The sequence below is a fragment of the Nicotiana tabacum genome, chromosome 6 (assembly GCF_000715075.1).
Source record: "Nicotiana tabacum cultivar K326 chromosome 6, ASM71507v2, whole genome shotgun sequence".
NCBI lineage: Eukaryota > Viridiplantae > Streptophyta > Magnoliopsida > Solanales > Solanaceae > Nicotiana > Nicotiana tabacum.
This window is the reverse complement of record NC_134085.1, coordinates 166,920,775-167,209,132: the sequence shown is the minus strand read 5'-3', so window position 1 is coordinate 167,209,132 and position 288,358 is coordinate 166,920,775. Positions and strand designations below refer to the sequence as shown.

General features: G+C 37.9%; 8 protein-coding genes and 1 pseudogene across 54 annotated transcripts; 8 read left to right on the top strand and 1 right to left on the bottom strand.

Moving 5' to 3' along the window:
• The first annotated feature begins 34,856 nt into the window (after nt 1-34,856).
• On the top strand, nt 34,857-39,693 carry LOC107790693 (MA3 DOMAIN-CONTAINING TRANSLATION REGULATORY FACTOR 1). Of its 2 annotated transcripts, none has more exons than XM_016612647.2 (4): nt 34,857-35,141; nt 35,248-35,480; nt 36,594-36,688; nt 37,621-39,693. In XM_016612647.2, exons 2-4 carry the CDS (start codon nt 35,258-35,260, stop codon nt 39,412-39,414), a joined length of 2,112 nt encoding a protein of 703 aa, XP_016468133.1. In that variant the 5' UTR covers nt 34,857-35,141; nt 35,248-35,257; the 3' UTR covers nt 39,415-39,693. The 2 variants fall into 2 exon arrangements, with proteins under 2 accessions (XP_016468133.1, XP_075111961.1); XM_075255860.1 differs by having other exon boundaries at nt 37,539-39,693.
• A 12,754-nt stretch (nt 39,694-52,447) lies between these two features.
• LOC107794821 (MA3 DOMAIN-CONTAINING TRANSLATION REGULATORY FACTOR 1-like) lies at nt 52,448-58,730 on the top strand (annotated as a pseudogene).
• A 1,734-nt stretch (nt 58,731-60,464) lies between these two features.
• LOC107794820 (uncharacterized) lies at nt 60,465-61,554 on the top strand. Its single transcript, XM_016617352.2, has one exon. It carries the CDS (start codon nt 60,630-60,632, stop codon nt 61,365-61,367), a length of 738 nt encoding a protein of 245 aa, XP_016472838.1. The 5' UTR covers nt 60,465-60,629; the 3' UTR covers nt 61,368-61,554.
• Nucleotides 61,555-88,697: 27,143 nt separating this feature from the next.
• Nucleotides 88,698-92,735, top strand: LOC107791365 (CBBY-like protein). The gene is made up of 8 exons (XM_016613410.2): nt 88,698-89,115; nt 89,296-89,366; nt 89,720-89,878; nt 90,082-90,148; nt 90,679-90,774; nt 91,141-91,187; nt 91,369-91,449; nt 92,443-92,735. Exons 1-8 carry the CDS (start codon nt 88,807-88,809, stop codon nt 92,564-92,566), a joined length of 954 nt encoding a protein of 317 aa, XP_016468896.1. The 5' UTR covers nt 88,698-88,806; the 3' UTR covers nt 92,567-92,735.
• Nucleotides 92,736-113,013: 20,278 nt separating this feature from the next.
• On the top strand, nt 113,014-119,634 carry LOC107791366 (DNA-(apurinic or apyrimidinic site) endonuclease). The gene is made up of 9 exons (XM_016613411.2): nt 113,014-113,346; nt 114,115-114,207; nt 114,462-114,606; nt 115,245-115,446; nt 115,620-115,698; nt 116,744-116,805; nt 118,397-118,483; nt 118,635-118,738; nt 119,370-119,634. Exons 1-9 carry the CDS (start codon nt 113,089-113,091, stop codon nt 119,441-119,443), a joined length of 1,104 nt encoding a protein of 367 aa, XP_016468897.1. The 5' UTR covers nt 113,014-113,088; the 3' UTR covers nt 119,444-119,634.
• A 9,905-nt stretch (nt 119,635-129,539) lies between these two features.
• On the top strand, nt 129,540-138,396 carry LOC107791367 (lysine-specific demethylase JMJ705). 2 transcript variants are annotated; one of them, XM_016613413.2, is made up of 7 exons: nt 129,540-130,643; nt 132,691-132,769; nt 133,249-133,316; nt 133,443-133,593; nt 134,842-135,521; nt 135,642-136,271; nt 136,845-138,396. In XM_016613413.2, the coding sequence occupies exons 1-7, from the start codon at nt 129,824-129,826 to the stop codon at nt 138,137-138,139; spliced, it is 3,723 nt and encodes a 1,240-aa protein (XP_016468899.1). In that variant the 5' UTR covers nt 129,540-129,823; the 3' UTR covers nt 138,140-138,396. The 2 variants fall into 2 exon arrangements, with proteins under 2 accessions (XP_016468899.1, XP_016468900.1); XM_016613414.2 differs by having other exon boundaries at nt 129,569-130,643; nt 133,494-133,593.
• Nucleotides 138,397-140,667: 2,271 nt separating this feature from the next.
• Nucleotides 140,668-148,657, top strand: LOC107791368 (zinc finger CCCH domain-containing protein 67). 4 transcript variants are annotated; one of them, XM_016613417.2, is made up of 6 exons: nt 140,668-141,376; nt 141,862-141,927; nt 146,574-146,693; nt 146,777-147,052; nt 147,604-147,876; nt 148,106-148,657. In XM_016613417.2, exons 1-6 carry the CDS (start codon nt 140,759-140,761, stop codon nt 148,286-148,288), a joined length of 1,536 nt encoding a protein of 511 aa, XP_016468903.2. In that variant the 5' UTR covers nt 140,668-140,758; the 3' UTR covers nt 148,289-148,657. The 4 variants fall into 4 exon arrangements, with proteins under 4 accessions (XP_016468903.2, XP_016468902.2, XP_016468901.2 ...); XM_016613416.2 differs by having other exon boundaries at nt 141,859-141,927; XM_016613415.2 differs by having other exon boundaries at nt 140,669-141,376; nt 141,838-141,927.
• A 6,891-nt stretch (nt 148,658-155,548) lies between these two features.
• LOC107777658 (uncharacterized) lies at nt 155,549-194,281 on the top strand. Of its 41 annotated transcripts, none has more exons than XM_075255829.1 (14): nt 155,553-155,737; nt 169,111-169,405; nt 169,491-169,712; nt 170,665-170,869; nt 187,974-188,043; nt 189,317-189,973; nt 190,157-190,265; nt 190,686-190,819; nt 190,992-191,047; nt 191,127-191,214; nt 191,364-191,455; nt 192,686-193,232; nt 193,326-193,397; nt 193,970-194,281. In XM_075255829.1, the coding sequence occupies exons 1-4, from the start codon at nt 155,630-155,632 to the stop codon at nt 170,829-170,831; spliced, it is 792 nt and encodes a 263-aa protein (XP_075111930.1). In that variant the 5' UTR covers nt 155,553-155,629; the 3' UTR covers nt 170,832-170,869; nt 187,974-188,043; nt 189,317-189,973; nt 190,157-190,265; nt 190,686-190,819; nt 190,992-191,047; nt 191,127-191,214; nt 191,364-191,455; nt 192,686-193,232; nt 193,326-193,397; nt 193,970-194,281. The 41 variants fall into 41 exon arrangements, 36 of the variants coding, with proteins under 36 accessions (XP_075111949.1, XP_075111930.1, XP_075111929.1 ...); XM_075255828.1 differs by having other exon boundaries at nt 187,974-188,497; XM_075255826.1 differs by having other exon boundaries at nt 187,974-188,497; nt 189,203-189,973.
• Nucleotides 194,282-196,978: 2,697 nt separating this feature from the next.
• On the bottom strand, nt 196,979-258,501 carry LOC107780981 (callose synthase 10). Of its 2 annotated transcripts, none has more exons than XM_075255821.1 (51): nt 258,051-258,501; nt 253,386-253,483; nt 239,295-239,458; nt 238,279-238,402; nt 238,075-238,185; nt 236,868-236,993; nt 236,018-236,107; nt 233,687-233,784; nt 233,493-233,610; nt 231,608-231,736; nt 230,521-230,597; nt 230,360-230,441; nt 229,425-229,517; nt 229,196-229,298; nt 228,973-229,096; nt 228,708-228,891; nt 228,578-228,630; nt 227,801-227,861; nt 227,594-227,675; nt 224,443-224,492; nt 223,709-223,795; nt 223,446-223,531; nt 223,206-223,233; nt 220,884-220,981; nt 220,687-220,768; nt 220,446-220,606; nt 220,209-220,329; nt 218,852-218,949; nt 218,670-218,760; nt 218,370-218,530; nt 218,166-218,275; nt 210,756-210,887; nt 210,585-210,653; nt 210,139-210,388; nt 209,631-209,808; nt 209,276-209,395; nt 206,195-206,310; nt 206,027-206,110; nt 203,008-203,120; nt 202,459-202,511; nt 202,201-202,377; nt 202,013-202,060; nt 201,168-201,326; nt 200,941-201,054; nt 200,771-200,859; nt 200,531-200,689; nt 199,821-199,923; nt 199,315-199,434; nt 198,371-198,421; nt 198,088-198,270; nt 196,979-197,485 (listed from the first exon to the last, which is right to left on the bottom strand). In XM_075255821.1, the coding sequence occupies exons 1-51, from the start codon at nt 258,256-258,258 to the stop codon at nt 197,240-197,242; spliced, it is 5,862 nt and encodes a 1,953-aa protein (XP_075111922.1). In that variant the 5' UTR covers nt 258,259-258,501; the 3' UTR covers nt 196,979-197,239. The 2 variants fall into 2 exon arrangements, with proteins under 2 accessions (XP_075111922.1, XP_075111923.1); XM_075255822.1 differs by having other exon boundaries at nt 209,631-209,748; nt 210,214-210,388.
• Nucleotides 258,502-288,358: the final 29,857 nt, after the last annotated feature.

The following is a 288,358-nucleotide window of genomic DNA, read 5'->3' as shown; positions in this document are numbered from 1 at the left end:
GCATTCCCAATACCAGAATCACCATACGGAGCTATTCCCAAATTTGAAATCCCAAACGGACATTGATAACACTAAAATGCACTTCAATCCAAACTTATGAGATTCTTCCAAAATGTTAACTTCCACAATAGGCGTCGAAACGTTCCTAGGTCTTCCATAACCCAGTCCGGATATACGCCCGAGTCCGAAATTATCATATGAACCTACTGGAACCTTCGAATCCCGATTCCGAGGTTGTTTACTCAAAAATCCAATCTTAGTCCATTCTTTTAAATTAAAGCTTCCGAAATGAGAATTCTCTTTCCAAATCAACTCTGAACTTCCCGAAACTCAATTCTAACGATGTGTACAAGTCATGATACCTGATGTGAAGCTGTTCATGGCCTCAAACTGCCGAAGAACACACTAAAGCTTAAAACGACCGGTCGGGTCGTTACAAAAAGACTGCCCACTGTCGACTTCGTGGGATTATGAAATATTTTATTTGGTGCGACCAAACCGTAAGGCTGCCTACGTATCTTGTGGTAACAAGAATCAGGTCGAACGTAGTTCACAAGACTACTTTTTGTTACTATTTTTCTTTTCTCTTTTTTTTCCTTCATCTCTATTTTTCTCTTTTTTTTTTAAAATTTTTCTTTTTGGAATGAACTTTCTAAAATAAACCTGTGGGAACATGAACTTTTATTTTTTCGTATGACTCTAACTTGATTCCAAAAGAGGGAAGGTCAAAGAAATCAGTACAGGCTCAAAAGGGTATCGAATGGTATAAGTGTTTGGGTAGTTGAAAGAGGGCCTCCCAATCCCTGAAAATGCCAAGTACAACACATGCAACTTGAAATGAAAAAGGAAGAGCACACACAACATTTCTTTTACAGCTTCGGCATTGATATCCCTGATATGCTTTCCACTTTTTTTAGTGCCTTGTCGAGTACAGAACTCTCGTTGGGTGATTTCTTCTTCACGATGGATTCCTTCCATCTGTTCGGAACAAAACTCTCTTGACTTTATCTTGTAAATTGAGGTGCACTTGAACTCAAAATTGCTCGCTTCGAATTGTTTGGGATGCACTCTCCTTTAACGAATTCTTGTCATCCTATTAACTTCCCAAATTATCTGCCCCAGTTTCACATGGTTCGGGTTCAAATGATCTCGAAATGTCCAAATCTGTACTTATTTCCCTCAAGTGTCCCAATCATTTTCAAAATTGATTTATTGTTTCATGACTAAACTAACTTTTAAGACCAGGCCTAGAACTATGCGTGCATGTCATATCACTAGAGCCAGCATGAAAAGAACTATAAAAGAAAAAGAGAACTAAACAAAAATGACTTGAAATAATAGAAAACAGAAAATTGCATTAAATAGACGGTGAAAGGGTTCGAACAACAAAACAAGCAAAATAAACCGGGGTACAACCCTGGAACAAACCTAGATAACACTAAATGAGTTACTACGACTAAAGGAACTAGGCAAAATAAAAGGATAGAAGGGTTTGCGTCACAAGACAATATCCGGATTACAACCCTGAAATAACCCGGACAACAGAAATGACAACAAAATGAACCACCAAGAATCCTCCATGGCTAGCCAAGAAAGGAACGTCTTTCCAATTACCAAGATCGACATCTTAGCCACTGAGTCCCACATCAATATTACCAAGACCATTACCAATTTCAATATCATTAACTTCAGTCAGCAAGTTCCCACGAGAATTCTCATGCTCCCTGTCACCACGCATCATCCCCACAGAGTGTGCATCATCATGTGCAGGTAAAGGATTATGCCCGATATGTTGGGTGTCACTGTCCTGGATCACAATTATCCCTTCTAGAATCATTCTTTCTATTTCCTTTTTCAAAGCACAACAATCTTCAATGCTATGACCTTGGACATTAGAGTGGTACATGCACCGTACAGTAGGATCAAAACCTTTTGCACATGGGTCCGGCGTATAGCTGAGGAGCGGCGCAATCAGACCAGAATGTTTTAGATTTTCAAACAAGTTTGTGTAGGATTCTCCGATGGGCATGAAATTATCTTTTCCCTCCATGCCCCAGTTTTCTAGGATTGTTGGATGCTCGAAAATGTTGTAAAGGCGCACGAGAATTTTGGGATGCTGGTGCTCGCTTTAGGGAGTGACCTAGTGGTTGGACAGATGGCCAGATGTTGTTCGGAGGATAATATTGGGGTGGATTATATGGAGTTTGGGGATGTTCATGGGGTCAGTATTGAGGCTAAAAGCGTTTAGCAAGAATGGCCACTGGATCCTGTCGTTGGCGGGGCTCAGCAACATCTTTTCTATCAATAGGAGGACTGTCCCGAGCAACTTGTTCGTTCCATCTGAACCAAAATTCCCTAAAACTTTCCTTGGGTTTCTTTCCCATCTGAGATAGAAAGGAGCGGTTTGGGACAATGTCTATATTGTACTAAAAGTGTCGCACAAAATCTTGAGCCCTGTCATTCCATGTATGTCACTTACGGACATCTTGACGAGTATGCCATTTCAAAGCTGGCCCAGTTAGGCTCTCACTGAAATACGCCATCAGCAACTCATCTTTCCCGCCAACACTTCTCATTTCACTACAATAACCCCTCAGATGGGCTACTGGATCTCCATGCCCATCATACAAATTAAACTTTGGCATCTTAAACCCTTTCAGCTTTCTGGATATCTCATCTTGCTCCACTATCTTAGCAGGCTTTGCAGTCTCACCGGGAGGCTCAAAATGAGGAGCATAAGAGTATGGACCCGAGACCTTGAAAATTGATTCTGGAGCATATTGTTGGGCATCTAGAATTTTGAACACAGTCTCGCTAGAGGATCGAGGAAAGGTAGCAGGCGGATGAGCTATAAAAACATGAGTGATCCAAGGAGTGGGATATGAGGTGGTTCTGGGGGGTTGAGTGTGAAAAGGTTGTGAGGAGATATCCTAGACTTATGACAGTGGCAGAATGGTGACGAGGCTTTCGGTGTAGTTAGTGGGAACCGATAGTGGAGGACGCCACTAATTCAGGCTTGGTATATTTCGGTCATCTGTCCTTTCAACCTTAAGACTTCTTCTTTCAACTCAGATTCTGATTCAACAATTCCCTTAGACGGATTAATAACCCGTGTGTCCAAGTCTTTGCTAGCCATGACTACTTTGCTATTTGACCTTGTGTTGTATGGATGAGTTACTTAAGAACCACAAACCAACCATCCTTCTGCTCAATGGAGATAACAAAAAGGAACAAAATGGGGTCATCCTGTTAGCATTAGGGCATTTAACAGCTAAAAATATCACATTGCGTGCAATGCACCTAGTAACAATTAACGGTTCTAGAATGACTTCGAAGGTCACATGGTCACTTGGCATCATCCCAATTTTGTTCATTTCAATTTTTTCTTTTCTTTCTTTCTAGCACTTCTTGACTTGCTCATTTTCCTTCCTCTTTTTCCTTCTAATTATTACTCTTTTCTTCCTCTCATTTCTCACATCACATAATTTTACCTCTTTTTTTTCCTTTTCTCTTTTTTGATTTGATTTTTTTTCCTTTTAAATAAAAAAAATGATTCTATCGAACTCTGTGTAGGTTGCTTACGTATCATGACATCGCATGAATCAGAATTTTGCGGAGTTCGAGAGGATCGGGAATAAAGTAAACAAACTAACGTTCTCATATTCTTTTTCTTTTTTCTTTTTTTTTTTACCTTAATGAATACTCTGATGAGAAATTATTAAGAAAACCCCCTAGAAAAGAAAAATATTTTTTGATTCTTTTTTTTTTGGAAGGAAATCTAAAGGATGAACCAAAGAAAAATATTTTGAATTTTCGTTTGATATCCCGAAAGAAAGATTTCGAACTAAGAAATGAAAAAGATAAAAAAAATATTTTTGGATTTCAGTTTTGATTACCTAAGGGAGAAAACTCTGAAGATAAACCAAAGATAAAGTATGTTGTTGTTTTTTTTTTCTCTTTTATGTACAATGTCCTAAAGTTCTAGTTAAAATAAAAAGAATTTTTTTTCATTAATTTCCCAAAGAAGAACCTCAAAAGAAAATCTTTTTGGATATTTGGAATTAATATCTTAAAGAAAACTTTTAAAGAGGTACTAAAAAAATTCTCTTTTTTTTTTGAATTTTTAGTCTTAATGTAAATATAAAAGCAATTTTTTATTTTGAGTTCTAGTTATTAATATCCCAAAAGAAAACCACGTCAAAAGAATTTTTTTATATTATTTCTAGAATTAGTATTCTAAAGAAAATTTCTAACAGAAATATAAAACATAAAACCTCTTTTTTTGGATTTTTGAGTTACAACACTTTTTTTCAAATACAAAGTAGAAAGTACAATAACAAAAGACTAGACATGACTGTACAAAACTAGAAAGTAAAAGACGACATAAAATGAAAAACGGACTCAAAACAAAAAAAATAAAAAAAATCTCCTTAAGCAGCTCCTGAATGAGCGATCCTAACTGGATGGTCCCGGGGTGTCTGTCATGCTCAAACTCTGGTAAGTAGACCCACACCTGTATGAGAAAATTAAGACCAAAGAAGTTAAAGACTTAGAATGCTATGTGAGACAATAACCCTTCCTCTTGGACACATGCAAGACATGATTGTGATTATTTTTCTAAAATTAACCTATGTGGCTAAAAGTGGCTAAAAATGCAGGATTTGGCTAAAACCCAGCGAAGCCAAGAACCTAAGATTCATTAGGAAGATCAGACCCTATGTAGGTTGCCTACGTATCACGCCCCGAAAGATGAGAATCAGGTATGCGTAGTTCGGGAAGATTGGATACTGGCGAGAATAAAAAACGACTAATTTAGAGAAAATATATTTTTTGTCTTTTTTTTTTAAAAATGATGAAACATGTAAACTCTTTTTGGATTTTCTTTTCCTTTTTTTTAGAAAATGATGGAAAAGTGCAAAATCTTTTTGGATTCTTTTTCTTTAAAAAAAAGTGAAAAGTGAAAGAAAAACATAACTGAGCCCTATTTGCTTTATTTTTTTCTTACACTTCACCCTTTTTTCTTTTTCATTTACCCTCAGCCATTATTGGTCCGCCAAATTACCCTTTTACCCTTGAAGAAATGCAACATGTAGCACATAGGATGCATCAGGATGGTCTTTTATTTTTGGGTACACTCGTCCTAGACAGACCCAATCCCTGTGTTGAGTCCCCTAAACCAAATGCACGTGATGCAACTAAGTTCCTACTAGGGATCCGGCATGAGGTTATGTAATTCTAGGTTTAAGCCTGGGGTTGTGTTCTTGACCTGGCTTACCCGAGCGGATAACTTGAGCCTAAGAGAGAGCAACGTACTGGGAGCACGAAAGACTACTCGACCTTGTTGCTGGCCCAGCCTCATTCTATTTGGTATAACTTCTAACAGAAAAAGTGGGTCACGCGAACGTGTGCACCATTTTTAGAAGACTCAGAGGGGCGACGTAAGAAGGAATTTTAATACAATTCAAACAATATCAAAGCGGTAACTAAACGGCAATTAACACATTAGGTCCACAAAATACAGTAATATCAACAATAAATAAAGCCAAATAAAATCATATTAAAAAGCTCGAATTCTTGAACCCTGAGCCAAAGATTCTGGCTTCTTTTTCCCAGCAGAGTCGTCAGTCGTCAGAGCTGTCACACCTCCTTTTTCCTACACCCGGAAGGGTATAAGGGGAGTTTTTTCCAATTTAAGTGATAATCAAAACGCGATTATTTATATTAAATCAGAGTCGCCACTTGGGATAGTTTATGGTGTCCTAAGTCACCGGTTTAAAATTCCGAATCGAGGAAGATGACTCTATTTATGGTCTGCGAACATAGAAATCCGGGCAAGGAATTCTGTTAATCCGGGAGAAGGTGTTAGGCATTCCCAAGTCCCATGGTTTTAGCACGGTCTCTTTGATCATACTTGGCTTAATTAAATTATCTAATTACTTATTTTAGAACCTATGTGCATTTGCCTATTTTAATTTAAGAAATTATTTTGAAACAGGCCATACGTACGTGTACCCATTTGTTTGGTTCGTCAAAAATCATGTCACGTGTATGTGTCCACAATTAATCATGTTTTATTCATATTAAGAAAGTTTAGTCGAAGTTACGTGAACGCACACCCCGATTTTATTTTTAGGATCGTAATTATATCACGCAAACGTGTACACAATCACAATAATAGATTAAAAGCGTGCCTAGAAGTATACTACCGGTGTTCATGAGTTATTTAACTTATTCAGTTTTTGAACAAAATAGCATTAGAAATTGCAATTTTCTATCTCCCATATTTGAAACCTTATGCCAACTAGATTAACATATACCCCCATTAAAGAACAAATAAAGCAGATACTTAAAATTCAAAGATGCCAAAATTTAAAAGTTCTCTGCCTCTCACTCTTTATTCACTTGAATTCCAATTATCACGTTAGCCATCTAGCTAATGATATCATATGAATATTTAATCACACTAAAATAAAGTCAATATGCTAAGATTCTTCAAGCAATGTTCAACGCCAACAAATACTTAACGCTCAAAACATGAAATACAAAGACTCATTCATGACATATATGATAAAATAGTGATGCAATTAAGAGATGAACCTTAAGAAGGATCTGAATTTGAGAGTTTACAGCTGGGGAAATCCAAAGGCAAATAAGAACTCCAAATCGGACCTCGATGAACTAGAAACTTCGTCGAACAAAACTCAGACCTCGACTAACCCGACTCGAACTTGGCTCATTTGTAGTGATTGGCAGAGTAGGATTGAGTTGCTAGTTTTCTATGAAGAATGACAGCCTTTGTGATGGTTTTCAGACTATTTTGGGAGCTAACTTCGAGCTATTTTTGCAGCTGTTTTTGGGTGAGATTTTGGGGTGCTTTCATGTGGTTAAAGGGCTGCTTTAATGGAGTTTTACATGGGTTTGGGGGCTGGTTCGAGCTTGAGCTTTAGATCGGGAAATGGTAGTCGTTTTTAGGTAGTCTAGCTGTTGTTTCTGGCGAGTTAGAGGCTAGCAGCGGCTCTGTGTGTGTGCGTGTTTTTTCGGTGAGTTCTGGTAAATAGAAGGAGGAGAAGCGATGGGTGTTTAGGGTCTTGCTTTTATTCAATCTTCATGAAGAAGAAGAGCTCTTTTCATTTTTCAGTTCTTTTACTTTAAAACAACGGTTGTTCATTCTTCGCCTTAGGTCTAGGGTGTTTAGGTTTTTAAGGGTATTAGGGTTAGCTTAGTGGGTATTGGGTTTGGGTTGTTATGGGCTGGGTCCGAAAATTAGGCCTAAAATTGGGTCGTTTGAGCCCAAATTTTGTTCTTTCTCCGTGAACAAGACTAAAATACTACCTTATTTACTAATTAATCCTACTTAAATAAAATAACTATTAACATAAGACTAACCGTTAAAACAAACCTATTTTTTTGGTATTTTTCAAATATCATACTAAAAGATAAAAATGGAATTAGATTAAAATTATTGCAAAAATTTAAATAATATTCCTAAAAAATAAAGTGGAACTATTTTTGTATTTTTGAATTTTACGTAAAGTAGATAAATTAAAAATAACTAGATAAAATGTTAATTAGTTAAATAAAGAAAATATTTTTGTAATTTTTATTTTTGTGACATAATAAAATGTTAATTAGCAATATTAGGCCTAAACTAAATATTTAAATGCTAAACTATGTAAAATCTTGGGGAGGGTAAAAAATCACATGTCTACACCAGTTTTAGCAACTTCTACAGGGAGTTTGCGATCCAGAATGCAGCCCACAAACCTGTTATACGGTCGCATAATGGACCGCATTTCTTGCGCTTGAATTTGGCCAACAGACTGTTGGGCTTTGCGGTTCCTTTGAGCAATATGTGGTCCGCATGTTGGATTTGCGGTCCACATTCTCACATCCGCGATCACATTTTGCCCTTTTCTTGTCCTTTTTATGGCTTTTTGATTTCATTTCTATATATTTTTTGGTCCTTAAACCTCATACACTACAAAAAATTAAAATTACATAAGTATAAAAGATAATTGCATTTAAAACAAGCTTAAATCTATGCAATTTGTATTAAATGTGCCGAAATTCTCCGGCACATCACAGGGAGAGACCCCTACCCAGCGATTACCGGTTTCTCCACCACCTGAGGAGATTACTAGGGAGACTGCACATCCAGTTCCCCCATTGCTTCCATTAGATCAGGACTTGAGGAGTGCGGTGCATTTGTTGGCACAATTGGTAGCTACCCAGCAACAGGCTAGGGCATCCGCTAGTGCAGGACCTTCTAAGGGATCTGGGAGTTCAAGGGTCCGAGAGTTTATCGCTTTGAATCTCCCAGAGTTCACGGGGACAGATCAGAGGGAGGACCCGCATGATTCATATATCAGCTTCATAGGATCTTCCGAGTTATACATGCCACGGAGAAAGAGGCGGTTAGGTTAGCAGCTTTTTGACTCCGAGATATAGCCATCCTCTAGTATGAGGGATGGGAAAGGTCCAGGGGACGTGATGCACCTCCTGCTATTTAGGAGAATTTTTCAGATGCCTTCCTTGACCAGTACTTACCTCAAGAGATCCGACAGGCCCGACTCGATCAGTTTCTAGCCCTCAAGCAGGGCAATATGATTGTTCGAGAATATAGTCTCTGTTTTGACTCATTGGCCATATATGCACCATCCATAGTTGCTACTAGCGGGATAGAATCCACAGGTTTATAGCAGGGTTGGCCCCAGAGTTGACCGAGGCATGTGCCACCACTGCATTGCAAGATAGTATGGATATCTCCTGGATTCAGGCATTTGCCCAGAATATAGAAAGGGGTAGGCGTCGGCAGCAGGGTGCGGAGAGGGCTGAGTCAGGGCAGCATAAGAAGATGAGATTTGCCAGGTCTCAGGAGCAGTCTCAGGGTAGTTACAGGCCCCAGTACTTCGAACGACCACCTACACCTCCACCACCTCAGCTACAGGGTTACAATTATGACCGTTATACTCGGTCAGGACTAGGTGAGAGCTCTCAGGCGTCAAGTTTGTAGCGACAATGAGGTTCAAGGCAGACATGGCTAGTTCTGCCATGGTTTGCCATCTGTGGTAGAGGACATTTGGGCCAATGCCGAGCCGGTTCCAATACTTACTATACATGTGGACGTCCGGGGCATATGATGCGAGATTGCCCAAATAGAGATTTTGGGAGAATGGTGTAACCAGTGAATTCAGCAACATGATCAGCTATGTCCGTGCATCCTTCGGGACGCGAGTCTTAGTCTTTGGCTGGTAGAGGTCGAGGCAAAGGTAGAGGGTCTAGTTCAGGTGGTATCCAGAATCGTATCTATGCGCTAGCAGGTCGACAGGACCAAGAGTCCTTACCAAATGTTGTGACATATATGTTGACCATTTGTTCCCACGATGTTTATGCCTTGATAGACCCGAGATCTACTTTATCGTATATTACCCATTTGTCGCGAAGAAATTTGGTATAGTGCCTGAAATACTAAGTGATCCTTTTGCGATATCTACACTGGTCGGAGAATTAATTATTGCTAGACGCATTTACCGAGGTTGTACGATATCAGTTTGTGGTTGTCGGACCTCAGCCGACCTAGTTGAGCTAGAGATGTTGGATTTCGATGCTATCATAGGCATGGACTGGTTGGCAGCTTGTTATGCCACAGTTGATTATCGAGCAAAGATAGCCAGATTTCATTTTCCGAGTGAGCCAGTCCTTGAATGGGTAGGTAATACAGTGACATCCAGAGGTAGGTTTATTTCCTATCTGAAGGCGAGGAAAATGATCGCAGAAGGGTGTATTTATCATATTGTACGAGTTAAAGATGTGAATGTTGAGATACCTACACTTTAGTCTATTCTAGTAGTCAAAGAGTACGTGGATGTATTTCCAGATGAATTTCCAGGTATTCCTCTAGAGCGAAAGATTGATTTTGGCATCAATTTGCTTCCAGGAACACAACCAATATCCATCCCTCCGTATAGAATGGCACCTGCCGAATTGAAGGAGTTGAAGGAGTAGTTAAAAGATTTGCCAGAGAAAGGTTTCATTAGGCCCAGTACTTCACCTTGGGGTGCACCGGTACTGTTTGTGCGGAAGAAAGACGGCTCGCTAAGGATGTGTATCGATTATAGGCAACTGAACAAGGTAACTATTAAGAATAAGTATTCCCTTCCAAGGATAGATGACTTGTTTGATCAGTTGCAAGGAGCTAGATGCTTTTCAAAGATAGATTTGAGATCGGGGTACCACCAGGTCAGAGTTCGGGAGAAAGATATTCCCAAGACAGCCTTTAGGACCCGATATGGCCACTTTGAGTTCCTTGTTATGTCCTTCGGGTTGACGAATGCACCTACCATATTTATGGACATGATGAATAGCCTATTCTGTCCATATTTGGATTTGTTCGTAATAGTCTTTATTGATGATATTCTGGTTTATTCACGTTCAGAGGATGAGCACGTGGATCACCTGCGAGCGGTACTCCAAACCCTCCGTGATAATAAATTATATGCTAAGTTTTCTAAGTGTGAGTTTTGGTTGAAATCTGTGGCATTCTTGGGGCATATTGTATTCGACGGAGGTATAAAGGTAGACACTTAGAAGATTGAGGCTGTGAAATCCCGGTCTAGATCTACCACTCTGACAGAGATTCGTAGCTTTCTAGGCTTAGCTAAAAATAATCGGAGGTTCGTAGAGGTTTTTTCTTCTCTTTTAGCACCATTAACAAAGCTGACGCAGAAAGCGACTAAGTTTCAGTGGACAGAGGCCTGTGAGCAGAGTTTCCAAGAGCTTAAGAATAGGTTTACCTCAGCGCCAGTTCTAGCACTTCCAGAAGGTCCAGATGGTTATGCCATGTATTGTGATGCCTCAGGTGTCGGGCTAGGATGTGTCCTGATGCAACATGGGAAAATAATTGCGTATGTTACACGGCAGTTAAAGAAGCATGAGCGGAATTATCCGACCCACGATCTCGAATTAGTTGCGGTTGTCCATGCACTTAAGATATGGCGGCATTATTTATATGGTGTTCATGATGATGTGTTCACAGATCATAAAAGTCTGCAATATATCTCCAAGCAAAAAGAGTTGAATTTGCGACAGAGGCGATGGCTTGAGTTATTAAAAGACTACGATGTTAACATTCTCTACCATTCAGGGAAAGCTAATGTTGTAGCAGATGCCTTAACTCACCGATCTATGGGTAGCTTAGCATATGTAGAGGCCCAAAAAAAAATTAACAAGAGATATTCATCAATTGGCTTGTTTGGGGGTTCGGTTAGTTGACACTGGTAATGGAGGAGTTGTACTCCAAACTACTACAAAATCATCTCTCATAGCTGAAGTAAAGGAGAGGCAGTACGAGGACCCAGAGTTAGTCGAATTGAGAGAGCGGGTTCCCCAACAGAAGAAGCCGTTGTTAGAACTCAAAGGAGATGGGATTCTCAGATAAATGGGTCGTTTGTGTGTTCCAAATGTAGCAGGGCTACGAGACATGATTATGTCAGAGGCACATTATTCATGGTACTCCATTCACCCTGGGTCGACGAAGATGTATCATGATATTAAAGAGGTGTATTGGTGGAACAATATGAAGAAGAACATTGATGAGTATGTCGCTCAATGCCCTAGTTGCCAGCAGGTGAAGATAGAGTACCAAAAGCCCGGAGGGCTAGACTATAGAGATCCCGACATGGAAATGAGAGGCGATAAACATGGACTTTATCATGGGTTTACCTCGTTCTCAATATAAGTTCGATTCCATATGGGTAATAGTCGATAGGCTCACGAAATCAGCTTATTTCCTACCGTTCAAATCTACATATACAATAGAAGATTATGCAAATTTACATGGACAAAAGGAGAAAGTCATACCTTAGCAGTGTCACACCTCCTTTTTCCGCCCCCGCGAGGGTACAAGGGAGTTTTTTCCGATTAAAGGACAATCGAAACGGGATTTATTTATTTATTTCAGAGTCGCCACTTGGGAGATTTAGGGTGTCCCAAGTCACCAATTTTAATCCCGAATCGAGGAAAAGAATGACTCTGTATTACAGTCTGCGCACCAGAAATCCGGATAAGGAATTCTGTTAACCCGGGAGAAGGTGTTAGGCATTCCCGAGTTCCGTGGTTCTAGCACGGTCGCTCAACTGTTGTAATGGCTAAAATATCTGATTTTAATACATGTTCAAAAAAAACTATAGTGCAATTTTAACTTTTAACCGCTTTTATTGTTATTATTATATTTTAAAGAGTGTGAACATCGTTTAAAAAACATGTCTTTGCATTGCGTTACATAAAATGCATCCACGATCCGGAACATATTTTTATTCAATGTTTTGGGATTTGGATTTGGGTCGCATAAATGCGTACCCGTGTTTAAGAATGTATTATTATTATATCGCGCCTAAAGCGATTAGCGCTTTATTACTTTGGGGAAGGCCGTGAAATTTGCTAAATGGCCCATCCCGAAGTTTAAGTAATCAATTGAATTTTTATCGAGGCCCCCGCAATTTGTGTGTTTTATTTAGCGAGGCTCGTCTCATTTATTTTAAATGGACAAATCTTAAAGCGACTACATTTTGCTATTTAAAATTAGTCTCTAAATGAATAAAGAAAATCCTAATTAATTATATTATTTATTTATTTATTATTATTATTAAGAAAACATGACATGCTAATTGCTTGATTAATACAAATATTGATGAAAAAGGAATTTTATTCTTAATTTCGAAATTATAAATAAAATAAAAGCTCAACAACTAATATCCAAAAGAATCAAATATAGCTAGATTAAAACTCAGCATTGTTAAAAAAAATTTATTGAGATTAATTATTCACAACCATTTGAAACTTGATTTAACCATAATTACTAAAGCTTATTAGAAAGTTTGTTAGACTTAAACGTTCTTCTAGTCTTGCTTGAACTCAAGTCATGCCTTAATGCCTAATTTACGAAGTTTTAATTTAAATTCATGTCTTAGCTAAATTTAGCTAGTTATTCATGATTAACCTACTGTTGATAATCTTGAAACCTTCATAACTAGTGAATTAACCTGTTTTGCCGAACTGATTCATTAAAGACTAACTTAAGTTATTTTTTTATTCCAGTTATTATTTAGTAATACATGGAATAGCTTAAATATAATCAACAAAAGGAAACAAAGAAAATTGAAATAAAAACTTCAGAATTTCATTCTTCATATGTATTCATGCTTCATATTTCGGATTACAATAACCAGCTTTTCAGTTGTGTACCTGATATTGGAAGCAAAAAAAATGAAGATGAGAATCAGCAACAGTAATAACAGTATAGGACAGCAGCAACAACCCAGCAACAGTCCCAACCCAGGAAAAGAGTTTGCAAACCAGTAGAGCAGTAATCCCAAAAACAAAAGCTTCAAGCTTTGATGAAACAACAATTAATTCTGATTTCAAACAATGAAAGAAAGCAGAATATTTTTTTAGTTTTTTTTTTTTTGAAAGTTTAAATATTTTTCGAAATTTTCTCTCTTAAATGTTCAGCCCTTTTTTTTCTTTCTTATTTTCAGATTCGTTTCTCTCTCGTTCTTATTATCTGTCTGTGTATTTTCTTCTCCCCTTTTGATTTCAAGACTTCACATATATAACACATTCCATAAACCTTTCAATTAATTAAAATCAATACTTTTTCTCTACCCAACCCATTATCTTCCCACTCATCCCCATTACATTAAATAAACATATCACACCACCCCATTTCATTTTGTCCCCCATGCCTAACATAAAATAATGCAAGATTCCCCCTTTAAATTAAATCTTGTCCCCCCTTTATATTAAATAACCATATCACAACCCACCCCATTTTATTTTGTCCCCCATGCTTCAAATAAATAATTACAAAATGTACAATTCCTAAACTACCCCTCACGACCTTACTGAAATTACCAAACTACCCCTGAACGTACTACAAATTACCAAACTACCCATCAGCTATAACACATCAATTAATCAAACTTAACCAAAATATAGACAATATGATCAATTTCTAACAATGTTCTAACAACAATATGAACACGGATGAACATCATAACAACAATATCACATGAACACGATTTTAACAATATTTCAACAACAAATCACATGAACACAAATTGAACAACAAAGAACAACTAAAATTTGATTGAACAATATTTTAGCAACAAACAATCCTATTTTCGGATTCAACAACAACAACAAACAAAGTATGAAGATTTCTAAATTCAATCATATTGAACTTAAAATCAATTCAAACAACATTACAACAAACAATTCTTATATTAAACTTTAAACAAGATTATGAGAACAATTCAAGAAATAATCATAAATGGTAAACAAGAAATCAAACTATACAAAATTCGGATTCAAGATCATCCAAACAAAGTATGAACATGAATGAATCTATTTTAACACAACAAACATGACGGATTAAACGATTAAATCAATATATTCCTTTAACACAACAAAATTCTTTTTAGACAAATAACAAGATCGACGAATAAACAATTATGAACTTAAGCTTGAACTTAACAATATTAACAATTTCTAACAATACATAAACTCATGAAACAAATTGAAGAAATAGTTAATTAAATTTCAATTTGAATCTAACAAACATCAAACTAACAAATATTCACTTAAACAATAATACAAACATGAAATGAATATGAAAACAACTAATTAAACTTCTATTTTGAAACCTAAAAATTAATTTAACAAACAACATGAACATGAACAAAACCAAAAATCAAATATCTAACCATAGACATGAACAAAACAAACATTCGCCGATTTTAGATTCGAAAAATATCAAAACAAAATACGGACAAAGTAAAATTCAAAAAAAACTACTAACCGGATTGAAACGACGAATAACGACCAAACAAACAACGAACTTGACGATGAACTCACGACGTACAGGATCTTGACTCGACGAAAAACCCTCGACCAAACGAAGAAGACCGAGGGAAAGGAGCAGCAGCCCGCAGCTGGCCATGGCAGCATCAAGCTTGCTCGTCCATGGCAGAAACGTGAGCAGTGGTGACGAGCAGCTCGACGTGAAGATGGAGGGGAAGAAGCAGCGTCGCGGCAGCATCAACATCGCGACAGCAACAGCGGCGACCATGGCAGCAGCTGTCCGACGACGGGGACGACGGGGAGAAGAAGCAACATCGGCAGAACAGCGATGGGGAGGTTGACGATGAAGAAGCTGTCCGTCGAGGGGTGTTTGGACGTAAGGTTTGAGCTGGTCGACGAGCAAAACGCAGCAACAACGTTGCTCGTCAATGGCGGACGGTGGAGGGGTCTGGTTTTCCGGCGCTTGGACTGATCATTTGGAGGATGGTTGTCGGGCATCCATGGTTGGGAGGGAGGTGAGCTTGAGGAAGAAGAAGAAGATAGGAGAGGGGGGTGGGCGGATGGTTTAGACTTTTAGGGTTTTTGTCTTATTTTTGTTTTGTTTTGTTTTGTAAAATGTAAGACAAAGGGGTTTGGGTCTTTTGGGTTAGGGACTGGGTCGACCCAGTTCGAAATGGACTAGGTCGTAGGGAAGATTGGGCCATTTTTTGGGCATGTGGCTTGAAATCGAAGAAGAGGCCCAATTCCGACTTTCTTTATATTTTCGCTCTCTTTTCTTCTTTTATTTTTCTAAAACTAAATTATAAAAATACTTAAACTATTATTAAGAACTAAATTAAGTTATAAAAGCGCAAATTAACTCCCAATAACAATTAACGCACAATTAAGTATTAATTAAGCATAAAATTGTATATTTGGACATTAAATGCTAAAAATGCAAACGATGCCTATTTTTGTAATTTTTAATTTTTGTAAAACAAATTCAATTACTAACAATTGTAGAATTAAATCCTACATGCAAAATGCGACATATTTTTGTATTTTTTATTAATTTAGCAAATAAACATGCACAGACAAATGCAAATAATTATTCAAAATATCACAAAATATCACAAAATTACACACCAAAGAAAAATCATTTTATTTTTGGATTTTTTGGGAGTAATTCTCATATTGGGCAAAAATCACGTGCTTACAGCTGCCCCTCTTTGCCCGGAGACACGAATGGTTATCGTGCAAAGATAAAGCGAGCGATTTTTGCCCATCCGAGTACTCCGTTGAAGCATTTTTTGAAAAAGATTTGACCGAACCTTTACTTCAAAGGTTTCCTACATATCCTGGGCTAAACAGGAATCAAGTCAATGTAGTTCGGGAAATTTTGGTAGCTGGGACTACCGTGGGACTGCATTGTCACTGTTGTTGCATGCTATTACTACTGCTTACTGATCTCCTTGTTACATCGTTCTTAAAAGAAAACAAGAATCTAGGCTAGAGTACAATTTGTTTTTTGTTGCCTTGCTTCCTTGTCTGCTTGCATTTCTTCTGGTGCTTTTCTTCTTTTGACACATGTACTTGAGTTTGTACTGTGACCTCTTGTTGCAACCTTCTGTTTCCCGGTGCCGGGGAATTTTATTATTTCCTGCTAGGGATTCCTATTGTAACCCTCTGTTTTATTGTCCTCTGACTTGATCTTGAAATGTATGCCTCTGTTATCTGGGCGGGCTCCCAACTTCAATACTTGAAAATTAAAGACTTGAAATGTATGCCTCTGTTATCTGGGCGGGCTCCCAAGCTCAATGCTTGAAATGTAAAGACTGCAATGTATGCCTCTGTTGTCTGGGCGGGCTCCCAACTTCGACGCTTGAAATATAAAGACTGAAATGTATGCCTCTGTTATCTGGGCGGGCTCCCAACTTCAATGCTTGAAATGTAAAGACTGAATGTATGCTTCTGTTCTATGGGCGGGCTCCCAACTTCAACAACTGAAATGTAAAGACTGAAATGTATGCCTCTGTTATCTGGGCGGGCTCCCCACATCAACAACAACTTTTAAAAATAAGCGACATTCCTCTCTTCAGGCGGGCTCCTGACTTCAAATACACAACTTTTAAAATAAACGCCTTTCCTCTCTTCAGGCGGGCTCCTGACTTCAACAACAACTTTGAAAATAAATCGTCATTCCTCTCTTCAGGCGGGCTCCTGACTTCAACCAATACATCGCCATTCCTTTCTTTAGGTTGGCAAGATTTCAACAACTTTTAAAAACGCCTTTCCTCTCTTCAGGCGGGCTCCTGACTTCAACCAATAAATCACCATTCTGTTATTCAGGGGGGCTCCTGACTTCAACCAATACTTGAACTGTGTGTCTCCGTTCTTCAGGCGGACTCCTGACATCAGACTTGAAAAGTATGTCTTTGTTCTCCAGGCGGACTCCTGATTGCTAAATTTAAAATTGAATGTCTCTATTCTCCAGGCGGACTCCTGACTTCAAACCATACATCGCCATTCCTTTCTTTAGGTTGGCAAGATTTCAACAATTTTTTAAAACGCCTTTCCTCTCTTCAGGCGGGCTCCTGACTTCAACAACAACTTTGAAAATAATCGTCATTCTCTTCAGGCGGGCTCCTGACTTCAACCAATACATCGTCATTCCTTTCTTTAGGTTGGCAAGATTTCAACAACTCTTAAAAACGCCTTTCCTCTCTTCAGGCGGGCTCCTGACTTCAACCAATAAATCACCATTCTGTTATTCAGGGGGGCTCCTGACTTCAACCAATACTTGAACTGTGTGTCTCCGTTCTTCAGGCGGACTCTTGACATCAGACTTGAAAAGTATGTCTCTGTTCTCCAGGCGGACTCCTGATTGCTAAATTTAAAATTGAATGTCTCTATTCTCCAGGCGGACTCCTGACTTTTGAAATTTAAACTGTATGGGCGGGCTCCTGACGTCAAACTTGAAAAGTATGTCTCTGTTCTCCAGGCGGACTCCTGATTGCTAAATTTAAAATTGAATGTCTCTATTCTCCAGGCGGACTCCTGATTTTTGAAATTTAAACTGTATGGGCGGGCTCCTGACGTCAAACTTGAAAAGTATGTCTCTGTTCTCCAGGCGGACTCCTGATTGCTAAATTTAAAATTGAATGTCTCTATTCTCCAGGCGGACTCCTGATTGCTAAATTTAAAATTGAATGTCTCTATTCTCCAGGCGGACTCCTGACTTCAACAACAACTTTGAAAATAAACTGCCTTTCCACTCTTCAGGCGAGCTCCTGACGTCAAACTTGAAAAGTATGTCTCTGTTCTCCAGGCGGACTCCTGATTTCAACAACAACTTAGAAAATAATCGTCATTCCTCTCTTCAGGCGGGCTCCTGACTTCAAACCATACATCGCCATTCCTTTCTTTAGGTTGGCAAGATTTCAACAACTTTTTTAAAACGCCTTTCCTCTCTTCAGGCGGGCTCCTGACTTCAACAACAACTTTGAAAATAATCGTCATTCCTCTCTTCAGGCGGGCTCCTGACTTCAACCAATACATCGCCATTCCTTTCTTTAGGTTGGCAAGATTTCAACAACTTTTAAAAACGTCTTTCCTCTCTTCAGGCGGGCTCCTGACTTCAACAACAACTTTGAAAATAATCGCCATTCCTCTCTTCAGGCGTCAAAGTAAACTTAGGAGGAAATGCGTCTCCTATGGGTAAAACTAAACTTAGGAGGAAATGCCTCTCTTATGAGTCAAAGTAAACTTAGGAGGAAATGTCTCTCCTATGGGTAAAACTAAACTTAGGAGGAAATGCCTCTCCTATGGGTGAAACTAAACTTAGGAGGAAATGCCTCTCCTATAGGTGAAACTAAACTAAGGAGGAAATGCGTCTCCTATGGGTAAAAGTAAACGTAGGAGGAAATGCATCTCCTATGGGTGAAACTAAACTTAGGAGGAAATGCCTCTCCCATGGGTAAAAACTAAACTTAGGAGGAAATGCCTCTCATATGGGTGAAACTAAACTTAGGAGGAAATGCCTCTCCTATGGGTGAAACTAAACTTAGGAGGAAATGCCTCTCCTATGGGTAAAACTAAACTTAGGAGGAAATGCGTCTCCTATTAATGAAATCTTCACTTAGGAAGTGCGTCTCCTATGCGTGAACCATTTCCTTCTTCCTGAATTATTTACTTACCTGTGTTGTCTTCCCTCGAAACTGCTGGGGATTATTTTGCTGGGGATGACTTTTCCTTTTCTTCCTTACCCACTCTGGGTTGTCCGACCCTCTTGAAACTTGGTCGAGGATGCTTCTACATCTCGATGATCCACTAGGGATAACACTGCTGTGGATAACTCTGCTGAGTAAATATGTTATCTTACTCCTTCCAAAATTACTTCCTTTTGAGTATGATGTTTCATTCCTATGCAAACTACTTCCCCCTTTTTCTTTTTTTTCGTTTTTTTTTAATTTTGCTGGGGATAAAAGTGTTATCTTCTCGGGATAACGTTGTTGAGGATAACGCTGCTGGGGAATTTTATCCCTTCAAGTCGATGATTCATTCTTCTGGAAGCTGCTCGGGATGATAATGGCTTTTTGCTTTTCTGAGCACAAGTGTCATCCCTTTATTCTGTCTGTTGGGGAATACTTCCTCCATTTAAACTTATTATGTTGGGGCAACACTGGTTCAAACACCACTTCCCTTGAGACTGGTGCTATCTTTATTCTTCCTCGAATGGGTACCTGACTTCCAGAAAATTTTCCAAATGAAAGGAAAATTTTCTGCCCCAGTTTGACAGTCTCCCTTATGGCATGCATTTCTGTCATCAATGCCATTTCCTTTACCTGTTTCAAATCAAACAAAATTTGTTAGTTTAAAACGTGGTGGTTGGTTGTGATACTCCTACTGGGATGGCTTTTCCTTTTCTCCTTCCTTGCTCTGCGCTCCACAACTTGTTGGGGATGATATTATTTGCTGGGGATAATCCCTTTCTGCTGGGGATATCCCTCTTCTTTTGTGGCATAGCTCGGAAGCTGGCATTTCCCCGACCTTTTAGTCTAGTATGAATTTCCCCAAATCATGCTCACTGCTCTCCTTGCTTTGTTCAACGGGCCTTGGCCTTGAGGTTTATAACCTTTGATTTCGGCAAGGGTATCCCTCTTGACACTTGTTAATCCTTTTGTCAATTCCCTTTTGCTGGGGATATCTTTTTTTTACACTGGCCTCGCATTTGTTCCTCGCTAACTATACCACTTGGATGTACTAGTCAGATCTTATCTTGGATAATTGGAAAGCTGATGGCATATTTTGAAGTCAATTCACACTTGTTTTGACCAGACAGACTCTATTGGGGAGTTTTTCTATGAAAGGAAAAAGATAAAAAGGGAACAGAATAAAAGACAAATGAAAAAGATGACTCTGTAACAAAAGAAACTATAAATAAAAACCTATCAAACGCAGACACCGACTCTAATGGTCATGGCATGCATTTGTGGCCTATCTTCCGTCGTCAATCGTATTTCAAGACCTTCAATTGGAAATTCCCCATCTGATTCTCAATCTTATTCGACTTGTAGTGCCCGAAGGGTTTTCACTATCAAGTCTCTCTCATTTTGGTTTTTCTCTCAGCTTTCATCGCCTTATGGTGTTCATGAAGATTTTCACCGATAAGACTCTCTCATTTGTGTCACTTTCCAGCTGGGGATTTGGAGTGTTGCCGGTATGACTCTCTCTGCTGGAGATTAAAGTTCTTTCTGTTGTGGAACAGAATGTTATGTTCGCCGGTAAGACTCTCATTTGTCTGACTTGGCATCTTTTGCAGACTGGTCAGAAGGTCTTTCTTTGGACCGTAATGTGGGTTTTTGGACAGGCTAGAAAGAAAGGGTATTAAAGGCTAAAAAACAAATCAAATTTGGGGTTCAAAATTACAACCTTCGAAATCATATTCTCCTATATTTCAAGCGCAACCCTTGACCCAGTTTCTTGCTTGGGGATTATTTACTTATTTTTTATTATTTTTATTACACGGTGTACACTATGACCATTGTGGCCATTAAGCACCCTATGACCGAGCCGTGAAGCGCCTACGTATCCTCTTTGAGGAATCAGGTCAAACGTAGTTCCCAATTCCTCTTTTTTCATTTGACTTTCTTTTGTTTTTTTTGTTATCATTTTTCTTTTCTTTTCTTTTTCGTTTTGTTGTTTTCTTTTCTTTTTTTTTTCTTTTTTTTTTCATGTTTTCATGCCATGCTCGCGTTTTCTAGTCGTTTTTACTGATTCCGAACGAGGGGTATGAAAGAAAAATAAGTAAGGCTCAAAAGGGGTAATGAAGGATAAAGTGTTTAGGTAGCAGAACAAAATGCCTTCGTCATTCCAGTCTTCAAAACATGCCGAATGCAAACAACACAACAAACAATAGATTTATAGTCTCTTCCGACGGTGCTGGGCTTGACAATTATGTTAAACAATTGCTTTTCCCTTTGTTATTTCTAAAACATCGTTGGGCGACACTCTCATTATCATGAATGACCCTCACGCCAATTTGGAGAATCTTGATTTTAACGGTTTTCTTTGTGTTTAACTTGCCCCAGTTCCACATGACTCGGGCTTCAAATAATCCCAAACCGTTCTTATTTCCTTTAAATGGTCTGATCGCCTTTCCAGGGTTTTACGATTAACTTTTAAGGTTAGGCCCAAACTGTGTGCGCATGTCATGTCACTAGAATCGGCACTGAACAAAAATGATAAAAGGACCAAACAAAAAGATGACTAGAAATAAAGAAAGACCGTATTTTGTAGTAGACTACCGGTGAAATGGTTTAAATAACAAAACAAACAAAACAATCCAGAACAAAATCCTAAAACAAACTGGACAAGACAATATCCGACTTATAACCCTAATAATCCGAACAACATAAATGTCAACAAAATAAGCCACCACAAGCTTCTCTCTTGTTAACCAAGGAACAGAGCGTCCTTCCACTTTATCAAGACTGGCATCTTAGCCATTGAGCTTTGCATCGATACTGCCAAGACCATTACCAGCTTCAATATCATCAACATTCGTTGGCAAGTTCTCGAGGGGGCTCGAGTGCACCATGTCACTGTTATTAATCACAACCCGCCCTTCTTGGATCATTTTCTCTACTTCCCTTCTCCAACTATGACAGCTCTCAATGTTGTGCCCTATGACATTGGAGTGGTAGGCGCATCGCGCTGCCGGATCAAAGCTCCTTGCAAGTGGATTTGGAGTACATGCGGGGAGTGGCTCAATCGAGCCAGCATGCTTTAGCCTTTCAAACAGACTTGCATAAGATACTCCGATAGGGGTGAGAGCCTTTCCTCGTTTCAGCAACCTTTCGTTCCTAAATGCTTGATTGGGCCGGAAACCTGATCCGAGGGGCTTCCGGTAGGCTTGTGAGGGTGGATAGGCCTTCTGTGGAGCTGGGTATTTGGAAAGTGAAGCACGTCTTTGGGAATCTCGTGGAGAGAAGTAGCATTGGGGAGGGGAGTAGCGTGGACGAGTGATGGAGCTACTCGGGTAGCTAGGAAAGCTGTCATAAGTGGGCTGGGATGGAGAGTATGGGGGATGGGTAATGCCAGAGTTTGAAAAGCTTGGCGGTGGTGGGGGTGGTGCTTTCCCAGTTATCCATGCCTGATACATGTCTGCCACATGTTGTCTCAGCATTTTCACTTCTTCTACCAACCCGTTGTTCTGTTCGACCAATTGTTGTCGGTCATCAGTACCGACCCACCCTGTTCTGAGGTTCTGTGTCATTTGCTTTGCAGGGAGGAGTTACCACAACCAACCACTTTTCTATATATGAACACAGCAAAGGGAAGCCATCACGTTAGTGTCAGGGCATTTGACAGATAATCATATATTAGAGATGCAATGCGCCTAAGCAGTTAAACCGTTCTATCAGAGATGCGATGCACTTGCGCTTTCCTTTATTTTTCTTTCTTCCCTTTTTTTTTCTTTTTCAGTGGTGGTCGAATCTTATGGAGATTGCCTACGTATCATGACCCCGCATGAATCAGACCTTGCGTAGTTCGGACCAAATGAAAGGTAACAACAATGAGACACATTTTTTTTATCAATTTTCATAATAAAATAAACTGGGTTTCAAAGGTTGAAAGATGACCAACAAACTCAAAAATCAAACAACCCATATATTCTAGCCAAAAGATTTATAACCTCAAAACAAAAAGGCCAGCTTCCTTTCCCCGTTTGACAAATGCAACCAAACGGCTATTTTTGCAAATGTGCCCCCTTCCAAATCTCACATGAATTTTGAGGCCAGTGAGGATTATTTTGACACTTTACAAACTTGTCCGTTTTTTTACGAAAATAACCTTTTGACGGTTGAAATATACTCTAAGGCTATTTCGGCAAGAACGGTTTTAAGACGCGGCCGAAGCTGGCTCGGCTTTATTTTGACCAAAAATTCAAATGGTATTCACCTAACTGCTGACTCTTTGTTGTTTTTTTTTTTCAAATTACAATAAAAACCGGGTGTTGTAAACACGGCCCTTCAGCACCTCAGGGACGAAGATTTTTAAGGCTGTGTGGGTCAACTAGACCAAAAATCCTAAACATGACCCAAAAGGTGGCTGTTTATGCAAAGTCAGCCTTCCGGCGTCCCTTTTCGGGAACATTCGGTTATGTCTTGATAAAACAGCATCACGTGATTTTTTATGACTCTTTTTATCGTTTTTCAAATTAGAAAACTCAATATTGCAAACACGGCCTTTCAACGCTTCGGGGACGAAGATTTTTAAGGCTGTGTGGGTCAACCGGTCCAAATCTTAAAAAAAATGACCCAAAGGTGGCTATTTATGCAAAGTCAGCCTTCCGGCGTCCCTTTCGGGAACATTCGGCTATGTCTTGATAAAACAGCGTCACCCGACTTCTTAGAAATTTGACATATATTTTTGCTATTTTTTTTTCGTAAAAGGGGAAGTTGGACATCACCCGACTTATTTATGACAAAATTAAAAATCTTGACATGTTTTTTTTTTTTGGCTTTTTTAGCAAAAGGGGGGTTGGACCCGATGAGGGTTGCCTACGTATCTCACATCCGGTGAGAATCAAACCCGCGTAGTTCGGGCCAGATTGGATACGGGTGAGAAATAAAAAAAATAACTAATTCAGAGAAAACATATCTTTTTTTTCTTTTGCTTTTTCTTAAAAGGTGATGAAACATGTAAAATCTTTTGGATTTTCTTTTTCCCTTTTTTTTATTTTTGATTTTTCATAAATGATAAAAAGTGCAAAGAATTTTTTTTTTTTTTGAATTTTTCATTTTTTTTATAAATTTGTTTTTTTTAGATAAAAATGTAACAAAACATAACCGGGCCCTATTTGCTTTATCATTGATCCACCAAATGACCCTTTTACCCTTGAAAGAATGCAACATGTAGCACATAGGATGCATCAAGATGGTCTTTTTCATTTCAGGTTGCTAGCCCTAGACAGACCCAACCCCTGTGTTGAGTCCCCTAAGTCAAATACAACATGATGCAAATAATCGTTCCTACTAGGGATCCAGCATGAAGTCATGTTATTTTATGTTCAAAACTTGAGTCGATGTTCTAGACTGTGTACCCGAGCGGACAACTCAAGTCGAGGAGGGGGCAACTTACCAGGAACCAAAAGGCCATCCGGCTTCGTAACTTGTCCGACCTCTTTCTTATTTCAAGGTATGACACTAACAGAATAGGGAGTCTCAACCAGTAAGCACATCCCCGGAGGTGAAGAGAGAAGGGTGTCGGCACATTTTATATACAGTTCAGATAATATAAAAGCGGTAACATTTAGCACATTTAGCATAAAACATGTAGGAAAATCAGATACAATTAAATACAACAATTTATCTAAGCTCGAATTCTGAACCCTGAACCAGAGATTCTGGGTTTGATGTCCCCAAAAGAGTCGCCAGAGCTGTCACACCTCCTTTTTCCGCCCCCGCGAGGGTACAAGGGAGTTTTTTCCGATTAAAGGACAATCGAAACGGGATTTATTTATTTATTTCAGAGTTGCCACTTGGGAGATTTAGGGTGTCCCAAGTCACCAATTTTAATCCCGAATCGAGGAAAAGAATGACTCTGTATTACAGTCTGCGCACCAAAAATCCGGATAAGGAATTCTGTTAACCCGGGAGAAGGTGTTAGGCATTCCCGAGTTCCGTGGTTCTAGCACGGTCGCTCAACTGTTGTAATGGCTAAAATATCTGATTTTAATACATGTTCAAAAAAAACTATAGTGCAATTTTAACTTTTAACCGCTTTTATTGTTATTATTATATTTTAAAGAGTGTGAACATCGTTTAAAAAACATGTCTTTGGATTGCGTTACATAAAATGCATCCACGATCCGGAACATATTTTTATTCAATGTTTTGGGATATGGATTTGGGTCGCATAAATGCGTACCCGTGTTTAAGAATGTATTATTATTATATCGCGTCTAAAGCGATTAGCGCTTTATTACTTTGGGGAAGGCCGTAAAATTTGCTAAATGGCCCATCCCGAAGTTTAAGTAATCAATTGAATTTTTATCGAGGCCCCCGCAATTTGTGTGTTTTATTTAGCGAGGCTCGTCTTATTTATTTTAAATGGACAAATCTTAAAGCGACTACATTTTGCTATTTAAAATTAGTCTCTAAAATGAATAAAGAAAATCCTAATTAATTACATTTTTTATTTATTTATTATTATTATTAAGAAAACATGACATGCTAATTGCTTGATTAATACAAATATTGATGAAAAAGGAATTTTATTCTTAATTTCGAAATTATAAATAAAATAAAAGCTCAACAACTAATATCCAAAAGAATCAAATATAGCTAGATTAAAACTCAGCATTGTTAAAAAAAAATTATTGAGATTAATTATTCACAACCATTTGAAACTTGATTTAACCATAATTACTAAAGCTTATTAGAAAGTTTGTTAGACTTAAACGTTCTTCTAGTCTTGCTTGAACTCAAGTCATGCCTTAATGCCTAATTTACGAAGTTTTAATTTAAATTCATGTCTTAGCTAAATTTAGCTAGTTATTCATGATTAACCTACTGTTGATAATCTTGAAACCTTCATAACTAGTGAATTAACCTGTTTTGCCGAACTGATTCATTAAAGACTAACTTAAGTTATTTTTTTTTATTCCAGTTATTATTTAGTAATACATGGAATAGCTTAAATATAATCAACAAAAGGAAACAAAGGAAAACGAAATTAAAACTTCAGAATTTCATTCTTCATATGTATTCATGCTTCATATTTCGGATTACAATAACCAACTTTTCAGTTGTGTACCTGATATTGGAAGCAAAAAAAAATGAAGATGAGAATAAGCAATAGTAATAACAGTATAGCACAGCAGCAACAACCCAGCAACAGTACCAACCCAGGAAAAGAGTTTGCAAACCAGTAGAGCAGTAATCCCAAAAACAAAAGCTTCAAGCTTTGATGAAACAACAATTAATTCTGATTTCAAACAATGAAAGAAAGCAGAATATTTTTTTAGTTTTTTTTTTTGAAAGTTTAAATATTTTTCGGAATTTTCTCTCTTAAATGTTCAGCCCTTTTTTTCTCTCTTATTTTCAGATTCGTTTCTCTCTCGTTCTTATTATCTGTCTGTGTATTTTCTTCTCCCCTTTTGATTTCAAGACTTCACATATATAACCCATCCCATAAACCTTTCAATTAATTAAAATCAATACTTTTTCTCTACTCAACCCATTATCTTCCCACTCATCCCCATTACATTAAATAAACATATCACACCACCCCATTTCATTTTGTCCCCCATGCCTAACATAAAATAATGCAAGATTCCCCCTTTAAATTAAATCTTGTCCCCCCTTTATATTAAATAACCATATCACAACCCACCCCATTTTATTTTGTCTCTCATGCTTCAAATAAACAATTACAAAATGTACAATTCCTAAACTACCCCTCACGACCTTACTGAAATTACCAAACTACCCCTGAACGTACTACAAATTACCAAACTACCCATCAGCTATAACACATCAATTAATCAAACTTAACCAAAATATAGACAATATGATCAATTTCTAACAATGTTCTAACAACAATATGAACACGGATGAACATCATAACAACAATATCACATGAACACGATTTTAACAACATTTCAACAACAAATCACATGAATACAAATTGAACAACAAAGAACAACTAAAATTTGATTGAACAATATTTTAGCAACAAACAATCCTATTTTCGGATTCAACAACAACAACAAACAAAGTATGAAGATTTCTAAATTCAATCATATTGAACTTAAAATCAATTCAAACAACATTACAACAAACAATTCTTATATTAAACTTAAAACAAGATTATGAGAACAATTCAAGAAATAATCATAAATGGTAAACAAGAAATGAAACTATACAAATTTCGGATTCAAGATCATCCAAACAAAGTATGAACATGAATGAATCTATTTTAACACAACAAACATGACAGATTAAACGATTAAATCAATATATTCCTTTAACACAACTAAATTCTTTTTAGACAAATAACAAGATCGACGAATAAACAATTATGAACTTAAGCTTGAGCTTAACAATATTAATAATTTCTAACAATACATAAACTCATGAAACAAATTGAAGAAATAGTTAATTAAATTTCAATTTGAATCTAACAAACATCAAACTAACAAATATTCACTTAAACAATAATACAAACATGAAATGAATATGAAAACAACTAATTAAACTTCTATTTTGAAACCTAAAAATTAATTTAACAAACAACATGAACATGAACAAAACCAAAAATCAAATATCTAACCATAGACATGAACAAAACAAACATTCGCCGATTTTAGATTCGAAAAATATCAAAACAAAATACGGACAAAGTAAAATTCAAAAAAAACTACTAACCGGATTGAAACGACGAATAACGACCAAACAAACAACGAACTTGACGATGAACTCACGACGTACAGGATCTTGACTCGACAAAAAACCCTCGACTAAACGAAGAAGATGGAGGGAAAGGAGCAGCAGCCCGCAGCTGGCCATGGCAGCATCAAGCTTGCTCGTCCATGGTAGAAACGTGAGCAGCGGTGACGAGCAGCTCGACGTGAAGATGGAGGGGAAGAAGCAGCGTCGCGACAGCATCAACATCGCGGCAGCAACAGCGGCGACCATGGCAGCAGCTGTCCGACGACGGGGACGACGGGGAGAAGAAGCAACATCGGCAGAACAGCGATGGGGAGGTTGACGATGAAGCAGCTGTCCGTCGAGGGGTGTTTGGACGTAAGGTTTGAGCTGGTCGACGAGCAAAACGCAGCAACAACGTTGCTCGTCAATGGCGGACGGTGGAGGGGTCTGGTTTTCCGGCGATTGGACTGATCATTTGGAGGATGGTTGCCGGGCAGCCATGGTTGGGAGGGAGGTGAGCTTGAGGAAGAAGAAGAAGATAGGAGGGGGGGGGCGGATGGTTTAGACTTTTAGGGTTTTTGTCTTATTTTTGTTTTGTTTTGTTTTGTAAAATGTAAGACAAAGGGGTTTGGGTATTTTGGGTTATGGACTGGGTCGACCCAGTTCGAAATGGACTGGGTCGTAGGGAAGATTGGGCCATTTTTTGGGCCTGTGGCTTGAAATCGAAGAAGAGGCCCAATTCCGACTTTCTTTATATTTTCGCTCTCTTTTCTTCTTTTATTTTTCTAAAACTAAATTATAAAAATACTTAAACTATTATTAAGAACTAAATTAAGTTATAAAAGCGCAAATTAACTCCCAATAACAATTAACGCACAATTAAGTATTAATTAAGCATAAAATTGTATATTTGGACATTAAATGCTAAAAATGCAAACGATGCCTATTTTTGTAATTTTTAATTTTTGTAAAACAAATTCAATTACTAACAATTGTAGAATTAAATCTTACATGGAAAATGCGACATATTTTTGTATTTTTTATTAATTTAGCAAATAAACATGCACAGACAAATGCAAATAATTATTCAAAATATCACAAAATATCACAAAATTACACACCAAAGAAAAATCATTTTATTTTTGGATTTTTTGGGAGTAATTCTCATATTGGGCAAAAATCACGTGCTTACACATGGAGTGCCAATATCTATTATATCTGACTATGGGGCCTAGTTTACAACACATTTTTAAAGGTCATTTTAGAAAGGTCTAGGAACTCAGGTGAATCTCAACATAGCTTTTCATCCACAAACGGATGGACAAACCGAGCACACGATTCAGACGCTCGAGGACATGTTGCGAGCATGTGTGTTGGATTTTAAAAGAAGTTGGGATGAATATCTTCCTCTTATCGAGTTTGCATATAATAACAGTTACCATTCCAGTATCCAGATGGCTCCGTACGAGGCTTTGTATAGGAGCAGGTGCAAATCTCCTATAGGGTGGTTTGATGTTGGAGAATTTGGGTTACATGGGCCAGACCTGGTTCAGCAGGCCATAGAAAAAGTAAAGCTTATCCGGGAGTGATTGTTGACAGCTCAGAGTCGTCAGAAGTCATATTCTAACGTGCGGCGACGAGATTTAGAGTTTGGGGCTAATAACTGGGTATTCTTAAAGGTGTCACTTATGAAAGGTGTGATGAGGTTTGGCAAGAAAGGTAAACTTAGCCCACGGTATATTGGACCTTATATGATCATTTGGAGAGTGGGCCAAGTAGCTTATGAGTTAGAATTGCCCTCGGAATTGGAGTCTACCTATCCGATTTTTCACGTATCTATGTTACAGAAGTGCATTGGTGATCCTACCTGAATGGTGCCTACGAATGATGTACAGATTACAGAAGACTTATCATACGAGGAAGTTCCGGTCGCCATCCTAGACCAACAAATCCACAAGCTGCGGAATAAGTAGGTAGCCTCCGTGAAAGTACTTTGGAGAAACAACAATGTGGAAGAAATGACTTGGGAGGCCGAGGAAAACATGAAGTCTAGATATCCCTACTTATTTCCTCTTCTAGAGAAGGGTCCGACTGAGACGTCAAAATCATAAGGTACGTGTAAAAATTCTTATGTTGGTTATTGTCGTTGGTCATATAAGGCCATTGTCGTCATTCATAACTATGATCCGGTATGGCGTTGGATTATTAAGCTTCTACATGGAGAGTTGGTAGTAGTGTTGTTACAAAGGCGACCCTACCAAAGTTATATGGATCATGGCGAGTTAAACATTCGAGGACGAATGTTTTTAAGGGGGGAAGGATGTTACATCTCGCGTTTTTCGTACATTAAAATTTCGTTTTCAGTTAACCGACGTAGACTCGGGGATGAGATCTTCTTGACGTTAACGTACTTACGTTATTTATAACAAGCGATAAATAAGTGTTATGAAGGATAAAAGAGTACACGGATTAAAGAAAACGAGTTTCGTTGAAAGTGGCCAATTTGGAATAAAATACGGGTCAAACGATAATACCCGATAATTATAAACTAGTACCACGCAAGGTACCATATGACTATGGTAGTATAATATATAAAGTATATATGAGGTATATTAAAAATAAATAGAATTTTAAGTAATTTGGGGTAATTTTTAAATTATGCGGGTATTGGTTAATTACCGGGTAACGGGACATAACCCAGTTAACTAATAAGTGGGTAAAGATTTCTAATCTTCATCCACTCTCCACGTGGCACAAGGCCACTAATTAAGAGAAATGACTCATTGAACATGTGTAGGTGTCTAATGTCTAAAGCACTAACCAAGATAAGTCTTAAAGGAACTTGACAACTTAGTATCACAAATGCATTCAAGAAATGGGCGGCTAGAATCAGAAGCACAAATCCAACAAAATGTTGGAACAAATTAAAATTCATATTATATCCATTTTGTCTTTGGTTTTAAAAAACAAAAATGCTAGAGCAGAAACCTTTTCATCCAAACTTTATCCCTATCTAATAGTCACCCCCCTCCCTTACTGACTAAGGCTAAGGTGGTGACAACCAAAGGGGCAAGAAGTTCTCACATGAATAGACGTTTGAATATTCGCTCAGTACTTGAACCTTCGATCACTCGGATTCGTCGTTCACCTTTTAAAACCGACGAAGCCTACTCGACCTTCGTATTCCCTGCCCCCATACCTGAATGAAGGAAAGTAATAGCTAGAAAAAGAGGCTATTCCATCGTTGGCATAAGATGAACCGAGGAATCCAACCAAATATGAATGTTCATTCAAGCTCAAGCCAACTTCTATTAGTTCAGTCAGAAGGCAAGAGTCCAGTCTATCAATCCATTCAAGTTATTGGGGCATTTCTGCATTGGTTGAGTGCCTAGTAGGGGAATCAGTTTCATCTGCTATGCTTTATGCGCCTAGTTTTCTGGCAACAAATTTATTCTTGGTTTGAAACCAAGAACGTTGATCAGAAAATATTTCATCCAAAATTTCAATTTCAATCCAAGCCAAAAACGCTAGAAGCAGAAGACAATTCTGTTCCAATTTCAAATCCAGTGTAAATTTCTCAGAAGCAGATTCATTCAAATAATTCGAGAAACATGTATGTTACGGCTAAGCCCTTCCTTCATTTTGTATGATCTCATAATTACAAAAGTTTGATAACGAGTCATAAAGAAAAATTCATATTCCGGAATTTACTAGTCTCGCAAGTTACATATATTTTCCTAGTTTTGTAAGTTACGATATTCGCCTTATAGGGACTTCATATTCAATTAAATATTTCCTTCTTCTAGTCAAGAGAGCAGAGAATTTATATATACAGTATTATAGTATTTTCATTACCATCGAACTATAATCGATGGGCAGGCCCCTATTGGGCAACCTCTGAACAGAGCAGTTATATATATACCGAGCCTATTGTGGCCGAGCTCTTATGAGCGAGCCCAGTTGGTCGAGATACAGAGCCTAGTATGGTCGAGCGCTTATGAGCGAGCCTACTACGGCAGAGCAGATATATATGTATACCGAGCCTTATAGGGCCGGACAACTATTTTACTTACTATATTGAGAGAGTTGAGTAAGTATCAGCAGGTTGAGTCAGTATCAGCAGATGAGCATATCTTCAGATTTTCTTTGACTCCCAGTTGTTTTCAGTTATTATATTATCAGTTCAGTTTCAGCTTCAGTATATTGCCTTACATACTCGGTACATTATTTCGTACTGACGTCCCTTTCTGGGGGCACTGCATTTCATGCGTGCAGGTTCAGACAGACAGATGGGTAGACCTCTTCAGTAGGTGTTGCTCGAGTTCAGCTTTATTGGTAAGCTCCCCTTCTTTCGGAGTTGCCGATTCTATTAGTATAGTGTATATCTTATGTATATATGTAGATAGGTTATGGGTAGGTCGAGGCCCTGTTCCGATCACAGTACATCTATCAGTAGAGGCTTGTAGACATATTATGTCGGTTAGTGCAGTATGTTGGGCTTGTAGGCTCTGTACGTATATTTTGTTGGCTTGTCAGTTGTAGTAATTATGACGGCCTTGCCGCCCAGCTTTATGTTGACATTAGTCGGCGTTAGTCTCCATTTAGTTTTATATTTTGTATCGCACATTATCTTGTAATGTTGCCCATAGCCGAAGTATGACATTGCATGTTTAGAGTCTCTTAGTCGCAAGTGGTACGCAAGGATAGATGAAGCATTAGGTGCCGGTCTCTCCCCCGGGCTCGGGGCGTGACAACATCAATAATAAGATGAAATTATTTGGTTCCTGACCCTGAACCACTTGTGAGGGGAGAATGTAATATACTTTCGTATATAACGTATATCAAACTGATATAGATAACTTTGTTCTCGTAAGCAATAGTTTAGCTATTAAGTGGAGTCACTCAATAAATCATCTTGCTAAACCAGTTGTGATGTGAACCAAATTATCAAAATAAACTATCTTGAATAGAAAATTTAGAAATTATGCTCTAAATTAAATTATTGAGCAAGTTACTTCGCAAATACCAGGTTGCGGGTTAATGATAATCGCACATGTAATCATCTCATAGATGCATCTTCTGTGGTATACATGGCAGGTGAATGAGCCCATATTCACTTTTGATATTTCCAGCATTCATGGGATCCAATCCCAATTTTAGTTGGTCTATTAATTAATAAGAACAAGTAACATAAGAGAACTCGTAAAAAACTTTCTAGTTCTTTAATATTTACCCATGTGATTTCTCTTTTATTTTTGCACATCATACTTAAATTGATATGGCTAAACTGATTATGCCAAGTGAATAAATTATCAATATTGATAAACTTCAGGTTTACACCATGACGTGTGCAATTATCAGTAAACTTCAAGTTTATTATGATATGGGTTTTTATATCAATAAATATCCACTTTATTGTGGTATTTCTTTTATTTGTGTAGTACAAACTGGGGAATAAAGCGGATAACTTTTCACATAGATATTACCCCGCTACAAGTTGTAGTAATAGAAGATATTAAATCATTCCTTTATTTATTGTATCAATATAATCAACCGCTTCCGCGTATACTTTGGAAATTCAATAAGTTTCTTTGAAACTTACTACAACACAATACCTTATTGGTAATCAATTGTGTTTCTCCAAAATAGTATAATTGGCTCTTGCAGAGTTCTCAATTAATTTTGTAGTACCACATATTCATCAACATCCATACAGTGAATATCTCTTTTAAAGAGAAAGTTATACCATTATGGTTATGGTCAAAATTATATGCAAGATCTATTTCTTGCATTACTATTGTCTTTTAATAATCACAATGTCAAAATATTTTGGCTAACAATAAGTACGTGATCAATGATCATTTTTGCCATAATAATGACATTATTTTCTTATTTTTCTCTCAAGCCCCCTTCTAGAGGTTAGTGTGGTATATTCACTACCACTAGCACGTTCATATTCTTCTAAGAATGAATATGTATTCATAAATCACATGTTGTAACGTTCACATCATGAATTAATCATAATCATCTATATGTGCTTTACAAAATCTTATGTCAAATCGATGATAAATTTTACTTTCACATAATGTAGGATTATTTTGAGAATCCTTATTGTTCTCATTACCACAATAATGACGATTATAATTTTGTCTATTGCCACGTCCACATTCATTGATATCTTCTTAGTAATAATTTTTTTTCCAGACTTATTACATATTGCTACCACATTCTCTTGAGGGAATGAGAATGAAGCAAATTCAATGGGACGAATTTTCACTTCTTTGCCTACAATCATACATGAATTTGATTATGGCAAGACAGAGAAATTTTACCACTTCGGGTGGTTATAATTCCTTACAAACTCCATTAGAGTTATAATCAAAATTTATTATCTTTGCTTGTATTTAAAATCAAATTATAAAATGTTAAGAATTTAAAGGAGAAAAATAAAATAAAATACTTATCTTAGATCCAGAATTTTTTCCTGAGGGAAGTTCATGGAACAATTGACTATTATTATGCTCAATGTTATGTATAAGTTGAGCTCCATGCACGTATCCCAAAGCATCTACTCAATTGGTTGGAGTCTCGTGCTGATAACGTGTTATAAAACAATAAAAGAAGAAGAAGAGTATTGCAGAGAAAAGTAGAAAGAGAGAATTCTTATTGATTTGGGATGAATTACAATGGAATAGAACTCTTTATTTATGGGGAAAAGTAACTTAGCCACCAAATAGCAAGCCCTAAAATCTCTCTAAAATATAAATATTCACCATAAATAAAATTCTATTTATAACAAATTTTAATTTTTTGGTAGGTAGATTATCCGGTACCTAATCGAGGTGCACACAAAGCTACCAATGTCATAAAAAAAAAAACTACCTTCCATAATAATGTGCGAGGGAGGGGTATCAATGTAACTTCAAATTAACCAAAACCCTAATCGGGACGCTGGATGGAGCTCCACGAATAGAGTCTCAGCTTAAGCGCGAACGCCACGTGGATAGGCTCATCGTTGCTGACGTGTAAATGTAACCGTAGCCTCCCTATTTATGCTCTTCATTCTCATCCATTTCCGCTCAGTACCCCACTCTTTTCCTTTTCAATCTAAATCCACAAACCTGTTCCAGTTCAATTCATACATTTAATCATTTTCCAGTTCATTGATCTAGGGTTTCAGCACTACACTGTTGTGTGTTTCTATTGACTATTTGAGGATCGGATTCTCTATTTTCTCTATCCTCTCTTGGCTCGAGATCCGAGCCAAGAACAGAGGATTTTGTTCGTTACACGGAGCTTTGCAAGTGGCTGGTTAGGGTTTCGAATCGCTCGCTCTCTTCACTGTTTCCACTGCAGTGCAGAGAGGTAAAAACTCGGACAGAAAAGAAAGAAGGACTGAGTTATTACGTGATTTTTAACCGTTCGGAGCGCGTCGTTTTGTAACTGTATCTTCATTGTTTGATGTGTGCAGGTTTTGTGAAATGGCGTCGAATGAGGGATTTCTGACTGAAGAACAGAGGGAGATGTTGAATGTTGCACCTCCGAACACCGACGTTTTGTCATCTTCTCCCAAGTCTTCGTCAGTTCTCTTGTCGGAACATTGCGTGAAGGCACCACCAGGCGGTGGAAAGGCATCCACGGCTGGAACTGCTGTGAGACATGTACGACGTACACACTCAGGGAAACACATCCGTGTTAAGAAGGGTGAGTATTACTTTTTGGCTGAATCATGACAATATTCCACAGCTGGTGCTTCCTTCTGAGCTTAAGACTGAAATAAGTTATATTGTTTAAGTGATTCTAATTCATTGTAAGTAACTGAATGACGAATGAAATTGTAAATCCCTTTCCGATGGGAGGAATTGAGCTAATGTGAACTCATTTCACGTTATATGTGGATTAATATTGACCAAAAAAGGAAAAGAAGAAGAAGAAATGCTGTAGCACAGAGGAATGAATATAAGTACTATCTCATGTTAATTTGGTGCAAGAGTTCCGGTAAGCGCATATATAGAGTAGACAATATCAAGAATTGAGAATTGGGTAGGTTAAGTCTTTCCTCTTCAAATGCATCCTTCACTGGCGAGTAGTTGTTGGTACTGTTTTATTTATTGTATTGAGTGTCTTGATATCCTTGTGAACCAGGCGTATGGGTACTTAGATGTCAATACACTGCTTTTGGGCTGCATACAGTTTTTGTGACTTTGTCTATGCAAATTTACACACGTTTAGGAGGATGTAGTTGTTATAGCTTACATTTGGTGTTCCCTGAACACTGTTTTCAGGAAGAAATATTTGGTTGTTCTGTTTGTATGTTGGTAGTTTCTTAAGATCAGTCTGGACAACTGTATCAGCATTTGAGCTGCGGATATCCGATAGTCATTGGTAGAGAAAAGTCAATAGGTAGATCACCCAACTGTTTTAGACTGATTAGAAGTTGAATTGCTGAAGCACACTGTGGAGCATCCAATGATTGATAAAACTAACCCAGTGCTAATATATGCGGGATGCAATCTTGAGTATCATTTGTCAGGTGCTACTGTAGTGTTAATTTGGTTTTGCCTTTTAGGATCTTGGGTATGGTTTGTTTGTTTTGCCCTTCTGTTAAGTGATGAAGTTACATTTATTAGAGTTAATTGCATCTCCATCATGTTCTTTTGTTTAAAGTTAAAGTGGATCTCGTTTTCTTTTCTTCCTTCCTTCTGATGTAGATTTCAGTGTTCTCATGAAAACCATGCAAGCTTGTAAAAGGGGTTTTCCCAATTTCTTTTTCTGCACATATACTGAAAGCTTTCCTGCATTTGATGTTAAAAACAGATGGAGCCGGTGGTAAAGGCACCTGGGGAAAGTTGTTGGAAACTGATGGTGAATCTCACATTGATAGGAATGATCCCAATTATGATAGTGGTGAGGTGAGTCCTACAAAAGCTATACTGGCCATAGTTGATAAAATAACTTCAGATTTGTTATATTGCATATTACGTTTTTGAATAACTGATTAAATAAACTCATTTTTTTGGCAATGTTACATTGTACAACTTATGTCCCCTTCAGGTTCAAAAGACTTATTGCCTGCACTACACAATTGTGGATTAGAATGGAGAAAAAGAAATTTAAAGAATGATGAACGGAATCATTGGTGAGAAAGAAACAAAAGAATAATGTTTAATCTAACCATAATGATTGTATAGAGATGAGTCGCAGTGAAGGTTCACGACAATGGTATATTTCTGCAGAAAGCATTGCAAAGTTATTCTTCTAAGTTCTCAAATCACCATGATTAATTTCTTTTTCTTTCTTTTCCTGCTAGTTTACATCTGCCTCCTAATTCGTCATGACCTGCACTTTTTGCCCTCTGATTAGTAACATAACAAACAAGTTGTGCATCCTAAGACCCACCATCCTTTCTTTGAATTATATAATAGTCCTAGTCCTCAGTTTTCTTCATGCTGTATCTAATCAAATCAATGGTTTTAAGCAGCGGTTATTAACAAACATTAAAGTTTCTGAGCTGTATTTTCGCCTCTAATCTTAGATACTACAATGACAGATCAAGGGAAGGGATCACACAGAGTACTTATCCTTAAAGGAAATTTTTAATTTTCCATCTGCTAACTCCGTTTACTGGACCAATCGATTCATTTTATATTCTGTTTTACCTATATAATTGGTGGAGTTATTGGTGTCGTGAGAAGTGCATCCATAATTCTCATGAAGGTTATTATATTAATGTTGTCTTACGTCTTGACTATATCTGAACAGGAACCATATGAGCTTGTTGGAACTGAAGAACAGTAAGGTTATTATATTGATGTTGTCTCACGTATTGACTGTTACTGAACAGGAACCATATGAGCTTGTTTCAACTGCTGTCTCTGATCCATTAGATGATTACAAGAAATCTGTAGTTTCAATTATAGAGGAATACTTTAGCACCGGTGACGTTGAAGTGGCTGCATCTGATCTCAAGGAATTAGGTTCGAGTGAGTATCACCCATATGTTATTAAGAGGCTTGTTTCTATGGCAATGGATAGGCATGATAAGGAGAAGGAAATGGCTTCTGTTCTTCTTTCTGCTCTTTATGCTGATGTCATCAATCCTACCCAGATTAGTCAGGGATTTTTCATGCTTCTGGAGTCTGCTGATGACTTGGCAGTGGACATACCAGATACTGTTGATATCCTTGCCTTATTCATTGCACGGGCTGTGGTTGATGACATTCTTCCACCAGCTTTTATTGCCAGAGCCAGAAAAATGCTCCCAGACTCCTGCAAGGGGCGTCAGGTGCTGCAAACTGCTGAGAAGAGCTATCTCTCAGCTCCACACCATGCAGAACTTGTTGAGAGGCGCTGGGGTGGCAGCACCCATTTCACTGTCGAGGAAGTCAAGAAAAGAATTGCTGACCTTTTGAGGGAATATGTTGAGAGTGGAGACACTGCTGAGGCCTGCAGATGCATAAGAAAATTGGAAGTTTCTTTTTTCTATCATGAAGTTGTCAAAAGAGCTTTGGTTTTAGCCATGGAGATGCAGTCTGCTGAGCCACTTATTCTGAAACTTCTAAAGAAGGCTGCAGAAGAGGGTCTTATAAGTTCCAGTCAAATGTTGAAGGGCTTTTCTAGGTTGGCTGAGAGTATCGATGATCTTTGTCTTGATATTCCTTCTGCTAAAATGTTGTTCCAGTCAATTGTTCCTCGGGCAGTCTCTGATGGATGGCTTGATGCATCTTTTCTAAAAGCCTCAGGAGATGGGCAAGCAAATGGTCCAGATGATGAAAACGTTAAGCAGTACAAAAAACAAATTGTTAATATAATCCATGAATACTTTCTCTCGGATGACATTCCGGAGCTAATCCGGAGTTTGGAAGATTTGGGGGCACCTGAGTATAACCCTGTTTTTCTAAAGAAGCTAATCACCCTTGCCATGGACAGGAAAAACAAGGAAAAGGAAATGGCATCTGTTTTGCTTTCTGCACTTCATATTGAGATTTTTTCTACTGAAGACATCGTGAATGGCTTTGTGATGCTGCTGGAATCCGCAGAAGATACTGCACTTGACATTTTAGATGCTTCCAATGAACTAGCCCTTTTCCTTGCTAGGGCTGTAATAGATGATGTCCTTGCTCCACTGAATATGGAGGAGATAACAAACAGGTTGCCACCAAATTGCAGCAGTGGTGCCGAAACTGTCTGTTTGGCTCAATCACTTTTGTCTGCACGCCATGCTGGAGAAAGGATCCTGAGGTGTTGGGGTGGTGGGACTGGCTGGGCTGTGGAGGATGCAAAGGATAAGATACAGAAACTTCTTGAGGAATTTGAAAGTGGTGGTGTTGTCAGTGAAGCTTGCCAATGTATTCGGGATATTGGGATGCCATTCTTCAACCATGAAGTAGTGAAGAAAGCTTTGGTTATGGCAATGGAGAAGAAGAATGATAGGATGCTGGATTTGCTGCAAGAGTGCTTTAACGAGGGGCTTATCACCATCAACCAGATAACTAAAGGCTTTGGGAGGATCAAGGATGGACTTGATGATCTGGCTCTTGACATTCCGAATGCAAAGGATAAATTCACGTTTTATGTGGAGCTCGGCAAAGAAAGAGGCTGGCTGTTACCGACTTTTGGGTTATCTGATGCATCTTAATGAGTAGAATCATATACATTAAGCTTGTTTCATCTCTGTATGTTGTTGGTTGTTGCCTTATTTAGAAGTAGCTTGCACCCTTTTATTGGGAGTGGTGTGACACTGACTGTCCAATCCCTCCTAATTCCTTTTCTTTCATCTAAAGTTTCTTATATGATGGATATTTGTTGATGTAAAAATTAGGCCTCTCGTATTCCTCTGCTGTAGTGGTAAAAACATACTACATTAGCTTAACCTTTACCGTCTTCCATAAGAATGTTAGTACAGATCATTTACATAGTCTGCTTTCCCTGATTTTTAATCTTTTTTGGTCATTTTACATCATTGATTTGCTGCACGATGCCATTAGCGTCTTGATACTACCGTATGAGTATTTACGGTTACAAGCACATGTTGAATAAGAGCAACCTGCTACTTACTCAAAAAGCTACAGAAGGGATGAGTACCAATAAGGATGGTAATGAGCGCCGTTAGTGCAGGTGCTCTTATTTTCTCCTGTTGAATTTGTTACTGCGCAAAATGTTTAACCTCTGGTTTGCTACCCGGAGTTGCTGAATTGTTGGAGAAATAAGAACACTGACTTGGAATATTAGTGTGCGTCATTCTAAGGTAATATTTCATTGTCATAATCCGAAGTGAACCTGCTGATGTCCATGTCTCAGCTATAGTCTATGCTTGTTCCAGTATTTGGAACAGAGTGAGCGGAAAAGATTCAGATATATGCAGGTGAGGTGATGTTTTTCCTCCCTAAAAGCCTTATCCAGTAGTATCTCATTTCTCAAATTGCTTTCAAGGTATTTAGAAGGCAAAATCGTTTGTTTAGGAATTAAGGAACAAGAGGAAACTGCATTAGAGAACAATGCCTCTTCCTCGCATTATCAGAAATTCAGAATGAGTTTCGCTAGCCTTCTCCGGACTTCTTTTACTCTCAAGCAGGGGTGACAAACGGTAGTGAGCTGACGGGTCTATTGCAAACAGCCTCTCCATCCTCACGAGGTAGGGGTAAGGTCTGCGTACACACTACCCTTCTCAGACCCCATGGTGTGGGAGAATACTGGGTATGTTGTTATATAGGTGACAAACGGGTGGGTCGGGTCGGATATGAGACGGGTTAAAAATGGATAAATTATCCGATCCATATTTAATACGGATAAAAAATGGGTTAAACGGCAAATAATATGGATATTCATATTATCCATGGCTTCTTGAATATGGTCACTTTGGGAGAATTCTTAGTCTCCTGAAAAATTGAGGAACCCTCAATTTGAGGCTTTATAAATGTAAAAGTTAACCCCGTTAGTTATCCATTGGTTATCCATTTTCTAAGTGGATAAGGTGGCTCTTATTCATATTTGACCCGTTCAACCCATTTTTTAATAGATAATATGAGTATCAACTGTTTTCTTTTATTCATTTTGCCACAACTACTCTGTACGTGAAAATACAGAAATTTGGACGTCTGAGAGGAAGAACAAAATTGAGTCTCGAGATCATCCATCTATCAAGAGACTTGTAAATAATTAAAGGATTTTCAGGAGGGGGAAAAAATAACAAAAAGCAAACTAACAAGACGAATCTCTTCATTCAATGGAAGGAATATGCAGTATAGTGCATCAAAGCTTACCTAATTGATTTATTTAAAATAAGAACTTGTTCCAACTTGGTCCTTATAAAAAAATAAGAACTTGTTTTGACTATGATCATTAATAGACTTTCAGCTCCTTTTATAACATGTTTGGCCAAGCTTCTTTTGAGGTAGAAGTACTTTTTTTTGGTTAAATTTTTTTCTTCTTCTAAACTTAAGGTATTTGGTCAAGCTTTTGAAAAGAAAAAAAAGTACTTTTGAGGAGAAGCAGAAGCAGTTTTGGAGAAATAGAAAAAAATAGCTTCTCTCCAAAAGTACTTTTTTGAAAAACACTTTTGAGAAAAATACATTTAAAGTAGTTTTTTAAATCTTGGTCAAACACTAATTGTTGCTCAGAAATGCTTTTCGAATTAATTAGCCAAACTGCTTTTCACCAAAAATTCTTGGGAGAAATTCAAAAATAGCCAGATTTACAACCGGTCGTTCAAAAATAGTCCAGTTTCAAAAGTAATCGAAATTTAGTCACTTTTCATGTAAAGATAAATCTGAACGAAAATACTGTTCAAAACCCGGAAAATACGCCAGTATATTATACTGGAGTTCCAGCATAAGTATGTTTGAACTCCAGCATATTATACTGGAGTTCCAGGATAAGTATGCTGGAACTCCAGCATAATATGATGGAGTTCCAGCATAAGTACACTAGAACTCCAGCATAATATACTGGAGTTCCAGCAAGTATAATTGTCCAGTATAATATACTGGAGTTTGGAGCACCGGTGCTCCAGTCTCCAGTATATTATACTCAGCAAAGTTTACCGGTCCAACATAATATGTTGGAGTTCATACACAGGTGCACCGAACTCCAGTATATTATGTTGGACCGGTCTCTGTTACAGCAAAATAGTGGCTATTTTTCATTGATTTCGTAAACGCTGGCTATTTTTGAATGACTAGTCCGAAAATTGACTATACCGTGCTATTTTTACAAAATTCTTTTGAGAAAAACTTCTCAAAATAAGCTGATTTTTACATCTTGGCCAAATGGACTATTAAGTCAGTTTCGGTACAGCAGCTAACGACATTTTTGAGTTCAACAATGACTATAAAACTTTTCGAGTGTAGAAACATTTTCTTATGAAAATGTATGACCGACTCCCCCAACAACATTTGCAGCTACTGCCAATCTGACCAGGAAAATACTACACACATGTTTTTACAATGTACAAATGCACAACGCTACTGGAATTCAATAGGGCTTCAAACACACATATCAGATCTTCAATATTGGGTAACCCCACAACATTGGCTTTATCCACTCATACATTCTAAGCACATCCACCTGCCCTACAAAACTAACCAACGCACATGCCTTCCCACTACTAGAAATACCCCACTACTAGAAATACGGTAATTAGCGACCCAAAAAAACGACTAATGTTGGTCGGTTTAGGCAAATTACCGACCAAAACTCGTTCAAACACGCTTGGTTGCTATTTTGGTGGTCGTTTTAGTATACCGACCAAGGTTGGTCGCTAATTACCGACCAACGTTGGTCTCAAAGGTAAAAAGACCAACTATGCAATTTAAAGCACATACCGACCAACTTTAGTCGGTAATAATATTTTAATAATTTAATTTTACCGACCAAAGTTGGTCGGTATATTTAAATTACGTTATGTTATTAATAATTATGTGGGTAATTTTTAAATTTTAATCATTAAAGTTGAAATGTGGGTAATCCTTGTTCAATAACCGACCAACTTTGCTCCGTAATTTTTATTTTTTTTTAAAATTAAGCGACCAAGGTCGGTCGCTAATCAACAGATTTTTTTTTAATTAGGAACCGACCAACTTTGGTCGGTTTCCTGGGTTTTAATTTTGGCAGAAAATGCTTGTTTTGGCAGCTACACCACCTGTCAGCATACCAAAATCCCTAAACAACAACAACAACACAACAACAGCAACAACAACAACAACAACAACATCAAACATCAACAACAACAACAACAACAACAACAACACAATTCAATAAATACATTAAAACTAACAAATTAAAGTTCAATAGAACTAAAAAATCCAAAACCAAGTTCAAACTTATTACAACTAGTTCAAAATCGGTTCTATTTGTCCAGTTCAAAGTATATAAAAGTCAAGGAGTGTTTTGTACAACATCATCATCACTGTCTGATGAACTTTCATCTAAAAGACGTTGTCGAGAAGGGTTTGTGGAGGATGGGAAAAACGACCACGGGGAAGACGAGAGGAACGATCACGGGGAGGATGGGAGGAACGATTACAGGGAGGACGGAAGGAACGCTCACGTTCAAGTCGAGCCTCTGGCGATGACTCACGAGACCAGGGCAACGGAAAAGCTCCAGTAGATAGGAGAGTTCTGATCTGAGCTTGCATCCCAAGGAACTGAGCATCTCTAACCCTTTCTCTTTCCTTGGCCGCTTCTAGCTCGGATGTGAGTTTTGTCATAGTCTCCCGCGTAGCGGAGAGGCTCTCCCCATCAAGTTGCTCGCCTTGCGAGAAAGTCCCTATTCCTTGCATTCCACACTTATAGCGATGTAATTTCTTAGTAGGAAGCCCGTATACCTTCCCCCATTTTGGACCACCAGCAGACTCCATCCATATTATTTCAGCATCCTCGTCCGAAGGTTGGGTTGGCTCGCCCGATTCACCAGTTGGCTGAGTACGGATGAATTCCTCCACGTTAGTTTGGTAGCGACCATAGACGAAAATTTAAATTGAATTAGTATTTCAAAATTTATATAAAAGTAAATTAAAATACTTAAAGAAAAGTGAAATCTTACATATACAGTCGAGGCCCGGTCCTCGACCCATCTTTCTTGATCCATCTCTTTCTTCTTCTTTACAATATGCATCTCTTTGAATAGTTCATCATGGTTCATTGGACGCCCCAACTTCTTTTCCTGAAAACAAATTAATTTAGTTAATAAACAGAATAGATATAGTTTGAAAATTAAAATAATTTAAGCAATTGCATACCAATCTTCTTTTTATTGTCCCTAGGTTGATCGCACCTCCAATGTGCAAGGAGCCTCCCTTCTCAGATGCGCGAGCTTTCTTTCCTTTTTCGCTCTTCTCTAAGAACTTTGCGATAAGCCATTGCCTTTTCAAATCATCCCATAAATTTTGAAGTAACCAGTCAGGCTTCTTATTATTCTTTCTAGTTTCGGAGAAAGTGACAATCGCTTGCGAGCTTTGTGATGGAAATTTGCAGCCACTTCCGCGCTATAGCGGTGTTCCCATACACACTTGCTCTGTATTTCAAAAGTTAAATATTATATGAAAATATCATAAATATAAATTATTATACTGCTTAAAAGAACATTTATACCTTAAATTGATTGAAAATTTGCTACTTCAGCGATAATGGAAAATCAGTCCAAGTCGCATAAGGGCCATCATAAAGCTTTCTGATGGCTTTGGTGATTATCCTCGTAGTCTTATTACTCGGGATGAACCTGCAATTTAACAATAAAAACACATTAATATCTTAGTAAAAACTTTAAAAAATAATAAATGCAAAAATAACAAATAACTCTTACCCATCACCCTCAGGAACTATGATGATCCTGCCATATCGATCATAATGCACCTCCTCGTCATCATCAGCATCATCGTCTTAAGCATGTATGTCAGAGGCATGTGTAGACGGTGTAGGGGGTCAGAGCTACTACCTCGCAGACGAAGACCTGAAATAGATGGAGTAGATAATGAAGATGGCTGCGATTAGAAGTGTACATAGGTCGGGTTGGTTCGGATTTTACAATTATCAAACCAAACCAATTGTGTCAGGTTATTAAATCTAAAGACCAAACCAAACCAATAAAACTCGGATTTTTCAATCTCGGTTTTTCTCGGGTCATTCGGGTTTTTCCCGGTAAAATCTTCGTAGAACAAATTATATAACTTGTGCTCAAAATATTTTTGTAATCCTATTAAGATACAACAATATAAAGTATTTTCCAAGAAAATAATATAAAATATGAGATGTGTCATGGCTTATCCTAAAATATTCAACAATAAAGACAATAAAATTATGTAATATAAATATTGCTAATTAAAAAGTCATAATAAAAATAAACACAATCTAAAAGTACTAAGTCATGCTAAAATAAGTAGACTAATAAGAGAGTATTAATTACATGACTAAACGCTAAAGAAAAAATAAAAATAGATGATGCATTTTTATTTAATCTATTGCAAAATAAAAATTAGATATTCAATACATTTCCGTTCATAGTATTGAATTGAATGTCTTTTGTTAGCATTAGTATTGATTTGATTTTGATTTGGGCTTTTGTTAGCATTATTTAATTTACTAGTATTAATGGCTATAAAACTTGTTGGAACATTCAAAAGTTCTAAGTCCAACCTTGAAATAATACCTTAAAAGATAAAATTATGAAATTTTTAAGAAATATTTATAAATTATATCACAATAAGTATATTTATATATTAAATATATCTAAAATTTCTATATATGTAATGTCGGGTTGGGTTGGTTTCGGTTTGAATTTCTTTAGTTAAAACCAAACCAAACCAATTATGGTCGGGTTTTTTTTTCTCCAATACCAAACCAAATCAAACCAAACCATAGTCGGGTTTTTTTTTCTCGGTTTGACTCGGATTATCGGGTTGGTGCGGTTTGTCGGTTTTCTTTGTACATCCCTAGCTGCGACCCCTATGACTGCGACATAGCTGGATGGACCCCAAGTGGCTATGATACTGATGGTCGTGACCCGAGTAGTTGTGATCCATGTGGTTGTGACATGGATGGATGCGATCCATGCGATATAGATGGCTGCGATCCACGTGGTTGTGAGGCAGCTAGACTGTATGTCGGACGTATAGTCCTATGGCCCTGTGATGAAAGACCTGGTGTCTGCACGAAGGTGTAGGGATCGTGATGTTGTGGCAGCTCAGTATAGCCGTTGGGTGGAGGATAAGACATAGGCATAGGCATCTTTGAAGAGGGTGGAACAAATGGAGTATTATTTTCTACCCTCTTCTTTCCCTTCCTAGCCTTTTCTCGACCCCGAGAACCAGTAGGGTCATTGTTACCTTGACCGTTGCCTACCATCTGCATAATATAATACATATTTATATTGAAACATATAAGAAACTAGCTCTAAAACGAGAGTTATTTAAAAAACCAACTTTTTAAAGCTCATCGACGTATTGTCCTCGTCCGAGAATTATTTGTCCTCACTTGTTTGAGCTTCATCAGTTGATTCTTCGTCCTCATTTTCTATAATTGTTACTTCATTTATATCAACTTCTTCCAATATGCGTTCAGGATGTTCCAAATCATTTTCTAACTGATCGTCCACTATTTGGTGAACATTGGAGATATCGTTTTGATATGCAACATCTAACACATTCTCGACTTCCACCCTACCTACAGGCTTAGTTTTTATTACAACCCACCAATCGGACTTATTCCGCCGCAATGGATAAGGAGCATAATACACTTGCCTAACGTTATGTGCAATTATGAAAGGATCATAGCGATCATACTCCCTCGTATGATTAACCTCAATTATGTTGTATTGGTTGTGTACTCTTGTACCTCTTGTTGGATTTGGGTCAAACCACTTGTATCTAAAGAGTATCAATTTCTTATATGGCCAACCTGTATATTCTAGTTCTATTATTTCTTTGAGCACACCATAATAATCAATATCTCCAACTTGGTTGCCATCACCACCTTGAACCCACACCCCGCTGTTATTGCTATTTTTATTTTTAGAGCAATCCTCTGTATGAAACTTATAACCATTCACTATGTACTTAGACATTGTTGTGACCTGAAGCCCAGGTCCCCAAGATATATCTATCAAAAATTGATTTACACCATTATTTGGATCATTTACCTACATAGTATTAAAAAATTCATAAGTTAGCATAACTTACAAACATTATTTACCTACATAGTTTTAGAACATTATCAGGATAAACTTACAAATTATTTGAACCACGTATCAAATCTCGTATATACAATATCATGGCCAAATTGACCTACGAAGTGACTGTGACACATCAAATATTTTTAGTAGTTGCATCTAGATGTAATCACAGTAAATTTTATATTTCGATAACTAATAAATCAATACTTACTTGAGAAATGACACAACTTCGGGACAATTTAGCAACACATGAAATGTAGTTGACTTGTACTCCATATCACTCAAGCTTCTCTTACTAACATCCTTAGAACATCGGTCTGGTTGATTGAATATGGACAATGGCGGATATAATAAATCATTCATACATTTGACTGTGTGCCTATTGGGCCTATTCCTAGAACATGGCACGCTACTCTCAAAATAATAAGAACAAAAATGAGCAGTTTCCTTTGCAAGATAAGCTTCGCATATAGATCCTTCAATCATATTCCTCTGCTTAACAAATTGTTTGCATTTGCCAATTGTCCTACACAATGTCATGTTAGCCAAGAACATTAAAATAAAACAGAAAATTACATCAAACTTATAGTATTACCTCTCAAAGGGATACATCCATCTGCATTGAACAGGCCCTCCAAGTCGTGCCTCGTGTACAAGGTGGATGGGAAAGTGTTCCATCACATCAAAAAAACCACATGAAAATATCTTTTCCATCTTACTAGAAGTTACACGAATGTTCTGATCCATCCGGAATAGGTTTTGTTCCCTTAATATGGTAGAACACAAGTCTTTGAAAAACAAACTAATCTCTGTGATGGGTTTCCAGATTCTTTCAAGCAAACCACAAAATGCAATAGGTACTAAGGTCTCCATGAAAACATGATAGTCATGACTTTTCAAATGGAACAACTTCCCTACCTCCATATCTACTTTTTTTCAAAGATTCGACGCATAACCCTCAGGCATCTTCAATTTCGTAGCCCAATCACAAATTTGCCGTCTTTCCTCCAAAGTGAATGTGTAACTTGCTTTGGGCTTGAACACCTTACCATTGTTTGTTGTGTTTAACAAATATAGGTCAGACTTGTGAAGATCCTAATTATAGACTTACCAAAGGGTCGGGTTCTTTAGGGATTGATAGACTTGTGAAGATCCTAATTAGTATATATAATTTATCATCAAATATATCTGTTTGGAAATTGATTCATCGACTTATAACTTACTTAGATGCATTGTTAAATATTAAAAATAAAATGTCTGACACACACACACACACACACACACACACACACACACACACATATATATATATATATATATATAATGGTCGGATTCTTTTAGGGATTAATAGACTTGTGAAGATCCTAATTAGTATATATAATTTATCATCAAATATATCTGTTTGGAAATTGATTCATCGACTTATAACTTACTCAGATGCATCGTTGAATATTAAAAATAAAACGTCTGACCTATATCTATATATATATATATAACACGCTTCGTTGTACTATTTTAACTACATATATAACATGTTATAGTATATGTTAGTGTATTCATTCCTTTCACTACGAAAGTGTTAACGGATTACATTTATATTATTTAGATAGCAAATATAAAAGTGATTTTAAATTTTGACCAATGTTGACCTAATAACCGACCAACTTTGGTCGGTTATTTTCCAGAAATTAAAGTATAGCGACCAAAGTTGGTCGGTAAATGTTTCCCCCAGTATTAACCGACCAACTTTGGTCGGTAATGTGAAATTATATTTGACTAAACAAGTCTGTCCAGTTCGGTCAACTTGTTGACCACTTTACCGACTAACTTTGGTCGGTAATTTATTTAAAATAAATATAAAATATTTTCCTCTCCTTTATCGACCAACTTTGGTCGCTTTTTTGTACCGTTCAATTTTAATCGCTAATTTCCGGATTTCTAGCGGTGTCCATTAAGCTTATGGAATCTTTGGATCACTCTCAACCGCAACCTCTTTGAGCACAAAAATTTAACAACTTCGCCAGCAATTACACTACATCAAGCTATTGAGTTTTCCTATTTGGCAGCTTCTCATTGCAAACAACATACTAGACTTCGCAACGCTCTACGATGGATCCCACCAAAACCTAACTACTTTGAGCTAAATACAGATAGTGCTTATTCATCTACTAAGAGGTCAAAGGTATAGGTGTAATGATAAAAGCGATTGGATTATGGGCTTTGCAGGCTCACTTGCTACATGCAACAACCTCACAGCTGAAATGCATGCTTTACTTCACGGCCTTAAACTGGGGAGCTAGTCCCACTGAAGGTGGAACTGGATGCTAAAGAGGTAATAAACCTACTAACAAAAGATAATCCACTGTACACTAATCTACTCTGTGATTGCAGGCACCTTCTACAGCTGCTACGTGATCCGATGGTGTCCCATGCGAATTGCAGATACCTTAGCTAAATATGGCAGTCAGATGGACAGTAACGCTGCCACATCAGATCAATTTTTGATGCTCCACCAGTGCCTTTTACTTGAAGAAAAACTAGAACCACCTACTCATAGAGTGGCCCCGTCAACAGCTGAAAATATCAACATCGTCAGGGAGACGCATCCAATTTTTGTTCATCAATCGGCAGCTGGCTTGACGGAAGTAAAATCTTTTTTGACAACTGGTCTTGAAGAACCAGCCTTGAGCAGCACATGGGATGGTAACACTAATCACATTAGAGTTAGCAATTCTAGTTTAGCTGCTACATCTACTATTACTTCTGCTTGTAATATGGTGCCCATGCATCACAATCTCTATACGCTTACGCTTAATTAATGCAACTTATCTTTCCCGTAGACACTTAAATTTCAGCAGATCAAGATAAATCCTAAATTCAAGACGACTCTTGAAATATTATGTGTCTATTATGGTTACTTGGTGCAGGTTAATTCACCCAAACCCTAATTTATGCCTATAAATAAGGCTACATATATCCTTCAAGACGATCTTAGCAGTTCCATAAATTCTCGAAATATACACAAATAGATCAAATATACGATCTCCGAAATTTCATAAAACTCTTGGAATATTCATTAAGTGATCAAAGACATGTCAAATATGTATTGCTCAACTTTCTAGCAACATCCAAGATCTAAGCGGAGTGCTACTACATGCTTCTTGATCATCAAATACATCAAGGAGATGCATATCATTCTACGTTCGAGAAATACACTCCTAAGGCTCTCGAATTATGGATAATAAATCGGAGGAAAGAATTAAGGGATAAACAGAGTTGTAATCCCAAATATTTATCAAAAAATTCTTTTTTTCTTTATAGTTATTTGTGATTGCAGTATTATTTTACTGCACAAATTTATTGCAAACAAATTGGCACGCCTAGTGGAACAAGTTTTGCCTTCATCTCTTCCTCCTGCAAATCAAAAATTGCAAGTTTTAAGATTATCTGTTATGATGGTCGGGTACTTCAAGTCTCGTCTTCTAGTTTTAGCAAGCTTACACCTCGACAAACCTTGAAGTATGGGCATTTGTAGATACTGAAATTTCAGCAGATCAAGATAAATCCTAAATTCAAGACGACTTTTGAAATATTAGGAGTTTATTAGGGCTACTTGGTGGCTAGTCCACCCAAACCCTAATTTATGCCTATAAATAAGGCTACATATATCCTTCAAAGACGATCTTAGCAGTTCCATAAATTCTCAAAATATGCACAAATAGATCAAATATACGATCTCCGAAATTTCATAAAACTCTTGGAATATTCATTAAGAGATCAAAGACATGTCAAATATGTATTGCTCAACTTTCTAGCAACATCCAAGATCTAAGCGGAGTGCTGCTTCATGCTTCTTGATCATCAAATACATCAAGGAGATGCATATCATTCTACGTTTGTGAGATTCTACGTTCGAGAAATACGCTGCTAAGGCTCGCGAATTATGGATAATAAATCGGAGGGAAGAATTAAGGGATAAACAGAGTTGTAATCCCCAATGTTTATCAATTTTTTTTTCTTTATAGTTGTTTGTGATTGCAGTTTTATTTTAATGCACAAATTTATTACAAACATTTCCAACCAAAAAAAAAAAAAAGACTCCAACGTTACCAATTATACGTTCTTAAGGTTGAGATGGGATTTGAAGGAGATTGTAACCTTTTTTACATGAAATTAAATTATACCATCAACATTATTGACTAAAAAATAAATAATTCACGAGTCATCATAAGTATGGAAAAAATGTAAGTTTACTGGATTATAAATGTTCTTTGTGAAAATGTACATTTAGGTTCTTTATAGTTTGTGCAGAATATTTTGAATAGATGTCAAAAATAAAGATTTTCTTAAAGCAATACCATTGTTGTTTCTAGATAGTGGACAACTTTTCAAATCAAATGGTGTAACTAGTTTTTTCTAGCGGAGCCGCCTTATAATAAGGCATGTCAGTTGATACTATTTGCTCAGAAAATTATAGTACTATTTAGCTAGGTCAAAAATATGCATTGACTTCCTTTTTTTTGTGTTTACTATTTTATACGTTTAAGACTAAGAGCCCGTTTCGTCATGATTTTTTTTAAAATATTTTTATTTCTTTAGGAAATTAGTGTTTGACCATAAAATTTTTATTTTCACTTGAAGAAGGATTTTGGAACTTTTTAAAATTTTAAAAACTCCAAAAAACTATTTTTAAATTTTTTTACTCAGATCACCCACAAAAGTGCAAAAATAACCCAAAATTATATTCATATCCAAACACAACTTTAATTTTCAAATACTATTTTTACTTACAAAAAATTTCACTTTTTTTCTCGAAATTTTATAATTCTTATGTCCAAACGCCAACTAAAATTCTTAGGGGTCGTTTTGGTAGGGCGTATAAGAATAATGCTAAATAAGGTGCATTAGTAATGCAGGGGTTAGTAATGCATGAGTTAGTAATGCAAGCATTAGTTATACAGAGATTATTTTTTATGCATTATTTGGTGTGGTGTATTAAAAATTAAAATGCATTGCATAATTTTTAAGAAATTTAATTGTTTACAAAAATGCCCTCCATATTCTTTAACTTAAGGGACTTTAAGGATAATTTTGTCTTTAATCATGCTAATGCATGCATTAATAGCCTTTGTCTAGCTAATGTCATGGTTTTCTATACATTAGTTATACATTGGATAATACCAAATAGAGTGTATAACTAATAGCTTGTATTAGTTATACATATATTAAAAAAGTATACCAAACAAAATATTACTAATACACAAAATTAATGCATGCATTATTTTCTTTTAACACGCTCTGTCAAAGACCTCTTAGTTTCACCTTGTGCCAATGAGGGGGCATAAATGTAACGAAATTACCAAACCCTAAATGAGGTAACGTTGAATGGAGCTCCACAAATAGAGTCTCAGCTAAAGCGCGAAAGCCACGTGGATAGAGACATTGTTGCTGACGTGTACATTTAATCATAGCCTCCCTATTTATACTCTTCATTCTCATCCATTTCCAGGCAGTGCCCCCACTCTTCTCACGCTTTTCTTTGTCAAATCTCAATCTAAATCCAAAAACCCATACATACAACAGGATATACACATCTTTTCTACTTTTCACTGTTTTTCGCTTGGATTTCATTGATCTAGCGTTTCAACAGCACGATGGAGTGTGCTTGTATGACTATTTGAGGATCGGATTCTGGATTGGTTCTCGATTTTCTATCCTCTCTTGGCTCGAGATCCGAGCCAAGAACAGAGGAATTCGTTCGTTACTCTGAGCTTCCGGCTAGCTGATTAGCTAATCGAATCGGTCGCGCTCTTCACTGTAGCCACTTGCAGTGCGGAGAGGTAAAAACCTGGACATATATAGAATATGGAATGTATTCTGCGATTTTCTTAACATTTGAATCGGAGAGTTGATTGTTTGATGTGTGCAGGATTTGTGAAATGGCGTCGGGTGAGGGATTTCTGACTGAAGAACAGAGGGAGATGTTGAATGTTGCACCGCCGAATGTGGAGGTTTTGTCATCTTCACCCAAGTCTCCCACTCTGAAGTCTCCAGGTACTAAATCCTCGTCTGTTCTACTGTCGGAGCATCACGTGAAGGCACCAGGAGGTGGGAGGGCATCCGCAGCTGGAATTGCTGTGAGACATGTACGACGTACGCACTCAGGGAAACATATCCGTGTTAAGAAGGGTTAGTATTACTATTTGGCTGAATCATGGCGATATTTTACTTCTTCTCAAGTTTCTGTATTGAATTGTAGGCTCTGAATTATGACGGGCTATCTTTGAATTCCCAGTGAACTGATTACGTCCTGGTGCTTCTTACTGAGCTTAAGAGAAAAAGAAAGTTGTACTGTTTAACTGACTAAAATTTAAATTGAATAATCGAAATAGAAATGCCATTGTAAATCCCTTTTGAAGGTAGGCATATGGAAAATTTGAACTTTTCTCCCGTTATTGTGGATTGATGTACTTTTTTGGGACTTAATTGTTCCTAGTTTTAAAACAATCACGCTTATAGTTTTTAAAAAAAAAGCTACAGTGCGGAGAACTGTACATAGTGCTACCCTTTTTTCCCCTGTTATGTGATACTCTAAGGGGTCGTTTGGTATGAGGTATAAGAAGGTATAAAGGTGGTATAAAAATTTAATACCACCTTAATATTCTGTTTAGTTAGCAAATCAAGTATAAGTTATCCCGGTGTTAATTTTAACACCGGGATAACTTACACCTTATAGAAAGTGGGGTAATTAGCACCGGTATATCTTATACTTCCTTCTTAGAAATTATGCAATTGTCATTCTTAATACAACATACCAAACAATGAATAAACCCAGAATAACTAATCCTAGCATAACTTATCCCAATATAATTTATACCGGCATAACTTATACCGGTATAAATCGTATTCCAACCAAACGACCCCTAAGAGTTCTTGGTCAGAGGTGAATTTTAGGATTTAAATTTGATGACTTCAACCTTGTAAGGTAGTTTACCACTCTGCCCTTGCATTTTGAAATTGTGGGTTCAACATTTTGATGTGTTGAAAGTTTAGTGATTTTTTTACAAATGCATTTTTCATTTCGTGTCAAAAAATGTTTAGTCCAGTTAAACTCATGCTCCCACTATGCGTACCCTGTAACACCAATGTTTTACTCCATACAATATCTATAATTTCAGAAAGGACTAATTGGATCAAGACCATGGTCTAGGTCAAATGAAGTGAAAAATTACTTGGGTGAGCAAGGTTCAAATCCAAACAGAGATAAAAAAAATAGTGGATATTTCTTCTTATCTGGTTAAGCTTGGTGGGCAGAGTTACCCCATGTCTATGCTGATGAGAGGTAGCATGTGCCCGTTGCCTTAGATCGAAGTATGACCAAGCTGGCCGAAACTCTACTTCTATTACTCACATTTTCCTAATTCGTGACATTCTTTCTAAACGTCTCAAATGTACTTTGAACACCAGCGAACACCACCATTGTTACTCACTCTAGTAATAATGTTCAATACGATTTTTCATGAGTTCCAAAGATTTCAATTCATTTGACAAGTCCTTTTTAGATCTGGAGGTGATGTATTCCTTATCTTGTTAAGTTTTCTGTTTAGTACTTCAAATTTTCTTTATTACTAATATAACGCACATATCAAGTTAATATCTTGTAAATGGGTGGAAAACTCGGGAGAGGGGCGATAGAGCTCTTTCATCTTTGCCAAGCCAAATGGCGTAGAAATAAAGTAGGGAGGATGGGGTATATGTTTTTTTTGGTGTGGGGTGTGGGGTGGGGACCTTTCATGAGTTTTCGTGGATATGTGAGCATTGTGTTCTATTAATGCCAAGATTTAGTTTATGTTTACCTACAAGCAGTGTTCTCAAAAGCGAAAAGCATTAGAAAGTGCTCCAGGTCTATTGAGGCCTTTATGCGTAAACTGCAATTGAAGTTTGGGCAATTTAAGAAGGCGCAACGAAGAAAAAAATAAAAATATATATGTAATGCAAGAAAAATGTAACAAATCCATTCATAATTGATTTTCTTAACATATAATATGTGTTTTTGACAATAGTATTTAAGATTTTGTACTATTTTATTCAAGATAGAACTCGTGGTCAATTAGGTGCACATTTTAGTGCCTTGCCTACATTGAACCGCAGCGTAAGGGACGCCAACCACCTAGCTCGAGCTTCTCTGAGCTTTAGGGCTTCAGAATGCCTCAAATGAGCCTTTGGCAACATTGCCTACCAGCACTTTTGATTTGTCATATTCACCGTGCAAAGATCTAACTAGTAGGAGCTGAAGTTCGCTAGTAACATCCTTGCCTGAGGGCGCATGAGTGATAGTCCAAGCATTTTTCTGACATTAGTTTTACAGGTGACTGGTTTTAATTGTTCAGTTCTCTCTCTCTCATGTTGGTTTAACAGGTTTGCAGCTCTAGCTGAGTGACCTTTTGAGGTACTGTGGTACTAGCCTAGGCTTTGGTATCATCCTTCTTGTCTTGCCTCATCCTCCTGAATCCTTACCAATTGATTTTCCAATAGTTTGAAGCCTGGAAATTGAGAAATGGCATCCCTTTCTCTTGCGACTTTATCGTGTTCTCGAATGCAAAAGCATGCAGTTTGTATGCTTTCTTGAAAAATTTCTTTTTCTGTCCATATACTGAATGCTTTTCTTTATTTGATGGTGAGAAACAGATGGTGCTGGTGGTAAAGGCACTTGGGGAAAACTGCTCGATACTGAAGGTGAATCTCATCTTGATAGAAATGATCCGAACTACGACAGTGGTGAGGTGCGTCTTGCAACTTTATTCAACTATACTTCTTAGGTGAAAAAAGTAACTTTAAATTTGTTATATCGCATGTTACATTATTCTCCATTGGAGTACTGAAATCATTTTTTGGCAATATTACATTGTACAATGGACCATAATGCCTCCCCTCAGGTTCTAAAACCTTGCAAACATTATGTATGCTATACAATATTGGATAAGAATGCAAAAGAAAAGGTAATTAGAAGAATGAGAGGGAATCATTGGTGAGAAAGAAATAATGTATACACTTTAGTCTTAAGTATCATGATTGTATAGAGAACGGCAGAAGTGAAGGTTCATAATGATAGTATATTTCAGTACAAAGTTATTTTTCTAAGTGCACCTAATGTATATCCAATGCAGCATGATTAATTTCTTGTTCTTTCTTTCCTGTCTATTTATATCTGTCTCCATAGCTACTGATTTGTTATGGCTCCCAGATACCTTTCTACTGATTCATAAAACAGTTGAGAATTGAGTCCTAAGACTCGGACACCTTTTCCACTGAGGAACCTACTTGATCCCTAAGCCAAGGCTCCCAATTGTTTCCTTGAAGTACATGTAGTCCACATTTTTTCTATTTGCCATACTTCAATCGAATTTTAATGGTAGTCTTTTGTTCTCTCTCAAAGAAAAAGTAGAGAGGACACAAAATACATATCCTAGTTAAAGAAAATTCTAATTTTCCATCAGGAAATTCCATCTTTTCTGAACCAATTGATTCATCTTCTAGTGATCTAGTCCGTTTTACCTGTAATTGCTAGATTGATCAGTGTATTAGAATACTGTCTCAGTAATATTTCATGAGGTTTTTATATTAATGCTATATTCCTCCTTTACTGTAAATGAACAGGAGCCATATGAGCTTGTAGGAACTGCTGTGTCTGATCCATTAGATGATTATAAGAAATCAGTAGTATCAATTATAGAGGAATACTTCAGCACTGGTGATGTGGAACAGGCTGCGTCTGATCTCAAGGAATTAGGTTCAACCGAGTACCACCCATATTTTATTAAGAGGCTTGTTTCTATGGCAATGGATAGGCATGACAAGGAGAAGGAAATGACTTCAGTTCTTCTTTCTGCTCTTTATGCTGATGTAATCAGCCCTACCCAGATCAGCCAGGGGTTTTACATGCTTCTGGAGTCTGCTGATGACTTGTCAGTGGACATACCAGATACTGTTAATATCCTTGCTTTATTCATTGCACGGGCTGTGGTCGATGACATTCTTCCACCAGCTTTTATTGCCAGAGTCAGAAAAATGCTCCCAAAATCCTCCAAGGGGTTTCAGGTGTTGCAAACTGCGGAGAAGAGCTATCTCTCAGCTCCACACCATGCAGAACTTGTAGAGAGGCGCTGGGGTGGCAGCACCCAGTTCACTGTTGAGGAAGTCAAGAAAAGGATTGCTGAACTGTTGAGAGAATATGTTGAGAGTGGAGACACTGTTGAGGCCTGCAGATGCATAAGGCAGTTGGAAGTTTCTTTTTTCTATCATGAAGTTGTCAAGAGAGCTCTAGTTTTAGCCATGGAGATGCGGTCTGCTGAACCACTTATTCTAAAACTTTTAAAGGAGGCTTCAGAAGAGGGTCTTATAAGTTCCAGTCAAATGGTGAAGGGCTTTGCTAGGTTGGCCGAGAGTATTGATGATCTTTCACTGGATATTCCTTCTGCTAAAACATTGTTCCAGTCAATTGTTCCTCAGGCAATCTCCGAGGGGTGGCTTGATGCATCTTTTCCGAAAACCTCAGAGGAAAATGGGCAAGCACATGGTCCGGATGATGAAAAAGTGAAGCAATACAAGAAACATATTGTTAGCATAATCCATGAGTATTTTCTTTCGGATGACATTCCGGAGCTAATCCGGAGTCTTGAAGATTTGGGGCAACCTGAGTTCAACCCTATTTTTCTGAAGAAGCTAATCACCCTTGCCATGGACAGGAAAAACAAGGAAAAGGAAATGGCATCTGTTTTGCTTTCTGCACTTCATATTGAGATTTTTTCAACTGAAGACATAGTAAATGGATTTGTGTTGCTACTGGAATCTGCAGAAGATACAGCTCTTGACATTTTAGATGCTTCCAATGAACTTGCTCTTTTCCTTGCTAGGGCCGTAATAGATGATATCCTTGCTCCACTGAATTTGGAAGAGATATCGAACAGGCTGCCACCAAATTGCAGCAGTGGATTGGAGACCGTCTGTACGGCTCAATCACTTCTGTCTGCACGGCATGCTGGAGAAAGGATCCTGAGGTGTTGGGGTGGTGGGACTGGATGGCTGTGGAGGATGCTAAGGATAAGATACAAAAGCTCCTTGAGGAATTTGAAAGTAGTGGTGTTCTCAGTGAAGCTTGCCAGTGCATACGAGATCTTGGAATGCCATTCTTCAATCATGAGGTAGTGAAAAAAGCTTTGGTTATGGCAATGGAGAAGAAGAATGATAGGATGCTGGATTTGCTGCAAGTATGCTTTAATGAGGGGCTTATCACTATCAACCAGATGACTAAAGGCTTTGGGAGGATCAAGGATGGGCTTGATGATCTGGCTCTTGACATTCCGAATGCAAAGGATAAATTCACGTTTTATGTGGATCATGCCAAAGAAAGAAGCTGGCTGTTACCGTCCTTTGGGTTATCTGATGATGCATCTTAAATGAGAAGATCATATACATTAGCTTGTTACATCTTGTACTTCGTTGATGCCTTCTCTAAGTAGCTTGTGCCGTTTTGTTGGGACTGGTGGATGGACAGGGACTGTCCAGTCCTTCCTAATATCTTTTTCTTTTAAGTTTCTTGTATGATGGATATTTGTTGATGTAAAAATTAGGCCTCTCATGTGTTCAGCTACTGTAGTGGTAAACGCATACTGCATTACCCTTACTGTCTTCCATAAGGGTGTTAGTACAGATCATTAACAATAATCCTGCATTTCCTGAACTTTAATCAATTTTTGGTCAATTCTACATTATTTACTAGTTTAATGCCATTTGCTTGTTGATAGTTGATACTTTACGGAGAAATTGAAGTAAAATTATATGAGCATTTACAGCTGCAATCACATTTTGAATGTCCAGACAGCGTAGCTGCTACTTTCTCCAAGAGAAAAAGGAGCTGATAGCCAATAGGGGAGCAATCAAATAGACTTAAAGAGTGTAAAATATAGATTAAAAAGACAAAGGTTGAAGATTTATAGGGTAAAATATAAAGGAAATTTTACCTCCTATAGCAAACTATTACACCATATTTATTATAAATCAAAATAATTTTAAAATATTATTACTTATAGCTATCTTTTCTATTTTATAGTAAAATAGGTACGGAGTATTTATTTTATATTCTGCCATTGAGGAGTGAAATATGCTAATTATGTTCTCTCTCCTTCTCTTCCTTCTCTCTCTATATTAGCGATATTCTGAATCCTCTCTCTTCTCCCTCAAATTTCTCTCTCTTCTCCATCTCGTCATTGTGATCGGCGTAAGAATCGTCGGCGTCCTCAGAATTGTCAGTGTCATCAGCGTGGTCGTCAAATCGTCATCAGCGTTAGAATCGTCGGCGTCATCATCCACTATTGACTCGTCCTCTTAGGCTAACAGATTTGGCCATGGCTAGGCCGGAGAAGATTTGAGGACCGGGTTTTTGTTCGTCTTCATTTTTAGTTTTAATACAATGTATACAATATTTTTCTTGGCCGGAAGCCATCTCCGGCGAACTTTCTTCTCTTCTTTGCTATTGAGTCACATACAATGATACAAATATATTGTATTCTGTACAAATACACTCAAATATATTATATTTTTGTATAAATATATTATTTTTATTTTTTAATACAGCCGAATATCCATGTTTTTGTGATCTTTTGTTGTTTGAATATAGTCAAATTGAATACGACGAATTGAATACAATGTATAATGGTGAATAATGAATATATGTATATAGTCGAATTGAATAGAACGGTATATACTATATATTTTAATTTTTTATTGTTTGAAAACAATTGTATTCAATATAGTAAAATTGAATACAATTCAATATTGCGCTTTCCGTGTTAAACACACGTAATTACCATTTTTAGGCGGATTACTTCACTATATTTATAAACACAGTCACACGAATACATGGAATACATAATTAAACAGTTGTAATCCCTGTTTTAAGCAAATTCCGCTACTATATTCATGAATACAATAACACGAATACAACAAATACAGTCACGTAACAACTAAATAGTAGCTATAGAAAGTAATTATGTATATTGTAGCTATAAGAAGTTAATAGCCACTAAACAATAGTGATTTCTGAAAATTCCTCTAAAATAAATATTTGTCCATCAAAAGTTTGAGAAATTTGGTTGAGTAACCTTGTGAGTGCTATAAGTATAGTTAAATGACTTTTCTGTTACAAACGAAAGAAAAATGACTCTACCGCATGAGCCGTGAACTTTTTCTATATCCCGATTTAGGGAATGTTTTTTTCTTTTAATATGTCTTATGCGGCTTAAACTTGAATTAGTTGGATTTCAAAACAAGTTGGAAGATATAAAAAAGAGCAAAACACTAAAGTGGCCATCGAGCGAAATTAATTACATTTGCTAGCAAAAAAATATATAAAAAAATATAAATTTTATCGGTTATTATTTTTTGAAATAGCTAAAGATATATACGCATTTCTCAACCAAAAAAAACCCGGTTCAAAAAGAATGAGAGCTTCGTATATGAAGCACCTTATTCCCAAAATTCTATCCTTTTCTTGTTATTTCACGCAATCCTCCTCCCTCGACCCAACTCACCCGCATTATGTAGAGAATTTTCCATAACAAACCTTCTGTTCAAAACAAGAAACCCACTTTTTACGTGTAGAATATATCCATTTTCCATATCATGCAAGCATGAAGATAAATCTTCAGAAACTGCCTCTAGCCATCAAGCCTTTCATCCTTTCCCTCTTTCTCTCTCTCTCCTTCTTAGCCTTCCTTTCTTTACAAACTCCACGTCACTCTCTCCAAAAACCCACCACCGCTAACCTCCCACCGGATCTCCGAATCCGACCCGGTTATTCTTCCTACGATGCATACATCGAGCGCCAGCTCAACAAGACCCTCAACCCCAAACTCCGACAAATCTGGACAACTCGGGATTGGGATCGCAAAGTCCGCGTCTTCTCCGAATTCTTCGAAAATTTAAAGCTTCGTGGTTTCTTATCTAATAATTCAAAAGCTCTTTGTGTTGGTGCACGGGTCGGGCAGGAAGTGGCGGCACTAAAACGGGTCGGAGTTAACGATTCAGTTGGCATTGATCTGGTACCTTATCATCCGTTAGTGATTAAAGGTGACTTTCATCATCAGCCGTTCGATGATGGGACTTTTGATTTAGAGTTTTCGAATGTGTTTGATCATGCGCTTTATCCATGGAAGTTCGTCGGCGAGATCGAACGGACGTTAAAGCCCGGCGGGATTTGCGTGTTACACGTGGCGTTATCTAGACGGGCTGATAAGTATTCGGCTAATGATTTGTACAGTGTGGAGCCACTTAAGGAATTGTACAAGAGGTCTGAGCTGGTTGAGGTAAGGCGCATTGATGGATTCGGGTTGGATACTGAGGTGGTTTTTAGGAAGAAGAAAAAGTAGAAAATGAAACCAATTCATTATTGTGAATCTTATCTGCGGTTTTTAATTTGCTTTTACATTACTTGTTAAATTCTTTTATTTATCTCTAATTTCCTTATAGGAGTATTTGATTGTTGAAAACATACAATGTAAAAAAATACTAGGAATTATATATCTATTTTATGTGAAATTATTTTCTTTTTAATTAGTGTGTCACATTTTTGTATTACGTTTATTTGGACAAAATATAAATTGGTGGGTCTTATATAAAATAGGCATGTTATATCTTCATCCTATTATATATACTAGCATTAGGGTATGCGCAAACCTATATCAATAAATATATAATTTTTTAAAAATTATATATATATTATTCAATAATGTGTTTTAGTTATTGAAAAAATATCAAAGAAAGAAAATGTAAGTTTCTAAATATAATGAATGTTAATCTCACTAAGCTAGCTCATTAAACAAAGAAATGCTACGCCACATAAGTCTTTATATATCTTATTATGATTTATGAGATAATATATATCTTATGAAAATTATAGTTATCTTTATTACCAAATACTATAAACAAATAACAAAAAAATACTTTAAAATAATTATTCAAAGATAATAAAATAAATTGAAGAATTTGAATCTCTGGGTCTTTTAGAAATTTGTGAGCGTAGAGATAGAACTATAGCTCCTAGAAACTCATAGATAAATAACAATATAAAGTATGAAATAGCTAATATTGAATTATAAAAAATGATGTAAAAATTGACTTTTCCGTTGCTTTATTAATTCAAAGACTTAATTATTTGTTGAGATTTTATGCTTTTTTGATAGTATAGAAGATATAAATTATTTTCAAATTATTCTCCTACTCGAGCATAATATTATTCTCTTTATCGATTTTATGTAATATTGAAAACTACATTTAATAATTAGAACAAATATTTAATTAGGTAATGTTAGAATTATAGGTTCCCTAATAAGAGGAATCAATGTAAACATATTTCTATGGAAATCACGTGAGTATACAAGGAAAAGAAACGTAATACTCTTAATTAATTCTCTTAAATAATATTTATTTTAAAGTCCTTAATATTGGGGTTTCTTATTTAATTCAATAAGGACAAATCTAATAATCAAATTTTAGTTTCTTTTAAAGTCCTAAATATTAAGATGATAATTAAATGACTATTTTGTCTAGTGTGAGCTCTATTTTAAAAGGATAGAAAAGACAAACAACATTTCGCTAAGGGCCTTCGTGCTTTTAATATAATATAGATAGATTAAATAAATTCTTTAATTTTAATTTATCTTTTAATTTATTTTAGTCCAAGCATTTCAAATGGAAACGGAAGAAAGAGTGAAAATTTTCTATTTGGTATGAGAATACTTAGGCCAAAGCGTGTTAGTGCATAGTTGGTTATAGTTGGAATAAGTAAAAGTTTAATATGGAAAAGTTTAGTTGATTTCAAATTCTTAAATATTTAGGATTCCTACATAATTTAAATAAGGAAATAGATTCAATAGTAAAGATTATAGTTGGTTTAAAAGTCCTAAATATTAGAAAAATAACTAAAAGACTTTTTTGTCTAATGTAAATTCTATTTTTAGAGGGTAAAAAAAGCGAACGACATTTCGCTAAGGGCCTTCGTGTTTTTAATATAGTATAGATAGAGAGAGTCAAACCTCTCTAGAACATATATTATACCGTCCAACCTCTCTATAACAGCCTCGTTTGTTCCGAAATTTTTTGGATGTTATAGCGAAGTGCTATTATGGAGAATATTATATTATAACATAACATGAAAATTGGTTTCGGAAAAGCTTGGCTTTTGTAGTGAAGTGTTGTTATATATAGAGAGGTCTGACCGCAAAATAACATGAAAATTGATTCCGAAAAAACTTGGGTTTTATAGGAAAGTGTTGTTATATAGGGATTTTGTTATAGAGAGGTTGTGATACAAAAAAAGATTTGCCGAGCATTGGTTTTGAGAGCGGCTAGAAATGGGGTGGCTTAGGGTTGCCTCTGAAATTACACATAAGACCTTTCATAAGAAGCACAATAAGCAACATCAAGGATAAATGAGTAATTCACCAAGCACACCTTGTAAAGTATGGTCACGTGCTTAGTGAGGAATGAGGTCAAATTGCTGAAAGGCACCACTATTGACGAAAGTAGCGCGAAATTACTTAACAGTACATATTTTTATGGGAGGGAATCTGTGAACCCATTTGACTAGGTACGAAGTTTAAGAAAAAAGAGAAGACTTTTGAACTTGTGGTGTAAAATGAAACACATATATTTTGTGTGGCTATAAATCATTGCATAAAGGTAAATTATTTCCAAATAGGAAAAAAGATCATTCTTTTTGGTACGGACTAAAAAGGAAATAAGTTCATATAAATTAAAACGAAGTATAATTTTTCCTTTTTCCGGAATTAAGCCATAGAAAAGCAGACTCAAAAAAGAAAATTATTAAATGAAACCATTAGTCCTAAAGAAGACAAAGGACAATACAATTTGCTCGCCTTTTAAATATGTTGAGGAGACATTGATATGTTCCACCAATTAACGACCTCCTCTTTTTGTGTAGTAGAAAAGTTAAATTCGTTAGGTCACGGATCGGGAATGAATAAAGTTCAAAAGGGACCACTACAATTATATAGTACATACTTTTATATAGAAATAGAGAGACAAGACAGAGATTCCATAGGAATAATGCCTTCAAAATATATTTTTTTTGAAAGAAGGAAAAAATAAAAACTAAGGACAACCCTACGGATGCACACAACACAACAAAAGACAAGAGTAAGTCAGTCATTGTTAGAAAATTAATTGATAATATTGACTAAGTATAATAAGAAAATAAAAATAACGTATCGAATAAAACTGTGTCGTGGCAAGCCATTGTGTTGAAAGCGATTTCGATCCGACTGGATGTAAATCGTTAAGACCGCTCGCTCCCCAAGGTTCCACAGTACTCCCAAACACGTGCACTCGTTGCTGAAAGTTCGGAATTTGCAAACAAAAGAATTGCCCAGAAAATAGAAAGAAGAATAGTTTTCTACAAAAATAGGAAGAAGAACAGTTTTTTTTAGAGGATGAGAGAATAAATATTTTGGTGGGTATTTACTTCACAAATGATGATGCTTATATAGGCAAATCATCTATATTTTCTTTCATTAGAAAAACGTAAGAAGTCAAATGGGAGTTAATGTTATGTAACATTAATCTTGTTTAATGACAAAATTATCATAAAAACATGAGTAACTTCAAACCCTCTAAAAAGCTAATATCTTTTCACAAACAAAATCATAAAAATTAAGAAACCGTCGTATGAATGAATGTGAACCATTTATGAGATAATAACTTTATTCTCTCATTCTGCATATACATACAAGAAATGTCACAAGAATTAATGGAGTGGTACCACAAATTAACCGTGGATCAAAAGTATTCTTTATTCTTTACATTATCAAAATAGACTGTATAACGCCTAAAGAGGAACAGTACCAACAGTCATCAACTTCCAACCTAAAAGTCGTTGGCAATTGGATTTAAATTAGGTGAACAAACAGTAAAAAAAATTAAAAATGCAGTTTAACTTGTTATGATGGTTTAGTTATCACTTTTACCATATTATCAATTAATGTTCATACCAAAAACTTACTTGTTAAATTAACTTTATAAATGACTTATTTTGTAAAATACTTTTCATTGTTTGTGCATAAAATTTAAGCGCTTGTCAATTAAATTGTATGTTATGCTATAGTTTGCCAATATCTATATGTGATAATTGAGAATCGTAATTCTTTACTTAGATCAATTCTTACCATAATGCTCTGGCTTTAATTTTAAAACTGAAATATAAAAAAAAAAATAAAAAAAAATTGCTTGAATTTCAATTAGATACATTTTTCTCGGTTCCAAGTACAACTCAAGTTTAAAGTTAGATGAGATAATTCAGTGATAGAAGTGTGCATTGGAAATTTGGACTGATGCACTTCCTTTGTAAAAGTTTAATGCAACAAAAATGAATTAATGGTTCTGATTTTTCTTTATAAATAAAGAGGAGAGGACCACGTAAATCACAACAGCACCTAAATTTAAAAAATAGCAGGAACTGTAAGCTTAGATAAAGTTCCTAATTTAATGTACAATAAAGAATATATATGGAAGAAAGCTTTACTCAACAGGAAAAGTTTTGTTAGAAGTCTTTGCTCTTTAATCCATGCTAATTGCTATGATGATTTTGCAATTTTCACAACCACAAACAAATAGGCAAAGTAAGTATACATTTCGTAGAAAGATGGAAAATTTTGGTCTTTAAAATACAGTCTGTTCTGTTTAGCTTCATACACTTGGCCCATAAAAAAGTTTCAAACTTGAAAACCCCATCATCCCAATAGGGTATGGGCTGACATAATCGAGAATGAGCGAAAGCATAAGTAGCATCTTTTAGGACCCGTATTTAAGGAATAGTCAAAATTAATGAAATTTTAAAGTTTAATCGCCTCAAAATCAACTTCGAGTATGAAATTAAAAATCCCGAGCCTACAAGTCCTACAATCAGCAGCATCTTCAGAAGGTTTAGAACAAGCTCATAGCTCTCATTTGCGTAAAAATTGCATGGGATAGCCACTTTATAAAGTGGTATTTACTTTTTATCCAATATTTTTAATACTAAGCAAAAGTAACCACTCGTCTATTAAAATTAATATGAAAAGACAGTGTTGCCCTTTCTTCTATCTTTTTCTGTCCATGTTCTCTTCCTTGCCAATCTCTCCGTCTCCCTTTTCTTCGGCGAAATCTTTCTGCTCTATGCTAAAAGCCCTAATTTTTATTTATTACTTATGAGCTACGCACATGAACCTTTAAAAGTTACACATCGTCCATCAAAAAGTGCAGTTCTTATAAACTTATTTCATGAAAATATTGATTAGTGATAAGTTGACACCCTAAAGAATACATAACAGTCTTAAAGCAAGAGGGAAAAATTGAAAATACAGGATTTGTCATTTGTTTCAATTTTATACTTCAAAAAATAAGGACATGTAGTCCTGAACTTAGAGTTACAAGTTCAAAACTTAAGGACATGTAGTCCTGAACTTAGAGTTACAAGTTCAAAACTTAAGGACAGGTAGTCCTAAACTTAAAGTTACAAACTCAAAAACTAAGGACATGTATTCCTTAACTTAGACTTACAAGCTCATAAATTAAGGACAGCTAGTCCTGAACTTACAGTAACAAGCCCATAAGTTAAGGACACATGGTCCTCAACATAGAGTTGGAAGTTCAAAAATTAAGGACACTTAGTCCTTAACTTAGAGTTACAAACACAAAAATTAAGGACATGTAGTCCTGAACATCGAGTTCCAAATTCAAAAGTTAAGGACATGTAGTCCTGAATTTAGAGTTACAAGTTCAAAAGTTAATAACAGGTAGTCCTGAACTTGGAGTTCCAAGTTCAAAAGTTAAGGACATGTAGTCCTGAATTTAGAGTTACAAGTTCAAAAGTTAATGACAGGTAGTCCTAAACATAGAGTTATAAGCTCAATAACTAAGGACAGGTAGTCCTTAACTTACAAGCTCATAAATTAAGGACAGCTAGTCCTGAACTTATAGTAACAAGCCCATAAGTTAAGGACACTTGGTCCTAAACTTAGAGTTGGAAGTTCAAAAATTAAGGACATTTGGTCCTCAACTTAGAGTTACAAGCACAGAAATTAAGGACAGGTGGTCCTGAATTTTGAGTTCTAAGTTCAAAAGTTAAGGACATGTAGTCCTGAACTTAGAGTTACAGGTTCAAAAGTTAAGGACAAGTAGTGATAGGTTTTAAATGTCTTTGCCTTATGTTTTGACGATCTAACAAACTTACTGTCAAGGACCAGATAGGAAACCTGACACACTTAGACTATACTGCAAGATTAACGGATTCCAGCTAAATGTGAACTGCTATAGCTTCAGGAGATAGAAACCAAACAAGGACCTGATACCCTTGTGGTTCCCTCATAGCAGTACAAAGTCAATTGGACACAGCTGGAAGCGACGTGATCGCCTGCACTGTTTCTGCCCGCACTGCACTGCTTCCAGTGCCCACTTATTCCTTAACTAACTAAAGTGCTTACATTATTTCAAGTGATGTCATCAAGGTGTATCAACAATAAGTTTATATCAAAACATCACTTGAATATTTTTGTTTCTCATTCAAGTCTTTTGCAAAATAGAGAAATTAATTCTCACGAGCTTGTAGAACAAAGTTGAACGCTACTACGGACCAATTCCTAAAGTTAGTATTTTGTTGTCCTTAGTTGAGTTGTAACTTTGTAATTGTTCTTATTGTATCTCTTAAACTACTTACCCAGAAGCGTTGATTAGGAAACCTCTTGTAAAATTCGTAAACTCTTTGAGTTTATGTTGTGACTAGGTTTAGTCATAAGTTAAAGTCTTTGTAACTAGAGAGTGAAAAAGTGGCTTGTGGTGAGAGTATCACAAGTTAGTCAATATTTTTGTAACTAGAGAGTGACAAAGTGGCTTGTGGTAAGAGTACCACAAGTTAGTTGAGTTGAATCCTTTGTAATAGATTTATTACAAAGTGGGTAGTAATAGGTGTTTACAAGTTAGTGAAGCTGAAAGCCTGCAGGTGTAGGTCGTGGTTTTTGTCCCATTGAGTTGGAATTTTTCCACGTAAAAATCCTGTGTCTCATTTACTTACAGTTTTACTAGCATTCTCAGCATAACCTCGTAGAGGACCAGGTACTTTACTGTTTGGTAGACTCATACAAACTAACAATTAGTATCAGAGCAGGTTCCTCCTATCATGCTAACACCTAGGAATGATCTTCATGACTGCTCCACCAAATTTTGAAAAAGGTCAATCTACATACTGACCATCCAGGTTCAATGGACAATACTATGGGTGGTCGAAAACAAGAATGCATGATTTTATCATGGTTGAGGATTCTGAGTTATGAGATGTCATATGTGATGGTCCTTATGTTCCAACAAAGGTACTGGAAGAACTTCCATTTTCAATATCAAAAACTAGTAAAGAATACACTGACACATACATGAAGGATATGGAGAAGAATTTTCGTGCCAAGAAGATTCTGGTATGTGGAATAGGACCCGAAGAATATAATAGAATCTCCGCTTGTGACAATGCTAAGGAGATATGAGACGCTTTGCAAACAGCTCATGAGGGAACCACCCAAGTAAAACAGTCTAAGATCGATATGCTCACTACCGAGTATGAAGTCTTCAGGATGAAGAACGATGAATGTATTCAAGATATGCACACAAGATTCACTTCCATTATAAATGAGTTACACTCACTTGGTGAAACCATTCCTAGAAACAAACTAGTGAGGAAAATCCTTAGTATTCTGCCTAGCCCTTGGAAAAGCAAGGTGAATGTTATTACTGAATCAAGGGACTTGCAGGAGCTGACCATAGAAGAACTGGTTGGAAATCTGAAGACCTACGAGATAAAGAGGAAGATAGACAGTGAAAGAAGAGAACCAAAGAATTAAAAGAACCTGGTACTCAAAGCTGATAGCAATGACCCAAGTGAAGAAGACAGTGACATGGCTTACTTAACCAAAAGGTTTTAGAAGATGGTCAGAAGAAATGGAGAAATGTTAAAAAGGTGTAGCTCTAACAAACCAAAAAACTATGATCTATGTCATAAGTGTGGAAATCCTGGACACTTCATCAAAGACTGTCCTCTATTGAAGCAAGAATTCTCCAAGAACAACCCTAAAAAAGCAACTAAGAGGAACCCGGTTCCTTTCAAGGACTTCAAAAAAAAGAGATCTGCTGACAATGTCGTGAAACAGGCTCTTGCAGCATGAGGAGATTCCTCTAGTGAGTCTGAAGATGAAACTGGTGCTGGTAATAGTTCCATAATGGCAGTTGAAGGCGAGGAAAATGAATATGACTCAACTTTTGCTTTGATGGCCCAATCAGATGATGATGAAGACTATGACAATAAAGAGGTAACTTTTAGGGATGTTCAGAGAAATCTGAAATCCTACTCTCCTAAGAAACTCATGTCTTTAGCTAGTGTATTGATTGATGATTATCATAGTCTTGTGGAGGATATGGATTCCTTGACCTTCGAACTAGGAGAAGCTGAACAAACTAGAGATGACTTAGTGATTGTAGTTATTGACCATAATGAAACCATTGAAAACTTCAAAGAAGAAAGAAATGATTTTTTGGCAGTAATTGCAGACCTAAGGAAAACAATATAGAGACCAGGGACAAAGTCAAAACCTGGAAATTCTGGAAAAGGAAAAGAGATAGCCAGTGAGGAACACATTAGGCTTGAAAATGAGTTAAAAGCTGTGAGAACTAGGATGTGTGTTGAAACTGAGAAAAACAAGCACCTCCAAACTGATCTGGAAAGAGTAAAAAATGATCTTGAAAAGTTCCTAAAGTGGACTTTGGTCCTCATAAGCTATCACTTCAATGTACACTAATAATAGTAGAAACAAGCAGGGAATAGGGTTCCAAAGGGAGAAAACTCCTTACAACCCTCACAGCAAGTACGTCACTATTTTTGATAACTGGCTTTGTACCCACTGTGGGAACAATGGGCACTTCAAAGAAAATTGCCAAGTCAGGGTTCAATCTGTTCAGAAAAACAAAGTGTTTGCTGAAAAAGTGACTACAAAAGAGGGACCAGGTTCCACTCACAAAAAACGCACATTACCTGAATGGACTAAAAGAGCTCTTATTCATCCTCTTGCCTACTACAAGGGACCCAAACTTGCTTGGGTTCTTAAAGCTAACTGTTGATCTTCTTGTGCAGGGAACAGTGAAAGGAAGCGATCAACTCTGGTTAATGGATAGTGGGTGTTCAAAGCACATGACTGGGAACAACATGGACTTTCTTTCACTAAAAGCCCTGCAAGTAGGGAGTGTATCCTTTGGCAATGGAAAAAAAGGGGTACATTCTTGGAGTTGGAAAAGTCGAGAAGTCACTCACTCATTCTATTGAAAATATGTACTATGTCAATGGACTTAAGTACAATCTCTTGAGTGTCTTTCAAATCTATAGTAAAGGAAACAAGGTGGAATTCTTGTCCAAAATATGTACAGTTACTGATCTGGTAACTGGTGAAGTGTTACTTGTGGCCAAGAGATACAAGAACATCTATGTTGCTGATTTCGAGTCCTTACAAAGTAGTGATCTGAGTTGTCTGAAAGCTGTTGATGATGATACTGAATTGTGGCACAGAAGACTGGGGCACGCAAGCTTTTCTCTTCTGAAAAAACTAATTCAGAAGGACCTGGTCCATGGTCTGTCCATGTCAAAGTTCAAGGTGCAAAAAATTTGTGATTCCTGTGCTAGAGGAAAATATGTGAAGTCCTCTTTTAAGTTTAAAAAGGATGTGAGCACCTCAAAGCCACTAAAACTTTTGCATATGGACCTATGTGGTCCTATAAGAGTGCAAAGCAGAAGAGGAAAACGATACATTTTTGTGATAGTGGATGACTACTCCAGATTCACATGGACTGTGTTTCTTAAAACTAAATATGAAACCATTGAGGTGTTTGTGGCCTTTGTGAAGAAAATCCAAGTGAAGATGGAGTCTAAAGTCGCATGCATTAGGTTAGATCATGGAACAGAATTTGACAATGCCAAAATTGATGAGTTCTGCAATGAAAATGGCATCACCCACAACTTCTCAGCTCCCAGAACTCCCCAGTAAAATGAAGTAGTGGAAAGGAAGAACAGAACTCTGGAAGAGATGGCAAGAACAATGCTAATCGACAATGGAATTGTAAAGAACTTCTGGGTTGAAGTAGTCAACACTGCCTGCTACTTGATGAACAGGTGCATGATCAGATCCCTCCTGAACAAAACCCCATATGAGTTGCTAAATGGAAGGAAATCGAAGCTGACTCACCTAAGAACATTTGGGTGCAAATGCTATGTTCTCAATAATGGAAAGGATCAGCTTGGTAAATTCAATGCCAAGAGTGATGAAGGAATATTTCTGGGCTACTCTTCTCAAAGCAAAACATATAAGATATAGAATAAGCGGACTCAATGTGTTGAGGAAAGTGTTCATGTTATTTTTGATGAGTCTTATACATCATGTGAGAAAAGTGCTGAAGAAGATCAAGATGGAGAAGCCTTACTAATCCATGGTAAAGTCATTAACATGACAAATGGAAAGGCAGACATGATGAGCCAAGTAAAATAGTTGAGTGAAGACAATACTGTCTCATCTTTAATGGAACCAGGTACCTCAATTACAACCACTGAAGCTGAAGAAAGAGTGGTTGATGCAATTTAAGGTACTCCACTAGCACATGAGAGAAGAACACAGGAAAACCAGTCAAATGTACCCACATTCTCTCTAAATGAACCTCAGACATCTAACTTGAGACGCAAAAGCTCTCATTCTCTTGACAACATAATTACCCCTCTAGATTCCGGAGTACAAACCAGGTCAAAATCCAGAAATCCACTTGCCTTCTCAGCCTTTCTCTCCCAAATAGAACCCAAGAATATCAAAGAAGCCTTGAAAGATGCAGATTGGATTACAGTCATGCAAGACGAGTTACATCAGTTTGAATGAACAATGTCTGGCACCTGACACCTAGACCCTCAAATCGAACCATTATAGGAACCAGGTGGGTATTCAGGAACAAGCTTGATGAACATGGGAATACCACAAGGAACAAGGCCAGGATAGTGGTTCAAGGCTACAATTAGGAGGAAGGGATTGACTATGATGAAACATTTGGCTCGGTCACTCGCATGGAAGCTATTAGAATTCTAATCGCTTTTGCATCTCATATGGAATTCACCTTGTTCCAAATGGATGTCAAAAGTGCATTTCTGAATGGACTTCTTAAGGAAGAAGTCTATGTGAAGGAATCTCCAGGGTTTGAATGTCATGAACACCCTGAATATGTGTTTAAACTGGACAAAGCATTGTATGGGCTGAAGCAGGCTCCTCGAGCTTGGTATGAAAGGCTGTCAAAGTTCCTTTTAGAAAATAGCTTTAAAAGAGGAAAAATTGACAACACCATGTTCCTAAAGAAACGGGGAAGGAACCTGCTCATTGTTCATGTTTATGTTTATGATATCATTTTTGGGGCAACATCTGATTCTATGTGTGAAGAATTTATAAAACTCATGGGAAGTGAGTTTGAAATAAGTATGATGGGGGATCTGAACTTCTTCTTGGGTCTTCAAGTAAAACAGTCCCCAAAGGGTACATTCATTTGTAAAAAAAAATACATCAGGGAGCTCTTGAAGAGGTTTGACATGGAAGCATCGAAGGTGATAGACACTCTCATTGCTACGGCCACTCGACTGGACATGGATGAAATTGGGCCTCCTGTGAATCAAACCATGTATAAAGGCATTATTGGGTCTCTTCTCTATCTTACTACCAGTAGACATGATATTGTCTTCAGTGTAGGGACATGTGCAAGATTTCAATCAAATCCCAAGGAATCTCATTTGAAGGCAGCCAAAAGAATTCTGAGATATCTTAAAGGAACAAGGACCTGGTCCTTTATTATCCCTCATGTGACAGTTTTAATCTCATTAGATATGTTGATGCAGACTATGCAGGTTATCTTGTGGACAATAAAAGCACTTCTGGAATGGCTCACTTCCTAGGTTCATGTCTCATCTTTTAGGGTACAAGGAAGCAAAACTCAGTGTCTATTTCAACAGGTGAAGCAAAATATGTGGCCGCAGCATCCTGCTGTGCACAACTTTTATGGATTAAGTAGCAATCTGATGACTTTTGGGTACTCACTAAGAGTGTGCCCCTTCTATGCGATAACACCAGTGCACTCAACATGGCCGAGAATCCAGTTCAACACAAAAGGACCAAGCATATTGATGTAAGGCATCACTTTCGGAAGGACAATGTGGAAAAAGGGTTGATATGTATTAAGTTCTGTAGCACAAAAGACCAAAGTGCAGACATCTTCACCAAGGCATTAAGTAGGGAACACTTTGAAAGAAATAGAGTGAAGTTGAGGCTTTTAAAGCCCAATTGAGAACCTGATTCCTTATTATCTGGCTATAAAAATCACCTCCAAGAAAAATTGGCTAAAAGTGTTTTCTGGCCACGTCTAACTCACTTCAATACCGTTGTAGGTAAATACGCATGATGAGTATAGAAGTTGTAGATGCAGTGCAAGGATGATAAACGTGGATTAATATTTTCAAATAACAGGTCAAGAACCTGGTTCTTGCACAAAAGGTTAGTAGTTCTGCGCATTCTTTAATACACGTCTTAAAAAGGTACAAAACACAATTGCCATGTCATCCAACTTTCAGATCCTACTGTCACGTCTCTTCACTTCAAATCGTTCCATCTCCCTCTGAAACATTGCACTTCTCCATGCCCAACCGCCGTTTCAAAACCGGTCCCTATCTCTCTCTCTCTCTCTTCATAATTATCCATTCTTAATAAAAATCCCCCTCTGTTCTCCACAAACCATAAAGTCCTCCATTAGAACTTCCCAAAGCACCTTCACTCTATATTTCCAATGGCTGAGACAAACTCCGACCTCCCTGCCTCTGTCATACCTACTACTGAAAAACCTATGGAGTCCTCCGCCCCTACTAAGCCTTCTTTAACCACTCCTACTCTTCCTACTAAAATCACTCCTCGCCCAGATTCCCCGTCTTTCTCCATTTTAGAAACCCCTAAAATTGTTGGTATGTCCTCTCTATCTTCTGAGGTTCCCACTAATCAAAGAAAAAGTGGAGAATAAGGTCAAAACCCTAAAGTCACAGAGGGTTCCGCCATTATTGCTACAGATTTAGTGGTGGCAGTAGTGCCGATTGAGGACGAAAATGTTGTAACCGTCTTTGTGGTGTCTGATGATGGTGTACTACATGAGATTATCTTCAGAAAAATAAGGTACAGAGTATAGGGGATGAAGGGGCCATTGTAACTGGGCCCTCACATGAGGAACCTGACCCCTTTCCGGAGGACCCAGGTCAGGGTTCTCATTCCCAGGACAGTTTTGCTCCTGCATTCACTTTTGTGCCTTTGGACATACAGGCACCTGAGATGAGTTCTAGTGATGAGGAGGATTGAGACAACCTAGCCCTTGATGCGTTCATAGTCAAGCAAAGGGTGGTATCCACTCCTGAGTCTTCCACCAGGCGACCCACTACCAGGTTGCAAGCTAAGGTGGCCTATGACTCTGCCCTTCAAAAGAGCAGAAAAAGTAGTAAGAAGTATAGGAGGAGGTTGGTGAAAGATAATGTGCCCGTATGTGTTAAAGCAGTCCATGTGGTGGATGGAAGTGGAAGAGGAAACACCAGAGGAACCTGGTTCATTGGTGAGAAGGTCCCAGAAGAAGAAGCAGACTGCTTCAGTAAAAAGAGTTTTAACCCCTAGTTCCAAGTTGAAGGATATTGTGAGTGAGTTCTCAATGTCTGACGAGGATGTGTTAGTCAAAACTAAGGGAAAAGAGAAATCAAGTGGAGGGAAGTCCAGCAAACGAAAGTCTGAAATTGTTCAGGAACCTGGTTCTGTAAAGAGGATGAGAAGTGAAGTCAGCCTTGGTTCAGAACGCCTGAGGCACCAAAAAGTTCTGACGGGTCGTACGTTTGACCCAGCAATCTCTGAGATAGCTGGTATGCGTCAAATTCTTGAAATGGTTGAGTTTCAACGATGGACGCATCTATTCCAAATAGATGCACCTAAAGCATATGAGGATGAAATACAAAGCTTCTTTTCTAGCCTATTTCCCGTTGAGACGGACTACATCTGTGTTGTGGTGAATGGAGTAGATATCGTGTTCGGTGTAAAGTTGCTTGGAGAAATTTTTAAAGTTCCTACAGTTGGTGTGTCCAGTGTAAAGGATGTGTGTTAGTTTAACTTCACAAATGTAGTGGTAAAAGACAATGCAAACCAAAAGGGGGACTAGATCCATAAGAAAGCGTTACTCCCTGTCTATCAGCTGCTTTTCGAATTGGTAAACAAAGTTCTATTGCCTCGAGCTGAGAGGAGGTCAGTGACTTCTAAGTATGACCTATTCTTGATGGAGCAACTGGATAGCTTTACTCCTGTGAGCCTGCCTGCTATTATGATTGAACACATACAAATGGTAGCCACCTTCAAAGATGGTAATCATGGCCTTCCCTACGGGTTTTTGCTTACGCGAGTGTTTAAGTTCTTTGAGGTGCCACTGGGGCCAAGCAAGGTGGGGACTAAGAAGCATACTTTCTCACAGACAACATTAGAAGAATGCGAATGCATAGAAAAGAATGGGGGGGTAGGAAGTACATCAACCATCTCATAGCTCATTAATGCTCAGAACAATGCAACTGAGGAGATTCGTTGGTTGAAGGCTAGGAATGCTATCCTGGAAGGTCAGCAAGCCCAAGGGGTTCCGACGTCAAATGATGAAGTAGCTCGTTTGACAAAAGAGAATGTTGATCTCAGGGCGCAAGTAGAGAACCTGAAAGCAGAACTGCTCAATGAGCAAAAGTCGGCCAATGCCCGAATAGACCTTGTTCTCCAAACACTTGCTACATCTTCCAAGCCCTCTACTCCTGTGCCCCCTAAGTACCCCTTCAATGACATGTTTTTGGAAATGTTCTTTTAAGTTTTTTTTGTGTTGTTTGGCAGATGTTTTGTTTTTCTTTTTTTGATGTGGTTGGGATGAAACATTACTGCTTCCATCTTAACAGTCCAATGTTGCCTTTGCTTTTTAAGTAAAGGCATATAAATTTTTTTATCAATATCAAATCTATCCTCTTTTATTATCTCACTGCTTAAATTCTATGTTTCTCTTCTCTATCATGTTGTGTGCACATATGTGGCATGAGTTAGCTCGGCTAGACTTCTTTATGTTGTTTCTCTGTTTGTGTTTTTTTAATGATGCTAAAATGGGGAATAATAATAAATAAGTGTAGTAGATAAAATAAGAAATAAGGAAGGCATAAAGTCAGGGGAAACTTGTGTTCTCCTATTACTTAATCTGGTTCTCCTTGCTCTAAATCCACATTATCAATGTTATGTTTGTTATCATCAAAAAGGTAAAACTGATAGGTTTTAAATGTCTTTGCCTTATGTTTTGATAATCTAACAAACTTATTGTCAAGGACCAGATAGGGAACGTGATACACTTGGACTATACTGCAAGATTAACGGATTCCAGCTAAATGTGAACTACTATATCTTCAGGAGATAGGAAACCAAACAAGGACCTGATACCCTTGTGGTTCCCTCGTAGCAGTACAAAGTCAATTGGACATAACTGGAAGCGACAAGACCGTCTGCACTGTATCTGCATGCACTGCACTACTTCCAGTGCCCATCTTATTCCTTGACCAACTAAAGTGCTTACATAATTTCAAGTGATGTCATCAAGGTGTATCAACAATGAGTTTATATCAAAATATCACTTGAACATTTCTGTTTCTCATTCAAGCTTTTTGCAAAACAGAGAAATTGTCACGACCCGGATTTTTCCACCCTTGGGAGTCGTGATGGTGCTTACTAATGAGAGCTAGGCAAGCCAACCCTTAACTACCTTTTCATTAACACATTACTTTTTTTAACAATTATTAATGATAGCATGAGAACATCGAAATTAAATAAGTAAGCGGAAGTCTTAAATTAAATAAGCTGAACAATAATGCGAAAGCCAACATACGCCTCTACCCAAGAACTGGTGTCACATCACTCACGAACTACTAAGAGTACTGAATACAACCGTTTGAAAGAAATATAACATGGTTTGTCTCGAATACATTAGATAACAGAACGAAATATAAGATAGAGGAGATGTCGGGCCTGCGAACGCCTGCAAGGCTACCTCGGTATCTCGGCGGACTGAAGACTGACTCCCGCGCTACTGCTGTTGTCCAATACCTAGATATGTGCAAAAGAGCACAGAGTGTAGTATCAGCACAACCGACCCCATGTGCTGGCAAGTGCCTAGCCTAACCTCGGCGAAGTAGTGACGAGGCTAGGACCAGACTACCAAATAACCTGTGCAGTTCAAATATCTATAGGTACAGCGGAAAAAAAATACAGGAAATAATCAGTCAATGTGCGAAGGGGAAACATGCTGTGGGGAGGTAACAGTTCCAAATAGAAAACCTCAATAAAAAAAAAGGAACAACAAAGCCAGAATATCAACAAGAATTAGAATTCAACGATTTGCACGGCATCACCCTTCGTGTTTTTACTCTCGTCCTCACCCAAACAATATTTATAATAAAAATGTGCACGACATCACCCTTCATGCTTTTACTCCCGTTCTCAACAAATCAATCGTATTATAATAATGTGCATGGCATCACCCTTCGTGCTTTTACTCTCTTTCCTCACCACATAGTCAATGAATATCGGTACGGAATGGTACATCGTACGGCACGACATCACCCTTCGTGCTTTACACTTTTTCCTCATAATAGCAAACAATGCACGGCATCACCCTTCGTACTTTAACACTCTTCCTCACCCAAACAACAATCACAAATAAAGGGCAAGGGAGTAGACAAATAATGGTAGAAATCCCGGCAAGGGAATACAATTAAACAGATAAATCCCGGCAAGGGAACAAAATCAATAAATCTCAATATCCCGGTAAGGGAGATAATCAACAAAGCAACAAACATCCCGGCAAGGGAACAATTCAATAACTCTTTATCTTCCTTTTACTTCTTACTTTATAACTCACTTTACCACTTGAGTCAATGCTCCAAAGGGTTCAATTATCTCATATACTTTCACAATTCGTATTATAACTCGAGCCAATGCTCCTCGAAGATCAAAGATCACAATTTCTTTCACATGCTTTTTACAACATATAGAAATCATCATTAAGGCATGAAAGATACAACAAAAATCAGAATATCCGCAATATAAAGACTCACGGTCATGCTAGACACCAATGTATAGATACTCGTCACCATTCCTATACGTCGCACTCGACAATTAGCACGTAGCAAATAAGACTCAACTCCTAATCCCTCAAGCTAAGGTTAGACCAAACACTTACCTCAAACTTCCACGGCCAAGTCAATCCTCAATTACCGCTTTTCCTCTCGAATTTGGCTCCAAATCAATTGTATCTATACATTAATGACTTCAATACATCAATAAATGCTAAACAATGCGAACCCAATGCCTAATTATAACTTTCCAAGCATTCTTCCCAAAAATCTAAAAATTGACCCCGGGCCCGCTTGGTCAAAACACGAGGTTCGGACCAAAATCAAATCACCCATTCACCCACGAGCCTGAATATATAATTGGTTTTAAAATTCGACCCCAAAACGAGGTCTAAATCAAGAAAAATAAAAAAGCCCTAACTCTACCAAATTCCCTAATTTCTACGCTTAATTACATGTTTTAGACCTAGAAATCTAATAGATGTTGATAAAAATGGAAGAAAATAAGTTAAATATTGCTTATCCAAGAGATTATGGTGAAGAATTGCTTCAAAGATCGCCTAAGAGCTTTGGAGAAGAAGAGGTTTTGTAAATTTTGAGAAATCCCGTAAGTGTTCTGTTTTTGGCTTTTAAAAATCACTGGGCAATTTTACTCTACGCGTTCGCGACAGACCCTTCGTGTTCGCGATGGGTCAGGCTTGTTAGCCTTCGTGTTTGCGTTAACGGGCTCGCGATCGCGAAGCTTTAGCTTCTCGAGCCCTCGCGTTCGCGTCCTACCAGTCGCGTTCGCGTCCTACTAGTCGCGTTCGCGTCCTACCAGTCGCGTTCGCATAAGGTAATTACCTCTCCCCCTGCCCAAGCCCATTTGGCCTTCGTGTTCGCGTGGCCAGGAATGTGTTCGCGAAGGTATAGCCCCCCTTCTGCCTCGCGTTCGTGACCTGGGCTACGCGTTCACGTAGAAGGAAGTTCCTTCAACAACATTTTACACATCGCGTTCGTGAGGGCCATCTCGCGAACACGAAGAAGGAAATACCAGAACACCTGAACAGCTTTTTCTGCAATTTTTCTTAAGTTCGAAACCTTCCAAAATACACTCGAGCCCTCGAGGCTCCAAACCAAGCACATGTACTAACTCAACAACATCATACGAACTTATCAGTGCGATCAAATCGCCAAAATAAACTCAAAAACAATGAATCAAACCTCAAAATCAAAGGATTTTTCTCGAACTTCATAAAACATCGACTTTAGCAATTTAGGTTCGAATCACGTCAAACGGACTCCGTTTTAAACCAAATTTTTACAAAAATAACTTAAACCATATATAAGACATGTACCGGGCGCCGGAACCAAAATACTGCCCGATACCACCATGTTCTAATCAAGTTTCATTTCAAATTTCCTTAAAAAAAATTTCACTTAAAAATTCATTTCTTGGGTTTGGGACCTCAGAATTCGATTCCGGACATATGCCCACGGGTCAAATCACCGGTCCGGGTTCGTTTGCCCAAAATGTTCACCAAAGTCAAACTTATTCGTTTTAACATCAAAACTTAGCATTTTTCACAAAATTTCATATTTAAGTTTTCCGGTTACGCACCCGGACTGCGCACGCAAATCGAGGCGACTCTAAATGAGGTTTGCAAGGCCTCATAAGCACAGAATGGATAAGAAAACAGGTGATGACTCTATAGGTCGTCACATTCTCTACCTCTAAAACAACCATTCGTCCTCGAACGGACAGAAGAAGGAAATACGAGTCGGGGAATAAGTGAGTATAACGGCTTCGCATGACGGACTCGGACTCCCAGGTCGATGCCTCAGGAGGCTGAGCTCTCCACCGAACACGAACAGAAGGAAAACTCTTCGACCTTAACTGACGAACCTGCCAGTCTAGAATAGCTACCAGCTCTTCCTAGTATGTCAAATCCTTGTCCAACTGGACAGTGCTGAAATCTAACACGTGGGATGGATCGCCGTGATACTTCCGAAGCATGAACACATGAAACACTAGATGCACGGCTGATAAGCTCGGCGGCAATGCAAGTCTATAAGCTACTTCTCCCACTCGATCAAGAATCTCAAACGGACCAATGAACCTAGGGTTAGCTTGCCCTTATTCCCAAATCTCATCACGCCCTTCATAGGCAACACTCGGAGCAATACCCGCTCACCAACCATAAAAGCCACATCTCGAACCTTACGATCTGCATAGCTCTTTTGCCTGGACTGAGCTATACGAAAACTATCCTGAATGATCCTAACCTTGTCCAAGGCCTCCTAAACCAGATCCATACCCAATAATCGAGCCTCTCCCGGCTCAAACCATCCAATCGGAGATCGACACCACCTACCATATAAAGCCTCATAAGGAGCCATCTGGATACTCTAGCGGTAGCTGTTATTGTAGGCAAACTCTGCTAAAGGCAAGAACTAATCCTACGAACCTCCAAAAACAATAACACAAGCTCGGAGCATATCCTCCAATATCTGAATAGTCCGCTCGGACTGCCCGTCCGTCTGAGGATAAAATGTTGTACTCAACTCAACCTGGGTGCCTAACTCTCGCTGAACTGCTCTCCAGAAACGCGAGGTGAACTGCGTACCTTGGTCCAAAATTATAGAGACCGGCACACCATGAAGACGAACAATCTCCCGGATATAGATCTCCGCTAACCTCTCGTACGAATAAGAGACTGCCACAGGAATGAAATGCGCTAACTTGGTCAGCCTATCAACAATGACCCAAACAGCGTCGAACTTCTTCCGAGTCAGCGGAAGTCCAGTAATGAAGTCCATAGTGATCCGTTCCTACTTCCACTAGGGAAGCTCAATCCTCTAAAATAAACCACCAGGCCTCTGATGCTCGTACTTAACCTACTGACAATTCAAACATCGTGCCACATATGCCATAACATCCTTCTTCATTCTACGCCACCAATAATGCTGCCGCAAATCCTGATACATCTTCCCGGCGCCCGAATGAATAGAGCACTAGGAACTATGGGCCTCCTCTAAAATCAACTCCCGAAGCCATCCATATTAGGCACACAAACTCGGCCCTGCAATCTCAAAACTCCATCATCATCTAAGGTAACCTGCCTGGCACCTCCGCACTACACCGTGTCTTCGAGGACACACAAATGGGGATCATCATACTACTGATCACGGATACGCTCCAATAATGAAGAACGAGCAACTGTGCAGGCTAACACACGACTGGGCTCAGAAACATCTAACCTCACGAACTGATTGGCCAAAGCCTGAACATCCAAAGCAAGTGGCCTCTCACCGACTAGAATATAAGCAAGACTCCCCATACTTGCTGACTTTCTACTCAAAGCATCGGACACCACATTGGCCTTTCCCGGGTGATATAAGATAGTGATATCATAATCTTTCAACAACTCCAACCACCTTCTTTGCCTCAAATTCAACTCCTTTTGCTTGAACAAGTACTGAAGACTCTTGTGGTCAGTGAACACCTCACATGCCATGCCATACAAATAGTGCCTCCAAATCTTCAATGCGTGAACAATGGCTGTCAACTCCAAATCATGCACTGAATAATTCTTCTTATGAATCTTCAATTGCCTTGAAGCATAGGCAATGACCTTGCCATCCTGCATCAACACTGCATCAAGCCCAATACGGGAAGCATCACAATAGACTATGTAAGGTCCTGAACTTATGGGCAATACTAACACCGGTGCCATAGTCAGAGCTGTCTTAAGCCTTTGAAAGCTCGCCTCACACTCGTCCGACCATCTAAACTGGGTACCCTTCTGGGTCAACCTGGTTATCGGGGCTACGATAGATGAGAACCCCTCCACGAACCGACGATAGTAGCCTGCCAATCTCAAGAAACTCCAAATCTCTGTAGCTGATGCTGGTCTAGGCCAGTTCTTGACTGCCTCAATCTTTTTCGGGTCAACCTGAATACCCTCTGCTGATACGACATGACCCAAAAATGCAACTGAACTCAACTAGAACTCACACTTCGAGAACTTCGCATATAACTGACTATCCTTCAGAGTCTGAAGAACCACTGTAAGGTGTTGCTCGTGCTCTTCCTGGCTGCGGGAATATATCAGTATATCATCAATGAAGACTATCACGAATGAGTCCAAATAAGGCCTGAACACTCGGTTCATCAAATCTATAAAAGCTATTGGGGCATTTGTCAACCCGAATGACATAACCAAGAACTCATAATGCCCGTACCGAGTGCGGAATGTTGTCTTAGGGACATCGGATGCCCTAATCCTCAACTGATGGTAGCTAGACCTAAAGTCTATCTTTGAAAATACCTTGCCACCCTAAAGTTGATCGAACAAATCATCAATCCTCGATAGTGGATACTTATTCTTGATTGTAACTTTGTTCAACTGCCGGTAATCAATGCACATTCTCATCGAACCATCCTTTTTCGTAACAAACAACACTGACGCACCCCAAGGTGAAACGCTGGGTCTAATGAAACCCTTCTCAAGCAAGTCTTGCTACTACTCTTTCAACTCTTTCAACTCTGGCGGGGCCATGCGATATGGCAGAATAGAAATGGGCTGAGTGCCTGGAGCCAAATCAATGCAAAAGTCAATATCTCTGTCGGGTGACATACCTAGCAGGTCTAAAGGGAAAATATCAGAAAACTCACGAACCACGAGCACAGAATCAATAGAGGGAACCTCAGCACTGGAATCACGAACATAAGCCAAATAGGCCAAACACCCCTTCTCGACCATACGCTGAGCCTTCACATACAAAATAACACTGCGGGTAGAATGATCAGGAGTCCCTCTCCACTCTAAGTGGGGCAAATCCGGTAAGGCTAAGGTCACAGTCTTGGCATGACAGTCCAAGATAGCGTGGTAAGGTGATAACCAGTCCATCCCCAATATAACATCGAAGTCGACCATGTCTAAAAGCAACAAATCAACACGGGTCTCAAGACCCCCAATCACCACAATATAAGAACAATGAACTCGATCGACCACAATAGAATCACCCACTTGTGTAGACACATAAATAGAAATACTCAATGAATCACTAGGCATGACCAGGTACGGCGCAAAATAAAATCGAAGCTTCTCTACCACAAACTAGAACTGTACCTGCACCTCCACCTCTAATACCTTTACCTCCATCTCTAGCTAACTGAGCGGGCTGGACGAGTCCCTCAACGAACCTCTTCACTCTCTATCACAATGGTAAGTATGATAAGAGCATGACGAGCCAAGTCGATGAATCTGATCTCGTACTGAGTAATAGCCATAGAACCCTGCTGGAGATGCTCAAACTGCCTCTCATAGACCTCTCTTTGAGTGAGGGGTAGAAACTTCTCCAGAAATAGCTGCGTGAATTGTTCTCAAGTTGAAGCTGATGACCTAATTGGTATAGCCAATCAATAATCTCTCCAACAGGTTCTCGCGGATCCAGACAAGCGAAGAGTAGCGAAATCGACCCCATTGGTCTCCACGATCCCCATGTTCCTGAGAACCTCATGACAGCTGTCTAGATAATCCTGGAGATCCTCAGCAGATGCACCGCTAAATATAGTAGTGAAGAGATTGGTGAACCTATCCAGCCTCCACAAAGCATCGGCAAACATAGTCGCTCCATCGCCGGTCTGAGCCACTATACTCGGCTGAACTGCCACAGCTGGTTGAACCGCTGGAACTTGAACCTAGGGAGCTACCTGCTCCGAAGTGCGCGTAGTAGGAGTCTAAGCCCTTCTTCAAGCCTGAGAAGTGGCTGGTGCTACGGGAAACAAACCTGCTCGGGTGACACTCTCCATGAGGCCCACCAATCGGACTAGAGCGTCCTGAAGAACTGGGGTGGTAATGAACCCCTCTAGGACCTGAGCTGGGCCCACCGGAACTGTTGGGGCCTGAACCCCCTCCTCAAAATCAACATGAGGCTCCGCCACTGGTGCTGTTGCTCCGGGCTGAGCTCTGCCCCTACCTCGACCTCTAACACGGCCTCAGCCTCGCCCTCTGCCCCTAGTGGGAGCTACTGCTGGGGGCTCGGGCTGCTGAGTGGTAGATGAGGAAGCACGTGTTCTCGCCATCTACGAAAGAACAGAGTAGAAATCCAATTAGCATTTTAGGAACAAATCCACACGACAAGAAAGAACGAATATGAAATTTTTCTAACTCTGTAGCCTTTGGGGGATAAATACATACGTCTCCATACCGATCCCTCAAACTCTACTGAGCTTGTCTGTGAGTTGTGAGACCTATGTAACCTATAGCTCTGATACCAACTTGTCACGACCTGAATTTTCCCACCCTTGAGAGTCGTGGTGGCGCCTACTAATGAGAGCTAGGCAAGCCAACCCTACCTTTTTCATTTACACATTACTTCTTTTAACAATTATCAATGATATCATGAGAACATCGGAATTAAATAAGTAAGCGGAAGTCTTAAATTAAATAAGCTGAACAATAATGCGAAAGCCAACATACGCCTCTACCCAAGAACTGGTGTCACATCACTCACGAACTACTAAGAGTACTGAATACAACCGTTTGAAAGAAATATAACATGGTTTGTCTCGAATACATTAGATAACAGAACGAAATATAAGATAGAGGAGATGTCGGGCCTGCGAACGCCTGCAAGGCTACCTCGGTATCTCGGCGGACTGAAGACTGACTCCCGCGCTACTGCTGTTGTCCAATACCTAGATATGTGCAAAAGAGCACAGAGTGTAGTATCAGCACAACCGACCCCATGTGCTGGCAAGTGCCTAGCCTAACCTCGGCGAAGTAGTGACGAGGCTAGGACCAGACTACCAAATAACCTGTGCAGTTCAAATATCTATAGGTACAGCGGAAAAAAAATACAGGAAATAATCAGTCAATGTGCGAAGGGGAAACATGCTGTGGGGAGGTAACAGTTCCAAATAGAAAACCTCAATAAAAAAAAAGGAACAACAAAGCCAGAATATCAACAAGAATTAGAATTCAACGATTTGCACGACATCACCCTTCGTGTTTTTACTCTCGTCCTCACCCAAACAATATTTATAATAAAAATGTGCACGACATCACCCTTCATGCTTTTACTCCCGTTCTCAACAAATCAATCGTATTATAATAATGTGCATGGCATCACCCTTCGTGCTTTTACTCTCTTTCCTCACCACATAGTCAATGAATATCGGTACGGAATGGTACATCGTACGGCACGACATCACCCTTCGTGTTTTACACTCTTTCCTCACAATAGCAAACAATGCACGGCATCATCCTTCGTGTTTTAACACTCTTCCTCATCCAAACAACAATCACAAACAAAGGGCAAGGGAGTAGACAAATAATGGTAGAAATCCCGACAAGGGAATACAATTAAACAGCTAAATCCCGGCAAGGGAACAAAATCAATAAATCTCAACATCCCGTCATGGGAGATAACCAACAAAGCAACAAACATCCCGGCAAGGGAACAATTCAATAATTCTTTCTCTTCCTTTCACTTCTTACTTTATAACTCACTTTACCACTTGAGTCAATGCTCCAAAGTGTTCAATTATCTCATATACTTTCACAATTCGTATTATAACTCGAGCCAATGTTCCTCGAAGTTCAAATATCACAATTTATTTCACATGCTTTTTACAACATATAGAAATCATCATTAATGCATGAAAGATACAACAAAAATCAGAATATCCGTAATATAAAGACTCACGGTCATACTAGACACCAACGTATAGATACTCGTCACCATGCCTATACGTCGCACTCGACAATTAGCACGTAGCAAATAAGACTCAACTTCTAATCCCTCAAGTTAAGGTAGACCAAACACTTACCTCAAACTTTCACGGCCAAGTCAATCCTCAATTACCGCTTTTACTCTCGAATTTGGCTCCAAATCGATTGTATCTATACAATAATGACTTTAATGCATCAATAAATGCTAAACAATGCGAACCCAATGCCTAATTATAGCTTTTCAAGCATTCTTCCCAAAATTCTAAAAATCGACCCCGGACCCGCTTGGTCAAAACACGAGGTTCGGACCAAAATCAAATCATCCATTCACCCACGAGCCCGAATATATAATTGGTTTTCAAATTCGACCCCAAAACGAGGTTTAAATCAAGAAAAATCAAAAAGCCCTAACTCTACCAAATTCCCTAATTTCTACGCTTAATTACATGTTTTAGGCCTAGAAATCTAATAGATGTTGATGAAAATGGATGAAAATAAGTTAAATATTGCTTACCCAAGAGATTATGGTGAAGAATTGCTTCAAAGATCGCCTAAGAGCTTTGGAGAAGAAGAGGTTTTGTAAATTTTGAGAAATCCCGTAAGTGTTCTGTTTTTGGCTTTTAAAAATCACTGGGCAATTTTACTCTACGCGTTCGCGACAGACCCTTCGCGTTCGCGATGGGTAAGGCTGATTAGCCTTCACGTTCGCGTTAATGGGCTCACGATCGCGAAGCTTTAGCTTCTCGAGCCCTCTCGTTCGCGTAAGGTAACTACCCCTCCCCCTGCCGAAGCCCATTTGGCCTTCGCTTCGCGTGGACAGGAACGCGTTCGCGAAGGTATAGCCCCCCGCTGCCTCACGTTCGCGACCTGGGCTACGCGTTCGTGTAGAAGGAAGTTCCTTCAGCAACATTTTACACATCGCGTTCGCGAGGGCCATCCAGCAAACGCGAAGAAGGAAATACCAGAACACCTGAATAGCTTTTTCTGCAATTTTTCTTAAGTTCGAAACACATCCGAAACACACCCGAGCCCTCGAGTCTCCTAACCAAACACATGTACTAACTCTACAACATCATACGAACTTTTCTGTGCGATCAAATTGCCAAAATAACCTCAAAAACAATGAATCAAACCTCAAAATCAAAGGATATTTCTCAAACTTCATAAAACATCGACTTTAGCAATTTAGGTCTGAATCACGTCAAACGGACTCCGTTTTCAACCAAATTTTTACAGAAATGACTTAAACCATATATAAGACCTGTACCGGCTGCCGGAACCAAAATACGACCCGATACCACCATGTTCTAATCAAATTTTATTTCAAATTTCCTTAAAAACTTTTACTTAAAAATTTATTTCTCGGGCTTGGGACCTCGGAATTCGATTCCAGATATATGCCCACGTCCCATATTTTCCTACAGACACTCCGGGACCGTCAAATTACGGGTCCGGGTCTGTTTACCTAAAATGTTGACCAAAGTCAAACTTATTCATTTTAACACCAAAACTTAGCATTTTTCACAAAATTTCATATTTAAGCTTTCCGGCTACGCGCACAGACTGCACACGCAAATCGAAGCGACTCTAAATGAGGTTTTCAAGGCCTCGGAAGCACAGAATGGATAATAAAACAGGTGATGACCCTTTGGGGTCGTCACAGAAATTAATTCTCACGAGCTTGAAGAACAAAGTTGAACGCTACTACGGACCAGTTCCTAAAGTTAGTATTTTCTTGTCCTTAGTTGAGTTGTAACTTTGTGATTGTTCTTATTGAAATCAATTGTTTGGACAAGAGGGGTTGCTCTGATGGTAAGCAACCTCCACTTCCAACCAAGAGGTTGTGAGTTCGAGTCTCCCCAAGAGCAAGGTGGGAAGTTCTTGGAGGGAAGGATGCCGGGGGTCTATTTGGAAACAGCCTCTCTACCCCAGGGTAGGGGTAAGGTCTGCGTACACACTACCCTCCCCAGACCCCACTAAGTGGGATTATACTGGGTTGTTGTTGTTGTTTGTTGTTGTACACCGAATTATATGATCAAATTTTATAAACCCCAATAAAAAGACTAGTGAAATTAGAAGGATTAATTTTCGCAGTGTAGGTTGTAAATTGTAATGATAAATGGCCTATAAATAGAGAGATCCCCACTTCTTTTGTTTGTGTATTCTCTCTTGCATGTTACAAATTATTTTTATATTCTTCAAATTAAGCTTGATTAGAGAGACCCTCTCCTCTTTTTTCTTTTTGCTCTCAATTTTCTCTCTATTTCCTTAGTTTCACTAGTAGCACTCTTTTATTTTCTATTTATATGGTAAACTTTCCTTTTTTAATTTGTCCAAAGAGCTATTTTTACGTTTAAAAATAATTTAACATCAAAATTTATATTCTCTTCATAAAATGGATTTAAAGTCAACACAAATATTGGTGGCTAATTTTAGTGAAGTATAAAAAGGAAAGACACATACCACAATTAGAGGCGGAGCTAGTCTATGGTACGTGAGTTCCGCAGAACCAAGTCACTTTTGCTTAAACCTTATATTTATACAAGACAATTCATTAATTTAATTATAAACCCGGTAACTAAGACTAAATATGAAAACCCCATAACTAAGACTAAATATGAGTTCTATACCAAATTCAGAACTCATAACTTCAAATTATGATTTCGACCGCAATGCGGGGCTACTTCGATTGTGTGTTATGCTTCGGGGTAGGGTCATGGGGCGGATAACATATGGTTGGAAAACCGTTATTTTCCAACCAAATGAAATGAAGCGGCTATTCTCTGAGATAAACGAGTGGTAGTGGACTTTGAGGGGCAACAATTCCAAATGGCGTTGAGGGTTGTCTCTTCCCCAACCATCTTTTCTTCACAAAGAAGAGCAGCTTCTGTTCTGCCATCCACAGTTACATTACCCAATACAAACAGCTCCCTACTCTCTTCAAAATCAGTAGCTACTCTTCTTAATAGCAAGAGTAAGACGAGTAGGCGTAATATTGGTGTGGTGGTTACGTGTTCTGTTTCGCCTTCGTCGGAAGCTTCAGTTCTCCCAAAGGCACTCCTCTTTGACTGCGATGGTGTACTTGTTGATACCGAGAAAGATGGTCACCGTATTTCTTTCAATGACACCTTTGCTGAGGTACACTTTCACTACTCCCTTGAAATTAAACGGTTGATTTCATGCTGAATTTTTGATATAAGGATCAATGGTGCTTGATAGAACTGTGATTGCTCAAAAGAGTGATTTTTTTGTCTGATTTCTCTTATTTTTGTTGATAACCTTTTGATCATAAGGATTCACTATTTTCGTGGTACACAGAAGGAATTGGGTGTAACTTGGGATGTGGAATTGTATGGAGAATTGCTCAAAATTGGAGGTGGAAAAGAAAGGTAACGTTAATTCCTTCTAGAGGAATGTGCAGTTTTTTGCCCCCCAATTAGGAGAGAAACGGAAAAGTAGTGTCTTTTTTTTCTTCTTCTTGTTGTTGTTATTGTTGCTTGCTTCCCGGTCACTGTTTCTTAAGTCGAGGGTATATCGGAAACAACCTCTTTACCTTATGATCATAAGGTAGAGTTAAGGTCTGCGTAAACACAACCGTCCCCAGACCCCACTTGTGGGATTACACTCGGTTTGTTGTTGTTTTTGTTGAGAGAAACGGAAATTTGTCTAAAGTCCCAGCTTAACATTTCATTCATACAGTGGCCTTGAATTGATTTGATTGTGGTTGACTTGGGTTGTTTAGGATGACAGCCTACTTTAACAAAGTGGGTTGGCCAGAAAATGCACCAAAAACTGAAGAAGAAAGAAAGCAGTTTATTGCAGGACTTCACAAGCGAAAGACAGAATTATTCATGGCTCTCATTGAGAAGAAATTGCTGCCACTTCGGCCAGGTGTTGCAAAGTAAGCTCTTTAACTTTATCTCATTAAAGAAGTAGAATCGTTACAATGCATTCTGGAGCTTTAGAATCTTAATATGAAAAACTCACTATGGTTAATTAGACTTATAGGACCGTAAATATATGGACAAAATTTCAATAGTCAGAATAATTTTCCTTAAGATTGTTCTTCTCCATATTTTAAGAGTTTTGAACTAAATGTTACAGGTTGGTTGATCAGGCTCTGGGTAATGGAGTGAAAGTTGCAGTATGCAGCACTTCCAATGAAAAGGCGGTATGAGTAATCAGGTTCTAAAGTGTTCGTATTATGTGCCAATGTCGAGTCTTTTGACAATTATCTGCTATTAAACGTTGCCGCTATGCTCAGAAATTTTTGTATCCCTGTATGGTGTTTACTAATATGATAAAGAACCATGAGTAAATCAGCAGGCATATATTTAACCATTTAACCTTTTGATGATCTATTTAACCTAAATTCGATGCTTTAGTAGACAATGTAGTTTCTTAGACCAATAAAATGATATGGGAAGCTATTGACACTTCAAATCATAGGAAGAGATCTACTCCACGAAAAGTTCATCTGATATTAAAACTGCTATGTTTTCCTTTTACTCCTATTGAATTTGGTACTGCACAAGATGCTAATCGCTGGCTTGCTATCTGGAGTTGCTCATTTGTTGGAAGAAATAAAAAGGAAAAAAAGAAACAGAAAATAAAGCACTGGCATGGATTATTTGTAGTCACCATCCTAAGATAATGATTTGTTTTGTGGTCATAATTTGAAGTAAATCTGCTGATATTCAGGTCTCAGCTATAGTCTCGTGCTTGTTGGGACCAGAGCGAGCGGAAAAGATCCAGATATATGCGGGCGATGTGGTTCCTCGCAAGAAGCCCGATCCGGTAAATATCTCATCCCTCAAATATCTGTTCAATGCTTCTGGAGTGTGAAGACAAATCCCCATTTGCTCAGAAACTAAGAAGCAAAAAGAAACTTCATTAGGTGATAGAGTCTCATCTTCTTCATTATCTGAAAATTTGAAAATATATGTTCCATTAGCCTTCTCTATACTTCTTTTACTCTCTGAGGTCTATTAATGTACAAAGCTGATCTGCCAACTCTGGTGTATAGCTATTTTAAATGTATGAACTGTGGCTTTCTCATCAGCAAGTTGCAGTAGAACTTCAATTTGAGGAGACACCAAAGCACTGTCGTAGCAGTGAGATAAGTGTTTAGATGTTTAATACCATATACTTTCTTCCTGGCAGGCCATTTATCTGTTAGCAGCCGACACCCTTGGGGTTGATCCTTCAAGGTATTTTACACAGAAAGCTTATCCTTGAATTGGGAACTAACGTTATGACACCTTTGAGAAGTTACATGATTATAGATTGAAGCAGAGAGTAAATGCTTTTATTATATCATGGATCTTGCCATTAGCATTTTCTACTTTTTATATTTTCTTTCTTAATGCTAAGTATTATTATGGTCTGCAGTTGTGTTGTTGTAGAAGATAGTGGCATAGGTCTTGCAGCTGCTAAAGCAGCTGGAATGAAGTGCATTGTGACTAAGAGTGGGTAAGTTGCTTTTTTACTTGAACCAACCACCTCTGTCTCTCTCCCTGGTGCATATTTCGGTTCTCTCTTTTTCAACGATTGTTAACTGGAATTTTCTTACTTGGTTTCTGAAATTCTATGTTAGCGAAACATCTTGTTGAAGCATAACCTAGGTAGAAAACTTCATGATCAAACTGATAGCTTTTCAGAAAAACCTCTAGCACCGTTGAAGTTCATAGACAAAAAAAGTAAAATACGTATGATTGGGAAGCCGATGGTTTCTATTGTTTGATATTGCAACCTGACTCATTCTCCCTAGGATATTTCCTTCAATCGAAATGGCATTCCTGAGTCCTGACTAGGCCTCTTAGCACTCAGGTGAACATGGTGGAGGTGGCAAGTTGTTCAAACTTGCACTGTATGGCCTGAAAAGGGTTTAAAGAGAAGATTTTGCCACGTCTAACTACGTCTGAAGGCTGATTTTTAGCTGCGGTGAGGGCTTGAGGCTACATCTTAGATACTAGATAATTGCTTAGTTGCACAAGAGGTTTGCTCTAATTGCTTTCTGTTTACGCTAGATCAGTTAAAGTAGTATAATCTAAGTGCAATGGAGGAGATAGAAGGGAAGGACATGCCTAATCAATAAGGGGAAGGTAACAAGGTTGATGGTTTCTTTTCATTAAAACAAATTTCAGTCTATGAAGTAAGCATCTATTTATGTAAGAAGAAAGGTAGGGATTATCTTATCACGACGGATAATGTTTATTGATTATTTTTAAAGGACCTCTCGTAGAGTATTAGAAGAGGGATGCATTGTCTAGATCTTGTTATTGCTTTTACAGCTTTTGTGGTTTCCTTCTGAACGAGTAGCTAGTATCTTTTGTCTATGCTACTTGCTCTTTCACCACTGCTAGATCTCTTGTTCTCTTACCAATTCTTGCAGACCATTAGCCTGTCGCGGATATCATTTGGTTATTGTTCTATATAGTTAGTTAACTTGTATACTGTACTCAGGTACACAGCGGACGAAAACTTCTCAAATGCAGATGCAGTTTTTGATTGCATAGGAGATCCTCCAGAGGAACGGTTTGACTTGGCATTTTGCGGAAGCCTTCTGGAGAAACAATATGTCAGTTAGTTCATCAGGCAATCTGATTGACTACACTACATATCAGTTCATGTACTGTATCTCCCCAATGACTGTTTAATAAAAAGCTTAATGTCATTTTTTCTCTTGATGCCTTCTCTGCTAAAACTCTCTAAACCTATGTCTTGGACACATATTATGAACTTTGACTTTTCCTTCTCATTTGGAGTTGGGGACTGGGGAGAGGGTGTGGGATCAAAGGTAAATTACTATTTGCATAGCTTAAAGACAGAACTTACAATAAGGATAATAATGAGAACATAATCTAAGGACATTATCACATTCCTCCTTTATGCAGTGCCTCATTAATCATCAATTTTTACTCAATCCCCAATTTTTAAGGCCAACTCCGCATGGAATGGGAAACAACTTTTCTACCTTCACAAGATAGAGGTAAGATAGACATACACACTATCCTCCACACACCACACTTGTGGGTATGTTGTTGACTCGGCATGGAATCATATAACTTAATATGATATTTTAAATAATACCCAACAAAAAACTAAATGTACACTTTTGCTCTAGGATATGAAAATCTTAACGAATTTTACTAAACGTTAACATAATTATTCATGTATGGTCCTTAAGTTTGGGATAGGTCCATATTTTGTCTTTCTTATAAAACGCCGCGCACATATAATGGAGTAGTCTTTTGAGTTTAGATAATACTGATTTTTTGGTCTTGCCCAACCAGATCCAAACTGATTTTGAATGTCATGAAAATTCCTAACATGTAACGTTAAAGTTGGATAAAAGTACATCTCCATGCACAAAGCAATTGTTATGACAAACTATATGAGTTTATTAAATGAATCTTAGCTTCCATTTTTATAAGAGCGTATTTTCATAATTTAAATAATTATTTTATCTTTACGCCAAGACTTATCTTATATTAAAGTTAGATAATAGCTAAAATCTATGGAGCAACGTATTGGGAAAATCACAAAACACACCAAAATTTCTCATGTAGAAAATGTTAATTAATAAATACAACTCATAATTTCATAATGAAAAATATAATAATATAAAGATATCATTAGGATATTATACATAAGATAAGCATATCATATATATAAAAGAAATTAATACATATTAAAAATATTGGTAGATTTTTTATAAAAATAATAAAAGGCTTATCTCTTTATACTTTTGATTAATTCAAAATTATAATTTAGTAAAAAAAGTATTACATTATTTAAAATATTAATAAATTGCAAATGAGAAAACTAATCAAATATTACAATAGAAAAGAAGGTACGAAAAGAGGGGGATAAAAATAATTTTATGATATTTATATTTTGAATTAATTAAAAAATAAAAGATAAAAAAATAACACTTAAAAAAGTTATTGATAAATTTAGACTATTGAAGAATTTTGAACATTGTAACATAAGTTTAAAAAAGAAGAAGATATTTTCAGAATAAGAAAATATATATCTAAGTTATATTAAAAGAGAGGTAGTATCAAATATTAAGTCAATTGACAAGTTAATAAAAAGTCTCATTAGTAGATGTATAGTACTAAATACTTACTAATTTAATAAAGAATAAATAAGGAACAACAACAACAACCCAGTATAATCTCACTATGGGGTCTCGAGAGGGTAGAGTGTACGCTGATCTTACCCCTACCTCCAAAAAGGCAGAGAGGTTGTTTCCGGTAGACCCTTGACTCAATAAAGATAAAAGAAGGACAACAACAAGCATATCAATCGGAAAACCAGAGCAAAAATACAAAACTAATAATAAGTATTGTAATCAGAAAGCCGAAACGAAAGCAACGACAAATAATAACATAAATCAAGGGATACGATATTACACAGAAAGGACAATACTCGGTTACCTATCCTAACCTTTAACCTTTACTCTCAACCTCCATATCTTCCTATCCACGGTCATGTCCTTAGTAAGCTGGAGCAACACCATATCTTGCCTAATCATCTCTCCCCAATACTTCTTCGGTCTGCCTCTACCTCTCCCCAGGCCCTTCAGGGCCAACCTCTTGCACCTCCTCACTGGAGCATTTGTGTCTCTCCTCATCACATGTCGGAACCATCTAAGTCTCGCCTCCTACATCTTGTCCTCCGCAGGGGCCACGCCCATCTTGTCCCAAATAACTTCATTTCTAATTCTATCTAACCTAGTGATAACGCCCAACTATGCCTTTTAAAGGACAAAGCGGTCGCTGCAAATATAATCCGGTTTTAAGTCCGGAATCGAATTCTCAGGGAACTAACCTATCTATTACACTCTACGGTAATGTTATTATCAACTCAATCAATCTCTAGATGCAAAATTTTTGATCAATAAAGATTGAGTTTTTGTTTAACTACTTCAACTACTATTAAAAACAACAGTAAGCTAAAACAAAGATAATTCAATGATAAAAAGGTCTAGGGCAATGATTTCCCCAATTGCTAGTTTAGGTCTCGACTCTTCCGCTATAATCTCACCGTAATACTCTATGAGGATTAAGAGTTATGGGTTATTGTAATTATCTCTCGATCAACTACAATAATTTACTAGAGCATTCTCTCGAACTACTCTAGTTGACAATAGTTATGCAACTCTAAGTTCTTGAGGGACTAAGTCGAAAAAAAAAAAGAAAAAAGAAATTTTTGGAATATGGAGACTCTTCTTGATGACGGATCCTTTAGACAATTTTCTTGAGGGAAGTTAGTCTAGAGAAAAGACCAAAAAGATTTTTATTTTTTTATATTTTTAGGTAGTGTAGTAACTCCCTCTTGGTTTTTCTTTGGGCCACGGTTCTTTTCCAAGGGTTTAGCTTGAACCGGGTATAGGTAGTTTTATTTATTTTTGTTCTTTTTAGTTTTTAGAGTAGGACTAATGGGCTACGAACTAAATTCGAAGGAAAACCCTTAGCGTTGATACACCTGAGCACAATAGACACTAGAGTATAATACCTAGCTTCATTGGTTGAATCCTGTTAAAGTGCCTTAAAATTGTACGTGTGTATCTAATTTGAACAATCAAAAGAGAATGTCTTGATAAACCAATCCGAAGTGAGTCATGTGTCATGTGTGTGCAAGTTTTACTGTGTTCCATGTTTCATATTTGATGCCTAGAACTTGCCCTGTGTGTTTGCAAAGCGAAATAGTAGTTTCTTTTCAGTTTTAGAAGTGATATAGGCATTTCTTTGTTGAGCCAGACATATAAAGTAAACCCACCTGAATGCAATACATCTTAGTTAACCTCGTTGAGCCGATAAGCCTATTTCTTTGGCAACCACATTGCGAACCTTACCCAATTGTTTGAATAGTTTGCCGTTTGAACCCTTTTACCTCCCAATAAGCACTTGAATAGTAGTGAAAATATGCAAAAGCAAAAGTGTGGGATGGTGGTTTGGTTTTTGAGTGGAACCATTAAGATAGAGAAAATGTGTGGAATTTTGAAGCATAAAAGAAAAAGCACCACGAAAAAAAAGAGTAAAAAATATGGGTTATAAATAATTATAATGGTTGATAAGTGGCGGCTTGTACACCTAATGGATGGGGATGTTTTAAACAAATGAGGTGGAGTGTTTGGTTGGCACAACTATGATCTTTAAGTTTAATGTAATTGTATTAAAAGTGCTTAGGGAGGTTAGTCACTATATCTAAATATATCATACCCGTCCCTTAGCCTACATTAAAACCAAGTAAAGTCCTATTGATCTTAGACTGAATGAGCTCAATTAGTAAAGTATTACACTACGGGCAAGCCTATGGTGCATCTTTGTGGCATGTGAACGTTCTTTCTGAGAGTGAGCAAATTTTGTCTATCTTAGTTCCTACTTGTTCTAATTATCATCATATGTGGAACTACTCTCTTGTGTGATGTGAGGGCATGTGATTCACGAAGGAAAGGTAAGTCTTGACTCTTGTATAGAGTGGCTTGAGTAAGTGCTGATGTTACATGGCATAAAAGGTTTGACTCTTGAGGTAAAGGTTGTTCACTACTAGGTACAACTTTTGTAAAATGTTCATGGTATGAGTCGTAAGGGAAAAGCTTAGGGAAGGAATTTTGATGGAGTGTAGTGGATTGCTTGAGGACTAGCAATGATTTAAGTGTGGGGTGTTGATAGTAGGCTATATAGTTGATATTTACACCTTAATATGACCATACTTTGTTGTTGTTTTATAGATAAATTGCCAACAAAATGCTCTAAATAGTGTTCTTTTGTTTAGCAGGGAATATTATATGAGAGGAAGCAACATGGAGTGTTTTGGAGGCGATAATGTGAAGAAAAATGCCCACTCGAGAAGTACCCGAACACAAAGAAGCATAAATGTCCTGGGCAAGAAGGACACCGCGACCACGGTGAACCGCGGTAGATTAACAACGTAAGGCAGAAAGGTCAGCATTCACCGCGGTTGGCCGCGACTGCGGTGCACTGTTCACGCTGCTGGAAAGTTTGAGGACCAAAGTGTAAAATCGGGGAAACTTTTGTAAAAGCCTTATATACTTTAGAAACTCGCCCAAGATTGTGCTAAGTTGATTTTAGACTACTTTTGGAGGCAAGAACAAGAGTGAGAAGATCAACCAAACATTAGAGTTTTTCTATCTCCTTTTAATTCTTGCAATTTTACATTATGAACAATTTAGTAGTTTTCTCTTATTTTATTATGAGTAGCTAAATACTTATCTAGGGTTGATGGAACCAATTGTTGGTTGAAGTTTTGACTCAAGTTTTTATAATCGAGCCGGATTTATGATATGATTGTTCAACTATGTTTTGTATGGTGATTAATTGAATGGGCCCTTGATTAATCGTGTCTAATTACCTTATATTGCTTTAGAGAGAATATTAGGTTAGATAGTTGTTGAACAACACCACTTTTGGGTAATTGAAGAGATTCATTACTTGAACTTAAAAGTGGGTTTAGAGATAACAAAACTTTGGTGGGATAACCCGCCGAAAGAGATCCGTCGTCGGGACAAGTCACTTACTATTTTAGCTTTCCTAATGAACTATTACTCTACATCAAAACAATCAAAGCAAGACAAAACAAGCAAAATCAAACAGTCAATTGTTACAATTACAAACATACAATGAGGTATCCCCCATCACACACTTAAAATGAAGACATGTCCCCATGACTTAAAAATTTAAAGAACAGTGAGGTTAAGGAACTTCCCTGAAGGCTCACTCCTGATCGGAGATAGTGTCTGGGTTCACGTTGCATGCACGTCCCAGCGCTCTCAATCAGCCCAAGAATTTCTTCTCTGGCTTCACTTGCCTCTCAGCCACCGCATCAACACAGGCACCCAAATCAGTGACTGAGGTACGCAACCCAGCCATATCCTGCTCCAAAGCTGTCATACGGGTGCTCCGGCGTGGCTGTGATGGGCCTGCCACATCAACTCTCGGAGGAGGAGGAACCGCAGCTACCTCAGCATCATCATCATCATCATTAGCTAAATCATCATTAGAGTCATCAACATTCACCACCGGCTCTCGTCCAATTCTAATTTTTTCGCCCGAAATGGGGCTTTTAGTGGCAATTTCCCATCAACCCGAGGGTCTTCAAGGACTCTAGCAATACGACACAGCCAGGTGATCAACGAAGGGAAGTAGTGGCCCTTGGTTAGCTCAGGTGATCTAATGAACATCTTTTCATGGATGAGCCGGGCCATATCAAAATCACTGTGGGACATGAAACAGTGGATTGCGGATGCCCGTGATAGATTAACATCTGTCGTGTTGCTGGATGGCAACAATCGACTGTTGACAATGGTGAGCCAACACTTAGCCTCTCAATTCAGACAATGGGAGTTGAGAGTAATCTTGTGCTTGATCCCTAGGTGTTCTCCATCCGGCACACAGATAGTATCAAGAAGAGTTCCCCACAAGGCCCGTGTACCGCTAAAAGTACGATAAGGATCAAATTCACCCCTAAACACTGGCAGTCTGTATACCCTGTGGATGGTGTCGAGGGATGCGTTTACCGGGGTATTGCGCACCGTCACAGCCCCATTCTCATGTTCTGGCAAGTTCGCATAGATCTCCTTACTAGTTGAACATTAGCCTCCTTCGGCACCTCGAAGAAGATGCCCAGCTGACACCGCCTCAGCTCATTAAACATATTGGGGCATTCCACCTCCAAAGCGTGCGATCAATGTGCACCTCATGTTGTAACTTCTTAGCTACTTTCTGGTTGTACCTATACTCCGCTGCTCTGGATACAAACCGAGTGCTATCGAACTGAGGTGCACTGGCTTGGCTCCTAGCTCGTGAGGAGCCTCCCGGTCCACTAATGGAGGGTCCAGTGTTTCATCGCTTCCTGGAAGAACTCATTGTACCTGTCATACAATGAAACACCTATTAGTGAGTGCGTGAAGCGTGTGACTATGGGTGGTTACTCAGACTTCACCACAACCATATCACATTAGCTCCTTATAACTCCATTGGGGTAATTCCCCAAACACCTTATGGGCAAGACAAATATCTTCATATACACAGCCCATGTGACTCTAGAAAAACTTCCCCAAATCAAATATGCTACTACACCCACACACCCCACACTTTCTTCATTCAATCACCCACCAACAACACTGTTCCACCACATTAAATACACAGCCCCTTCACCAAACATTCTCATAAACAAAATTAAAATAGAAAAAACAAGGAGAAGAAACTACAAAGAAAATCAACTACAATTACAACACCATATCAACATAAAACTACATAAGCTACAACATAATACAACACAAAACCAGAGAAAAGAGAGAGGAGAGGTAAGTACATACCTTAGTTGAAGAATGGGTGAGAGGAATGGCGGTGGGGGATGTTGATATGAGTAAAGAAGAAGGAGAAGAAGAAGGGATTTGGGGGTTAGGGTTGTGAAGAGATGGAGATGAAGAATTAGAATGAGGGGGTGTCGGTTGTTTTGATATTTGGGAGAGGGGGGTTTTGTGAGGAAAAGAATAAGTAAAACGGAAAAAAAAATTAAAAATACCTGGTACCCTCGCGATCGACTGCTGTCCACTGCGGCTGTGGTGGCTTTAAAATTTTGGGGCAGAATGTTCACGCCTCACCGCGGTTTACCGCGGTCCACCGTCGCAGTGGGAAGAAAAATCTATGGCAGAATGTTTGCCTTCCACCGCGGTTTACCGCGGTCGCGGTGCTGGCGTTGTTTTTTTTATATGAAGTTACATGAACACATTAACAACACACTCATGGGTTGCCTCCCATGCAGTGCCTGATTTAACGTTGCAGCACGACGCAAGCATTTGATCATCACTCCTCATTTGCGTACTGGGGCTCTGCCAAATGGACTACCACTCTATCCTCTTTTTCTTCAGCCATTCCCAGGTAATGTTTCAACATTTGCCCATTTACTGTGAACTTGTTTGTCCCATCTTCTGATTCAATATCTACAGCTCCACTTAAGAACATTTACACCACTCTGAAGGGTCCTAACCATCGGGACTTTAACTTACCCGGAAACAATCTCAACCTTGAGTTGTATAACAACACTAGATCTCCGGGTTTGAAGTTTCGATCTAAGATGTGCTTATCATGCATTAATTTCATCCTTTCTTTGTATAATCTAGCACTCTCAAAGGCCTGGAACCTGAATTCCTCGAGCTCATGTAACCCAGTGATTCTGTTAGTACCTGTTGTCTCCATGTCTAAGTTTAACTGCCGCAATGCCCAAAGTGTTTTATGCTCTAGCTCAACTGGGAGGTGGCATTCCTTGCCAAGAACCAACTTGTATGGTGACATACCAATTGGGGTTTTGAAGGCTGTGCGGTACGCCCACAATGCATCATCCAATTTCTTTGCCCAGTCAGTCCTTGTTGCATTCACTGTTTTTGTGAGGACACTTTTAATCTCCCTGTTGGACACTTCAACTTGCCCGCTCGATTGTGGGTGGTACGGGGTGGTCACTTTATGACGAACTCCATATTTTTCCAACAGTCGTGCGAATGCTCTATTGCATAAATGGGTTTCGCCATCACTGAGTATAGCTTTTGGAGTACCAAAACGTGTGAAAATGTTCTTCTTTAAAAAGCCTAGTACCCCTTTAGCATCATTGGTCGGAAGAGCCACTACTTCGACCCATTTGGATACATAGTCAACTGCTACCAATATGTACTTGTTACCATACGAGCTGACGAATGGCCCCATGAAATCAATCCCCCACATGTCAAAAATCTCCACCTTTTGAATTGTGGTCATTGGCATCTTGTGTCTACGAGATATGTTGCCAGTTCTTTGACATTCATCGCAGCTTTTAACCCAAGCATGGGTATCCTTGAACAGAGTAGGCCAGTACAAGCCTGACTCCAACACCTTAGCTGCTGTCCGAATTCCTCCAAAGTGTCCACCATATGGTGAAGCATAGCAAGCCTACAAAACAGAATGTTGATCTTTCTCGGGGATACACCGCCGGATCATGTTATCTACAGATATTTTAAACAACACAGGTTCATCCCAATAATAATACCGACAATCACGAAAGAACTTTTTCTTTTGTATTGAGGAGAGTTCATAAGGTACAATACCACTTGCTAAATAATTAGCAATATCAGCATACCATGGTGCCTCCTCCATTGTCATTGCCAGTAACTGTTCATCCGGGAATGTCTCTGTTATATCCTCAACCTCTACCTTCTTTTCAGCTCCTTCCAACCGTGAGAGGTCAGCTACTTGGTTCTCTGTCTATTTTCTGTCACGTATCTCCAGATCGAATTCTTGCAACAGAAGAACCCAGCGAATCAAGCGTGGCTTTGACTCCTTCTTTTCTACCAGGTACCTAATTGTTGCATGGTCAGTGTAAACAATAACCTTCGAGCCAATCAAGTATGACCTGAATTTGTCGAATGCAAAAACGACAACCAACATTTCCTTTTCTGTCACGGTGTAATTGAGTTGTGCACCGCTTAGCGTTCTGCTTGCATAGTAAATCAGGTACATCAATTTATCCTTTCGCTGCCCCAAGACTGCTCCTATGGCATAGTCACTTGCGTCGCACATGAGCTCAAATGGTTGCTCCTAGTTGGGTGCAACAATGATGGGTGCAGTCACCAATCGCTTCTTCAGCTCCTCAAATGCCAACCTGCAATCATTAGAAAACACAAAGGGGTGATCCTTTTCAAGGAGTTTGTATAATGGGTTAGCAATTTTGGAGAAATCTTTTATGAATCGCCTTTAGAACCCGGCGTGCCCAAGGAAACTTCTCACCGCCTTGACTGAAGTAGGCGGTGGTAGCTTTTCAATCACGTCAACCTTAGCATGGTCGACCTCAATTCCTTTACTGGACACTCGATACCCCAGGATTATCCCTTCCTGTACCATAAAATGGCACTTCTCCTAGTTCAACACTAAATTTGTCTCCACACATCTTTTGAGCACTCTTCTTAAGTTGTAAAGACAGTCCTCGAATGAATCTCCCACCATGGAGAAATCATCCATAAAGACCTCTATAATATCCTCCACCATGTCTGTGAAAATGGCTAACATGCACCGTTGAAATGTCGTTGGTGCATTGCAAAGCCCAAAAGGCATTCTCCAAAAGGCGAAGATGCCATACGGTCAAGTGAAGGATGTTTTCTCTCTATCTTCGGGGGCTATTGATATCTGATTGTACCCCGAATATCCATCCAAGAAATAAAAGTGCGATCGCCCGGCCAACCTGTCCAACATTTTGGTCAATGAAAGGTAAGGGGAAGTGGTCCTTCTGGGTGGCTGTGTTCAATTTTCAGTAATCCATGCAAATCCACCATCCCATGACTGTACGAGTTGAGATCAACTCATTGTTCTTATTTTGCACAATAGTCATTCCCTCTTTTTTCGGCACACATTGGACAGGGCTGACCCAATTGCTATCAGAGATGGGGAAGATGATTCCTGCATCTAATCATTTGATCACTTCCTTCTTTACTACCTCTTTCATGTTCGGGTTCAGCCTTCGTTGATGTTCTCTAGAAGGTTTGTGCCCTTCTTCCAAGAGAATCTTGTGCATACAAAAGGCTGGGCTGATACCCTTTATATCTACCATGGTTCAGCTAATGGCAGTCTTACATTCCTGCAGTACCTGTAAGAGTTGTTCTACCTGCACATCTAGCAAACCGGATGATATAATAATAGGCAAAGTAGAATCAGGGCCTAAGAAAACGTACCTGAGGTGAGCTGGGAGCGGCTTCAGCTCCAGCTTGGGTGGTTCCTCTACTGATAGCTTTGCTGGAGGTGTAGCCCTTTTTTCTAACTCAAGGGACTCGAACTAAGGTTCCTTTTTCCATAATCCTTGGCCTTCAAGTGCCATGACCTACTTAGCTAACCCTTCACCATCAATCTCTTCTAAATTTGCCAGACATGCCTCCAATGGATCTTTAGCAGTCAGGGTCACATTATCTTCTTGCAGGATCACATCCACTGCCTCCACTAGAGAGCAATTAGCATATTCACTGGGTCTCCTCATATATTGTTAAACATTGAATATGAGTTCTTCATCGTTCAGTCTCATTTTTAATTCCCCAGTATCAAAATCGATTAGTGCTCTCCCAGTGGCCAAAAATGGCCTACCTAAAATGATAGGTATCTCCCCATCTACCTAACAGTCCAGAATAACAAATTTGCAGGGAACACGAACTTCCCCACTTGCACTAACACATCATCAAGAATCCCAGTAGGCCTTTTTACCGTGCGGTCAGCCAGCTGCAGCAGCATCGAAGTCGGTCTAGCTCTGCCAATGCCCAGTTTGGTGTATACAGACACAGACATCAAATTTATGCTGGCTCCCAAATCACATAATGCCTTTGCAAAGACATAACTCCCAATCATGCATGGAATACTGAAGCTACCTGGGTCGGACATCTTTTGAGCCATCGGTCTGGTTACTACTGCGCTGCAGGTCTGCGTCAGAGTCACTGTGGATAGGTCTTGAAAATCAAACTTCCGTGACATTAGATCTTTCATCATCTTCGCATAACCTAGCATCTCCCTCAAGGCATCCATCAAAGGAATATTCAACTAAATTTGACGCAGCATCTCCGTGAATTTCTTGTATTGATCTTTCTTCCTTTGTTTTACCAGTCTCTGAGGGAATGGTGCAGGTATCACCCTTTGTGTACTGCTTGCTGGCTTCTCTCTGTTGGGGTTCTGTGGCACAAGAGGCACCACCTGTTTTGCAGCTTGTTCATTTACCTTAGCCTTACCTTTTTCATCTTGACCTTGTTCAACCACCACTTCAGTCAGATTTGATGGTTCATCTACCTCTAGTGGAATTAGAGTGGCTGGCGTAGTTTCTTTGCTGGCTTGTGCAACCTCCTGCTCTTTGTCTAAATCTCTCCCATTCCTGAGACTTACTGCCATCAGCTGATTCGGGTTTTGCTCCTTGGGGTTAATATTTGTGTCTGATAGCAATGTTCCCTAGGGGTGGTTGTTTAAAGCCATAAACAACTGCCCCAACTGAGTTTCAATGTTCTTTATAGCTGAATCATGTACTGCCAACTTTTCTTGCATCTTACCATTTGTCCCAATGAGTTGCTGGAGCATCCCCGGATCTCTACCATGTTGTTATCTTGTTGCTGAGGAGGTGGCTGATATGTCAACTGTTGCTGGTTTTGCTATGGGTAGCCCTGTTGTCTCTGGTGGTATGGCACTATTTGGCCTTGAACTTACATGCCCCCAGGCTGAGGCATGTTGGGCCTGTATTGCTAACTGGGTGCCAGTCTCTACTGTTGTCCTCCTTGTCTCTGACCCCCAAAGTTGTACACAGTCCTTCATTTGTCGTGTCAATAATATGCACCTGTTTGGTACCCATCTCATCTATCTTCTTTGTCAAAATACTCATATGAGTCATGAGTGTGGCCATGTTCTCTGCATGCGAATTATTTGGGTCAAGAGGAATTGAATGCACTATGGATGCCAGTGTTGTACCTCTAGTCATCTACCCCGAATTCTGGGACATCTTGTCAAGAAGGACTTTGCACTCGGTGAATGTCTTACTCAAAAATGCACCTCCAGCTGAAGTATCTGCATTGGCCTTTAGATTGTCAGCTAACCCCATGTAGAATCTCTGGCCAAGCATCTGGTCTGGAATGCCATGGTGAGGACACTTCACCAGCATCCCTTTAAATCATTCCCAAGTTTCTTGCAAGGTCTCAGTCGGCTGCTGCTTGTACTGCAATATTTCATCAATCTGCCTTGCAGTTTTGTTGGGCGGGTAGAACTTATTCAGGAACTGCTTTACTAATTCCTCCCAGATGATAGTGGAATTGATTGGGAGCAAATTTAGCCAAGTCTGAGCTTCCCCAATCATAGAGAATGGGAACAGTAATAGCTTGATAGCCCCTGGGGTCACATTTGGATGCCTTTGAGTCACACAAATTGACAGAAAGTTTTTCAAATGTTGCTGAGGGTCTTCAACGTGTGACCCGGAGAACAATCTTTTATTATGTAGCAGATGCAGCATGTTGTTGGTGATCTAGAATGTCTCCACTTGAATTGCGGGCACAGCTATGGCAGTTGCTAGATTGTCAACTGTGGGTTGAGCCCAATCATAAAGTGCAACTTTTGGCACAAGAGGTGCTACCACTCTGACGTTTGGGTCAGCTAGCTCATCCCTAATGTTTTCGTTGACGTTCTCTACGTCACCCATGTCAATTTCAAGCTGGTGTGGTTGTTGTGATTGTTGGATCCTCTTGTGGGCACGGTTTAATGCCCTGAATGTTTTCTCAGGGTCTGAAAGTCCTTCAAGCAGTTCTCCAGTCCTCGAAGAATTTCTAGGCATACACCTGAATTCCATAAGAGTTCAAACGTTAGAATTTCAATGAAAATTGTTTAACACCTTTAGAAATTGATTTAAACTAATAATTTTAATACTAATTCTAAGTTGTAATAAATAACACCGTTAGTTCCCCAGTAACAACGCCAAATTTGATAACACCCAACTATGCCTTTTAAAGGACAAATCGGTCACTACAAATATAATCCGGTTTTAAGTCCGGAATCGAATTCTCAGGGAACTAACCTATCTATTACACTCTACGGTAATGTTATTATCAACTCAATCAATCTCTAGATGCAAAATTTTTGATCAATAAAGATTGAGTTTTTGTTTAACTACTTCAACTACTATTAAAAACAACAGTAAGCTAAAACAAAGATAATTCAATGGTAAAAAGGTCTAGGGTAGTGATTTCCCTAATTGCTAGTTTAGGTCTTGACTCTTCCGCTATAATCTCGTCGTAATACTCTATGAGGATTAAGAGTTATGGGTTATTGTAATTATCTCTCGATCAACTACAATAATTTACTAGAGCATTCTCTCGAACTACTCTAGCTGACAATAGTTATGCAACTCTAAATTATTCCACCAAAGTTTTGTTATCTCTAAACCCACTTTTAAGTTCAAGTAATGAATCTCTTCAATTACCCAAAAATGGTGTTGTTCAATAGCTATCTAACCTAATATTTTCTCTTAAGCAATATAAGGTAATTAGACACGATTAATCAATGGCTCATTCAATTAATCACCATACAAAACGTAGTTGAACAATCATATCATAAATCTGGCTCGATTATAACAACTTGAGTCAAAACTTCAACCAATAATTGGTTCCATCAACCCTAGATAAGTATTTAGCTACTCATAACAAAATAAGAGAAAACTACTAAATTGTTCATAATGTAAAATTGCAAGAATTAAAAGGAGATAGAAAAACTCTAATGTTTGGTTGATCTTCTCACTCTTGTTATTGCCTCCAAAAGTAGTCTAAAAGCAGCTTAGCACAATCTTGGGCGAGTTTCTAAAGCATATAAGGGTTTTACAAAAGTTTCCCCGATTTTACACTTTGGTCCTCAAACTTTCCAATAGCATGAACAGTGCACCGCGGTCGACCGCGGTGAATGCTGACCTTTATGCCTTACGTTGTTAATCTACCACGGTTCATCGCGGTCGCGGTGGCCTTCTTGCCCAGGCCATTTATGCTTCTTTGTGTTCGGGTACTTCTCGAGTGGGCATTTTTCTTCATATTATCGCCTCCAAAACACTCCATGTTACTTCCTCTCATATAATATTCCCTGTTAAACAAAAGAACACTATTTAGAACATTTTGTTGGCAATTTATATATAAAACAACAACAAAGTATGGTCATATTAAGGTGTAAATATCAACTATATAGCCTATTATCACCTGGTATACCCGCACATCTATCTTAACATCCTCATTTCAGCTACCTTCATCTTATGGACATGGAAGTTATTGACTGGCCAACTCTCCGCTCCATACAACATAGTCAGTCTGACCACCGCTCTATAAAACTTACCCTTAAGTTTTGGTGGCACATTTTTATCACACAAACACCAGAAGCGAGCCTACATTTTATCCACCTCGCCCCAATACGATGTGTAATATCCTCATCGATCTCCCCATACCCTTGAATAACTGACCCAAGGTATTTAAAACTTTCTCTCCTAGGGATGACTTGAGAATCAATCCTCACGTCGTCATCCAATACCTGAGTCGCACCACTGAACTTGTACTCCAAGTATTCCATCTTAGTCCTGCTCAACTTGAAACCTTTAGACTCTAGGGTCTGCCTCCAAACCTCTAACCTCTAGTTAACACTGCCTCGCGTCTCCTCAATCAGTATAATGTCATCTGCAAATAACATGCACCACGACACCTCCCCTTGAATGTGGCGCGTCAGAGCGCCGATCGCCAAGGCAAATAAAAATGGGCTAAGGACGGACCCTTGGTGTAACCCCATCATAATTGGGAAGTGTTCTGACTCCCCTCCCAGAGTCCTCACTCGAGTCTTAACTCCATTATACATGTCCTTAATAGCCCTAATATATACAATAGTAACACTTCTACCCTCCAAACATCTCCAGAGAACCTCCATCAGTTCTTTATCGTTAGCCTTCTCTATGTAACAACCTGATAGGTCGTTTTACTTTCTAGAACTTTGTTCCTCTAAATAAGACTCTTTGTACATGATTTTACTATTTTATGACTTACGGGATGGTTAGTTCGGGATTTGGAAGGGTTCGGGTTGAAATCGAAACACTTGGTTCCTTAAGGTTGGATAAAAAGGCTATGTTTGACTTCGATCAACATTTTGAGCATACGACCTCAGAATCAGGATTTGATAGTTCCAATAGGTTTGTATGATGATTTTGGACTTGAGCATAGGTTCGGATTGGGTTTTGGATGACCCAGGAGCGTTTCAGCGCCTAATAGTAAAACTTGGTTCTTTGAAGGTTTTGAAGTTCTTTAAGTTTGGTTTGGAGTACGTTTTGATGATATCGAGGCCCAAATGAGATTCTGAGAACGATAATAGTTCAGTAATGTCATTTAAGACTTTCACACAAAATTTGGGGTTGTTCTGAGTAGTTTAAGTACGTTTCGGCGCATTGGGAGTAAATTGAAGAACTTAAAGTTCATATTTTTTATTCAATTGGTTTGGGGTGTGATTCTCAGTTTTGATGTTGTTTGGGGCATTCTAAGAGTTTGAGCGAGTCCATTTTATAATTCCAAACTTATTGGTATGTTCGGACGGGGCCTCGGGGGCCCCGAGTGTTAATCGAACGAGGCTTGGACCAAGTTGGAACTTGGGAGCAACAGCTGAAGTTCCCAGCTGCTGCTGTAATCATACTTGCGCTTAGCCAGCCGTAGGTGCGAGCCAGGAGCCGCAAAAGCGGACACGCCAAGGCTGCCCAGAATCCATAGGAGTGAGGAATTTAGTGCACCTGCGAATGCGCAGGTGCGATGTTTGTGACCACAGAAGCGACAGTGTATGCAAGCGTGAAAGAAACGGTCGCGACAGTGGTTGCGCAGGAGCGGCCCCAGCTCCGCAGATGCAATGGGCCAGTGGCCCGGTTTGTTCCGCAAAAGCAGAAGTCCCTCCGCAAGTGCGGAAATCGCAGAAGGCAGAACCTTCATTTAGTGCGGGACTTAGTCATTTTTGGCTTATTTATTTCTATTGTTTGGCGATTCTTGGAGCTCTTAGAGATTGGATTTCATCTAAAACTTTGAGGTAAGTAATTTATACCAATTGTGAGTTAAATATATAGTTTATGAGTAGATTATAACATGTAAATTAGTAAAAATTATGGGTTTAGGCAAAAACCTAGGGTTTTGATAAAAATAAAATTTAACCACAAATTTTGTCATGGAATTTAGCAAAAATCATATATTTGAGTTCATGAGGTTATGGGTTACAACTTTCTTCAAAAAATTTCAAAATTCAGGCACGTGGGCCCGGGGGTGAATTTTAGGGATTTTTCAAATAGGCTTGGGAAATCACTTTGATATTTAAGATATAAACTTTTGAACATGTATTGATTATTTTATATAATATTTGACTAATTTCCAATCGTTTGGCACCGAATTGGTTATTGATCATTATCGGTTCGGTTATCGGTTTACCCGATAAGATAAAACTAAAACAGATTCTGCAAATGAGAACAATTCTGTTTTATGTTGCTTAGATATATTGGCATTCGTTCTCCTTTTCAATTGATCAATATTCTTTTGATAGAAAATATTTTTTCTAATTGTAAGATTTTCTTGCTGCCAAAAGCACCCACATCATCTGATTGAGTAACATGACAACCAGTTAAAGTTCCATCTTAGTGCAACTTGACTTGAGTCTTCCAAGAAAAACTTTGATTTAAAAATCAGTGGTTGAATTTGCAAGCAAAGGCAATCCATCTGGCAGAGAACTAGTGAGGGCGACAGGTTGTGAGGCGAAGAAACTGAGAAGTGAGAACTATGTATATGAAACCCTAGTATGTATATACTTAAGGTAAACTAGTAAATTAGTTAACCCTTATTGGGTTATCGGTTTTACCCAATAACAGAATTGCCAAGCCGAGCCCGAACCGATAACCCAATAATTTTTTTACCCATTACCGAACTGTTAACCCAATAACCCAATACCGATAACCCAATAAATAATTAACGGTTCGGGTTATCGGTTTTACCCAATATATGCCCACCCCTAGTTTGAGCACAAACTTGGATCAGAAAGTAGGCTTGATGCGATGTAAGTCTCTTTTCTAACCTTGTAAGAGGAAATTAATCTCATAGGTAAATTTGATTAATATGTGCTCCTATTTGTGGGGGCTACGTATGTACAAGGTGACGAGAGTCCGTACGTAGCTACTAATTATGTTATTGTCCGGGTAATCTAGAACCCATATCATGCTATACTTGTAAATGTTTGCACCCTACTTGTTAACTTAATTGCTTAAGCCATATTGAAATTTGATAAAGGAATCGTAAAAGGGTAAATTGCACTTACTTGAAGTTGTGAATGGAACACTTGACTGTTATTGAGAATTTGTGTCTCTTTAAAGTATTTTCTATTTGTGGAGCGGTCCGAACGCCTCGGTAGCAAATATATGCATCTGTGGTTCGTGCCATTTGACCCTCAACAGTGCACAGTTTAAATATTTTTATGTTGGATCGGCCGTACAACCTCGGCATAATTGTGTATAATGAATCCTTGGAACTAACTATAAATGATATTGCTTCATTGGCTTGATATATAAATTGTTAAATCATAGAAATAAATTTGGAATTTATTATTAGAGAGAGGATTATTTATTATTTCCTGTTATGGAGTTTTCAGCCATATTTATGTAATCTATGCTTAGCTATAATTTTTGACATTTTATTATTAGCCCATAGTAAGTGTCAAAGTCGACTCCTCATCACTACTTCTTCGAGGTTAGACTGGATACTTACTAGGTACATGTTGTTTATGTACTCACGTTATACTTTTGCACTTAACGTGCATGATCTGAGGCAAGTGCATCTGGATATCAATCCGACACGCACACTTGATCACTCCTACGAGAATACACGGTGAGCTGCCTTCCGATCCCATCCTGCAGTAGTCGGAGTCTTCCTTTTGCATATTTTTCTGTCTATTTCATTTCAGACAGTATAGTAATATTCTTTCTATATTCTACTAGTAGCCTATATACTGGTGACACCAGGTCTTGGCACACACTAGTAGACTTGTGGTTTTGGTTTATTTTTATGGCTATGATTGCACTCAGCTGCTTTCATTTTAATTATTTTAAATATGTTTATTTATTAAATCTTTTAAATTAAGGAAAGTTATTTGCTTGAAAAACCTATTAAAAAAGGAAAATCACAAGATTGTTCATTGTTGGCTTGCCTAGCAATGATGTTGGGAACCATCACGACCTATAGTATAATTGGATTGTGACACTCTAAGTCGATGAACTCCATATGTAAATCCCTCTTCCTCTCCCTATACTGCTCCATCAACCTTCTAATAAGGTGGATAGCTTCCGTAGTCGAACGTCCCGGCATAAATCCGAACTGATTCTCAGAAATAGTCACGATCCTCCTCAACCTCAGCTCCACCACTCTCTCCCAGACTTTCATAGTATGGCTTAGTAACTTGATACCCCGATAGTTGTTGCAACTTTGGATATTGTTCTTATATAGCATGACCATCATACTCCATCTTCATTCTTCGGGCATCTTCTTCGTCATAAAAATGACATTAAATAACCCAGCGAACCAGTGCAAGCCCGCCCCACCCACACTCTTCCAACATTCTACTAGAATCTCATCTGGACCTGTCGCCCTTCCCTTGCTCATCTTACTTATAGCCTCCTCGACCTCATCAACTCTTATGTGCCTATAATATCCTAAGTCTCGACGACTCTCTGAGTGCGCTAAATCACATAGCTCAATGTTCCTACCTCCATCTTCGTTCAATAGTTTATGAAAGTAAGTCTACCATCTTTGGCGAATAAGTGCCTCATTTAACAAAACTCTGTCTTTCTCGTCCTTGATTCACTTCATTTGGTCTAGGTCATGGGCCTTCTTTTCTCGCACCTTGGCTTGTCTGTACAACTTCTTATCCCTTCATTTGTCTCCAAGTTCTTCGTACAAGCGTTCAAATGCAGCAGTCTTGGCCGTTGTAACCGCTAACTTTGCTTCCTTCTTAGCTATCTTATACTGCTCCCTATTCGTCCTATTTTCCTCCTCATCCACACTAATCAATAACTGCAGATATGTCGCTTTCTTAGCTTCCAGTTTCCCTTGAACCTCAGTATTCCACCACCAATTCTCTCTATGGCCACTAGACGAGCCCTTCGAAACCCCCAATATCTCACTAGCAGCCTCCCTAATGCAATTTGCAGTCACGATCTACACACCACTCGCATCCCCACTACTCCTCCAAGCTCCCATTGCAAGCAACTCAACCCCCAACGTCTGTGCTCCGTCTTTAGTCAAAGCTCCCTACTTGATCCTAGGTATATCAAACACAACCCTTTTTCTCCGCTTCCTCATGATCTCCAAGTCCATGACGAGAAGCCTATGCTGAGTCATGAAGTTCTCACTCGGGATGACCTTGCAGTCTGTGCACAGGCCCTTATCAGAATTCCTGAAAAATAGATAATCAATCTGGGTCCTGGCCACGGAACTCTAAAAGGTGACCAAGTGCTCCTCCTTCTTCGGGAAACGTGAGTTAGCTATCACCAAATCGAAAGCCTTAGCAAAATCCAGCAATGAAGTTCCACCCCCATTTCTTACTCCGAAACCAAAGCCACCATGCACGATATCGCCCCAATATGGCCGTTGAAATCTCCTCATGTGAAAAGCTTCTTAGTGTGCGGAATACCACGCACAACCTCACCCAAACCCTTCCAGAAATGCCTTTTGACCTCCTCGTCCAAACCTACTCGAGGTGCGTACGCACTAATCACGTTTAAAATAAAAATCCCAATAACTAGCTTAATACCCATCAACCTGTCGTTCACCGTCCTAACCTCCACCACTAACTCCCAAAGATCCATATCAACCAAAATACCTACCATGTTCTTGCCCCCATGCGTCCAGAGTACCAAAGCTTATACATGTCTACATCCTGTGCCTCATCACCCGCCCATCAAGTCTCCTGGAGACAAGCTATAATGATATTCCTCTTACGGAGAATCTTTGCTAACTCTATAGACTTCTCCATCAAAGTCCCTATATTCCAAGACCCAACTCTCAACATGGAGACAGACTTACCACCCTTACCCCCTACCCTCCCACCCTTTTGAGAACCCCTCGAAGACATGACCTTACCCTGCCATCGTTTAGTACAACCACTATAATCTAACACACACTATGCAGGAACTATCACAGAAGCAACAACGAACTAAAATAAGGCAAATAATTTACTTGATATATAATGTGTATTCTTTGATTTTGTATAAATTTTGTTATATTTCTGCATACTATATTAAATAATAAAATAATAACTAAAATTTATTAAAATATAATTTTATAAAATTAATATTTGTCAAATTATTAACCCTATTTCTGGAGAATGGCACGACGCTTATTGAATTTCCTAAATTTAATTGATTCATAGCTCCCCGCGAACGTTTTTAGCCTGAAGGGCAGAAATGTCACTGCGAACTCTCCTTTATAAGCACTCGTTCCTCTTCAAGGAACTAGACAACAAGAATCAGAGTTGAGTTCACTGCTCGGTGTCCCTCAAGAAGAACACAAAAAACATGAAAAGATTTTTCCAACCAATTGAAAAAGATGGGTCTTTCAAAAAACCCACTATTTCTTCTGTCTCTTCCTCAGAGAAAGATGGCGAACAAACAACAGAAACCATTTCTGAGAGTGCTGCTGCTGCTGAGAACAAGAAAGAGCCAACAAAATTCTTGACTTGGAATGCCAATAGCTTTCTTCTTCGGATCAAGAATAACTGGACGGAGTTCACCCAGTTCATTGAGAGTCTTGATCCTGATGTCATTGCCATACAGGTTCTTCAATTTTGCCTTTATTTTTATGATGCTAAGTGTTTATTAATGGTCTGATTACTTTGCCATTGTGATATTCTCTATGTTGCGCTTGTCCATGAATCTTCATTTAGGAAAAAAAAAGTTACTTTATTTGTGGACAATTTACTGTTGATACATCAAGAAAGCCGAGAAGTCTAGGATATTTTTTGTCATCAAGCTGGGTAAAGAGGGTGCTAATTTACATAACAACATGGTAATAGTGAATAAGGTCGATGATGACTCAAAATTACGCGTAAGTTGAAAGAAAATTCTGTTAGGTAATGAGTTATTTCAAATTTCAATGCCTAATTTGCGATAAAACGGAGTAATTCCTTTACCAAAAAGCAGCCCAGCAGTGAAAAAGGATAGGAAAGATATTTAGAGTAAGTGTTGCAAAGTGGAAACAAGAGCTTGATGACCAAAGAACAAAAAACTCATATGATCTCAAACTGTGGGTATCTTTTTTCCACAAAGCATAGACTTACAGATTAAATGAAGTTTCTAGTCGTGCCCTTATTTTGATTATTGCATCCTTATTTCATTTTACGATACATATTTATGGTTAAAGTCAGCTGCCGACCAGGTAGCTTCTTTTGTTTTCACTCTCTTTGTTTGTTGCTTCTTCTCTTTATTTATTGAGATATACTTTTGAACCTTTGTTCTGAAATTCAACATTTGATTCTTGGAGAAAGTTATTTTGTATTAGTTATAATTGGTAGGAACGCCAATCTAACCGCTTGTTTGTGGTAGGAAGTAAGAATGCCAGCAGCTGGTTCGAAAGGCGCACCTAAGAACCCAAGGGAGTTAAAAGATGATACCAGCTCTTCACGTGAGGAAAAACTGGTAACTGTTGCTGTTCATGTTACTAAAGTAAATTATGCAGAACACATATCTCTTGCGCTATCTCAAATGGTCCTAAACTCGGTGCTTATTTTTTGGTTTCCTTAAAGAATTTCATTTCACCTTGTTTGCCATGACTTAAGTGGCAGACAGGATTCCGTTAGTTGATATTTGAGAAAAATATTTGTTGTTCACTTCTTGTTGTGTGATAACGAGGTAGTAGTACTTCTTCATGGGCTTATTTTCCCATCATGCAGGTGGTCACACGAGCCTTATCAAGTCCACCATTAAAAAATTATAATGTTTGGTGGTCACTTTCGGACTCAAAATATGCTGGAACTGCATTATTCATCAAAAAGTGTTTTCGACCAAAGAAGGTTTCCTTTTCACTTGATGCAACAGGTGCCCATCAGTAGATAAATATTTTTTAAAATGATTACTTTTTCAAAGGGAAAATCATGATGAAGATTACATAGCATTTTTATTTTGTACATTAAATACAATGATAAGGGGGCACACTATATTTGTATTTGTGATAATAGCCAATTTCTTGCTATACTGTATTTGTGATAATAGCTTTCTTTTTCCTTACCCCCCGGCGCCGCCGCCAAAAATAAGAAGAATAAAAATAAATAATTACAATAATGCAGGATAGTGACTGAGGCATTCTTGTTATTGTAATTACAACAATGCAGGAGACACAAGTTAAATTTTACTTGTAGGCTTTCTATATAGGATCATTATCATGTTTATGTCAGGAACTACTTAAAAGTAAAGAAGATTTCGATTAGTTTTGTGTCTTACGAGTCTGACATCTTAACTTCTATCAAGCTCCAGTCTTGAAAATGTGTGGCCAACAGGAATCATGCAGCTATAAGCTAAATCTTTCAGTTATTTCTAAACTTTGTGAGACTCCGACAGCAATTTGACTTGTTGTGCTTCTCTCTCTGTCTTTTTCCCTCCGTCTTCCCTATTTGCCATACAATGTGCTTGAGCCAACTGGCTAAAGCTAATAATAATACAAGTGTTTGTATTCTTAGGTTCTAAGCATGAACCAGATGGTCGAGTTATTTTGGCTGAATTTGAGACATTCCGAATATTGAACACATATGTGCCAAACAATGGGTGGAAAGAAGAGGAATCTTCATTTCAGAGGAGAAGAAAATGGGATAAAAGAATGCTTGAATTTGTTCTCGCAACTTCAGATAAACCCCTTATTTGGTGTGGTGATCTTAATGTAAGGTACAATTCTGTTCAGAATTTATATTTTTCACTTTAGGTGTAATGCTTCTGATCACTTGCAGTTTCATTTCTTTTTTACTTTTACGGTAAAAATGACACTATATCATACTTCCATAATTTGTTTAGGAAATTTCTCTGATACTCATCCTTTTACTTTAATATCTTCCCTGCAGTCATGAAGATATTGATGTAAGTCATCCAGAATTTTTCAGTGCAGCCAAGCTCAATGGTTATATTCCACCAAACAAAGAGGTAAATGCTATTGTGACATCAATATATTTATCTTTTTTTTGAAATGGTAAGGTATTATAGATATAAAAGAATTAGCACTAAGAGAGTGCTGTGGTTACATCCCAGAAAATAACAAAAAAAAGAAAAAGTAAACCCAGTGTGTTTATACAAAAGACACTAATGAATTCTAGCAGGGTTTCACTATCATCTATCCAATCCTGTTTACACATCAATATTTCTTTATTGTCAATCAACACTGTTTATATAAAATACTACAATGACTTCATCATTCTGGTGCTTCTATATCCTCTTTCTCCTGAAAACTGTCTGATGTCTTCAACCATGTGACTAGAATTCTTTTTCTTTTCCCCGTTGGATTGTAAATCCTTGCTCCTGAATTATTAAGCTAGGGCACTTTAGAGAATCATGTCAAAGGAACTCGGCTAAATGATCCCGTAACTTCGGGAGAAGGGGTGCTCTCACTAATAAACCCAATAACACCAATGATCCAGTTGTTGAATCAAGCTGGACCTGTAGTAATCTCTGGCAGAAAAAAACATTTACACTCAAGAAAAATGACTAGTTAAAAACCATTTGCTCTTATAAAAAAGCTCTGGTTTTTATTCCGAAAATATAATCACTAGAAGTTCCACTAAAAGATAATTTCTTGTTTGTCCAGTATTTGATACTTTTCAGTTGTCTGTATAAAAAATGTTACCAGTAGAAATATAAGCTGAAATCCTGGGTATGAATAGCCCATGATTTTGGATGGATAAAATGTTTGCGAGATAGAAGTCTTACTGAAAAGACAACAGACCCTCCAAAAGGGTTTTCTATAAGAAGAGAAGCAATCTGATAGTGCTTGGCAACATCTACTTATGTTTCCTGATTTGCGCTCCTACTTTGCTGTTCCTTCTGTTATGCTGGATAAATTTTATAGGGTATTGTTGAAAATGGAGTCCAGTCACTCCTGGATGAGATTGAAGCAGGACTTAGAAAATTTAAGTTGCATTCATCAGTCATCTTGTGCTTATGTCTAACATTCTGACTTTAAGTTATCATACAGGATTGTGGTCAACCTGGATTTACCCTGTCTGAGAGGAGGAGGTTCGGTGCCATATTAAAAGAGTACGTAAATCAATTCATACTTCTGAATTGCTTAAAAATGTCAGATATGGTTGTGTCAGATGAGTTAATGATTTGTTGTCGGTTATGATTGTTGTGATACTATGTGAAACGATTAATAGCTTCAATCGATCCGCTTATTCGATAATGGGCGGTTATCACTCTTTAGAGTTTAGGGATTATATATTCACTTTTATGTTGGTATATTTGTAACACTGCGACACTATATCTTCAATTCTTTTTCTCCTATTCGCTCTTTGTTGATGCTATAAATCACTAATGCTTCTTTTGGTACTACCCGTGTAACAAATGTCACCATTCTATTAAGAAATATTTTGAAAATTTTCATCTTGACTGAAATTAGGGTCAAGGGCATCAGATGCCTTTAGATTTTTCACATTTCAAAACTATACAATTCAGGGTGGAGGGGAGGGGGAGGACTGATGAATTTGGTGGAAGTCTATTAGGAAAAAATAAAATAAGAAAAGAACATTACAGCAAAGAAACAAACTAATGCCTTTGAGGTTTCCCTTGGACCCAGTTGGACAGAATACAGGACTCCGTTGCACCACATGTTCCAGTTCGTCGGAAGCTTCTATTTATTGGACTCATTTTCAGCTATCCCTTTCTTTTACTTTCATTTTCTTCTGCAAATTTTATAATACCCCTGCAATAGGCATTTGTGAACCATGTGCTGTACTCTCTCTGCGCGCCTATCTTCGGTTCATTTTCCATTGAGGTTTGCAGACGAGGTTGCAATAGGGATCTGCGAACCACTTGATATACTTTTTGAGGATCTACCAGGAAGATGTTAAACAAAGGACAGTTTTGATAATAAATTACTGAATTAGGAGCCTATTGGATGCCATGCAATGAATAACTTGCTGGAAAGAGTAATTTTATTACGTTAAGCAACATGGTGAGAATGAGGTCAGAAACTGGTGGAGCTTTGAGTTTTTGCAATTGAAAGAATATGCAAGCAAATTGAATACTTTTTCCTTGGCAAGGAAGTAGATCTGGCTCTTTGGTCTAAAATCTCAATGTGTTCAGCATTTGTTTTTTAGAAGCAAGCGAATTAAGTACCCTGTCTTAGATAAGGAAGTCTGCATTAGCTCTCTGGTCACCCTTTCGTTTTCCTTGTTGGTTCTCTTTGTGGCCCACAAGTATCTATAACCTTCCTCTGTCTATTGCAGATATAGAACTTTTAGATGTGTTGTTTATGAATTTACAATCTAACTACTGATCTGAATCAAATGTAAATGATGGTTAGTGATAGAAGCATGTTTGAAGCTCACATGATTGCATATGTTGTTCAGTGTCTTGTCTGGCTATGTGATGAAGCTGATGCAAGATTAATTCAGAAGAAGTGATCACTTGGGAAAAACTTAAACTTGTTGCAGAAAACAAAACTACTTGATAGTGAGTAATTGAAATACGATGAAGTAGATTATATGGGATTTGAACTCGTAAGATGCATATGTTTAGTCTCATTTATCTGTTTCTTTGAGGTTAATTGCCCGTTGGATAAAAACTGTAGTAAATTGTCATTCCATTGACTGGTTGTGTGCTGTTATCTGATATTCCTGTTTCTCAGAGGAAAGCTAGTGGATGCATATAGATTTCTTCACAAGGACAAGGACATGGAATGTGGCTTCTCGTGGTCGGGAAATCCTGTTGGGAAGTAAGTTATTTTAGAGTACTGTACTCATAAGTGCTTTCCGCGGAAACATGCTCAAGTAAAAGGATTAGTTTTTTCTACCACTTCATGTTATTTGTTCTTGCTTTTTGTCCGCCATTGAGACTGATGGTCCTGATGATAATGTTACTTGCAGGTACCGTGGGAAAAGGATGAGAATAGATTACTTTATTGTGTCTGAGAAATTGAAAGATAGGATTGTTTCCTGTGAGATGCATGGACGAGGGATCGAATTGGATGGTAAGTTAATCTCAAAATGAACAATACATGAACCTAATGGCTACCAAGAAATTGCCAAAAAGAAGCTAATTTTTGACCTCAAACATTTAATATTCTATGTTCGCCATAATTATAACATTTAAGTAGATTTTACTTCTTCATGTTTAGGTCTAATCCAGAAACTGAAATGAATAGTAGGATCTCATCCTTCCTACTATAAACCAGTAGCTTTTGTTTGGAGTTTAACTTGTGCAATACATACCTATGATCTGGTAGGATGGAATTTAAGTCTCAATAACATTAGCCTCTTTAATGTATCAGAAACATGTACTAAAATCTTACATGCAGCTCGCTTAATTTGTCATAAACTGTGTGTTTTCTTCTTCATGCATTTTTTTTTGTTGGTTTCCCATCCGGTGTCCGGTACCCGCATTGGAGCCCGACTATATCCGGATTCGCGCTGCATAGGGCCCCATTCGGGGCGAGCGCTCGCTACCAAGAATTTTTCCATACCCAAGGCTCAAACCCGAGACATCTGGTTAAGGGAAGAGCAGTCTCATCCTTGCACCACATCCTTTAGTGGTCTTCATGCATGTTATTTTGCCGCGCTTTATCCTGAGTATCTAAAGATTAATATCTTTTCCAATGATAGGTTTCTATGGGAGTGACCATTGCCCGGTATCGCTTGAACTTTCTGAGAAGGATGCAGATACCAAACAAGTTTGAAATCGTTATGTTTAAGACCAAAGTGCTCAGTACTGTTTCATGTTTTATAGTATTTGCTGATCTAATTAGGCTAAATTGTGTGCCTTACATTGGAGGGCTATTAGGCTAATTGTTTCAGACCAATTGCTCGGTTCTTGGTTTATGAACAAATGACGAGCTTCGTAGCGTTGATAGTGAATGGTCTCCTTTCATTTTACTGTGAAAATTTCTTAATTTTCTTATTTCCTTCAAATTTACAGATTAGAAACTTTACAAAAAGTACTCTTAAATTGCAACTTTTGTAATTAAAGATATTTCTAGAAAATGTCTGAACAACGGTAGGAAGAAAAATCTTAAGTTTTTATTTATAATATCATTTAAAATGAAAGAGAGCGCATTAGTTTTCGCTTGTTTCTTTTACAATTTTCTTTTCCGATGTGTCTTTTTTCTTTTATTTTCATTTGGTAGCACAAAATTGGGAAAATGGCACTTTATAATTGTTCTCAAAATAATAGTCGAAAAAATGTATATTTGTTGTATATTTTTTGTGTATATATATACATTCTGTATATTATGTACAAAAATTATACAAATTTTGTATACTTTCGGTTACGGAATGTAAATGGTTTCTGGCGCGGGTAAAAGTGAAAAAAAAAAATAGTTTTTATTCTCAGTTCGTTTCTTTCTTTTCTGAGCCGTATCCTAGTTTTGTACTGTATGTCAGCTTACAACCTTTTCTATTCTTAGTTTTGTTAAGTTGTTCATTGTTTTTATTTTTATTCAAGTGGAGGTCCCACTTATGATAAATTAATCAATTGTAGGACATCACTGATGATTGTAGACAATATGTTAACCAAATGATGACTAGACAACCTCATTATTGTCTTTTCTAGCTTTCTAACATAGACATATTTAACAAGTGATTTTGAGGGTAACCTTGTAACGAGTTTACAATGTTTTGGGTCACGTGGCAGAAAAGGGAAACAAATCAGATCAAAAGGAGTCAACTGCTAGAAAATTGTCGTACTATGATAAATTCCATATAACTTGATTTGAACAATGAATCAAGATTACTGTACTTGTATTAAAGATAGCTCAGTGCATGAAGTATTTCGTATTCCTGCATGACAGAAGAAGCAACCCAAGCGACTGCTTTAGGCCTCATATTCTTGGGGCCCTTTTATTTTAGTAAAAGGTATTTTTTTTTAATTAGTAATAGGTATTTGTGTTAATTTTCCTAAAGAATAATGAGTGTTTTTAAGGAGAAACTAAGTGTAATTTTTCATTAAAATAAAAAATGAAATAGTTGTTTAAGGCCTCATTTGTTTTTTTTTAAGATTAAGACGTTTGAATCTGAATACACATCTGAATATGTATTAAGATTAAGATATTTGAATCTGAATATACATATGAATATTAAGATGTGTATTAAGATCTGAATACTAAATAATTAAGATTGTTTGTTTTTTAACATCTGAATGTATCAAATTTATCTTTATTTGAAAATTAATAAACATAAAATTCAAATAAAATACTAATTAATCTAATATTCTATCATTAAAATATATAATTTTTTAAAATATGATAGTTGCTGGTGGTGATGGCTAACGGTAGTGCTTGTGAACACCGACTAGAGGCGGAGATTGGTGGTAGTTTTGGTTGTGGTGGTGGTTTAGGGTAGTAATTAGTGGTGATTGATAGTGGTGACGATTATGATTGAGGATGTTGGTGGTGTGTGGTGACAATTAATAATTGTGGGTGGTGGTGATGGTTTATAATGATGGGTAGTGCCGGCTATGTTTGTTGATGGTGATGGGGTAGTTAGTTGTGGTAGTTGAGGTGGATGAGTTTTGATTGTGGTTGAGAATGATGGTGGTGAGAGTAGTGGGGATGGTGGATGGTGTTAATCGATGATGGTGGCGGCTATAATTGAGGATAGTGATGGTGGTGGTGGTGGTGGTTGAGTATGGTGGTGGTGGGTGGCATGGTGGTAGTTGATAATGGTAGGCGGTGACGACAGTTAATAATGAATATGGATATAGCATCTTAATGAAATTAAGTCTCTATTATAAATCTTAATCATACAGACCTATTAAGACCCATTAAGTGGTTGTGAAGTAAAAAAAAACACACTTAATGATTAAGATCTGAATAATTGAGATTCAAGTTTTAAAAATAATCGCATTTAATGTCTGAGATCTGAATAATTAAAATTAAGACCTCCATTAAGTGCAAACAAAAGAGACCCAAGTAAATGTGTCATTTTGCTAATATTTTGTTGGCTCATTTACATTTTGATAGCTAACCTCGTCAATGGGCCCATAATATTTCAACCTTTTTTTAGTTTTCTCTTCAAATAATGTGTATTACACTTTTATATTATCTTTTCACGAGTTTGAGAGGACTAAAAATATTTTCTTACCTTTCTATTTTTGTTTTTTCCTTAAGTTTTCAAGCATTGCAATAAGTATATTTAAGCAACTAAAGGTTATTTCGATATCATGATACCAACTGGAATCAGATTTATTATATAGATTTTCTATTGTGCCCTCCAAAATTAGTTATCCTCGAATGTTTTAAAATATGATGGCCATTATGAATTATTTTTCAGATGAAAAGTGTTTGAAAAAATAGTATAAGTGGAAGATAATAAAAAAAATTAAGATTAATAAAATCTTACTTAAAAAATTAATAATGCATAGAGAGAAATTAAATAAATTAGTTATATTATCAATTAAAAAGAAATTTTCAGAAGAAATCAATTGTACACAATTATTGCTCATAATTTTTTATCTCTAAAAGTTAGAAAAATAAACTTTAACTAAAAAATTTTATGACTTTTTTTGTGTTAGACAAAAGAATTAGGGCCTCTTATTTTTTTTTCTTCTTAAATCTCGTCATTGTGGAGTGAAGGCCTCTTATTGAAGTTTGGCTTTAGGCCACCATCTTCATTGAGTCGTCCCTGGTCAGGGGAAGGGTCGCACCCCAAGGCGGTATGATGTAGGCAGCCTATTATGCTGCAAGTATCAACGGTTGATTCAACAACTCGAACTTGTGACCTATAGGTCATATAGAGACAATTTTACCATTATTTTAAGGCTTTCATTCATTACCGTATGTGTATGGACAGTGAAAAAAGAAGAAAAATGACATTATATAGCTGCTCTCAAAATAATTGTTAGGATCGAAATATCGGGTAGTGTAGAATTTGGCCAAACAATGTTATAATGACAATAACAAAGACAATGCAAGTTGATAACAACGACAATTAAAGCACATAAAGAAGACACAAATTTAATGTGGTTCGTTGAAAGTGACTTACGTCCACAAGCGGAGAGGAGCAAATTCACTATAGCAACAAGAGTACAAAAGAGCGTATAAAATTAGAGTAAATACTCTAATTAATCCCAAATACCCCCAAGAGAACAACCTCACAAGATCACTCCAAAGAAAGGGGATCACACAAGTGCTTCCCAACACTCAACTCTCTTACAAACAACTTTCAATAAAGGAGGAGAGGAAGAAATAAAAAATAAAGACTCAAGTCTTGTTGGTGTTTAAAATAAACTAATGGCCTTTCCTTTTATAGGTAAAAAAGCATAAAAGCATTAGCCTCCAAGTTGTAAAAGAAACGATACAACTTGTGCAAATGATATCCATCATACAATGCAATATTTTTGGGTCCCAAAGAATATTGCCAACATGATCTACTTTGCAAATAGGCTTATGCTTATGTGATAGAGCTTGAACTTGCCAACTGGAAGAGGCTTTGTGAACATGTCAGCATGATGGTCTCTAATGTAGATCTTTTGAACAGAGAGCTTTTCATCAGCAATGGTTTTCCGGATAAAATGGTACTTGATGTTAATATGCTGTGTCATCTCATGATACATTTGGTCTTTAGTCAAGTGAATGACACTTTGACTATCACAAAAAATAGTAATACCACCTTGGTATAAACTGAGTTTAGCAAATAGACCCTTCAACCATAAGGCTTCTTTGATAGCCTCGGTCACTGCCATATATTCTGCTTCAGTATTAGATAAAGTTACTACATGTTGTAATGTAGCTTTTCAACTGATAGCACAACCACTAATGCAAAATACATAGCATGTTAGTGATTTTCTTTTGTCAAGATCACCTGCATAATCTGAGTCTACAAAATCAATCAAAAAGTTAGTATTTCTCCCAAACTCCAAACATATATTTGAAGTACCTTGCAAGTATCTGAGAATCCATTTCACAACCTGTCAATGTGTTTTACCAGGGCAAGCCATATATCGGCTCACTACACTTACTGCCTCGGAAATATCTTGGCGTGTGCACACCATTGCATACATAATACTGTCGACTGCACTGGAATAAGGTACTTGTGCCATATACCTTTTTTCTTCATCTGACTGCGGTGAGCGAGCAACTGATAAAGCAAGAGGGGTACTAACTGGTTTAGCATCTTTCATGCCAAACCTCTCCAAGACTTTCTCCAAGTACTTCTTTTGGGTCAGGAATAGCCTGTTCTCTCATCGATCTCTTTTGATCTCCATGCCAGGAATTTTCTTAGCTGCTCCCAAATCTTTCATCTCAAATTCACTTTTAAGCTGACTTTCCACATTGTGAATTTTTGTCAAATCCTTAGCAGTAATGAACATGTCATCAACATATAGTAATAAGTACACAAATGAACCATCATTTAACTTCCGAAAGTAAACACAACTATCATACATGCTCCTCGAATAACCATGACCCAACATAAAAAATCAAACCTTTTGTACCATTGTCTTAGAGACTACTTTAATTCGTACAAGGATTTCTTCAACAAGCAAACACGATCGTGCCTTATACCTTCGGGTTGATGCATGTATATTTGTTCCTCAAGTTCGTCATATAAGAAAGATATCTTAACATAAAGTTGTTCTAATTCCAAATCATACATGGCAACTAAGGCAAGCAAGACACGAATAGAGCTATGTTTAACAACATGTGAGAAAATATCATTAAAATCAACTCCTTGTACCTGACTATATCCCTTTGCAACTAATTGTACCTTATATCTCGCATCTTCAACCCCTGGAATGTCATCTTTTCTCTTGAAGACCCATTTGCAACCAACAATTCTCTTTCCTGATGGTGGCTTCATGAGAGATCAAGTACCATTCTTGTGGAGAGACTCAATTTCTTGATTCATTGCAATCAGCCACTTGGCTGAATTAATACCAAAAACTGCTTCTGAATATTTTAATGGTTCTCCAATTTCTTCAGTTTCCTGTGCAACTGAAAAAGTAAATGCAGCATAATCTCCAAACTTTAATGGTTGTTTACTTTCTCTTCTTGGTCTATGTTTGGCTATAGAATACTCATCTTCTTCTGGTTCAACTTCAGGAATTTCAGCTTTTGGCTCAACTTCAAGAGTTTGAACTGTATTTTGCTTCAAAGTTGGTAAGCTTGGCTCAGAAGGAATGTCAATCTCAACCTCCACCTGCTTCTATGTACTCTTCCCTTTATCTGTATTACAAGAACTAGAAGACTCTTTTCTGGAATGTAACATGGAGAATTCATCAAATGTTACATCTCTTTTAATTATAAATTTTGGTGCCGTGGGATCAGGATACCATAGTCGGTATGATTTCACCCCAGATGCATACCCAAGAAAAATGCACTTTTTAGCCCTTGGCTCTAATTTTTCATCATTTACATGCATGTATGCTGGGTAGCCAAATATATTTAAATCGAAATAATTAGAATGAGTACCTGACCAGATTTCATCTGGAGTCTTGAAGTTTAAGGGTGCAGAAGGAGCACAATTGACAATATAATAAGCTGTAGAGATAACTTCTGCCCAAAAGGCATTTGTCAACCCAATATTTGAAATCATGCAACGAGCCCTTTCCAAAAGAGTTCTATTCATCCTTTCTACCACACCATTTTGTTGAGGTGTCATTCTCAAAGTACGGTGTCGAGCAATTCCTTCATACTTGAAAAATTCATTAAATTCATCATTACAAAATTCCAAGCCATTATCTGTTCTAAGCCATTTAACCTGTTTTTTTGTTTGCTTCTCAATCAAATCTTTCCATTGTTTGAAAGTTAAGAAAACATCAGTTTTATTTTTCATAAAATAAGCCCAAACTTTCGTTAAAAAATCATCTATGAAAGTTAACATATAACTGGCACCTCTTTTCGATGGGGTACGTAAGGGACCCCAAAGATCTGAATGAATGTAATCCAAAGTACCTTTTATTCTATGAATTGTTGGATATTTAAAGCTGATTCTTTTCTGCTTATCGAACACACAGTGTTCACAGAACTCCATATTTCGGTACTTTGGCCACATAAGATACCTCTTTTGCTGAGGAAGGAAAGACCTTTTTTACTCATATGTCCCAATCGCATATGCCACAATTTGGTGATGTCATAATCAGATTTATCTGATGTTGAAAATGCAGCAGCACCTATAACAGTAGATCCCAATAAAGTATACAACGTACTAGATCTACATGCTTTCATGATCACAAGAGCACCATGACAAACTTTCAAAACTCTACTTTCACCTGTACTTGCACCCAAGAGATTCTAGAATGCCCAAAGAGATGAGATTTATCTTCAAGTCAAGAACGTGTCTAACATCAGTGAGAGTTCTTACCACACAATCGTGTATTTTTTTCGGACAGTACCTTTTTCAATAATTTTGCAGGCAGCATTGTTGCCCATCAAGACAACTCCATTTCCAATAGATTCATATATGGTAAATAAATTCCGATTGGGACACATATGATAAGAACAACCCGAATCTAAAATTTACTCATTATTAAATTTGAAACTATTATTAGTTGCTAAAAAAATAGTTCCTTCAGTCTCATCAGCAGCTACACTTGCTTCGACAATGTCAGTATTTTGTGCTCATTTTTCTTTTCTGTATGCTTTTCTTTATTTTTCAATTTAAAGTATTCAGGAATAATGTGGTCTTTCTTATGACAGTATTTGCACATGACATTTCTATATCTGGATTTTGACCTTGATTTAGGTCTCTCACTACTTGAATCTTTCTTATTGGATCTACCTCTTATGAACAAGTCTTCCCCTTGGTTCCCACTAGTTTCCCCAATAATATCTCTATCCATTTGTTCTTTTGATTTCAAAATAGATTTGATATCTTTATAAGAGATATTATCCTTTCCATAAAGTATAACATCTCTTATATGTTTAAAAGACTGGGGGTAAGGAAACAAGCAATAACACAACTTGATCTTCGTCTTTGATTTCAACATCTATGTTACTTAGATCCACAAGAAGAGAATCAAAAGTATCAAGATGTGTAAGTATAGAGGTACCTTCAGCCATATGAAAATTGTAGAGTTTTTGCTTTAGGTAAAACATGTTTTCTACTGTTCTTTTCATATACAGAGTTTTCAACTTTTCCCATATGCCTTTGGCTGAGCTTTCTGTAGCAACTTCACGCAAAACCTCATTTGAGAGATTTAAAATAATATATGCTTTTGCCTTTTTGTCAATGACGGCAAATTCCTTGTCCATCATTTTATCCGGCTTCTTCTCCTTTCCTTGGAGTACCAAATCTAAGCCATCCTGAATTAGGATAGCTTCCATCTTTAATTGCCACATTTCGAAGTTTGCACTTCGATCAGATTTCTCAACATAAGTCTTTGTTAAAGTCATATTGACTATTGAAACAAACCCAGTTAGAGCCCGCCCTGATACCAATTTGTTAGGATTGAAATATCGGGGTAGTGAGAAATTTAGCCAAATAATGTTATAATGATAATAACAAAGACAATGCAAGTTGATAACAACGACAATTAAAGCATATAAAGAAGACACAAATTTAAGGTGGTTTGATCAAAGTGACCTATGTCCACAAGCGGAGATGAACAAATTTACTATAGCAACAAGAGTACAAAAGAGCGTACAAAATTAGAGTAAATACTCTAATTAATCCCAAATACCCCCGAGAGAATAACCTCACAAGATCACTCCAAAAAAAGGGGATCACATAAGTGCTTCCCAACACTCAACTCTCTTACAAACAACTCTCAATAAAGGAGGAGAGTAAGAAACAAGAAATGATATATATACAAAAAAGCAAGTCTTGTTGGTGTGTTTAAAATGAACTAGTGACCTTTCCTTTTATAAGCAAAAAGCTTTGGCATCTAAGCTGTAAAAAAAAAGATACAACTTGTGCAAATGATACCCACCATACAATGCAATATTTTTGGGTCCCAAAATTGCCAACAAGTCTACTTTGCAAATAAGCTTATGCTTATGTGAGATGGACTCCACTAGCCAAAATATTGGCCATATTACAATAATAGCCGAAGAATGTATTTATATATATACAAAAATTATATAAATTTTATACGCTTTTTCGGCTACCAAATATAAATAGTTGTTGGCGTGTGCTACAAGTGAAAAAAGCCCAAAAAATCAAGAAAACAATTTAACCAAAGTTTCTTTTCTTTTTTGATTAGTTTGGATGTGCACTTAAAGTAATTGGTTAAGATTGGCAAAAGTTCCAGGCAAGTCCAACTTGAATATCCAAAAGAAATCGAGTGATTAAGTGAATAACAGAAGCGGAAATTTGATAGATTGTTATCACAATCTTCAGGTGATTTACTGCTTTTGACATGCCTGAAATGTTTAGACATTAATTCGTACTTCAAATCTCATTTAGTATTTAATTGGACAAACTAAACATTTTTGGTGATAATTTCCTCTGAAGTAGAATATATTCATTGATTCAAAGAACCAATTAATTTGCTCCGTTGGCCGCCAAAATAAGCATATAAGCTGATGCCCACTTCTCCAATTAGTTTAAGTTCTCTGCACTAACAAAATAAAAATATTTACATAATCACATAACTTAGGTAATTGCAAATAACTTTATTCAATACTAGTAATATTAATTACCTAGAATAGATGATAAACAACTTACTATAATTTAATAAATTATATGAATAACGTAAAAAAATCATTACATTATTGGTGTATAGAATTTAAATTGGTTATCTATTTGTTTGAGCAAGTGAGTTGATTGCATCAAGTGGTAGAGATGTTGCCATTTCAACTGAAACCAGGGCATTTTTATCATGAGAGAATTATAGTTTATTTAGATTTTTATTATATGTAAACAAGATAATATCAGTAGACCGACGAAAAAGAATATATATATATATAACAAACTTATGTATTTTGTACACACTACTGATTAGCTATTTCAACATAAATATTCAGATTTTGAGTTTAAAAATGTTTCACCCTGCCAACTCAAAAGGTCGTGTTAAATTCCTAAAGTTTGACCTTTAAAAAGTTCCATAACGGAAATTTATTTATACTGTTTGTCTACAAAATGTAATTGTATAGTTATAATACAACAAAATTCAGTGAAAAAATCCTAGCGGAACCTCTCCTGTCTTTTTCCCCCAAAAAATGCATAGTAAAAACAAGCTTCTGTAAAAGGCAGTATGCCACTTTGCCTCACTTACCATATTGTGGTTAGTTCATGCACTCTAGTATTTTTAAAAATTACTTCTTCTCATCCACAATAAGTGATCAATTATCTTTTTATTTTAGTCCAAATTAAATATACATTTATATAATCAAGAAAAAATTCAATTTATTTTAAATTACCCTTGTATACGTCTTTCTAAAAAGTTTTTCACTACTCACATTAAATTATGCACCAACATTTAATTAAGGGTAGTTTAGTCACACTAACTATTTTTGTCTAGAATTTAGTATTTCCTTAATGAGTGTATCCAAAGCAAATTAGTCACTTATTGTGGACCGGAAGGAGTACAATCTGATCGACTTTCTGCACCTTTAATTAAAAGACTCGATTCTATTATGAAAATAAAAAATTTCTAATAAGAAGCTATTTAAGGAATAAATGAACGTTACACGATGCAGATTTGGATCAATCGGAGCCCCAATACAAACACCGGACACGGAACGACCAAAAAAATTATACAGTTATAAAATTAGTGATCCTTTAATTTTTTTTTACAGAAATTATGGCAAAAGAATGAATATAGTAAAAACAGGGTGTCATTTTAAAGAGTGAGCTCCAAACCGAGATAAAACCCCTCACACACATATTTTACTACTCTCCCTTGCTCTGTCCCATTTTCTATCCTCTGTTTTTCTTTTTTGGCACAAAGAACAGAGGACAGAAACAATAACAAATACTCACTACTAACACACAGCTAACTGCTACTATAAAAATTACTTCCTCTTCTGCTATAAATACCAAAGAGAAAACATTGAGAGAATAGAGAATCTCAACAGCTGTTTCTCTCTCCTCTCTCTTTTATCTCTCTTACCACAATGTTTCTATAGATCTTATATATGTGCTTTGAATATAGCAAAAAAAGAAAAAGAAAAATTTGATTAATGGCAGAGGCAAGTGGTAACATAGAGGTATTTCCATGGCTAAAAACCCTACCAGTAGCACCAGAGTATCACCCAACCCTAGAGGAATTTCAAGATCCCATTGCTTACATTTTCAAGATCGAAAAGGAAGCTTCAAAGTATGGAATTTGCAAAATTGTACCCCCAGTACCTGCACCTCCCAAAAAGACCGCTCTTGCTTACCTAAACCGGTCACTTTCAGCTCGGTCCGGTTCAAATGGGGGTCCAACATTCACCACTAGGCAGCAGCAGATCGGGTTTTGTCCAAGGAAACACCGACCCGTTAAGAAACCCGTTTGGCAGAGCGGAGAAAACTATACTGTTCAGGAATTTCAGGCTAAAGCTAAAGCCTTTGAGAAGAATTACTTGAAGAAGAATTTCAAGAAGGCTTTAACCTCACCCCTTGAAATTGAAACCCTTTATTGGAAAGCTACTGTGGATAAACCTTTCTCGGTTGAGTATGCAAATGACATGCCGGGTTCTGCATTTGCCCCTAAGAAGGTGGGAAATGCAGTTACTACCTTGGCTGATACAGAGTGGAATATGAGAGGGGTGTCAAGGGCAAAAGGGTCATTACTCAAGTTCATGAAAGAGGAGATTCCAGGGGTAACTTCACCTATGGTGTATTTAGCCATGATGTTTAGTTGGTTTGCTTGGCATGTGGAGGATCATGACTTGCATAGCTTGAATTACCTGCATATGGGTGCCGGGAAGACGTGGTACGGTGTGCCCAGGGATGCAGCTGTGGCTTTTGAGGAGGTGATCAGGGTTCATGGTTATGCTGGAGAAACTAATCCTCTTGGTGAGTCTTACTATTGATATTGCTCAAGTGATTTTGTCCTGTTTCCTGCTTAAATTATGGGAAACCAGCATAAGTCATTACCCTTATTTTGTTTAGTTGTTTGCAAGCAGTGAATTGTGCAACATTGAACTAAATATGGGGCCCCTATTATTCTATGAAGCAAACAGATATGCCCAACTCTGTCCCAAAAAACTTAAAGCTCTGTGTTACAATGTTCATGGATATTGCACAATTTGTGTTTGTATGTTGTTGGATAATCGCAGGTGTTGATATATATAATTGCCGTTAACAAATGTAGTATTCTGCAATAGGCTTGATCACTTTGTTTCTTTTTTATGAAGGACCTAATTTGATGTTAGATTAATTCTAGTTATATACTGATCTCCTTGTGATTTTGAAAGTTAAGGGGAGGCTTGGAGCAATGGTAAAGTTGTCTCATAGGTTCGAGCCGGGGAGTCAGTCCCCTTTAGGTGCATCCTTCCCTGTACCCTGCATGAACGCGGGATGTTTTGTCCACTAGGCTGCCCTTTTTCTTTGTGATTTCGGAAGTGGCTCATGGCTCTAAAATTGAGGAATATATACAAATATGAGAAGCCTAACTTGAGTGAAAATTGGATAGAGAGTTGGTGGCAGCTGGTACTAACCTGTACGTAACTCCTAGTGAATCACCCCACAAATGCTGATGGTGTACAGTTTTGAGACAGTGCTATGCTTTCTAAGGGAAATTACTGTAATCATTTTGAGAGGAAATTCCTGCCACTTGGAGCTTCTTGGTTGTCTGCATTAATGTAGTTGGGTCTCACTGATTTTGTCATTAACATGTGTAATAATGTGGTTGTTATTGTGATGTTGCATGTAAAGTAGAGCTGTCTTAGATGTATCTCTGCTTCAGACTGTGGAAATATGTTGGACTCTTTCATATTCTGGACATTTATCCCGCCAAATCTTCTGCTGTGTCTCTTTAGACTTGGTGTTCTTGATATTTTGGCTTTGTTGGCATTCATATGGAACTGAGTCTTATGGAAAATGTTTAAGGGACTGTAAAGAGCCTCACAGTTACATGATTTAGGTAACAGTACCTACTAAAGATAACTACTTCAGGGCAGGAAGTTAAGGTGCTTAGAGGATTATGTCTCTTTAATGATACTTCTTCCTTGTTTAGTATAAGTTAACCTGCCTTCTTTCCTCTATATTTTTCCTCATCCCATCTAATTCTTGATTTGACTTTTAAGTCATAGAACTTCATAGTTTAGTTACTGCACATAGTGGCAATGCAATTCTAAAAAGCTTCAAAGTAGGAAATGAATTGCATGAAGTTTGAGAAGGGAGTATGCTACCTCTGACCTTCGAGCGAAACAACCGAGAGGCAGACAAGGCACTTTTAAGCTCTAAGCTATATACACTGCAGAGGCAGAAGCACATTTTTTCTACCATCTCTGTTTTTTTGAATACATATTTCTTGTCTTTTTAGAATACCTTAAAGAAAAAAAATACTTTATTTTATTTGGTGTCCATGCCCTCAATTACTGTGGCTAAAGTTCTTGAGAGCTTTTGGCAAGATTGGGCTTTTGTGTGTTATGTTAAAGTTGACAACAAGTAATAAGAACCACTTTCTGTCTTTTTATCCCTTCTGGCATCAATTCATCCTTGTTGCTGCAAGCTTACAGAGATATGACATTTTTAGACTATACACATCAGCTTTACAATGAATCACAACACACCATGAAGATATTCTGCTGTATATATGACTGTTTCTTTACCCTTAATTATTAAAAAAAAAAGAATATACTCTGTTGTTTCCAAGATAATATGTGCTAGTGGCCGCCAAACTTTGGTCATATCACTTCTCTTTTTTTATTCGTGTTGAAACTTTGGTCTTAATATCTGAAACCATTGCTTGCTCTCACTTTAATTGGCTGCATAGGGAAGATTGAGATTATTTTCTTTGACACTTGAATTTGATTACAGGCTTTGTTTTGAGCACAAACACATTTTTAACTAGTATACTCAGTGACCTTGAACTCCATAATTTTGCATTTTCTTTCAGTTACCTTTGCTACACTTGGGGAGAAGACCACAGTCATGTCACCTGAAGTACTGCTTAGTGCTGGTATTCCATGCTGCAGGTGAAATACTGATGTTTGCTTCTCTGTTTGTGTTATTGGTGGGTCTACACTTTAAACTTGTTTGCATGACCTCTGGAGTTTTAATCGCTTCTTGTTTTGTATACTTGGAGGATATCTTTTGTGAGCTTTTAAGCTAAAGTGGATTATGACAGAGAACTAAAGCGGAATAAGAGAGGCAATTATTGTCTTTTCTGCTGGAGAAAACATCTATCTGTGAACCCTTATAAAAAAGACATCTATCAGTGAACCATTACTTGACCTGGTATTGGGGGAAAATGATCAATAGTATTTCAACCATGGAGGGACTATAACTGTGTTAGATTGACATATTAAGGATTGCTTTAAAACCTTCTGATTGTTTTCAGAGTAAACGTTATCAGATGAACCTAGAGACACATCGTTTCTGTGGTTAATGCATGATAATATATCTCTGGCGGCAACACACCATTTCTAGTCCTGACTTTCCTATTTGAATTCAGGTTGGTGCAAAATGCCGGAGATTTTGTTATTACCTTTCCACGAGCCTATCACTCAGGGTTTAGTCACGGTAAGACAGTTTTTTTGGTTAGATGTAATTATGTCTTGGGATCTATTTGTTGCTCAGTAATTGTTGAAGGAAGAAGAATGACCAGAAAATGACAATTCTTGGGCTTTCTACAATTTTAAAATTTAGGATTTAATTGCGGGGAGGCTTCTAACATTGCTACTCCTGGGTGGTTGATAGTTGCAAAAGACGCTGCCATCCGTAGAGCATCAATTAATTGTCCTCCAATGGTGTCACATTTCCAGTTGCTTTATGATCTAGCACTTTCACTCTGTTCAAGGTTTGTTCTCTTGCTATAGGTAATTTTTTATTATTTTTAAAACCATTCCTGGATTATTGAAACCTTAGGGTAAATTGTATTAGACTGCCTATAGAAAAAGCAAAAAGAAAAACAGATTACTAGTATAAAGACATCCCATTTATCAAGCCTTTTGAACTAGTCTATCGCCATATTTGAGTTGTGGAGCTGAATTTTCCTTATTGCATCTGCTGTATAAGATGTATCAGTATAGACAATACGATCTACACTTCAAGATGCAGGGAAGTATTATTCCTGTAAACTCATAGGATGTGTAGTGTCTGATAAATAAGCATTTATCAATATAGTTCCATTCATTCATGCACCAAGTCTTTGCTGGAGATTGTCTGCTTAAGCACGTTAGTTCTAGCTACCTGAAGCCTGCTTTATCATCCCTTCTATTTCCTCTCTCCATGATCTGTTTGCGAAGAAGGATGTTTCCTCCTGAATCCTGTACGAACTCAAAACTTCAATTGAAGTAGTTTCACTATGGATGTGTCTTGACAATTCGTTAAAATACGTTTGACCCTTTAAAGCTTGTTAGACCATCATGAAAGATTAGGAATTGATTGCAATATTTTATGGTTTTGACCTTTTATTTCCTTAGTTTTAACTGTGACATTGTATCGCCATGTTTATTCTATGAGACCATATATTAATTGTTCCTAAGTCCTAACATTGGCAAGGAAATTGGACCCATGTAGCAAAGCTGACAAATACAGCTTTGATCATTCACCGATCCTTGTTTTCTGCTTTAGCAAATGACACTGGTTAAGATCTTGAATAGCCAACCCAGTGATAGTTTCAGGTTTTGTGCAGTAGTTGCTGCATCTTAATTCTTACATTCAGATTCTTTCTGAGGTTACCAGATTTAAGCGTGTTCTCCCACTCTTACTGGATTACATTTCTTGTGATTGCTGCTAGTTCTTTCCTCAGTATAATCTCCTATAGCTTGGAGGAGGGAACCATGAATAGACTGCATCCTTCCTGATAATTCATCTTTGTATATACCGTCTTAGATTGAAGTGGATAGATAGTAAATTTTGCATCCCTGTAACTGAAGAGAGTCACACGGGCTGATTATATATCATTGATTGAACCGCTTCTTTGCATGCTTGTATGGTGGGTTTAAAACTATTGAATATGTTTAACAATCTATTTGGAGCATCCTCTATGTTAGGTAAGGGTCTCTCTGTTGGTTTCTTTAGCTTCTTTAATCTTCTACTGCAGAGTACCAAAGAACACTAGAATAGAACCAAGGAGTTCTCGCCTAAAGGACAAGAAGAAGAGTGAAGGAGATATGTTGGTCAAAGAACTATTTGTTGAGGATTTGAACTGTAACAATTATCTTCTTCATATTCTTGGAGAAGGATCACCTGTTGTACTTCTCCCTCAACACTATTCAGGGATTTCTATTGGCTCCAATTCAGTAGCTGGGTCCCAGTTAAAGGTAAACTCCAGGTTCCCCAGCATATCCAGTCCAGATCATGAGGTGAAGAGTAAAACAGATTCCGCATCTGATGCTCTCATGCTAGGCAGGAAACAGCGGATGAAACAATTGGCAAGTGTCTCTTTGGAGAAGGGAAAGCACTCGTCTTGGCATGCTGGTAACAGACTGCCAGAATCTGGCAGAGATGAGGCTGAATCCTCTCCAGAGACCGAAAGGGGGAACCTGGACCCTGCAAGAGGACTGACTTACAGATGTGATACGCTGTCAGAGCATGGACTTTTTTCTTGTGTAACTTGTGGGATCCTATGTTATACGTGTGTGGCCATAATTCAACCAACAGAAGCAGCTGCCCACCACTTGATGTCATCTGATTATCGCAACTTCAATGACTGGACAGGAAATGTAGGTGGCGTAACTGCTACCAGTAGGGACGATGCTGCAGAATCAGATTCCAGTTCAGGTATCTTCTTCATGAAATGATCTGTGCAATATCTAATATTATAAATCCTGTCTTTTTCTTTTTACTTGCATATTTGGTTTGCGGGGCAAGTTATAGTTGAACTTTATAAGTTGATTGCAGGATGGTTAGTTAAAAGGGCTCCAGGTGGCTTGATTGATGTCTCGATAGAGTCGTCTGATCGAATTCGGAAATTGAATAATGAAAGAGTAGGAGTGCTTTCAAGTACCAAAGCACGCAAAGAAACTTCTTCCCTCAGCCTGTTGGCTTTAAATTATGCTAATTCTTCAGACTCTGATGAAGATGAGGTTGAAGCAAATATTCCTGTTGAAGCTTGTGAAAGCAGACATATGGATTTTGAGGATGAGGTTTCTCTACGAGTTATTGATCCTTATGCAAACCACAGACAAAGAAGAGCTGTATCTGATGGTAGAAACTGTCAAAGTCTTGATAATTCCATTCACTTGGAGAGTGAAAATCCCCCGCCGGGGGAGTCAAATACCTTGCCAGATAGGTCGAGGCATCAACTAAGATCCCATCAAGTTGGTGCAAATTGTATCCCGTTTTCCCATAGAGGGGAAATAGCAAATAGCGATCGTGTTGCTCCATTTGATAATGGGCCTATGCAATTTACTTCAACATCTGATGAAGACTCTTTCAGAATACATGTATTCTGCCTCCAGCATGCTGTACAAATAGAAGAACAGCTCCGACAAGTTGGTGGAGTACATATTTCTCTTCTTTGTCATCCAGGTGAGCTCTAAATTCTTTTTTTTTCTTTTTTTCTTGGGTACTCTTGCCGCTACAAGCTCTTACATGTCTTCTCTTCACTGTTATATTTAAAGTCCTCTTTCAATTGCTTTCTCTCTTTCAAACTTTTCCTTTCATAATCATGTTGATCTAAGGCAAGGCTATCATAGTTCATCTAGGAGAAAAGCGGAGTTTTGATCTAGTTTCTTCATTTTAATTTAATCTCCATTGGAGGTTGCACCTGAGTGCAACCTGTTATATCAGATTACTGATTTGCATTAGCTTTTTCCATCAAGATGAAGTGAAACTGCTACTATTCTCTAGGAAAGAAAAGGTTACAGATAACCTTTATTTTGGGTATTTGAGAAACATAAGAGAATATGTGATTATATTGATGTTTTTTAAGTGGTATATCATTGTACACTGGCACCATAAAAGGTAAGATTGGACGTTAAACAGTTCTTTATGTACTCATGTAGCTATAGTGTTGGCGTCACCCAATTATTCTGATCTTCTGGTTCAGCCACTTAGTATGATTCTTTTGCATATCCTTGACACATGTTGAAATATTAGCAGACTATCCCAAGCTAGAAGCTCAAGCTAAAAAAATGGCCGAAGAGCTGGGGAGAGATCATTTCTGGAGAGAGATTTCATTCCGCGAGGCCACTAAAGAAGATGAGGAAATGATACAATCAGCTTTGGAAGTTGAAGAGGCCATACATGGCAATGGAGACTGGACTGTGAAATTAGACATCAACCTCTTCTACAGTGCCAACCTAAGCCGCTCTCCGCTATACAGTAAACAGATGCCTTGTAACTTCATCATCTACAATGCATTTGGTCGTAGTTCTCCAGATGAAAAATCAGAGTATACTGGGACTGGCAGGGGGTCAGGGAAGCAGAAGAGAGCAGTTGTTGCTGGGAAATGGTGTGGGAAAGTTTGGATGTCTAGTCAGGTTCATCCTCTACTTGCTGAGAGGAGGGATACTGATGAAGAACAACAACAGAACAACAATATCATCTCTACCCGGGTTAAGCCTGAGGTGAAGTCTGAGAGGCCATGTGAAATGACTCCAACTGGTAAAACTGTTGCCAGAACTGGTAAAAAGAGGAAGAGTAGAGTAGAAAATAAAAGGAATTCTAAATTACTAATAGCAGATGATTCTTCAGTTAGTGATGTCCCTCAGCAGCAACGAAAAACTAATCTTAGGAGTAAGAGGATTAAATATGAGACTCCTGAACCTAAAGAGGAGGATGTTGATAAGAAGAAGAGAATTGGCTCACCCATTAATGATGATCCGGATGGTGGGCCTAGCACCCGTCTGAGGAAAAGGATGCTAAAACCGAGCAAAGAGTCATTGGTTAAGTCCAGACCAGCTCCAATAAAGCAGCAGAATGAAAGCAAGAAAGCAGAGAAAGGTTCTAAGGTCAAAATTCCTTCCGCTAATAGCAATTCAAAGAAAGATCCAGTAATGAAGGCTAATACTAGTAAAAAGATGAAGGATAAGGAAGGAGAATATCATTGTGACTTGGAAGGGTGCAGTATGAGTTTTAGCACAAAGCAGGAGCTTTCATTGCATAAAAAGAACGTATGTCCAGTCGAAGGGTGCAAAAAGAAGTTCTTCTCACACAAGTATTTGGTACAGCATCGACGGGTTCATATGGACGACCGTCCTCTGAAATGCCCTTGGAAAGGCTGCAAGATGACGTTTAAGTGGGCATGGGCTCGAACTGAACACATAAGAGTTCATACAGGTGCACGTCCTTATGTTTGTACTGAGTCCGGCTGTGGTCAGACATTTCGTTTTGTGTCAGATTTCAGTCGTCATAAGCGGAAGACAGGTCACATTTCGAAGAAGGGAAGAGGTTGACCAAAAGCGGAAATTGTAATTTGACATGACTGATGGAACTGTTGTTCAATTAACAGACATAGGAGTAGGTCTAGAATCAAAGTCTCCTTTTGTAATTCTCTCTTGGAACCAGATAATTCTCCTCAATCAGGGGTACCTCATTGGTCCCATTCATTGATTTGAAGTAGTTCAATTGCTTCAATCTTGTAAGAATTATCTCCAAAATCAAGTAATTTAACATTTGAAATTGAAATCCGGAAGTGGATTCTTCTTTTCCCCCATTTTCACTTGTTCAGTTGCTGCAGCATTGGACTCTTGTTATGTTCTTATTGTATGTGAGTTTACTCTGCGGTCAAATAGAGGACTGTTTGGGTCACAACACAGTATGTATATGTATATGTTTTATGTAAGTCTGTATGTATATTTATACACGTATGTATATGTATACACATATATATAATACTTAAAGGAAAAAAGGAATAAGCCGTGCAATATGTGCAAAAATGCTTTTCTTGCCGGTTACCTCTTTAAAAGTAGTTTTCGACCTCTTAGGGGTTGTTTGTATGATGGATAAACAAAAATAATTTTGGAATAAAAATTTTGGTATCACCTTATCTGTTGTTCGGTTACCTATCCCAGGATTAAAAATAGTACTGCCCTACTTGGATTACTTATACTACGTGCCAAAGGGTGGAATAGTAATCTCAGGATAAGTTATACTAGGATAAAAGAGTAAAATTGACAATATCCAGGATTAATATAACATACCAAACAATTAATAAGAAATAATACGAGGATAACTAATCTTGGCATAACTAATCACAGTTATTATCATGGCATAACTAATCGCAATATAACTTTTTTTCAAACCTAAAACTCCTTAAAGTAGTTGAAGAATCTTTTTTCTTTTCAAAAATTTGATATCATGTGAAGAGTGCCACAAAACAACTTTTTGCACTTTGTGCTACTGTCAAATCTCTTCTCATATGTCTATTCGTCTTGCCTCGAATGGTGGCACCTAGGCCTAGGGAATGAATAGCATTGTAAAACATTTTGTATACAATATATATTATTATTGAAAATAAAATCCATTGTTATTCTGGAAACAAGTTAGAATTAGTATAAGTATTCCGTTCCTAAAAAGAAGAAGAAGAAGGTATCACTTATTTGGGAAACTTGAAACTTGATGATTTCTATGCAAAATTATTTAGTATTATTTTAACACAAAGGTCAGCATTAAAAGTGGCATTTTAAGTAATTAGACGAATGGTATAATAATTGCCCCGTTATTTTCGATATGGACATGGTGAAATTAAAATTTCCATAAATAGGCGGAGTGAACGTTCTCAAAGAGGAATTTTTTTCAATCATTTGGTAGCATTTAAGATCTTGAATTAACAGTCTAAAATTATGAAATTCTAAAAGAAGTTCTTAATTTATTATACATGAAAAAGTACCTTTGACTTTTTATACGCGAAAAAAAATCCAAATGGTCCCAAGCGGTTGGTGTACTGTGGTCTTTAATATACCAATGAACATGAATAATTACATTTTTTTTCCAGCAACATAAATAGTTCCTTTAGCATGTAGAATGAGGACATTTTTTTTGGAGCTACAGTAAATATGGAATAAGCAAACATTGAATAAAAAACTCTGGATGTCAATTGAGTAAAATTTTCGACAGCAGAAATTGGTCGCTAGCAAATGAAAATTTGACATGTCAAATAAGTTCAGAATAAGTGTTAGACGTTTCATTGAATTTTACAAAATATATATATAAAAAAGTTCACTCAAAAAAGTCTTGTATTTATCCTCCTAACAAAAACATGGATAAGTGCAACATATATATAATGTATGAACAATGTTGCTTGGTTTTGTTGAATTCATAGCTTAAACTCTATATCAGCCACTATTTTAAAATTTAAACTCTAGTAAAGTGGAAGAAAGATTAGAAGTAAAATAACAAATTGCTATTATTACAAGTGAACAAAAATTAGAAGAGCTTTAAGACACTGAAAATAAAATTTTAAATTATAAAACCAAACTCTTTTCGTTATCAAAAAATAAGAAAAGCCTATGTTCTTTTTTTTTTCTTTCTTAAAAAGAACTTTTAATACTAGTACTAGTATAGTAAGTAGCATTTATATAAAAAAAATGGTGGATTTTAACCAATAAATTCCAATGAAAAATATACATTAAAGTTAATAGGTATCCGGTACAATAAGTATATAATTCGAATATACGTCGCCTAAATCTTGGTAACTAGAGTTAATTAATACCTAACAATCGGAAGTTAATGGTTACTCAGTATAATAATCAGCAACCGACTCGAAAACCATCATCATAACAAAAAACCTATATGATTCAGACATAAATTATTTTCTTTTAACATTTCTCTTCCAACTCCACGCAAAAAGGAAAAAGAAGAGGAAAGAAAAGGAGAAAAAAGATATTGAAAAAAACTCAAAAAAGAAAACGAAAAGAGTATAAATGCGTGACGTACTAACTAATGGCAGTGGTCCCAAATCCCAATCGCTATTTATTTTGACTCATTTAGCCACTGTCCCATTCAGCACACTTCACTTTACTGAATTTGCTCAAATTAGGGTTTTTACTGATTGAGATGTAGAGGAACCTACAATGGAAGAAGCAATTGAACAACAACAAATTCAAAATCAAAATCAAAATCAATCCCCAAAACACACTCAAGAGGAGTTAGGGTTTGAGTCCCAAACTCCCCAAACGTCGTTGTTACCTTCCGATCTCAATATCCAAAACCCTAATCAAAATCAACCAAACGAAAATGATGATGAAGATGAGATGGCGATGCAAATCATATGCGAAGATCTTCGTGATCTGGTCTTGAACCAGGCCTTAGATAAAGAGAGAGAAAAAGAAGATCTTCACCACCTTGATCCTGAAGAAAATGGAAAAATCAATGAAAACGAGGTTGAAAATGTTGAAGGGAATGATGATGGATGGGGGGATGTTGGCGAATATGGTGATTATCATTATGATGAGGAAAATAGGAGCGGAAGTGTTAATGGGAATGACAATGAGAATGATGGGGAAAAGGAGAATGGCTATGAAGGGGATTCTAAGGAAGGAGGAGGGTTTAATGCAAATAATAGGATTAAGAAAAAATTTATTTACCCTTTAAGACCTGATGCTCAGGATTGTCCTTATTTTATGAAAACAGGCGTGTGTAAATTTGGATTCAATTGCAAGTTTAATCACCCTTCCAGAAGAAAATACCAGGTAATTTTTTTGATGGATTCGGAGTTGATCCTACTTTTTTTAAAAAATTATTTACAAGTAATTTTCTACGCTCATTCGTTTTTTGGTTGATCGGGTGAATTTATTGTTTGTTTGCAACTGTAAGGGATATGGTATGTATGAATCTTAGTGCCAGTGCATAATGGTATAATATATCTTTGTTGTTTTATGTGTTTAAGTTACAGAGAATATTAGAATTTCTTTTGCTGTGATGAAGTAGTGGGGGATTGGAGGTAGGAGTTAACTGATTGCTAGGTTTTACTATATTACTGACACTTGCAGATCAAAGTAATACTTTTTTGTTGACATTTTTGCTAATGAATGATTAGGATGGTAATTCATTGGTTTTAGGGAGGTTGCTTGAATCCTGGTGTGGTCTTTATTGCATTTGTTGTTTTTATAGTTGGTTCTAAAGTAAAGTTTTGCTGATGTTACTATGTTAGACTCTTTTGCCAATTCTTCAGCAGGGGACAAAGGAGAAGGGAAAGCAAAGGGAAGAAAGCCAGGAAAGGCCAGGGCAGATTGAATGCAAGGTTGTGGAATTTATCTTTGCTAGCAATCCGGCCAGAAAATACAAATCTTTGGTTATTCTGTGCTTGCTCTTTTATGAATAGTTTGATTTGATCGATGGCACATAACATAAATTTAAACACTAGACCTGGGTAGTCGGCATGGTCCTGCCATTACTTTTGATATTTGGCAGCATGACTGATATGACCTGTCCATAGTTGATTTAGTAAAATATTTTGGCTTAGATCAGCTATGGTGCATACCCCATGATTAGGGTTAACATATATAAAATCAAAGCCTCACTTTAATGATGTCAAATCTAGTTAAATTGTATAAGTGCAATGCAATTGCTTTAGATAACAATGTATATTACAACACGAAATATTTAATTAATTAGCATTATGGCATCAAATGGAGAATGACTGTAGTGAAGTTCTCTCTGTTTGTTTATTAGAATTGACTCATAGCTTCTCCTTCTTTATGGTTTCCTTTCCATTGTTTTGCAGCTTGGTTAAAGTATTCAAGAACTTTTTTGTGTGGCAAAATAATGTAGCAACACATAAGAGGGGGATAATTTAACTTAACAAAAAGAGGGAGATAATATAGTGCAAGATGTAAGTAATGGCAGCAATTAGAAAATGAAAGTCCTGATTAGGTGTTTTACAAATTATTGATGTGTATGAAATGGTTTTTACTCCCTATGTCCTGTTTTATGTGGCTGTGTTCCATTGCACATGGAGTTTAAGAAACAAATAAAGGTTTCTGACACAAGCAAAATATATGCAAGTACCAAAATTGTCCTTACTATCAACAATAAAATGAGAGGTGGTGAGAGTTCTACATGTTTTTTCTAATTTCTCTCATAAAAGGTGAACATTAGGGTAAAATGGAGATGATAAGACTAAAGAGTTTTCCAAATACAGAAGCGTGCAATCTTTTTGAGGCAGAATATAAAGAAAGTGTGGTAAAGAAGTGTGGCAATCATAAAGGTTGAATACTTGCCAATTTGTCCTTAATTCAATTAATTGGAAAAAAAAGGACTCTGGGACCAATGTTCACTCAGTGAATATTTGGTGAGTGAAGATTAACATTGAAAGTTGACACATTTCTGATATTCAATTGTTTGGAAGATGTTCCCATGTGTTATCCAAGTTCCACTTGTGGTATTCTATATTGATACTTGATAGGTTTTAGCAGAGTAATGAGATTAAAACATGGAGTTGCAAACAACTTCAGGGAGCTAGCTGGAATTGGAGAACAGGATGCCATGTCCAGTAGATTCCTTCCTCCTTTAAGCTACTTGAGAACTATTTAATAATTTGGTCTAGGGAGGTGTTTGATAGAGTCAAAAGTGAAGTTGAGGGGGTTGATGAACGGAATTGGAGAGTTGAAAAGAAAAGGAAGGGTTTGTAAGGAGTGAAGTAGAGGGGCAAGGAGAACTTGTTAATATGATGATTACTCAAGTGATCAGTTGCAGACAAGAATCAAGGTTGTTACAGTTGAAAAAGAAGATAATAACAGAATTCTTTCACCAATTTGCTATTGTTGACTGGATGGTAAATTTGTGAATACAATGGGGGAGAGGGGTTTTTGGGGGGCGGGGGAAGGATAAGAGTTCAAGGGGAGGTAGGAGGGGCTATTAAGGGATTCTTTACATTTGTATAAGGATGATGCGGTTTTGGAGGGAAAGATTACAGGGAATTGATTTTAGTGACGTAGGAAGCGAGATGTGGTTGGGGAGGAAGTTTTGGTCGAAGGATATGGGAGACTGTCAGGCAGTCATAAGTTGTGTGGGAGACAAAGCCTCATGTCCGGATGGCTTCACAACAACATTCTTTTATGTATTTTATAACAGAATGAATGAGAACATTGTCAATGAGCTAAACTAAATTATATCCTCTCTACAAGCTCGAGAGGAGTCTTAGTTAATTCGTTAGTGTGATGAATTGAAGAAGACTGAATGTCAAGGGTTCGAGACATATGAGTCCGATGGAAGACTATTAAAATGTGTGTAGTCCTCTATTCTGGTAAATATCCAGAAAGAAAGTCCAATGGAAGACTATAAGCTTTTTCAAAGAAGGCACTCCCTTTAAATTTGAGGAATTACTAGAGGTCAACATATGTCATCTGAAAATGCTTTTGCTGAAGGAGGATTAGATATTGGATACGACTTTGCTTTGTCCCTTGTGATTGATTTTAGCACTAGTGTGGTTCTCTTCCCGCTTCCGCTGTGTCATTAGCATCAATATGATCTTTTCATAACTTAGTCATGTCATGATCTTCTACTTAGTAATGTCATGCTATAGAGTGACTGACGATGTGGTTATTAGTACTTGGGATAATTGACTTTGCTGGCTTCAAGGGGAGGAGGTGTTGACCACAGACTGGAGGTTTGGAGGTAGATTCTTGAGTCTTAAAGGTTTCAAGCTGAGCATGACCAAGACAGAGTATATGGAGTACAAGTTAAACGAAGTTACCCAGGAAGCAGACATGGGTGTGGGCTTGATACACAGGTCATCGAGAGAAAGTTTCAAGTACCTTGGATATATGATACAAGGTAATGAGGAGATTGATGGGGGATGTCACGCACCGTATCGGAGTAGGATGGTTGAAGTGGAGGCTCGCTTTCGGTGTCTTGTGTGATAAGAATGTGCCGCTGAGACTTAAAGGTAAGTTCTACTAGGTAGTAGTTAGACCGACTATGCTGTATGGAGCAGAGTGTTGGCCTGTCAAGAACTCTCATGTCCAGAAGATGAATTAGCTGAGATGAGGATGTTAAGGTGGATGTTTGGGCATACCGGATTAGATAAGATTCTGAATGAAGTTATTCAGGATAAGATGGGAGTGACCCTGTGGAGGATAAGTTGTGGGAGGCGAGGTTGAGATGATTCGGGCATAATAAGAGGAGAAGCATAGAAGCCCCAGTTAGAAGGTGCGAGAGGTTAACCTTAGTGGGTATCAAGAGGGATAGAGGTAGGCCTAAGAAGTCTTGGAGAGAGGTGATTAAGCGGGACATGGCGTGGCTAGAGCTGACTGAGGACATGACCCTAGATAGGAGGGTGTGGAGGTCGAAAATTAGGGTAGAAGGCTAGTAGGTAGTTGAGCGCTTCTCTGTGTCTTACTCAGTTCGCTAGCATTAGTGTTAGTGTGATATCTTTTTATAGATTGCTATTTACTACCTAGAGTTTTATTGCTTTCTTGGCTTCGGTCTTATTTTTATCTTGTTGTTATTCTTGCTTGTTGTCATTACTTTTTTCATCCGTTCTCCAACCGAGGGTCTATCGGAAACGGACTCTCTGCCCTTCCACAGTAGGGGTAAGGCTGCGTACATCTTATCTTCCCCAAACTCCACTTGTGGGAAATTACTGGGTTTGTTGTTATTGTTGTTGGCTTCATTAGGTCGCGTTGACTTTGGAAGCTCAATGACTTTCTTGGCCAACAACTCGTCGAGAATCGGGGGATGTCAGAATTGCTAGTGAGTTAGTGGATTACATGATAACAATAACTAGTAACAAAATCTACTTTAGCATAAATTTAAAAAGCAACATGTTGATTTCTACTTTTTGCCATCTGTAACTGCGTCTTTAAGTTGGAACGCTAAAAGGAAGATTCCTGCCTTTGTCCTTAGTTGGAGAGGTTTGTTATTCCCTTTTCTTTTGTTAGGGGAATTTGTTGATATTCTTTGTATTTAGAACCTCACCTATTTCTCACTGCTAGTAGATTTGGCCAGGGCAGTGAGCCGATTATGAAGTTTCTTCTGCTTTTGCTCAATACAGGAAAAAAATCGATTATGAAGTTTAAGTTTGCCAGAGTAGTGATTGCTTAAGTAGGTAATATTTTGGAATATCCAATCAAAGGTACTATATGGTGGAGAGAATGCTTCTTTTATGAGGAACTATTTAAATTCCAACATTCAGATTGTAGTACTTTTGCTGAGCAATAATTTGATACACGTAAAATCAAAAAATACTGCTCAATTCTTCTCTTTGCTGCATTTTTTAAGTGCAGGAACTTAATATTTCGTTCTATGCACTATTCTTAAATTTCGTCTTGGCTATATCTTGAGATGGGAGTGAAACATGACTGTATATCTTTTTTTGTACAAGGAAATGTGACCATATGTCATGTAGAAGCTATCAGTAAAACCTTGACTATCTTGATATGTCTACATATGAAGCCTTTGCCGCATGATGTGATTGAAATTGACTTTTAATTGATGATTCATTGGTTAACAATAACGAGAAGAGCTTTATCAAGAACAATGATGAGAACAGCTTTATCAGAAACAATGATGAGAACACTGCCTGTTAAAGTATTTAGTTGTTGGTATAATTATTCCTTTTCTTTGTTATTTTCTGAATGATATACTGTTTTTGTGATGACTTTTAAGCGTTGGTAATGTTGCTTTAAAGAATTTTCTTCATTTCTTTTTGTCGATTTTTAGTTGTGTGATAAGTAATTAATGTTTGTGTACAATACCCGAATAAGCCTCTTGCAGAAATGCAAGGTAAGGCTGCGTACGATAGACCCTTGTGGTCCGGCCCTTCCTCGACCCCGCGCATAGCGGGAGCTTTGTGCAGCGGGCTGCCTTGCCCTTTTTTTACAATACCCGAATAACTTTGATCTTTTAATTACCTATGTCTTGCATTCCATTTTTTGTTCTGTGCAGTACTACCTGACATCAGGGGGTTGCAAGTATGGAAAAGCTTGTAAATTCAATCATAGTAGGGAAAAAGGTTCCATCTCACCTATTGCGGAGTTCAACTTTCTTGGCCTGCCTATTCGACCGGTATTACTTCTTTCCACTGTTTTAGAAGTTTGGGAATCTGAGAATTTTTCTCGAGGGATCATATGTGCTGATCTTCATTTCAGGGGGAGAAGGAGTGCCCTTACTATATGCGTACTGGCTCTTGCAAGTATGGGTCCAACTGTAGGTTTCATCATCCTGATCCTACCACTGTGGCTGGAGCTGATCGTTCTTCTGGATATAACAACGGTGGAGCTGTTCCCGTACAAGCTTCCTCCCATCCAGCTGCATCTTCTTGGTCTTCGCCAAGAGCATTGAATGACACAGCTCCTTACGTACCAATGATGTACCCGCCAACCCAAGGCATTCCTTCTCCAAATACCGAATGGAATGGGTATCAGGTAGTCCATAACGAAGTTTAATATTTATCTGTTGTATGTTATATGATGCGTGCTCTGTTTTGTAAGGTTTTCTGCTTTTTTGTATACTATTGGTATGCACGTGCTTGTTGGCCTTTGATAAAATTTTATTACCTTGTCAAAAAATGGTGTGTTCTGAAAATTGGAGTTATCAGGTCGCTAGTGCATCTTAATCCTTTTGACCTTCTTTTGGAGTTATCTGAAGCAGGTACTTCAATCCATGCTAGTAATAATATGGTTTTAATGTCTACTTATGTAGATAGTGGTGGAAATTTACCTGTATATTTTAGCCTTATCATGTGAGAACTATACTTGTTCAAGTTTATATGGCGTGGCACTCATCCTTGGGAAGGAAGTTGCTGGTTATTGGACAGTATGATAAACGCTAAATAAAATAGATAAGTATACAGTACATTCTGAACTTTTGGGGTCTTCCATATTATTTATTAAGCTCTATGGCTTTGACTGCTGACTTTGTAGCAAGACACCTTTACTGCCTGCGCTTACTTGTTTCTATGTTTTTGCTGATTGAGGCCCCGGTCTATCCAACAGCAGAGAAGAGACTACCTACTCCTCCAGCATTTGGTATGAACAATCCAGCAACCAAGACCAATTACTATCCACGGCCTCTACAGCCACTGCTGGTTGAAGAATATCCTGAACGTCCCGGTCAACCTGATTGCAGTTACTTCATTAAAACTGGAGACTGTAAATACAAATTTAACTGCAAATTTCACCATCCAAAGTCTCGAGTATCAAAAGCAAACTCAAGTACTCTTAATGAGAAGGGCCTGCCGCTAAGACCTGTACGTTTTTCTTCTGTCTGGATCTTAAATTTATTTAATGTTTCTTCCTAGAATTTTTAGCTTTTGACATTTAGGTCAATAAATTGCTCTATAAGTGATTCATTACCTCCTAGTTGAGCTGTATGCTCTCTCTTATTTGTATATTGTGCATTACTCATTGCATGCTCTGCTTATACTTTGGTTTCTCATATGTTTTTTTATTTTTTTTATTTTTATTTTCAAATTATAGGATCAAACTGTCTGCTCATTCTACAGCCGTTATGGGATATGCAAGTTTGGCCCTGCTTGTAAGTTTGATCATCCAGAAAATTATGTTGGATCTGGTTCATCTACCGAGTATGGCTTTGATCAGCCTCAGCAATCACAGATGTCTCTAGGATGGCAAGGACGGGAACTGGAAGTGGATCGCTGATACAGCAGTCTGTATAAGTAATTTTGGGATCCAGTTTCATCTAGAGTTTAGAATTCACACCATATGCCAATGGTTGATCTTCTGAGACTTGAAACTCCATCAACATGAGTATAAGTTCTCTGATCTGCTTAAAGGACAGCATGATAATCTCTCATGTTTCATGTTGTTTAAAGCGCAAGCAAAATAGGATACTGTAAATTATTTATAGGGCGTTTTGTTTTAGATTAAATGAAGATATTTGGATACTGATGCTGCCTATTACTAGGATGTTTGCGATTTCAGCAAAGGGGATGATTTCAACAAAGGGGATGATCGGGTTATTTAGCATGTTTTCCCCTTTGAATAGAGCTTTAAATCTTTTACTTTTGATTTTCGTGTTGATTTTTTCGGTTGGTTAAAATTATTTTCAGAAATCTTTTCCGTGTTCGTGGCTCCCAGGGAGGCTAAGACGGGGCAATGCTTAAATTTTTGACGTGGCCATAGGTTTCCTTTTCTATTCTCATTTACCTCTAAAAATAGATGTGAGGGCACACTACGTTAGATAGGATCAGAAATGATGTTATTCGCAACAAGGTGGGTGTGGGACCCAATTGGGGACAAGATGCAGAAAGCAAGGGTTAGGTGGTGGTTTGGACATGTGAGGAGGAGGAGCACAAATGCGCCGATGAGGAGGTGTGAGGTTGACATTGGAGGGCGTACGAAGAGGTAGAGGTAGGCCGAAGAAGAGGTGGGGAGAGGGCGATTAGGCAAGACATGACGCAGCTTCAGCCGACCAAGGATATCACCCTTGATAGGAAGGTGTGGAGGTCGAGGATTAGAGTAGTAGGGTAGGTGGTAGATTGTTAATACCAATAGGATTAGTGCACACTCTCGCATTTTGTTGGTAGTGCGTTTTTATGAATATCCATCGTTTTCTTTTATTTTGATCATCTTATTATCATGTTGTTTTTATGCCACTTTTACATGGCTTTTTGGCGTTGTCCCTCATTGTCTATCTTTTCAATTAATGTGGTGCTTATGTTTTTCTGAGTCGAGGGTCTATTGAAAACAACCTCTCTATTTTTATAAGGTACGGGTAAAATATAATTGAAGCTCATGTCTATTGGAAACAACCTTTGAGAGTAGGATATTCTGGGCTAAAATATAATTGAAGCTTATTTCAAATTGGTTGAAAGTAAAGGGGACGTATGTAATATGTACCAGCGTAGAGAATATTTGAAAGTACTTATCTATTTTGTATACAAAAACAAGGGTGATATCCAAAATTGCAATAATTATCAGGGTATCAAGCTGCTTAGCCACATTATGAAAGTCTGGGAGAGAGTGGTAGAGCTAAGGGTGAGGAAGAGTGTGTTTATTTCCAAGAACTAGTTTGGATTTATGCTGGGCATTCGACTACAGTAACAAGATTGATGGAGCAGGTATAGGAAGAGAAAAAGGACTTACATATGGTGTTCATCGACTTAGAAAAGGCGTACGATAAAGTTCTGAGAGAGGTTTTTTGGAGATGTTTGGAGGTTAGAGGTGTACATGTTGATTACGTTAGGTTGATTAAGGACATATATGATGGAACAAAGACTCGAGTGAGGACGGTGGATGGGGACTCGGACCATTTTCCGATTATGATGGGTTGCATCAAGGTCAACACTCAACCCTTTTTTGTTTGCTTTGGCGATGGATGTACTGACGTGCGCATCCAAGGGGAAGTGTCGTGGTACATGTTATTTTTAGACCAACGATATTCTACAAAGTGATGGTCAGACCAACGATGTTGTATGGGACAAAGTGTTGGCCAGTCAAGATCGCTCATGTCTAGAAGATGAAGGTAGCAAATATGAGGATATTGAAATGGATGTGCGGGCACACCAAGCTAGATAAGATCAGAAATGAGGTTATTCGCGACAAGGTGAGTGTGGCCCCTATTGAGGACAAGATGCGAGAAGCGCGACTTAGGTGGTTTGGTCATGTGAGGAGGAGGAGCACAGATGCCCAGGTGAGGAGGTGTAAGAGGTTGACATTCGAGGGCTTACAGAGAGGTAGAGGTAGGCCAAAGAAAAGGTGGGAAGAGGTGATTAGGCAAGATATGACACATTTTCAGCTGACCGAGGACATGACCCTTGATAGGAAGACATGTAGGTCGAGGATTAGGGTTGTAGAGTAGGTAGTCTAGGGTATTTATAGTAGTAGTATTGACACGCAATCTCGCTTTCTGTTGGTAGTAGTTTTTTATGACTAACCGTTGTTTTCTTTCATTGTTGATCACCTTACTATCTTGTTGTTCTTTATTCTGCTTTTATATGATTTTTTGTTACTGCCTCTTCTTGTCTATATTTTCGTTAATGTGGTGCTTATGCTTTCCTGAGCCGAGAGTCTATTAGAAATAGGGATGGCAATGGGGCGCGGCGGGTGCGGGGCAGGGCGTGGTGGGGCGGGGTGGGGCGGGTTTACTCTTATACGGGTGCGGGGCGGGGCGCGGCGAGGTGGGGCGAGTTAAAACAATTTTAAAGTTTTTTAATGCGGGGCGGGGCGGGTTGCGGGTTTAATGCGGGTTCAACGCGGGGCAACTTTGAATTTTATCAAAGTTGAAATTAATCTTTCTTAACACTTTTACTGCTAATTAATTATGTTTTTAGTAAATCTGCATAATGGCATTCCTTTCATGTTTAATATATTTGCACTTAATATTAGTATAACATAATATTAAGAGCATCAGAAACCAAGAAAGAGAAAGAAACAAATGAGCGTTCCTAGGCATTTTTGTTAGCTTACGAGATGATATTTGGGTTCATATACAGACAGCCACAGATACGGTAAAAATTGCACGGGGCGCCCTATTTGGTCGCCCCCATTTAACCTATACCCATTTTTTAGTCGCCTTATTTGTACCCACTTTTAACTTAGAATATGGAATTTGAAAGGTCAATCTTCCTCCCCCAAAAATAGAAACTTCAGCAGTATATACTCAAGGATTTTAAAAACTTCAGCTCTGGAGATGAAGTTCGCCAGTTACAAACAAAAACTTCAGCTCTAGAGCTGAAGTTCGCCAGTTACAAAACAAAAACTTCAGCTCTAGAACTGAAGTTTGCCAGTTACAAAATAAAAACTTCAGCTCTAGAGCTGAACTTCAGGCCCGACTACTAGAATGCTGAAGTTTTGCGTGATTGCCTTTGCTACTTCAGCCCCGTATGCTGGAGTTATACGAAAAAGCGGGTACGCTTGCAATTTATTTTGCAAAGCGGACACAAGTTAAAACGTAACACATAAAGCGGGTATATATGCAAATACCCCCAGATACGTTGCGTATCTTTCTATTATTAAAGTTGCATCATACGCATGGTTGAAAACTTGTTAAATTAAACTTAGATATAATAATAAAAAAGATAATTAATTTAGACATATATTATTAAAGAAAACACAAAAAAAATTAAGTGGGGCGGGGCGGGTTGAAAATTGAAAAATTAAATATGTGGGACGGGGCGGGTTGAAATTTTTGTGAGTTTTGCCAAACCCGCCCCGCCCCATTGCCATCCTTAGGTAATAACCTCTCTATTTCTCACAAGGTAGGGGTAAGGTCTGCGTACACACTACCTTCCCCACACCCCACATTGTGAAATAATACTGAGTATGTTATTTTTGTTGTATCTATTTCGTAGATAATTCTATTATTACTTACCTCAACAAAAAAACAAATAACAACTGTTACCATCTGATTAGATTACACTTATTTATTCTGTTACCTTAATTTATTACGTTTTATTTTCACACATTAATCTCTTTTCACATCTATTATAATAAAGCTAAAATTGGAAAAAAATCAATTATTTTATTTTTCTAAATTATGTATTCTGAAACATATGTTTTAAGTAAACACGTATGGACATTATTAGCATTGAGTAACTTTTTTGGAGGAAAACTACACAAGATGCCTACGTCGGCCATTTATATTACTTGTTTCTACCCATTTCTAAAATAATTACATAAACTTCTTAAACGATCAAAATAAATTACCCGCCTGCTTACAATCCGTCCCTTAAGCCACGAGACTCATTTATAGATATTTAATAGGTTATTTAATTCTCTTGTCCTCTTGTTTGTTATTAAATTCAAAGGATTCATAGTTAAATCCTTATATAACCACCAACTGCCACGTAACTTTTCTTGACCCCTATCCCTTTTCTTTTGCTAACTAACCTTTTATTTAATTTACATGTAGGTTAGGTTCTTCATTCATCAACTTGTAACTTAACATATCCCAAGGTTATTTCATTTGTTACACTCATATAATGTCATATATATGAGATTTAGCTATATTATATTCTCAAATTAAAATTAGCCCAAAATAATTATAAAAATTTGCAGGGCAGACAAGTCAGATTTCAATGAAGTATCAAGGCAAAAGTAATATCAGTTTACAATATACTGCAACAGTATATCGTAATAATCGGAGAAGAACACAGTTACCTAATAGTATATCGCTACAATATACAATATACTATAGGAGTATATAGTTATACTGCAACAGTATACTATTATAGTATACAATATATTGTTATAGTATACTGTAATAATATGCAATATACTGTAACAGTATGATGTAATAGTATACAATATACTATAATAATATACTTATTACCCGTAAATTCACTTACTTTTTCCCTTTTAATTTGCTTTAAGCTTTTACCCAGCGTGAGGGACAAATTGAAAATGCAAAAAAATAAATAAAATATTATAGTATGCTATATAATGTAACGATATACTCTTACAATTAGATCTTTTTAGAATTTTTTGAAATTTTTATTGACAACTGATATTATTTTAGTTTAATAATTGAATTAAAAAATTTTAAACTCTTTGCGTATAGTTGTATACCCTGTTGGTATAACTATATGCTATACTGGTATCATATGTTAATTAATATTTTTTGGTTGTATTAGCTACATTTAATTGGTACACAATTTGATTTTTCTTTAGTAATAATATAAAAAAAGAATAATAAAAAATAGTGAAAACAGTAAATGAAATTAGATTATGAAGAGAAAAAGAATATAAAAAAAAGAAGTTAAATGAAATTAGAAAAGGAAAAATGAAAAAAGAAGAAGAAGAAAACGAGAAAAAAGAAAAGGAGAAAAAAAGAAGAAGAAGAAAAGAAGCATAGAAATAAAAAAAATTGGAGAATAAAGAAAAAATTCCCCACAAAAACTACTATTGGTAAGAAATGTAATTAGTTTATGAATAGAAAAACAAATGGGTAGACAAGGGTAAATAATTTTATTTTTGTGGGTAACTGTGTCAAAACTCCAACTTTTTGGGCAAAAATACATAAGTATCCAGATGGTAAAAATAGCACGATATAGCCAGTTTTCGGACTAGTCATTCAAAAATAGCCAGCGTTTACCAAGTCAATGAAAAATAGCCACTATTTTGCTGCAACAGAGACTGGTCCAACATAATATACTGGAGTTCGGTGCACCTGTGTATGAACTCCAGCATATTATGCTGGACCGGTATACTTTGCTGACTCCAGTATAATATACTGGAAAATTGGAGCCTCGGTGCTCTAAACTCCAGTATATTATGCTAGACCGGTATACTTGCTGGAACTCCAGCATATCATACTGGAGTTCAAGAATTAGTATGCTGGAGTTCCAGCATACTTATTCTGGAACTCCAGTATAATATGCTGGAGTTCAAGTATATTTATGCTGGAACTCCAGCATAATATACTGGCGTATTTTTCGGGTCTTGAACAGTGTTTTCGCTCAGATTTATCTTTACATGAAAATTGACTAAATTTCGATTACTTTTGAAACTGGGCTATATTTGAACGACTAATTGTAAATCTGTAAAAATAGCACGGTATAACCAGTTTTCGGACGGGTCATTCAAAATAGCCCGCTTTTACCAAGTTAATGAAAAATAACCACTATTTTGCTGTAACAGAGACCGATCCAACATAATATACTGGAGTTCGGTGCACCTGTGTATGAACTCCAACATATTATGCTGGACCGGTATACTTGCTGGAACTCCAGTATATTATGCTGAAGTTCTAGTGTACTTATGTTGGAACTCCATCATATTATGCTGGAGTTCCAGCATACTTATCTTGGAACTCCAGTATAATATGTTGGAGTTCAAGTATACTTATGATGGAACTCCAGCATAATATACTGGCGTATTTTCCGGGTTTTGAACAGTGTTTTCGCTCAAATTTATCTTTACATAAAAAGTGGCTAAATTTCGATTACTTTTGAAATTAGGCTATTTTTGAACGACCAATTGTAAATCTGGCTATTTTTGAATTTTTGGCTATTTTTGAATTCCCCCCTATGGCCCAAGCCCCCCTTAGAGATTTTTTGTGGATGATAATAATATTACACAAGCAAAATTTCTAAAGTGTATTTAGTACCCACTATTTTTGACTCGCGTGCTTACACATTTTTTTGCTACCAGATTATTTATTAAATTGCCACATGTTCAAATTTTATTTAAAAAAAAGGGTCACAACCCCTTCTTCTCCATCTTCATACTCTGAACTCACTGCTCCAATTTGTGGTGTAGATAAAGGATGTGGCATTGAAAGCATCAAGAGCATATAAGCAAGGTACTCCATGTTCACTCTGCATCCGACGACTCAATGGAAGAATGTTGTGAGGGAAAGGGAAATCGAGCGGGGAAATTACGCCGATGTCGGCGTTACAAGTGACCGGCGAGTTGAACCGGTGGTGATCTTTGAAGAAAGCAAGCCTAAAGAGTGGGTGGGTCAGGTTGAGCCGGTCGTGTTGACTTCATTGGAGAAACCTAACCAGTCACGCAATTCCGTCAACTTTTGATTGAATTTCCTCCTCGATTTGGTTTTGCATCTGTAATTTTAACTTGAATGGGAGCAAAGATTTCAAAAAGTTGTCTTATAGCTTACTGGCCATATTTGATGCTAAAGAATATTTTGGTAGAATGTTCTTGGTTGTCTCTATTTTTAAAACATGCTCTATAATGGTGTTGCATGTATGAATTGAATAAGACGAGGGTATATTTGTAATTTTATATTTTTATCTTTTCTACTATATTTGAAGTGGGAGTGCACTAGGTGAAGCTGACAGGTCTTCATCGACATGCCTGCTTCAACTTTTATGTTTTTGCCCTTAGTTTTCAGTATTATTACATTTGTTGCCATCGAAGAATTTAGTAAACAAAACAACTTTTTGAGGCATTTTCAAAGCCCACTTTACAGCTATAAAATTTACATGTTTTGCATCTTTTAAGTCTTACTTGCTGTATTAATAACACAACACGTGGACTTTAACTTTTGACAACTGGGAGTTAGTAGAAGAGGGCAGCTCTATGAAATTTCATCGGAATTTACTTAGCTCCATCATCTCTTCTCCTCTCTATCTTCTGTTGAGTTTTCTCCGTGAGCCTTTGCTGGATTTCTCAATGACAATACGACTGGTGAGAATTTCTCTACTGTTCTTCTTTACTCACTGGTATTTAGTTAAAATTGGTAGGCGTTTAAATTAGGGATTTCTGTTTTCCCATTTTATTTCTCTCTCTTTTTTGTGGTTCCATCTCTTTAGGTTTTTTCTTTTTCAAATATCTATCTCACAGATTGTAACACTTTTGAAATCTTTTGAATATCCGTAAGTGCAATTTCTTTATCTTTTTTCGCTGAATCGTTGTAAATGGTATGTGTAGAAGAATGTCTATCATCAGCTTCTGAATAATCGAAATTTTGATGAACACCAACTTCATCGCTTGAGATATCATGTTTATTAATTATAATATCTTGAGATTTTCCTGATTTGTTAATATTATCTGGTCCAAATTAAGAAAAGAAAAAATTTCAAAACTAACCCAAACACCTCTTTTGTTTTCCCAAATTTAAGCTTGATTCTTGTGGGACAACTGGCTTCGCTTCATATTCCAATTCCCACTGCAACATTCCTTTCTTTCTCTTTTCTTGTTTTCATTGTAAATCCCAAAATTGCATCAACTTCTTCTATGTTTAGCTCCAAGCTTTCTATATGAAGCAACAATGGAAGCTAAAATCAGTAGTTTTGTGTGAGGGTTTTGGGTATTAATTTCCCAAATGAGCCCATTTGTGATTTCTAATTTTTCTAGCCCCTATTTCATTTGTTATTTCTCGTAAGTTTTTCCCTTTTTCTTCCTTTATTTCATTGATTTTTAGCCATCTCTTTTGGATTCCTTTGAAATTTTGTAAACGAGCTTTTGCCGTCTATTATAGACCAACTTTTTTGTGTTGATAATTCTGCAATATGTCTCTGAGAAAGGGAAACTAAATGAGATTTTCATATTTCCTAATTTTACTTGTGAAAAGTTTCTTTGTTGGTATTGAAGCACGGTACTTTTTATACCAACTGATCTACAAGCCTTTCTTGGTTTATACTTGCTACCTGTTTCAAAATGTCCGTAGTTTGACTTTGAGATATAATTGATTTGCTCCATTGTTTTGTCTCTTCAATTTTAGAATTTGCTTAGCTTTGCTGTTTCGTCGGATATAAAGTTGGTGCAATATAATATAATGGAGAGTGGAGGTGGGGAATGCTTCGATTTACAGAAACATAATTTTCAGTTCTAGACAACCAAGTACAAAGAATTTCAAAGGAAAATTATTTTATATCATCCCAAATAGGACCAAGGATTTTATGTTTTATAATCACATTTATTCTTGTATCACTGCGCATCCCACTATAGTAGTCCATTTGTCATATGGAATGTTATTTGTATTAAAAATGTCCATCAAAAATGGATTGAAGGATCCATGTTTTAGCTTTTGATGGCTGAAATTACTTTGGGATTAATTCCAGTTGCAAAGGTAGCAGCAAAAGATTATATCTTTAGTACTGTGTGATTCATCAGTTCAATTTTTGCAGTTTGATTGATAAGATATTTAGGAAGAGTCAAATGAGCTAACCTATCAAGCAAAATTCGACGACGTACATTAACATATAAAATTGCTTCATTTGACTCATCTCCTATCCTTTCCATTTACTTTCATCCATCAATAACCCTATTTTTTAAAGATTTGATTTTTTTCCTTAATGAAAAATTGTTTTGGCTTTAATGATTGAAGGAGACAAAAGAAATAAAAGTATAGTTTATATTACTGGAAAAAAGATTTGAAAAGAGTCATATGTAATATATAAGTTACATAGGATTTTATTTGAATTATAATGTCACAATTTGAATTTTTCTCCCTCGGCAGTCGTGATAACGCCTACTCGTAGAAGCTAGGCAAGCCACTAAACATAGAAAATTTCTAACTATTTTATTTTTAACCCTTTTTAACAATCTGAATTAACAGGTATCCAATATTTAGATATTAACGATAAATGAAATCAAGCGGAAGACTTAATCTAATATAATAACCAAGACCAGTACGATAATGACAACACACATCTCTACCCGGAATCCGGTGTCATAATATCACGGACGAACTAAGATTACTACAACAACTGTCTGAAAGAAATACAATCTGTCTCGAAATCTAATGAAAACAAAGTACATAACAAAGTAGAAGAGAATTCCGGGCCTGCGGACGCCTGCATGACTACCTCGGGTTCTCTGGTTGGACTGAAGTCAGGCTCCCCAAGTGCTACTATCCAAAAGCTGCTCCGGAATCTACACATAGTGTAGAGTGTAACATCAGCACAACCGACCCCATGTGCTGGTAAGTGTCTGGCCTAACCCCAGCGAGGTAGTGATTAGGCTAGGACCAGACTCCAGATAAACCTGTGCAGTTATATAATATACAACGGAAAATAAACAGGAATAAACAATTAACATGGGAGGGTACATGCTACGGGGAAAATATCGAATCCAACAAAAACTTAAGAGAAATATGAGAGAACAATTCAAGATTTACAACAAAACCATAATAACACTGTTGCGGCACGCAACCTGATCCCTATCATTTAACACTGTTGCGGCGTGCAACCCGATCCATTTGTATCACTGTTGCGGCGTGCAACCCGATCCAATATAACATTGTTGCAGTGTGCAACCCGATCCAACATAACATTGTTGCGGCGTTGCAACCCGTTCCAACATAATATTATTGCGGCGTGCAACCCGTTCCAACATAACATTGTTGCGGCGTGCAACCCGTTCCATATATAGTATTTTTGCGGCGTGCAACCCGAACCAACATAACATTGTTGCTGCGTGCAACCCGTTCCATATATAATATTGTTGCGGCGTGCAACCCGATCCAACATAACATTTATATATCTTTAGCAACAACCATACCAAGAGTCCCGACAAGGGACCAACAATAAGTTACACTATCCCGGCAAGGGATTCGACAGTAAAAGTAAATACGTCCCGGCAAGGGAGAAACAACTATAACCAATCTTAACCGAACTTCTACTCATCTCAGCTAACACCAATACTCAATCATAAGTAATTTCCACGAAAACAAACTTAATCCTTGCTTAATATCGAGAATCATCAATTAAAGCATCCGTAGTACTATTTAAGAACACAAAATAAATTGCAATTTAAGACTCGCGGTCATGATCCACACAAACGTATAGATACTCGTCACCATGCCTATACGTCGTACTCAACAAGAAGCAAATAACAAATAGGACACCACTCCTAATCCCTCAAGCTAAGGTTAGATCGAACACTACCTCGAACTTCCACGACCAACTCAAGCCTCAAACACCGCCTTTCCTTTCGAATTCGGCTCCAAATCAATTGTATCTAGACATAATTGACTTAATAACATCAATAAACGCTAAACAATCCAATTTCAATGCTTAATTATAGCTTTCCCATCATTCTTCCTAAAAAGTCAAAAATCGACATCGGGCCTACTTGGTCAAAATACAAGGTTCGGACCAAAACCCAATCACCCGTTCACCCACGAGCCCGAATATATAATTTATTTTAAAATCTGACCCCAAAACGAGGTCAAATTCCCAAATAATCAAAAAGCCCTAACTCTACCCAAATCCCTAATTTTCTACCATTAATCACATGATTTAGGCCTAGAAATCTAATGGGTGTTAATGAAAATTGAAGAAAATGAGTATAAGATTACATACCTATATATTGGTGGTGAAATCCCCTTTCAAAAATCGCCCAATTTGGAGAGAAGAGAAGAAGTTATGAAATTTTTGCTAAATCCCGTTTTTGGTTCTGTTTTAAAATCACTGGACAGGCCTTCATCGCGTTTGCGATAGGCCTGTCGCGTTCGCGATGAAGCCAGCTTAAGTGACCTTCGCGTTCGCGCTAAACGGCTCGCGTTCGTGAGCTTCAGCTCCTAGAGCCTTCACATTCGCGTCCTGGTGGTCGCGTTCGTGGAGGGTACAGTACCCCTCCCCCCGCCCAGGCTATAAGCCTTCGCGTTCGCGATACCAGGCCCGCGTTCGCGAAGGGAAGACCCCCCAATGCTTCGCGTTCGCTATCTGGTTCTCGCGTTTGCGTAGAAGGAATTTTTCTTCAGCATGAATAGCTCATCTCGTTCGCGAGGATCCTCCCCCGGACGCGAAGAAAAGAATATCAGCACACCAAAACTGAAAAACCTGCAACTTTTTGAGTTCGAAAAACCTTCCGAAACACATCCGAAACTCACCCGAGCCCTCGGGGCTCCAAACCAAACATGCGTACTAACTTAAAAACATCATATGAACTTATCCGTGCGATCAAATCGCCAAAATAACATCATTAACATCGAATTAAACCTTAAAATCAATGGATTATTTCAAAACTTCTTAAAACATCAAATTTTGCATTTAAGGTCTGAATCACGTCAAACGGATTCCGTTTCTTACCAAACTTCACAGAATTATCTTAAATCACGTATAAGACCTGTACCGAGCACCAGAAACAAAATACGAGCCCGATACCAACATGTTCTAATCAAAATTCATTTCCAAATCCTTTAAACAATTTCAGAAAATAATTTTCTTTAAAAATTCATTTCTTGGGCTTGGGACCTCGGAATTCGATTTCGGGCATACGCCCAAGTCCCATATTTTCCTACGGACCCTCTAGGGCCGTCAAATCATGAGTCCGGATCCGTTTACCCAAAACATTGACCGAAGTCAAATTAATTCATTTTATAATCAAAATTTATCATTTTTCATAGATTTTCACATATAAGCTTTCCGGCTATGCTCCCGGACTATGCATGCAAATCGAGGTGATGCTAAAAGAGGTTTTTAAGGCCTCAAAATGCAGAATTCCATTTAAAAACAAGTGATGAACTTTTGGATCATCATATTTTCAACCTCTAAAACAACCGTTCGTCTTCGAACGGATAGAAGAAGGAAGTTTCCGAGTTAGGGAAAGGATCGGGATAACGGCTCCGCATATCAGACTCGGACTCCCAGGTCGATGTCTCAACAGGCTGACCTCTCCACTGAACACGAACAGAAGGAAAACTCTTTGATCTCAACTAACGAGCCTGTCAGTCTAGAATAACTACTGGCTCCTCCTCATAAGACAAGTCCTTGTCCAACTGAACAGTGCTGAAATCTAACACGTGGGATGGATCACACTGATATTTTCGAAGCATGGACACATGAAACACTGGATGCACGACTGATAAGCTTGGCGACAATGCAAGTCTATAAGCCACCTCTCCCACTCGATCAAGGATCTCAAACAGGTCAATGAACATAGGGCTAAGCTTTCCCTTCTTCCCAAATCTCATCACACCTTTCATAGGCGACACTTGAAGCAAAACTCGCTCACCGACCATAAATGCTTAATCACGAACCTTGTGGTCGGCATAACTCTTTTGCCTGGACTGAGCGGTAAGAAGCCTATCCTGAATGATCCAAACCTTGTCCAAGGCATCCTGAACCAGATATGTACCCAACAACCGAGCCTCTCCTGGCTCAAACCATCCAACCGTAGACTGACATCGCGTACCATATAAAGCCTCATAAGGAGCCATCTGGATACTCGAATGGTAGCTGTTGTTGTAGGCAAACTTTGCTAAAGGCAAAAACTGATCCCACGAGCCTCTAAAGTCAATGACACAAGCTCGGAGCATATCCTCCAAGATCTGAATGGTCCGCTCGGACTGCCCGTCCGTCCGAGGATGAAATGCTTTGCTCAACTCAACCCGCATGCCCAACTCTTGCTGAACTTCTCTCCAGAAGTGCGAGGTAAACTGCGTACCTCGGTCCGAAATGAAAGACACAGGTACACCATGAAGGCGAACAATCTCCCGGATATAGATCTCAGCTAAACTCTCAGAAGAATAGGAGATTTCCACAAGAATGAAATGCGCTGACTTGGTCAGCCTATCAACAATAACCCACACTACGTCGAACTTCCTCCGAGTCTACGAGAGTCCAACAATGAAATCCATAGTGATCTGCTCCCACTTCCACTCGGGAAGCTCAATCCTATGAAATGAACCACTGGGCCTCTGATGCTCGTACTTAACCTGCTAACAATTCAAATACCAAACCACACATGCAACGATATCCTTCTTCATTATTCGCCAATAATAATGCTGCCACAAATCCTGATACAACTTCGCGACGCCCGGATGAATAGAGTACCAGGAGCTATGGGCCTCCTCTAAAATCAACTCTCAGAGTCCATCCACATTAGGCACACAAACGCGACCGTGCAATCTCAAAACTCCATCATCACCTAAGGTAACCTGCTTGGCACCTCCGTGCTGCACCGTGTCTCTAAGGACACATAAATGGGGATCATTATATTGCCGATCACGGATACTCTCTAATAATGAAGAACGAGCGACTATGAAAGCTAACACACGGCTGGGCTCAGAAACATCCAACCTCACGAACTGATTGGCCAAAGTCTGAATATCTAAAGCAAAAGGTCTCTCACTGACCGAAATATAAGCAAGACTACCCATACTGCCTGACTTCCTACTTAAAGCATCGGCCACCATATTGGCCTTTCCCGAATGATATAAGATGGTGATATCATAGTCTTTCAACAGCTCTAACCACCTTCTCTGCCTTAAATTCAACTCTTTTTGCTTGAACAAATACTGAAGACTCTTGTGATCCGTGAACACCTCACATGCCACGCCATACAGATAATACCTCCAAATCTTCAATGCGTGACCAATGGATGCCAACTCCAAATCGTGAACCGGGTAGTTCTTCTCATGAATCTTCAACTGCCGCGAAGCATAGGCAATGACCTTGCCATCCTGCATCAACACTGCACCAAGTCCAATACGAGATGCATCACAATAAACTGTATAAGGCCCTGAACCTGTGGGCAAAACCAACACCGGTGCCGTAGTCAGAGCTGTCTTGAGCTTCTGAAAGCTCGCCTCACACTCGTCCGACCATCTAAACTGGGCACCCTTCTGGGTCAACCTGGTCATCGGAGCTGCGATAGATGATAGTAGTCTGCCAATCCCAAGAAACTCCGAATCTCTATAGTTGATGCTGGTCTAGGCCAGTTCTTGACTACCTCAATCTTCTTCGGATCAACCTGAATACCCTCTGGTGATACAACATGACCCAGGAATGCAACTGAACTCAACTAGAACTTACACTTCGAGAACTTAGCATATAACTGACTATCCCTCAAGGTCTAAACACCACTCTAAGATGTTGCACGTGCTCCTCCCGGCTACGGGAATATATCAAAATATCATCAATGATGACTACCACGAATGAATCCAAGTAAGGCCTGAACACTCGGTTCATCAAATCCATAAAAGTTGCTGGGGCATTTGTCAACCCGAATAACATCACCAAGAACTCATAGTGCCCGTACCGAGTGCAAAAAGCTGTCTTAGGGACATTGGATGCCCTAATCCTTAACTGATGGTAGCCAAATCTCAAGTCAATCTTCGAAAATACCTTAGCACCCTGAAGCTGATCAAATAAATCATCAATCCTCAGCAATGGATACTTATTATTGATCGTAACCTTATTCAACTGCCAGTAATCAATACACATTCTCATCGATCCGTCCTTCTTCTTAACAAACAACACTGGCGCACCCCAAGGCGAAACACTTGGCCTAATGGAACCCTTCTCAAGAAAGTCTTGCAACTGCTCCTTCAACTCTTTCAACTTTGGTGGGGCCATACGATACGACGGGATAGAAATAGGCTGAGTGCCCGGAGCCAAATCAATGCAAAAGTCAATATCCCTTTCGGGTGGCATACCTGACAGGTCTGAAGGGAAAAACTCAGGAAACTCACGAACAACGGGCACAGAATCAATAGAAGGAACCTTAGCACTAGAGTCATGAACATATGCCAAATAGACCAAACACCCCTTCTCGACCATACGCCGAGCCTTCACATAAGAAATAACACTACGGGTAGAATGACCAGGAGTCCCTCTCCACTCTAAACGAGGTAAACTCGGTAAGGCTAAGATCACAGTCTTGGCATGACAGTCCAAGATAGCGTGTTAAGGTGATAACCAGTCCATCCCTAATATGACATCAAACTTGACCATATCCAAAAGAAGCAAATCTACACGAGTTTCAAGACTTCTAATCATAACTATACAAGAATGATGGACTTAATCTACCACAATAGAGTCACCAACTGGTGTAAACACATATACATGGGCACTCAAAGAATCACTATGCATGACCAGATACAGTGCAAAATAAGATGACACATAGGAGTACGTAGACCCTGGATCAAATAAAATGAAAGCATCTCTGCCACAAACCGGAACAGTACCTATGATAACTACATCAGAAGCCTCAGCCTTAGGCGGCTGGAAGAGCATAACATCGGGGCTGGGCCCCCCACCCTGGACTACCTCTCTGGGACAGCCTATAACTGGCTGGCCTCCACCTCTAGCGGTCAGAGCTCCACCTCTAGAACCTCTACCTCCACCTCTAGCACCTCTACTCCCACCTCTAGCTGGCGGGCGGTCTGTGGAACACCTGGTGCCTGAACCATAGCACGGGAACCCTGCTGTTGCGAATGAGTACCCACCAATCTCGGACAAGCTCTCTTGATATGACCATACTCACCACACTGAAAACATCCACCTGAGTGCTGCGGCTGAGGAAACAGAGATTGACCCTAGCGACCTGAATGACCACCCTGAAAACTCTGGAGTGGCGGTTCACTGATAGGAGTTGGTGGTGCACTGTAGGGCTGCTGATCAGAATACTGCATGTGAGAACCACGGCCACCTGAAGCACCGTGAGAAACCTGAAGTGCTGACTGAAAGGGCCTAGGAGGATGGCCTCTACCATACGAATCCCTGCCTCCAGACGAGGCACCACTGAATCTGCCTGAATGACGGGGCCTTTTGTCCGACCCATGACCACCTCCCTGCGACAGAACCATATCCGCTCTCCTGGCCACATTGGCTGCCTCCTAAAAAGTAATCTCACTCCCAGTCTCCCTAGCCATCTGAAGATGAATCGGCTGAATAAGTCAATCAATGAACCTCTTCACCCTCTCTCTCTCTCGGTGGGAAGTATGACAAGAGCATGACAAGCCAAGTTGATGAATCTGGTCTCATACTGGGTAACATTCATGGAACCCTGCTGGAGACACTCAAACTACCTTCGATAGGCCTCTCTCTAACTGATGGGGAGAAACGTCTCCAAAAATAGCTGAGTAAACTACTCCCAAGTCAAAGCTGGCAATCCGTCTGGTCTAGCCAAGCAGAAATCCCTCCACTAAATCTTGGCAAATCCAGACAGGCGAAAAGTGGCAAAATCGACCCCATTAGTCTCAACTATCCCCATGTTCCTGAGAACCTCATAACAGCTATCTAGATAATCCTGGGGATCCTCAGTAGATGCACCGCTGAAAGTAGTAGTAAAGAGCTTGGTGAACCTATCCTACCTCCATAAGGCATCGGCAGGCATAGCTGCTCTATCACCAGTATGAGCTACCACACCCGGCTGAACTGCTCTAACTGGCTGAACCGCAAGAGTCTGGAACTGTGTAGCTACCTACTCCGAGGTGCGAGTAGCAGGAGTCTGGGCTCCTCCTCCAACCTGAAAGACGGCTGGTGCTACAGGAAGCAAGCCTGCCCGAGTGACACTCTCCATAAGGACCACTAGACGGACCAAAGCATCCTGAAGTACTAGGGTAGCAATAAACCCCTTTGGGACCTGAGCTGGGCCCACCAGAACTGCTGGGGCCGGAACCTCATCATCAAAGTCAAATTGAGGCTCCGCTGTGGGTGCTGCTGCCCTGGGCTGAGCTCTGCCCCTACCTCGGCCTCTAGCACAGCCTCTCCCTCTGCCCCTCATAGGAGCTACTGCTAGGGCTCGGGCTACTGGTCGGTGGATGAGGAAGCGCGTGTTCTCGCCATCTGCAAAAGAACAGAGTAGAATTTCAATTAGCATTGAGAAACCAATCCGCACGACAAGAAAGAATAAATGTGGAATGTTTCCTAACTCTGTAGCCTCTAGGGGATAAATATAGACGTCTCCATACCGATCCCTCAGACTCTACTAAGCTTGTCCGTGAATTGTGAGACCTATGTAACCTAGATCTCTGATACCAACTTGTCACAACCCGGATTTCCCACCCTCGAGAGTCGTGATGGCGCCTACTCGTAAAAGCTAGGCAAGCCACTAAACATAGAAAATTTCTAACTCTTTCATTTTAACCCCTTTTTAACAATCTGAATTAACAGGTATCCAACATTTAGATATTAACGATAAATGAAATCAAGCGGAAGATTTAATCTAATCTAATAACCAAGACCAGTACGATAATGACAACACACATCTCTACCTGGAATTCAGTGTCACAATATCACGGACGGACTAAGATTACTACAACAACTGTTTGAAAGAAATACAATATGTCTCAAAATCTAATGAAAACAGAGTACATAATAAAGTAGAAGAGAACGTCGGGCCTGCAGATGCCTGCAAGACTACCTCAGGATCTCTGGCTGGACTGAAGGCAGGCTCCCCAAGTGCTACTGTCCAAAGATGCTCCGGAATCTGCATATAGTGCAGAGTGTAGCATCAGCACAACCGACCCCATGTGCTGGTATAAGCGCCTGGCTAACCCCGATGAGGTAGTGACAAGGCTAGGACCAGACTCCAAATAAACTGTGCAGTTATATAATATACAACGAAAAATAAAATGGAATAAACAATTAACATGGGAGGGGTACATGCTACGGGGGAAATATCGGATCCAGCAGAAACTTAAGAGAAATATGAGAGAACAATTCAAGATTTACATCAAAATCATAATAACACTGTTGCGGTGCGCAACCTGATCCCTATCATTTAACATTGTTGCGGTGTGCAACCCGATCCAACATAACATTGTTGCGGCATGCAACCCGTTCCAACATAACATTGTTGCGACGTGCAACCCGATCCAACATAACATTGTTCCGGCGTGCAACCCGTTCCATGTGTAGTATTGTTGCGGTGTGCACCCTGATCCATTATAACATTTATATACCTTTAGCAATAACCATACCAAGAATCCCGGCAAGGGGCCAACAATAAGCTATACTATCCCGGTAAGGGATTCGACAGTAAAAGTAAATACGTCCCGGTAAGGGAGAAACAACTATAACCAATCTTAACCCAACTTATACTCATCTCAGCTAACACCAATACTCATTCGTAAGTAATTTCCACGAAAACAAATTTAATCCTTGCTCAATATCGAGAATCATCAATTAAAGCATCCGTAGTACTATTTAAGAACACAAAATAAATTGCAATTTAAGACCCACGTTCATGCTCGACACCAACGTATAGATACCCATCACCATGCCTATATGTCGTACTCAACAAGAAGCAAATAGAAAATAGGACACCACTCCTAATCTCTCAAGCTAAGGTTAGACCGAACACTTGCCTCGAACTTCCATGACCAACTCAAGCCTCAAACACCACCTTTCCTTTCAAATTAGGCTCCAAATCAATTGTATCTAGATATAATCGACTTAATAACATCAATAAATGCTAAACAATCCAATTTCAATGCTTAATTATATCTTTCCCATCATTCTTCCCAAAAAGTCAAAAATTGACCCTGGGCCTGCTTGGTCAAAATACGAGGTTCGGACCAAAACCTGATCACCTATTCACCCACGAGCCCGAATATATAATTTGTTTTGAAATTCGACCCCAAAACAAGGTCAAATTCCCAAATAATCAAAAAGCTCTAACTCTACCCAAATCCCTAATTTTCTACCCTTAGTCACATAATTTAGGCCTAGAAATCTAATGGGTGTTAATGAAAATTGAAGAAAATGAGTCTAAGATTACATACCTATGTATTGGTGGTGAAATCCCCTTTCAAAAATCGCCCAATTTGGAGTTGAAGAGAAGAAGTTATGAAATTTTGGCTAAATCTCGTTTTTTGGTTCTGTTTTAAAATCACTAGACAGGCCTTCATCGCGTTCGCGATAGGTCTATTGCGTTCGCGATGAAGCCAGCTTAAGTGACTTTCGCATTCGCGCTAAACGGCTTGCATTCGCGGAGCTTCATCTTCCAGAGCCTTCGCGTTCGCGTCCAGGTGGTCGCGTTCGCGTAGGGTATAGTACCCCTCCCCCTGTCCATGCTATAAACCTTCGCGTTCGCGATACCAGGCCCGCGTCGCGAAGGGAAGACCCCCCAATGCTTCGCATTCACGACCTGGTTCTCGCATTCGCGTAGAAGGAATTTTCCTTCTGCATGAATAGCTCATCGCGTTGGTGAGGGTCCTCCCCCGAACGTGAAGAAGAAAATATTAGCACACCAGAACTGAAAAACCTGCAACTTTTTGAGTTCCAAAAACCTTTCGAAACACATCCGAAACTCACCCGAGCCCTCGGGGTTCCAAGCCAAACATACGTACTAACTCAAAAATATCATATGAACTTATCCGTGCGATAAATCGCCAAAATGACATCATTAACATCGAATTAAACCTCAAAATCAATGGATTATTTCAAAACTTCTTAAAACATCAAATTTTGCATTTAAGGTTCGAATCACGTCAAACGGATTTCGTTTCTTACCAAACTTCACAGAATTATCTTAAATCACGTATAACACCTGTACCGGGCACCGGAACCAAAATACTGGCCCGATACCAATATGTTCTAATCAAAATTCATTTCCAAATCCTTTAAACAATTTCAAAAAATAATTTTTTTTAAAAATTCATTTCTTGGGCTTGGAACCTCGGAATTCGATTCCGGGCATACGCCCAAGTCCCATATTTTCTTACGGACCCTCCGGGACCATCAAATTACGGGTCTGGATCCATTTATCCAAAACGTCGAACGAAGTCAAATTAATTCATTTTATAGTTAAAATTTATCATTTTCACAGATTTTCACATATAAGCTTTCAGGCTACGCGTTCGAACAGTGCACACAAATCGAGTTGATGCTAAAAGATATTTTTAAGGCCTCGAAATGCAGAATTCAATTTAAAAACAAGTGATGTCCTTTTGGGTCATCACATATAATCGGTTGGTTCAATAAATATAAATGAGCTATCCAATTATGCTATACGATATTGCAATTAATTAACATGAAGAATCGTGATGGGAGGATTATGAATTTTTAATCTCAAGTCTTAATTAAATATTATGAGTTCGAGTCGTAAATATGGTTTCTTCACTCTTAGTCAAACGTCTCGGGTTCAAGTGATGCGACAAAAATAAATTTACTCAACTCTGCTTCTACTTAATATATCCATGTTTTAACTTTTGATGCCTGCTAAATTACTTTGTTTTACCATGTTTTATCCAAAACTTTTATCTGTTTTGGTATGTTTTGTTTAATACCACCATAACGAGTGCTGATATTCATTGGTTTGTAGTGCATATATTTTACTTCTAAGTTTTGATTTGGTATATGTGAAACTTATGCACACCAAAGATGTCAAATTTTAAAAAACCCGTGGATTCAACATGCTGGACACAAAAAGGGAAACGTCAATGCTCTAAAGAAAGAGGCATCCAAATTAAACAAAGACGTCGCGAAATGTATAGGGCGAGGTCGGTCGATAAAAGAGAACTAAATTTACTGGAGCGTCGAACGACATACCTTCATTCTAGAAAGCAGAATCCAACCAGTGATTCCACTGAAGTATCAGCTTTTTACCAATTTAATAGAGAATTAGCGAGGCAGAGAGCTGCTCTAACAGGAGCCTCATCTTCTACCTTGACAACAGGTTTGTGCGCTAAGATTTTGTTATCCTTGAATAAACTATGTGATACACATATTTTGTATGCTCATAAGTTGCTCTTATGTTTTAGTAAATGTGTTCACAGTTAATGATTCCACTCTTTCTGATAATGGGAAAGACCTACATGGTCGCTCTCCCGTTTTTAAAGTTGGTAAGTGCGAAAGTATAGTGTTCAAAGTTGTGCAATCTTTCAAGACCCAAATTTATATGATAATTCATTTTCTCTTAGGGTCTACAACAGGAACGTGTAGTGAACAATATAATAATACCATGTGTAACGCTACAAGCAAAGGTTCGTTTCCATCTAGCTTTAATGTCATTTCAGTCATTTCTTTTTCACGACTGGCCTTTTTTCATTCTGGTAAATCTAAAATATATGGGTCGTACATCTAAAAAATGTGTCTCTGGAACACTAATGACTTGCCCAATAGCTTTTATAGACTAAAAACTGTGCCGAATTGCAAATTTTGTAGAGCTAGAAGATTTCAATATGAATCACCGGGATTATGTTGTGATAATGGATCAATGAAATTGATTCACTATGGACTACCTGCTAAATTGCTAAATCTTTATTTAGGAAACTCTCAGGAGTCCAAATATTTTCGCACTTATGTTAGATTGTATAACAATATGTTTGCATTTACTTCTCTTGGAGTGAATTATGATAGAGATTTAGCAAGAAAAAATTGTAGTATTTATACGTTTAGAGTTCAAGGGGAAATGTATCATTTCATAAATGACCTCCTGCCTTCAAGTCAACCAGCAAAAAATCTTGTATTTTTATGATACTGATAATGAACTAGCAAATCGGTTGGCATACTTTGACAGGCTTAACGAATCGGTTATCAGGATTTTGATGGACGCATTAAAAGTTAATCCATACTCTATCTTTTTGAAATCTTTAACAGATATCCTAGAATTATCAAACTTCTACATTGCGCTTAAGTCCGACTCTGGTTTAGATCAAAGAACCTATAACTTACCAACATCATCTGAAGTAGCAACAATATAGATAGAAGATGAAAGTAGTTCCAGTATTTCTCTACCACATATTCGAATTTATACACATAGTAGTAAAAGCCAATTGGTAAATTACTACTATGGTTGTTATGATCCATTGCGGTATCCATTACTATTTCCTTATGGACAAAACGGATGGCATTGTGGTATTAAAAAGATTATTCGAACGAATAATACTATTAGCCATGGAACTTATTGTGAAAATGAACAACTACCAAGTGTAGAAAATATGTGTTCAGTCGATATGCTACTTGACATGGAAGCAGAACTTCTGGAAAAAAAGAAAAGAAAAAGAAATACTGTGTCATGCCGTGAGTATTATTGTTACAAGCTCCAAATGAGGGACGATGAAGAAAATGGGGTTTTACAAGCTGGAAGAGTATTCCAATAATACTCAGTTGACGAATTCATCAAGCTTGAGACTCAAAGGTTAGATTTCTATTCATTTAATCAAGATTTATTTAGAATAGATGTGTTAGCGGGGATTTTTAATGTTCTAAGACACGGAGAGAGAGAGAGAGAGAGAGCCATGCAACATTGGCAAATAAAGTTTTCTTCCTGCAAGTTTTATAGGAGGTCCTAGGGATATGCACCGACGATATATGAACGCTATTGCGTTAGTGCAAAATTTTGGGAAACCTAATATATTTTTGACAATGACATGTAATCCATCTTGGACAGAAATAGAAGAACATTTACTGGTAACAGATGAGGTACAAAATATGCCCGATTTAGTTAGTCGTGTGTTTAGAGCAAAGGTAGAAGAGATGAAAACAAATATCCTAAAGAGTAATACATTTGGAAAAGTTGTTGCTTTTATGTACACTATTAAATTTCAAAAGCGTGGTCTTCCATATGCTCATTTTCTTATCATACTCAAAGACGAATATAAATTGTTAACTCCGGAAGCTTATGATAGAGTTGTTTGTGCTGAAATACCCGATTCTGATGAGAATGATTACCTGTATTCAGTTGTTACTAAACATATGATGCACAGACCTTGTGGTAGTTTAAATCCTAAATGTCCTTGTATGAAGAACCGAGAATACTGTAAGTTCAAATATCCAAAAGATTTTGCGGATCATATATCAAAGGGAAAAAATGGATACCCAATTTACGAAAGATGATATAACGATAAACGTGTAAATATTAGAGGACAATTTCTTAACAATTCGTGGGTAGTTCCTTACAATACATATCTATTGAGCAAATTTAACTGTCATATTAATGTTGAAGTTTGTTCTGATATTAAAGTTGTCAAATACCTTTATAAATATATCTGCAAGGGACATGATAAAATTGCCTTTTTCGTGCGTGCTAATGATCCAAATATTGAAATAGATGAGATCAAAGAATATCAATTGCTAGGTGTGTATCTCCACCAGAGGCAACTTGGCGTTTATTTGGTTTTCCCATTAGCGAAATGACTCCATCTGTTTATCATCTTCAACTACATCTTGAAGGATAGCAATTTGTCTCTTTTAAATCCACACAGACAGTAAATGCAATTATAAATAATCCCATGATTAGGAAAACAATGTTAATAGAATTTTTTTTGATGAACAGAGAAAATCAAGATGCCAAGATAAAGAATTTCCAGAATATTTTGTATGGTCCAAATAATATAAAATGTGGACACGTCGACAATAGGGCAATGTTATTGGACGTATTGTGACATGTCATCCAACAGAGGGGGAAAGATATTGAGCCATTTTTTAACTTTTAGTAATGTTTGGCAACTACAAAAAGGGCTTAAAAAAAGTTAAAATCTGCTTAAAAAAGCCAAAACCAACAAGTTGGGTAAGCCCAACTTTTTCGAAATTGGCTTAAAAGCCAGATATTTTTGACCAAATATATTACATTCTTATTCCTTATTATTTTTCTTAATTCCGAAATTACCCCTCAGTAAAAAAACCCTAAAACATACAGTCTCTTTTTCTTTTGTCCATTCCTGTTGCAGCGTATGCGTTCTTCTTCCTCTTCTTCCATAACTCTCCCCAACTTCAACTCCAATTTGAAAGCCTCTTCACAGTAAGTAATATTCCTGTTGAATTTCAATTCCTAGTGTGTTTTCAAAGTTTTGGATTAATTTCAATTCTATTGGAGATTAGGGCTAATAGATATGCCCATAATAATTTTTTTTAAATCTTTGATGTCCTTACAAAAATTACAATATCTCCTTTTTATACAATTAAATGTGTTCTTATCTAATTAGTTAATCAGAAGTTATCAGACATATACCCCACAAGAAAAGAAGAAAGTTAGTGCAGAAACATCTAGTCGTATAAAAGGAGTTAGCTAATCCAATGGAGCAACTGCTTTACAAACTCCAACGCAACTGCTTTACCTTAATAGGAGTAAAGATTGTATTTTTTTCAATTCTGTAAGTAAAGGGGTCCCAAGAATTTATGTTAGTAAATGTAGAGTCACTGCACCTGCTATTTTTCTATGATAAAAATGGATACCAGTTCAGTATTTGTATTGTAATTTTTCAAAAATTTCCCAATATATGTAAATTCAAGTCAAGAAAAGTAATCTTCTGCTTATAAGTTTGTCCATAGCAAGGGTAAGAGATAACCATTATCCTAATAATGAGATTAAAAGTGAAAAAGAAAATTTACTTTTGTACCTCATAGTTAAACTGTACATTGGGTGTCAAATGTACTGCTTTACCTTAATATACAAAGTTCTGTAAAGATTGTATTTGTATTAGAAGGTGAAAACTAGAGAATGTTTGTGTAATTAAATCCTTTATTTCTGTTTGCATATTATACTTTGTTTGCATATTATACTTTGTATAGAATCAACTTTGTCGGACTGAATATTCTTTTCGGGCCATATTAAAGCTTGGTCACAATATGCCATACAAGGAGTTGTGTGAGCAACTTCAATCTTGGCTTCTTTAAGCTCTTTTAGGCTGTTAAACACAAGGCTCTCCTGATCTCGTCTGTCCTCTCTCACCTGGACCCACCTGTCTTCTACTTGGCGAGAGGTCCTTACCACTTGCTAAACTGGGACCTCAGGCTGTGTCGCCATGACACATGGAACCTGTACAATGAGAACTCGCTGCTATAGAGTGGGGGTAGTGGAAGTCTGGTCCCTTCCCCGAACTGTGAAGTAGTTGGCACAACCTGAATCAACCCCGCCTGAACTAATGTACCAAACATGCTGTGCTAATGTCTCCTGAAGTACTGGAGTAGTAGTATCATTAGGCGTATCCGATGCCTAGGCTCTGGCTGGAACTGCTGGTGGTTCCTTAGTGGCAGCTCGCACGGGTGCTCTGGTTGCACTGCGTGCGCATCCTCAGCTTCTACCCCAGCCCTAACCTCTGACGGCTCTCGCAAGGGGCGCAGGTGTCTGATCATCTCTTGTAGCACGTGTCCTCACCATCGGTGAGAGAATAGAAGATAGAAGTTTAGAATTGTGATATCAAAAATCTCGCACGACAAGGAATTCAAATGAAATGGAAATTTTCCTAACGGTTACATAGCCTCTCGTAGATAAGTACAGATGTCTCCGTACCGATCAACAAGACTCTAATAAACCGGCTTGTGATCCATGACTCCTATGAATCTAGAGCTCTGATACCAACTTGTCACGACCCCGGTACTCCCTCCGTGAACCATCGTGACGGCACCTAGTCTCTACGACTAGGTAAGCCTAATTTGCAAAAGAAAAACCAAAATATTTTGCGGAAGTAAACAATTTAAAATAGAAATAATATAACAATAGTATTTAAATGTGCCGCTCGGCTTACACCACGTTTAACTCTCAATACCAAACATAAATCCAAGACCCGGAAACCCATGAATCACAAGCTAAGACCAATACTACATAGCTCTTACTCCGGAATGTCTAATAAGAACAAGAAGGTACAGAAGGGCTAAATACTAAAAGCATGAATAGAAAGGGACTTCTCGGTCTGGGGACGTGACAGATGTACCTCGAAGTCTCTAGAGTTGTCTCCTCCCTCAAGGATAGTAGACCTGATCAGTGGTACCTGGATCTGCACATGAAAAAAACATGCGCAGAAGAGGCATGAGTACACCACAACGGTACTTAGTAAGTGTCAAGCCTAACCTCGGTTGGGTAGTGACAAGGAAGGTCAGGGCCCTACTGAGGTTAAATAAAATATAAAGATCAACAGTATAGAACGAAACATTATAAATAAGTACAACAGTAAAATAACACAGGTTAAATAGAATAGCAACAACTATATAGAATAAGGTAAATATGGAAAGGAAATACAGCTCAGCACCAAGAGCAAATACAGCTCAGCACCAATAGCAACAATAGGGGATCTCCCAAGAAGATACCGTCCTGTAGTCCCATCTTTACATATCCAGTGAATCTGCCGGGATACCATCCCGTAGTCCATCATATATATATGTCCGAAGGATCCCCGGGATCCCATGCCGTAGTCCAACTCATAGTGCGGGGGGATCTATCGGAATCCCGTTCTGTAGTCCCAAATGTAAATACCCAGTACTGGGGGAATCTACCGGGTGCATTCCCGTAGTTCCATATCACTGTGCAGGGGGATCTACCGGGAATCTAACCCGTAGTCCCAAAGTAAATATGCAGGTGGATCTACCGAGAATCTAACCCGTAGTCCCAAAGTAAACAGACAAGGGGGAGCTACCGGAATCCCACATCCGTAGTCCCAAAATAAATACACAACAACAACAGGAAGATGTACAGAAATGACAAAATCATATTAAGGCAATAAGTGATTCTAGCCTAGCATGCTGCACAGAATTCAAGTAAGGCAGGTTGAATCAAATAAAGCAAATTAAGTCACTTAAACATGTTTTCCTAAGCTAACAACAGGCTTAATAGTGCAAGAAATAGAAACAAGAAAGGAAACATACTAGTAATTACTTAAGAAAACCGGATTTTCAACAATTAGCACAAGTACGCACTCGTCACCTCACGTACAAGGCATTTCAATCACCAAATATACCAATCCTAAGGGGAAGGTCCCCCACACAAGGTTAGATAAGCCACTTACCTCGAACCGGCTCAAAATCAACCCAACACCGCGTCTTTGCCACGAGTACTCGACTTCAAATGACCCAAATCTATTCAATTCAATTGTATAATGTAAATAGCACTTCAAGTAACTAATTCTACAATTAAATTCTAAGCTAATACACGAAATTATGTAAAATGACCAAAATGCCCCTCAGGCCCACGTCTCAGAATCGGGTAAAATTTACATTTTCAGAATCCACATACCCTCATGAGTCTAACCATACCAAAATTATCCAATTCCGATACCATTTGATCCTTCAAATCATCATTTTACATTTTTGAAAGATTTCACAAGTTTTCTTCCCAAATTCCATCCCAAATCACGAATTTAATGATGAATTCAATGATGGATTCATGTACTCTAGCCAAATCTGAGTTAGAATTACTTACCCCGATGAAATTTTTGAAAAACCTTCGAAAAATTGCCAGAATCCGAGCTCTCTAGGTCAAAATATGAAATAAAACCCAAAACCTCGTATTTATAGGGCACCCCCCGGATTTCCACCACTGCGAACCACACAAAAACGAGTGTTGTCCGCACAAAACCAGTGCGGTCCGTACAAAAATGAGTGCTATCAGCACAGGTTTTGACTGTAGTGACATGCTTTAGTTTTTAGGCCATAACTTTCTCTACATATGTCAAATTGTGATTTCTTTACCTTTCTAGAAACTAGACACAAAGGGCTACAACTTTCGTTTTTGAATCATCCCAAAATTCCTTGTAGATCAAAAGATATGAGCTTCCGAAGTAGGACTAGTGCAATTTTCCTCACCGCGGACCGCACTGCATTTTGTGCGACCGCACAACCCCCACCGCGGATGCACTGGACTTTGTGCGGACCGCACTGGTGGGTTCCGAGGCCTGCAACTCTTCTGGACCTGCAACAGCTATGATTTTCGGCCTAAATTATCCCGGAACTCACCCGAGTCCCCGGGATTTTAAACCAATTGCACCAACACATCCATAACATCGTTCAAACTAGTTCAAAACTTTAGAACGCTCATAACAACATCAAATCACCAATTTAACATAGGATTCAAGCTTAAGAACTCCAAGAACTCTTAACTTATGCTTTCGATAAAAAAATCTATCAAATCTCGTCCGAACGACCTGAAATTTTGCAAGCACATCACATTCAACACTATGGAGCTACTCCAATTTTCGGAATTTCATTCTGACCCTTAGATCAAAATCTCACTATCGGACCGGAAACTTCAAAAATTCGACTCTCGCCATTTCAAGCCTAAATTAGCTACGGACCTCCAAAACACAATTCGATCACGCCCCTAAGCTCGAAATCACCGAACGGAGCTAATGGAACCGTCAGATTTTCATTCTGAGGTCGTTTTCACACTGTTCCGACTACGGTTCCCAACACTTAAGCTCTCATTCTGGGACAAAGTGTCCCAAAACTCCCCGAAACTCAAAACCGAACATCCCGGCAAATCAAAATAGCATAAATAAACTCGGGAAAGCAATTAATAGGGGATCGAGGCGTTAATTCTTAAGACGACTGGCCGGGTCATCACAGAACCCAAATATATATTTTGTTTTGAAATCGGACCTCAAATCGAGGTCCAAATCCCCAATTTTTGAAAAACCTAGGTTCTATCCAAAACACCCAATTTCCCCCATGAAAATCATTGATTTTGAGTTGAAATCATGTGAAAAGATGTTAATGATTGAATAAAACGAGTTAGAAATCACTTACAAATGTTTTGGAAAAGAAAGATTATTTGAAAAATTGCCTATTATGTTTTTAGGTTTTGAAAAATGAAAAATAAATGAAAATTCCGACTAAATATACTACTCTCAGATGCCCTGTGCGGACCGCACAAAATCAACTGTGTCCGCACAGTCACCAGTGAACCTGTGCGGAGCCGCACAAGATCCACTACGGCCGCACAACCACCAGTGCGGACATCACAAAACCAGTGCGGACCGCACTAGCAGGTTCAGAGAGCTGCACTTCTCTGAACCTAATAGCCATGTTTTAAGCCTAAGCCACCCCAGAACCCACCCGAAACTCACCCGAGCCCTCGGGACTCTAAACCAAATGTGCATACTAACTCAAAAATATCATATGGACCTACTCGTACGATCACATCATCAAAATAACATGTAAAATCATGAATTAAACCTCAAAACTCAACAATTTCATCAAGAACTCTCAAAGTTCATAACTCTTCAATCGGAAGTCCAACTCACGTCAAATAAACTCTGTTTTTCACCAAATTTCACAGTTATCTTTCAAATACTATAAAAAATTTGTACTGGGCTCCGAAACCAAAGTATGGGCCCAATAACAGTGGTTTCAAACATTAATTCTTTTCTTTATTTCTTAGATAATTCAGTAAAATAATTTCTTTCAAAAATTGATTTCTAAGGCTTGGGACCTCAGAATTCATTTCCGGGCATACGCTCAAGTCCCATATTTTACTGCGGACCTCCCGGGATCATCGGAACACCGATCCGGGTTCATTTTTCTCAAAATATTGACGAAAGTCAACCATAATCAAATTTTAACTCTAGAATTTCTATTTCTCATATTTTCACATAGAAGGCTTTCCGAATATAGGTCCAGACCACGCACGTAAAAAAAGGTGAGGTAAAAGGGAGGTTTTTAGGCCTCGGAACACTGAATTCACTTGCAACACAAGTGATGACCTTGAGACATCACATTCTCCACCTCTAAAACAACCGTTCGTCCTCGAACGAACATAGGAAGGAAATACCTGAGTCGAGAAAAAGATGGAGATAACGGCTCCACATATCGGACTCGGACTCCCAGGTCGATGCCTCAACGAGCTGAGCTCTCCACTGAACACGAACAGAAGGAAAACTCTTCGATCTCAACTGACGAACCTGCTGGTCTAGAATAGCTACCGGCTCATCCTCATAAGACAAGTCCTTGTCCAACTGGACAGTGCTGAAATCTAACACGTGGGATGAATCGCCGTGATACTTTCGTAGCATGGACACATGAAACACTGGATGCACGACTGATAAGCTCGGCGGCAATACAAGTCTCTTAGCCACCTCTCCTACTCGATCAAGAATCTCAAATGGGCCAATGAACCTAGGGCTAAGCTTGCCCCTCTTCTCAAATCTTATTACCCCCTTTATAGGCGACACTCGAAGCAATACCCGCTCACCGACCATGAAACCCAAATCTCGAACTTTTCGATCGGCATAGCTCTTTTGCCTGGACTGAGCTGTACGAAGCCTATCCTGAATAATTCTGACCTTGTCCAAGGCATCCTGAACCAGATCCGTACCCAACAACTGAGCCTTTCCCGGCTCAAACCATCCAACCGGAGACCGACACCTCCTACCATATAAAGCCTTATACGGAGCCATCTGAATACTCGACTGGTAGCTGTTGTTGTAGGCAAACTCTACTAAAGGCAAAAACTGATCCCATGAGCCTCCAAAGTCAATGACACAAGCTCAAAGCATATCCTCCAAAATCGGAATAGTCCGCTCTGACTGCCCGTCCGTTTGAGGATGAAACGTTGTGCTCAACTCAACCCGCCTGCCCAACTCTCGCTGAACTGCTCTCCAGAAATGGTAGGTAAACTGCGTACCTCAATCCGAGATGATAGACTCGAGCACACCATGAAGACGAATAATCTCCCGGATATAGATCTCAGCTAACCTCTCAGAAGAATTGGAGACTGCCATAGGAATGAAATGCACTGACTTGGTCAGCCTATCAACAATAACCCACACTGCATCGAACTTCCTGCGAGCCTGTGGGAGTCCAACAACGAAGTCCATAGTGATCCGTTCCCACTTCCACTCAGGAATCTCAATCTTTTGGAACAAACCACCAGGCCTCTGATGCTCATACTTAACCTGCTGGCAATTCAAACACCGAGCCACAAATGCTACAATATCCTTCTTCATTCTCCGCCACCAATAATGCTGCTGCAAATCCTGATACATTTTCGCGGTGCCCGGATGAATAGAGTACCGGGAGAAGTGGGCCTCCTCCAAAATCAACTCTCGAAGCCCATCCACATCAGGCACACAAACTCGACCCTGCAATCTCAAAACCCCATCATCACCTAAGGTAACCTGCTTGGCACCTCCGTGCTGCACCATGTCTCTAAGGACACACAAATGGGGATCATCATACTGCCGATCACAGATATGCTCCAATAAAGAAGAATGGGAGACCGTGCAAGCTAACACACGACTAGGCTTAGAAACATCCAACCTCACGAACTGATTGGCCAAAGCCTGAACATCCAAAGCAAGCGGTCTCTCACCGACCGGAATATAAGCAAGACTGCCCATACTGGCTGACTTCCTATTCAAAGCATCGGCTACCACATTGGCCTTTCCCGTATGATATAAGATGGTGATATCATAGTCCTTTAATAGTTCCAACCACCTTATTTGCCTCAAATTCAACTCCTTTTGCTTGAACAAGTACTGTAGACTCTTGTGATCCGTGAACATCTCACATGCCACGCCATACAGATAATGCCTCCAAATCTTCAACGCATGAACAATGGCTGCGAACTCCAAATCATGAACTGGATAATCTTCTCATGAATCTTCAACTATCGCAAAGCATAAGCAATGACTTTGCCATCCTGCATCAACACCGCACCAAGTCCAATGCGAGATGCGTCATAATAAATTGTATAAGGCCCTGAACCTGTGGGCAAAACCAATACCAGTGCCGTAGTCAAAGCTGTCTTGAGCTTCTAAAAGCTCGCCTCACACTCATCTGACCATATGAACGGGGCACCCTTCTGGGTCAACCTGGTCATCGGGACTGCGATAGATGAAAACCCCTTCACGAACCATCGATAGTAACATGCCAATCCCAAGAAACTCCGAATCTCTATGGCTAATGCTGGTCTAGGCCAGTTCTTGACTGCCTCAATCTTCTTCGGATCAACTTGAATATCCTCTGCTGATACAACATGACCCAGGAATGCAACTGAACTCAACCAGAACTCACATTTTGAGAACTTAGCATATAACTGACTATCCCTCAAGGTCTAAAGAACCACTCTAAGATGCTGCTCGTGCTCCTCCCGGCTGCGGGAATATATCAAAATATCATTAATGAAGACTATCACGAACGAATCCAAGTAAGGCCTGAACACTCGGTTCATCAAATCCATAAAAGTTGCTGGGGCATTCGTCAACCCAAATGACATCACCAAGAACTCATAATGCTCGTACCGAGTGCAGAAAGCTGTCTTAGGGACATCAGATGCCCTAATACTCAACTGATGGTAGCCAGATCTCAAGTTAATCTTCGAAAATACCTTGGCACCCTGAAGCTGATCAAATAAATCATCAATCCTCGGCAATAGATACTTAGTCTTGATTGTAACCTTGTTCAACTGCCGGTAATCAATACACATCCTCATCGATCCATCCTTCTTCTTAACAAAAAAAACCCGCGTACCCCAAGGCAAAACACTAGGCCTAATGAAACCTTTTTAAAGCAAGTCATGCAACTGCTCCTTCAACTCAGGCGGGGCCATACGATACGGCGGGATAGAAATGAGTTGAGTGCCTGGAGCCAAATTAATGCAAAAGTCAATATCCCTGTCGGGTGGCATACCCGGCAGGTCTGAAGGAAATACCTTAGGAAACTCACGAACAACGGGCACAAAATCAATAGAAGGAACCTCTGCACTAGAATCACGAACATATGCCAAATAGGCCAAACACCCTTTCTCGACCATATGTCGAGCCTTCATATAAGAGATAACACTATGGGTAGAATGACAAGGAGTCCCTCTCCACTCTAAACGAGGTAAACCTGGTAAGGATAAGGTCACAGTCTTGGTATGACAGTCCAAGATAGCATGGTAAGGTGATAACCAGTCCATCCCTAATATGACATCAAAATTGACCATGTCCAAAAGAAGCAAATCTACACGAGTCTCAAGACCTTCAATCAAAACTATACATGAACGATGGACTCGATCTACCACAATATAATCACTCACCGGCATAGACACATAAACAGGATCACTCAAAGAATTACTAGGCATGACCAGATACGGTGCAAAATAAGAGGACACATACGAGTACGTAGACCCTGGGTCAAATAATACTGAAGCATCTCTATCACAAACCAGAACCGTACCTGTAATAATAACATTGGAAGCCTCAGCCTCGGGCCTGGCTGGAAGAGCGTAACATCGGGGCTGGGCCCCACCACCCTGAACTACATCTCTGGGACGGCCTGTTGCTGGTTGGCCTCCACCTCTAGCGGCCTAAGCTCCACCTCTAATACCTTTACCTCCACCTCTACCCCTACCTCTAGCTGGCTGGGCGGGCTGTGGAACATCTAGTGCCTGAACTATAGCACGAGAACCCTGATGCTGAGAACTACTCGGTGCTCGAGGGCAATACCTGGAAATGTACCCCATATCGCCACAAGTGTAGCAAGCCTTCGACTACTGAGACTGCTGGCCCTGGCAACCTGAATGACCATCCCGAAAACTCTAAAGCGGCGGTGCACTGATAGGAGCTGGTGGTGCACTGTAGGACTGCTGATTAGAATACTGCATTTGAGGACCACGGCTACCTGAAGCACCGTAAGAAACCTGATGTTCTGACAGAAAAGTCCTAGGAGGATGGCCTCTACCATATGAATCCATACCTCCAGACGAGGTACAACTGAATCGGCCTGAATGACAGGGTCTCTTGTCCGACCTATGACCACCTCCTTGTGACAGAATCATCTCAACTCTCTGAGCCACATTGGCTGCTTGCTGGAAAGAAATCTCATTCCCAGCCTCCCTAGCCATCTGAAGATGAATCGGCTAAATAAGTCCATCAATGAACCTCCTCACCCTTTCTCTCTCGGTGGGAAGTATGATGAGAGCATAACGAGCCAAATCGATGAATTTGGTCTCATAGTGGGTAATAGTCATGGAACCATGTTGGAGATACTCAAATTGCCTCTGATAGGCCTCTCTCTGAGTGATGGGGAGAAACTTCTCCAGAAATAGCTGCGTAAACTGCTCCCAAGTCAAGGCTGGGGATCCGGCTGGTCTAGCCAAACAGAAATCCCTCCACCAAGTCTTGGCGGATCCAGACAAGCGAAAAATGGCAAAATTGACCCCATTAGTCTCAACTATCCCTGTGTTCCTGAGAACGTCATGACAAGCTGTCTAAATAATCTTGGGGATCCTTAGTAGATACACCGCTGAAAGTAGTAGTGAAGAGCTTGGTGAACCTATCCAACCTCCACAAAGCATCGGCAAACATAGCTGCTCCATCACCGGTCTAAGCTACCACACTTGGCTGAACTGCTCCAACTGGCTAAACCGCTGGAGTCTGAATCTGGGGAGCTACCTGCTCCGGAGTGCGAGTAGCAGGAGTTTTGGCTCCTCCTCCAGCCTGAGAGATGGCTGGTGCTACAGGAAGCAAGCCTGATCGGGTGACACTCTCCATGAGGCCCACTAAACAGACCAGAGCATCCTGAAGAACTGGGGTAGCAATAAACCCCTCTGGGACCTGAGCAGGGCCCACCGGAACTGTTGGGGTCGGAAACTCATCATCAAAGTCAACCTGAGGCTCCGCCGCTGGTGCTTCTGCTCGGGGCTGAGCTCTGCCCCAACCTTGGCCTCTAGCACGGCCTAGGCCTAGCCCTCTGCCCCTAACAGGAGATGCTGCTGAGGGCTCGGGTTGCTGGTCAGTGGATGAGGAAGCACGTGTTATCTCCATCTGCGAAAGAACAAAGTAGAAATTTAATTAGCATTGAGAAACCAAACCGCACGAGAGGAAAGAATAAATGTGAAGTTGTTCCTAACTTTGTAGCCTCTGGGGGATAAATACAAACGTCTCCGCACCGATCCCTCAGACTCTACTAAGCTTTTCTATGAACTGTGAGACCTGTGTAACCTAGAGCTTTGATACCAACTTGCCACGACCCAGATTTTCCACCCTCGGAGTCGTGATGGCACCTACTAATGTGAGCTAGGCAAGCCAAACCTTTAACTACTTACCTTATTATCCAATTATTTTTGGTTAACAATTATAAGGTGAAAACGTGATAACAGCAGAAATTCAAATTTAAGCGGAACGCAATAATAAAATATATGAAAATTGTATCTATTACAAATACTTAAGCCTTAACCACCCAAAACCTGGTGTCACAGTGTCACAGACTGTCTAAGATTGCTACATACGATGTCTAAAGAAATAATAGTACACTGTTTCTGAATAAAAGGAAAATGAAACAGGAAATAGGGATAGATGGAGATGCCAGGGCCTGCGGACGCCTGCAGGTCTACCTTGGATCTCCGCGTGGACTGAAGGTAGCCTCCACACTACGGTCCAAATGCTGCTCCAGGATATGCACATAGTATAGAATGTAGTATCAGCACAACCGACCCCATGTGCTGGTAAGTGTCTAGCCTAACCTCCGCAAATTAGTGACGAGGCTAGGACCAGACTACCATTTAAACCTGTGTAATTCAAATATATACAGCGGAGAAGAAATACAGAAATAACCAGACAAAATAGGAGTGGGGAATGCTGTGGGGGAGATAACAGTTCCGAACAGAAAGACATCAAATAAACGAAAGAAACAACATAACTCGGATATCAACAAAGAATCAGAAATCAATAAATGCATGGCATCACCCTTCGTGCTTTTACTCTCGTCCTCACCAAAGCAATCATATAATAAAAATGTGCACGGCATCACCCTTCATGCTTTTACTCTCTTTCCTCACCATATAATCAATAAAATCGGTACGAAATGGTACATCGTGTGGCACGACATCACCCTTCGTGCTTTACACTCTTTCCTCACAAAACAAATAATGCACGGCATTACCCTTCGTGCTTTAACTCTTTTCCTCACCCAAACAACAATCACAAATAATAGGTCAAGGAAATAAATGAAATTGCAATAAAGATCCCGACAAGGGAACAACAACTCAACAAATAAATCCCGGCAAGGGAACATCATCAATAACCTCAACATCCCGGCAAGGGAGATAACGAATAAATCAACAATATCCCGACAAGGGCGACAACATAATGATCTCTTATCTTTCTCACTTTTATTTCACAATTCACCTCACAACTCGATCCAATGCTCTAGAGGTTCAATTATCACTTATGCTTTCACAATTCGTTACACAACTTGAGCCAATGCTCCTCAATGTTCATAGGTCACAATTTCTTCCACAAACTTTACACAACAAGTAGAAACCATTACCAAGGCATGAAAGATACAACGAAGTCATGATAATCACAATATAAGACTCACGGTCATGCTAGACACCAACGTATAGATACTAGGCACCATGCCTATACGTCGTACTCAACAATTAGCACATAGCAAATAGGACTCAACTCCTAATCCCTCAAGCTAAGGTTAGACCAAACACTTACCTCGATGCCACGAACACAATTCACGATTCAATTATAGCTTTACCCCTTGATTCCACCACCAATTTGCTCGTATCTAGTCACAAGTTACTTAATTACATCAATAAACGCTAAATGAATCAGTTTGAATGCATGAAAATGAATTTTCCAAAGTTTTACCCAAAAAATCAAAAATCGCCCCCGGCCCACATGGTCAAAACCCGAGTTCGAACCAAAACACGTTTACCCATTCCTCCACGAATCCAAATATATAATTTATTTTGAAATCAGACCTCAAATTGAGGTCCAAATCCCTAATTTTTGAAAAACCTAGGTTCTACCCAAAACACCCAATTTCCCCCATGGAAATCATTGATTTTGAATGGAAATCATGTGAAAAGATGTTAATGATTGAAGAAAACGAGTTATAAATCACTTACCAATGTTTTGGAGAAGAAAGGTTATTTGAAAAATTGCCTCTTATATTTTTGGGTTTTGAAAAATGAAAAATAACTGAAAATCCCGTCTTAATATACTACTCTCAGATGCCCTGTGTGGACCACACAAAATCAACTGCGGCTGCACAACCACCAGTGAACCTGTGCAGATTGCACAAAATCAACTGCGGCCGCACAGTCACCAGTGAACCTGTGCGGACCGCACAAGATCCACTACGGCCGCACAACCACCAGTTCGGACCGCACATCCACTACGGTTGCACTTCTCTGAACCTCCAATAACCATGTTTTAAGCCTAAGACACCCCGTAACCCACCCGAAACTCACTCGAGCCCTCGGGACTCCAAACCAAATGTGCATACTAACTCAAAAACATCATATGGACCTATTCGTGCATTCACATCATCAAAATAACATGTAAAATCATGAATTAAACCTCAAAACTCAACATTTTCATCAAGAACTCTCAAAGTTCATAACTCTTCAATCAGAAGTCCAACTCACGTCAAATAAACTCCGTTTTTCACCAAATTTCACAGTTATCTTTCAAATACTATAACAAATTTGTACAGGGATCTGGAACCAAAATACGGGCCCAATAACAGTGGTTTCAAATATTAATTCTTTTCTTTATTTCTTAGATAATTCAGTAAAATAATTTCTTTCAAAAATTGATTTCTAAGGCTTGGGACCTTGGAATTCATTTCCGGGCATACATCCAAGTCCCATATTTTACTGCGGACCTTCCGGGGTAGTCGGAACACGGATATGGGCCCGTTTGCTCAAAATGTTGACCAAAATCAACCATAATCAAATTTTAACTCTAAAATTTCTCTTTCTCATATTTTCACATAGAAGGCTTTTCGGATATAGGTCCGGACCATGTACGCAAATCAAGGTGAGGTAAAAGGGAGGTTTTTAGGCCTCGGAAACTGAATTCACTTGCAACACAAAAGGTCATCACACATGTGATAAGTGCTAAAATTGCAAGTGGTGACTTGAAAAATACACATGTTTTTATTCCCAAAATACCTTTGTTGTCTTCACAAGATGAAAACTTTCCTATTCCTTTCAAAAGAACACAATTTTCTATTATATTATGTTTTGCTATGACAATAAATAAAGCTCAAGGTTAGACATTAGATTTTGTTGGAATTTATTTACGAGAGCCTATTTTTTCCCACGGTCAGCTATATGTTGCTTTATCACGAGCAAAAAACTCAAGTTCCGTGAAATTATTGATTCGGCCACCAACAACTGATAGCAACGATGATCATACAACACACAATGTGTGACAATCCGGCTGGTCGTCTTAAGAATTAACGCCCTAATCCCCTATTAACTGCTTTTCCCAAGTTTATTTCTGCTAATGTGATTTGCCGGGATGTTCGGTTTTGAGTTTCAGAGAGTTTTGGGATACTTAGTCCCTAAATGAGAGCTTAAGTGTTGGAAAGTTGATCGTAGTTAGAACAGTGTGAAGACGACCTCAGAATGGAAATCTGATGGTTCCGTTAGCTCCGTTAGGTGATTTTGGGGTTAGGAGCGTATTCGGATTGTGTTTTGGAGGTCCGTAGCTAATTTAGGCTTGAAATGCCAAAAGTTGAATTTTGGAAGTTTTCGGTTCGATAGTGAGATTTTGATTCGAGGGTTCGAATGGAATTCTGGAAGTTGTAGTAGTTCCGTTGTGTCATTCGGGATATGTGTGCGAAATTTCAGGTCATTCGGACGAGGTTTGATAGACTTTTTGATCGAAAGCATATTTTGAGAAATTTGGAGTTCTTAGGCTTAAATCCATAGTTAATTCGAGGTTTCGATGTTGTTTTAGGTGTTTTAAGGATTGGTACAAGTTTGAATGAGGTATTACGTGATGTTGGTGCTTTTGGTTGAGGTCCCGGGGGCCTCAGGGTGATTTCGGATGGTTGTCAGAAAGGTTGAAGAAGTGTTGCAGCAGCTATAGCATTGCTGCTTCTGGTATTTTCACATCTGCGGCTTGGGGACCGCAGATGTGGCGCCGCAGAAGCGGCTAAAGGGCTGCAGAAGCGGCTTTGGGTCATTCCTTCAGAAGCTGCAGAAGCGGTGTGAGGCTCGCAGAAGCGGAACCGCAGGAGCGGTTAGAGGTCCACAGATGCAGAAGTTGGTCACTTAAGGGAAAGTCGCAGATGCGACACTTGTTCCGCAGAAGCGGGACCGCAGATGCGGTCCCAGGGCCGCAAATGCGGAAACTGCTGTGTATTATTTTAAAAGGGGTTCCGCGACTTGGGAGTTTATTTCCACCATTTCTAATCGTTTTTGAAGCTTTTGATAGTGATTTTTGAGGAAAACAAAGGGGAATCGCTTGGAGGTAACATCCTTGGCTTCATAACTCATTTTTATGTGATTATTGATCTAATTAGTGGTGAGAAATTTAGGAAAAATGGGTAATTAGGGCTTGAGTTTTAGAGGCCTTTAAATGAGGATTTGAGGGGCCATTTGGACTCCAATTTTAGTGTTCTTGTTATGAATAGATTCGTGAGAGTACGAGGTTTCTTAAAATATAAATTTCACCCGATTCCGAGACGTGGGTTCGAGGGGCATTTTGGTCATTTTACATAATTTCGCATATTAGCTTAGAATTTAATTGTAGAATTAGTTGCTCGAAGTGTTATTTATATTATGAAATTAAATTGAATAGATTTGGGTCATTCGGAGTTGAGTACTCATGGCAAGAACGTGGTTTCAGGTTGATTTTGAGCCGGTTCGAGGTAAGTGGCTTGTCTAACCTTGTGTAGGGGACCTTCCCCTTAGGATATGATATATTTGGTAATTAAAATGCCTTGTACGTGAGGTGACGAGCGTGTACTTGAGCTAATTGTTGAAAATCCGATTTTTCCTTAAGTATTTCAGTTGAGTTCTTTTTCCTGTTTTATTCTACTTGTGAACTTAGCATGTTGCTAGTTTAGAGAAGCATGTTTAGTTGACCTAATTGCCTATTTGCTTAAACTACTTTAATTGCATTATGTGGAGTATGTTAGGCTAGAATTAACTATTTACTTGGTACAAAATTTAGCTTAATTGGGTATTCTTGTGTTGCTGCTGTGTGCTTTACTTTGGGACTACGGAACGGCATCCCGGGAGATCCCTTGTACGTATTTATGATCTGGTTGCTGCTGTGTGTTTTACTTTGGGACTACGGGACGACATCCCAGGAGATCCTCTGTACGTATTTATGATCTGGTTGCCTCTGTGTATTTTACTTTGGGACTTCGGGACGGCATACCAGGAGATCCCCTTTACGTATTTGTGATCTGGTTGTTGCTGTGTGTTTTACTTTGGGACTACGGGACGGCATCCTAGGATATCCCCTGTACGTAGTTATGATTTGGACTGAGGTGCAGGATACCAAGAGATCCCCGGCACGTGAATTGAGGATACCAAGAGATCCTCGGGATACCAAGAGATCCCTAGCATTTATTGAGGATACCAAGAGATCCTCGGGATACCAAGAGATCCCTAGCATTTATTGAGGATAGTAAGAGATCCTCGGGATACCAAGAGATCCCTAGCATATATTGAGGATACCAAGAGATCCTCGGGATACCAAGAGATCCCTAACATTTATTGAGGATACTAAGAGATCCTCGGGATACCAAGAGATCCCTAGTATACATTGACGATACCGAGAGATCCTCGGGATACCAAGAGATCCCTGGAATATATTGAGGATACTAAGAGATCCTCGGGATACTGAGAGATCCCCGGTTATCATCCTTGTCATGAGTGTACTTCCTGGTGTTTGCCATTATTTCGGTTTCCGTTATTGTATTCCTTATTATCCTGTATAGATTCTTACTGTAGATTTTCAACTGTACTGCTTATCTTATACTGTCTTGTCTCATATTCTCTATATTTATTTAATCTCAGTAGGGCTCTGACCTTCCTCGTCATTACCCAACAGAGGTTAGGCTTGACACTTACTGAGTACCGTTATGGTGTACTCATGCCCCTTCTACGCATGTTTTTCATGTGCATATCTAGGTACTTCTACTCAGGCCTACCATCCTTGAGGGAGGTGACTGCTCTAGAGACTTTGAGGTACATCTTCCACATCCACAGACCGAGGAGTCCCTTTCTATTCCTGCCTTTTAGTATTTTAGTCCTTCTGTATTTTATATTCTTGTTAGCCAAATTCCGGAGTTAGAGCTATGTAGTATTTCCTTTTCTTAGCTTGTGATTCATGGGTTTTCGGGTCTTGGATTTGGATATTGATTTTGAGATTTATATATTGTGTATGCCGAGCGGCACATTTAAATACTATTACTACTTTATTTCTGTTTTAAATTGTTTACTTCTGCAAATTTTGGTTTTTCTTCAGCAAATTAGGCTTACCTAGTCGTAGAGACTAGGTGCCATCACAAGGGTTCACGGAGGGCAAACCAGGGTCGTGACACAATGTAGTATATGATGAAATCATTCAAGCGTCTCTCTTGTGAATTAACAGTAACACTATGAGCAGTCACTTATTTGAGATTTGATGTACATCTGACTGATATCCTACAAAAGATTGATCCTCAACACCTACAAATTGGATTGATATCACATAGATGTTAACTGAGATGTCTCTGCATCTTGAATCCTTGCTTCACTAAAGATCCTAAAGGTGGAATACTACTTGAATATTGCACTAACTATCCGGCAAGTAATTTTTTTCTTGAATATACATTTAATACTTGAAACCTTGCTTTGATTAATAATTTTGCGTGTGCATCTATATGTTTACATGTTTGCCTGTTTCTGGACAGATTCCAATAGTATACCAAATAAAATTCTTCTTCTTCTTTAGCTGTTGGAAATATGATATCTTCTTATCTTCTCCAGAATGAATGAAAGATCTTGGCTTAGTTTCTGCAATGGAGATCTAAGATAAATTCGTTCAATATCAGCTTACTTCAGATAATATTCCACAAAACTACTTGATAATTCCAAGGTAAGTTTATTTTCTTAGTTTTAACATGTTATTTGACGAAATTTTCTAAATTGTTTGAGTTCTTTAGAAAAGAATGATATCTTAATATTTTCATTTTATCTTTTCAGTTTCCCTTAACTGTATAATTTCTTTTGCTGAATACTTCTGTAGGTCCTGAAGACATATTTGAAAAAAGAACTATTATTCTCGCAGCTTCTTGCCATTATTGGTTGCAATAATTCTACTAGCTTTAGGTTTGGGTGTCATTCAGTGTAGACATAAAAGAACAGAGAGTTCAATGCTAAAAAGGATAAAACAAAATATACTATTTTTGGTACTTGGCAACCATAACCAGATAATCAAATAGTATTCTTCTCTAATTGTTTAGTTTTCTTGTCAACTTTATGGTCTAAATTCTCTACTTGTATAAACATATTGCAGGAAAATTGACCCACAACCATAACAAAGATCATAACAGTTCATTGCTTGGTCTGCTTTCTACTTTGTCGCAACCATTTATAATTCTTGATCTGGGTGCAGAGCCTCAAGAAGTCAGACGTTTAGCATGCCAAATAGTAAGTACTACTGTGATAAATTCAAGGCTTTTTACGAGACTTAAGGGAATGTTTAACAATTCACTGCCACTAAAATATTGATAAACAAGATTTTTTTTCTTAGATGGAGTATTTATTATTGAACATCAGTAAACACTTTAAAGTTTATGTTATATAAACTACGTCATTGTAGGCAGGCTATACATGGGCAACAGCCAGCTAGACTACATTAGAAGTGCAAATTAACAAGTGAGACAAGCGGTCATTTTTCCTTCGAATTTAGTTACCTCAGTTTGTTATTTGTATAATATTTGTGTGTTTGCCAAAGCTACATTTTCAGACGGAAGCTAAAGGCTAAAGAGCTTCAACGCATCTTATGATAACTTATGATGGAGTCAAGCTATGATGGAGTCAAGGTAATGTCCAATAGATTGCCTTTATCTCAGATTTGCTGAGAAAGTAAATTAATTTCTTAAATTATCTTAGGACCAAGGTTTGCTAGCTATGATTATAATCATATTTATCTGTCTAATATAAATATTTATTGAATTTCTTCACTATTCAGATGAACAACAAGGTTTAAATGGACTCATTTGGTCATTTTTGGGCAATATTGATAACGACATCTTCTGCCAACTACGCTTTCACTCTATTAAGGTAAGTATATGAGTTTAAAAAAATTCTCACACTGCTACGTTCACGATATGGATAACTGTTCAATATGTTCTAATATGCTATTACTAAATGCTCCACCTTCAGATTGCAGTTATATTAAGCTGCCTTTGTTTAATATGCCTACTCAATTATGAGATGCTGCTACATACTCTATGCAATATACTTTTAAGTAGGGGTGTTCATAAACACCCGAAAAACCGAACCAAACCGAAAACTAAACCAAACCGAGCAAAAAAAACGATACTTTTTGGTTTGATTTGGTTTTGGTTTTGAATTTTAAAAACTGATCAAATTTGGTTTGGTTTTGGTTTTAATCAGAAAAAAACCGAACCAAACCGACTATTGGAGAAGCTATTCCAAATTTATTATTACATCTATATATATTGTTATACAAAGTTTCAAAAAATTTATGGTAAATATTAATAGTTTGCACTTTTAGATCTTTACCTTTACATTCTAGTTTAATTGGTAGTTTTCTTTTGTTTAGTGTAAGAATCCATTTCATGTTAAAAATAACATATTTTTAATTGAGTCCTTAAATTATTCATCACTATTTGATTCAATTATCATCAATATATTTTGGTAAATAATAGATTGCTCAAAGGGCAATTGATTTGATATTGTTACATTGAAAATGTGGTCGCCGGAATATGTGTTTGGTAGTGTATGTCTTATATTTAAGAAAAAACCGACAAATAACCGAAAAAACCGAAAAACCGACATAAACCGAATCGAGAAAAACCGACTTAATTGGTTTGATTTGGTTCTAATATTTGAAAAACCGATCCAAACCGAACCATGAACACTCCTACTTTTAAGGGCCATGAGACAACTTAACTACCAGATAGACGAGCGTGTGAGCTCTAAGATTTTTTATATTCGGTGGAAGGCAGGTTGAAACTCTACCGCAAGCAAGTGAAAGTTGGATAACAAAGGCTAAAGTGTGCATGTAGTGAGATTTGAAAAAAAGAGCCACTTGTAACAACCTGATTACCTGGTAGTCAACGACAATGTATCAGTGCTCTTCTCTTAGGGCTCAAAACAGCTATGTCAGTAGTGGCAAGAGAAAGATCCATTACTCAAGTCCGATGTTTAACCTTCTTTGCCTTTCTAATAGAAACTTATGTTCTTTCATTAATTTTACTCTATCTATTTTTTGGTTTCTTACAGGCTTATTCTTGATTTTTGATTTTCTCTGTTTTTCTCTTGTAGATCACCACTTTTCTGATAGCAATAGGAGAACGGAGAATTGAAATTGAAGAGCTTTAGTATACGTTGCAGCTGAAAATGACTATGGAAACCTTAACAAATACTAACTCACCATCAGGAATAGTAAAGCTTCAAATTTTATGAAGTGCATCAGTGAGCTGTCATTTCGTCTATATCAAGAACAAGTATATGTTAGCTGACATTGGCAATCCCAATTTATAGTAATTTGTAGACTTTTTTTCTTTTTACTTAGCTTATTAACCAAAAACTCATGTGATTTCAGTTTGTTTTACCATGTTTGTCTCTTCCACTGACCTTTCAACAACAAAAAAATCCCAATGACAGAACTTCTTATGGTTGAAATCTTACGGCATGTGCTTAAATTTGTTCAGCTCATTTTGTCGTTGTTGCGATTAGTGTATTTACTTTTCCAATGTCTGTTTAATATGATAGTCGTTGTCTTTCTTTTACGTTGCTATGAATGGGTACAACTGCTAGAAGAAACAAAAGAATTCCTGAATGCCTTTACAGAACAATTAGTATTTTTATGGTATATCTTCACTACCCATTCAAAGATTGATGTCCTCAAAGTTGACATCTTATATAATGTTCTATATTAACCAGGAGTATTTTTATCATGCAGCTTCGTGATAGGACAGTTGACATCCTAAATAGTCTTTGCTAACTAGTCAGGCTCTGACTACATTTCATTCAGGTTAGTTTCATTTTTCGTAGTAATTCAATTACTTAAAATTTAATGGTGTCATACGAACATAATGAAGCTTGTAATGTGTATCTTTCGCATTATCCATTCTTAAACAAGTAAATATATATTTGACTTCTATTTCAATAAATTGCACCAGATCATGTTCTATTTTTCCTTTTGTTTTCCATTTTATTTTCAAAGTTTATCATTTCAGGGATGTCTCTTTTAGTTGTTTCAGTCATTAGATTCTACACCTCTGTTCCAACAAGCTTAGCATATTGAATCTTTTAGAAAAACGTTAACCTTTGTTTAGTTCTGTCATGGTGGTGCACACGAATTTGCCTAAAATATCCTACTTGATTGTTTCAAACCAGCAACTTCACAGTTGAATGTTCAGATTTGCTTGGAATGTTATGTGTGCCTAAAGTTGATATTTTTCTTTCTTTTTAGATTGCAATGAAAGTTTCTGAATTGCTTGTATGAGGTTCTAAAAATTTTCCTTGTAAGTTATGTGAACATAGGGAGATCAAACGGTTTCATTTGTTTTTTTAGTAAAAAAAATGCCAATGCTCCTACTGCAGATTAAATCAAAGATTGTGGCGCAAAGCAAAGCGGCAATACCCAAACTGTCATTACTATATCGATAACAATGATGTAAACTAATAAGTGTCCCTGTAAAAAAGTGTGTTCTTTTTCCCCTTAGTTCAAGATTAGGCCAGCAAATACATGTAGGATTGTTGTTAATCTGAAGGTGTCAACCTACCAAGTTTAGCCTTTTCATAGAATATGTTAATTAGTTACTCCAATTGCTAAATATTCTAATCTACATTGTTACACATCCTAATCGTGCTGGACAATTTACCTAGTGTTGCATTTGTTCTATGTACAACTAATTCAAGAGCATGAAGTTTATCAACTTCGTATTTTCTAGCACATGGAATGCAGATAATGTACATTGGCCTCTCAATTGGAAAAAATGGATATAAAGTGGATAAGTTCACCATTTTGTAACAAGTTACAAGGACTTTAGTTTAGATGTTTGTCAATCGATAGATCCTATCCCTGCTTCGGTTTCCATTACTACTGACCATTGTTGGAATCAGTATAACTTCTTGCTTTCTGTCAGAGCAACATATTTTATTTTTTGAGTACTACTGAAGGGTTAAATCACTTTTGGATTTACACTTATACTTCCGCGAAAATGAGGTAGCAAGTATAATTGCTCAGGAAATCGATACTTTAGCTCTAAACTGCCCCGTGCAACTGCTTTTGAATCTGCTGCTTCAAATAATCATAGAGGACATACGAAAACTTTACGGTTATTGGGCCCGGGCATAGCCCCGGCTAATCGTAACTAGTAAGTTTATAAACTAAAGTCAAACGCGTGAAATACATGAATAAACTTTTTACGTGACATGGTCAAAAGAGGTCTGTACTAGATACACTTTAGAAATGTTGCGTGTGTAATATTGGAATTTTTACATACCTATACACTATTGGAAACTTTATTACCCTCCCTACTCAAGTTTCAATTAAATTACATCCTATATACAAAATTACCAATTATATACACTTTAGGAATTAAATGAGTATCCCTTTATATTATGAATCAATTATTTCCCATTCTTATTCTCTCTCCCTCATGCGCGCTCACTCTCCTGCGCGCGCTCTCTCTCTCTCTCTCTACGTCTCTCTCTACCTCTCAATCTCTAATTCCAGTAATGTAAAGCAAAGGAAAAGAGAACAACAATTCCACCATTGACAGTCATTAAAAAAATTTGAACCTTTGAATTCGAAATGTGGGTTTTCAAAAAACATTATTTGTTTGAATTAGGTGTTGTTGCAAACAATTGAGAATTCTCTCTATCTCTCAATCCCTAATTCCAGTAATATAAAGAAAAGGAAAAAAGAGCATCAATTCCACCATTGACAGCCATTAAAAAGCTTTGAAGTTTTGAATTCGGAATTGAGTTTTCAAAAATCATTATTTGTTTGGATTGAATATTGTGCAAATAATTGGAAATATGGTTTGAAGTTTATATATCAATTTTGAGGGTATTTTGGTGAAGATTAGACTTGATTTTGACATAAGAAGAAGAAAATTTATAAAAAAAAGATATTGTATAAAATTTATATAAAAATTGTATTTAAGTTGTATGACATTGTAGTTGTATTTAAATGTGTATAAATAATGTATGAAAGTTGTAAATAAGTTGTAAATAAGTGTAAACTGTATATTTAGTTGTATGAATTTTATTTTTAGTATGTATGAAAGTTGTTGATAAATTATAAATAAGTTGTACATTATATAATTAGTTGTATAAAATTTATTTTTAGTTTATATGATATTGTAGATGTATCAAATTTGTATTAAAGCTTTACAGAATTTATTTTTTAATTTGTATGTTATACCATACAAATTTATCATCGCTCTGTTCCAATTCGTTGTGCTCTAAAAACAAAGACAAACTTGTTAGACAGTTTTCCGTGCATGTTGAGTAACTCATACTGAGAGTCCGAGTCTTGCGTTCCAACAACTTCACTGGTATGTTGAATGAAGAATGCTTTTCAAATTGGAGAGGAACGATGATTGAAGATGATTACTTGGAGTCAGGACGCCATATCCAACTTAGGTTCCTCCAACTTATCACACATGTGTAACCCACCCCAATATTAGAATGCACGCATACATCAAGAATGATAAGCTATCAAAGCAGCAAAGTAATATGATAAGCAATTCTGGGGGGAAAAAACATATGAAGGAATATACACAATCAAACAAATTAAAAAGAGAAAGTGATTACGAGAATGGCTTGCAAGCTATACGCACCTAAAGCAAAGAAGAAGGTGAAGATTGCAGAGAAGAGACTGCCGATGATTGCAAAAAAATAAGGAAAGAGAAGAGAAAAAAAAAGGAAAAGGGTATAACTAAATCTCTTGATTGAAGGCACTAATAATGGATTGGGAGCCTTCTAAGGTGGAATGTATATATTTTGTGAACAAAACTTTTATAGGTCAGGTAAATAACAAAACATGGACAATTTTGGTAATAAAGTTTCCAATAATGTGTATGTATGTAAAAATCCCATATTTTATCGTCCACAGAAAGTGTGTATGGGGTATTTGGGTCATAGGTCAGGTGCCAACTTATGTATTTTGCCTAACTTTTTGTATAGCTTTTTTATAATAATGTGAGTTGCTGATTATTAAAAGTCAAAGATCGTTAAATCATTATTCCTGAATATTTACACCAAAAACATTAATATCAGCACCAACTGCTGGTCTTTGCGGGAAAAAAAAATTGCATCTTCTGCGGTCACAGCGTTACTGGTTGCCCCGTCAGAATCACTTACATGAGAGATGGTATGATACATCACACCAGTCACCAGAGGTTTTCTGTTCAGTTCTCACAAGTTTTGAAGCGGCAGTGACATAAATGTGTCTAGTTGAATATTATTTTATTTGAGAAGATATTATCCAAGCTACTCACAACGAAGAAATGACATACAAAAAAGGAGCAAAATGTCATTATCCTCACTACGTGCAAGATAAATTCTGTTTTCCAGTCCACCACTAAAACCAGATCGAATTCCATAACCCAACAACTAAAACCAGGGGAAATGACGATCCATCTTCAGGTATACCATTTTCCAGGCTAAATGGCCAAAATGTTACATCAAAACTACAGATGGCACCTTCAGATGCCAAAGTAATATCTACACTAGTTAATGTACTCACAATTTTAGAGTACCCTAACTATGAAATAATTAGACAAAAGGCATATGATACAATCTAACAATTTGCTGCTCAACTATACAAATTCTACATGGTTATAGGGCTTCATATAAGAACTAAAATGCCGAGGGCTCAACATTTGCCTTGTTTCCAGCAAGAATGAGAGAGATCTCCAGACCACGACTGAATGCTTGGTTAAAGAGTATACGTGACTGGAAGGTAGAGACAAATGGGAACCACGATAATATTGCCACCGGAGCAAAGATAATGATGCCCATCCCAGCATCATACATTCTAGCAAATTCCTTTACAGATTCCCACAGACCCAAACTCCACACTACCCTCCTCCATGTGATTGCCAGCTGCAATTACAATTTGCAATTTTAGGAACAAAAGAGAATCTGTATATGTAAAACATACTCACGTATTATCCTACAAAACAGTCACAATCACATATAGGATATGTTTAGTTACTTCCTCGCCAGGATACAAAAAAATTAGCATATAGAAAGATGGCAACACTTGAGATAAAATAGAAAGAGCGTGGCGGGTAGGAGGTGGAACCAGGTTTTGCAATGACTGCAATATGAATTCACGTATGATGCAACGGCCAAAAACTGAAAAATTACAACCTCCATGACATGCATATGCGAATATACGCTAGGAAAAATCTTAAAAAGGGCCATCAAATTCAACGAAAGACTTGGTTTTACATTCCAACAGGATGATAGTGGGAATTCGCAACTGCAGATATGAGCTCAAGCATGCTACAACAATTTTGACACAAACTATTCCGACCTGCCAATAGTAACTAAAGAAGATACTTTTTTAACACCATACAGAAACAAATAAAGATAAGAAGGAATCTTCTCCGCAGTAAATTGTGAAAATTGTCGTAAGAAAATCAAAAAGCTTTTCAGACAGCACAAAGAATTCAAAAGCAACCATGAGCTAGCAAACTTACACAAAGGACGGCCCAACCAGTAGCAACAAAGGCGAGCACACTAGCAAACAAATCAGGAACAGATAGGTCAGTAAGAGCCACAACGAGGCAAAGAGCTGCAACAAGTCCCAAAGCTGTAACTCCTTGAAAAAATCGCAGCATGAGATGGATGTTGGTGGACTTTTTAGGACTGAAGGTAAAGATCTGCAATTTGACAAATTCCAAGATTATTAAAAAAGTAAGGGGGATTGCAGTTACATTAGACTCCATAAGTAAGCCCATAACATCAAAGACAGATGCATACCTTGAAAATCATCACAATTCCCACCAGTACAATCCAAGAAAAGCCATATATCTAGTAGAACAAAGGGTTTCAATTAGTGTGGTCTTTAGAAGAGAACAAAACCAACAGAACACATATAGTAGCACTCAACATCCACACACAAAGTAACACCATAGCATCACTAAATCCGAGAACAATATTAAACATTCAAAAATTGGCAAAACTCGACGGAATACGACATTCTTCTGTATCATAGTATTGTTTTCTCGCATCATATATCAGTCAAAAGCAGTATTCCTGCTGGAATATTTTGGCATATAAACTCAGTTTCTCAGGTCAGTTCTTACATCTTCTTTCACTGATATCTAAGTTCTTTCACTTATTCATCAAACCGTTGTAGAAAACTTGTTTATATGTTTCCCATCTATCTGACAAACTGAATAAAGAATTAGTAGAATACCTTCTGTTCTTCACTATCTCTCATGAAATGTAAGAAATAGATGAAGAGAAAGTTAAAATTAAAAGAACGATTCCAAGCATGGTAGCTCCCATTACCTACTATTTCAATAGTCAGATAACCTAATACAAGTATTTATTCTTTGCCCCAAAGGAAAAAAAAAACAAAATGAAGCGTCAGTGATCCAGGAAACAAACAAATTTGACAAAGCCAATTGCACGCCCAAGCGCACACGACCTGGATTTTTCGCACTGAGACAATATACAAGTTCAATACTAGAATTACTTTTGCATAAGAAAGATCGTTTACCATGAACTATGTGCTTTATTTTCCAAGGCTATACACTCAATTTATTCACATAAAAGGCAACAAAAGTAAGCCCAATTATAAGCAACATTCTTCTGTTAAAATTAAGGAATACCTACTGTTGTGCTACAAAGAAATTGGCTCTTTCCACGAAGAGAATACTAATGTTTGTCTCAGTATGCAAATAATGCAGAAAACATACCGCAAGAGAGGTGTCCTTTCCAGTCAAATGGAGTTTATAGACAATGCCATACTGGAAGACAAAAAATCTGAGACTCAATATTGTTTCTAGTATCCGTCCTCTCAAAGTCTGGATATGAATCTGCAATATAAAAAGCTTACAGTGTTAGAAAGAGCATTTTCCAGAACTCCCTTTCTTCCTTTCCTTTTCATTTCAGTTTCTTTTGGATTTTTTTTTTTTGGGGGGGGGGGGGGGCTAGAGAAGAAAATTAGTTTTTTTAATTAAGCAGTTACATCTACTAATTGAATGATTAAACTCCTTGGAATGATAAGGTGAATTAAAACTTCCTCATATTTTATTTTTCTGCAGAGGGACTACAGAGAAAGGCCACGGCGGAAAGGAATATATCTACAGAAGTAAATAGGTGATACAGTTTAACTGGCCAGAATGCAATTTACAAAAAAAGAGAGCTCATGAAGTTATAACTTGAGTTACAAATCTACAGTTAAAAGGATATATAAAAAGACCTGTTCTTCATCCCACCAGGACTCCCAGCTGTCGTCTCCCTTGACACCTACTCCACCCTTGTACAGCAGCCAGTTGGTCCAATCATCAAAGTCCTCAACAGTCCTGTAAAATCATGAAGTATTGAGGGAAGCATGGAATTTTGAGCAACTAAAACCATCGCAAATTGTTTTTTGAGGATGACAAGTGAACAAAAGAATTCAGAAAGCAACGACGACAGCCACGATGTTTCAGTGAATTATTACTATAATTACATATTGGTCACTTCTCCCTCATCCCCTTCTCTTTAATTTACTTGCTGGTATAGTCAATCCTAGAAATAAACTCTTTCCTTAAGTGAAAAGTTCAAACAATCCCAAAAAATCAAATTATCAGATAATATTACTACTTTCTTATTTTGAATATAACGTGCCTAATCTTATTTTAATTTACCATCTCTTTACCAACTCAAATTTAATAAGTCATTTCAGACTACCTTCACCAAAATTATGTAAAGAGCTAAATGGGTTAATCAAAATGGTAAGGAGGGAGTATAAATATTATGGTGCCAAATGTCATCAAAGTTCTCAACTCCGCTCTTTTGCCAGAAAGCAGATTGAAAAGTTACATGGTACAGTTAACATGGTGGTTGTGTAAAATGACTGCAGTGGAGAGCAATCATACAGAAGAAGTTTCCATAAAGAACAGTAAATACGAGAAACAGCAAACATACTTTTGCCATTCAAATCCAGAGGGATTGAAGATGTAAGGAGCAAATAGCCATGAAATAACAAGGAACCAACTGCTGAGAGTTAGCAAGATGAATGAAGTAGTTCTTCCATTACTGTAACCATATGCCAAGTATACTATAAGAAGCAAAGCCACTTCCAACCTGTGGATTAAAGAGTATCAAATGATAGTTCTAGGAACAGATACAAATCCACAAATCAAATTAATGGGGTGTAGGACTCACGCTTTAACAAAATGACTTCTAGAGTAAAGCCTATAGTTTTCCGCAAACTTGATGTGACGAACAACAAAACCTCGTCCAGTCGCCCGGTACTGTTTTAAAAGTAACATGATGGGTTATTTCCGGTGCCTATTATAACTTCCTTCAGAGTGAAGTTCATAAGATCCACATACCTTTGCACCACCATGGAGGATGGTGCGCCCAAAATAGTGAGTCCTAGTCCCAAGCGAAAAGGTAAAGAAGACAGAACAAAACTGAAGCTGCATTGTAATAAAGCTGAAGACGGCCTGCAAAATAGTGCATGTGAATGCAAAGCAAAAAACTAGAAACACCAATTTAAGCAACACAAAATGACAAATTCCAACATTATATATAAGATAACACCAGATAGAATCCATACCTTTAGTAACCCAAGTTCAAGAATGAAACCCATAATCATGGGAACTGCAGTGAAAATCCCTATTTGAACAAAAAATTGAGCATTCAAAGCAGCATCTAGTGCAGTGTTACCCAAAAGTTTAGCTCTCTTTGATATTCCTTCATCAAGTCCAGAGAAAGCCTGCTTGAATTAAAAGAATTGCTGAGACTTGCATAATGGTAGGAAGGACCAATCAAGAACTGTCACTAACCCATTCCATTTGAAGGATAAAATAATGTTGAACAGTTGAACTTAAAGATACTGCAGTTTTGGTTTAAATGCTAAACATGTGTATTAAGTTCCTCAACCTTCCTCAGAGAATAAAGTTGAAGACGACAAGAAGTTACAGCAGTTTTATACTTTTATTCATCCTTTTTTCTCAATGATAGCTTTTGTAAGATTTATGTGTTCCTAGCAATATAACAGCATCAGACAGTGAAGCCCGAGCAAGATAAATGTTCTCAAACATCCCAATTCAAACCTTGTTTGCAACATATTTATCCCATCAAAATATGAAGAGGAAAAGATGAAGAACTCTCTCTCTTTGGTGTTAAGTAGTTGTTAAGTTCATCCTTTTTCCCTAAATGTGCCTTACCACGATTTATGCGTTCTTGAAATAGATCCAACAGATAAAAGTTAGAAAACTAGGGACAGTGCAAAAAGAGGCAAGATTAATCGTGTTAAACATCTCAAGAAAGCGCATGTACATCACTCCACAAACATACAACAGTGTTAACCATGTCTCCAGACAATTCGTTTCATACACAAAGACAAACTGCTAAGACTAATAGAAAACCAGAAAAAGAAACAAGTTTGAGACATTTTACCAGATATGCTCTTCCATATAAGAAAATATACACAGTAAGGACTGTCATCTGCAATAAAGAAAAAATATTATGACAAAAAGCCAGAGACTTTTCTCTCTCCAATTATATGAACTAGCCTGGAAGGTATGATGGATAAAGCAAAATTCGGGAAACAGGGAATAATAGAATAAAAGAGAGAAATTTGATACCATTGTACAAACATAATAACCAACTGTTGTGAAGAAGAACGAGAGCATCCTAAAGAAATCAAAAAGTTGGCCAAGCCTGTACACATCCCTGCTCAGAACTTGCTCTCCATTTCCACCAGCTACCTTGCCTTCAAATAAAGCTATTTGATTTAACCCAACATCTCTTCCCTTTCCAACCTACATTCATCATCACAGCCTTAGAGACAATAAAAGAAATCGTCTAATCAAAAGCACACAAGCAAGCGCAACTACACCAACCTGAATATACTCATGGTGGGTAATATTTCCCTGCCTTAAAGTGGAATTAAAACCTGCAAAGAACAGTAGAAACCATAGATATAATGTTAGACAAGCACATGCTTCAGAAAAAAGAAAAAACACCATAACATTTACAAGCATAGAACTATCAGCTTAAAGAAACACTGCTATTCCATGAGACTATTGGCTAAACTTCATGGAAAGTAATCCTCTGTACAGTATCATGTGCTTTGTGTACTTTTTACTTGTGTGATTTCCCCTTCTTAGCAATGTAACTAACTTTAGCTTTCACAGAAGGAAAGAAAAGAAAGAAAGAACATAACAATTTCAAACGTGGAAATAGTCAAATTAACCAAATAACAATAGGAAAAAAGAGAAATTTTGTGAAGCAGCTCTATTTGTTTTCATGATCTGAAAATGTCAACCGAACACTACGTGCTTGCGATCCAGATTATAGATATCTCAAACGATGGGAACTAGCCAGGAAGCAATTAGGAGAAAGGTGGAAAATAGGAATTACTATGAGTATACCAAGTCTCTCAAACTTACCGGCATAGATGTCCTCACTAATGTTGATAACACGTGATGCTTTACTAATGCCACCCCGCGTGATATGAAAGATTCGATCAAAGATATCAGGATGTCCATAGTGCATGCGAACTCTGCAAGCCACTTGTGAAAATGAAAAACTTTTCCAACAGATGTTTTCAAAGAAGCAAGTTTATTCAAGAGACAGTTACTCGTGGAGAGCACAGTTATTTACTTTAACAATATATAATGTTAACTCCAACAATTTATTAGTGGTAAAAAAAAAGGAGCACGGGAAATGGAAACAAAGCAGAGATTCATACCACCTGCTTCTTAATGAATTTAGGCAGTTCAAATAATTGTAAAACCAGTGCATGAGTAACACCTTGCAACAGCAGCACAGATAGTACAAGAGTTCTGGTCTTTTTCCAATTTTATTTCACATGTTTCATTTTTTTTAATGGAGAAGGAAAAGAAGAAGAAGGGAAACAAAGCTCTGCCAGATGCAAAAGAATGCAGGAAGGGCACACAGGCTAAACTTGTTTAACCGAATCTAAGATGCCTAAACATGTCTTTGCAGTTGAAGAGAAACATAGCAAAGGATAAACCCAGCCAATCCTACAACCACCAAAATACAAAAAGATTTTAAAAAAAAAAATAATAGTCACACAGAAGCCACACTGATATTTTTTTTTTTTTAATAAGGAAGCCACACTGATATTTTTTTTTTTTTAATAAGGAAGCCACACTGATATATAAATATATGCATGTGTCTGTATATCTGTGTATTAATTATTAAAAAAAAAAGGTGTATATCATACTATATTATAAGTGTGAAGCTTCAAGCTGAAAGACCAAAATATCCATCAAAAACTAAATGACTATTTTGCCCTTCGAGCAAGTATTATTTCTTTGTACAAAAATATAAATATATATTTAATAAAGATAACCAAAAAAGGACAAGTATAAAAAGTAAAACTAGAAGAAATAAAAACGTCTCAAAATATTTATTGCTCCAACTTTTCCTATTCCCTCCACGATTACTGCAGTGCAAATGAAGAGACTACAATGTCATTTCTCATTAGAAGCTGATATACATCACTAAATAATTTTGGTGCTCTCTTGTCTTGTAATTATGTAATTAATATATGGTACTTTCTTGAGTAATAAGAAAATAATATTACGTTCTTGAAATAATTATTCTCTTCGTTTTGCAGATCATGGACTATTTTGATATGGATGTGGTAAAATATTTGTATAAAAACAAGCCAAATCCGGATTCTTTGACAAGTTCCCTTTGCAAAAAATTGTCCAAAGCTTGTAATAAGGCACCATCTCCAGCTCCTACGGTAATATCAAGCTCTATATATAATACTGTGGATTAACCTGTATATTCATCTAATACTAATACATGAATTTTTGTGCTTTTCTTCTCCTTCTTACTACCTTATGGCCCCATCTTTATCTGGTTTTATAGAAAAATATAGCAAAAGTCCGTGTTCTTTAGCTTTATCAAAAAAGTATATTCCTTGTTCTTTGGGCATAAACTATAGGCTGCATCCCAAAATATTTTCATCTTATGTTGCAAGTATTTTGTTTTGCTCTTTAAAACAGTCTAACAAATTTAGAGGCTGTGGTTGCTTTCGCGGCTTCGCCTTATTAAATGATTATTTACAATCTATTATTTCGTACGAAGTAGCTTAATTTTTATATGAGTAGAACAATATGACTACATAAAAAGAATTTATTTTGATATTACAGAAAGTATTATTAAGTAATTTTTTTTATAATCTGTCTGTGGAAGAGAGTTACTTTTGTGACTCTTTGAAGTTTATTCTAAATTTTATGATTTTGCAACTATTTTGTTTGAGATTTTCACTATGAAAGGCTTCTAAAGTTTCTCATATTGATATCTTTTGCCATCTTCATCTCTGATAGGAGTAAATTCAACTTTATATATTTTAGATATCAAGTTTGGTGGGAAAGAGTCTCGCCTCGTGTATCAATACGAAATATATTTCGTTTTGACCTGTATTAATTAATTAGTAAAATTCCTACACAAAAATAAAAAAAAAATGAATGTGAATTATAATATTTTTATGTAGTTTATAAATATGTAAATTTTATTTCAAAGAATTAAAAAATTCTATGCTCGAATTTACAGTCAAATTTAAAAAGATTGACTTTCGAAATCTAAACTATGCCATGTAAATTGGGATAGTAATGGATTCACGCGCAATGCGCGTGTCAAAAAACTAGTAAGTATATAAGGAGGAGATAAGAAAGAATGACTTCACAGAAACCCAGTACATCCCTTGAATTCCCATGTATCTACCACATCCACTCACATACACGAGTACGTAGCCAAGGAACTGTCACTATTTCATTGCAGATTTTGATAAAGGAAAAGTAAAAACCAAAGAGTGAAACGAGTGTGACAAAGACTTATGTTTCAAAAGACAATGGAGCTTCTCTATCACCCACATATCCAAACAGACGGAAATACTACTAGCCTTAACTAGGGAAAGAAGGAAATAAACAGAAAGATTAAAAAAATAAAAGTTGGGGCTGCAGCCAAGACACAAAACTGCTTCGACAAAAAACAAAAGTTTATGATCTTAAAACTAGCCACGTCAGCTTAGCTACATTGTAACCGGTACACACAAAAAAGTTTCAAGGTATCTGTTAGGACCAAAAATTGCAGCCTCGGTAGACGAATATGACAAGAACAGATACTATACTTGATCTTAGCCAAAGATTTGAGGAATGTAAGAGTGCTAAGACAGACACATATAAATAGAAAGTAGAGCAGAAACAGGTGCCACTATTTCCAAAAGCTTTCTATTTATATTTGTGAATGGTACTATGTCAGCATGTAACTAACAGCTGAATTAATATTAGATACTGAAATGCGAGGAAAAGCTGAAACTAGAAACGACCGAAGCATGAATCAACCAGTAACAAACATGTTTGATAATGAGTTCTAAGAAAATAATACCATTTTAGACAACAAGATCGATCTAGGTTAAAAGATACTAACTTGAGAGGCTTTGCTAAAACACGTTGGCCCAAGGTGACAAAACTGGTTTCCTGGTTGGACATAAACCAAGCGAGCGAAGAGACACTGCAGAGTTGAAAAACAATAAAAAGTAGCTTAGCAACAATATCGGAGGAAATATAGTTCAACCCAGATTCAACAGAAACTCACCTTCCAGTAAAAACATGCTCCCTAACACCAAGAATAGTGGGTGGTCGGAGCCCATGTTTACCGTGGAATTCCTCGAGAAGATTTCTGACTTTCATTGCTTCCTCAAGGTAGTTATCCTGCATTAGAGAGACACAAATTAATTTAAGATCAGGAGAAGGTGAAATTGGAAAAGAACCTCCATTTGTTTATATTTACACTTCAGAGTTAAATGACACGACAATGCGTCTATCCCAGGAGAAACGGAAAGGGGAAATTTTACAGAATAAGTAAACTGTGAATAAACCACAAAAGATATCATCCTCTGGAAAGACAAGAATAAGACTTAAAAAATATAGGAATTTAACGCCAAATAAAGACCACTGTAAATCGCATTATATTAATGACATGGAACACAGACAAGCAAATCTTTGGAGGACAAAGATATTCTGAAAGCAATAATTAGAAGAGTTGTTTCACGTGGTGTTCATTGAACTAGATAAATAGGGACTTGCACATGGTGTTCGTTCTCGAAAGAGGTTCATTGGAGATGTTTGGAGGTTAGAGGTTGCTAGTAGCATATACAAGAGTGATCCAGGATATGTATGATAGCGTTAAGACCCACGTTAGGACGGTGAGAGGAGACTCGGAACACTTTCCAGTCATGATAGGACTGCATCAAGGATTCACGCTTAGTCCGTTTTTATTTGTCTTGGCGATGGATGTTCTGATCCGGCGCATTTAAGGGGAGGTGCCATGGTGCATATTATTTGCGGATGACATAATACTGATTGACGAGACGCGAGGCGGTGCTAATGCGAGACTGGACTAAAAGCTAAGCAGGACTAAAACAGAGTACTTGGAATGCAAGTTCAGCGACGTGACTCATGAAACGGACGTGGAAGTGAGGCTGGATTCACAAGTCATCACCAAGAAAGGGAGTTTCAAGTACCTCGGATCTATAATCCAAGGTAAAGGTAATGGTGAGATTGACAAGGATATCACACATCGAATTGGAGCAGAATGGATTAAATGGAGGCTCGCTTCCGGGGTTTTGTGTGATAAGAAGGTGCTACCAAGCCATAAAGGTAAGTTTTACAAAATGGTGGTTAGACCAACTATGTTGTATGAGGTGGAGTGTTAGCCTGTCAAAAACACACATGTCCACAAGATGAAAGTAGCGGAAATGAGGATGATGAGATAGATGTGTGGGCATAACCAAAATAGATAAGATTAGGATAGATAAGTTCTATAGAGTGGTGGTTAGGAATGCAGAGATAGATGTGTGGTGTTAGATAGTTATGTGTAGAATATGTTCTAGTCTCATATGTAATAGAAGTAGAATATGTTCTAGTCTCATATGTAGTAGGAGTAAAATATGTATCATATATAGGGCTCATTGTATCATTGTGAAAAAAAATAGATTTTTCTTCTGTGCATTCTCACATGGCATCAGAGCTTCAGTGAGAAAATTATCGTGTGCGCCATTCCATATGTACCATATATAGGGCTCATTGTACCATTGTTAAAAAAAACAAATTTTTCTCCCGTGCATTCTCACATGATATAGTGAGAAAATTATCGCTGTGCGTCATTCCAGCAACATCTGGGAAGAAAGATCTCATCGCCGTGCAATTTTCCGACAACTTCGTCTTGTTCACAGGGTTCATCACTGCTACAGTGGTACTGTGCATATACCAATACCACCATCACGGATCTGTGTGCGACCAAACCCACAAATCGCAGTCCCATCGGAAAAGTCAGTCACCGTGCGTCTTTCCGGTTGACGACTTAAGATTGATTTGCATTATCTCCTCATCGGTAAGTGGTGTGAAAACCAACACTACCATCTTGTTCGAAAAACCAAGGCGGAAAATCTTAGTCAATCGCTCCGGCATAAAGTCACTCTCACGTCGCCAGACAAAACTAGGGTTCCGACGAGATACAGTAACTTTTCCGGCCGTGTGAGCCATTCCAGCCACTTTTTGATAAAACTTCTTCAGGACAACATACTCGCCCAGTGATTCCGAGCCTACCCATATAAATTACATCAAATTCTGACAATTTTTATTCTTCCCGACGTGAAACGGTGATTTCCCATCATGAACAGTAATGCCCAGAAAAGTTTATGTTTTCTAGTGGTGTTTTAAAACCTATTTTGTAATGTGGAATTCGGCTTAGTCTCACTATTTTAAAAAATTTCCGGCTACTTTTCGGCCAACTTCTGTTTATCAGCAACCGCCCGGTTTTGTTGCTCAGGGAAAGTAGTGGCCTTGTATGTCGAATGATCAGCTTGCAGATATTTTCACCAAGTCCCTCACTGGTCCTCGTATTAGTGACATATGTAACAAGGTGGGTGCATATAATTTGTATGCACCGGCTTGAGTGGGAGTGTTAGATAGTTATATGTATAATATGTCCTAGTCTCATATGTAATAGGAGTAGACTATGTCCTAGTCCCATATATAGTAGGAGTAAAATATGTATCATATATAGGGCTTATTGTATCATTGTTACAAATAGATTTTTCTCATGTGCATTCTCACATGTGGGAGTGCCCCCGTGGAGGACAAGATGCGAGAAGCAGCGCTGAGATGGTACGGGCATGGGAAGAGGAGATGCATAGATGCCTGGGTGAGGAGGTTTTTGAGATGGTACGGGCATGTGAAGAGGTGCATAGATGCCTGGGTGAGGAGGTGTAAAAGGTTTCTTTTACTATATGATGTTTCCTTCGGTTCGATTATTCTATCACCTGATCACATTTTCTTGTTGTTACTACTTGTTGTTTCTGCTTCTTTTTCATTTTTCCATGAGTCGGGGATTTATCAGAAACAACCTATCTACCTTATCAAGGTAGGGGTAAGGTTTGCGTACACTCTACCCTCTTCAGACTTCACTCGTGAGGATTACATTGGGTTTGTTGTTGTTTCACATGCTTCACATGCCTAATATGAAGGCATACAATGAATCAGATTGCATTTTTATGAGAGAAAAATAAAGAATTCCTAATTGCACGTTCAGGATATAAAAACTAATCATTTAAACTCTGGACAGAAAAACAACGTTTACCTAATAAGAAAAGAATTAAGAGGGAAAACTAATTACCTGATTCATATCAATTGTTTGAACCGCTTCCCCACGGGTAAATATTATTGCATGGTTTTGGTTTTCTGGTTTGCCTTCACCAAGTTTTGGATCTCCAGGAAGCTTGACTGAATATATTTCCTGCATGTAAAACAATCCTTTAGAAAATAAAAGACAGAAAGCCAATTCCATCTAAGTGGTTCCATCAAATACAATTATTACCAAAATACGTCCTAAATCCAGAGAGAGTGTTTGTGTCCGAAATCAGTATGGCTTATCAGGATTTAAAATTTCAGAAATCTCCCAAAGATACCATAACATACCAAAATCATTCACAAAATCTTAACACTTTGAGTTAATTGACAATATACCATACCTGATCTTTCCCATGTGCATCAGCTTTGACAAGCTTTGAATAAAATTCCTTTGAAACTTTCCCATCATCCCCAGCAATTTCCTCAACATGTATGAAAGCAACACGAAGTGCTTCATTCCTTGCAAAAAACATAACAAACACAAAGTAAGGCATAGTCAAATGATAAATGACATAAACACTCGAGTATTGCACCACTCAATGAATAATTGTTTATTACATCCGTGCGACAAAACACACAGAGGCAAAGAGAGATGGAAACAGAATTATTTTTCAGTTCTTGCTCAACTACCATGCATATGCTTGCTAATTTAGGGTGTTAAGGAGAAATCAAGCGAAGTCAGAATTTAAGACAAGGAAACAAGAGGGGGAGGGGGAGGGACCAGAAGACTCAAACTTGAAATAATAATATTGGGGACTCCATTGCAATTTGCTAAAAAAGATTATCTAGAGTCCACAAAAACTACTAGGCCTCAATCTCAAGTTAGTTGAAGATATTTTGCAAAATTACGTAAGAACAAAAAATCCTGACTGATAAAAATGGAATCGATGAAATGGTGCATCAGAAGAACATATTAATTCAGACCTTCGCAATAAAAGACCAATATCAGTAGCCTCTGGAGCCTTTCGCTGTTTTTGCTGCCCATAAATTTGGCATGAAATCACATAAGTAAACTTCAAATCAGCTTGAGCCCGTGCTTCTCGCGATAATTCAAACCCTTGACTCGTGAGAGAGCTTGTCTGAGAATGACCATCCACTCCTTATAAAAAAAACAAAAGTAAAAAACTACATCAGGACATTCAGGCTTTTCATTTGACATACAACAACAACTACATACCCAGTAAAATCCCACTAGTGGGGTCTGGGAAGGGTAGGATGTACGCAGACCTTACCCCTACCCCGGAAGGGTAGGGGCTTTTCATTTGACATAAGAGCAAATAAAAAAAACTACCAACCTCCTAGCGATCTCCTTTCCAAGTAACTTTGTAGCATTAATGCCCTTCTGTAATACATCATACCACGCACTGTATACAAAACCACATTAAAATATAACTAGCATTGTTAAATACACAGAAGATACTAAACCGCCAAATATAGAAACCTAATTACCATGGGAACAATCAAACCTGTCCTAGCTAGAGTTTGGCCCCGGTAAGATGCCCAAAACCGAAGCTCCAAGGCGTCACTGGAGCCTTCCTGAATGTCGTTATCACCACTATCACCTCGACCAATTCGCTCCAGAAAATTCTCCCACTCATCTATTATGGGTCATACAGAGTGACAAAGGTTAAGACCATACAGTAAGGGAAGACAAATACATAAGACAGAGTGATTATTAGTAGAGGCATTATCTTATCCAACGAGGTGAACAACAAGATAAAAATTTATAATACTCCTGTAAATAAGCAGTACACCCAAAAGTAAAGAACTTTTTTTTTTTTTTGAGAAAGGGTAACAAACCAAAAGGTAGAGAACTACACAAAAATATAATTCACTACAAAAGACAATCATCTATACAAGCAGGCACATTGTGTGTACACAAAATATTAAACAAAAACAAGTGGCTACTAGGAAAATAGACAAAGCCATTTTCCACCTATTCAAAAGCTCTGTAATTCCTCTTACCCAAAAGAACCGACATGAGTGATGGTGTCTTCTACTCACTTTTTCTTCCTCTTCTTCCTCCCCCCCCCCCTTCAAACAAATGACTCTTTCCTTTTCATCTGGTATTCAGATCTTTTTTTACTACTTTTGATTTCATGTTTCTCCCTTACTCATCCCTTCCACTGTCTAAGTCAATGACAATGTAATCAAATAAGAAACTGAATGCTGCTATCTAATTCTTCTTAATAGTTAACTGGAAATGGTAAAGTAAAATTTGTGATCTGCGTTATCTTTCAATGACCCCGTTGTTATTTTGATAAAGTAAATAATTAGGTTGATGTTGTGAGAAAACAAACTCATGTGTACAAGTAGTATATTAGAAATAGAGAAAATACACTAAAATATGGTTCTCTACAATAGTCACCTGATCATCTATAATACAAGTAGGAACCTCGGGGGTGCACCAAAAAGAAACATAAAATATGAGAGTGTTCCTCAAGTTTACAATATCAATCTCAACAGCTTCAAATGCTCTCATATTCCTCTCTTTCCAAATAACCCAAATAAGGGCTAGAGGGGCATTATACCATGCTCTCAGACTTCTCTTCCTTTTTCTAAAACCCAGCTTCTACAAAGGCTCCCGTTATTATAATGGGCATCAATCACTATACTGAGCAAATCCAAAACCAACCACCATAGAGTCATTGCCACATGACAATGCAACATGAGGTGATTTTAATATTCTCCTGAACATCTGGCACACAAAACACCAGCCAACATGTGTAATCCTCCTCCTCCTCAGGCTAACAGGATGGCTTCCTAGCTACTAGCCACACCAAAAAACACATATGCTCTGTAAAGGTCTCTCTTCTGGATGTACTTACTCCAGCATTTTGCTGGCATACATCAGTAAAATCTTCACATTAAAAATTAAACAAAATAAAAAATAAAAAACACTTCTTAGGCACCCTAAGAATCTTCATAAAGAGTACAAAAAAGCCACCACCTCTCTCACCAACAATTTTTGGTAGTAAGCTTTACTCGAGAACATCCCGTGTCTCTCCTTGTGCCCCATCCCCGTGAATCTTGCAAAAAGTGTGACATGCTCTGCTTGTAAAGTAGTTCCACTAGACTATGGAATTCCCCCATCTCCCTATGCTATAAGTTACTTAAAAATCTTAGATCTCATAGAACTACACTTCTAGTACCTTCCAGATCTGTTGCATTGTCATCTCTATCGGCTAGAAATTCAATATATATTAGGGAAATTATGCCTCAGCATGCGCTCTCAGCACCATCAGTGGCCCCAAAAACAAATCCTTCTACCACCACCTTTCCGAAAGTTATTTGGCCGCTGAAATCCTCCCAGACTTTCATGATGTTTCTCCATAAACCGAACCCGAACGAAGTGTATTTTACTGGTCATTCCCCATCTTTTTCTTGTACTTTTCTGCTTTCACCCCGTCCATAATGACTGCTCCTCCATTCCAAATCTCCTTAACCATATTTCAAGTAGAGTTTTCTGGAAGATCCTAAGGTCTCTCACTTCAAGTCTTCCCTGTTTTTCGGTAACAGCCACCACATATTTCAATGACCTTGTTGACATGTTTTGTAATGATGTTTATCTGAGAAGTTGGCTTAATATCATTAATTTTTTATCAGGACACCTTGTCATTTCTTAATACGCAATTAATATCATGAGCTTCCAGTTTACAGTAATAGCGACTAGGATCATCATTATTGTATATTGGATGTTGATTTAGTAATTCAAATTGCAAGTTGATACTCATAAGTACTAATCCACATTTATGTAAGGTAATTTTTTAATTCGGTAAACAGTGGGCCGCACTTCAAAATAGCATGTGCTTCAATTGTTGCTTTTTTGCTTCGAGCGCCATAGACCTTCTGTTTTTTTTTTTGCATTTTTTCGCTTTTAAAACACTGGAGGATACTTAAAATGTGATCCCAACCTGAAATTTTAAAGTATTACATATTTTAAGATTAATGACTTAATAAATTATTGATTTGCTCGATCACGCCCACTCTAGAAGTTAACTACAGAAACAAAAAAATGTTTTTTACAAATAACAAAATTTCGTATATACCAACCAGAATTTAAAACATTAAATGAAAATGGCAGATAGGAGACGAGGAGGAGAAGAGGCGAATAGGGAGCATTATATGGCTAAGAAAAAGGCAAAGCTAGCAGTTATGGCGGCCAAGACTGCAGCTTTTAGTCGTTTGTATGAGGAACTCGAGAGACGAGGTGGGGATAAAAGGTTGTTCAGGTTCAGTGTTGTGAAGAGCGTGAAGCGAGGAAAAGCGACAACCCCCATTTCACGATTCACGAGAAGCGAAGCGCTCACTTTTTTTAAGTGAAGCGAAATTTAAAAAAAAAAAATTAAATAAATACTGCATAGACAACACATGTAATTGTAAGCAAATGTTCAATACTTCAATTAAAAAAATAAAGAGTAGCATCAATTAAAGCACAAAATGAGCATCCTATTTTTCTACAAGATTGTCAAATTCTTGTATTCCACTATCATTATTAAATTGGGCAGAAATTGGGGGCAGAAACTGGAAAAATTGGGCAAAAATTTTCTGAGAAAGAACCGAAGGTAAAAAAAAAAAAAAATCGCCTGCATTTCGACGCTTTTTGGACGTTTAGAAAAAAAAGAAAAAGAAGATGACTGAAAATCAAAAGTAGAAGAAGCAGAACATACATGTGATGTTGAAGAAGAAGAAGAAGAACAAACCTTGGAACTTGAGATAATTTCATAAATCTGAAGTTGATGAAGAACAGAAGAAGAAACCGCTGCTCTTGTTGAAGGAAAACCTAGTCTCGCTGATGTTTCTGGACTCCAGACAGTGTTTACGGTTTAAAATAGGGCTTGGGTTAATTTGAACAAAGGAGCGGTCACTTCTCTCGCTTCACCGATTCTCGCTTTTTACAGAGAAGCGATCGCTTTTTCGTACCAAAGTCGCTTCACAGCCCTGAAGCGCTGACTTGCCCGACTCGCTTCGCTTCTTGCTTAAAGCGATGAAGCGAGCGCTTTTTTAATCACTGTTCAGGTTAGCCGAGGCGCGAGAAAGGAAGGCGCGTGACTTGGACCAAGTGAAGTGCATCCACGACGAAGAAGGTAGAGTTTTGTTGGATGAGGGGCTTATCTGTCGGAGATGGCAGACCTACTTCTATAGTCTCTTGAACAAGGAAGGGGACAAAAGCACTGTACTGGGTGGTTTGGAACTTTCCGGGAGTCGTGGCTTTGGATATTGTAGGCGGATTAGAGTTGATGAAGTCGAGGAGACTATGCGTAAGATGAGCAGGGACAAAGCGACCGGGCCGGATGAGATCCCGGTGAAGTTTCGGAAGAGTGCGGACAACGCAAGCTTGGAGTGGCTCAATAGGTTATTTAATGTCATTTTTTGAACGAAGAAGATGTCCGAAGAATGGAAGTGGAGTACTGAGTACGATGGTTCCTGTATACAAGAACAAGGGTGATATCCAAAATTGCAATAACTATCGGGTATCAAGCTGCTTAGACATACTATGAAAGTATGGGACAGAGTGGTAAAGCTAAGGGTGAGGAGGAGTGTGTCTATTTCTAAGAACCAGTTTAGGTTTATGCCGGGACGTTCGACTACAGAAACCATCCACCTTGTTAGGAGATTGATGGAGCAATATAGGGAGAGAAAGGACTTGCATATGGTGTTCATCGACTTAGAAAAGGCGTATGATAAAGTTCTGATGGAGGTTTTGTGGCGATGTTTGGAGGCTAGAGGTGTACTTGTTGCTTACGTTAGGTTGATTAAGGACATGAATGATGGAATAAAGACCCGAGTGAGGACGATGGGTGGAGACTCGGACCATTTTCCGATTATGATGGGGTTGCATCAGGGGTCAGCACTCAACCCTTTTTTGTTTGCTCTGGTGATGGACGTACTGACGTGTCACATCCAAGGGGAGGTGTCGTGATGCATGCTATTTTCAGAAGATATTGTATTGATTGACGAGACGCGAGATGGTGTAAACGCGCAATTAGAGGTATGGAGGCGGACCCTAGAGTCTAAAGGTTTCAAGTTGAGCAGGACCAACACAAAATACTTGGAGTGTAAGTTCAGTGGCGAGACTCAAGGAGGGGAAGGGGAGGTGAGGCTGGACTCACAGGTCATCACTAGGAGAGGAAGTTTTAAGTACCTTGGGTCTATTATTTAGGGGGATGAGGAGATTCATGAAGATGTCACACATTGTATTGCGGCGGGATGGATGAAATGGAGACTCGCTTCCGATTTTTTGTGTGATAAGAAGGTGTCACCGAAACTTAAAAGTAAATTCTACAGAGTGATGGTCAAACCAACAATGTTGTATGGGGCTGAGTGTTGGCCAGTCAAGATCGCTCATGTCTAGAAGATGAAGGTAGCAGAGATGAGGATATTGAAATGGATGTGCGGGCACACCAGGTTAGATAGGATCAGAAATGAGGTTATTCGCGACAAGGTGAGTGTGGCCCCTATTGAGGACAAGATGCGGGAAGCGCGACTTAGGTGGTTTGGTCATGTGAGGAGGAGCACAGATGCCCGGGTGAGGAGGTGTGAGAGGTTGACATTGGAGGGCTTACGGAGAGGTAGAGGCAGGCCAAAGAAGAGGTGGGAAGAGGTGATTAGGCTAGATATGGCACAGGCTCAGCTGACCAGGGACATGACCCTTGATAGGAAGGTATGTAGGTCGAGGATTAGGGTAGTAGAGTAGGTAGCCTAGAGTATTCACAACAGTAGCATTGGCATGCAGTCTCGCTTTTTGTGGGTAGTAGGTTTTATGACTAACTGTTGCTTTCTTTCATTGTTGATCACCTTACTATCTTGTTGTTTTTATTCTGCTTTAATATGGTTTTTTGGTATTGTCCCTTCTTGTCTATATTTTCATTAATGTGGTGCTTATGCTTTCCTGAGCAGAGGGTTTATTGGAAACAGCCTCTCTATCCTCACAAGGTAGGGTAAGGTCTGCATACACACTATAACCCAGACCCCACAGTGTAGGATAATACTGGTATGTTGTTGTTGTTGTAAATGAAAATGGCAGATAGTTAATCTGAAGGCTGAGTGAAGATCAGCCAATTGAAGGAAATGCCTGAATTTTAGATTTCGCGAATTAATGAGATAAGAGCTTTTGTCGTTATAGAACACGGAACTCAATGGAAGCAATGATAATAATAGGAAAGGAAAGAGACAAAATGCAATAAAATAGAAGAGAAAAGTCATACAAAGTTATATACAGATCACTCCCCTTTATTGAATTTCCTTAATTGAATTTCGGTTGATTAGGACGCAGTTCCTTAAAAACCTCCGCCGACAGTTCTCTTATAACTGATACATTAAGCATTTACTTCAATATTACATTCTTTTCTTCCCTTTTCAGGAAAAAGGCATCAAATATGAAATCAACTGTGTTACATGGATTTGCTGGATACAGGCAAGTACAGGTACGCAGATGAGGTAGTTGTTAGATTTTCGCAAACTGTTACTGTATTTTGATGAATATGCACAAAGAAACCACACCCATGTCACACCCACCTGACACAAGTACATCTACAAGATGAAGGATCCATGAAACATATCAAGAAACAATCACAATTAATCTAAATTGTTGATTCAAACAAGTGCAATCAATCTAAAAGTTAATCAAAGTTGAAGAAAAGGAGGAAAAACACTTTTCTGAACTTTTCTAATAGAACTTCTAAGAGACATTGAGAAAGAGACAAAAGGGGTTAGAGAAATGGAGGAAGGAGATAATAGAGTGGGGAGGGAATGAGTATCAGAAAGAAAAAGAAGGGAGAAGGAGTAAGGATGGTATATAAGAGGAGATTTAGGAGTAGGGAGAGAGTTGGTGCAATGGGAGAGGAGAGGGAGGGGTGAGGGTAAAGAGGTTGTCCATGGAAGTTAAAATCATTGCATGGAACGTGAAGGGGATGAATGACCCTAACAAAGGGGCCATCATCAAGGTGAGAGTTAGAGAATGGGGCCGGATATATTGTGTCGTCAAGAAACTAAAATGAAGGTTATGACAGATAAGGTTGTGAGAAAGTGTATGGGGGGACAATGGGTGAAGTATGATGGTTACCAGCACTAGGGAGTGCAGGAGGTAAGTAAGGGAGAGTTCATCATAGCAATATGGATAAAAAATTTGGAGGGTGGTGAAGAATGGGGCTTCAGGCGGCGCACGCAAGGGGGGAGGGTGGGGTTCAAAGGATATAGGAGGGGATTTCAACACAATTAGATTCCGGAGGAAAGGGTGGTGTCTAGGGCAATGAAAGAGTTTTCAGAGTTCATTAATGATCACTGCCTTATAGATCTTCCATTGACAGGAGCAAGGTTCGCATAGTATAGAGCTCAGGATTCTAATGCAAAATCTAGACGGGATAGATTCTTTGTGTCTAATAATTGGGAGGAGCTGGTGCAAGATGTGATGCAAGTTCCATTGCACAAATTGACTTCGGACACTCGCCATAGGAGGAATTTGTGCGATCCTTTCAGATTCGAGAATATGTGGCTTAAGGCGACGAAATTCGAATATAGAGTAAATGAGTGGTGGAATAGGTACGATGTTACAGGTATACCATCTTTCCGTCTTGAAAAGAAGTTGAAAATACCAGCCTATTTGTATAAATGATTTGAGTTTCTTTTTGAGAACCATATTTTGGTTTAGGTTCTCTTTTTTTTGTTATACTGATTGTATATGAGGTTCTCCCCTACCTTAAATGAAATTATTTACCTAATAAAAATAAGAGGAATACAAATGGAGGAAATTAAAATTTTCCATTTTCCTCCATGCTGGTTAAAAGCCAAGAGGAAGCAGATCTACCAACAAGAAAGTCTCAACAGCTACGTACAAGATGGGATAAGTACAGTAACTGACCAAATGGGAAAGATACCTGGAAATATTTTCTGAAGATAGAACAGTGTAGATATGCCATCTTCATTTTCCACTCGCAGATCAGAGGAACTATATAGTACTGTCTCACTATAGTAAGGGGTGAAGACACTGTTGCCAACATATACGCATATAAGGAAAAATCCAGATTCTGTTCTTATGTCAGAAAATTCAACTAAAAGACTAGGTGACAGCAGCAAAATACCAGAATGGCATCATCTCACTAACTGGCTTTGCTGGTGGCATGTCCATAAACAAAGAATTTGTAAAGAACTCCAATCTTCTTCTTGCTTCGAGATTCTTAGGAATGTTAGCAGCCGAATCCTTCACAGTAAGAAGTAAATGCAGCCTTTTCACCTGCTCCTTCTGTAAGAAAAAACAGAGATTTATCAGTTTAGCATATCAACAAAGGAGACGAGAGAGAGAAAAATAGGGGTTAAGGAAAGATTCTGTAAAATAGCATGACAGATCAGCAAAAAAATCAATAAAAGCACAGGACTCATACAATTTCAGGATCTCTAGGCCACTCCACCCTAGAAAAGAGTCGCCCCTCATTCCTTGCCCTAGCCAATATATTCCAAGTATCAAGCTGCTCCCTGCCCAGATAAAGAACATAGTTAACTCTCAAAACAACCCAAACAAAGAACCAACTGAAGTTTGAGCAAAATGATCATGCAAAGGATTCACCTTAAATCAGATGACAACAGATCATGGGTAACAACCTCATACAGATCATACATAGCTTTGGCAGCACCCTTTGAAAGTTCAGGAGTTTCATTGCGAATCTGCAATGGTAAAAAATACAAGAGACCTGAGTGACATGATATCATAAAAGCACAAGATGTGTTGAAAATAAGTACTACTAAGACAAATAACGTGAAATCCTAAGAGTGGGCAGCCTAATACATAATTTATTAAAAACAATCTCAGAGATAAATAACATGATACAGCAAGAGTATCAAACTTAGTAAATAAACTGTAGTCAGAGTAAAAACACAGAGCAGGTGTTAAACATAAATCATCTGTGTGATGCAGTCAGTGAAACACTAGAAACAAACTTTAAGGGAAGCCTGTGACTTGGAAACCCGCTAGATGTGCTCCAGAAGATTTAGTTGATTTCAACATTTCAGACTTGACGTCCAGGCTAATTTTCTCTTTCTCTCATTTATGATCCCGGTATGGGTTTTCATTGAATGCTATATCCCCTGAAATATGCTCCCTCTGACCCAATTTGGTAGCCCACTTTTGGTTTGGTAGAATTACTACGACAGCAAATTAAAACATGAGCTGTTTACTATGTGCTGATAAACACGCAGGACCACATTTTTAACTAATGTTGTAGAAATGCCAGTGGTGCGAATAATTATATGAACTAAGATTGCTTCAGAATGACAGATTGGAAAAGTGAACGAGTTTACAGGTATATCAATCTGAAGATAATTCTTAAGTTACTGTGATTGTTAAATTTTGTAGCTGTTATATCCACTGACTTCGAGCGCAAGCTCAAGCCTCTTGCTTGTCACATTGACTTGACCTCAGGCTAAGAAAGTTATTTGTTTAATCAGGCCAAGCTTGGATAGAAAGAAGCTGAGTCAAGCAAAGTTCCCACGGCTCAGCTCATTAACACCCTTAATTCAAGCCACAAACACTAGATGTTTCAAATTGCAATGTTTTGGTATGAAAAAATCACTGTAAAACAGAACACGCATACCATTACTTTAACCGGCATTGGCTAATTCCCAAACACAGAACAAAAGTCTGTTCTAACTTCCTATAATATAAGAGTGATCTAGAAAATATTAGGATCTCTACCCCTACAACAGGAAGATTCAAACTGTCCATCCACTTCCATGAACACAAGATGCAATTATTGCAGTAAATAGATGTAGTAATACACATAGGTAGTTGAGTTACCAAATGGACTGCTTAACAAACTCAACACTACCGATAGAGCAAGGCAAAGTTTTCTGGATTACATTGTTATCATCACTATAATATCTTTTTTTTATCAAAAAAAATAAATAGAATAAGGCAGAAATGTTACCAAAAGTCCAGTCAATGCTGTAAATCTTGATAGCACAACTGGAAGTTTCTTCAGTGATAAGGTTATGACTAGTGAACCCTCCATTATGCTACTGTTGACCTCTCGATATATTCTTTCAACCCTAACATCAAGAGAAACATGAATATTGACCACTTCAGAGCAAGAATGCTCAAACCAAACTATATGGAACAAGAAAAACAATCTAGACTCTTGTTTGTCAGGGGTAAAAAGGCATACCAAAGTCTTCCCTCTCCATCAACCAGAGAGTATAAGATCTTTTCAATACTGTAATAGCACTCCTGGACAGCATAGGCCATGTACTCATCCCTGCATATTCTGGTCCAAAGATCTCCTTGTGTATCTTTGCAATCCAAAGCCAAATCAATAGCCAACAAGATCTGTAAAAGTTGTTCCATTTACTAACAGTGTGTATGCTTTCCAACATAAAAAATTATAGGCAAAATTCAGCCGGGAGCACCTTACTGCAAAGGAGAAACAGAGGCCATTGTACAAGTCGTAGACTTCCCGTGTTACTCGGCATTGAAAGTAAATCCATCTCCCTAGGGGAAATCAGTGCATTGAAACATTAAAGTAAATATTTGAGAATGAAAAGCAGAAGATTTGAATACAGAAATGGACCAGTGCCAAAATGGGTCATAAGAATCACACAGTTACCTGTTACTGACGTAATCCTCTTCACGCAAACTTTTGATAATCTCATTCCAAAATGGTGAAAAGAGAGCTGCATCTGTTTTGTTGTTATCTTGAGAGGTCTGCAAAATTGAAGAAAATATTAACCATAGACGTAAAAATGGAAGAATATACTTTAAAAATGGACGAACATATTAACTATAGACATGCAGAAAACTCTACCTCGCAGTGTTGGACTAAGAAATAGTCATGATTCCTTAATAATATCACACCCATACCAAGGAAAAGCACCGAAGGACAAACGGAACCACAACAAAACTAGTATATTGATAATCCTTAAGGATCAGAATGAACATTCAAGCACATAAGTTTGAATGGACACAGAAACCATGTCGTGAGAGAGAGAGAGAGAGACTTCACGGACATCTTTAATAATCTATATCTTTTTTTGTCATTTTACTAACTCCCAAATATAGTGACAACAAAAGTATTTGTGGAATAAAGCTTACAGTACAGCATAAACATTCACACTATGTTGCCATCCTAACACTTTTACAGCATGTCTTACTTGAAATCAAGTTATTCTACTTCTCAACTGGAAGCCCTTGACAACATCTAAACCACCACAATCCACTGCAGGCAGTTCACCGCCAAACTGTCCCACATTATCCAGAGTTGAACCGTAATTTCTCACTATGCAAAGTAATAAAGTACTTTATTTATAACCTATGTTGCCGCGCCCGCGACGGATCCTCCAAAAATACACTACTTTTGGAGGATCCAACATGCACCCGACGAAATTTTCGGAAAGTCCGAGCAACATAGTTTATATCCAAGGAATCGCCAGGGGCCAATGGCACTTGTTCGAAACTCCATGGATAATGGGTCAGTCCCTCTACCCTTCTCCACTTAAGAACTAGGGTTTTGTCTACGGCAAGATTCAAACACATGACGTGCACCTAACCCACACATCACCATCTGAGCTCTTGCACTAGACCAAACCCCTGGATGTCAATAAGTCCAGTTCTACATCAGATAAAGTACTTCTATCCACTTCCTTGTCAAGGGTTCATTTGGATGAGTGACTTGATAGGAGGAATTCTAATCCAACAACAACAACAACAACCCAGTAAAATCCCACAAGTGCGGTCTGGGAGGGTAGTGTGTACGCAGACCTTACCTCTACCCTGAGGGGGTAGAGAGGAGGAATTCTAATCCCTTTGACTTTAACTGTATGAGGAGAATAAAGTGTAGATTAAATTTTATCTCATGTTTGATATGAAGCATTACATAATACATAAGGTATAAACATCCAGATTAATTCTTCCTTTCAAATATGACCTTAGTCAGTCACTCAATCTTACATAACCTCATTGGAAAAAAACTCGGAAAATTTTCATTATATTAGAAGAATATTTAATCATTTCATACCCCAAAAAACTAACCTCCCCCTCCCCCCCACGACAAAAGTGTGAGGGTTCTCTGGATAACTTCCCCTATCCAATTACATACCAAGCACGAAATGGATAAATTAACCATCCATTCTCATCCTCACAATACATATAAAACGAGCCCTAAAAGTACAGGGATGACAAAATGAAAAAAAATTGATCAACGTGCTAGCTCGCGAAAAGATATTTTAGAACTTAGGATGCTATTTGCTTGTCTACCGGAGCTACTCACAAGAAGTGGCCTAGTTGAAAGATGCTCCCAAAGTAACAAAGAGGAGACTTGGTTCTTGAAACTATCTGTTTTAAAGTGGTATGGCCACTATTGCTTCATACAGCTATTTAAGGTTATTTATTAAAAAATTTGGATAAGGATGTTGAAGGTTATCTATTAATATAAGAAGACGATAAAGGCTGTGGTGGAGCGGTAAGTACTCTTTCATCCATACCAGAAAAAAGACGATAAAGACCCTTATATTAATATCTGGTTGGTATTCAAATTTTCACAAGAATAGTAATTCGGCCATGGAAGATCAACATTTGGTACCAATATTGATCCATGCTGCTCTGCATATATCACTCAAACAATGCGGTACAGCTCAATGAGAACCAATAAAATAGTGATAGATATACACAATATTCACACAGCTAAAAGTAATAAAAGGAGCTTCAGTGGATTTTATCGTGAGGATTTCTGCCATAAAGGTCTATTAAAGGATACTTCTAGCTACAAAAATGAAATCATGATGTATCAACCCACATTTAATCACATTTTAAAATAAAATATTGATTATCTTAGCAATGAACAAAAACAGTAGTTCCCTGACTCTGATAATTTCAATTAAGCGAGCTAGACGGAAAGCAACTCCGAAGAAGACAGAATCAAGATGAGACTCACCTGTGATGATTGGCTGTCAATAGGTATCCTGTAAAAGCATAAAAGTAGACATGTTACAGGAATGCAGTATCAGAAGAGGATTTCAAAGAGCACACGGTTTATATAAATTGGTTAGAACACAGCTGTGCTGACTATCCATCACATAAGAGAGAAAAAAATCAGACCAAATGTTAAAAAATTTATTATAATTATAAGCAACATAATAGGTGTTGAACAATTGACTTTCTTGAAGGCCATCACCTTTTTGTCTGAGGTGACACAAGGTTCTTGACAAACGCTTCAGGAAAGCTCTCAAAACGTTTATGCACCATCTCAATTGAGCGTATCTGAGAAATTCAACATTTTAAAAGAAAATTTAACTTCAGGATACAGTTGCCTATAAAAGATGAACAGCATGCAACTAAATTGGCAAGAAGATGCACAAGAAGCATCATTTTTTTTCTTTTTTCACAAGCATCATGTTTCTCCAGGAAAATTAAGAGAATTAAAATTTGAAACTATACCTCCCCTAAGCGAGCCCGCGCTCCCATTACACCGCCAACAATAGCAGATAATAAAGTGTACCATATGTGAATATCCATGAGATAAATCTGGAAATGAAGGGTATTTAAGAGAGGAACCAACACCAAACCAATATAGACAAAGAAATACAAAAGCCAACAAGAACTTTAGTTTATGATACACGGCCATCACCTAAAAAGCCATAACAAAATTTGTAAAGGAAATATTACCAGCACTCTCAAAAGGGAATGACCGTTATTACTAGCAGCAGTTGGAGTTTGTAAAGTATAAAACTCAAATACGAACAAGAATGTTCCTAGCTGTAATAATCCCTGGGTGGAATAAAATAGTTTAATAGTTGCAAATCTGATGACTATTTCCTCCCTTTCCACTACCTCTTTTGCACATTATCATAACAATGACAGCAAACTCAGTATCTCGTATGGAGCTAGCTATATTTGAATGTAACATTTTCTTGAATGGAGTTGAGCTGGTAAGAGTCAACTGCTTTAACTGCATATACAAGCTTTTACATATATTAAGGAGGAGAGACGCAAGATTCTGCAGAGAATCTTCCTCATATCACAGAGTTAAATAAACATTTCAGAATACAAAGTGCAAAAAGAGAATAACTGAAGCATAGTGTTGCTCCATTATCAGAATTAGCTTAAAAACATTTCAGAAAGCCATTTCCAAAACTTAAACTATGTTAGTGAAATCAATAATGAATACTTACAGCTATAACAGGAGCCCACAAGCTAACAATTGTCAATACATTATTGTTCTCTGCCAAAAAAAAAAAGATATAAGAGATCAATTTTCCCATCTTGACAAAAGAATCTTAGCACTCTCGTTGGAAAAAGAACACTAGACGTTCAATAACTATCTATAAGCCAAATAAGCAATTTGAAGATTCACCCAGAAAAAGGAGATCAGAAAAGGCATATAAAAGCATGCGCACGGAAAATATTGCATGCATAAACATGTATATGTACAAAGTTAGCAGAGGGCTTCTTTTCATCTCTTAAGTGGGGAAGGGATGAAGAGTAGGAGAAGACCATCTAACTAATGCCCATCAATAGAAAACAAATCATGAACAAGCCATGTTGTTCATTTAAACTTGGGTTTCCTCATTCTATAACCAGATCAATGCACAAAACTTAAAACTCTTAAAAACCTACAAAGTAAATGCATTCCAAGATTAATTACAGATCAGGACCGAGGAGGAATTCATCCCAAAAAATGAACATCATAGACTAGCAGAACAATAAACTTTCACAAACACTGAACCAAATTAGAGACCACCAAACACAGGTCGACAATATAATTTTAAAGGTTAGTTTCAGCTGGGAAGGGAAGTCATTTCAAAAAATTGGTTATTCCTTGGATCATTCTGCAGTACATAACCTCACTTTTCCAGGCAGCATTGCAGATCACTGGTAGATAAAAACTTTGAAATCCTTTTTTTTGGTAAAGTCATACTATAGCTCCTGTTAGGGGCCAGCTTGAATGCACCTCGACTAATTCCACGGGGTGCTTGCTACCTCCAACAAGCACAAGTATCGGGTAACTCTGTCCACCAAAGGCTTGGTCATATGGAAAGAAACCACCTAACTTTTTTTGCCACCATGAGATTTGAACCTGATACCTCATGGTTCTCAACCAACTTCATTGACCACTAGGACACACCCTTGGATGCTTTCTTTGTGAATACTTAATATCTTATTCATAAGTTATCTCGTATAATAGCAAAGTGTGTGTGTGTCTAATATATATATATATGTGTGTGTGTGTGTGTGTGTCAAACCCAAAAGCAAACCAAACACCCAATCAACCTATACTTCTCGGACATAGTTGTAGTGAAAGCACCCAATTTAGGTGGACCAAATCTAGTGCAAATCCCACACCCACAACCAAATCTTGTCGGACGGACACGGGTGCACCAGGGATTTGAAGGATCCGAGCAACATAGGACTATGGAGTACTGAAATATTATGGATGCAAATAGTTCATTTATGACTAGCGATTGAGGTGAAGTTGTTGGTCAGCTATCCTATATATAAAGGTCTACGCTCATGCATACATCCTGAAGAAATCACATATAGCGAATCTAAAAAAACTTGCAAGTGAGACATACATGATCAAGACAGCAAAATCTTACTATCACAACAAACTCTTTGGCAGACATTTTTTGATACGGTAATAAATTTTATAAATGAAGGGTAAAAATTTTTTAGTAAACTCTTTGGCAGACATTAAATCCTCACAAGGTAGGGGTAAGGTCTGTGTACACACTACCCTCCCCAGGCCCCACGGTGTGGGATAATACTGGGTATGTTGTTGTTGTTGTGTTGTTGTCTTTGGCAGACATTACAGCCATATAATACTAAAAGGTCTTCCTTCAACTGAAAGGAATGAACTATTGGAAACGCAAGAGGAAAAAGATCAAATTCTACAATCACCTAGCAAAGAGGAAGATCTCAAGTTCCCTTCCACATCAATTATTCATTCCCTTACTAAGTTGGAAGACTGGTGGAATCATTGGTAACTGATGTTTTTAACTTACTGCAAAGACAGAATATTATTTTAAAGTAAAATCACCAGAAGAGGCTAGAGATGGATGCACTGACTCATCATATTCAAGGGGAGGTGCCATGGTGCATGCTATTCGCTGATGACATTATTCTAATTGACGAGACACGAGGCGGCGTCAATGAGAGGCTAGAGATTTGGAGACATGCTCTTGAGTCTAAAGGTTTCAAGTTGAGCAGGACGAAGACGGAATACCTCGAGTGCAAATTTGGAGTTGAGCCGACGGAAGCGGGAGTTGAAGTGAGACTTGACTCTCAAGTCATTCCCAAGAGGGGTAGTTTCAAGTACCTTGGATCGGTTATTCATGGGATCGGGGAGATTGACGAGGATGTCACACACCGTATAGGGGTGGGGTGGATGAAGTGGAGGTTAGCGTCGGGAGTCTTGTGTGACAAGAAAGTGCCACCGTTACTAAAAGGTAAGTTTTATAGAGCAGTGGTTAGGCCTGCAATGTTATATGGAACTGAATGTTGGCCGGTAAAGAACTCACACATCCAGAAGATGAAAGTAGCAGAGATGAGGATGTTGAGGTGGATGTGCGGGCATACAAGGATGGATAAGATTAGGAATGAAGATATTCGAGAGAAGGTGGGCGTGGCCCCCATGGAGGACAAGATGCGGGAAGTAAGACTCAGATGGTTCGGGCACATTCCGAGGAGGAGCACTGATGCACCGGTGAGGAGATGTGAGCGACTGGCTGTAGTGGGCACGCGGAGAGGTAGAGGGCGACCTAAGAAGTATTGGGGAGAGGTGATCAGACAGGACATGGCGCGACTTAGGATTACTGAGGACATGGCCCTTGACAGGGAATTATGGAGGTCGAGCATTAAGGTTGTAGGTTAGGGGAAAGTTGTGAATATTTCTACAGCACAATAGAGTGAGACTAGCCAGTTAGGAGTTAGACTAAGAATGTCATTGGTCGTCTATTGATGCAGGGCTTTACCTGCTAGTTTTACTATACCAGCCATCTATTTCGTATTTCGTATTCTGTATTTCATATCTCTTATATTGTTGTTATTTTATTATGCATTTTTATGGTACTAATATATCGGCTCCTGTTGCTTTTTTGAGCCGAGGGTCTCCTGGAAACAGCCTCTCTACCCTTCGGGGTAGGGGTAAGGTCTGTGTACATATTATCCTCCGCAGACCCCACTTGTGAGATTATACTGGGTCGTTGTTGTTGTTGTTGTTGTTGTAAAATCACCAGAAGTGAAGCCGACTGTGGTGGTAAATAACAATCCTAAATGGAGTTAAATTTTGGACCACGTGGAAACCAATAAGAAATGTTGACTTACTCTTTGATATAAAATCATGCCAGGAGTACTGCAGGGAAGGAAGATCGAGTATGATCTGAGTAGGTCCAACTAGCGGTTTGATCTGCAATTGTTATCATAGCCAACACATCGTCTCAACATAGTGAAACTAAATTGTACTGTAAAAACTTGTAAAAGGTATTATTGATAAAAAAGAATGATAATTCAAAATCTAAGCACCATGCTTGCCTGAAGAAAGTAGGCGAAGGTGAACTTGCAAGCAAATATCACCAACCAATAGAGCAAATATCTGCAACATTTAACACACATGAAGATATTAAAATCTGCGCACATTTGACAGAAACCCAAAATTAGCACTCCGTGAGTAAATGAGAAAAAACGCAAATAATTTGAGACAAAAATCCATATTACAAGCAACTACCCATGGCTAAAAATCAAGATATTCAATAATAAAAAGCATATAACTTCTCTCATTATTTCTCGAAAATAACTTTTCTCAATTACAAACAACAGTACTAGAACGAAGATATTGCCTGGAAAAGAAAACAGTAACAAAACCATAAGGTATACTGGCATAAATTGACTACAGTGGAGCTGCACTTTATAGGAGAAGACAACTTAACCACGATACACAAAAAAGTAGAGGAAATATAATGTAATAGAAAAAAGAACCAAGAAAAACAAAAATTGTTAGTCGTGGAAAGTACTAAATCAAGATTGTTATCAAGTAATTTGTGGAACCTTACTTGTGGAACCCCAGACAGGGATTACATGAAAGATGGAGATAAATAACAACAACAACAACCATAGTCAACACCACAAAATCCTTTTCTTCAGTGTGTTTTAATACTTATATTTTCTTGTTGTGCACCATGGGAGACTGAAGTAAATGAAAACCATGGATCAAATCATCCATTAACAAATAATTCCACTCGTGATAAACGAGAATCAAGACTACTCTTACACAATTCAAAAGCTAAAACGTTAAAAGAACTAAGAACAAACCGTAGATAGTCAGTTGTTTTCTCAACAAGACCACGACCAACAAAGTATCTCTCCTGGAAACATAATCAATATGTTAAAAATATGAGCAAAGCTTAGTGGCAAAGGAGTCTTACAATGTATAGAAGAATACCTGATAGATCCACTTAAAAAATTGGAAGAAAGATTGATCAGACATTTCTGATAGTGTGTGACAGGCAGGTAACTTTGTCAGGAGCGCAAAAACAATTCGTATGCCAGCATAAACACCCAAAACCAGGATATAAAGGCGAAAATAAAAGGGGTCTTTGTTTGTATTCCTTTCTTCTAAAAGTTTCCTGTATTAGGATTACATCAGATACCAATCTTTAATGAGAATATAAAACAAGAGCAAATAACTCCTAGGAAAAAAGACTTACAGATAGACATATATCGCAAATGCCGAGCTCACGCCAGTCCAGAAAAACCTGATAACAATCCTTGATATAGCCATGCCTCTTGCGGTACTGTAGGCCCCAAACATAAGGAGCACATCTAAGCAACCTAGAGAAGAAGCAAGATGACACAGTAAACAAGGATGGAAGCAGAAGAAAAGAAAAGACTAATAAATAAATCAGAGCAATAGCACAGATGCCAACTCACTCTCTATGAAATTCATAGCAGCAAATGTCGGGGCAACACTAAGCAGTTTCTTGAAAGTGTCCAGATTGATTTTATTATGGCTGAAGGCTATGATTGTCAATGCCTGAACAGTAGAGGAAGAAGATGATACAAACCCTTTTATGCTATAAATCAAACTTAGTGGATAAGCTAAAAAAAACTATAAAAAAAAACCTTAGTGGGTGAGCAGCATGAAAAGAATGAATATAACCTGAAACATGACAACCAAAAAGATCCACAAACGATGAAAACTCCGGTACAAGTGAAGGAATGTCCGATGCTCAACAAATGTGCTTTTTCCAGTCTGCCAGTTCAGAGTAAGTACAAAAAGAACAAGATTAAAACAAAACAAAAAAAAAACAACACCACAGTCGGTTAATATTGAGGAAATAGGGATAAATACCGGGGGGGACAGTAAAAAAAACATGATGAAGGTCAAAATGATGAAACGGCGCAGTAAAAGAAAAGGAACGGTATGAGAACCATCACAGTTAATACACCTCAAATAAAAATACCATTTTCTTCTATTGGAAAATGTGACAAACAAAACCAGAGTTTAACCGAAAACTCAAAACCAGATTCCTGAAACCCAAATATTCGCGACTCTAGAAGACCCTTTCAGGACTCATCCTTTCACCAACTTCAATCACAAGCCAAAAACGGTCTTAACACAATCTGCAATCATGAAATAGTATAGGAAGGCCTTAAGAAACAACTTTCCTCACCATGAGCAGATTAGAAAACCAAATCGAAATTATTAAATACATAACGAATCTAGAGAATCCATTCTTTTAAAAAAAGAATCTAGAGAATCAAATAGCATATTTCAGTTTGTCATCAAAAATCAACTCCGCCTAAAGCAACATTCTAACATGTGAGACAGTCTATCATGCATTTATTATCTGATGACATGTTGTTACTCTTCACATTCTAGCCATTTTCATCACGTTGTACAAATAGAAACCAATTCAAGGCACAAAAGGAAAGACTAAAAAATACCCATAGAGACACACCGGAAACCAGAATACTATGGCAAGCTTCATCAGGACAAGTGAAAAAAATATTTCTACTGCAGATTTTGTATATGCAGCATCTAACTAACCAACTCATAATTCAACACAAATTTTAGTAGCTAATAAAACCAACCCTTTTGCCTTTCTTAGCTGGCTTCCGCAAGAATGAGGAATCCTTCTTAAGAGGCCAACCCAACTCAAAGCAAGCAGGTGACCTGCAAAAGCATCAGTGACCGAGAATGATATCCAATTCCGTGGGGCTAAATTCATTTTGCAAATAGAAAAGGAATGTACCAGAAATATTCATTAAAGTCATCATAATTCCGCCACTTTGAGTGTGCAGCTTTCCCATTATTGTTTCTCGCAGCTTCCTGCAGTTTTGGAGGAAAAAAACCACACCAGAAAGAAAAAAACATTAATAAATAGGTTAAAGTAAACAACTACCAGAACACGCACAAAATTTAACGAAATATAACAAGATCTCAAGGTAACATTGTAAACGATTTTTTAGATAAGGGTAAAAACATTCTAAACATTTTATGAAGAGTAGACACCAGTGCACAACAAACTAACACATTCCTCTACTAATTTGTGAAAGACCTCCAATGACATTAAATATTTTGAGAAGATGCAATAAGCTGCACATACACAAAAAGCACTGCTTCTAAACATCATGCACTGCCTAATAAGGATTCACTATCCTCTGAAAAAGATTTTTAGCCAATACTGGGGAATGCAGCTAAACTTGCCACTATCCACAAACCATAAAGCTTGACTATGCTAAAAGATAAACCATTGAAGTTACAATAGAGTCACAAAGAGCACCAGATAATCCTTAATATGGTTGATATTGGATAAGAATAGACGGTTGAACCATAGGAGCAGACATTGAAGGGTACCATAAAGAAGTCAGAAATTTACAAGAAGCCAACATCATTCATTTGCATTGAAGATCCTTAACAATATGGAAGCATAATTTTTAACTTTTTTATAAGGAATATGGAAGCAAAATATGGCAAGTCCTCACAATGGAACGCACAAGCATTTTCCTACCACGGGCTGGGAAATCAGTTAAGCACAGGTTACATTTTTTTAATATGTAGTTAAGCACAGATTACTACTATTCCTAGTATAACCAAGCTATTCAAACTTCACTGAGTTAATTCAGTTTATAGCGCTCCAAATTTGATTTTGCAAGCAAACCAAGATGCATTTCATCTTTATGGCGCAGAATCACAGTTCTTACTCCATCAACATCAAGTGTTATTTTTTTGAATGTTTACTTCATCAAGTATTATTCACAACTCAAGCAGTAGTTGTAAGTTCAGAAGTGGATTAAAGTTTATGGAATAACGGAATAAAACGTGATAAATGGGCTCACAGCTACTATCGTATCGTATATAGGACGAATAATTTGTTCCAGAAAGGACACAGACTGGTTCTCGCCCACACAACTCGCGGCAGGACTGGCTTCTCCATGGTCCAAAATTGCATCTAGTTCTCTAGCCATCTGCATAATTCAAAATAACATGTGACCCTATCAGGACAAACATACAAATTTTTCCTGTGGCCCCAATTTGGAGGCCACACAATATGCAGACAGAGCAATAACTAGTGCTGGACACTGCTTCACGAAAAAACCACTACAACATCCTTATAATGATCTCATCTAACATTTTTCTAGAAATAATATCAAACTGATCCCCACAATGACAAAACGCAAAAAAGGACGGTAATACTCCATAGCCTGCATAAACTATCTTTAGACAATTAAGCACCATTATGTTCTGCTTAAATGTGATTTCAGCTCAGTAGGTACTGCAAATCTAATATGACCATGCACTCAACATCATATTTTTTTAACAAGGTAATAGGTATTTTATTAACAATTAAAAGTAGTCCTTAGCACAAAGACTGTGCTAATAGAAACCAGAGGTACAGGATCCCAAAAAAAAAAAAAGGAACACCCAACATCATATTTTCACTCGAGTTCACCAAAACTGTCCATCAGGACACAAAAACTGGACAGACTAAAGATTTCACAGTCAGTCTAGCTCACCAAGCCCGGCACAACGAGAGGTAGGCCCTTAACCAACTAAGAGAAGCAGTCTCACTTATGGAAAGTAGAAACAGGGCCAAGCAGTTTTAAAGGAATAATCTCGAAGAAAGAATGATATCAGTTGACTTGCAAATAAACACAAGCTGGTTAAGTTACTTGGAGAAATTGAGACCATATCCCTTTTTCCAAGGAAAAAAGAGAGAACCAACAAAAAGGGTTTAGAAGTTTGGGGAGGACAAACATTAGCCTGAATTAATCATCAAGAATACAAAAAACGAACAGAGAAAGGAAGAGAAACCAACAGTTAACAGCCTTAAGGATAACTGAATATAGTAGGTGGTGATTTAGGCACTTTCTACATGCTAGAAGAAGTGCATCCAGTAAGTGTCTTGGGGTGGTATAGAATAGAAGTGGGAAAATAAAAGACACACAGCATCATCTTTTTTACTGTCACGAATACCAAAAGAAATTTAGATCCTAGCTAAACCAAGGAACGCTGGACAAAACTTTAGGACCTTGACCACGATTACTACATAACATTTAAGTTCCAAACTGGCTAGATACTATAGTCACTCCAGCTGTCAACCCATATCCTGTGTCTTACAATGAATGGCAGCATTAACAGTACTTATATTTTGAAATGACCCATACGCCTGGCATGCTTCAGGTTCATTAAAACAGTCTGGGTTAGAAATCATAGGTTCAGCTCACTTAAACTAAAACTAAACAAATAGTAGGTTCAGCTCACTTAAATAGTTAATCAACTAAGACAAGATTTACAAGGTTTTGGAGCATATCTGTAGTGAAGCTAGCAGGTTGTTCTTTGCTCTTTGCTTCTACTAGGTAACTTTTGCTTCTACTTGCTTCATAAAAGAAAAATTACAAGGTTTTGGAACCACAGTTTTGAGCTATTACACATAGTAATAGGATATCAGAGAGTTGCATTCAAATGAGCATTATGATATTTGAGTCAGCTTGTGCACAATGTAATACTTGAATTTTGGAAAATATATCTATTATCTTTGATTTAACGCATTAATCTTGGGACTAAATATGTCAATAATCTATTTAGCAAATCATCACTAGAAGAGCCACAAATTCCCAAAAGAGAAACTACATCCTGCAAAACCGCAGATCAAACAGCAAATAGCTCCAGTTCAACCGCTAATCAAATAGCAAAAGAAATAGAAAACACAGACTGACTTACATGATGGAATATATAGCAGATGCATTCGGGAAGAAAACGGACATTTGCAGCTTCACCCCATATGCAGAAGTAGAGTGAAACAAGAAAAAGCTTCCTGTCCCTGTTAATGGCTTCTAATCTGTTGAAACGATTGAAATGAGAATCAGTTGAGAATTACATTAGCCACTATATACAACAAAAGTTGCAGAACTAACTTATTCCACACAAGCCGAATGCGCAAGTATCTACACCACTTGATGTAATTATCCAAAACCTTCAGAAAAACCTCAGTGATGACCTTCTCATCTATTTTCTGCCAGAGAAAAAGCACGTAATTTGAAACATTAACCTTTTTCCTGTAAATGAAGCAACACATCTATGATTGGTATATAAACTGTATGCCACTTTCAGCTGCATTGACCATTTGAAAGTATCAGCTTAAGATTCCACTTAGTCTTCAAGGCAAAAAATGGCTTGCATAACAGATAGTACACTCCACCATCAGAATGAACTTTGACTCGCAAGTAATCCTTTATCAGATCCTCTCCAGAACTTTTTCAACCAAAAAGCTCACAACAATTATTCAAATATTTAAGTAAGACGAGATATCAATGTAATCCTGAAGGTTGATGCATATACAACAAAAAAGAGAAACTAGTAGTGAGTTAATGACGATGGATACTCATCTCAAGTCTGTGACATAACATTTCTGCTAGCTACATTTGAAATGGAAATATGTCCAAATGCATCCACTAAAAGTTTATATGATAATGCTACATGTGACGTCAAAGTCATCATTAGAATAATGTCCCAAATGCTTATTCAAACACAAAACAAAAAGAGCCTAAGGCAGCTTTAAAGTTGTAGTTAGAGGGTTGATAATAGGCAGAGTACATAGTTTACCCCCGGACCTTGACACTAAATCCCTGTGACACACCCGTCGAACACGGGCAACTTTTTACACATCCAACCTTTCCAAAGTGGATCTAAGACACCTGTTTGCTTACCTGGTGAGCGCGTGCTTAACCAAAAGAATGGTGCATTAACCTTGTACATTATGGTCAATTCCTTATTTAACTGTCAGATGTCAAAATTTATAATTTTTCTTTTTTTTATTTGGTCCCATTAACTCTCCCTCATCTTCCCCACCTAAGCACTCATATCCTCCATTAATACACTCTCCCTCATCTTCCCCACCTAAGCACTCATATCCATTAACACACAGCTGCACACCTATACCTCAAAAGCACCACCGGAACCAATGAAACCACCTGCAACCACCAGCCAACCATCATGAAACCATAGCAGCAAAAACTAGATTCACTTTTAAACCCATCACCAACTGTCCCTTCTCTTGATTCACGCTGCCATGGACGTAATCTGAAGCCACCAAGAAATCATCCATCCCCTTTCTCTCGATTAAACCCACCACTGACCGGCCACGAAATAACCTTCTAACCTAAATTCCTCCACATCTCTTCCTACAATCTCCAAGAAGTGGTCAAGCACGAGAGTGGTGTGTAGACACTCTGGAAAGGTTGGTTCTCTAAAAGGTTGCCTGTGTTCGAGGGGTGTGTCATAGGGATTTGGTCTCAAATCAGGGGGTAAACTATGTATTCTGCCTTGAAAATAATATACACGCACACAACACAAGAAATTATCAATATTCGGTAAAGCTTCTGGGAAGCCAAAAGTGCTTATTTTAGAGAGTTAAGGTGTTTGGCCAAGCTTTTAAAAGATAAAAGAGCTTTTGAGTAGTAGAAGTTTTTCGAAAACTGAAAAAAGTAGCTTTTCCCCAGAAGCAACTTTAGAACCTTGGTCAAGCACAAATTGCTCCTCTAATATTGGCAAAAGTGTATTTCAGATTGATTAGCTAAATAAAATTGCTTCTCAAGTAAAGAAGCACTTCTGACAAATAACACTTTTTAAAATAAGCATATATTGGAAGCTTGGCCAAACAAGCAATAATAGGATATGATAAAAGAGGAAAAGTTTTTTAGAAGTGATATTGTAAAAAAGACTCACTTCGCCCTCTTGCTATAACTCAGTCAACTATGGGATATCTAGTCTTGATATAAAACTACTTGAACCACAAAGGTTTTACATGACCTGGAGAGACAGCACTTTAAATATTATCACTTTCATACTATTACCAAATTCACCACCCGAGTAGCCAGCACATCTCCAAAACCTTTCCATGTAACTCTTATTTTGTACATAAATTCTTTTGTTTGCAGCAGGGTTCGAACTTGTGACATGCGCCTAATCAACACATCACCTGTTGTGCTCTAACCACTAGACAATAGTCCTACGGGCAATTTTGTAAATAAACTCTACACTGGCTTTTACCCCTTCAATTAATTAATGACTTATATTTATCAAAAATAATTATTGAAAATCCAAGCACTCATTGATGCAATAACAACAACAACACATAGCCAGTGTCGTCCTACAAGTGGGGTCTGGGGAGGGCAGTGTCATTTATGCAATGACACCAGTAAACCAAACAGATAACTAAATACTGTAATAATCAATTAATAACTCACTGGATCAGGCTCAACAGGTATCCCAAGTCGTGACTGGGCATTTGCAACAATGAGGATGACATTTTCGCGCTGGTTACTTATATTGTCTTTCTGCACATAAGAGCAACCTAGATAAGCAAGAATTGTGACACAATTCAACATAGTAGCAGGTTAGAACGAATTATAGGACATGAGGAAATGCTAGAGCTAAAGGTCAAATTTACATAGGACTAATGACTTTCCTATCCTATTGTTGTTCATTTCCATCTGCAACCTTCATATAGAGGTATACAGAATACAATCCCACGCAGTTCCAGTGAGATTGCTTTGGCAAGAACAGTGTGCCCACAGGAGCAACATCCTAACTCAATAAAACCATGAATTCCTGGCCACTATGGAAATAGAAATCACTGACTCTTCCCATAAGAACATTTTTTATAGCTAAGGAAGTTCTCTTGACGGTCAAAGCTCAGGTGTATCGTTCCACTGATACAAACAGCTTAAAGCTTGACCACTTTCCTGATTAAGGAAATTTTGCAGATTTACAAGGAATAATATGACAGTATTTGATTTTGTTAGAGAACAAAAGTAATGCCGATACACGCCCTACAATGTATCCTGGAAGGCAGGATATATTAGAAATGACCTCCCCCTCTATGCCTTGCGGTAATGATACCTCTGGCATTACGAAAAAAAATTTAACAGCTAACAAGATAAGTTCACTAATCATATAGCAAATACTAAATTTGGTAAACCGAAGCTCACAAATTCTTTTGGAGAAGAAAAGATCCAATAAATTCCAATGTATCTCTCCAGAATTTACATGGAAAAATTAGAAATAAGGCATATCGAAATGTTATTAAGCACCAACCTGAAAGCCAAAGACGTATTCTAGAAGATCAAACATATCCATATCCCGTTGTCCAGGAATCTCAAAATCAGCGGGTAGCTGAGGGAACTGCTCAGTGTACTTCAGTGCTGATATGGCACCCCGAACCTGCACATATTTCCCACTAATATTATTTCTCTCTGATACATTGCATGAATATATATAACGCATATGTATATTAAAGAATAGATGATTCTTCACATGCAGCAAAGCAGATATAATATTAAAGAATAGATGATCCTCCACTGCAGCAAAGAAGTGTAGGCCCCAAAATAAAAGGAAACCTAACACTCATAATCCTCAGGTTCAGAAACTAGTTTAAATTAAGCAGAATCCAGACTGTACAGGCAGGCAACAAGCATTACGTGCAATTTTTCCTTTGCAGTTTCAATGGTGTCAGGCACTCAAGCCCAAATTCTTCTTATGTTAAAATAGGATTTAAGGAACGGAAGAAAACACCGGTATTCACAAAACTCTTGTCAGGAATTTTCACTCAAGAGAGACAGGAAATAAAATAAGGTTATACAAGCAAAACAAATAAGGCCATAATTCAGAACAGGCAATAAATTTAGAGCTAAAGTGAAGTGATAAAAGGAGGAATATTTAGAAGATTGATAAATTTGACAAATAAATATTATTGACAACTACTAAACAAATACATACTACAACATTCTAGTCTGCCTGCAAATATTTGCACGTAATATCTACATCATAATAACCCTTTTCTGATTTGACTCATCATAGAAACTAAACAACAACAAACCCAGTGTAATCTCACAAAGTAGGGTCGGGGGGGGGGGAGGCTTACCCCTACCTTGTGAAGGTAGAGAGGTTGTTTCCGATAGACCCCTGCCTCAAGATAAAAGTAAAAAAGCAGACGACTCATAGAAACTAAGAAAGTTCAAAATGAATATATAGGAGTTACCTAGATATATGCTTTATATTATAGTTGAAGCGAGTAAAAGTGGTTAATTTGTTGAGTAAATAGCACATCAAGGTAAAACTATTTTGCATTTTGAATACGATGGAAGACAGTAAGATATTGTTGTCTAAGGTAAAGAATCAAACAAATTGGAACGCAAGGAGTAAAATGATGACATTTTCTAAGTGGTGATAATGATTAAAGCACATAAGGGGGAAATCTTACTGCAGAGTTCTCATAAATAACAGGAAAAATCAACATTCTTACCTCTGGGAAAAAACCAATAGCATTTGTCAATGATGGTGCCTCTAGAGGAACAATATTGTAAGGTGCAAGTTCCCCCGATAAAGTTGCATCAGATTTCTTGATCCTTCTCAACTGAACAAACCATGAGAGAAGAAGTCACAAGTAGGGGAATTAGTCTTAGACTATACTCAGACAGAAATACAAATAAGTGAAAGGCAATATTACCTCCTCTATAATAAGCCTTCCCACACCATCAGGAGCGGCATCTTTGCTCAGAGACTCCATCACTTCAACCACAGCCCTCAAGGTAGCGAATACCTTTCTCATTTCTGAAAATCTAAGTCCCAACCTGAGAAAAGAATAAAAGAACAAAATTAATGGGTGAAACTTTTTCATTAACAAAAAGAGCAAGCAAGGATCAACAGAAGAGTAAGATCAGTGCTCAACTTCTGAGATAATAAAAACAATAAAAATTCAATACTATCGCAATCTTCATCATGAAACAGCTTATACGCCAAAAGTGAATATGCTATCAAAGTGGAAGCACTGCAGCAAATAGAAGATAGCCAGAAAAGACACCTCAAGGGTTAAGCTAAAAGGTCAAGAAGATCAGCCCCACACCCCGAAATATAAAAATTAGGAATTTCAAGTGAATGAACAATTTAGATCTACACACTACAGATGACAGAAACAAAATAAATATTAATCAAGTCAGGCAAACCAAGCCACTTTTACTATGATTCCTCAACACTAACCAACAAGCCCACTGAAAAGACACAAAGGCAAACAATGACAAGTATCTCAGCTTGAATACTACAGAATGTCACACGAAATTGCATACATATCTTCAAGGCTATAAACGACAATTTAAGCGGGCACGAAGATTTAATGACATATTTACTGTTACACTCAGGAAAAATTTAGTAGTGAATACTGTAATGATTAACAACAAATTCCTGATGGCTGATAGAAAATCCCTCACATGATGTGTAATGCTGCAATCAAAAGTTTCAATATCACATATTTCAAGCCTTAAATTCGCATCATTATCATGAAAAGTTAGACAAGATTCTCACAACCCATTTTAATTTAAAAAATAAGATATATTCCATCTGTCAGACAAGCATAACCTTGAGCAATAGATGCAGTAAAGCTATCACTCCTTAGTGCAAGATACACCAAAGGAGAATAGGAATTGCGCTAAGTAACACAAAGAAACAAGAAAAGTAACAGAAACATACTCTCCTAAATTAGCACTAACTGCTCCTGATTCACGCCATTTTTGCTCCTCTCTTTGAATATCATCCACTTTGTGCCGCCTTTTGTATTGCTGATAAAAATCCCATAAGCGTTCAATGTCACGATTACGGTCTATCCTAGCCCCTTCCTTCTTGGCAAGTTTTTGCTGCACATATTGAATTCCCAATCAAACTTCATCACACTCAAAGGGTATGGAATCAAGAAATGCTAGTCAAGCGCTACAGATATAAGATTATGTGGGATTATACTGGCAAAATGGGGATTATCAGAACACGTAATAATAAGGGATTTAATTATTTACAGGTTTTTGATGAACAAAGGACTAGGGAAAGAAACATGTCCTCGCATCGCTTGTATGCTTCATCAGATTGATGGCCGAATTTTAGAACGAAATTAGATTTTCATCACAGGCATCGTCATTACTCACTACCTTAACATACATCAACAACAACAACAACAACGACCCAGTATAATCCCACAAATGGGGTCTGGGGAGGGTAATATGTACGCAGACCTTACCCCTACCCCGAAGGGTAGAGAGGCTGTTTCCAGGAGACCCTCGGCTCAAAAAGCAACAGGAGCCGATATATTAGTACCATAAAATGCATAATAAAATAACAGCAATACAAGAGATATGAAATACAGAATACGAAATACGAAAAAGATGGCTGGTATAATAAAACTAGCAGGTAAAGCCCTGCATCAATAGACGACCAATGACATTCTTAGTCTAACTCCTAACTGGCTAGTCTCACTCTATTGTGCTGTAGAGATATTTACAACTCTCCCCTAACCTACAACCTTAATACTCGACCTCCATAATTCCCTGTCAAGGGCCATGTCCTCAGTAATCCTAAGTCGCGTCATGTCCTGTCTGATCACCTCTCCCCAATACTTCTTAGGTCGTCCTCTACCTCTCCGCGTGCATACATCATGGCCTAATATTTTTTTAGTGAAAGGATAATGCAGCAGTCAAATGTAGCTAGGCATAAGATTAAAATCAGCTGTCCTTATTAAAAAAAAAAGATTATAATCAGCTGCATCTACTGAGAGTCTGAGACTATTGTACAATAACTAAAGCTTAAATCAAGAAAAAACCGGCAATGTCATAAATCTGTAAAAATAGATTTACTTGATAATTGCATTTTTATTATTGATGGATTTTCATTAGTGTATTCAGAATTTACATTATTTCACAGTTTGTGTGGATTTATGTCACTTGTATTTATTCGAGTTTAGTAGAGACTTTTGAGCTTAATCAAATGGTGACTCAAGCACCTGAAGGCAGCTGAAGAGAAATTCCAGCTAAGGTTCAAAAATTTCAGCATCTTGGCTCTAGTATTGGGTGCCTAAGCACGGGCAGGCGACTCTTTTTTTTTTTTTGAAAAGGTAATATGTTTGTATTGAATATTAAAATGGTTACACTAATAGCGTAACCTTCTGATAATTACAATGGGGAAACCAGAAGAGAGGCCTAAGATTCTATAAGACTCACAATTGATCTAAAACATCAAAAATTAACTCACTCTCTTCTAGATATTCCTGTTTACACCAAAAATAAAAGAGCATCAAACAGCTCATCTTCAGTTTTTGTAGGGGCAGGCGACTCTGAGCAACAACTATTTTTATATGGTAATGGTAGAACTCCCCCCCCCCCATATCCCCTGCCCCGCTCATAAGTGACCTTTTCCCATATTGCTTTCTTGGTGACCTAACCTCAGCCTCAAGCTGGTGTCCTTCCGCCCAAACAATCAGTCCCTTGCCAACCCTGAGCAGCAAACTTCTGACACCTCAGTACCCGGTTGTGAGCACGTGATTTTTGCTTCCACGACAATTACTCCAAAAGAAATCGAAAAATAAAACAAATTGTCTTTGTGTATTTTGAGAATTTGCGTGCCATTTTTTTATAGTTATTTGTAGTTTTTGTCTTTGATTGTTTATTTTTATTAATTAAAAATACAAAAAATATGTTGCGTGTAAATTTAGGATCTTATTCTACTATTAGGAATTAATTAAATCGTATTTGGTTTTTAAATGAATGAAAATCACAAAAATATTATTTTTGGTAATTTTGTCATTTTGTTGTTTAATGGTGTGATTTTGTTTAATTAATGTTTGATCTTGTGTGAGTCAATTAATGTCTTTTGATATGATTGTAGTTTTACAACTTATTCTAGGATTTTTGGTAGATTAGTATTTAGAAAAGGAATTAAAAGAAGAAAAGAAATGAGTTAAAATTGGACAAATCGGAATCGGACCAGGAAGCACCAATGTACCATTAATCTAATGCATTTGTTTAAATAAAGTTGGGAACAAAAGATAATGGTATGGGGGAGGTTTTGTTGGGGAGTGATTAAATAAATGTTGTCCATAATCTTTGAATTAAAAATAGGATAGGACAAGTGTAGTGGGGAACAAAACATACAATAGTGGGCAAAAGGAGGAGGGGGCAGAATATTTTTCTGATTTTAGTTTTTGGAGTGCTCTTAAGAGCTGGAGTGCGGGATCTTTTGGATATGTACAGAGCCACTGATAGGCAGCAAGGAGAGAGGTTAGAACCTAAGGGAGCCTATCTTGGAACTAAAAGAGAGAGCTCATTCCTGGACTTCAATCCTAGGTAGACAATAAACAAAAAACCTCTGTTGCTCCATTGAAGCTGAAAATTTCTGCTTTTCTTCACCTTTTCTGTTTGAGATTAGCATTAACTGTTATTGTTCTATTGAAACTTAGGCTTCTTTCTTTGAGTGTCCGAAAATCAGGAACTACTGTTTCACTTTTGTTTCGGATTCACTTGTTTTCTGCCTGTGATTAGCATTGGTATTTCCGGGTCTCAACTGAGTCTCCCGAGTCTGTTTTGGTGGATATTGGTATTGTTTTCATTGGTTTATTTCTGTTCGTTCACTGGGATTTATGCTGCCTGGTTGATACTGTTGCTGTTGCTGCTGTTATTTGCGGGTTACTGCTGCCATTTGTTGTTGCTGATCTTCTACTTTCTTCTTCTTCTTGTTGTGTTTCAAGATCCAGGTACATATTTCGAATCACCTTGATGTAACTTGAATTGAAGTTTGAAACGGGATTATGCAGCAAATCTGCACATTTGGATGCTATTTGTCGTCTTTAATTCTATAGATGTCAAATGAAGTAGATTTATCTAATATTAGCTCTGTTTTTATATTTTGTATGAATATTGGAAACGTGACTGTATAATTGAAATTGTTTTAGGTGTGTAGATTTTTGTGACAGAAGGTTAAATTATGTAGACAGTTCATAATGTCATCCCGTAGTTGGTAATTTGAAAAATAAGCATGTCAAATGTTGACTCCAATTAGTAAAGTAGGATATTAAGTTAGTAATTTCGCAGAATCAGTAAGTCTGCCGTATTTGAAGTTTGATTCGATGTAGTAAGGCTAAGGTCATTAACTTAATAGGCATGAGTTGATTTTGAACAAGGTTTGTTAGAGTTCCTTTAAATGTAATAGATTTCCAAAGTGTAGATTAAGTTTAACAACCTTCGAATGTTTTGGTAGTCAAGGTTGGTTCATTTTCAAATAGTTTTAAAAAAAATAATTAGTTCCAATGGTTCAATTCGTCTAATAATGTGAAGTCTAAATTAGTTAAAGAATAATTTGTTTGTTTTGACGAATAGCGTTTGTCAATTCCATAATTTATTTATAATTTTATTTTTTTTGGTAATGTTCAATTATAGAATAAGGCACAAAACAATTTTCTTTTGAGCAAATTCGATCGCAATTTTGCGTTAGCATCTTTGTAATCTAATAATTGATAAGAGACCCGAACTTGCCAAGCATGTGATTTAATTAGCACATATTTTCTTCTTTCATTTTTGAGACGAACGAAAAATAGAAAATGTAGTCATTCTAAGATTATCCTTTTAAAATAATGAGACGAGCCTCGCAAAAATAAAAATGCAAATTGCGGGACCCTCAATAATTGGTCATAATAAATACTTAGAATTTGGGATGGGCCGTTTAGCGAATTTCACTGTCTTCCTCAAAGATAATAACGCGTTAGACTTTTTAGGCGCGATTTTAATTAATTTACATCCTGGATGCAGCAATCAAATGGACGGCTGAGTGTCAAGAGGCTTTTGACAAGATCAAAGAATATCTTTCAAATCCTCCAGTTTTGGTCCCGCCAGAGCCAGAGAGACCCCTGTTCTTGTATCTGACGGTCTTGGAGAATTCTTTCGGTTGTGTCCTTGGACAACATGACATAACTGGAAAGAGAGAGCAGGCGACCTATTACTTAAGCAAGAAGTTCACCGGTTATGAGGTCAAATACACTTTGTTGGAAAGAACGTGTTGTGCTTTGACATGGGTCGCTCAGAAATTGAGACATTATCTCCAAGCTCATACTACTTACCTCATAACCAGGTTGGATCCTTTGAAGTACATATTCCAGAAACCGATGCCTACTGGGAGATTAGCAAAATGGCAAATCTTGCTTACTGAATTCGACATAGTCTATGTCACTCGCACAGCGATGAAAGCCCAGGCATTGGCGGATCACTTGGCTGAGAACCCAGTTGATGATGAGTACCAACCATTGAGTACTTATTTTCCAGATGAAGAGATAAACACCATAGGAGTAGTCTCGGAAGACGCTCATGCTTGGAAAATGTTCTTTGATGGGGCTGTAAACGCCAAAGGTGTAGGAATTGGGGCAATCTTGATCTCACCCACTGGTCAACACTATCCGGCTACAGCTAGGCTTCGTTTCTTTTGCACGAACAATACAGCTGAATATGAAGCCTGCATCATGGGCATGAATATGGCTATCGATCAAGATGTTGAAGATTTGTTGATTATGGGGGATTCTGATCTGATTATCCGGCAAGTCCAGGGTGAATGGGAAACTCGAGATGTCAAGCTTATTCCTTACCGGCAGCACGTGGAGGATCTCGGCAAGCGATTCAAATCAATAGAGTTCAGGTATATCCCACGGTGTCACAATGAACTAGCCGATGCACTTGTCACCTTAGCTTCAATGTTACTGTAATGTAATCGAGGTAGGACCAAGTACCCAGCCATGGTACCATGATGTTAAGAGGTTCTTGAAGACACATACCCCGAACATGCTACCGGAGATCAAAAGAGAACTATTAGGCGGCATGCGAGTGGATTCTTTTTGAGCGGTGAGGTATTGTATAAAAGAACCCCGGATCTCAACTTATTAAGATGTGTTGACACCGAAGAAGCAGGAAAAATAATGCATGAAGTACACGCAGGAGTGTGTGGACCTCATATGAACGGGTATGTTCTGGCGAAGAAAATCCTTCGAGCTCGGTATTATTGGATAACCATGGAGAAAGACTGTTTCAGTTTCGTCCGGAAATGTCATCAGTGCCAGGTACATGGAGATCTGAATCATGCACCTCCAACAGAGCTACATCCTATGTCGGCACCGTGGCCTTTTGTCGCCTGGGGTATGGACGTCATTGGTCCGATTGAGCCGAAAGCCTCAAATGGGCACAGATTCATATTGGTCGCTATTGATTACTTCACAAAATGGGTCGAAGCTGTCACTCTCAAATTGGTCACTAAAAAAGCCGTGGTGGATTTTGTACATTCAAATCTTATCTGTCGTTTCGATATTCCTGCAACTATCATCACAGATAATGCGGCAAACCTGAATAGTCATTTGATGGAGGATGTATGCGAACAGTTCAAAATAACGCATGGGAACTCCACTCCTTATCGGCCCAAGGCCAATGGCGCTGTTGAAGCAGCAAACAAAAACATCAAGAAGATTTTGAGGAAGACAATCCAGAGTTCTAGACAATGGCATGAACAGTTACCTTTTGCTTTGCTGGGATATCGCACTACAGTACGCACATCAGTAGGGGCAACCCCATACTTGTTGGTTTATGGGACCGAGGCTGTGATACCGGCAGAGGTAGAAATTCCTTCGCTCCGAACCATTGTTGAAGCAGAAATTGAAGATAGCGAGTGGGTTAAGACTCGATTGGAGCAGTTGGCCTTGATTGACGAAAAACGAATGGTTGTGGTTTGTCACGGACAGTTGTACCAACAAAGAATGGCCCGTGCTTACAACAAGAAAGTGCGACCCAGGAATTTTGAAGTAGGTCAACTGGTATTAAGGCGCATTCTTCCACATCACCAGGAAGCGAAAGGAAAATTTGCTCCTAATTGGAATGGTCCGTACATCATCAGGAAGATATTGCCAAGAGGAGCGTTATATCTGGGTGATATTGAAGGAAATGATCCTGAAACAGCTGTGAATGCGGATGCGGTCAAAAGGTACTATGTTTGAGTTTACTTCGGTGATGTCTTGGCACATTTGAGATGATGAAGGCTTTTATTCCCGCTACCCAAACACTATCAACTTTTTCTACAAACCTTTTGAGTCGTTTACATTTCTTTGGCTACCCTCTCTGGAATCCAAAAGCACTGTTGAAAAAAATGGTTTGACCTGAACTACGTCTGACTTGATTCCGAAAGGATACGTAGGCAGCCTCTCTCTGGGGTTCAGTCACACTAAAATAAAAATCAAAATTCCCTCAAAAATGAAACTGGGGCAGATGTGGTAATGGTCCCGCGGTAACCCCGTTTTGAATGGTTCCAAAGTTGTAAGTCAATCCAAGTCATTTTTTTTATGAGAGAATTAAAATGAGAGAGTCTTATTGGTGAAAACCCACACGGGCACCATAAGGCGAGGGTGAGTAGAGAAACTGGAAATGAGAGAGCTTGTTTAGTGAAAACTCGTAAAGAGTGCTACCAGGCGACGGTGAGAAGAGAAATGAGAGAGGTCGACTAGCGAAAACCCGCAAAGGGCGCTGTCGGCCGAAAAGATGATTTCACCACAAAAAGTTCTGGCAAGGTTCCCTGATTGGGAAACATAGATCCGTTTTGGTTCACGAGGAAATGCAAGTTCGTGAGGTTCGGGCATCCAGTCCAAAAGGCATGTCATGTCAGTTTAAAGCCAGCATGCACCTCAGATAAGTCCTTTTCCCCGAAAGGGACGCTTCTCTTTTAAATTCGTTTCTCCGCTCTTTGTTTACCTTTCCTTAAATCCCTTTCGGTTTAACCCTAAATTCCAAATGTGTTAGAAAGAAAAGGTGGCAGAACCGGTTTCACAGAGCTCTGTTTAGCAAAAAGTGAAGAAAATACCAAGCCTCAGTGGTGCGTCAGTCCAATCCCGACTGATCATGATGTTGATTACCTCCAAAGTAAAGGCATTAAAAAAAATCCCAATGAGATCTGCCCCAGTAAAAATCCCCAAGCAGAATGAGATGGAAGAACCAAAGCCTTACACAGGCGAATCATCATGAAATCCTGAAATCCGAGTCTTATCAATTTGAAAGGGGGTCGCCCTTGAATTCAATCAATGGCGAAGTTTCTCAACAGAAATGAGGCCGAGACCAAGCAATTGGAATGATCAACGCCACCGAACCAACCACCGTTTTCAAACTGACAATTGTTCTTTGTTTGGAGAATTGAAACAGGTGCAATCCAAAGCAACCGTGCAAGAAGCAGGTGCAACCAAAAGGGAAAAGAAATGCACAAGTGCAAGAAACAGCTTTGCGGCAAGGAATCAACCCAAAAGGGAAGTTTTTCCAATATCTTTCCTGCATTTTTACTGAACAAAAATAATTATAAAAAAAAAAACACCAAAAAACAAAAAAGAAATAAGAAGAAAATTCCAAAAGAGGGGTTAGTTTAGAATCCCCAGTATCAACCTATTTTTCGCCAACATTAGGGCTCCAATCCCTAAGTTGAGATTTTAGACATAGGGCCTCCATTCCCTAGTCGCCTTTATCAATATTAGGGCTTCAATCCCTAAGTTGAGATTTTAGACATAGGGCCTCCATTCCCTAGTCGCTTTTTGCCAACATTAGGGTTCCAATCCCTGAGTTGAGATTTTAGACATAGGGTCCCTGAGTTTAGCGATCTTCTTTAGCCGACATTAGGGCTCCAATCCCTGAGTTGAGCGATTTTCTTTAGCCGACATTAGGGCTCCAATCCCTGAGTTGAGCGATTTTCTTTTAGCCGACATTAGGGCTCCAATCCCTGAGTTGAGCGATTTTCTTTAGCCGACATTAGGGCTCCAATCCCTGAGTTGAGCGATTTTCTTTTAGCCGGACATTAGGGCTCCAATCCCTGAGTTGAGCGATTTTCTTTTAGCCGGCATTAGGGCTCCAATCCCTGAGTTGAGCGATTTTCTTTTAGCCGACATTAGGGCTCCAATCCCTGAGTTGAGCGATTTTCTTTTAGCCGACATTAGGGCTCCAATCCCTGAGTTGAGCGATTTTCCTTTAGCCGACATTAGGGCTCCAATCCCTGAGTTGAGCGATTTTCTTTTAGCCGACATTAGGGCTCCAATCCCTGAGTTGAGCGATTTTCCTTTAGCCGACATTAGGGCTTCAATCCCTGAGTTGAGCAATTTTCTTTTAGCCGACATTAGGGTTCCAATCCCTGAGTTGAGCGATTTTCCTTTAGCCGACATTAGGACTCCAATCCCTGAGTTGAGCAAGTTTCCTTTAGCCGACATTAAGGCTCCAATCCCTGAGTTGAGCAATTTAGTTGGGCAATGAATCGACTGATATAGTTTAACTTGCCCAATAGACTCATCACGTCTTTCTTCGTTCTTGGAGGAGGTAGATCTCGGATAGACTTTATCTTTGTTGGATCTAACTCGATACCTCTCTTGCTTACTATGAAACCCAGAAGCTTGCCCGATGGGACTCCGAAGGCGCACTTAGCCGGATTCAGCTTCAGGTCGTACTTTCTCAACCTCTCAAAAAATTTCCTCAAGTCTCGAACATGATCGTCCTGAGTCCTGGACTTGACTATTACGTCGTCTACATACACCTCTATCTCTTGATGCATCATATCATGAAAAATGGCAGTCATGGCTCTCATGTAAGTTGCCCCGGCATTCTTTAAATCGAACGGCATAACCCGATAACAGTAAGTACCCCAAGGTGTAGTGAAAGCGGTTTTCTCGGCATATTCTTCATCCATCAACACCTGATGATATCCAGCGTAACAATCTACGAAAGACTGTGTCTCATGTTTGGCACAGTTATCAACAAGGATGTGGATGTTGGGCACCGGGAAATTGTCTTTGGGACTTGCCCTATTCAAATCTCGATAATCCATACACACCCGAGTCTTCCCATCTTTCTTCGGTACCGGAACTACATTAGCCAACCACGTAGTATACTGGACTACCCGAATTACTCATGTTTTCAACTGCTTTGTGATTTCTTATTTGATCTTATCACTGATATCAGTCTTGAACTTCCTCTGCTTCTGTTGAACTGGAGGACAATCAGGGTAAATTGGCAATTTATGCACCACTAGATCAACACCTAATCTTGGCATGTCATCGTATGACCAAGCAAACACATCTTTAAATTCAAAGAGGAGTTGAATTATTGCATCTCGCGTTTTCTCATCTGTGTGAATGCTTATTTTGGTTTCTCGGATTTCTTCAGGAGTTCCCAAATTAACCGGTTCGGTGTCATTCAAATTCGGCTTAGGTTTATTCTCAAAGTGTTCCAATTCTCGATTCATTTCCCTAAAAGCCTCTTCTTCGTCATATTCCGGTTCTTGGTTCATTATTTCACAATTAAACAACTCGTTTGGATCTGGGCGTGAAGTCCGCAAGCATGTCATATTATTTAAAGCCGCATTATTATAACTGGAAGGAAAAGACAAAAGAAAAATAGCAAAAATCAGAAAGAATAAAGGAAAAATGATGAAATACTGATTTTATTCCTTGGAATTGGGAAGATAACAGGGTTTATAATTCAGGAAGTTAAAACAGGAAACTAAAGAAAAACATCTGAGTTACACCCTGGGATAACTCGTGATGCAGGAAAGGTGGCAGGACAGGTCTACCCGGACTCCTGCCTAACTGGGAACGGTGTGGCCTCCCAATTTTGAAGCTTAGCATTTGGCCCCATGTATAGCACCTCAGCGGTGCTTGTGCCTTCTCCCAGCTGAACCATGTGAGTTTCGTAAAGCATTTCTCTCATTGCGCACACAGTTTATCAGGTTTTTGAAGTTGTGCTGGCGGAACAGTATAAAGAAGGGAGCCCTTGTCCCCAACCTTTCTGGTCCAACGCTTCAATCATGGTTGCTAAAGAAATGATCCGACAGGGATTCAAACCGGGAAAAGGGCTTGGAAAATCGCTGCAAGGAATAACTGAACCTATCACCTTGCCTTCCACTAAGAAACTCTTTGGGATAGGCTTCCAACCTACTCCAAAAGATGAAGATTGGGCAAAGAAGAGAAAAAATGAGGGATGGAAGTTGCCTCGACCATTGCCACATTTGTACGAAACTTTCGTCAGACCAAAGTACATTGAAGAAGAAGATCACGAGGCCTTTACGGCCGAAGAGATTGAAGAAATATGTGGGGCAATGAGAGAAATGCTTTATGAAACTCACATGGTTCAGCTGGGAGAAGGCACAAACACCGCTGAGGTGCTATACATGGGGCCAAATGCTAAGCTTCAAAATTGGGAGGCCACACCGTTCCCAGTTAGGCAGGAGTCCGGGTAGACCTGTCCTGCCACCTTTCCTGCATCACGAGTTATCCCAGGGTGTAACTCGGATGTTTTTCTTTAGTTTCCTGTTTTAACTTCCTGAATTATAAACCCTGTTATATTCCCAATTCCAAGGAATAAAATCAGTATTTCATCATTTTTCCTTTATTCTTTCTGATTTTTGCTATTTTTCTTTTGTCTTTTCCTTCCAGTTATAATAATGCGGCTTTAAATAATATGACATGCTTGCGGACTTCACGCCCAGATCCAAACGAGTTGTTTAATTGTGAAATAATGAACCAAGAACCGGAATATGACGAAGAAGAGGCTTTTAGGGAAATGAATCGAGAACTGGAACACTTTGAGAATAAACCTAAGCCGAATTTGAACGACACCGAACCGGTTAACTTGGGAACTCTTGAAGAAATCCGAGAAACCAAAATAAGCATTCACACAGATGAGAAAACGCGAGATGCAATAATTCAACTCCTCTTTGAATTTAAAGATGTGTTTGCTTGGTCATACGATGACATGCCAAGATTAGGTGTTGATCTAGTGGTGCATAAATTGCCAATTTACCCTGATTGTCCTCCAGTTCAACAGAAGCAGAGGAAGTTCAAGACTGATATCAGTGATAAGATCAAATAAGAAATCACAAAGCAGTTGAAAACAGGAGTAATTCGGGTAGTCCAGTATACTACGTGGTTGGCTAATGTAGTTCCGGTACCGAAGAAAGATGGGAAGACTCGGGTGTGTATGGATTATCGAGATTTGAATAGGGCAAGTCCCAAAGACAATTTCCCGTTGCCCAACATCCACATCCTTGTTGATAACTGTGCCAAACATGAGACACAGTCTTTCGTAGATTGTTACGCTGGATATCATCAGGTGTTGATGGATGAAGAATATGCCGAGAAAACCGCTTTCACTACACCTTGGGGTACTTACTGTTATCGGGTTATGCCGTTCGGTTTAAAGAATGTCGGGGCAACTTACATGAGAACCATGACTGCCATTTTTCATGATATGATGCATCAAGAGATAGAGGTGTATGTAGACGACGTAATAGTCAAGTCCAGGACTCAGGACGATCATGTTCGAGACTTGAGGAAATTTTTTGAGAGGTTGAGAAAGTACGACCTGAAGCTGAATCCGGCTAAGTGCGCCTTCGGAGTCCCATCGGGCAAGCTTCTGGGTTTCATAGTAAGCAGGAGAGGTATCGAGTTAGATCCAACAAAGATAAAGTCTATCCGAGATCTACCTCCTCCAAGAACGAAGAAAGACGTGATGAGTCTATTGGGCAGGTTAAACTATATCAGTCGATTCATTGCCCAACTGACTAGCACATGTGAGCCCATATTCAAGCTATTGAGGAAGGATGCAACAATCAAATGGACGACTGAGTGTCAAGAGGCTTTTGACAAGATCAAAGAATATCTTTCAAATCCTCCAGTTTTGGTCCCGCCAGAGCCAGAGAGACCCCTGTTCTTATATCTGACGGTCTTGGAGAATTCTTTCGGTTGTGTCCTTGGACAACATGACATAATTGGAAAGAGAGAGCAGGCGATCTATTACTCCGGTCAATGGAACCTTTAAATTAAATCTAGGGAGAAATCTTAAGGGTTGTCGCTTTTAAGGAAAATTCGATGGACAAGCATGTTTTGAACGAAAAGGGGCTTGGGTAGCTATCTGTAGGAGATGTATCATTCACCACTCTCTTCTTCTTTCTTTTTGCCTTCACCATTTTCTTATTTCTTTATTATCTTCAAGTTCAAAATGTTTGTAATGATTTCCTTTGTTCCTTGAAAATAAAAAGATCATTTATTGATGATGTACTTACTTTTTCATGTTGGTCTGTAATTTGGATTCTTAAATACTTTTTCTCACTTAGTATCACTGGAAATTGGATTATTTGTTCAATTTTGTTTTTTAATAATTCTAATTGCTCGGCCACCAATTAGATTGATTGGTAATTTAAAGGTTCTTGATTCACGCCTTGAATTGAATAGTTTATTTTGAATACTATTTGCTTGAGATGATTGATTTGATTTGTTTGCAGAATGGATACTTGCAAACCACAAGCATTCAAATCAGAGTTGGTTAATAGAGCATCTTACTTATAAGTTACGATCCATGGGAATAAAGGGTATTGGTTTATTAAATTAGGTTCATTTGGCATAGGATAAGCATTTGAATAATTGTTAATTCTACAACCCCGCATGCCATAAACATATAGGAAGGCAATATATTCCAAAATGATATATCAAGAAACATGTGACCCTAGCTTCATTTAAGTGTGCATCCAGACTTTTTAAGTTTATCGCTTCATTATTTTCATAGAATTAGGTTGCCCCAACATTTGTACTTACTAGATATTTGGTATCAAATCTTTGTGAGAACGATCTTGGATTCATCTATATACTACTAGTGAAGCAAGCGCATGTTTCATAAATCCAAACAAGTGACAACATAGAGGCGACAAAGTGAAGTTATAAATTCACCACATAATTGCAACTAGAACCCAAAAGTAAAAGCACGCATCTTAAAAATCCAAACCCTTTGATCCCAAGCCTTATTGGTATACCAACTAGTAACTAACTAACATTTGTTGGGCTTCTCTCGTTGGGAGTCTGCATCCAACTTTTTAATTACTCCCACTTTCCCAATTTATGTAATGCACTTTCCTTTTCAGTCTATTCCAAAAAAGAATGATACCATTTTAAAAAAAAATTAACTTTAAACTTTTACCCTATAATGAGATATTTTATAGGTGCACAAATATCTATGGCTTGTTTTAGACCGCAAGTTTCAAAAGTTTTTTCTTTCTTAAACTTTGAGCCCAGAAAAAGTGCATCACATAAAATAGGAGGGAGGGAAAAATAAATTCATCCAACCAAAGGCTGGTAGATAGTCAGGTGAATCTTTCGGAAACGGACAGTGTAAATGTGAGAACTACTGTTAATCATGGTGAACCTTAATTGACCGATCTAATAAACGGAGTGATTCTCAGGCAGATTTCACTTTCTTTTCACATCTTGTTGCAGGCGTGCCACCCGCTCCCATTGAGAACCAAGTTTTCAAAGGAGATACTAGAATTTGGTATTGGTATCTAGTTAGTGATCAAGGCTGAGAGTTTCTTTGATCTCACTTTTTTTATCACGTAAAGTAATATATTTTTCCCTTCTCAAAAAAAATTACTGTAATATTTTTTTGATAATAATGGGAAAGCTCTCATGTAAAAGAGATATACGAAAAAGAAGAAAATCTGCAAAAGGTTCCTTTTTTTCTTGAATCTATCCAAAAAAAGTATCTGAAAATCATATACAGTTGATTATTTCTTAGATTTTGGTAAATTGTACAGTAAAATTTTAACACAATCACTACCACATCGCCAAAATGATCAAATGAGCATATATCTATCGCCATGAACAAGAAATCAATATGTCAGAATAACTTTCTTCAACTATGCGGCATTTTAGCCAATCATCTTAAGATTAAGATGGTCCATTATTAGCAGGTTTAACTTGAGAAATACCTTAATAACCGACATTAATCCAGTTTTAAACTGAAGAACGCCTCGACCATCGCTGTTGGGATCCAAACTTTGTGCCATTGAATATGCCTGCTCACATACTTCAGCAAAACAACCAATCTCAGACATAGATCACATCCAGAACCAAAAGAACTTTAAAAATCGCCATTAGAAGCTCACATGAATTATCACAAAAACTTATGCTCACCTAACCAAATAACAAATCTTGTGCATAAGTGTGTAACAGCAACAAGGAATGCATAAACCACAGCAATCATCCTGTTATATCTTATATTAAAGAATCAAACTACAAATTCAACATAGAATTTCTATTTTAACTTGATGACTGTAAAAATCACTCCCCGTGTTGATCTCAGCATGAGATCTTTAATTTGTAGAGATGTTTTAAGTTAAGTTTTGAGAAAGCAGAACAAGAAGGAACATAGGTCCTTGTGCAAAAAGAAGGAAAAAAGTAGGAGGTTTTGTCTCACTAACTGTGATAACTTAGAAATTTTTTACTACTACGATATACTAATTGCAGTAATAGGGAAAATATTTAGACTACAGTCAAAATATAGAAATGTTCTTAAGTTTATTCAAGAACAAATTTAAGATCTTGAAATTGGGAGAATTCTCTACGTTATAATTAGTATCTGTTGAAAGCACATCAAACCTGTTAGAGCATCTCACAAAAAGGACACACAAACAACTAAAGACAGTGAAGGTAAAGACTGGATCTCGGGATTTTCTCGCATTGTCCCTCAAGTTAAACACATCACACTTGATCCTGTAAACATTTTCACGTCATACCATTCATATATCAATCAGTTGACTACGCCTGAATCCAACCGGGGGTCCTGGGTTACCTATATGATTCATTTGTATCTAAATTTTTCAATTAAGATCAATCTCAATCTAAAACTAATTGCAATTTGGACATGCATAATATTTGCAAATATTGAAAAATTATTTGCAAATCAATGGTTGGACATCATTTTTGCTAGGTATTTCAACTAGTACTTGAAATAATATATTTTTGAAGAAATAGGTTTAAGGCTACATTTCTATGAAATTTTAACCGGTGAACATTTTCTATTTTGAAAAAAAAAATCCTAACTTTATAATTCACAATACAACCGAACTTTACTAAAACTTTATTACCTAACCAACCTCCACTATCGATTATTTATTTGTCTAAACTCCTCAAATCTTCAGTAGAATGTTTGATACATACAAACATGTCCATGGTTAAGGGCTACGTTGCTCGGAATCTCCAAAAATTATCATCCGCTGAGTGTCGGATCCTCCAAAAGTAGTGTATTTTTGAGGATCAGACACGGATGCAGCAGAATTTTGGATAGTTCGCACAACATAGGTTAAGGGTTAGCTCGCTGGGTGCATAGCCCGTTGGCGCTGATCATGATTCCTAGTTTGGGTTGCGACAGGCCTATATCTCATCATTATATTCACTAGGCAGAGCATACAGCTCAAGCAACAATTTCAACTGCTCCGACCAGCTAAACTTTTGAACGCCATAAACCAAGAAATGCTAGCAAATGATAAGTTATTATACCTCAATCTTTTAACCAAAGCGCTAACTTCCCACCCTTGACATTTAAACAATCAGAGCAAGAGTTGTCAAAGGCTCATTTGAGGTGCGCTTAAACCTTGAAGCTCAAAATAGCTCGGGGTATTGGCTCCCCCTCACTTAGGTTGTGCTTTAGTGTAGGCAAGGCATTAAGGTGCGCCTCATTGCCTATAAGTTCTATCTTGAATAAAGCGGTACAAAACAATAAATATGATCGGCAAAAAGATATATTACTTGTTGAGGAAATCTTTATGAATGAAATTGTCCTTTTTTTCTTGAATTACATATATATCTTTATAACTAAAGCTCACATTTTAATTGTGCTTTGTGCTTAAAGCCCCAATAGACTTGGACCGCTTTTTAATGCTTTTTGCCTTTGACAACAATGATCAGAGCATAAAAAATAATAGCCTATTAGGTGGTTTGGTTTTGATACAAGTTATGTAGTATAGTACCGAAGGGATTGTAATGTGGAGATTAATAATAGAGAGAGTATTTCTTGTTAAACGATTAGTTTGATATGTCATCAATTAGTACACAATGTATAATATAAAGTATTTGTTTATTTTTTTAAGGAAAATAATTTTTTCTTACTATTATGAGGGTTAGTTTGGTCATTTTAGCACTTTTAACCCATGTATTACTAATATCCGCATTTTTTTCCACATTCTACTCCACATAAAATAAAAAATAGATTCTCGCATAACTTATGCATAAATTCTTTAAGAGGAAAGCAAGAAAAAAACAACCAAACATTGTATTAGTTAATTTTGAATTTTATGTGGAGATTAGTTCTCCTTTAATCCATCCAAACATTGTATAAACTAATGTTAGTTTCTATAAGGAAATTATATTTTCTATAATATGTTTGTGTGATAAGGGATGATAATCCGGGGTAAAATAAGGGATTATTTTATCTTGCGTTTGTTAGATTATTCCGAGATTAGTTATACCATAATTATGGTATTATTTTTATACCATTCTTCAATGCGAGATAATAATCTCATGATCACTAATCTCGGATAAAACTCCAAAATTACCGAGATGCCTTTCTCCAAGGCTCTTCACCTAAAGTCCTAAAAAGTCCGAGGTAAAAATGAAAATAAAAACTTATCCCAACTTATCTAGTGTAAAACCAACTACACGTTTTATATTATACCCTGTATATCCTATTTTTAGTCCAATAAACCAAAGAACTACCAACAAAAGTATATCCACCGAGTAACTCCATCATTATTTAATCCTCGTATTATAATCCTGTCATGATAGTTCCGGTATAACTTGTTCACCAACCAAACAATCCCTAAGAGTTACTCCATCCGTCTCACTTTATGAGGCGGTGTTTGACTCGACACGGAGTTTAAGAAAAAAGGGAAGAAAGAAAAACCAACTTTTGAAACTTGTGATCTAAAACAAATTAGATATTTGTGCGGCCGTAAATCAATTCGTTAGAGGTAAAGTACCAATTCTAAAGATAAATTATTTCTAAATAAGGAAAGTTGACATTCTTTTTGGGGATTGAGTAAAAAGGAAAGAGTGCTATATAAATTGAGAAGGAGGAAGTAATAAAGAACAACATAAACTATCAATGATGCAGAACTACATCTATATGCATCAAACTAAAGAGATGACATTTCACCTAGTTCAAAAAAAACAATACAAACAACCAAAAAAGTAAAGAACTCGTTGTGTCTAGGCGTTGTGTCTAGGCAGGGAAACGCACAATCAAAGTCTTTTTCTCTTGTTAATTGGAAAACTGTCATTATGGGGGGAAAATGCGGAGGTCTTGGCATAAAGAACCTCAAAGGTCATAATTAAAATCTTTTGATGAAATGGCATTGGGGGGTCAATAAGGAGGTAAATGCTCTTTGGAGGAGACTTTTATTTGATAAGTTCACTATGGATGGTCCCTGCACATCAAGGTCTCAAATGCTTCTCATGGTTTTGGAGTTTGGAAACACAAACTATCGTTCTGGAGCATGTTTGAATCAAATGTTGGTTTCTCAGTTGGTGGTGGTAGAAAGATTAGATTCTGGGAAGATGCATGGATTGGACATTCACCTCTGAAAGATATTTTTCAAGACATTCACAGCATTTTCTCACTTCATAATGCCCCTATAGCTGATTTTTCTGATGCTCAAGGATGGAATTTGTTTCTAAGAAGGAATTTAAATGATTGGGAAATTGCAAGATTTTTTTCTCTATTACAGTCCCTAATCATCGCTGTTAAATCTTGCTGTCATTGACCTCTTCCAACACTAATATTTGGCCTTGGAGGAAAATTTGGCACAACAAAGCACCATAAAAGGTTTCTTGTTTTCTTGGCTTGTGGCAAAGGAAACATGCCTCACTCAATCAAATCTTCAGAGAAGAGGAATGCCATTATGCAGCAGGTCCCTCCGTGAAGAGATCCCTGAAGATACTCGTCATCTTTACTACACTGGAAAATAACTTATTAGATTTGGAGCTTGTTTTTTGCTATTTTGGGCATATCCTGGACAATGCCTCGCTGCATTCTGGATTTCTTACATAGCTGGAGATGAGATGGTTTCAATAGGAAGACACACAAGCTTTGGAACACTATCCCCATGGTCATTTGGTGGACAATTCAGACTGAAATAAAAAATAGAATTTTTGAAGGCAAACTTAGCAACTTACATAGCCTTAAAACACAAATCTATTTCTTTGCAAGCTTTTTGGAGCAACACGGCCTTTGTAGATGATGTAGATTCCATGTTGGATATGATCAAGTATGATACTCTTTGTAATTTTAACGCACAGTCTTAGTGTGTCATACTTATCCAAAACAAAGAACCTTTTTATCTTTTAGGACTACTATGTAATTCACAGCGGACATGAAACAAAGCACTCTAATTTTAGAGTCAGAGAAAAATAGGAACTTTCACAATACAAATACGGTTTTTTTTTTTTTTTGATGAAGTAACTTTCACAATACAAATAAGTAACTACAACAAGTAAAAGGAAGAGAAAAAAAAATAATGGAAAGCTTAAGATAAGCAGACATGCTAAGAAATAATAGACACACAAATTAAATCCGCTCAAATGCACGTATAACTTACAAATTCTGGCCACATTGGGGTCTTCATCCTGTATCTCATCAGCAGCTTGAAGAATCGCATTAATGTTGGTAGTCCGCTGAAGAGAATCGGGAACGGAACCTGCGATGCCACTAGGTTTCCTCGCGTGTCCAGGACCGGTCTGCCGGAGCTGCTCCCTCCGCAGCGTAGCTCGCACCAGCCTCTCCCAATTATCGTAAACCCTCGCCATTCTCAAAAAAAATAAAGGAACCAAAACCCTAGGGCACTACGTGAAGGAACCAATCAACTTATCTTTGTAGAACCCTACTGTTAGTTCAAATTCAATTCAAACGTCAGATCTATGAATTGAAGTGAATCGGTGAATATGTCAGGTTTTGGTTTTTCATTTTCTTCTCTCAGTTTTTTCTAACGCGTCGTCGGAATTTTCTTTAAAGCTCAGTCTTTACCATGTAGATAGTAATCACCTGTGGTTAAGACTATGTCGTTGCTGTGTTTCTCCCGTTTTGATTCGTCTAAAAGGGACCTTGTCAAGAATCTTGGACTTTGACCGAGATTTAAGGGCTTGCTGTTAGGTTGATTTTTCCGCTTATAATACGGTGGTCTAGACACTACGGTTGCTTAATCGCGTTGCATCATTTACTATACAATATAGTGCAATATTATTTTTTGGTATATTTAGCTAAAATATATAATTATTTTTATCCGATCAGTCAAATATATAACTTATCCAATTTGAACCAATCTACGATCCACTGTTAATACTTTTCTTTGCACCTTCGATACGTGAACTGCCTGACAATAACTTAAGCAAGAAGACTTTTTAGGCCATTATTTAAATTGGATAAAATAGTTAGGTAGAAATTACTTCTTTTGGATAATAGTTTTTTCGTTCACTTTTACTTGTTCACAATGAACTTTATACTCCACTTAAGAAATAATAAATAAATTATATATATTACTATAATACTCATAATAATGATAGCATTTCATAAAGTTTTGCCAATAATTTGGGAAATGAGTAATTAATGATAAGGGTAATCAAAAAAAAACTATTTTTCTCTTGATTTGTAAAAATAAACAAGTAAAAGTAATAATATATTTTTTTAGTATAGTGGACAAGTAAAAGTGAATAGAATGATATTAAATTGAGTCTACTATTTGCTCATAAAATTTCCAGTTTGCTCACAAAATATTAGTATGTCTTCTAATATTTGCAATAAACTTAAAAAAACTAGATTGTGCCCTAACGTTACAATATTTTAGACGGTGGCCTACGATTTCTTATAAGATTTTTAGTTTACTCATAAAGAATTTTTAGATCGTAATCTAAAAGGTCCATCAGTAGCAAGTTGCAACGTAAATAAAATTTAAAATAAAAGAAGAGATATTTACTAAATAATTGATACAAAAGGGACAATTGGTGAATTTTTGGGCTAAATTTCCCCATTCCAGTTAAGTACTTCATTTTCAAATGAAATACAAAAAAGTTAATATTTACATTTGGCTAGTCATCAACTCTCAAACAAAGAAAATAATAGTGTCATTAAAAAAACATTTAGGTATATGCTAAAGAATTGTGTTATAGCCATATACATTGATATATGCTTTAACTTCTTGTAGCGGAGTTAAACGTGTGATATAATTCTGAATCAATATTAAAAATTTAATCCAACTCTAATTATGTTCCCGCTAGGTGTTGTATGTCCATTTATTGTCGAACATTTCATCCGTTTAAGTTTTTGACTGCTTTTAACCAAAATTATGCGATAGTAAAATTAAAGTTGAGGCTAATGATTATTATCCACGTGCAAGTTTACTATTGTAGTGCTCAAAACGGGCCAATAGGTCACAAAGTGTTCATCTGGCTCATATATATGCAGATTGGCCAAGCATCTTTTTCACCTAAAGTTCTTCTTTCTTCTTTTTTTACCAAAATTTCTTTTTTTGGTTGGCCAAACTTTTAGAAGGAAAAAGTATTTTTGAGTAGAAGCAAAGCAATTTTGCGAAACAGAAAAAAATAATTTTTTCCCATAAATATTTTTTTGAAAAGTACTTCAGAGAAAAATACACTTAGAAACACTTTTTTTTTAAATTTGACGCAAGACTAATTGCTACTCAAAAGTAATTTTTAAATTAATTAGTTGTTTATCCGTAAAAAAGTACAGTTAAATTTATACGTGATTTATAGACAAGTGAATTAACTTGATCCTAAAATAATAGATGAATTAGACGAAAATGTAATACTTAGCCTTGAGATGAAGATAAAATAACATAAATAGCAATTCTAGGAGCAAGTGATACGTACGCGGAAGCAAAATAACAAAAACACAAATAAAATGATAGAAAGGTAGAGATTTAGTAGAGAACCAACTAAGGAAATTAAAAGAACTTTTGAAATAAACAAATACCCAATCAATTTAAAACTTAATTGACCCAAAACTATAGGAACAACCGTCAAGGGAAAGCAATCCCCTTGCAAGTTCACCTTAACAAGTAATCAACCAACATAGGAATTCATCCTAAGCACTCTTAATGAGTTTTCATTCACAATATCAAAATAAGTTAACCCTAAAACGAGAGCCTTAAGGCTATTTATACTAGGGAGCTAAATATTACAAATATAGCCACTAAATGTAGTATAGTCTTTAATTGCTGGCGAAATTATATATGTAACCGTCCTGTTATGAAAGTAACCTCCAACGCTCCATGGCTATCTAGATTGTATCATCCTCCCTCCCTTAAAAGAAATCCGTCCTCGAATTTGGACCTTTAAACAAAATAAAGGGAGTTTCATTAGTAAAATTTTAACTTGGACATAAGCAAGTGCCTCAAACTAACAAGGAAACCATAATTTAGCAAATTTATGGTAAATCCAAGCATCCAAACCAATAAGTAAGATAAATCTACCATTCAAACTAAAATCTAATGATACTCATGGACAAAACAAAGCATAGAAGCTACCCAAAATATGAGAATTGTCATGAAATACCTCCAAACTACACACCAAGTGTGCCCCAATATAAGAATCATCAAGAAAAGTATTAACTCTCATAGCTTTATCAAGTCCAAGCATAAGCATAAGCCAAATAAACAAGTCATTCTTGAATTCAAGCCGGCATGAGAAATCAAGAATAAGAATGGTATGTTGAAATAAAACAACCGAGGCTTCACCAATATTATCATTCAAGAAAGATTTAGCATGTTTTTTTTAAACTTATAACAACCAATCTAAATGAAAGTTATCAACTTGCTTTAAAGTCAAAGTACTAGTGTAGTAGAACAAATTAGCTCTATCAAATATATGAGTGGAATAAGTTAGAGAGTTTACGCCAAGTAAAGAACTTTCTTCTTTTTCAAAAAGTTTAGCTTCCAAAGCAATCTTATTAGTAATCTCAAACGACTTCTCAAAAATGGAACCTTTGATTGCTAAATCCAAATCAAACTCAAAAGATTACATATCACAATCAAACAAGAAAGAATCAAATGGCTTAAAACTTGAAACTTTATCACTCAATTCACCTTGAAATAAGCAATCATCACTAATTAAAGAATGATCCTCAAAATAAAAAGCATGAACAATAGGAATCAATGGGTCAAACTCAACAAAATCACATAAAGGTGCAACCTTTACGTTTTCCTCAATCTCAATCAATTCTTCTTCATAAGCAAATAGGTCATTCAAACCATCAAAACAACTAGAATCACTATCTAGTGTATCTCCACAACTCAAAGAATCATTAGAATTAGTAAATGTGCCCAAACTAACAGTTGAAATATCACTATGCTCATCACAAGAAGAAAAAGTGTTAGGCTTAGCAATCATACCTTGATGCACTTCTAAAGATTCTATTTTACCTCCTTGAAGAATGGAAGAATCTTCACTTTGGGCTAGGGTGGCTTCGGTCACTTCACTTGGAGTTCTTTCTTGAAGACTTCCGCTTGAATTTTTCTTCAAAGGATCTACACAATAAGCCAAACAACTAGCAAGAAAAGCATTAGTCATGAAAGAATTATAAGAAGAATGTCCCTCACTTGAACTCTCTTGTTTTCTCTCTTCTTTCTTTTCAATCTTTTCTTTTCCTTCTTTCTTGACTCTCTCACTCAACTCTTTCATATGCCTAGTCTTCACTCACATGAAACGGAGTCAAAGGAGTAAGGACTATTTTTTTGCCATTTTCCTCAAAAGAATATTTATTAGTCCTCCCATCATGGAGAGCATTCTTGTCATATTACCATGGCCTCCCCAACAATAAATGACATGCTTGCATGGGCACCACATCACAAAGAATATCATCAATATATTTTCCAATTTTGAAACTCACCAAGACTTGTCTATTCACTTTAAGTTAACCACATTCATTAAGCCATTGGAGTTTATAAGGATGAGTATGACTTTGCGTCTTCAAGTTCAATTTGTCAACCATAGAAGCACTAACAACATTAGTATAACTACCACCATCAATAATCAAATAGCACACTTGATCTTTAATCTTACACCTTCCATGGAACAAGTTCTCTTTTGGTTCATATCTTCCATCACTTGAGCACTCAACACTCTCCTAACAACATACAAAGGTAAATTAGGAGTGTCACATTCCACTTCATCATCACATTCGGCCTCCTCTTCTTCATATGATTCTCTACTTTCTTCCCTTTCATAAGCTTCTTCCATAAGGATTATGGTTCTTATATTAGGACATTCACTCATTCTATGACCATATCCTTGACATTTGTAGCACCTATTAGAGTTAGGATTTTGAAAATAGGGTTTAGAATTGTTACCTCGCTCCTTAGCCTCCACCTTTGGTTTGCCTTTGTCATTTTGCCACTTGGAGTTAACTTTTGACTTGTTTTCATTTGAAAGAGATTGCCAAGTTTCCTTGTTTTTTCTCCATGAAGTGTTGTAATTTTTGGATTTGCTCTCTTTGAGTTGCCTCTCTTCTTGGAGTTTATTTTCAACCTTGATAGCCCCTTGGAGTGCCTCATGCATAGTAACAAATTTGTACAAAGTCATTTGGCTATAAATTTCATGCTTAAGCCCCGCCAAAAATTTAGAAATCATAAGTCTTCCATTATCATCAAGATTGGCTCTAACCCTAGTGGTTTCCAACTCTTCAAAGTAAGCCTCCACATTCTTATTTCCTTGCTTCATATTATAAAATTTAGTAAGCAAGTCAATCACATACTCTTCGGGCACAAAATCTTGCTCATAACCACCCTAAGAAACCCCCAAGAATCAATAGCAATATCTCAATTTCTATTTCTATCTCGTTTCTCTTTTTCCCAACAAGTTCAGAAATGACATGCTTGAACCTCTTTGTATCGGATACATTGTTAAGCTCAAACATCCTTTCCATTTGTATTTTCCATTTTAAAAATTCCTCGGGGTCACTACTTCCCTTGAAAGTAGGAAGTGAAGTCTTCATGTTATTAAGACCCCGGTCTTCTTCATCTCCCCATCTTCTACCATGTTGTTCATTACAAATATTTTCATCATAACCATAATCATAAGCATCATTCAAGTTTCTACCTTGATAGTTCCTACCATGCCTTTCACATTTCCCTCGAAAGCCTCCTTGTCTATTCCTTCTAGGTTGGACTCTAACCGGTTCATCATATTGCTTGTCATAGTCCAAATCATTATCAAAGTTATTTTGCGATTGTTGTGAACTAAGAAGTTGTTGTTGATGCTCAACTCTTACTTTTATACCTTGTGGAAGTTGACCTTGTCTTGGTACTTGATTGTTATCAACTTGTGGTTGATTGATTAGCCTTGTAATGTGTGGTGCGGTAGGAGTAGAACTATTTTGTGTTGTTGCACTAGTTCTCACTCCTTGGTTAGGATTAGGTGACAAGCCTTGCCATTGGTTAAGAAGGTTGTCATGAGACTTGACCATATTTTCCATGTTGTCAACTTTCATAATCAAAGCTTGTAAAACCTCCAAAATGGTCTCATTAGAGACCCCCTCCTTTGGTGTTGAAGTACCTCAAATATTCAAAGACTTAGTACCTACAAATAAAGAAAACAAGTTAAAATAAAAGGACCTCTCCAATTCACTCCCTTAGTGTATCCCTCAAAAATTGCACTCAAATTTTACCGCTCTTGTGCCCTCGACTTTTAGGCACACACTATAAGAATCTCACCACTCAAGCCTTTTTTTTCACTCTTGGATGAATATCCAAAGTTGATATCAAACTCAATCAATGTACGAGAATGGAGTTTATGTGACTCGACAAAGAAGCTAAAATAACTAAAGGACAACGAAAACAAGAAATTAACAACGAAACTAAAGAGAAAAGCACACAAAAAAATTAGCACGAAATAAAATAAAGCACAAAAAAAAACCTAATTTATCATTAAGTATGAACTAATACTTAAGTAAAGTAGCTAGAATAAGTAAGAAAAGAAAGAAAGAAAGAAAGAAAAAGAAACAAGTTGAAAAGGTTATTTTTGAAATTGCGCAAAAATGGTTTACTAGACAAAAGTGGCTAATTTTGAAATTGTGCTGCATAATGTGGCTACTCATGCAAAATTCGAAATTCCAGCATTCTTCCTCAAGTTCTTCATTTTTCAATCCCAAATTCAATTAAAAACACCTCAAATCTTCACCAAACCTCACCAAATTTGAGATACAAATTCCCTACAACTCCATGAACAAACCTCAAGCAACAATTTCTTCAAACAACTATCAAATCAACAAAACTCGTTTTCAAGTTTTGAAACTTAAGCTTCAATAATGGAGTTTCTTCTTCAGGTTTTCCATTCTAAATCAATCCAAACCAAATTTCAAACTCCAAATCAAGCACCCTTCAAAATCAAATAACCTCCAACAAACATATTCTAATTTTTTTTGGTAAAAGTGCTACAGATTCAAACTCAAAGAACCAGCAATTGAGGGTCACGAAACAAACACCCAATATTTAGTAGGTAATTTTAAGAACAAGCTCAACAATTCAAACCCACAATTATTTAACCCTCAATTTTGAAGCAACCAAACTCACAAATAATTTTCAAACACCAACAATTCTTCAAATTTCATATCAAATCTTTTCGAACTAATGGACCCAACAACTCCTTGGGTTAATAGAATTTTATGAACTTCAATAGTGATTGAAAATCAAAATGTCAGCTCACATGATCATTTAGATCTCAAAGCACCCACAATGGAATACGGAATTTTCAGAATCAAACTTATTAGAGGGAACCCAAACAAGAACGGTAGTACAACTATTTTGATTTTTTTAACTATCTGATATAGAAATAAAAAACATAGACAATGTATAAAGGAACACACACTAACCCAAGCTCTTGATACCAATATGATACGTACGCGGAAGCAAAATAACAAGAACATAAATAAAATGATAGAAAGATAGAGACTTAGTAGAGAACCAACTAAGGAAATTGAAAGAACATTTGAAATAAACAAATACCTAGTCAATTTAAGACTTAACTGACCCAAAACTATAGGAACAACCCTCAAGGAGAAGCAATCCCCTTGTAAGTTCACCTTAACAAGTAATCAACCAAATTGTAGTATAGTCTTTAATTATTGGCAAAATTATATATGTAGTCGTCTCGTTATGAAAGTAGCCTTCAATGCTCGATGGCTATCTAGATTGTATCAGCAAGGCTTCCGGGCACAACAACAATGATATCAATAAACAAGAAGATAAAGTTATATTGAGCTTTGAATAGAGTGTAGCGTATGTTTGCCAGAAAATTCGTGTCCTTTTCAATGATAATAGAGCTCCCTATTTATAGTTGATCCTAGGGAACAAGGTCCTAGGATCAAGCTCCTCTTTAATGTTAATTATAAGGGCCATTACAAAATGTATAACGGTAGGAGGTGAATGGCATATTCCTTGTAATGGGTCGTGTATTTAATGTTGTAGAATATTCCTCATTAAATGCTACCGGGTGGCATGCATTTATTTTATCTTTATGAGTATCATTCTCTCCGATAACAGACGGGATCGTTGCCTTCTAATTCAACTATCTTCTGCCTTTGGCTCCACATGTCACTTTCTCATGCGATCATTTAATATAAACATATTTTACCCTATACAAATAGTCCCCCTGCTTTCTGGTGGCATAACTTTGTGTCACCGGAAAGTTGGTAGATATACCTTTTTGGCGAAAAATTCACTGACCCCCTCTGAAAAATTTTTGACGGTTGATTAGACGCACGTCTATCCGTAGTTAATGCCCCGAACATGCGTCATCCCACGATTTAGCATTACTTTTGCCAGTTATTGAGGTAATTATGGCCACGATTTTAGTAGCCTATACCTTTAATTATACGCATCAACCTCCTTCATTTACACTTCACAATACTCTAAATCTTCTCAAACTTTCTTTACTCAACTCATACTTCATCTTTAACCTTTCTTTAACTTTTTTCTTTGAGAGAAACCCCTTCTTATGATAAAAAATGGCTTCTTCTTCCAGAAACCCTAGTTCTTTGAAGAGTAAAGGTAAAACTGATGATGATGCTCCCCCTACGGTGAGTACAATCATCCCAAAGAGTCTTTTTACTACCAAAGATTTTGAAGAGAAGTATCCTTCTACTCATCCTCGTACGTGGGTTGTTAGCATATACCCTTATTCCAGCCGTCCTTCGAGTATTCCTGTTGTGAAGGAAGATTGTCGCTGTCAAGATTTTGGACATTAATTCTCCTGATCCGGCGGAGCGGATAACCCTACCCAAGAAGGTTTTTACATATTTGTACATGTGTCCCTTCACTTTGTGAGCATTTTCTTTGAGTGGAGAGCTTGTCATCGTGGAGTTCTGCCTCTGTTATCATGTGTGCTTGGCACAGGTAAGTCCTTACGTGTTGAGGACAATCGTTTGTCTTCAGCGCCTATGCCAGTAAACGGGAGAAGAGTTATCACTAGCTTGAGTGATGAACTTCTATTCCCCCAAGATCTTCCACGAGGGAACGATAAATTTATGCAAGCATGGTTACCATGAACTACTATCCAACATGGATGATGATAACGAATGTGGGTGGATAGAACGGTTCATTTTAGTCGCCACTAATGACATCATCCCGGCCACTTCTCCAGCCTTTTTAGAATTATGGAACCACACTCATAAGTCTACCATTAATTTTTTTCTTCCATTAAAAATTATTCCACATCGTTATTGACCCTTCTTCTTTTGCTTATTTCAACAACTTAGTGGGTTCCGCCTAAGGTTGAAGGCTTGGACCAATGGGTCCAGAAAATTTTGGACATTATTATGCCTGAAACCCGCACGTGAAAAGAATTGTCCCTCAAATACGGGTGGAACGCCAAAAATCATGGTAAGTCGAGCTCATCTTGTTTTTACCTTTTCATAAAAGGAAGTTTCTTGACCCTTCTCTCCTATTGAATTCAGTTCTACCCCAGGGCTCAGTTGTCGTCCCCGAGAAGGACGTTTTGGCTAATCATGTTAATGCAGCGAGGGTGCTGCAGGAGGCTTTTACACAGACAGGTGTCTTCGGAGCTGCTTCTAGTGTGAGTGCTTCTTCTCGAAGTCCCCAGCCAGAGAACAAAAATGCAAAGAGAAGACGTTCCTCTGCAGTTGGGGGAAAGAATAACAGGGCAAAGAATGTCGCTCTCGAGTCATCTCCGGGAGTTGTGGTGACGAGCCCCCTGCCCGAGCCGGCTATGGACATGATGATTGATGACGATGGGGAAGCCAGCGAGGAGGGGGCTTCTCTACATAGAAGACGATGACCTTACTCAGCTCAACAGACTACTCAATCTGTTGAGTTAGTTACACCAACCGAGGACGATGCCTTGGCGCTCTGGGAAAAGTTTGAGATGGTGGAAAATGCCAACTCCCATTTCCAGATCCCAGTCATTACATCCGGTACCGTGAGGCTGAGTACCGGGTCCCTACCATCTTCGGTTGATGAGCAACCAACAACCAGAACTGCGTTTGCCACAACCACTTCTCATCATTCATCGCCATGAGCTTCATCTCCTTCTTCACCAACTCTTCCTTTACTACCAGCAACTGCTATATTATCTCTACTGGCCACATCTGTTCGAGAAGAGGATGTTCCTCTCCCTCAGTCCCTAGTTCATGGGAACTTGGGGCAAAATTACGCCGTCCCCTTAGAAGATCCGCAAAGGAGGAGGAGCGTTACTTTTTCGGTCTCTATCAGATATAATTTGATGTCCCTTCCGGTGGAACTTCCTAACTATCTAAAGCCTTTGGTTTCAGAAAAAGATAGGGAAAAGATACAATCTCTCTAGGGAGAGTGCTTGTTGAATAATTCTATGCACAATGCCTCAACGGTATATTCTTTGTTTCCTTCGTTATCTCTTTTATCTTTGATATATTAGTATTTTGAGTTTGCCTTTTTTGTTTTACAGGTCAATTTTCTTACTTCCGAGGGTCTCCAAAGGTTGATTCGAGATAAGGAGGAACTTACCTCCGAGCGAGATCAACTTTTGGCCGAGCGGAACCAAACTGTTGCTCGCCTTTCAGAACTGGAAGCTAAAGTTGTTGAGGCTGTTGTGTTGGAAGCTCGATTGCAGCAAAGCGAGCAAGAAGTAGATACCCTTAGCCAAGAGATCGCTCTAGTGAAGGTTCAATTTGAAGAGTCTAGGGCTAAATGGGTTGAAGTTCATAGTGTTGTTCTTGCTGCATCCGATCGCGAGGCTACCTCCGCTAAAAGATTAAATAATTTGGAGGCGACCTTGAACTCCAAAACTGAAGAGCTTGTTGCTGTTGGGGTAAAATATGCCCAATTCGAGGAGAAGTATAAGAAGACCATTGAGCATAACAGACTTTTCATCTCCAGTGTCCGAGATCTCGATGTTAGACTTCGGTCCGTTAGATTCGCGCAGGAAAATCTCTCTGCCGAGGTTGACCAACTTAAAGAAGAACTCAAGCATCGAGCGGCTTCCCTCGTTGTTGAAAAAACATATGTTATGTACAACATGAGGAGAAAAACCTTGGAAGAGGCCAAAATGGGTGTCATTGACTTTGATGCCAAAATCGCTAAGGCTCGCGGGCTAGAGTCAACTACTAAAAGGAGTTTTCCTGCCAGGACTGATGCCTCCGATTCTTCTGGTTTCATTTCTGAATTCTCGGGAACTGAATAGAAATCAGAAGAAGATAATGTTTAAAGTCAAAATGATGAAGGCCAATACATCGAGCCGGCGACAGATCTACCCACTTCTTCTGGGGGCGCGGATGCTTCTCTTCCTCTAGGTTCTGGAGATTCAGTAGCTTAGCTTTTTATTTCTTTTTTCAACTTTTGTACTTGTGCCGTTTGGTACAGTTGTTGTAAATAAAAACACTTTCTGCTCAAGTATTGCATGAGTTTTCCTTTTTGCGTACCTTTGTTTAAGCATTTATGCAAGTTTAGTCTTTGTGTCCTTTTACATTTAAGTGTTGTGTGCAAGTTTTACTGTTTGTGTTTGATCATGCAAAGCTTTGGGTGTATTTTCCTCCCAAAGCGTTTGGATTTTGGGCACAAGTTCTTCCGAAATCAACCCTTTATCGTGAGGGTTTCATAAGAAAGGGCCCTCTTATGTTTATGATGCTCTTGAAGAGGACGTCTAATGTTTATTATGGCACTAGCATTTGAAGTACTTGTTTAACTTTCAAATGACAAAATCAATCCATAGTTCAGACAAGAAACAAGATAAAAGTAAAAGGACTTTACTTTATTCCTTCCATTTTTAAAAGTACATAAGCATTCATTGTGCTAAAAAGAAATTGCCATTTCTTATGGCTAACTTGTACAACTTGCTTCTGCGGGGGTAGCTGCGCAGTCCCTGGTCCCAATGATATAACTATGTTTCCGGGTTTCGTGTTCCAGCCGAAGCGATAGTCATTGTTGTCGTATCCTTATATTATTCTCCTAGTGTTCGAATGAAAAAAATGTGTGTTTGAACACTGGAAGTTTTACACCTTCGAGGATTCTACTAATGAATTGCTGGATAATCTTTAGTTCGGTAACAAACTTCACTTCCCCTAAGTAATTTATGCTATTGAGCCAAAGACTATCTAACAATCCCTTTGTGGCCTGCAATTGTGAACAATCAGATAATCTTTGTTCAATAACAAACTTAACTTCCGGTAGGAACTTTGCTATCGAGTAGAAGATTATCTAACCTTATGAAGTGTTTCTGCACTTGTGTGCCTTGTCATTAAAAGGTCTTATTGTTGTTGTTGAAACTTCCTTCGTTGTATGCTTTCCGTTGATGCATCATCAAAAACCTTGCCAGAAAATCCAATTGGGACAAAAACTAGACGAAGGGAAAAAAAGTGCAGCATATGCTTTAGTACATGTGAAGTTCATCAGCAATAGTATCTCTTGAGGTGTGTCATGTTCCAGTTGCTTGGAAACTTTTCTCCATCTTGATTCTCCAACTCATATGATCCTTTCCCGGTAATAGCCGAAACTGATATGGGCTTTTCCATGTTGGACCTAGCTTCCCTACATTGAGTTCTCGGGTGTTTTGATACTTTCCTTAAAACCAAATCTCCCTCTTTGAAATAACAAAGGATGGCTCTTCGATTGTAATATCTTTCTATTATCTGCTTTTGGGCTACTATCCTTATATACGCCAAGTCCCTGCTTTCATCGATCAGCTCCAGATTGACCAACATTGCTTCATTGTTTGCTTCTTCATTTGCCAAAAATATCTCAAGGTAAGATCCCTTACTTCCACCGGGATCAAGGCTTCTGCTCCATACACAAGAGATAAAAGAGTCTATCATGTGCTCGATTTGGTCGTTGTTCGATACGCCCATAATATACCGAGCAGCTCCTCGAGCCATTTGTCTTTAGCTGCTTCCAATCTTTTTTTGAGATTTTATATAATCACTTTGTTCGACGATTCTGCTTGACCATTTGCGCTTGGATGATAGGGAAAATATGTGATCCTTTTGATTTTCAAGTCTTCAAAGAACTTCATGACCTTGGTGCCTATAAATTGTGGCCCGTTGTCACAGGCTATCTCTTTTGGTATCCCAAATCTACAAATGATGTTCTTCTACAAGAAATTCACCACTTCATGTTCACCGATCTTCTGATAAGGACCTGGTTCAACCAATTTAGAAAAATAGTTAGTTAAAATAAAAAAAAACCTTACCTTACTAGGGGTCGGCGGAAGTGGTCCAACGATATTCATTCCCCACTTCATGAACGGTCATGGAGACAAAATTGAGTGCAAGGATACTGCTGGTTGATGTACTAATGGCGCGTAACATTGACACTTATCGCACTTTTTAACAAAAGCTTTGGCATCTCGTTCCATTCGAGGCCAATAACATCCTGCCCTTACCAATTTTAGTACTAAGGAATCTGCGCCCGAATAATTTCCACAGATTCCGTTGTGGACTTCTCGCATAACATAATTAGCTTCAGAGGCTCCCAAATATCGGGCCAGCGGGCCTTGGAAAGATTTTCTGTACAATTGGCCTTATTTGAAACTATACCATGTTGTTTTAGCGCGTAATGCCTGGGACGCCTTGGGATTTTCAGGCAACTTTCCATGCTCGAGGTAATAAATGATCTTATTCCTCCAGTCCCATACCAAATTAGTCGTGTTTATATTGTAGTAGCTAACTGCATCTAGAACCGAGTACATAAGTTGTACAACCATACTGGAGTTCGATCCCTTCATTTTTGTTGGCGAGCCAAGGTTAGATAATGCGTCTGCTTTGGCATTTTCTTCTCTCGAGATATGCGTAATTTACCACTCCCAGAACCGAGCAAGTAGAGCATGAACCTTCACCACATATTGCTGCATACGTTTCTCTTTGGCATCGAAGATCCCGTAGACCTGATTTACCACCAACTGTGTGGATACCCAATTTTTTCCTATATATTTTTTCAATATGCAAAATAACTTCAAAATGGCATATATATATATGCATATGTAAGCATATCCAAGTGTTTTATTATTTTTCCATAGTTTTTAAAGGTTTTAAACCAATTTATTTCCCTTTTTTATCCATAAAAACCCAATAATTATTTCCAACATTATTATTTTGGTAATTCATTTGTTAGAATTTTATATTTATGCTAAAATATAGTTAATTTAATTTTTTCATAGTTTTAAAAATTTATTTACTATTTTTAAGCTAAATTGCACGTAATTGCAATATTAGCCTCTTTTAAGATTTAATTGTGTTTATATTCATAAAATAAAGTACTATGTTTTTAAATTGTTAATTATATGTTATAAAGCATTTTAGTGCTTTTAATTTGTTTTCAAAAATTAATTTACTATTTTTTATAAAATAAATAGGAAAAAATGGCTATTTAAAATCTAGCCATATTGGCTTTCAATTTTAGCCTAAAATTGATCCCAAATCAAACCCAATTTCCCAGCCCAATTGCAACTCAAACCCAACCCCTAACCCATTTAAACGACCCAACCCGGATTCCCCACCTAACCTCTTTAATCCTAGCCGTTGATCATTTAGATCAACGACCACCGTCCTCCCTTTTCTTTTTATCCCTGAACGACCCCTAAACCTAAATCCTTTCTCTACACCCGAAGCCTTTGAATCCCCTTTCTCTCTCAACTCTCTCTAAAACCTCTCAAGAACCCTAGCCGCCGCCATCTAATCCCACCATAATCTACCTCAACCCCTACCTAATCCATGGCTTCTCATGGTCATTTGAGATATGTATCAGTCTCCTACGGCTCCTGGGTGCTTGTTTCTATGGTTTCATGGCCAGACCTCGAGGGAATCTGGTCCAGTCCTTGCTCGACTTCTATTCATGGTTTTTCTCCGGCCAGCCATGACCCTCCGGCCATTCATGGCCTTTCAAGGCAGATCCTTGACTTTCCTAGTTAGATCGGAAACTTTCAAGGTCTTTCTCACCTTTTTAGGGTTTTCCAAAACCCTAATATTTAAGATCTTTTGATTTTTCTTTCAGATCTACTTTAGATCTGTACTTGCTATGAATGATTTAAGTGTTTTCTCGAAAGTTCTTCAACTTTTCTTTCAAAACGACCCTTCATTTTCTCCAATTAGGGTTTCTCTTAACTTCTCTTTTAAAAAATCTCTTCTCTTATTCTTGATGTTGTTTTATGGTTTTACTATGTTCAAACTGCTTGCTATGCTTTCCTTCTACTTGAGTCAGCATGTTAAAACCCTAGTTCTTTTCTGTCTCATCCGAGATCTGAAACTGCATGTTTGAATGTGTACTTGCTCGATTAAGTTCTTCATTCTCGTTTGACTTATTTGATTATGAGTTTTACCATCTTTTAAACTCGATTATTGTGGAAAACACTAGGTCTTTTAGTCTGAGACTGCTTGTTTGAAAGTATACTTGCTCGATTAAAGGTTCCTTGTTTCAGACTCTCTTTTCTTTTATGTGACCTATCTGATTCTGAGTTTCACTATCTTTTTAACTCGATTATTGTTGAAACTCTAATTTCTTAAAAGGTTTTCCTCACTTGTTACTGTGAGACCTTTACTTGTTTTGACTCTCTTCTTCACTTTGGCTATACTTGTGAGCCATGACTATCTAACTTTGTTCATTACCGAATCCTATGCTTATTTTTGTTACTATTGTATGTTGTTTCTTTTGCCAATGTGCTTGGCCTCGCATGTCTGATGCTTCTGTTCACTCTATTTATATATTGACGTGCAGAATCATGTTTCTTCCTTGATTGATCTTGGTCTTGTGACTGATTGCAAACGCTTTTCTTTTATAAGCCCTAATTCCTACTCATCTGTTTAAAGTTAATTGATCCCTTTCCTTTACTATGATATTTTACCTTACTGAATCTTTTTCAAAATAAGCATGTCTTTGTACTTAGACTTGATTGTTTACTTCACGCTTTTACTACCCCTTGTATGGCAATAATCAATTTGTTTCCAAGCTGATTTTCCTTCCCCAACTAGACCTGCTGCTACCTGTTAAACAGGGATTCCTTAATTAAAGGGAATCACTTGGGTTAATTGATTCTGACTTGTGATTGTTTCCATGTTTGTGTTAAAACTTTACTTATTACCTTATTCTTCACCTGTTTTCAAAACTATAAATACCCACCCTCTTCTCTTTCAAAGACACGAACCATCTGAGTTTAGAACACACACTTCACTCAAAACTCTCTCTTCTCTACTATTACTTGTGCTACTGCTTTGACGGCTGAAAGCCAAGGCTAGGTTGTGGAAATTTGCTGACTTTTTTCCTTTCTGCACTTTGCTTCCTACTGGTATGTCCTAGTTAATCTTCAAGCATCAACAACAACATGTTTCTTTAGCTGTTTCAGTTTCCTTCACTCTTATCTGCTTCTGCTTATATTTATGCAATCAAGTTACATTACTAAACATGCTGCAATCTGCTCCCTCCCCTTCTAAATTAATGTTTTCCCTTATGTATGTACTCTGTAAGTCACTTGTTATGTGATTTGCTGACTCATAAATCCCAAACCCCCATATCCCCCTATGTTTTTGTGTTCTCTGGCTAGTTTGTGGGCATGTCAGCATCATCTATTGTTGTGCATGTCCAAACTTGACCTTTCCTAGGGTCATATGCTTCATGCTATGTATTCCTAAAACCCCTAACCCCTTTGTGCAATTACTAATTCTGTATAGTTCAAGTTTTATTACTATTGTTTTCAAATCACCCTTATCCCTTACTATTCTCACTCAGTTTTAAATAAATCCATGTTTCTGCACTTCCACTATACTCTTAGAACCTAGCTTCTGCCCCTTTTGTGTGAGCCTTGCCTTGGAACCTTTGAGCTCCCTCTGAACTTGGACACATAAGGGTTGGCCCTTCCGCACTGCACTCATCCCTATTTGGTTATGCAAACCTGGGTGTAAGCACTGCCTGGGGTCCCTTGAGACCCTTAGGGAACTTTGACACACCTGGGTGTAGCACTGCCCTGCTTCACTTCGCGTTCAACTAGATATCATGTCTATAGGAATTAAAAATCAGCACTAATAGAGATCATGCCTATAGGATCTGAAACCAGTCTAGTTTAAAAATCAGTTCGACTCGTACTGTTCTGAATCAGTTTAAACAACCTACTCTTTTATTAATACGGTTTAGATAACATGCCTATAGGATCCAAATCGCCGGTTTAAAACTGTCACTGCTTTGCTCCATTCAGAATCAGTAATATATATCATGCTTATAGGACATCACCAATACACACTTAGGCAAGCCTTAGGTAATAACAACAAAATTAAATCCGCCTTTGTTTAATTAGCAATTGCTACAACCAGCAGGCAGGCCTGATTCAGACTTCTTATCTGAGTTATGTAATAAATTGGTCTGCTTTAACAATTAAAACTCCCCTGCCTTAGTACTTTAAATTCTGACCCTAAATATGTTTAAGTCATGCTATTTATATGCTTTACTTGAGGAAGTATATATAAGTCTCTTAGTTGTTTATATGTTTCCCATAATGTGCAGTCCTATGTATTTTGAATGTCGCCTTAGTCTTTTACCAAACTCAAGAGTCAGCCTAAAATCCTCCCTCTTATAGGAATAGTAGTCCTAAGTTCCTCCGGGACTGATAGGAATGGAACGGGTAATAGCATGCAATAGAGGTCGAGATCAATCTGCGCTTTAATACCTTAACAGGGTGGGAAGGGTAGATATGAATATGATGAGCGGTGCGCTAATACCACGTATATCCCCTATTCTGAGGAGTGTCATACCGGGTATCGGATTGATGTGATCCAATTATAAATAAACCTAGGACCCCCCTCATTTTATATTCTCAAGTATTTGTAGAACTATAACTTATTTTGTCAAAATTCGCCTTTTAATTGTTTTCAAACTCTTATGTGTTCAAACTCAAATCCCCCACTACTTGAGCCTATATTTGCCTATCTGCTAATTGTATAAATTCATAAAAAACTGTCTGGCCGGGAACCACACTAGTGGATCCTGAGGGGTGCCTAACACCTTCCCCTTGGGATAATTTCAAGCCCTTACCCTATCTCTGGTTATTAAACAAACTTAGAAATGAACCCTATAGGTGTCCTAATGTACCTTAAATCATTAGGTGACGACTCTTCAAATGCAAACCCAGTTCCCAAAAGGAATGAGTTATCCTATAACCAAAATGTCATAAACCCGATTTTCCGATGCAAAGAGGAAAAAAGGGGGCGCGACAAACTAGGAGTCACATTTGATTTCTATGACCTCAGAATCTAGTCCCTGGGACAATTAGAGCCCCCAATCAAAGCTTGATACTCCGCTTTATTGTTAGTCAGAGGAACCCTTCTTAAGGCATGCCTTAGGGTTTCTCCCGAAGGCGTGGTTAATACTATGCCGAGCTCGGACCCTTTTACGTTGGAAGCTCCGACCATAAATAGGGTCCAAACTCCTAATGTCGATTCTGACACCATCACTGCTTCTTTGGTTGCCAAAGGTAACAATCCCAGACTGAAATCAACCATAAAGTCGACCCAAACTTGTGACTTAATTGCAGTCATAAGTTTGTATTCTATGTCAAATTCACTTATTTCGATGGCTAATTTGGCCAGCCTATGCGAAAGCTCGGGTTTATGAAGGATATTTTGCAGGGTAAAGGTGGTCACCACAGCTATCGGGTGACATTGGAAATAAGGCCTCAGCTTCTGAGCGGTGACTATGAGGGCTAAGGCCAAATTGTTCAAATGTGGGTAGCGAGATTCTGCTCCCGTTAAAATTATACTAACGTAATAATCATGAAATTGCGTACCTTCGACCTTACGGACTAAAATGGTGTTTGCCGCTACCTCCGAGACTGCTAGGTAGATTAGCAGTTTTTTGCCTTCCTCTGGCTTCAATAATAACGGAGGACTTGACAAGTATCTTTTTCAAATCCCTCAAATCCTGCTGACATTCCGGGATCCATTTGAAGTTGTTCTTCTTTTTGAGCAACAAGAAGAAATGATGGCATTTCTCTTAAAATCGAGAAATGAACCTACTCAAAACGACCAATCTTCCCGTGAGCCTTTGACCCTCTTTTAAGCTTGACAGCTGGTCCGGGATGTCCTCGATGGATTTAATTTTATTGGGGTTAACCTCAATCCCTCTTTGTGACACTAGGCATCCTAGGAACTTACCAGAGCTAGCCCCGAATGCACATTTCTCGGGGTTAAGCTTCATGCTATACTTCCTTAGGATGTCAAAGGTTTCTTACAAGTGTTTAAGATGATCACACACGTTCAAAGACTTAACAAGCATATCGTTTATATAAACTTCCATAGTTTTCCCTATTTTTTCCCAAATATTTTGTTTACGAGCAACTGATAAGTGGCTCTGATAGTAGCTTATATTATGCGACGTAGATGCTATTTATGCTCTAAATTAACCATACTTTATTGATATTTTAAGTGTTAAATGATAACAAAATGCTCTAATCGAGGTTTTTATGCTTTGTAGGAGTTACTCTAAGTTAGGCGGAGGATATAAAGTGTTTTGGAGTCAATTATGTAGATACAATGCCAATCGAGAAGAGCCCGGATGAAAACAAGCAAGAAAAGGCGAAGAAAAACTGGGCAACAGTCCACCGCGACCGCGGTAGGGCCACGGCTAGAACGCGATGAAAAAGAAGCGAAAAACAAAAAGTTTAAAATGACTACGGTCATGCCGCGGTTGGCCGCGAACGTGGTCGATCTGGAGAAGGTCAAGAAGTCTAAGGGCTAACGTGTAAAATGCGAGAAACTTATACCCTATATAAACTTAAAAAACTCGCCCAAGTCAAGGTTAAGCTTGTTTTTAGACTCAATTGGAGGCAAGAACAAGTGTGAGAAGATCAAGACACCATTAGAGTTTTTTATTCTTCTTACTTTTATCATTATTTTGAGAATTATGAATTATTTTATGGCTTTATCTTGTTTTACCATGAGTAGCTAAACATCTAATCTAGGGTTGATGGAACCAATTGTTAGATGAAGTTTTGACGCAGTTTTGTTATAATCGAGCCGGGTTTATTATATGATTGTTCAACTATGTTTTGTATGGTGATTAATTGAATGGCCCTTGATTAATCGTATCTAATCGTCTTGTGTTGCTTGAGAAAGAATACTAGGTTAGATTATTGTTGAATAACACCAATTTTGGATAATTGAAGAGATTCATTACTTGAATTTAAAAATGGGGTTAGATATAACGAAACTTTGGTGGGATAATTCAGAGCTGCATAAATTATCAGCTAGAGTAGGTCGAGAGAATGCTCTAGTAAATTATCATAGTTGATCAAGAGATAATTTCGGTAACCCATAGCCCATAATCCTCATAGAGTATTACGGCGAGATTATAGCAAAAGAATTAAGAATTAATCTAGCAATTGGGGAAATCAGTACCCTAGATCTTTTTACCATTGAATTATCTTTAATTTGGAATATTGTAGTTTTAATATCATTTTACTTTAGTTAAACAAATCCTAATATTTATTGATAAAAATCTTGCATTGGGAAATTGTTTGAGCTTGTACTAGCATCACTAAGAGTTGTAATAGATAGGTTAGTTCCCTGAGGATTCGACTCCGGACTTATAAGCCGGATTATATTTGCAACGACTACTTTATCTTTTATAAGGCATGTAAGCACGTGATTTTTGCCCTATACGAGAATTACTCCCAAAAATTCAAAAAAATAAAATAATTTTTCTTGGTGTGCCATTTTTGTGATATTTTGTGATATTTTGTGTAACTATTTGTATGTTTGTCTGTGCATGTTTATTTGTTAAATTGTTAAAAATATAAAAATATGTCGCATTTTGCATGTAGGATTTAATTCTACAATTGTTAATAATTAAGTTTGTTTTACAAAAAAAAATAAAAATTACAAAAATAGGCATCGTTTGCATTTTTAGCATTTAATGTCCACATATACAATTTTATGCTTAATTATTTCTTAATTATGCATTAATTGTTATTGGGAGTTAATTTGCGCTTTTATAACTTAATTTAGCTCTTAATAATAATTTAAGTATTTTTATAATTTAGTTTTAGATAAATAAAAGAAGAAGAAAAGAAGACAAAAATACAAAAAAAATCGGAATTGGGCCTCTTCTTCAATTTCAAGCCACAGGCCCAAAAAAATGGCCCAACCTTCCCTACGACCCAGTCCATTTCGAACTGGGTCGACCCAGTCCATAACCCAAAGAGATCCAAACCCTCTTTTCTTTCATTTTTCATAAAACAAAATAAAACAAAAAATAAAAAAAAAAACCAAGAAAACCCTAACACTAACCATCCGCCACCCCCCCTCATTTTCTTTCTTCTTTTTCTTCTTCAAGATCCAAATGATCTCCATCCATGGCTGCCCCGTCTTCAGCTTTCTTTGTCCCAAGCTTCATCTTCATCGTCAAATAACATCCGCCATCGACGAGCTCGCCAAGCTCCCATGGCTGCGAATCTTCTTCTCCTTCTTCTTTGTTGCGTCGTTGTTTCTTCTACTGCTGCTGCGTCTGCCATGGTTGCTCCCCCACTGTTTCTGCGTCGCTGCTGCTGCTGACACTGCGTCGCCGCTGCTGCTGCCACTGCGTCGCCGCTGCTGCTGCCACTGCGTCACCACAACTGCTACTGCTTAAGCAAAAGCTTCGTCCAAACGAGCATCGTCGTCTCCATCGCTGCCACTAGTTGAGTAGCGTTGCTACTGCTGCCCGCGTCGCCACTACTGCTGCGTTTTTCTTCCAGCTATTTGCTGCTTCACTTCGTCGTCTTCAAGTCCGTTTATGTCAACGTTTCGTTGGATTCGTTTAAAGTTCGTTCGAGTTCGTCGTTGGTCATTTACGGTTAGTTGTTCTAAGTTTTGTTTCTGTCCATAATTTGTTTGATATTTTCAGATTTGGAATTAGTATAAGTTTGCTTTAGTTTTCTTATTTATTTTAGATAAAAATTGTTAGTTTAATTATATTGTTGTTAGATTTAAGTTGAAGATCCAATTTAATTATTTTTCAGCTTGTTTTATTAATTTTAAGAGGATTTAGTTTTAATATAGAAAGATATTAGTTTAAATCGTTCAAATCCGTTGTTGGTTGTTAATATAGATTTAGTTCGTGTTCATCTTGTTTGAAGTTCGTTTTTAATTTAGTAATTTAATGCGAAGTTATGTTTTGGTTTTAATTTTTGGATCATGCATCTTTGTTATAAATTTTGTTGGATTTAATTTAAGAAAGATTAGTTGATTATTTGAAGATTAGTGATTTGAATATGTTTATTTGTTTTGTTTAAGTTTAATTCGAAGTTTGAACAAAGTATGTTTGTTATTGTTATTGAATATTTTCATTCATGTTCATACTTTATTTGGTTGATCTTGAATCCGAAATTTGTATAGTTTGATTTCTTGTTTATCATTTATGATTATTTCTTGAATTTGTCTCATAATCTTGTTTAAGTTTAATATAGGAATTGTTGGGTGTAATGTTGTTAGAGTTGGTTTTAAGTTCAATATTATTGAATTTAGAAATTTGAATATACTTGTTTGTTGTTGTTGAATCCGAAAATAGGATTGTTTGTTGCTAAAATATTGTTCAATCAAATTTTAGTTGTTCTTTGTTGTTCAATTTGTGTTCATGTGATTTGTTGTTGAAATGTTGAAGAAATCATGTTCATGTGGTTTGTTGTTTGAATTTATGTAGAAATTGGTCATATTGGCTATATTTTGGTTGAGTTTGATTAATTGATTGGTTATAGCTGATGAGGGTAGTTTGGTAAATTGTAGTACGTCCGGGGGTAAAATAGTAATTGTAATAAGGTCGGAGGGGTAGTTTAGGAATTGTACATTTTGTAATTATTTATATGAAGCATGAGGGACAAAATGAAATGGGGTGGGTTGTGATATAGTTGTTTAATATAAAGGGGGAACAAGACAAAATTTAGTGGGGAGAATCTTGTATTTATTTATGTTAGGCATGGGGGACAAAATATAATGGGGTGGTGTGATATGTTTATTTAATATAATGGGGATGAGTGGGAAGATAATGAGTTTGGTAGAGAAAATGGGTTGATTTTAATTGATTAAAAGATTTATGGGATGGGTTATAAGAAGTCTTGAAATCAGAATAAAGACAGACACAGATACGAGAGAATACATAAGAGAAAGAACGAATCTGAACAGAAAGAAAAGAAGAGAGAGAAAAAAAGGGCTGAACATTTAAGAGAGAGAAAATTCCGAAAAAATATTTAAACTTTTTTTAAAAAAAAAACTAAAAAAAATCTTTTGCTTTTTTTCATTGTTTGAAATCAGAATTAATTGTTTTTTCATCAAAGCTTGAAGCTTTTGTTTTGAGTTTAAAGCGGTAAAAGCAACATTTAGCACATTAGGCTCAAAACATGTAAAAATCAGATAAAGCCAAATATAACAATTTATCTAAACTCGAATTTCTAACCCTGAACTAGTGGTTCTGGGTTATAGCTTCCCCAGCAGAGTCGCCAGAGCTGTCACACCTCCTTTTTCCGGCACCCGCGAGGGTGAAGGAGTTTTTTCCAATTAAAGGACAATCGAAACGGGATTTATTTATTTATTTCATAGTCGCCACTTGGGAGATTTAGGATGTCCCAAGTCACCAATTTAATCCCGAGTCGAGGAAAAGAATGACTCCATATTACAGTCTGCGAATCAGAAATCCGGATAAGGAATTCTGTTAACCCGGGAGAAGGTGTTAGGCATTCCCGAATTCCGTGGTTCTAGCACGGTCGCTCAACTGTTATATTTGGCTTATTTACCTGATTTTTAAACAATTAAGAACTTATATGCAAATTTAGCATTAAACCGCTTTTATCATTATTCTTATTATTATTTTTATATAAGAATTGCAACATCGTGAAAGCGCATCTCGAACCACGTCACAACCAGTGTACACGTGATTTGTTGACGCATTTTGACTTCGTCAAGATCGGGATTTGGGTTACATAAATGCACACCCGTATTTAAGAAAATAACTTTATTAAATATGCGCCAAAATACTACGCGTTATTAAACTATTAGGTAGGACTGTGAAATTTACTAAATGGCCCATCCCGGAATCTAAATATTTTTTTTAAAAAAAATAAATAAGATTGGAGGACCCTGCAAATTTTGTATTGTTTATATTTATTTATTTTTAGTGAAATCCTCCCTTATTTTATGAATATCTTTTAATGACTACTTTTTATTATTACTAATATAAAATCAATCTCTACATACTTAAAAATAACATATTAAATACTAGTTTAAAACAAATATTAACGAGAAAGTAATATTACTAAAATTATAATTATAAATACAGCATGGAATTGTCAAATAATTTATATATATTTTTAAAAAAACTAATTATCCCATAGTCAATTAAAATCATATTGTTAGATGACTTGAGCTATTGAAATTAATTATTTACAAATACTGAAAATTAGAAATAATCTTGATTACTAAACCGTATTTCTAAAAATTAAATAATTTAACCTTAACTAACCTTGTTTTAATTTAAATCATGTCCTAATACTTGATTCGCAAAATTAATCCATGTTTTAACTGAATTCAGCTACATGATTCCGATTAACTTAACGTTGGCGATACTAAAACCCTTATGAATAAGGAATTTAATCAATTTTCCAAACTGATTTAATAAAGCCATTTTTACGTTATTTTCTTCTATTTTTATTATTTGACAGTTTAATTAGTAATGAACATGCTTAAATATGTACTACCTAATAATCAGGTTGAAGCAAAGCACTATTTAATACATCACTACAATATGCCTAATTATGCCAAACGACGGCGATTTACAGAATAATAATACATGAAATAACCTGAATGCAATTAAAAAAACTAAATTAAAAATTTAAACTTCCATTTTTCATTTCAGCTTACAAAAGGCCAAAATTACAGTTGTATACCTGGTATTGCCAATATAAGAAGAAGAAAGTCAGTCACGCAGTACGTAACACAGCAACAACAATAATAACCAGCAATCCAGTCAACAGAAATCCCAGTGACAGATTTGAAAATCAAAATAAAATCCAGAAACACCGACAACAAACAACAGACAGAAACCAAGGGAATTTTCAGATTTGAAAGGCTAATTAATGTTTAACCCTTAATTTCTAAACCCGTATATCAGAATATTTATCAGATGTGTACTACTCTCTCTTCTAATTTCCAGCTCTTTTTATTTGTATTTTTTTTCTTTTCTTTTTCTTTCTTGAAAGTTTTAATATTTTTCGGATTTTTTCTTTCTCTCTTAAATATTCAGCTTTTTTCCTCTCCTTCTCTATCTGTGTCCTCTAAAATCTGATCAAGCCTCCTATATATATCACATCCCCAAACCCTTTAATTAATTAATAAAACACCAATTTTCTCTTACCAAACCCATTATCTTTCCACTCATCCCCATTTTAATCCCACTAAATTAAACAAATATATCAACCCCACCCCATTACATTTTGTCCCCCATGCTTATCATAAACAATTACCATATTCCCCTCCACTATATTTTGTCTTATCCCCCATTTATATTAAACAACTATATCACCTACACCCCATTACCTTTTGTCCCCCATGCTTAACATAAAAATTACAAAATGTACAATTCCTAAACTACCCCTCCGACCTTATTGCAATTACTATTTTACCCCCGACGTACTACAATTTACCAAACTACTCTCATCAGCTATAACCAATCAATTAATCAAACTCAACCAAAATATAGCCAATATGACCAATTTCTACATAAATTCAAACAACAAATCACATGAACATGATTTCTTCAACATTTCAACAACAAATCACATGAACACAAATTGAACAACAAAGAACAACTAAAATTTGATTGAACAATATTTTTAGCAGCAAACAAACCTATTTTCAGATTCAACAACAACAACAACAAACAAGTATATTCAGATTTCTAAATTCAATAATATTGAACTTAAAATCAACTCTAACAACATTACAACCAACAATTCCTATATTAAACTTAAACAAGATTATGAGACAAAGAAATAATCATAAATGATAAACAAGAAATCAAACTATACAAATTTCGGATTCAAGATCAACCAAACAAAGTATGTACATGAATGAAAATATTCAATAACAATAACAAACAAACTTTGTTCAAACTTCGAATTAAACTTAAACAAAACAAATAAACATAAAATCACTAATCTTCAAATAATCAACTAATCTTTTTTAAATTAAATCCAACAAAACTTATAACAAAGATGCATGATCCAAAAATTAAAACCAAAACATAACTTCGCATTAAATTACTAAATTTTAAATGAACTTCAAACAAGATGAACACGAACTAAATCTATATTAACAACAAACAACGGATTTGAACGATTTAAACTAATACCTTTCTATATTAAAACTAAATCCTCTTAAAATTAATAAAACAAGCTGAAAAATAATTAAATTGAATCTTCAACTTAAATCTAACAACAATATAATTAAACTAACAATTTTTATCTAAAATAAATAAGAAAACTAAAGCAAACTTATACTAATTCCAAATATGAAAATATCAAACAAATTATGGACAAAATAAAACTTAGAACAACTAACCGTAAATGACCAACGACGAACATCGAATGAACTCTAAACGAAACCAACGAAACTTGGGAGACGTCGAAGCAACAAACATCATTCGAGGTGAAAGATGAAGAAGTATGCATCAAGAAGACAACTGGAACGCAGCAGCAGCGCCAGGCAGTGGCGGGCAGCAGCTCGTGAAGCAGCAGCGGCGACAGTCAGCAGCAGCGGCGGCGACGGGCAGCAGCAGCTCGGAGAAGAGAACGGAGCAACAGCGCGACGGGTTGACGACAAAACACGAAGAAGAAGTAGCAGCTATGAGAGCTGGAAAACGCAGCATGAAGTGAGAAAGAAGAAGCAACGACATTTAACGTAAACTTGAAAAAGAAAAACCTCGCGATCTTGAAGAAGAAGAAGGAACACGGGCAGTGGGTGTATGTGTGTGTGTATGTGAAGGAGAAGAGTTGGGGCAGCCATGGGAGGGGCATGGATGGGGGGGGGGGAAGCCATGGGAGGGGAGCTTGATGAATTTGGTGAAGAAGAAGCTAAATGATAGGGGGGGTAGTTAGTATAGTTTTAAGGTTTTTCATTTTTTATTTTTTTTGTTTTTGTTTTATTTTTGAAAGGCAAGATAATAGGGGTGTTGGGTTATGGACCGGGTCGACCCGGTTTGAAATGGACCGGGTCGTGGGGAAGATTGGACAATTGTTTGGGCTTGGGGTTGAAATTTGAAGAAATGGCCCAATCCGATTTTTCTTTGTATTTTTGCTCTTTTCTCCTTTTATTTTTCTAGAACTAAATTATAAAAATACTTAAATTATTATTAAGAACTAAGTTAAGCTATAAAAGCGCAAATTAATTCCCAATAACAATTAACGCATAATTAAGTAGTAATTAAGCATAAAATTGTATATTTGGACATTAAATGCTAAAAATGCAAAAGATGCCTATTTTTGTAATTTTTTAATTTTTGTAAAACAAACTTAATTACTAACAATTGTAGGATTAAATCCTAAATGCAAATGTGACATATTTTTGGTATTTTTTTATTAATTTAACAAATAAACATGCACAGACAAATACAAATAATTATTCAAAAATATCACAAAATATCACAAAATTGCACACCAAAGAAAAATCATTTTTTTTTGAATTTTTTGGGAGTAATTCTCATATTGGGCAAAAATCACGTGCTTACACACACGTTTTGGCACCCCCAAGCCATAATCAGTGATGATGGCTCTCATTTTTGCAATAGAGCGTTTGCACGCATGTTGGAGAAGTATGGAGTTCGCCACAAGGTAGACTCACCATACCACCCATAAACAAGCGGGAAGGTGGAAGTGCCCAATAGGGAAATCAAAAGTGTCCTCTCAAAAATAGTGAATGCAACAAGAACTGATTGGGCAAAGAAGCTGGATGATGCATTGTGGGCATACCGTACAGCCTTCAAAGCTCCAATTGGTATGTCACCATACAAGTTGGTATTTGGAAAGGCATGACACCTTCCAATTGAGCTCAAACACAAAGCACTGTGGGCATTGTGGCAGTTGAACTTAAACATGGAGACAACAGGCACCAACAGAGTTAATGGGTCGCATGAGCTTGAGGAATTCCGGTTCCAGGCATTCGAGAGCCCTAGACTATATAAAGAAAGGATGAAACTGATGCATGACAAGCACATCTTGAATTTAAACATCAACCCCGAGAATTAGGGCTACTATATAACTCAAGGTTGTGGTTATTCCCGGGTAAGTTGAAGTCCCGATGGTCAGGACCGTTCAAAATGGTGCAAATGTTCCCAAGTGGAGTTCTGGAGATCGAATCTGAAGATGGAATAAACAAATTCACAGTGAATGAGCAGAGGTTGAAACATTACCTTGGAATGACTGAAGAAAAAGAGGACAACGTGGTGATAACGTTGGAGGAGCCCCAATACACAAATGAGGATTGATGACATGAGCTTGCGTCGTGACGCAACGTTAAATCAGGCGTTGCATGAGAGACAACCCATTTTTTATTTTGTTTCTCTTTTTTTTGATATTGTAAAAAAAAAATATGCTCGTGACCGCAACCGCGGCCCGGGCGCGACATTTTCAACGTATTTTGTTTCTGGGTCACCGCGACCGTGGCCACAGCGCGGTGAATTACAAGTATTCTGTTTTGTTTTCTTGATCCACCGCGACCGCGGTCGGACCGCATAATGGGCGCAATGAATCGCGACCGTTCTGCCGCCCAGGTAAGTTGTAATAAATTTTTTTATTATTTTCTTTTCTCTTTTTTTCTCTTCTAAACCCACTAATAATAAAACCTACCCGCCCCCCTCCCCCACTTCCCCCACTCCTCTTCTCTTACTCTAAATCCCTAACCCCACGCCACTTTCTTCTTCTTCTTCTTCTTCTTCTCTCACAAACCCACTTCTCCCCCCCCTAAAACACACGTCCAACTCACTCTTCCCCAACTTCCATTACACTCAACTTCTACAAGAACAAGGTATGTTATGTTGTCCATCTCTCTTCTTCTCCCCTTCTCTATTGCAATTTTAATGTTTGGGTTGTTGTAGTATCTATAGTTAAGATTTTTGGTTTTCTTTTCTTCTTTTTAGTGGGTAATGTATAGAATGTAGTAGAAAAGGGCATGGTGTTATTGTGTGAAGTTAATTATGGTGGGGTGGAGTTATAAAGTGATTGTGGTTGATTTGTGGGGGAGAGTTTGTACTTCCATAGGATAAGTGTGTTAAATCATAGTTCCATGCACACCAGGTGCTAGTGAAATTGCCCCAATTGAGTTGTAATGGCTAATATGACCATGGTGGTGGTGAAGCCTGAGTAACTACCCAGGGTTCACACAACTCAAACCCTCACTAATAATAGCCCTTGTTTTGTCAGGTATAATGCATCAATCCAGGAAAAGACGTGCCACAGATTCCTCCGCTAGTGGGCCAGGAGGTTCACCCAAAGCTCTAGCTCAAGCTAGTTCGAGCCAGTTTGACCACACTCGGTTTGTCTCCAAAGAGGCTTAAGATAGGTTTAATGCAAAGGCATCCAAGAAACTGTTGCCTGAAGTACACATTGACAAGCATGCCCTACAAGTTGAATGTCCAAGTATTTATGAAAAATTGAGCAGACGTCAGTTGGACATCTTGTTTGATGAATCAGAAGAGGGCAATGTACTGATGGTAAGGGAATTTTATGCGAATTGCCCGGACCATGTTGATAGGGTTGTCACGGTACGAAATACCATGGTGGATGCATCTCTTGAGGCCATCCGCCGAGTGTACAGGTTTCCGGTATTCACTGAAGAGACGAATTATTACTAGGATTATCAACACCCACCTGTCTGGTGGTAACCAATTGTTGAAACAATCTATATGGCTGGCCGGGATCCAATATGGATAAAGTCGAGAATTACCCTGAACTCCCAATCTCTCACTTGGGAAGCTGAGTATTGGCTAACAATCATTAGTAGTCGTTTGCTGCCATATAGCAACACTACAGATGTTAATGGGCCTACAGCAGCAGTGATTTATTGTTTTGTAACCCAATGCAATTTTGATGTGGCCCGACTCATTCAGTATGAAATGTTCATTCGGTCCCCGAAAATACTCAAAGGGTTCTACTTCCCTTCCTTTGTCACCAAGCTCTATCGTGCTTCACGAGTTCCTGAAAATCCCATAGTATATATGGGAAATTGCCATTAAAAGCCGCATTCAAGGCTAGCAAAATCACAGTTGGGAAAGAGCAGGCTGTGGCAGATGATAATGATGATGATGAAGGAGCTATGCATGCTGCCACCCCACCGGGGCAGATTGCTGATGAGGCAGGCCCATCACAGGCTCGCCGGAGTACCCGAATGACTGCCTTGGAATAGGATATGGCTAGCCTA

What these genes read in the sequence shown, in the direction of transcription:
- LOC107780981 (XM_075255821.1), bottom strand. Translation starts at nt 258,258, where the DNA reads ATGGCGAGGGTTTACGATAATTGGGAGAGGCTGGTGCGAGCTACGCTG. An exon ending in TTTGCGATATATGTCTATCT is followed by an intron (nt 228,892 to 228,972) that starts GTAAGTCTTTTT and finishes ATCCTAATACAG; the next exon opens with GAAACTTTTAGAAGAAAGGA. An exon ending in CCTTCGCCTACTTTCTTCAG is followed by an intron (nt 227,676 to 227,800) that starts GCAAGCATGGTG and finishes TAACAATTGCAG; the next exon opens with ATCAAACCGCTAGTTGGACC.
- LOC107791365 (XM_016613410.2), top strand. Translation starts at nt 88,807, where the DNA reads ATGGCGTTGAGGGTTGTCTCTTCCCCAACCATCTTTTCTTCACAAAGA. An exon ending in TCAATGACACCTTTGCTGAG is followed by an intron (nt 89,116 to 89,295) that starts GTACACTTTCAC and finishes CGTGGTACACAG; the next exon opens with AAGGAATTGGGTGTAACTTG. An exon ending in CTCGCAAGAAGCCCGATCCG is followed by an intron (nt 90,775 to 91,140) that starts GTAAATATCTCA and finishes TCTTCCTGGCAG; the next exon opens with GCCATTTATCTGTTAGCAGC.
- LOC107791368 (XM_016613415.2), top strand. Translation starts at nt 140,759, where the DNA reads ATGGAAGAAGCAATTGAACAACAACAAATTCAAAATCAAAATCAAAAT. An exon ending in CCGAATGGAATGGGTATCAG is followed by an intron (nt 147,053 to 147,603) that starts GTAGTCCATAAC and finishes TTGCTGATTGAG; the next exon opens with GCCCCGGTCTATCCAACAGC. An exon ending in AGGGCCTGCCGCTAAGACCT is followed by an intron (nt 147,877 to 148,105) that starts GTACGTTTTTCT and finishes TTCAAATTATAG; the next exon opens with GATCAAACTGTCTGCTCATT.
- LOC107794820 (XM_016617352.2), top strand. Translation starts at nt 60,630, where the DNA reads ATGAAGATAAATCTTCAGAAACTGCCTCTAGCCATCAAGCCTTTCATC.
- LOC107791366 (XM_016613411.2), top strand. Translation starts at nt 113,089, where the DNA reads ATGAAAAGATTTTTCCAACCAATTGAAAAAGATGGGTCTTTCAAAAAA. An exon ending in CTTTTCACTTGATGCAACAG is followed by an intron (nt 114,607 to 115,244) that starts GTGCCCATCAGT and finishes TTGTATTCTTAG; the next exon opens with GTTCTAAGCATGAACCAGAT. An exon ending in ACGAGGGATCGAATTGGATG is followed by an intron (nt 118,739 to 119,369) that starts GTAAGTTAATCT and finishes TTCCAATGATAG; the next exon opens with GTTTCTATGGGAGTGACCAT.
- LOC107790693 (XM_016612647.2), top strand. Translation starts at nt 35,258, where the DNA reads ATGGCGTCGAATGAGGGATTTCTGACTGAAGAACAGAGGGAGATGTTG. An exon ending in ACACATCCGTGTTAAGAAGG is followed by an intron (nt 35,481 to 36,593) that starts GTGAGTATTACT and finishes TGTTAAAAACAG; the next exon opens with ATGGAGCCGGTGGTAAAGGC. An exon ending in CCAATTATGATAGTGGTGAG is followed by an intron (nt 36,689 to 37,620) that starts GTGAGTCCTACA and finishes GTTACTGAACAG; the next exon opens with GAACCATATGAGCTTGTTTC.
- LOC107777658 (XM_075255835.1), top strand. Translation starts at nt 155,630, where the DNA reads ATGAAATTTCATCGGAATTTACTTAGCTCCATCATCTCTTCTCCTCTC. An exon ending in TCTCAATGACAATACGACTG is followed by an intron (nt 155,738 to 169,110) that starts GTGAGAATTTCT and finishes TGCACACCAAAG; the next exon opens with ATGTCAAATTTTAAAAAACC. An exon ending in ATCTTCTACCTTGACAACAG is followed by an intron (nt 169,406 to 169,490) that starts GTTTGTGCGCTA and finishes CTTATGTTTTAG; the next exon opens with TAAATGTGTTCACAGTTAAT.
- LOC107791367 (XM_016613413.2), top strand. Translation starts at nt 129,824, where the DNA reads ATGGCAGAGGCAAGTGGTAACATAGAGGTATTTCCATGGCTAAAAACC. An exon ending in GCTGGTATTCCATGCTGCAG is followed by an intron (nt 132,770 to 133,248) that starts GTGAAATACTGA and finishes ATTTGAATTCAG; the next exon opens with GTTGGTGCAAAATGCCGGAG. An exon ending in GCACTTTCACTCTGTTCAAG is followed by an intron (nt 133,594 to 134,841) that starts GTTTGTTCTCTT and finishes CTTCTACTGCAG; the next exon opens with AGTACCAAAGAACACTAGAA.